Source organism: Mustela nivalis (genome assembly GCF_964662115.1).
Source record: "Mustela nivalis genome assembly, chromosome: 7".
Classification (NCBI taxonomy): domain Eukaryota; kingdom Metazoa; phylum Chordata; class Mammalia; order Carnivora; family Mustelidae; genus Mustela; species Mustela nivalis.
In genome coordinates this window covers 5,763,240-6,043,011 of record NC_139026.1, presented here as the reverse complement: position 1 = coordinate 6,043,011, position 279,772 = coordinate 5,763,240, and the positions used below count along the sequence as shown (strand labels likewise).

At 53.6% G+C, this 279,772-nt stretch overlaps 6 protein-coding genes and 5 long non-coding RNA genes across 24 annotated transcripts in view; 3 read left to right on the top strand and 8 right to left on the bottom strand.

Annotated features, from left to right (window-relative positions):
• Window positions 1-7,640: 7,640 nt before the first annotated feature.
• Window positions 7,641-12,834, bottom strand: LOC309869262. The gene is made up of 3 exons (XR_014314071.1): window positions 12,105-12,834; window positions 11,276-11,450; window positions 7,641-7,845 (listed from the first exon to the last, which is right to left on the bottom strand). It is a non-coding gene; the product is annotated as an uncharacterized lncRNA (long non-coding RNA).
• Window positions 12,835-18,684: 5,850 nt separating this feature from the next.
• On the bottom strand, window positions 18,685-22,968 carry LOC309869267. Its single transcript, XR_014314081.1, has 2 exons — window positions 22,585-22,968; window positions 18,685-22,364 (listed from the first exon to the last, which is right to left on the bottom strand). It is a non-coding gene; the product is annotated as an uncharacterized lncRNA (long non-coding RNA).
• A 364-nt stretch (window positions 22,969-23,332) lies between these two features.
• NFAM1 (NFAT activating protein with ITAM motif 1) lies at window positions 23,333-58,150 on the bottom strand. The gene is made up of 6 exons (XM_082740046.1): window positions 57,969-58,150; window positions 44,906-45,235; window positions 43,155-43,267; window positions 35,745-35,840; window positions 26,188-26,274; window positions 23,333-24,900 (listed from the first exon to the last, which is right to left on the bottom strand). Exons 1-6 carry the CDS (start codon window positions 58,066-58,068, stop codon window positions 24,841-24,843), a joined length of 786 nt encoding a protein of 261 aa, XP_082596172.1. The 5' UTR covers window positions 58,069-58,150; the 3' UTR covers window positions 23,333-24,840.
• Window positions 58,151-98,792: 40,642 nt separating this feature from the next.
• LOC309869260 lies at window positions 98,793-146,505 on the bottom strand. Of its 2 annotated transcripts, XR_014314069.1 has the most exons (9): window positions 145,996-146,505; window positions 144,746-145,774; window positions 121,101-121,548; window positions 117,419-117,575; window positions 115,814-115,867; window positions 101,755-102,055; window positions 100,707-100,834; window positions 99,956-100,225; window positions 98,793-99,740 (listed from the first exon to the last, which is right to left on the bottom strand). It is a non-coding gene; the product is annotated as an uncharacterized lncRNA (long non-coding RNA). The 2 variants fall into 2 exon arrangements; XR_014314070.1 differs by lacking the exons at window positions 115,814-115,867; window positions 117,419-117,575; window positions 144,746-145,774; window positions 145,996-146,505 and adding an exon at window positions 129,912-130,051.
• A 253-nt stretch (window positions 146,506-146,758) lies between these two features.
• SERHL2 (serine hydrolase like 2) lies at window positions 146,759-172,879 on the top strand. 6 transcript variants are annotated; one of them, XM_082740035.1, is made up of 12 exons: window positions 146,759-146,828; window positions 147,701-147,850; window positions 147,958-148,071; window positions 148,441-148,482; window positions 148,904-148,923; window positions 149,346-149,420; window positions 150,861-150,970; window positions 151,444-151,523; window positions 164,695-164,729; window positions 170,658-170,740; window positions 171,984-172,080; window positions 172,454-172,879. In XM_082740035.1, exons 1-12 carry the CDS (start codon window positions 146,816-146,818, stop codon window positions 172,571-172,573), a joined length of 939 nt encoding a protein of 312 aa, XP_082596161.1. In that variant the 5' UTR covers window positions 146,759-146,815; the 3' UTR covers window positions 172,574-172,879. The 6 variants fall into 6 exon arrangements, with proteins under 6 accessions (XP_082596161.1, XP_082596166.1, XP_082596163.1 ...); XM_082740040.1 differs by having other exon boundaries at window positions 146,763-146,828; window positions 147,929-148,071; XM_082740037.1 differs by having other exon boundaries at window positions 146,788-146,935.
• On the bottom strand, window positions 169,792-180,484 carry RRP7A (ribosomal RNA processing 7 homolog A). The gene is made up of 8 exons (XM_082740044.1): window positions 180,380-180,484; window positions 178,808-178,950; window positions 176,172-176,297; window positions 175,431-175,548; window positions 175,057-175,154; window positions 174,468-174,666; window positions 170,638-173,372; window positions 169,792-170,288 (listed from the first exon to the last, which is right to left on the bottom strand). Exons 1-7 carry the CDS (start codon window positions 180,450-180,452, stop codon window positions 173,287-173,289), a joined length of 843 nt encoding a protein of 280 aa, XP_082596170.1. The 5' UTR covers window positions 180,453-180,484; the 3' UTR covers window positions 169,792-170,288; window positions 170,638-173,286.
• A 5,559-nt stretch (window positions 180,485-186,043) lies between these two features.
• On the bottom strand, window positions 186,044-209,393 carry POLDIP3 (DNA polymerase delta interacting protein 3). 2 transcript variants are annotated; one of them, XM_082739902.1, is made up of 9 exons: window positions 209,223-209,393; window positions 199,211-199,601; window positions 198,457-198,543; window positions 197,068-197,163; window positions 194,462-194,641; window positions 193,879-193,956; window positions 191,622-191,751; window positions 189,526-189,592; window positions 186,044-188,326 (listed from the first exon to the last, which is right to left on the bottom strand). In XM_082739902.1, the coding sequence occupies exons 1-9, from the start codon at window positions 209,279-209,281 to the stop codon at window positions 188,149-188,151; spliced, it is 1,266 nt and encodes a 421-aa protein (XP_082596028.1). In that variant the 5' UTR covers window positions 209,282-209,393; the 3' UTR covers window positions 186,044-188,148. The 2 variants fall into 2 exon arrangements, with proteins under 2 accessions (XP_082596028.1, XP_082596029.1); XM_082739903.1 differs by lacking the exon at window positions 197,068-197,163 and having other exon boundaries at window positions 209,223-209,375.
• Window positions 209,394-209,668: 275 nt separating this feature from the next.
• Window positions 209,669-241,680, bottom strand: CYB5R3 (cytochrome b5 reductase 3). Of its 3 annotated transcripts, none has more exons than XR_014314043.1 (9): window positions 241,549-241,680; window positions 232,396-232,527; window positions 229,333-229,405; window positions 228,873-228,979; window positions 226,582-226,711; window positions 226,139-226,222; window positions 225,804-225,889; window positions 220,920-221,168; window positions 209,669-210,184 (listed from the first exon to the last, which is right to left on the bottom strand). XR_014314043.1 is itself a non-coding variant. In XM_082739908.1 (9 exons), the coding sequence occupies exons 1-9, from the start codon at window positions 241,567-241,569 to the stop codon at window positions 214,332-214,334; spliced, it is 906 nt and encodes a 301-aa protein (XP_082596034.1). In that variant the 5' UTR covers window positions 241,570-241,680; the 3' UTR covers window positions 213,306-214,331. The 3 variants fall into 3 exon arrangements, 2 of the variants coding, with proteins under 2 accessions (XP_082596034.1, XP_082596035.1); XM_082739908.1 differs by lacking the exon at window positions 209,669-210,184 and adding an exon at window positions 213,306-214,504 and having other exon boundaries at window positions 221,069-221,168; XM_082739909.1 differs by lacking the exons at window positions 209,669-210,184; window positions 241,549-241,680 and adding exons at window positions 213,306-214,504; window positions 239,128-239,252 and having other exon boundaries at window positions 221,069-221,168.
• LOC309869199 lies at window positions 210,171-222,975 on the top strand. Its single transcript, XR_014314048.1, has 3 exons — window positions 210,171-210,232; window positions 211,989-212,137; window positions 222,415-222,975. It is a non-coding gene; the product is annotated as an uncharacterized lncRNA (long non-coding RNA).
• Window positions 239,589-243,693, top strand: LOC309869200. Of its 2 annotated transcripts, none has more exons than XR_014314049.1 (2): window positions 239,589-240,069; window positions 242,949-243,693. It is a non-coding gene; the product is annotated as an uncharacterized lncRNA (long non-coding RNA). The 2 variants fall into 2 exon arrangements; XR_014314050.1 differs by lacking the exon at window positions 239,589-240,069 and adding an exon at window positions 241,706-242,638.
• A 31,440-nt stretch (window positions 243,694-275,133) lies between these two features.
• A4GALT (alpha 1,4-galactosyltransferase (P1PK blood group)) overlaps window positions 275,134-279,772 on the bottom strand; it is a 28,442-nt gene continuing 23,803 nt past the window's right edge. For all 4 annotated transcript variants that reach the window (XM_082739904.1, XM_082739907.1, XM_082739906.1 and 1 more), the window contains one exon: window positions 275,134-279,772. This exon is cut by the window's right edge and continues 2,803 nt beyond it. The gene's annotated coding sequence lies outside the window, so the exon portion shown is untranslated.

Sequence of the window (279,772 nt, the reverse complement as noted above, 5' to 3'; positions counted from 1 at the left end):
ATCCAGAGTGAACGGCTCTTCCCGGGGCTGAGCCGGGATCCCCGGAGCGCAGAAAGAACCGCCTCATCCCAGCCCACTGCCTGGTCTCCGGCCTCCTCCAGGGCTGGCCTCTCCAGCAAAGTGACCAGAACTCTCTGGAGCCAACCTTGACCCCCTGCTTGTACTTGCACACACACCCTCCCCCTCCTCCTCTTCTCTCTCTCTTTCTCTCTCTCTCTCTCCCACATCCAATCCATCAGCAAATCCTGTTACATTATTCTCAACAGCCTCCTATCTGGCTCCCGGCTCGCCCTTGCCCCTCCCCCAGCCTACTCCCAGCTCAGCAGCCGGAGGGATCCTTGTAAATGGTGAGTCTGGGAGGCCTCACCATCTGGCCCCCATTTCCTCCCTGGGGGCCTCGGCTACCGCCTCCTCCTCCCTCACTCCCCTCCAGCCACACCGGCTCCAGCCTTCTTGCGACTCCTGGACCTCACGGCCCGCTCCCTGCTGTGCACCTCTGCCCTGGCTGTTCCCTCTGCGTGGAAGTCCGTCCCTCCCAAGAGCCACGGACTCACCTCCTCACCTCCTTGCTGTCTTTGCTCAAATGTCACCTTCTCTCTCAGACCTTCCTTGGACACCTTATTCATAAATAAAAATAAAAATCTATCTTGTTTCCTTTTCCTGTTTTATTTTTCTTCTTAGCGTTTATCACTCTGGAGCAAAATATTTTTTTACGCCCTTAGTATGTTGCTAGTCTCTGTTCCTCCACTAGAATGTGATCTCCATGAGGGCAGGGGTCTTGTCCATTGCCACGTCCCCAGCCCTGAGCACAGGGGTCTGCAAGCCACAAGTGAGGAGCTCAATGAACATTTGCAGAATGAATGAATGAATCTAGGGGTTCAGGCTTGCTCTTACTGGGCTGGCTTGCCCCGGGCCCAACGCTCATGCAGGTCCTGAATGCCCCATCACTGCTTTTCCCCTTGGCCCTGGCTGATTTAGCCCACCAGGGGTTAAAGGATCCCGAAGTCCCTTGGGGCCACCACCCCCCCCCCGGGGTGGGGTGGGGGGAGTCTCCAAGCCCCATCAGACCCCAGGAGTGTCATTGGAGTGTCAAGCTCCAATGACAGCTTGGGGACTGCGGCCAACCGATAGATGAGCGGTGACAGTTTGACCTGCAGCGTTTCACAGGGACCTCACACGCGCTTGCGGTCATAGACCCTTGACTCTGGAGACTCGGGGAACTTGTTGCCTGTGGAGGGTGCGTGTATACGTGTGCACGTGTGTGTGCATTTGAGTGTGTGTGTCACGTGCACGTGTGCAAGTATTATAGGCCTCCGGGCTCATGAACAGGCAGATTGCCATGGGCCCCAAACCCATGTCCCCTCATCCCAGTGACTCCAAGAAGGTGGCCTAGAGATGAAGCAGGACACCCAGGGAGGGGAGAAGGTCTCTGGACGATTCAGCCAGGAGCATAACAGGACAGCATCCTAACCAACACACGGTACAGCGAAGTCAGCCAGACCCAGAGGCAGAACCCGATTCAGCTACCTGTCCCCGGTCCTCTAAGCCTCAACTCCATTGTCTGCAAAATGGGTCTAATAATTCCCGCATTGCAAGGTGGTCGAGATTGAACAAGTTAATGTAGGTATTCAAAACACGATAACTATTTAGGTTACTGGTAGTTTTATTAGAGTTCACACTGGAGAAGGAGAATAGGCTGCCCATTTGTTCCAGAAGCTTTCCCAGAGCCCCCTTTCTGGCCTTGCTGTGAACAGGGCAGGGACACAAGGCCTTGCCTTCAGGGAACCTGTAAATAATAATGATGCTCGCAAACCCATGGGTCCCAGCCGGCTGGCTTTAGGAGGCGGTGTGGTTTCCTGCTTTATGAACACAACCTCAATTAATCCCCTAGAGAACCCTGTGAGTTGGGAGCCGCTAGTGCCATCCTGCAGATGAGAAAACAGAGGTAAAGTACTTGGTCCGTGGTCACCGCAGAACAAGGGCAGCCCAGGATTTGGGTGGAGGGTCCTACCAGCACACTCAGGCAGGACAGAAAGCTGCACACACTCTGCTCTGGATCATTGCTCAAATCCAGAAAGCACCCGAGGCTGTTTCCTCCCTCCACTGGGAGGGAGGGTGCTGAACGGGATGGCTCAGGAAGAGACTGACCCATGAGCAGGGACCTAAGGGTACAAAGCCTGCGACAGGAGAAGGGGAAGCGGCCAGGCAGAGAGGGCAGCCCGAGCCAAAGACAGAGCGAGGGAAGAGCAGCCAACCCTCCCCGGCCAGATCCTGGCTCTGCCCTCCTAGCTGATGCAGCCCGCTCACACTCGCTTGCCTTTGTGTCTGAGGTCCCCGATGTGCATGCCCTCTCCCTCTGCTTCCTTCCCGGTCCAGCGGTGGCACGGCAGGATTTGAAAACAGACCTGTGCATTTCCTGCCGCCCTGCTCTGCCTCATAGAGGGAGAGACTTGAGCCCGAAGAGGCTCACGGAGGGTGGAGTCTGCCTGGAAGCGCGTGGTGAGCAGGGGGAACAGAATGTGCAAAGATATGAGGGCAGAGTCTGGGTTGTGCCTGCCTGCATTGCTCAGAGTCCCCCCATCACATCCCAGGGCTCTGAAGCCAGTGCTGCTTCCACTGTCCCACCTGAGGGGTGGTAGGGTATAGACAGGGCAGGGCATAAACCAGGTACACTTATACACTGGGATAGAATTCTGGCTCTTGTACCGCTCAGCCCAGTTTTTTCCTCTCCCTGAAATATGGCCTTCTGTCCTGTGACATGAGATTGTAGGCCCCACCTCAAGAATTACTTAAGCAGAGGTGAGGAAGGTCCCCAGCCCAGAGTAGGAGGTGCTCAACAAACAGCAGTTGCCTGGGGCATCATGACAGAGCCTCTGGGTGACAGTCCCCCAGCTCTCTGGCTCCTGGCATGGAGCCACTTCCGAGCCTGGAACCAGGAAGCCCTGGAAGGGAGGGAGGCTCAGAGTTGAGCCTGTGTGGGTCTGTAATTAGAGCAGTGAGGTTCTTACAGAGACAAAAAAAAAAGGTAAACCCGGCCCCTCCTGGAGGCTGGGAAGTCTGTGGTAGCAAGAGGTCCCCTCTGCCCTCAAGGTCATGTTTTCCAAGGTCATTGTGGGGACCCCATCCCCACAGACGGCCCAGCCCATCTGACAGATGAGATGGGAGACAGATACCTAGGACAGTTCAAGCCCTGCACGGACCCCTCGGCTCCCCAGACAGAGGCGCGGCTGGTGAAGTGGCCTTTTTCGCACTCTGACCTCAGAGCCTGGCCATCGTAGAAGTCTGGGGGTCCCAGGAGGAGACAGTGGCACTTACTGGGTACCTTCTGTGGGTGCTTTACGGTGTTCCCGGACTACTACTTCAGATACTTGGGTATTAATATTCCCATTGTACAGCTCAGGAAACTGAGGCTTGGAGAGGTAAACAAAAACTTGAACTGCTCAGTCCAAAAGCCCCTCTGACATTATTCTTCCCTCCCACTGAATGCAGAGGTTGTTGGAACTCCGGTGATGATGGGGACCTCACTTCTGCAAAGATCGATCTTGGGCATACCCAAAAGAACGTTCTTCTCAGTGTGGGCTGAAACGGGTGACCTGAAGCTCCCAACAGAGCCCCCGGTGATCTGCTGCCTGGGCAGCCTTGGGAAATTGAATATAGCAGGACACCCCCCGATTAAGCAGCAGGACTCCCTTGGACAGGCTCTTCTCTGAGCCTCACTTTCCCAAGCTGTACAATGGGGGTAACAACAGCCCCTGTGTGAGGGGTGGTTGTGAGGCTTCAGGGAGCCAACAGCCTGGGAATTTTCCAGGAGCGTCCAGAGTCTTCAGAGAAGCTCCAGCCAAGAAAAGAGGCTCAGGGGGCTTTCCAGAAGCCTGACTCACCTTCTCCAAAGGAGGGAGTGGCCTTGACAGAGCAACCTCATGGCTGTGGGGAAAGGGACGAAAATTTGAAGTCTGTTATGAATGGGGATTTCGCCGTACTATTCTGCCTTTATTTTTAAAAAGAGGTTTTTGTAATCCCAACTTTTTTTTTTTTTTTCAGGTTTTATTTATTTATCTGACACAGAGAGAGAGAGCCCAAGCAGGCGGAGTGGAAGGTGGAGGGGGAGGGAGAAGCAGGCTCCCAGCTGAGCAGCGAGCAGGACAGGGGCCAATCCCAGCACTCTGGGATCATCACCTGAGCTGAAGGCAGAGGCGCTTAACCGACGACGGAGCCCCCCAGGCGCCCCTTCCCCTCCTGCTCCCCACCCCCCGCTCCTTCTTCTTTAAAAGAAGCTCTACACCCAACGTGGGGCTTGAACTCACAGTCCCAAGATCAAGAGTTACGTGCTCTACTGACTGAATCAAGCAAGCGCCCCTCACCTGTACAGTTCTGGCTCTCCCAGACCTGGAGTGAGCTCACCTGTCCCACCCAAAGGATGCGGCTCAGTTTTGTTGAAGGACAGCAGAGCGTGGGTTCAAGGCCTTCGTCTGCCGTTCCCCAGCCGTTTGGTAATGTGCCAGCAGGTCACCTCTCTGCTCTGAGCCCTGGCTTCTCCAGCTCCAGGGAAAGGCCTGTCTCTCAGGGCTGCAGCACTCAGGAGAGTATGAGGTTAGAGGTCGCCAGACCCTTGAGTGCAGAAACGGGGGCACCTCAGGCCCCCACTGGGGACAGCCAGGCCACCCCCTCATTGTCTTCCCTGCCTCTCTGTTCGCTGAGGGAGGGACTGAAGAAATGCAGCCCAGAGGACGGCCCCATGACTTTGCACATTCTGTTTCTCCTGCCTACCATGCTCTTCCAGGCAGACCTCTCTCTACCCTGGGTCCCTCCAGGCTTAATTAAGTCTCTTCCTCTCTGTAAAGTAGGACAGTGCTGCAGGAAAGGCTGTGCTCAAGAGTCTACCGATGGGAAGCTGAGCCCAACGGAGGAGAAGCTCCGCATCCAGGATCACAGAGATGCAGAGGGACAGCGGGGATTCCAACGCAGCCTCCACAGCTCCTCCTAACACCTCTCCAGGCAGCACTTAAGACCTTCCCCAATCTGTCCCCTGCCGGCCAAGCTGTGCACATACATGCCGGGTACATTTCCCCCTGGGGAACCCCAACCTGGAAAACCTGCCCTTCTCTCCACCCACCAGGTTCCTGTTGACCTCGAAGGCCCCACTTACTCTCCTGTGCCCACCCAGGCCTGTCCTCAGCCCCAGGAGTGCACTTGCACTTGTCCGCCCAACCCCTCTTCCTCCAATTCCTCTTCCTCCTCTGGCCACCTCCTGAGCCACCACCTTCAGGAAACAACCTCTCTGAAACAAAGGAGAAAGTGATATAAACATCCAAGGAAAGCGCATACCTGGAGAGGGGACAGCAAGTGCAAAGGTCCTGTGGTAGGAATATACACGAGATGTTGGAAGAAATGCAAGGAGGTCAATGAGTGGTGTGAGGGTGATGGGAACTGAGAGGGATCAAGCAGCGGACAGACACAAGACTCTGCTTTGACTCTGACTGAGCCATTGCAGGGTTCTGGGCTGAGGAGTACAGAATTTGACCTAAGTTCTAACAGGATCACTCTGGCTGCTGCACCGAGAATGGAAGCCAGGGGCCCCAGGGAGAAGCAGGAGACCCACGAGGAGGCAGTTACACGCATACGGTGGCAGCGGACATGGTCAAATTGCTGATATATTTTGAAAGCAGAGCCAGGGATATTTGCTGATGGATTGAATAAGGGAGGATCCCGGGGAGAGAGAGAGGAGAGAAAGGGAGGGGAGGCATCAGGAGTGTTTGCAGGGCTGCGGGGCCTGAGCAAGTGCATGGAAAGTGGAGGTGCTCTTACCTGAGATGGGGAAGATGTGGTGGGGGGGTAGGTTTCTGGGGGTGACCTCTGAGGGAGAGGGCCCAGCGGCCGTCCACATGGGGATGTGGCAGAAGGCATCGGCGGCATGGGTCTGTAGTTCAGGAGAGAAGTCCAAGCTGGGTGTGAGTCCCCATCAACCGTATGAGTGCCCATCTTTTGCACATAGTAAGTCCTTAGTAAATGGCTGCTGACCTGGCCCACAGGGCCTTGTGGGGGACACAAAACTAGCCACAGCCCCACTCCTGGCCTCTAAGGGAGGTAGACAAGGGCCCTGGGGCCCAGCGCAGAGCCACACCCTGAGAGGGGCCAAAGATGACACGAAGGGAGGGTAATCTATGCAGGCCTCTTGGATGGGGCAGGGGAAGAGTCTTGGCAGGGACGGGGCAGCCACTGGAAGGCAGTGCTCCGGCTGCGGGGATGAGCTGGAATAGGTGGAGGAAGCCTCCACAGAGCCAGGGGAGCCGGAATGCGGAGGACAGGTGCAGGAGCCCACCCCCTGGCTCCAACCTGGGCTCCGTGACCTTGGGCAAAGATGCTTAATGTCTTTGTTTTTGCTTCTAAAATAGGAATCATGGACACAGGGGACCCATGGAAAGTTCTGTGCAGAGCAATGAAGAATGTTCCATTCGGCCCTTGGCTATCCTCCTCCCGGGCTCAGCTTGACACGTCCCCTTGCATCCCAGGCCCAACAGTCCTACCGGGCAACCTGCCTGCAGGGCTCAGGGGCCCATCTCATAAAAACAGCTAAGGCCTGGTGATCGCTCACTATGTCAGTCCTCACGATGGCCCCACATGTGGGGTTGGCCCTATTGCTATGACGCAGATAGTAGCTGGCAGAACCAGGATGTAAAAACTAGAATCTACACTGGCTTCGCTTGGCTCCAAGGCTGTCCCCGGAGCCCTACGAAGTGGTCGGGTACCTGGGGACTGTCCAGCCTTACGGATTCTCCCAGTATGCACGGTGGGACCCTTGTGCCAGGGGGTTGGGGGGGCTGGGCACTGACTACAAGATGACGTGACTTGCCCAGGGCCCCACAGCTTGTCCAAGTGGGAGTGGAGACTCCAATGCAGATCTGACAGACGCTAAATGCCGGTGCCAGAGGCGTGGTAGGCATAGCACCCCCAAACCTGAGCTTCCTGTAAACTGGGCCAGCATCGGGGGGAGCTTCCTCCGTCTGGAGCTATTACTGAGCTCTGAGGTCCTCTTTGGAGGGGCAGGGAAGACAGTGGGTTCCCCCACGCCCACACTGCCCCTTTACTGTCTGCTCCCCTCCTGACTTTGTCCTTTCAAATCGGTTTTTCATCCCCAAAACCGCCCTGTTCCCAGCTCCCTGTTCCTGGCTCTGCCCTGCCGAGAGGACACTGAAAAGCAGGCTTAACTGCATCGTCTTTACAGTTTCCCAGCCAGAAAAACCAGCAGAGGCAAATACAATGTTTGCAGACCAGGTCAGGTCCAAGGTCACTCTATAAAAATGGATTCCTGAAAAAACATAAACCAGCAATTTGCCCGGTGAATTTTATTGGCCTCAAACCCAAACAAAGCAAAACAAAACAAAACACACCCAAACAAACAAACAAACAAAAAAAAAAACTACCCCATTTGAATAACGAAGGGACAGAAACCATTCCCAGTTCCTCCTTTATGAGTGAATAAGGACACACAAAAACTCAACCAAAAGCAAACACATTGCATTAGGTCTGATTTATTAGACACTTTCAGTTCATAAAAACCAGCATTTCTATTAAAATAGGATGATATCCAAAAGGTCCGTTTGCTTAAAAAAAAAAAAAAAAAAGAAAGAAAAAAGACTGTATTTAATACAGGACAAGGCTTAGTTTTATTTTTTTGTTTTTTAAACAAAGCTCACATTCTCCTGACTTCACTCCGGTTACTACAGCCAGAGGGAAACTGATTTCAGAATCCATCTGATATGTCGGATTTCTTTGTGGCATCCACTCATCGCTCAGCAGCCAGCCATGATGTCATAAGCCCATCAGATTTCCGGTAGGGGGGAAACGCTGGGGAATTGGAAAGAATGGATGTTTCTTGCCGGTCAGGAAAGGGGGGCTGGGGGGGGGAAGGGGCTGGGTGTGTTAGGGAGGTGGGGGGCGGGAGGCAGGCTCAATGTTTGTGATACGTAATGTCAGGCAGAAATCTGAAAAATCCAGCCTCCCAGATGTTTTCTAAATATCCAGATGTCTGGCACCGAGCAGACCACGCTCCCCACTACCTCCCATCCCAAGAGGCGCCTAGCATTTCGGCTTTGACCTCGAGTCTATGGCGAGTGCACGCTGCCAGGAGCCGTGCATCCTCAAGGCTGCCCACCCTCGGGTTGGGAATTTTTTTCTAAATCTTTACACATGGGTGACAGGGGTAACTAGGTCCAGATTTTTAAAAGCTGTTGAAGCAGTGATTTGAAAAGTTCAGTCCCTGGAATTAGCTTCCACGGAATACGCTATAGAAGCCAGAAAGGAAGAAAGCAATCCTATAGCCAACACTCACACAGACATGCGTGACTCTTAAGCCACAGGACTTAAAAACCCCAAACAAAACCAACGAGTCTGAGAATGAGTCTGAGAATCGAGGACTCCAGACTGACACTGAGAAGCGATGAGCCCTCCCCCAGGAGCACGCTTCCCCCAAATCAGAAAAACACCAAACAGCTTTGTTCTTCCTGACAAAGCCCCTCGCTTCCAAGGAACAGACAGTGCCAACAAAAGCACAGGGTAGAACTAATTTACACTGAGGCTCGGGGCTTCAAGGAGTCATAAAGTACAGAAATGGCTTTGCCGGGGAAGCTGCCTCCCTTCAGCTAGCAGTGGGGACCCCCTGGCCTGGGGGAGTCCCACAGGCCACAGACGGAGTGGTGTTTGGGCTTCCAGGCACACACGCCCACTGAGACCACCACGGAGGCCTGTGACATCACGGCTAATTGCTCCTGAAAATGAGCCAAGAACTGCAGGCCCCTAGGGCCCAAACCCTGCGGCTCGGGCTTCGCAGGGAGCCAGGAGGAGAGGCAGCTGGGGAGGGGGGCCATCTCCAATTAGAACCCAGCGCTTGGATAATGCAAAAGAGGGTGGCCAAGGGGGAGGGTGTCTGGCAGAAGGGTGGAGGCGGTACACGGTGTGGTGGGGCTCAGGGATCGACTCGGGGGTGCGCTCTGTGGCCTCATCTCCTAGAACAACCCCTATGCTTTCGAGATGGGGAAATTGAGGGCCAGGAGTGGCTGAGTGGCCCGCCCAAGGTCACCAGGCTAATTAGCGGGACAGCCTGTACCGGGGAACAGAAAACACAGGCCTGGCATTGCACAGCCCTTCCCTGAATGTTATCTAATTTAATCCTCCCAACACCCTGTGAGGGAAGGATTATCATTAACCTCAGTTACCAGAGGAGCCAATGGAGGCGCAGAGAGGTTAAGTAATTTGCCCAAGGTCACACAGCTTGTCATTAGCAGAACTCGGCCTGAACCTCTGAGCTGTGCCAACTCCAAATCCAGGGCTCTTTCTGTTGGGGTGGGGGTTGGGGGGAGATGCTTCAGGTTTAACTGGGAGCAGTGAATCTGATTTAAATACATATTTAAGATGCTGGTGATCCCCACAGAACAGAAGGACGTAAATCATTGCAAATTAATTTTTTAAAGCAATTCCAGTCAGGAGGGCTGGCTGGCTGGCTGTGGGTGGGAAGGCCGCTTCTGTTTGGTCCCCACCAGAGCCTGAGTAAGGCTTGCAGACATTCTAGCAGAGCATGGAGGCAGCTCCCCGAGGTGGACGGACGGAATGGGAGGGGGGAGCTGAAAGCTTTGTTGGGCATCTGTGAGAGCGTAATCTGCCACCGGAAAAGTGCCAGGCCCACAGGTCTGACAGAGCCAGGGGAGGGAGAAATCACCAAGTGTGGAAACTATGGAAATGAAGGAGAGTTGGTCTTTCAAAGCCTGAGTCCTACTTTCCTGCCAGGAGTTTCAGGGAAGGGTGGGGAACCTCCATGTTCCTCACAGCTATCTGTGGCCCAGAGGCCTGACTCTGGGGCAGACAGGTGCCACAGACAGCCTGTCGGCTCCAGATTGGGGGAGAGGCAGGGGACGCCAGGCAGTTCCTATGGCCCTAGACCTTGGCCATCTGGGGACCCTGATGGCCACCACCTTCTCCAGAGAAGCATTTGAAAGAAATCAAGCCTCCCAGAGCTGGGACAGAGGTTGAACTGAGGACTAGGTTGGTCTGAGCTCAGAGAACAGGACAGGCACATGTCCTCTGGCCTCCCCCTCTGCAGTCCCTTCCCTTCCAGTGGAATAGCCCTGGAGCTTCAGCGGGCCATCTCTGCCAGGCCTCTTCCTGCTTGCTCACTTCCTCAGCAGGCCTGCTGCTTCTTTTACTTTGCTTCTGTCCATTGCAAATGGGGTGTGGAGCCCAGGACTCAGTCCAGGGAAGGAGAGAGAAGTTTCTGCCATCTGGATGCCCGACCTGGCTGAGCAGTTCACATTTTTCTGGGGGAAATTCTACCCATCCTTTATTCAATTTGTTTATTGTCTACCCAAAAGAAATTTGGGTCCTGCCTTCGTGACACTTACATTTGATGGGGGGAAACAAATATTAACCCAATAATGACATAAAAATATCCATGGGAGGAGTGATCCCCAGGCTATGACAGCCTGTCAACAGGGGAGGTGTCAGGTCAGTGAGGTCAAGGAAGGCTTCCTGGAGGAGGTGACTGGGGCCCAAAGGTTGAGGAGGCAGAATCCCTCACTGTCACCTCTCTGGAGCCTTTCTTCATGACCACCCAAGGTTGCCTCCCATTCCCTTGCCCCATTCCCTTCTAGACTATTATTCATCATCTGCGTCCCTGCCCTGGTCTGGAAGTCCCAGACTAGGTCGGCCTTGTTCACCACTGAGTCACCTGTGCCTGGGATTTTCGATGAGTACTTGTTGATAAAACAAAACAAAACAAAACACACACACACACACACACACACACACACACAAAACATGTGCAAAGGACCTGTGGTGCAGGAATCAGAGAGAAGGGGGGGTGCAGGAGTAAGAATGGGGGCAAAAGTCACAGGGAGTACTGGGAAATGGGACTGGGCCACCCCAAGAGCCACCCTGGTATCTCTTCCCTCTTCTGGGCTCCCTTCTGCCTTCCCCCTGTGGCAGAAACTGGGTTTTGGGGTCTTCCTTCCCCTACAGGAGACTGTCACACAGGTGCTCTGTCCCACTCCATCTGCCCCAGGCACAGCATCAGGAAGGCGGGGACTAGCATCACCTGCCCAATAGGCTTCCTCCCCACCCCTGCCTTCCGTCCTCCATTCACTCCCTCTCCAGTGCTCAAGGGCCCCCCAGATCCACGGAGAGGCAGCGGGAGGCCGAGCCAGCAGTCCCGATCCTCTCCCTACACCCCACCCCCAAGCCCCATCTGCACCCGCCTCCCCCGCTCCCCCCACGCCTTTCTCCTCACTGAGGCGAAGTGGAAGGAGAGAAGGAGCTGGGCTGCGGGCTCGGACCAGACCGGGTTTGAGGCCCCTCAGCGAGTGTCGTGTCGGTAAGCTGGCCTCTGCCCCTCAGATTCCTCCAGGTGAGCTGGAGAGACCCCCGGGCTCCAGCGGGCACAGCGCGGCGCTTCGGGAACCTGTCTGAAAGGCTCGAAGTCAATGTCCTCCGCTCTCCCGCCCGCGCTCAGTTCAGCGGCTCCCTCCGCCCGACCCCTCCCACCCCGCGGCGGCAGCTGGGCCGGGGCGCGGGGATCCCCCAGGCTCCGGCGGCGGGGAGCAGCGGACACTCTCCGGCCGCGCGCCCCGGGCCCCGCGCCGCTTCGCTCTGCGCTCAGCCCCCCGGCGCGCCCGCCCCGCGCGCTCCGGCAAACTTTCCGCGGCCGCCCCCCGCGCGCGTCTACACCGGCCCTCGGCTCTGCGGCGCTCCCCCGGCCCCTCCGGGGCGCTGCGGCGTGCCTCGGTCAGAGTCCGCGTCTCCACGGTCTCACTCCCGCGAGTTACGCTGACCGCCTGGACTACCTCGGGATTTCGGAGGCGCCTCCGCCGGACCGCCTGCGCGCGTCTACACCGCCACGGCAGCCCCCCGGGTCACTGAAGACTCCTCGGCTCAGGAGCCGCGTCCACGCTGCCTCCGACATGCCCCAGCTCCCGGACCGCGTCTACACTCTTAAGGCTCACGAGGCTCAGAGGGCGACCCAGGACGCAGACCCCGCGACAGCCGCTCAGTGAGCGGGGTGGTGCCGCGTTTTCCCCCGGTGCCCCCGCGCCCCGCGAAGCCGGCCGGGGGCTGCTTACCTTGCCCGCGCCCTCACGCTCCAGCCTCGGCGGTGCAGTCAGTCCCTTTCATACGTTTTGCAATATTGTCGACAGCGAAAGAAAATATTATAAATCCTCTCCCAGTCGCGTGGCTGCCCCCCAGTCTCCCCGCTTTCCTCTCTTTTCGGCCTTTGAGACAATACTCGGCCCCAGCGGCCGGCCGCTGGCCCGGGGGCTCCAGGCGGGCGCTCCTGGCCGGGGCGGGGCGGGGCCTGGGCAGACAGGGGGCGGGGAGGGGGCGGGGAAGGGGCGGGGAAGGGCGGGGCGCGCGGGCTCCAGCGGCCCTCCCGCGGGGAGCCGGGGCCCTGCTGCCAGCGCTCCTGTTCCTGCGCTGATTGGTCGGCCGGCCGGCGACGCTGAGGCCTGACTGGCTGAGATGAAGAAGGGGCTCAGGCAATGGGGTGGGGGTTGCGGGTTTCATTCTTTGCCTTTTCTTTCCTGCGGCCACCGCTGCTCTTTTGGGCCCTCCTGAGATCCGCAGCCTTTTCATCGCTGCTTCCGTGCACCCCATCGTAACACTTAACCACCCGAGTGTAACTGCATTTCTTTGCCTTTGGCGACCAAAGAGGTAGCACCTTGAGGTCGGGACCCTGGGTACGCGGTGCTCACCACTGTACCCCCAGGGCCTGGCATGCAGGATGTACTCACATTGCTTTTGTTGATTGAATTAATGGAAATTAATTAATGGTTTTTAGAGCTCTCTTTAAGGCTGGTAACATCCCTAGAGAATGGTATTATCATTCATTCTCCTTCAAGAATGGAGAGACAGACGTGCGGAGGAATGCTGTTGCGGGGAGTGATGGCTGAGCTGATACTGGGACACGCTTACACCACTGGACCGCAGATCTCTACACAGCGATGCGCTGTGGACCGTCAGGGCCTCAGTTTCACAATTGTCCAAAGATCAGATTGATTGGAGAAGGTGGTTTGGAAGTTGTTTCAGTGAATATGTTGTAGGCAGCCCTGTGCTTGTCGGTGTTAAATTCTGGGTTCCTCTCCTTTTCTGGCACCCCTCCCCCACAAATCACAGGGGATGTTAAAAGCGCTCTGGTCAAACCAGGCTACCTCACCCACCTCTGAGGGTTTGGGGACACGTGGGAGGATTTTTCTGGGGGAAGCCCAGGGAAACTGACTTGACCAGGCATGCTATTGCGGGGGGAGGGAATCCTTGGGAAACCCCACTGCATCCCAAACTGGTCCTTTTTATTTTATTTTTTTCTTTTTTAAAATAGTTTCCGTGCCCAGCGTGGAACCCAACTGTGGGGCTTGAAATCATGACCCTGAGATCAAGACCTGAACTGAGATCAAAAGTCAGGCATTTAACTGACTGAGTCACCCAGGTGTCCCCCCAGACTGGTCCTTCTGACTGAAGGGTGGACTCTGAGATGGGCTAGGGGAGAAGGTTTCCTCCCATAAAAGAGGGTATAGGAGCTGCTTCTGGAGTTGGATGAGAGCACTAATTGACCAGAAATATGGGCCCCAGAGTGGCTCAGTGGGCTAAGCCTCTGCCTTAGGCTCAGGTTATGATCCCAGGGTCCTGAGATGGAGTCAGGCTGTCTGCTCAGGAGGGAGCCAGCTTTCCCCACCCCCACCCCCACCCCCACCTGCCTCTCTGCCTACTTGTGATCTCTTTCTCTCTCCATCAAATAAATAAATAAAATCTTTAAAAAATAAAATAAAAAACAAATTTAAAAAAATTGACAAAGACACACTGCCTAAGATCCTTGGACGGCCAGATTCAGGCATGCAGAGGAGCGGGCTTCATGGCACAGGGAGTTCTCCCTGTGTGTCTCTGTTTTCACAGGATCCCTTGTAAGGACAACGGTCATTGCATTAGGGCCCACCCTAACACAGTATGGCATCATCTCAACTTCACTACATCTGCAAAGGTCCTATTTCCAAATCAGTTACATTCACAGGTTGGGATATCAACATCTCTTTTTGGAAGACACGATTCCACCTGCAACAAGGCTCAATGAAGAAAGAACATTCTGGTCGGAGGAGGACAGCAAGAGCAGGTGATCCTTCTAATGCCCACTGCTTTCTGGGGTCTTATCTTCGGCTCCTCTCAGTTCCTGTTACCTGGCAGCTGCTTGTTCTGAGCCAGGAGTGAGCTGATCCTCTGATAGGAGGCTTTCTCAAGCCTCTCTCTCCAGCAGATTCTGCCCAGCCTGCCTGTCCCTCCTTTTCCTGCCTGCATGGTCCCCACCCCCATCCACATCCCACATATGAGATGGACAAGGACAATAAAAGCTGTTTCACAAGCAGGTGGTGATTAATCGCCAAGTTAATTAAAGAGGCAGTAATTACAGTCAGATTTCAGAGGAAGGAGCCATGTCTTGGGCAGGGATGGGTGGTCAGCCTCGGTCTCCCCGAAGAGCGGGGGCTGGAAGACAGAAGGGATTTGAAAAGACAGGAAGGAAAGGCAAGTAACATTTTTAACAAGTGGGTACTTCAACCGTAGCTGTAATGTTTTATTTGACGAAGTTAGGTGGTGCGCTCAGACATTAAGCTCATCTCTGTACTTTCCCGTGTCTTTGAAATATTTCATTAACAATAACAACAACAAAAAAATGGCGGGGGTGGGGGTTAAGTTTGGGACTTATAAACGGCCTCAAATACCAGTGTGCCCCACTTTACACAACGGAGAGGGCCTTAACATTATGTGTAAATCGAACCCCTTTTGCCCACCCAGTACATTTTAACATCAGCAATGCTCAATCTTCATTTCTGATTGATTTTCCCTGGCAGAGGCGCAGAATTCTTTGCTTTAAGTGTCAGGCTTTCTCTGTCAAGTAGTTAATGACCTATAAAGCACTTAAAATGTACTGGAGGAAATGCTATTTGGAGGCACCCCGTGGTGTACCCTCTTCTATTGTCGGTAATCACCCCTCATTTATTTGCTCTTATTGGTTTAGAATTTCCTATCAGCCTTCCCTAAAGTGAAGCCCATCAGGAAAAGTCCAATTCCATATGGGTCCAGGTGGGTGCTGGGGTTAGTACCCTGAAGCACCAGCAGCAGAGGAGGGAAAGGGTCTTTCCTTAAGAGTCCTTGACCTTGGGTGCCCTGGTCACCTCTTGCCACACCTTCCCTGACTACCTCATTCCCCCTGCAGCTATGCCCACCACAGCTTCCCAGTTTCTGCTCATCATGTGTCTGCTATCGCAACCTGTCCCCTGAGTCCTGATCCATTCTCTTAATTGCCTTTAGGACACCTCCTCCTGGTTGTTGCCCAGATTTCTCCCTACATTGGTGCTCCACTCCTGCCATTTCTGGTCCTGTTTACTGAAATCAGCCTCTGTCCCCTGAATGAGGCATGGACACTTGAGGCCAGTAGATCACCAGGTTTTATTGTCCCCTCTCCTCCGAAGTGACTCTAGAGTCTTGTTCGCTGCCCCAGGCTATATCTCCTTGGCTTCAGTCCCAGTCCCAAAGTTTTCACAGGGGTCAGCAGCCTCCAAATGAAACAAACCAGCCTTCCCTGAGCCATTTACTTGAGTTGCCTCCTAAAGGACAGTGTAGGGGATTTTGCTCTCCTGCTCCCCAACTTCTGTGTGCTCTTCAGGCCTCAGTCTGGTACCCAAGGCCCTTCATGATCTAGGCCTGGTGGCATCTTCCCAGGCTCCCTCAGACACCTCACGTGTTCTGCCATCCCTCCTTTCATCTTCAGGCCTTACTTAGCTCATGATATTCTCAATCTGGAATGCCTTCATCTTTCAAGGTCCCCTATTCCAGGAAGCCTTCCTTGGTTAGCTCAGGCTTGGTTTACTCTCCTTGGGGCTCCCATAGCCCTTCCAACAATATATTTTCTTTGGGTTTCAGTGTATGCCTGCCTTTCAGGGTCTCACTGAGACTGAGGCTGTCACTTATTCAGGAGTACTTATCAAGGGCCACTCAGGGACCCTCATTCAGTGTCCACTGGGAGAGGAGTTGTTAGGAGCACCAGCTCTAGGACCAGCGAGGTCCAAAGTTCAAACCTGGCCTTGCCCCTTGCTAGCTGAGTGAACTTGGGCTTTCACTGTCCCTCTCTGAGCCTCAGTTTCTTCCTCTGCTATGCCCCAGAGCCGGTGCCTACTCTTGGACAACTAGAGGCTGACACCAGCCTGGCAATGTCAGTGCTGGGAGCAAGAGAAGAGGGCCAAGGTTGGGGCGAACGCAGAGCAGCAGCAGAATCTCCAGGGTCAGAGCTGTGAGAAGTGACCGCAGGGAGCACAGAGCAGGGAGGAGCCACCCACTAGGCCTGGGAGGCTGAACGAGGCCCTCCTAGAAGGGAAAGCATAGTAGACTTCTATAGCTGCTGTAACCAGGTACCACAAACTCAGTGGCTTAAAATAGTACACATTTGTTCTCTGACAGTTCTGGAAGCCAGAAATTCAAAATCAGTTTCACCAGGCTGAAACCAAGGCCTTGGCAGGGCCATGAAACTTCCAGATTTTGAGGATAATCTGCCTCATCCCCCATTCTAGCTCTAGAGCTGCATTCCTTGGCTCATGGCCCCTCCCTCCATCCTCCTCCAAAGTCGACAGTGTAGCAACTTTAAATCTCTCTACTTCCATCCTCCTATAGCGTTCTGCCTTCCGTCGATAATCCCTCTTATACGAACACTTGCGAATTGTAATAACCAGGATAATCTCATTTTAAAATCCTTAATCACACCTGCAGGGTCTTTGCCATATAAGGTGGCATTCGTGGGTTCCAGGAATTAGGATGTGGACATCTCAGGGAGGCCCACTATTCAGCCTATGGCAGAGGGCCACTGAGCAAAGAGGTTCAGATCACAGACTCTGAAGTCACCGCTGGGCCTAAATCTATCTCAGTCTTACCACTTGGCCACCCCCCCCCCCGCCCATGTGGACCTGAGCAAGAGGCTACATATCTCTGACACTCTGTTTTCTCATCTATAAAATGGGAACAATGCCTCGCTCCAGATAAGAATGTAGCAGGCATGTAATTACACAGTAGGCAGAGAGGACTCCCATGTGTCAGAATCTGGAAAGAGTCTTGTGTATGAGGGAGGGAGGAAGGGCAGGATATAGGGCGGGCAGCCTGGGGTGGAGAGCTGGAGGGTGGTGGACTTGCGTGCCTTCCCGGGGAAGTGTGTGTGTGTGCGTGCGTGTGTGTGCGCACACATGTGTGATGTGTGCTCGGTCCTCTGTCCTGCGGGTCATGAACAGGGGACACAGAAAGTGGTAACATAGGGCAGTGTCTGGCTTTGTTTTGTTTTATTAAGATTTGATTCACATATCATAAAATTCACCATTTTAAAGGGTACAATTCAGTGGCTTTTAGCATATTCACAAGGTTGTGGAACCATTACCATTATCCTATGCTAGAACATTTTCATCACCCCAGAAACAAACCCCATATCCATTAGCAGCCATTCCTCCTCCTCCAAGGCAAGGGCAGGGGTTTTTTGTTGTTGTTGGGTTTTGGTTTTTGGAGCATCTTAAAGCTCTCTGCGATCTCCCACTCCAGGCTTGAAGCAGGGGAGAAGACAGAGGTACCCTGTAGTGCTGAGCTGTGGGCTGGGAGCACCAGCCGTGGTACCAGTCCAGTCTGGGGTTGACTCTCCTCAGCCTCTCTGGGATTCCTTACTATATCCCGGGAGGCAGGGTAACCCACTGTACAAGGCTGAGGAGGCCCGAGGTGTGGGAGCTCAGGGCTCACTTTGTATCAACACAGACAGCATTTTTTTTTCTGGACCTAGTCACTCAGTTCCAGAGTCTCCCTCCCCACCAGGACTAAACTGGCCAGACTTTTCCTAATGGGTCAAGGGGCAGCTGTCCTGGCTTTACCCCCAATATACAGCACTTCAGGCTCCCTGCCCGCAGGAGGCAGTGGGCCATGAGGCCATTAGAGGCAGATGGGGCGCATTTGAGGCTGAGTTCAGAGAGATCAGAGGAGAGGACTTTTTATAAACCCTGAGTCTCCCCTACCCATCCAGACATTGTCTGGGCGGCTCTGACCTGGCCAAGGGGCTTCTTGGGGCTCCCACCCTGCTCCCCGCCGTGGGATCAGTGCTGCTGGCTGCTTGGAGGATCCCAGATCCCACATGGTCAGGGCTCGAAGCAGCTGAGGCGGGAGGAACGGCCATCTGGTGAGGCGAGGAACGGCGGTCAGAACATTGCTGAGCCGGCTAAAGCATCCCCTGGCAGTGACAAGGGGCTTCTGGGATCAATTAACAGAACCACCCGAACAGGGCTCTCGGCCTCTGAAGCAAGTTCCACAGGCACGTGTCATCGATCTGAGCCTCTGACAGCTTTGGGAGCAGGGAGGTGAAGCCCAGAGCCACTGCTCACTCCCGCTCTCGCTCACCTTTCTCTTCCTCATGTGCCTGGGCCTCCAACCACTCCGCACAGAGCCTGCCCCCTCCCGTCTGGAGGGCCGGTGCCAGCTTTCCAGACCCTGCACGTGCCTGGCCTCCCCTCTCCGGGACGGACGGAGCACCATGTCTGTTGCAGTTCTCACCGATGTGAAATGGATCACGTCCTAGAGATCACTTTCTGAAAACTGGAAAATAAAATCATTCTTCCTTTTTCAGCAAGAACGGGCACTAAGTTGCCAGCAAAGGTAAAAGTTCATTTATTCTTTAAACAATTCGCTCTTGAGCCCCTCCTATGAGATAAGGAGATACACAGGGCCTCTTCTCCGTGCTCCCCTGGAAGTTCAGAGCCTGCTGGGGGGGATGGGTGTGTTTGACCCGATTCAGGTCAGAGCAGTGAGAAATGCATGAACTGCTTGGTGGAAGTGGGACTTGAAGGAAGGCTTCATGGAGGAAGTGGCATTTGAGCAGGAATACCTCAGGCAAAGAATGGAGTGAAGGGCCTTGGGACAGAGAAAATGGGAGAACAATTCAGAGCTTGGCAGCAACGTGAACTGCAGCTGTGTCCGGGCCGGTGGGAGCGGGTCAGAAATGAGGCTGATGGACGACGTGAGGACAGAAGCATCCGTCTCTCTCTCTCTCTCTTTTTTTTTTTAAGATTTTATTTATTTATTTGACAGAGAAAGACACAGCGACAGAGGGAGCACAAACAGCGGGAGTGGGAGAGGGAGAAGCAGGCTTCCCTCGGAGCAGGGAGCCCAATGCGGGACTTGATCCCAGGACCCTGGGATCATGACCCGAGCTGACGGCAGATGCCTAACGACTGAGCCACCCGGGTGCCCCAGAAGCATCTGTCTCTTATCCCACTCTCTGCACAGGGCTGAAGAGTCAAGGCTCCAACCCGTGGACGGTGAAAGCCACTGTGTGGTTCCATATAGGGTGTGAGGTAGGGGTCCGGCTTCATCTTTTTGCATGAGAATGTCCGTATCTCCCAGCACTACCTGTTGAAAGCCTGTTTTTGCCCCTATTGCATTATCGTGGACCCTTTGTTGCAATGAATAAATGTAAGTTACTATAGGGTTTTGAGGAGGAGAAGCATGGTCAGATCTGTGCTTTTGAAAGATCAGTTTGGTGGGGCACCTGGGTCTGAAGCGTCTGCCTTCAGCTCAGGTCATGATCCCAGGATCCTGGGATCGAGCCCTGCATCGGGCTCCCTGCTTGGCAGGAAGCCTGCTTCTCCTCTCCCACTCCCCTTGCTTGTATTCACTCTCTCACTCTCTCTCTCTCTCTCTCTGTCAAATAAATAAATAAAATCTTTAAAAGGAAATAAAGAAAGAAAGATCAGTTTGGTGGCAGAGACTGGGAAGGGCCAGCAGGAGAGGGGGTTGAAGGGAGACAAGATGAGTGGGCTGGACCCAGGAAGGAGGGAGAACTGGGGAGAAACAGACCCCCTAATCCACCTGGGGCTCCTGTGAGGAGCCAGGTACAGGGCTGTGCCCTGAACCAAGGCCATGAGCTCAGCCAGCCTGGGGCCCCCCGGGGCCTGCCTGCAGCACTCACTGGGGGATCGGAATGGGGTGGGCGAAGGGGCACAGAGAAAAAGCCTGGTCTCCTCGGTCCCTCAAGGTCCACAAAGTGGTAAACTTAAACCCTCTCCAGATACAGCCATTGCAAGGAGATTTTCAGGTAACGAGAGGGTTGTAAATGCACACCACTGCCAATTACAGCAGCGTTATCCCGGATTAGAAAGCTTCCGAGAGGCGGCTCACACCTCCAGGCGCGTTGTGCCCAGAAATTTTCAGGGGAGTCTAGGGATCCAAATGTCTTGGCTGCCTGAAGCCAGGCCCCACAGTGCGTGCTGTCTGCTGGGCGGGCCCAGGTCCACCAGGCTCTACAGACCCACCTTCATTTCCTCAAGAAGATAGACCAACGGCGGGGAAGGAGGACCCCTGCCCCAACCCCCCAACAATCCTGGGCAATGTAATGCTGACAGTCTATCTCGGGCAGAAATTTGTCGCCTCAAGGACTTCCCTAGCCCTGGGGGCACTGAGTCCATCCAAAACACTTTATGCAATACCCACCCCCCCTCCTTCTGACCCATGGAGCCCGAAGACCACACACAGTGGGAGCCAACCCAGGGCTGCCCCTTCTGGGCTATAGGACCTTCAGCCTCTCTCTCTCATAGTTTCTGCTTTGGTAAGATGGGGAGACAAGGCCCCTGCCCCCCACTTCGCAGGGGGTCTTCAGGATTAAATGAGATAGTGCAGGTAGAAGCCTTAAAGAATGGAAACCCGTACAAACCTTCTGCATGCCTACTTGACAGCATCTGCTAAAAGAATAATGTCCACACCCTGCGCCCCCGCGAGGACTTTCTGTCATTTCCCACAGAGAAAGTTCTGCAGATTATGTCCAAGACTGTTCCCTGCAGCACCTTCTGTGAGGCTGGAAATTGTAAACAACTGAAAAGGCCATTTATAGGGCTCTGGGTAAATTAGGGTCCATGGGTACTGCGGAATCCTTTGCTGTAATTAAGGAGTCTGGCAGCTTCTGTGCGCTGTCACGGGCAGATCCCCACCACGTGGGGCTGTACGAACAAAGCCAGCACAGACACCACCTACGGAACAATCCCATTTAAGCTTTCAGAACTCCCTGCAATCACTGTATAGTTTATATGTTCATATTTATGCATATTTGTTTGTGGACACAATGAAAACAACCTGAAAAAAAAAAAACACACCCCAGTGACCCCGGGGTGGCCTCTGGAGGGGCCTGAGATGGAGGTGGCGACTGGCAGGAGAGGAAATTTGACCTCCTGGGGCACCTGGCGGCTCAGTGGGTCAAAGCCTCTGCCTTTGGCTCAGGTCGTGGTCTCAGGGTCCTGGGATCGAGCCCCGCATCAGGATCTCTGCCCTGTAGGGAGCCTGCTTCCTGCTCTCTCCACCTGTCTCTCTGCCTACTTGTGATCTCTGCTTGTCAAATAAATAAAATCTTAAAAAAGAAAGAAAGAAAGAAATTTGACCTCCTGCGTGATGCCCGTTATGTCTGTGGCACCCTCTTAGAAAAACACGCAAAATACCGAGTGCAGAGTAGGGACCAGACCTGTGCTCGGTCAAGGCTTGCAGGTGGTAAATTAGGACGGCAGGTCAAGGAAGGAGCCTGGTGAGGAAGGTGGTCCAGCGCCTCCTGCTGGTGCCCCCAACACGTGAAGTCTGAATCCGGGTGGGAGGAAGCGCCTCAGGTGGGTAAGTAATGTCCCCTGCCGTGGAGAGGGACAGAGAGACACTGCCTTGTCAGCCTAGCTGGGCTGGGGCCACAGCCCACCTCTCCCGGCTGAGCGGTCTGCCAAGAAAACTATTGAGCTACATAAAAATCCATCCTGGAAATCCCAAAGGCATCCTTAGAATGGAGTGCGCCTTTAAATTAGAATGTAAAAAAGAAGAGAAAAGAAAAGAAAAAGGCAGATTTGCCAGTAGCTTGATTTCAGGTTGGTGAGGGCGGGGGGCCGTGACCGTGGCTGTGCGGGGCCGAGGCCCCCGGGGCCCTGGTCCTGCACTCTGGGCTGTGAGGGGGGTACCCCAGCCCCGCCGAGGTTCTGTGTGGAAGTGCACGTGTTCCCATGGAAACTCTGCTCCACAGAATGCTCTGGAAATTGTTGCCGAGGAGGGGCCGCCGCTCCCACACCTATTTTGTGTTTCCTGGGCTTGGTTTTCAGGGATGATTTTCTCCAGCAAGCACTGAGCGGAGCGGGAGCAGGAGGGGGGCTGCTGGCTGAAGCCGGAGGGAAGGGGCCGTGTGGGCCACATCTGAGGGGCTGCCCCAGAGAGGCCCTCGGAGGTGCAGGGTGTCGGAAGCAGCTGACCGGTTCCAGGTGCCCGAGGCTCTGTGGACGGTGACCAAGGAGCGCAGGCGGGCCCTGCTGAGAGCCGGGAGGAAATCCCGGTCAGGGCCAGGCAGGCCAGGTCCAACTGCCCCTCCGAGGGGGTACCTTGGGGCAGGGTCGGGGTGGGAAGGAGCGGTGCCCAGGGCCTGGCCCTCCAGGACCGCAGGGGACTTCTACCGGCCTAGGCCTGGGACCCACCATTGGGGATGCTGCCATCTAGTCTTTGGGTCTAAGGCTCCCCTCACTCAGGCCTGACCTGTTCCTCTTCAGATCCTCCTCCCGTGGGGGCGACAGAGCCCGGGGCCCGTTGTTTAGCGAACCCCCTCCACACTGTTCTGCCATCGCCCGTCTTTCCTGGAGGAGAAGCCCGAGAGGAAAACGCACACCCGCTGAGCAGAGAGTTCGCCATCTGTCTTCCCTGAGCCGCTCTGAGAGGTCTTGATTGTCCCCTAAACCGGGGCTCAGGAGGGCGTGGCTGCTGCGAGGGAGAGCTGGGGTTCCAGAAAGCTCGGCAGCCCCCAGCCCCACAGGGCTCCCAAGTTCCGTCCTTCCCTCCTCACCCTGCTCAGAGTCCAGAGTCCACACAGGCGTGCCCTCAAGGAGCTCAGTTCGAAGCCCTCTCCTCCCTACTGTCCCCTGCTCCCCCTGGGGGAATCTGCCACCCCTGCCCCCACCCCTGCACCAGCAGCTCTCAGTCCTGGAGGTGAAGGGACAGGTGCTCCATTGTCCTTGCTCCACACTGGGAGTCCCGGGATATCTCTTACCCCACCCCTCCAGCTTGACCCTCCTCCCCCTCCTCCTCCCTGCCTTGCTGCCTGCCCCTTGGACACCTCAGCACCCTCCCCGTCTTGCCCCCGGGCCAGACTCAGCCACTATGCTGGCAGTGGCTGTGTGTGCAGAAGGGTGTCAGGTTGGTCCTGAAGGGGCTTAGCATTTAGTTCCCAGTGAGGTGGGAACTGGGGACGGTGGGAACTGCAGAGCACGAGGAGGGATGTGATCCCATGCAGATTTTTATTTATTTATTTTAAAGATTGATTGATTTGAGAGAGACAGAGCAAGTGCATGGGGGAGGGGCAGAGGGAGACGGAGAGAGAAACTTCAGCAGACTCCACAATGAGCAAGGAGCCCGACACGGGGCTCGATCCCAGGATCCTAAGATCAGGACCTGAGCTGAAACCAAGAGTCAGAGGCTTAACCTCTTAACCAACTGTGCCCCCCAGGCACCTGCATCCCATAGATGTTTTATCTGGATGCCCACAGTTGGGTGGCCCAGTATTGCTCGGGGGCCAGGGTCAGGGCCTGTGCTTCGGGCCCCTCATGGTCACTGTACATGCTTGTGGGCAAGGGCCCCTCAAGGACCTCTGGGGCAGCCTGGGGGTGGGAGGGAGGGTTTTACAAATGACAGAGTAGAAGGCAGTGGCAGGGGACAGGGGCAGGGGAGAGCAGGGGAGGGAAGGAGCCGAGCCCCGCAGCCTGGGGGACTCCCCACCCCTCAGCCCTGTCCACCTGTCGAACAGGTTCCAGCAGGGCTGCTGAGAGGGAGGAACGAGCCCTGGGGGCTACAGAAATGGCTCCATGCCCCAAGGGGCCCCCGTCTGGACAGGGCCTGAGCTCCAGCACCAGCAAGCAGCTGTCCACCTGCTGGAGGAGCCCCAGGCACCAAGCCCGGCAGCTAGACGGTGGGAGGAGGGCTCCTCAGAGGCCTGGGCCAGGGAGGAGGCAGACCAGAGAGGAGTGGGGTGGGACCTAGGTACGCCAGACAGGAACTCTGGGGAAGGAGGAGCAGGTGAGACCTGGACAGGGTGACCAAGCACGGAGTGCAGATGGCCAGGCTGATGGGAAACCACCTCAGGGTCCTTGGGGGAGGGATGGAGCGCTTCAGGCAGTTCAGCCCCTTTAGCCAGCATCTCCCCATCCCCTGTCCCAAGAATGTCAGATCTCCTTCCTCGCCCTCTGGCTCCAGGCCCCCAGCCGCATGACCTCCACTCAGCTGCCTCCCTGGCCTGTCCCCGAGCTCTGTCCCCGAGCCCAGCCCAGCCTCTGCGCAGCTCCCTTCTCGCCCACCCCCCCACGCCCCCACCCCAGCCCCCTGCCCCACCTTGCAAGGCTGCCTTGTGACTTCGACCCAGCTGGGCAGGGGGCATTTGTGTAATTGGTCCTTTAAGTGTCCCCACTGATGCTCGTGCTCACAGCAGGGACAAGGGTCCCTTGCCCATGGCTGGCCTTAGAGTCTGCGTGCGGGGCAGGCTGGCGGTGAGCAAGGGCTGGCAGACAGAGGGAAGAGCGGGGCGGGGGGGGGGCAAAGGCCAGATGTGAGATGCTCAGTGGGTATGGCTGGGGCACAGAATGGGGGGGTAGGGGGCAGACCCAGGCTTGAAGTGCCTCGAATGTGGGGGTGAGGTGATGGGGCACCCCTGGGGCCTTGCTCCTGGTATGGGGCCAATCCTGTGGAACGAGGGGCTGCATGGGGCCCCGGATTCAGGCCCAGACCAATGGGCCAGTGGTTCCCGTTCTAGAGGTTTTCATAGACCATGTTAAATTCACTGTCATCCGTAAATCCTTGCGGTTTCTCCTGGGAGAAGAAAGAAAGAAAAAAAAAAAGCAATAGGAAGAGAACAAATTTGCACTAATTCAGTTTTAGTCAGAAGTCAACAGATAGCTTCCTGCGTGGCTTTGACAGGAAGGGCTGTCCTTGTCCCTACGGCCACCCCGCCAACCTCCTCTCCCCCCATGCCACCCACACTTGCTCCCTGCTCTCCAGCCCTTCAGGCCTCTTCACAAGCTCTCCCCGTTATCTGGGGGGTTCCCCACCCCCAGTGCTCCCCCACTGCCTCCTACTCACATTGCAAGTTTGGCTCAGCATCCCTGAGTGCCCCCTCCCCCAGCCCCAGCTTCCCCGCAGCCCACCCCTCACAGGGGGCTGCCAACGTCTCTGTTTGTCAGGTCAACGCCTCTTTCTGCAGACCTGAGGCTCCCAAAGGACAGGGCCACATCCAACTGTCCCGGCCAGACCCTCAAGGCTCGGCACAGGGTGGACAGTGACTAGGATGGCCGAGACATCCTTGGGGGTCTCAGCCTGGGGAAGCCCTGCTTCCAGTCAGGGCCAAGTTCAGGGCTGAGTATAGAAAGGGCTTTGAGAAAAGGAGAGTCAACAAACAATGCCAGCCTGGGCCCCCTGAGCTGGGGGGAAGGCCAAGTACTGGCCCCCTCACTTCCTGACGCCTCTTCCAAGGTGTCCATGGTCCCGTGCACCACCCGTGGGCTCCTGTAGCGGCTTGCTAACCCTTGTACTTTAATGTGTCCAAAACTCTGGTGTAGATTATTTAACCCAGAATTCATTTAAATTCAGGGCAGCTGGTTTTGCAGGAAAATGTTACTCATCCACATTACAGATGAACAAACTGAGGTTTAAGAGGGAATCGTGATCAGGTGCTACGATGTGGCCCCCATCATGATGACTACAGAACCCTGACCAGGCCAGCCCAGGCCGGCACCAGCCCAGACCCTAGCTTCCCACTTTAGCCGGTGCCAGCCTGGGGACAGCTAGAAGCCTAGCAATACCCCCTGCCTGGTTGGCCAGTGTAGACACTGCTCACACTGCCCAAGGGCCTACCGGTCCCAGGATGACATTTAACCTTCCTGGCAGATCTTGGGGCCGAGGGCTGTGAGGCTGCTCGGGTTTAAGGAGGAGGGGCTCAGGCTCAGAGGGAGCCCTAGGAAGGGATGGAGCAGGGCTTCCAACCCTCCAGTCCCCCTAACCACCAGGCTGCCTGCCTAGGGGAGAGGGCTGGGCTTCAGCTGCAGGTGGCTCCCTCCTGTGGTCCGGTTTGCCTTACAGACCGGAAGGGGCCCGGCATACCTGCGAGAGGAGGCTCTGGGCGGGCGGCAGCCTGCGGGCCTCGTTCTGGAGGCAGGAGTAGACTTCAGTGTCTCTGCACTGCAGGGCCTGCAGGAGAGGGCGAGGGTCAGAGGAACGCGGACTGAAGGGCAGGGATGGTGGCCCAGCAGCCAGGCCTCCCTGTGGATGGTCCCTGCCTGCGGGAGCCCAGAGAACATTCCCAGGCCTCTGGGCCGGAGCCTGTGAGGGGCGGCCACCTGCCAGCCACACGCTGCACCTTTGCACCTGCTGTCCCCTCTCGCCGAGACTCCTCGCCCTGTCCCCGCCTACTCAAAGTGACCCTCTCTGGGCCCCCCGTCGCCTGCCTCATACCATCTTGAGGCTCTGTGAGGGTCTTGTGCTCAGCCCAGGTGGGCCATGCTTCTACTGGGGAGCTGAAGGAGGAGCCGAGGCCCACTCCCACAGTCCCTGCCTGTCCTTAGGCCCTCAGGAACGTGGCTGCCAGCAGTCGCAGCCATGACACCGTGGCTGTGGCTCCAATAGGCTGGCCCCCTGGGATCTGTCCTCACTCCGCCGGGGCCAAAGCTCCTTCCCCTGTGAGGGTCCCGGCCACCCCTCCTCCTCTCTAGGACTCCTTTGACACCCCACCTTGGCCTGTGTCCGTGGATGACTTAGGCACCCACTGGGGTCACATACCTCTCCCATCAGGCTGTACCTGGTTCACCTCTGGGTCACTGAATGCACAATTTGCTTGGCGCATGTGGACAACGGCCCCATGTGAGCTATGAGATCCTTGCCCATGCCTGTCTTGGGGCCACGCTCACTCTTGGCCCCCCTATGAGTAGCCGGATCAGAGGCCTCAGGATGGTAGAAAGAACCAGGCTTTGAAATCAGACAAGACTAAGTTCAGCTCTCAGCTCCGACACATTCTAGCCCAGGGCAGCCCTGAACCTCTCTCCGTCTCCCTATCTGCAAATGGGAATAATCATATTGATCTTGCAGGTTCAAAGCCTCATTAAATAAGGTATGGTACGTGAAGGACCCAGCACAGGGCTTCGTAAATAGTAGGCACTTAATAATTGCTGAATGATCATCAGTTAGTTGAATGATCATCAAGGAGGGGGGCCTGATGCCTCCCTCCCCTCTCTGCGGCCCCAGCTTGGACCCTCCTTCAGACTCCGTCGGGCACCTGGGTCCCAGGCGACAAGCAAATGCTGCTCCTTGGAGTTGTCAGAGCAGAGCCACCAGCAGCCTAAGCGAGAGGCAGGAACCTTCCCTTCCTTCCCGCGTGTATGTGTCACATGGATGCCGGCTGGTTGCCAAGGAGGTGGTTTCCCTGGCAACAGGCAAGCAGGGGTTGCCGAGGCAGGCTGGAGAGACAGGTGGTGCTCTGAGGCAAGGGGAGGGGGTGGGGAGGGGCGGAGGGAGGCGCGGAGAGGTAGCAGTGCGTGAAAACCCGCTGGGGAGACCCTCACTTCAAGGGCATCGCACACAGAGATGGTTCGGCAGCCCTGGGGATCAGTTGAAGGGGCCCTGAGTCGGAAAGAGGGTGGGTCTTGGGAGAGGGGCTTCTGCCCTCCCTCCAGGCAGGGAAGCGGGCAGGACTGCCCGAAGGAGAAGCCCCATCCTTGGTAGAAGGCCATGTCCAGGGCCTGCTCCGGCCTATGGGGTCTTGATGCCTGCCCAGAGTGCCAGCCGCGGCCAGCAAGCCTGGCACACAGACCAGGCATCTGTTACTTGGCAGCCCTGCGCCCCCACCCCTGCCCGCCTGGACCCGGAACTCCACTGAGCTGGCATCCCTCCTAGCTGGACGTGTCTGCTCATGTGTCTGGTCAGTGAAGGGAAGGGTCTCCTTGCTGACCCCTAGGTAGGGGAGCCATTCTGGGGCCCCACAGGTGGTTCCCTTCTGCCTGGTGTCTGGCTCGCACAGGCTGCCTGTCCCACGTTAGCCCAGAGAGGCTCCAAGCTGTCCCAGGTCACACAGCGTCTTGGAGGTGGGGCTGGGATTGGGACTCGGGCCTCCCGCCCCAGCTCTGCGTGCTCCCAGTGGGCCAAGCCGTGACTAGGGGCTCTCTGGGCCCCGGGGACCCCACGGGCCTCTGACCCACACTGGTGGTTGGCCAGGCTAAGGGCAGGAGCAGCTGTGGGGCCGAGAGCAGGGGGGCTGCAGGGGCTGCAGGCCAATTAGCAGCTGCGGAGTGAAGCCTTGGACAAGGCCGACCTACCGGGCTGTGACTGCATTCAGGGTGAGACCCACATCTCTGGGCTGTGACGTGTTGCTGCCTTGTCAACAGGACACCCTCTGAGGCCCTGTGCTGGACCCTCCTAGCCTTCCTTGGTGGTGATGGGAACTGCCTCCCTCAGGGTGCGCTTGCTGCCAGAGGACTGCCCGGGGCTCTGAGTGGGCTGTGGGGGGCTGTGTTGTACCAGGCTGGGCTGGGCTGGGCTAGTCTGTGCTGTGCTGTGCTGTGTTGTGCTGGGCTAGTCTGTGCTGTGCTGGGCTCTGCTGGGCTGGGGCTGGGCTGGGCTGGGCTGGGCTGTGTTGAACTAGGGCGATTTGCCTGGGACCCAGGCCCTCCAAGACTGTTGGCTCCTGCTGCTCCGTGGGCGATAGCGCTGACCCAAACGGTTGTCAGCCCTGGCAGACGTGTGAAGTCAGCGGCAAAGCCTCCCTCTAGCCCTGCTGAAGTCAAAGCCGAAGTCAGCTGCCGCGGGCCGCCACTCTGAGGGTTCTAGACCTTGGTGCCCCTGTGAGACCTGCCCCTGCCCGACCGAGGAAACACAAGAGCTGCACTCTCCTGGGCTCCTGCACAGAGACTTGTACAAGGCACTGCGGGGGCCGACGGGTGCGATCCGGGGGAGCTGTTCCTGCGGGGGCCGACGGGTGCGATCCGGGGGAGCTGTTCAGAAAGGAGCGGCCCTCGGGGCAGAAGAAGGGTAGTGTCCTGGCACGTCTTGAAGGGAGCGGCCTGGACTGGGGAGGGACTGGAGTCTGGGGAGGCCGGGCCAGGGTAGCCGTCCCTGCTCGGGCCAGGGCAGAAGGCTGGCAGCAGGGAGCTCCTGGAGGCTGCCCGGTGGGAAGAGACGGCATCGGTGTAGGGCAGCGGGGCCCGCCCGCGGCAGCGAGCAGGAACGGAGCAGCAGGACGGCCAAGGCTGGAGCAGAGCTGAGGGGAGGAGTCCAAGTGCCCCTGAGGGAGAGCGACACCACCAAGCTGATGTCCCACGTGTGTCCCGCGGTGCCTACTCTGCGCCCAGCACGGAGCTCCTGCGGAAACCCTGGCATCTGGAAGGGAGGAAGGGCCCTCCACTGCCGCCCATGGCCCCGAATGCTGAGCACCTACTCTGTGTGGGACAAACGCAATCACAGAAGTAAGAGGGGGACGTAAGGGCTGTGGAGGACAGGAGAAGGAAGACAGGGTGGTTCGGGTCCTGGAGGGGGTGGGAAGCTCGCCCTTTTATTTATTTATTTTTAAATTTTAAGATATTATTTATTTGTTAGAGAGAGAGAACACAAGCAGGCAGAGTGGCAGGCAGAGGCAGAGAGAGAAGCAGGCTCCCTGCTGGACAAGGAGCCCGATGTGGGGCTCGATCCCAGGACCCTGGGATCATGACCTGAGCTGAAGGCCGTGGCTTAACCTGCTGAGCCACCCAGGTGTCCCGAAGCTCGCCCTTTTGAAGGGGAGCTCAGGAAAGACCTCCCTGCGACGGCGCCGTCGGAGCAGAGCATCGAGGAGTGAGGGGCAGCCCCACCGACCGCTGTGGACAGGCTGGTCCCGAGCAAAGGGGGCGGCCGGCACCAAGGCCCCACAGTGAGGACATGCCTGGTGCTCCGGGAACAGTGAGGAAGCCAGGGTGACGGGCGCCAGCAGATAACAGGGGGAATGGAGGTGGGGTGAGGGTACCCTGGGGAGTTCTGTTGGGGCTCTGATGTGGACTCTGAGTGAGGTGGGGACCTTCAGAGGCCTGAGCTGTTGTGAGAATGCGCTTCCCAGAGCTCCAGTGGCAGGAACCAGGACGGACCAGAGGTCCCAGCTGCCGGGCTCTGGAACCCATCATCATGGGTGGCTGGAGGCCAGAAGCCCTGTGCACAGTGGGCATAGCAGCACGACCCCCTGCCCCAGGGAACAGAAGATGACTGCCGTGGGCACTCCCCGGCCTTGCTGAGCCTTTCCTACACAGTGTGGCCTCGGGGCCTCCCTGCGACCGTCCTGCCCACTTTCCTGGCTCAGGACCAGCTGTGTTTTGGTCCGACAGCTCACCCAGCCTTCCCCGTTTCCTCTCCTGAGTGGTTTCCCTTATTAGACCATGTCAGGCTCACCCTAGCTTGGTGGTTGCTTCTCGGAGGACCAGGACTCAGCAAGTGCTCTGAGCAGACTGAACATAGTCTTGTTCGAGCAAAAAGTCACTCTGGCTGCTGCCCAAAGGCAAGGGTAATAATAAGCCAGCGAAAGGGTGGCAGGGTGACGCAGTCAGTTAAGCATCTGACTCGGTTTCGGCTCAGGTCCGGATCGCAGGACTGTGAGATCAAGCCCCTCATCGGGCTCCATGTTCAGGACAGAGTCTGCTGAAGTTTCTCTCTCTCTCTGCCCCTCCCCACACTTGCTCTCTCGCTCTCTCTGTCTCTCAACTAAGTAAATAAATCTTAAAAAAAAAAATAGGCCAGGGGTGCCTGGGTGGCTCAGTGGGTTAAAGCCTCTGCCTTTGGCTCAGGTCATGATCCCGGGGTCCTGGGATTGAGCCCCACATGGGACTCTCTACTCAGCGGGGAGCCTGCTTCCTTCTCTTTCTCTGCCTGCCTCTCTGCCTACTTGTGATCTCTGTCTGTCAAATAAATAAGTAAAATCTTACCAAAAAAAAAAAAATAGGCCAGGGGTGCCTGGGTAGCTCAGTCAATTAAGCGACCGCTTTCAGCTCAGGTCATGATCTTAGAGTCCTGGGATCGAGCCCCATGTTAGACCATGTCAGGCTCACCCTAGCTTGGTGGCTGCTTCTCGGAGGACCAGGACTCAGCAAGTGCTTAGGGAGCAAGTGAGCAGGGAGCCTGCTCAGTGGGGAGTCTGCTTCTCCCTCTGCCCCTGCTCATGCTCTTTCTGTCTCTCAAATAAATAAATAAAATCTTAAAAAAAAAAAAAAAAAAAAAGGCCAGTTGATCAGAAATAAATTGCAGGACTCCAGACAAGAAACGGCTGGGGTGGCTCCCACCAGCGTTAGCGCTGGAAGGGTGGGGAGGGGTGGGAAGAGGTATGTTTGGAAAAAAAAAAAGATGTGCCGGCAGATAGGTGTGAGTAGTGATAGAGGGAAGGAAAGGACCACTTCAGACGCTCAGCCTGAGCAACTAGAAGGATGGAGCAGTCAGTCCCTTGCAATGGGGACTATGAGTAGAGGCCCCTCGGTGGGTAAAGAATTGGAGGCAGGTCTGAGAGTGAAGCCAGTGGCTCGAATGGAATGACTCGGGTGTTCAGAGGACGTATCTGGCTAGAAACACAAATGTGTCAAATAGGTGTCAAAATATTGACGGTCTCAAACCTTGAGGTTGAATGAGATCCCCAGGGAAGGGACGGAGGTCAAAGAGGAAGGGTCCCAGGACTGGACTCCAGTGTTTAGAAGTCAGAGTTCCACTGGTTCCTAGAACCAGTTGAAGGAAGCTAAGAAGGCTTGGTGGTGAATCGGGCGCAGGGGCATCAGGAGGGTGTGGAATGTTCCAGAAACAAGTAAAGAAAGTGCATCAAGGAGGAAAGAGAGGTTGATAGTGTCAGATGCTGCTGATCCATCAAAGACGATGAGGGCCAGGAAATGACCATTGGATTTAACAATGTGGAGGTCGAAGGTCACCTTGAGAGAGCAGATTTTGATGAATATGTGGACAGAAAGCCCAACTGAATGGGTCATAAAGGAGAGAGAAAAGCTGAAGACAGCGAGTTATCACATTTCTCTTATGAGTCGTGGAGAAAAGTCAGGGTCACTGGAGAGAGATGTGGGCTCGAGAAATACAGGATGGAAGAAATTGTAGCATGTTTGCAAGTTTGAATGCAATATTCTGTTGTTAAGCCCTACTTTACAGATTATGGAGCCAAGACTCAGAAAATTTAAGTAACAGAATCTGTGAGCAACAGAACGAGGCTTTGAATCCCAGTCTGTTTGACCCACTACAAATCCATGCTCCTTAATAGATAACGTTTAAAAAACAAATTAGAATGACACAACTTTTTTTCACGTCACAGTATGTCATGAGCATTTTCCCATACAAATAAAAAGTAAAATCTGACACAACTAAAAGGAAAAATAAACAAATCTGTAATCATATGGACAGACTTAACTCAATTCTCTTAATACCTGATAGACCAAAAAAAAATCAGTAAGGGAATGAAATATTTTAAACAACATGATCAACAAACTTGACCTAATTGACTGCCACCTGGTAGCTCAGTCAGTTAAGTATCTGCCTTTGGCTCAGGTCGTGATCTCAGCATCCTGGGTCCTGGGGTCGAGGCACGGATCAGGCTCCCTGCTCAGTGGAGTCTGCTTCCCCCTCTTCCTCTGCCCTCTTCCCTCTGCTCATGCTCTCTCCTTCTCTCTCTCAAATCAATATATAAAATCTTAAAAAAAAAAAACAAAAAAACAAAACCTTGACCTAACTGATATACATAGAACATTTAGTCAACCATGCCCAGTGCAAGCTTTTTGCAAGTGTGCACGAAATACACACTGAGCCACAAAGCAAGTTTCAAGACTTCAAAGGGTTAAAATCATACTGAATATATTTTCTGATCACAGTGGAATTAGCAAGAAATAAAAAGCAGAACAATGACTAAAAAGTAATTAAACATTTGAAAATGAAGCAAAACACTTTTAAACAACCCACGGGGCAAGGAGGAACTCTCAACAGAAAATTTAAACTGAAAGTTGGTGAAAAGAGGATGTATCAGAACTTGTGGGATGCAGCTAAAGCTGTAGTTAAAGGGCAGTTCATAGCCTTTGATGCACAGATTCAAAAAGAAGAAAGATAGAAAAATCAATGATCCAAGGACCCATCCAAAGAAAGTAGAGGTAGAAGGTACAAAAGCCCTTTTCTGGAGGCTAGGAACAAGACAAGGATGCTGTCACCCATTCATCGTCAGACTGGAGGTCTGAGGCAGTGAGAGAAAGGAAGAGAAAAATAAAAGCATGGATTGGAAAAGAAGAAATGAGACTTCCCTTATTCATGGATGACATGAATAGACTGGGTTCATAGAAAATCCAAAGGGATTTACAGAGACCTATTAGGATTAATGAATGAATTCAACAAGGTCACTCCATATAAAGTCAATATTAAAAAACCAGTCATATGCCTACATACCAGCAATAGACAACCAGAAAATAAACTGGAACTGAGGATGACGTTCCAAGCAGGAGTGAGTCTCTTCCATTAAAATATGCTCTTGTAGGGGCGCCTGGGTGGCTCAGTCGTTAGGCATCTGCCTTTGGCTCGGGTCATGATCCCAGCGTCCTGGGATTGAGCCCCTACATCAGGCTCCCTGCTCAGTGGGAAGCTTGCTTCTCCTTCTCTACTCCCCCAGCCCGTGTTCCCTCTCTCACTAGCTCTCTCTGTCAAATAAAATCTTTAAAAAAATATATGCTCTTGTAGGGGCACCTGGGTGGCTCAGTGGGTTAAGCCTCTGCCTTCAGCTCAGGTCATGCTCTCAAGGTCCTGGGATTGAGCCCTGCTCAGCATAGATCGGGCTCTCTGCTCAGCAGGGAGCCTGCTTCCTCCTCCCCCTCTGCCTGCCTCTCAGCCTACTTGTGATCTCTCTCTCTCTCCATCAAATAAATAAATAAAATCTTTTTTAAAAAGTGCTCTTGTAGAAGGGTAGTTATTCATGTAGAAAGATGCTCATGAGATATTGTAACATGAACAAAAATAGCTATACTACTCCAAAAAGAAAAAAAAAAGTGCGTGTGAGTGTGTGTATGGGTCTTTTTGTGCATATTTATAGAAAAAAGACTGGAAGATATAGAAGTCAATGTTACTAGTATTTATCCTGGAAGAAGATAGGCTTAGGATGATGGTTATTTTCTTTATATATATGCGTATGTATATGTATATATATAATATGTGATATAGATAGATCAATCTATCTATATACCTATAGATCTACAGATATATCTGTCTATATCACATATTATATATATGTGTGTGTATATATATATATATAGAGAGAGAGAGATCTCACGTGTGTGCCCATGTGTGTTTGTGGAGAGAGAGAGAGAGAAATGTTTTTATTCAACAGCTGATACCAGAAGTCCTCACAAGAAAAATACCATGAGTTGCTGGGAGAGAAGAGGGAATGTGGAGAAGTCTGAGGCCACGTGGGAAGCAGTGGCTGGTGGAAATTCCCAGGGGCGGAGGGGAAGGCTGTCTGAGGGCTGGCCGCGTTATATTCTGTTTGGAGTTGTTGGTGTTGTAGCGACAGTCCCTTTGCCTCCTCCCCATCAGTCCCCACCCTCAGTAAACACCCCTACCCTGCATGCCCGGTGTGTGGACTCAAGTTTCATGTATGTCCGGGTGGAGGGGACAGGAACCGTGATAGCACAGACAGGCAGAACCCTCACATCCTCCCCCCTGGGGAACCCGCACATCCCCAGCAAGACTTGGCACCTGCCAGGGGAGGAGCCCAGTTCCTAACCTGTTGATTCTAGATCTCACGGAGTTAAGACCCCAGCTGACACGGGGTGGCATTCATTCTTCACCTTCTCTACAGTGAGCGCATGCTCCTTGCAGAACTAAAATAGAACTGGGAAAGAATGTTTGTCCCCCTTGCAGCTGCTGGGCCGAGAGGGCGAGTCCCGGGGGGCGGGCTCACACCCAGCGCACTGGGCTGAGCCTCCCCCAGGTAAACACCGAGACAGGTGCAGCGACAGGAAATGCTCATGACCTGGCATCCTGGCCCGTGTCTCTGCTTGAGTTTAAGGATAGAAAACAAGGGAGGCCTGGGTGGCTCAGTTGGTTAAGCAGCTGCCTTCGGCTCAGGTCATGATCCCAGCGTCCTGGAATCGAGTCCCGCATCGGGATCCTTGCTCGGCAGGGAGCCTGCTTCTCCCTCTGCCTCTGCCTGCCATTCTGTCTGCCTGTGCTCGCTCGCTCTCTCTGACCAAAAAAAAAAAAAAAAAAAAGATAGAAAACAAGGTCTGCGTGTGGGGGGAGGGAAGTGTGAAGAATTGAGAAGCATCAAGTGTGTTAGGGCTCATGATGGTGCCTGACCTTTTCCTCTTTCTGTGATGTTTTGTTGTTGCTGTGATGTTGCTTGTGTAATCCAAACAGGAAGGGGCTGGTGAGCAGCTCAACATCATTAGGTCGGATGGAGAAACTTCCCTCATCCCCCGCCGCCCCCTGTTCCAGAAGTGGAGGGGCGAGCCAGGGAAGGGGGCCCGGGGGCACCTGCGTGCCTGCGGGGGGCCAGGGGCCACACACGTGTTCATCTTCATAGAAATTCCGCCAGGCGGGAATGCTGGTCCCCAGTTTACAGACAAGAAACCGGAGGCTCGGAGTTTTACGCGGCTGGGACCTGACCCAGCAGGGAGCCCAGCCCTGAGACTCACCGTGTAGACGGACTCGTCCAGAGGCTGCTGCTGGCCGCGGGCGCCCGGGGCCGAGCCCTTCTGGGCGGGCTTCTTCCGAGGAGTCAGCCTCCGTTTCTGTGAGGACAGGAGTCCGGGCGGTCAGAGCCGGGGATGGGCGGCTCCCACCCCACAGACGCCCCAGGGCAGAGAATGGCCGGTTGCCAGGGGGCCACTCAGCACTGCCTCCCCACCCTCCCCAATGATGGGCGGCAAATGCCTCTGGGACCCATGACATGCCACTCCTCTGTCTGCACAGACCGGACGTGGGATTGCCCGTGCTGGGTCACAGTCACGGTGACACGGGGCCAGGGTGACAGGGTCCCCGGCAGCAGAGCTGACCATTAAGGGTGGTCCTGAGAGAGTGCCAGCCAGACCGGATGTCCGGTCCCCCGCTGCCCCTTCCCCTTTCTGGGCCTCACTTTCTTCAGCCAGAACCTTCCTTCGTGAGGTTGTCGCAAGGATTCAGGGGGGATGAGGGGTAAGTGCTTGGCACTCAGGTGGCATGAGGTGGCCCTTGCCCGACCGACACACGCTTGTCAGCCGCCTCTGGCTAGCCGGGTGCTGTGAAGAGGTGGACACCGGCCCTGCGTTCCTGGGACTGAGGACCTAGTGGGGAGATGGATGAGGAACCCCGTTTGACTAAAGTGTGGTCCGTGTGCTGACCGAGAGGACACAGCCCATGGCACACACTGCGGAACAAATGCCTCACCTGGCAGAAAGAGGTGTTTGTTTATTTATTTGAGAGAGAGAGAGAGAGAGAGAGAGAGAGCAGGAGCTTGAGGGGGCAGAGGGAGAGGGAGGAACAGACTCCCAGCCGAGCAGGGAGCCTGACGCAGGACTCGATCCCAGGACCCCGGGATCATGACCTGAGCCAAAGGCAGTTGCTTAACTGACTGAGCCACCCAGGCGCCCCAGAAAGGGGTGTTTAAAACTTAAAGGCTGAGGGCGCGTGGGTGGCTCAGTGGGTTGAACCTCTGCCTTCGGCTCAGATCATGATCTCAGGGTCTTGGGATCAAGCTCTGCATCGGGCTCTGCTCAGCAGGGAGCCTGCTTCCTCCTCTCTGCCTGCCTCTCTGCCTACTTGTGATCACTCTCTCTGTCAAATAAATAAATAAAATCTTAAAAAAAAACCAAAAAACTTAAAGACTGGGGTGCCTGGGTGGCTCAGTGGGTTAAAGCCTCTGCCTTCGGCTTGGGTCGTGATCTTGGGGTCCTGGGATGGAGCCCCACATCAGGCTCTCTGCTCAGCAGGGAGCCTGCTTCCTTCCCTCTCTCTCTCTCTGCCTGCCTCTCTGCCTATGTGTGATCTCTGTCTGTCAAATAAATAAATAAAATCTTAAAAAAAAAAACAAACCAACAACAACTTAAAGGCTGAGAAACTCCTTGGGCAAGAGAGGGAGGGTAGGAAGAGGAAAAAGTGTGTGCCAAGACCTAAGGGAATGGGGGAACCTAAAGAGGGTCAGCTAGGAGGAGACCTAAACATTGACCTAAAGAGGACCAACGAGGGGAGGCAGGGGGACCTCCCCGGACAGGGGGGCCCAGCTGACAGCGTGGATAGCAGAAAGCATCCGAGCTTCACGCAGGAGAGGCCAGGAGGGGCAAGTGTCAGGAAGCTCACGCTGGCCGCGGAGGCAGGGGTGCTGGGCCCGTGGGGGGGGGGCACCGGGCTCAGGGAGACAGGCAGCTCCTTCCGAGGCAGAGGGAGGCCACCCAGACATCCCCCTCCTCGCAGGCACCGCTCTGCCAACCACAGAGCCATGACAGCCTCATGGCGGGGCCGGGGCTAATTAAAACTCCTGGCCGCCTGCCCGTCCCCTGCCTGTGCATGCAGGATTCGCTCCCCCGAGCTACTTTACCGTCAGGCAGAAGCCAGAACCACCCCGGTCACAGCCTGATCGGGGCCCAGGAGAGGGGGCCTCTCCGGATACCAGCCAGGGCTCTCTCCGAACCCTCTCATGCGCTTCTCCACAAACCTGCAAGGCAAGTCTTCACACCATCTCTGGTCCACACTTGAGGACGAGAAGGCTCAGAGAGGGCAGGAGACTTGCCTGAGGCCACAGAGCCCGTTAGATAGGTATTGGCCTCCACGTGGCACTTTACTGTGTACAAAAAAACCCACGAGACACGTCCTTAGTCTCATTTAATTCTCTTCATAGCCTGAGGAAGTAGAGTTTACAGAGGGGTAAACTGAGGCCTGGCCAGCTAGTCGGATGGCTGCCTTTGGGTGGAACCCAGCTGTCTTCTTCCAAATCGAGTGTCCCTCCCCTGCACCACCTGCTTCTGGAGGCGTCTGTCACAGTCAGAGGCTGTGGCTCACCTCAAGATGGCTGGGGGGCTGGTGCTTCTCCCCCGCACTGAGCCTGGTGGCCCAGACACTGTCAAGGCTGGCGGGTGTGAGCTCATGGGCGGGGGCTCTTCTGGACCCCGTGGGGAGCAAGACCCAGGCCCAGCCTCGTGGGGCTCCTACCGACACTGGTGGGGCTGCCGGGGAGGTAAGTGTCACTCTGGGGCTGAGGGAAGGAGCCCCACGACTGCCACAGGTCTGGGGCAGTCTTCTGAGCGCTTGCCCTATTTCCCGAAAACAGAAGAGTCTGAGAAAGTATCGCAGGATACAGGCCATGGGGACAAGGCACCAGATCATATGGGGGCAGCAATGTCACACGTCAGGGACATCCTCAAGGATGGACCATCACATAGAAAGCCACCGATGGGAGTAAAAGGTGACAGCAGCCGTGCCGGGAGGCTGGCGAGGAGGGCACTGCCACAGAGGGCGCGATCCACCGTGTCCTCCCTCGGAGGACAGGGAAGCCATCAGATTTAGCAAGACCTGCATTTGGCTGCGAGCTGGGAGGGGCGGCAAGAGGAGGAGGCAGATCTCCAGGGGTGGTGCAGGGGCAGGGAGAGGAGGCCCGGGCTGTGGCCCACAGGGGGTGACCCTCTCAAAAAATCAGATGGGTGTGTCTTGTTGCAGGAGCAAGATGCTCGGCCCCTTGGAGCCACCCCTGCCCTCCCCAGGTGCCTTGTTCCCTGCCACTCACATTTGCCTTTCCAACTGTGATCTGCAAATGAACAAACCAATCCATGTGGCCACCAGCAGCTTCGGAAACCTGTAGAGCCTCAGTTTCCCCCTCTGTACAATGGGAGTCCACCTCACAGCCTGGCCAGCTGCCACTCATCTTCCAAGTCTCGGCGCTCTCTTAACTAAGCCATCCCTCCCACGAGCACTTGGTGTGTGTCAGGCTACCCAGCCCCCAACAAGGGAGGAGACTAAGTCCCTGTCCTCTGGGGCTTACGTTATGGTGGAGGAAACAGTGACAAAGACATACGCACAGGTATGGAGAGCAGAGCTGGAGGGGACGTGAGGGGGACAGGGAGACCTCTATTCAGGTAAGGAGTGAGGGAAGCCCTGGGCTGGGGGGCTGAGGCAGGCGAGAGGGGGCCACGGGGCCGGATCCTAGACAGACTGTGGGCAGGGCTTGCTGCAGTGGAAGAGGGAGGAGCCACACCCAGCTCGGAGGCTCCCGGCCTGAGCATCCAGGGGCACGGCGCCATCTGCCTAGGAGGGCAGGCTTGGGAGCTACAGAGGGGTGTCAGGACCTGTGGGTGCGGATGCCCACGGGGTTCCCACCGTGGACGGGCTCTGGGGCTCAGCGAGGGGCCCGGGCAGCATCCGTGTAGACAGAGCGGGGAGTGCTCCGAGGAAGGGTCCAGAGACTTGCCATGTGTAGAGGTCGCAGAGACGAGGGAGATCCGCACAGGGCTGCCCTGGGGGTCCAGGAAGCGAGGGAAGAAGTACGCAGTGGAGGAGGGTGCCCTTAGCGGATGAGGGCAGATAGGCCATCCAAGTCAGAGGCTGCCTGCCCTGGGAAGCCAGCCTGGACCCATCCCCAGGCTGGGGACGGGGAGCCCTCTGGTTGCTCTCAAGGCAGGAATCACCTGCCTTTTCTGGGCCAGAAGCTCGGGCTTCGATGGATTTATCTGCAGCCGCCTGGGCTCCTAGGGTCCTCTGTGCCTCCCCCACTGCCTGGCCTTCTCCTCTTGGCCTCCATGGCCGACTGCCTGGCCTGGCCACTGGCTGGGGTCCCCCGCCTCCCCGTCCCCCACCCCATGCTCTGTTCTTTCACTCAGTTCAAACCACACTTGCCTGTGAGGGGCAGGGCTATGGGCGCTGGCCACGCTGGAACAGACCCCGCACCCCAAATTTGGATCCAGTTCCAGGGAGCTCTGGGGACATCTCTGGCCTCTGGCCTTCTAATTTCTCTCTCCTTCAAGGCCAGGCTCCTGCACCCACCCTTCCTCCCCCGTGTGCAGGGAGGGAGGCCAGGAAGCTCTACACACCGCCCTCCCACTGTGGGTCAGGCGCCCCGGCTGGTGTCTCTAAAATGCTCGCTCCCACCCTTCCCAGGTGAGGCGGGATCCATCCTCATCCCTGTTCCTGGAGGAGGACAGCCAGGCTCGGAGAGGGCTGTAGCTTGGCGAGAGGGCAGGGGCTGCCTCTGTCTTGCTTTCCACTGTGTCTGGCACTTAGCCTGGTGCCTGGCACGTTCTAGATACTCGGGAGCTATTCCTGGAAGGAGAGAGAGGCTAGGAGTGCTTGAAGCCGCGCAGGACGGGGAGGGGCTGGGCTCCGAAGTGGGGCCGGGCTGAGTCTTACCCCCAACTCCCCTCCTCCCGGACTTTACTGACCACCTGCTCTGCTCCGGGTGCCTCCCTGACCTGGCAGGACCCCGAGCTCCACACATGACAAGCCAGTTTTTGCAGAGCAGCGGCTGCAGTGGAAGCTCAGGGTCAAGGTCTCGCCCTGACTCGGTTCTGCCCCTCACCTGCTGGGCTTCCTGCCTGCAGAAGGCACCCTTGCAGTCTCTCATACAAGCTGGCGTGGGGGTCCACAGCCCGAGTGGGGGTCCTTCATCGCCCCTGCCCGACACACAGCCTCTGTGTCCACACCCACGTCCCACTAGGCGCTCAGCTGATGTTTGCTGAGTGACAAGTCCAGAGCCGTCCTACCTGCCACCATCATGGGAAGAGCAGCGGGGGTTGGGGGAAGGAATATACTGGGGTTAAAAGCCGAGCTGGGCGCACAGTAGGGGCTCAGCACATGTTAGTTGAAGGAGGGAAAGAGCCCAGGGGCGGGGGGGCCTCTCTCCTAAATGCAGGATTCATGGAGGCCCAGGGAAGAATTTCCCATTGTTTTCCGTCTTCCCTGCTCAGTTGTCCCTGCGGCCAGGCCAGAGGCAGGGGGCCAAGGGCCCACGGAGGGGTCCTCGCCTTCCCGGGGACCTCATAGCAGAGCCTGCTCCTGGGTGGAACGGAGTGGACTCCTTCTGTGGCTTGTTGGCCGGATGAGCCCGATTAGGACCTGGTCACGCCAGGGTCATGCCCCACACCCGCGGATCACAGGACAGCAGAGGAACTAGAACGGTGGCTGACGCTGTCACCAGGCTGCGGCTCCCAGATGGCGGGAAAGGCAGCCTCCAGAGTTTTAGGGCCGGCCCAATGGGCATGTTCATCTTCTTTTATCACCCTGGAGCCTTTTCTGGAGAGTGACCATGTCTCCAGCCCGAGGCAAAGTGGGACACTGGGGCCGGGGTCTGAGCCTCCAACCTGCCTCGCTCGCCACTTCCCCAGAAGCCACCCTCGTCCCACCTCGGCCGCCCCTGCCCGGACTGCTGCAGTAGCTCCTCACCGAGTCTCCCTTCCCCCGCTTCTCACAGCTGCCGGAGGGTCCATCGGGGTCAGTCTGATCCTGCCCCACATCTCCCGACGCCCTGTGGGGCCGCCCAGTTCACTTAGAGTAAACCCAGTCAATGTGCCTCGCCTGACCTGCAGGGCCTCCATCCACACACACACACACACACACACACACACACACCGCCCCTGAACTCAGGCGGCGGGGCCCACCCGGGGCCTCCCTGCAACTCCTGCCTCAGAGCACTCACCCCTGAGGTTCCCCTGTTGCACACACTCTTCCTGACGTCTGCCTGCCCCTCTTCCTTCCGGGTGCGGTGTGCGGAGGCCCTTCCAGCTTCTTACTGAAAACCACAATCTCCCTCCTTCCCACACTCATCACGGTCTCGCCCAACACTCATCGCATCCGTTAGGCTATTTATTTCTCTGTTTGTTTAGGGTCTGCCTCCCCTCAGCTGGAATGCAGATCTGAAGCAGGCAGGGATTTCTTGGGGACCGTTTTAGTCATTGCTATGGCCCTGCGGCCTCCACGGGGCCTGGAGTCGAGTACGTCCTCATGTGGGTTGAATGAGCAAATGCATGAAATCCTGTCTCAGGGGGCCCTTCCCTGGGTGTGGATGGGGACGGGCAGGTGCAGGGGCTGAGCCTCTCTTGACCCGAGGAACCCTCTTCCCACACTCAGGGCCTTCGCTGATGGAGCTGCTCCCCAGACTTGCCCCCAAAGGCAAGCAAGGAGTCGGGGAGCTCCTGGTCTGGAGAGGGCAGAGCACAGGCCCGAGCTGTTCTGATGGAGGCCTTCAAGGAGCCAGGACAGAGGGTCCAAATTGCAGGCTGGGGCCCTGACCATCATCTTTGCCCCCCCTCGCCCCGCCCTGAGCCGGGCAGAACCTGGCACCCACTGGGAAGGCATTCTACCGCCCAAGAAACATCGACTGAGCACGCGAGGGCCTGCACAGAGCCACGCAGACAAGCTCACTGCGGACTCCATCCTCAGGGTACTTACGGAATCAGCCCCCCAGGACTGGGTGACAAGAAGAGTGATAAGAGCCCACGGGGGAGACGACCCTCCCTGCGTTGGTGCCACCACAGCCCGAACAGGAGTCAGCCGGGCACAGACCTGGACCAAACACCCCATCCACCTGCCACTCCAGCCCCTGCCCCTGCCACAGGCTTGCCGGGAGACCTCGGGCGAGCCACCACCTCTCTGGGCCTCGCTTTCCAGAGTTGTAAAATGGGAAGAAACGTCCCTCACAGAGCGACGGTGGGACGCCGAGGGGAGGGCAGGGGTGCCCGGTAGACGGCAGCTGTGAGGAAGCGCTTCCTCCTCCCTTCTGGGGTGCTGGGCATCCGGAAAAACCAGGACAGTGTGGCTCAAAAGAGCCAGAAGTGGGGCCTGAGCCTTGCACCGAAACACCGGGGACGACCTGTGACCTAGAAAAGGCGGGTGGACCCTGGTTTTGTGCGAGACCCAAGGGGACCTGGCGTTGGCAAGAGGGTACCCCGGGCCCAGCTGTGGAGGTGAGCGAGGAGGGGTCCGTGTGCAGGGAGACCACGAGGAAGGCTATGGCCGCAGCCCTCCCCAGGGCCCCGGGGCGCCGTGCGGGGCGGGTGGGCGGGCAGCCCCTCCGCTCCTCGGGAAGCTCCCGGAGCCACAGCGAAGGGCCCGGACAGGCAGTGCTGCCGTGTGTGCGGATCCCCTACCTTCTTCCAGAGCAGCAGGGCTGTGACCAAGACGCTCAGTGCAGTCAGGAGGCCCGTGAAGCCGGAGAGCAGGAGCAGCTGGGAGTCCTGCGCGGGGGCTCGGTACCCTGTGTCTGGGAGGAGGGCAGGGAAGCAGAGGGTTAGTCCCCTGAGAAAGGCAGGGATGCACCCCACCCCGCCAACCCCCAGGCCCCCCACTCCTCTGTTCTCCTTTACCCAGCACGCCACTGTCAGCACTCCCCCACCGCGAGCCCCCCAGACCCCACGAGGCCAGCAAGGTGCTCCTTCCCACGCTGGCTTTGGTCACACCCCTTTCTAGGTTGGCAGCCTTGATTCTTGTCAAGCCATCTTTTGCTTCTTGAGTCACCTGCCTTGGGGTGAGTTGGCTCCCCCGAGAGCTGCCTGTGGGACCCTGGGCGAGTCACGCCATCTCTCGGGGCCTTCTATGCTCCGCATGAGGAACAGCGGACATGGGGACAGGTGTGATGGGGCGGTGGGGGGGTGGCCTGGGCCTAGCAGGGGACTGGCCTTCACAGGGGCAGGTGCAGGGCCCCGCCTGGCCCCTTCCCTTGGGCCATCCCTCCTTTTATGCCTCCCTCGCTCCCTGCACCTGCCGGCAGAAAGGGCCGGTGCCAACCATGCGCCAGGTGCGCCCGTGTCTGTTATTAATCAAACATTTCCTAGTAGCAGACACCAGCCCTCGCACACAGGATCCTGTTCATCCCCATAAAAGCCCTCGACGGGCAGGGTGTTGCCACAAAGCCCGGGCCCAGAGCCACAGCCCGGCCAGCTCCCCGAACCCCCACTGCTCCTGGTGGGAAGCACGGACGCAGGTCAGAGCCTCATGGCTTTGCCGATGATAACTTTTCAGTCATCACTCCTTCAGGGATGTGATGAAACTAGGAACCTTTCCCAGAAATACCTACATGAGCCAAGTGCTGCCATAGACACACACATTCATGAGCCCAATGGTGTACTCAGCCCCTGACACTCCCCCCTCACACACACACACACACACACACACACGCACACACACACACACACACGGTGCCGCAGCGATGCTGAGACCAGTGCGCCAGGGACTTCTCTGGGGCACCTGCCAGAGGCGGCCGGAGGCACAGCCATGACCCAGGCTTCCATCCTTCCCAAATCAAGGTAGATGTTGGCACACCTGCGTGGTCAGGGGCTCCCTGAGGACACGGTTGCCTTTTACCCAAGCTGATCAATGAGACAGATATTCCCCTTGATCAATGAGACAGCTTTATTTATTTATTTGTTGGTTTATTTCTTGTTGATTTTTTTTTTGTAGCGATCTCCATGTTTCTTTCTCTTTTTTAAATTTTTTTTCAGTGTTCCAGAATTCATTGTGCACCACACCCAGTGCCCCATGCAATACGTGCCCTCCTGAATACCCACCACCAGGCTCACCCCAGCCCCCACACCCCCAAAACCCTCAGTTTGTTTCTTCATCTCCCAATGTCTTCCGTGTAAGATTTTATTTATTTATTTGACAGAGAGAGACACAGCGAGAGAAGGAACACAAGCAGAAGGAGTGACAGGGAGAGGGAGAAGCAGGTTTCTGGCTGAGCAGGGAGCCTGATGCAGGGCTCGATCCCAGGACCCTGGGATCATGACCTGAGCAGAAGGCAGGTGCTTAAAGACGGAGCCTCCCAGGCGCCCTGTTGCCTGCTTTAGATCCTGTGGCCCCAGACTTGCTGTGTGAACCCTCTGGACCCTGCAGGAAGCCTCACCTCTGACCAGGATGAAGACGCCTTCGCTGATCATTTTCAAGTCCTGCCAGTCCACGGAGCAGTAGTAGGTACCAGTGGCCGACGCGCTGGGCAGCATGGGGGTGACCCGGCATTGCAGGGTGTGCGTCTGGTTCTCTTTGGCCAGGTCGGGTGAGCATTTCATCTGCTCCTTGGGGCTCTCCCGTTTCTGGAGGTCCACGTGAAAGTACCAGGTTGTGAAGTCCCTGAATTTGGGGCTGTCCGGGTACGTGATTCTGCAGTCGAAGGAAATGGCCTTGTTGGCCAGAGAGACCAAAATGGGGGCACCAATTTGGGTCACAGACTGCCCTCCTGCAGGGGAAGAGAAAGGAAAGAGTGGGAGCTTACCCTCCGGGTCGCTTCAGTCCTTTCTACCTCCTCGCGAGGACCTCGGCTCACGCTCACACTCACAGCACCGTTCACGCAGGCGCTGTGTGCGGGCGTTGTGCCAAGTGCCTCACACATAGAGCTCTCCGTCTCCCGACACACCCAAGGCGAAGTGTGTAAGAGCTCCACTTCACAGAGAGGAAGAGTCCGAGGGTCAGGCAGGTCAAGCTGCTAGCTTTCACTCTCTCAGCAGGGATGGCGTGGAGCTACAACCCTGCCCAAGGCGGGCAGACTCCACACCCCATAGCCCTAACCGCTTTCCTGATCAAAGGCCAAGAAGCCACATTGGATAAAAGCACCAGCCTGAGAAGACCCAGAGCTGCTGGAGAATGAGAAGTAAAGAGGAGGGAGACAGGAGACAAGACAAAGAAATGCTCCCTGGCAGGAAGAAGGAGCTTCCCGGCAGTGGCCCCCCCGGAGGGTTCAGGGTTCAGGGTTCTCCCCAGCCCGTAGGGGGAGCCAAGCCAGCCATCAAGAGAGAAGAGCCTTGCCCTGAATCAGAGCTCGGAGAAACATTTGTCAAGTTTCTATGGACGGTAACAAAAAATGCCCCAAGAGCAGCTTTCCAGCAGCACAGAGGGAGCCGTTCGGGCCACAACCAGGATGTCTGATGACCGTTACAAAGGCAGGTGTCTATGCGGGCCTCCTTCCTGGACACCTGGACACCCCTCCTCATCACAGGCTCCTAGGAAAACACTGGCACCTGCCGGGCTGGGCCTCCCACCCTCCCGCAGGCTCCGGGCCCGAGCAGCACAGGTCCCCTCACACCCCCAGATGTCAGCACACGAGCCCCCACAGCTTCAGCACGCCTCGTCCCCTAGCCCCTTCCTTCTCCAGCAGCCGAACGGACAGTTCTAAACGGAGGTCGGCAGGAAGCAGCCAAGAACACGCCGGCCGGGTTGTTGGTCGGGAGAAGATCGCACATTGGAGTGACTCAGAGGAACCGGCCAGGTGTATTTTGTTGGGAGAGGGCAAGGCATGGGCCCCCAGGGGACCGGGGTGTGGGGCTGGCATGAGGCCAGACTGGACTGGTCTCTGGGCTCTTCCACTGAGCCCCGCGCTGGGTCCCCAGGGGAGGTGAGGCCAGGGCCTCTGGACGACTTGGGGACAGGACAGAGGGGGTCCTCTCAACCAGCCAGTCCCTCGGAGCTCCCACTGCGTGCTTCTTTTGTGCTTCGTGCTGAGTCACAGAAGAGTTCGCCCCTCCACCAAAGAGCGAAAGGCAGTTCCAGTCCCAGGGACCGGGCTGGATGTCCAGGGGACTAGGGGGACCGGCTTCGCTGTCCTGCAGGACTATGACGGTGTTCGCACCTGGAGAAGCCCCTGGGCTGGGACCCAGGGTTCTCCTCCACTGAGCGGGGCGGGAAAGATTTCACGGGTCCTTGGTGTCACTGGGCACGCCAGTGGGGTGGCCGTTGTGGTTTAATGACACCGCTCTGTGCTGTCGTAAGAAAGAGGAGCTCTGATTCAGGCCCGAAGTTCCCCTGACACATGGCAGCCAGGGCAGAGGCGCGGCGGGCGGAGGAAGGGGTCATGGCATCATCCCAGGTAAGGACAAGCAGCCAGAGGGTTGAGACAGACCTGGTTTGCCCTGCCCATCAAGGCCATGCTGCACACAGGCTGTGGCCATGCTCCTCACCCCCCCCAAAGGGCCACTTCCCATGCTGCAGCTACCCCTGCACGCCCTTCCGGCTAGGACTCCTACCCAGACCTCCAGACTCAGCTCAGGACCCGCTCTGACTTCTAGCTGCATTCTCCCGTTTGGCTCTGCAGGCGGCCAGTCCTCCCTGCTAGGGGTTGGGAGGTGGGAACCTGGCCAAAACCACCAGGAAAGTGGCCACACCAGGGCTGGTACGGAGGGCTCGCCCCTCCCCCCACTTCAGATACCTGCTTCTCACCGCAGACCCAGAGGGGCTCTGGTGGGACCCTCGCAAACCTTGCAGGTTGCCCCCCGAGTGCACAGGGCTGGCGCAGTGGCTGGTGTCCATCTTGCACCTGGTGGCGGCTGTATGATTTGTCCCTTGTTCAGGTCAAGGGCGCCTGTGCCCTGTGGAACAAGGTTGGCCGGAGCAGAGTGAGCTGGTCTCAGAGTGGGCTGGTCTGGGGATCTTCTTAGATTCTGCCCATGGGCCGCGCGAAGAGGGGCACAGGGTTCAGAGCAGAGGACTGGGGAGGAGGGGTGGGTGGCCACTCGGGTTCCTGGGACTGAGGCGGGGCGGGGGGGCGGGGCGCCAGGGGAGGCCGGCTGGCACACCCCAGTGACCCACGAGCGTGTCCGAGGGGGTCCACCGCACCCACCCCGAGGGGGTCTAGGGGGAGAGGGGGAGGCCAGGCTGCGTGTCCCCAGTGACAAAAAAGAGGCAAGGAAGTGAGCAGAGCCCCGAGTCCTCGCTGAGTCCAGAAAAGCGAACGCCAGACTGGCCCTTCTGCCTAGAAAGTACCAGGCCCACAGGGCAGGGCACACGCGGCCTGGAGTGGCCTCCACAGGACAGCCTGTCTACTGCCTCAGGCCTTGGGCCTGGGCCGGACATGGGGGACGGGGGAATGGGGGACTCCCTGGGGTACAGACCCAAGCCTGGGGCGCCAGAGAACCCTCCCCCCAGCAGCGGCCTCCTCCGGCTCTCCCCACTTACTCCTTATCTGTTACCCTTGTTGGGAAAGATTTTGTCTACTGCCCACTTTTTGAATCTGTGGCCACTTGCACTGCGGTCTTGAGAGCGGTAGGGAGGGGCCCCTGTCCTACCCTGACCCAGGCACCCCATGCCGAGTCCCTGGGGGGAGGGATTCACAATCAAAGAACTTGGCTGGGTGTAGAAAGGATGCCCCCCCATCTGCCCACCCCACCCCCTATACAGGACACCCCGCACGCAGTCCTGCTCTGGAATCTGGACTCCCCGCCCAGCACCCCACCCCGCACCCCTACCCCAGGCAGAGAGCTGCCTGGAGCTGCTCCCCAGAGAACCACACACCATCTTGCCGACTGACCCTGCTGCGGTGCCCCCCACCCCGGAGGAGACCCAGGAAGGAGTCTGAAATCAATTTACATGGTGAGGACAAGCAATTTTTAAAAATAGAACCTTGCAGCATTTTGTGCGTAACGACGACGCTTTTTGTGAACTTTTGGTTTCAGTTACAGTCGCACAAGTGGGTTCAGACAGGGTCGTGCTCTAACACGCATCCCTTTGCTTTGGGTCACCTTTAAAAAAAAAATTGCACGTTCTTGGGTTGGAGGATCCAGTCCACGATTCCGGGACCCACGCAGCCCAGCGGAGTGGTCCTCTGTTCACACCCCCGCGGACGCCAGGCCTGCTGGGCCGTTCCCCTTGCTCAGAATGCTGTCCTGTTCCCTTCCTCTCCCAGAATTGGGGGTCACCCTCTCGGTCTGCGGGACTCCCTCTGCCCCACAGAGACACTCGCGTGGTGTCGCTGTGAAGCTGTGTGATGACAACGCGTTACTGTTACTGCGGGGCGGGGGCCAGGGGACACACTCCCCTTTTGCAGAGGACAAACCCGAAGCTCTGAGAGAGGAAGAGGTTTGCCGAGAAGCACAGCTAGTCAGGGGCGGGCATGGGATTGTAAGCGGGGTCTCTTTGGGTCCTTAACTCCAAACTCTTCATCACTGCCCTATGCCACAATTTTAAAATCTGGGAGCAAGACAAAGAAAACATCTCTCAAATGAAAGGATTGCACCCCTTTATTTTTTTTTAAGATTTCATTTATTTATGAGACCGAGAGAGACAGAGAGCACAAGCAGGGGAGCCACAGGGAGAGGGAGAGGGAGAAGCAGGCAAGGGGCTGAGCAGAGAGCCCGATGCGGGGCTGGATCCCAGGATCCTGGGATCATGACCTGAGCTGAAGGCAGACGCTTAACCACGGAGCCCCCCAGGTACCCCGAGCTGCACCCCTTTAAAGGGAGCTACAAATTCAGAGGCCATTTTTCTAGATTTGGGTCATCTAATAGACATGTCGTCTGGCAGGATACGAGGACAAATCTCCTCACCAGAACAGACCCTGCCGCTTTATAGGGACAGCTACTGTTATCCAGCTCAAGATCTGCAGCTCCCAGAGCAGAAGCATGTGGTCCCACAAACCGTGTACAGACGGTCCCGTGTCAGCACCAACCGAGTGCCCAAAGGGCCAGCCAGCGCCCCTCCTTCACTGCAGCGATGACACGCCCCCAACCCTGGCATCGGGCACTCCCTGCCCGCTCTCCCCAGCTGCCCCGCCCCCTCGCAGCCCCACTGGCCCCCCTGGCCCAGGCCTTGCCCCAGCTGTCCACTCTGCCTGGAACTCGATCCCTTCCGTGGCCCCCAGCCTCGGCAGCCAAGGGGGTGAGGATCCAGACGTGCTGATCAAAGGTATCCATCCCCACTTCGGTCGATTTTAAAGGAAAGTACTTTGATTCTCCAGCTACAGAAGAAAGCAGTTCCCACGGTCTTTATTTTAGGCATGGAGTTTCACCCTCTAATTTAATTCTGGCGTCTCTCAGAGCCATGCCATTTTTTTTTTTTTTTTTTTTTATTCCTTTAAGGCCCATGTGAAGGGCTGCTGGGAAGCCACAGACATGGGGCTGCTGGCTTTATCACAGGGCTCCAGCCATTTGCCTGAGCACGAATCCCAGGACACCACCGAAAAACGGGGGAGTCCTTCAGGACCTGCGCATCAAACAACGGCGTGTGGCCAAGTGGCTGATTAGGGAGAGGCGTGTAGCAGGCCTTGGAAGGCAACCTTTGAACAGAGAGTGTGTACTCTGAAGCTTTTAGCGCTGGTGCCCTCGGAACACTGCCATCAGACCGGCTGTCACATCTTTCAACACCTCTGAATTACAGAGATACAGACGGATGTGGCTGGCCTCGGGGGCCATTTCCACCACCCTGCCTGCGTTCTGTTCTAAAGCCTCCAGACTCTAGACCCTGGGAGCACCGTGACCACGCGGGGACACAAACCGAGTGCAGAAGGTCGACTGTCTGGTCCCAGAAACGCAGAGGCTTTGTGGGTATTCACAAGCATTTGTATAACAATCACCTCTCCTTCAGGTTGAAAAAGGCAAGTTTCTCCAACTTTGAGGGTGCCGCCTAGGACAGCTGGGGACTCAGTTTCTCCCTGCATACCGTCCTCTGCCCTCAAAGAAGGACGTCAGGTTGGGGTGGAGATGGAGATAGGACCAAAGAGGGAGAATGGGGGTTCCGGTTCTTGTCCCTGGATGGGTGTAGGACAACATGGAGTGAGGGGGGAGACCCCACCAGGGCACCCCCCCTTGCAGGGGGCACCCTCCCGAAGTCCTGCCAGGGCGGGCTGGGCCCCGCCACTGGGCAGAGCTCGCTGATGAAGCCGGAACGTGGGAAGATAAAGGGAAGTCCCAGAGCCTGCCGAAACCCAGAGCAGGGGACCCAGCCCTGCGGGGAGGAGTGGAGAAATCCAGGAGGGGCAACTCTGGGACTGGGTCTTTGTTTTTTTTAATTATAATTTTTCAGCCCCTCCCCCCCCCTTACAAAAAGGAAACGTGAGTGAGTGCCGTAGGAGTTCTAAACACCACAGCGAAGGATCAAGAATGTTGAACTTGCCCACAGTTCTGCCACCCTGACATCACGGCTGTGGACATCCAATCCCGTTGCCAGGCTGGGCTTTGAAGGAAGAGTGGGAGGCAGCCAGGTGGGGGAGGGGAGCAGAGATGGGGGCGGGTGACGTACAAAAAGCTCTTGGATGAAGCTTCTAGAAGTCATCATTGGTAGCTGCGGGACTCAAAAGGAGCTGTGGAGGCATAAGGGTTGGGGGGGGGCGGCTCAGGGAGGTGAGAGGGAGGCGGTGCAGGGCAAGGGTTGTCCTGGAAACCCAGGGGGAGCTTCTGAGGGCTTCTAGATCTGGGATGGACAGGATCACATTCTGTGCTAGAAAGACCAAGAGAGGGGCATCTGGGTGGCTCAGCTGGTTAAGGGTCCAACTCTTGATTTCGGCTCAGGTCATGATCTCAGGGCTCTGAGATTAAGCTCGGTGTCGGGCTCCTTGCCGGGCATGGAGCCTGCTTAAGATTCTCTCCCTCTCCCTCTGCCCCTCCCTGATCTAAAAAAAGAAGGAAAGAAAGATAACAAGAGAAACACTACAGAGTTCCCATCTTCTCCAGCTGCCGAAAACCCTCACATTAGTGATTCATTCTGACGGCTTGGGACCCCTCCCCTTCCAGGCTCCTTCTAAAATATAAATGCTTCTGGCTGTCAACACGCAAACTCCTTCCTATAGACGCCTTCGCCAGATCACTTTTATCCTGACTTCTCTTAAATCTCTATCTCCCCAAAGATCCGGTGCCCTCCGGGCGCGAAATCACTCACCATCCTCCAAGCTGCGCAGCCTCTCCTTCCCCAGCCTCTGCCCTGCCAGCCCTGTCCCTGCCTCCTGTCAGCCTCTTCCCCTCCCATGGCAAGCGGAGGTCAGCCAAGGTCTTAGAGCCAAGGCTGTGGCTCCCACTGCTTCTGGCCTTGATCCTCACTTGCAAATGTCTTCCTCTCTGACCTTTCCTCCTCCCCAGAGAGCTCCCCAGCCAGCACCCTCTCTCCTGGCCCTTTCTCTGGCTTTTCGCACAGAGCCCACCTCTGAAGGTTGGGGACCACCTGTTCCCTGGTGCTGTTGGGACCCCCGGCTGCCCAGGGGAGCTCTGTCGTGTCCTTCATGCCTCTGAGTTCCTGAGCAGAACCACAGGGGAACACCTTGGTGGGGCAGGGCTGGCCATTGGGTTTGTGGGGGGGCAGGGGAGAGTGGACCAGAGTGGGCACCACAGAGAAGGTCGCCAAGTTTGACCTTGAGCAACAGGTTGGAGTCACCAGGTGGGCAAGTGCAAGGACCCCTTCCAGGAAAAGGGGGCATCGGGAGCAAAGGCTTCAGGGCAGGCCGTCATCCAGCAGGGCTGGAAAGTGGGTTTGGGGGGCAGGAGCCGAGAGCCACGGGTAGCTCAGGGCCAAGGGGTGGGAGAGGGTCTTGTCTAAACCCACTGTGGTGAGGGGCCAGCTGGTGGCCCTGGGGGTCTGCGGCTGTGCTCCACGGACCCTTGAGGGATCGGTCTTGTATATAAAGGTTGTCTGGTCCCGAAAAGGGGAGTTAGTGGTTCAAAGGGGATGTACCCAGAGGGCACCGGGTGGCTCAGGTGGGTCAGCATCCGACTCTTGATTTTGGCTCAGGTCATGATCTCAGGGTGGTGACAGTGAGCCCCCAGGTCAGGGGTCTGCTTGAGATTCTCTCTCCCTCTCTCTCTCTGCCTCTTCCCCTGCTGGAGGGTGCGCTCGCTCGCGCTCTCTCTCTCTCTCTCTCAGACCTTTCCTCCTCCCAGAGAGCTCCCCAGCCAGAAATGGCCTTCAGAAATACGGCCACAGAGCCTGCGCTGCCGGGAGGGCCTCTGCTGACTGAGAAGCCGGCTTGCCTTGCCTGGGGTTGTGCCCGCGCGGCCCCCCTCCCCCAGCCCACCGCGGGTGAGCACGGATCTGGCTTCTGACATCACCTTCTTCCCCCACAGTCCATGCAGTCCTGGCGGGGGCGGGGGGCGCGGGGGGAGCGGAAACAACCCGGCTTCACCACACCTTCCCTTACAGGCAGCCCAACCCCATGGTTGAGGCCCTCCCGGAGGGGTCCCACGGGCCAGGTCCCAGGGCCACCGGTGGTCCTGGATGTGCCTTCTTGTTCCCGTTGGCAAGGGGCCTGCATCAGAGGGCGCCCAGGACCCCAACAGGGAAGTGGGGGCGGAGTGCTGGGGTGACCCGGCCGCGTCTCCCGAAGCTCCCAGGCCGGCCACACTGTCCTCTCCAGGGGACCAGGAGCTCCTCCCGCCAACTTCACACCCAATCCCTCCCCCTCTCCAGCCTCAGGTTCCCCCCTTCCCTTCCTCGGTTTCCAGACCCCACTCCAGTGCCCTAGGCCAGTCCCCGGACCACGGCCCCTAGATCCACAACAAAGGTCCGCTCTCCTATGTCAGGGCCCATGGGGACGCGGCATTCCCGTATCCATACGCTCGTCCCCAAGACACGAGGGTCTCGCTGCTCTGCCTGTGCCGAGAAGATCCGAAGGCCGGGCCCCCGCCCTGCCAGGCGGACCCACCTCGCAGGCCTGGACCCGCGTGCCTCTCCCTGCGGCGGCGCATCTCCACCCGGCCCTCTTGGAACTCCTCCTGGGCTGAGGAGCTCAATCCTGGCCGCGGTCTTTGGAGTCTGCCGGGCATCCTTTGGGTGCCAGGCTCTGTGCTAAGGTGTCGAGGATTTGAACCAAGAAAGTGCACGCGTTTCCCGCCCCCCGAAGCTCACAGTCCCCCTAAGGGAGGCAGACAGCTGAGGAAGAAGCAGCCTCCACGGAAACCTGCGCTCCCAGAGGCCCGGAACACACGTGGGCCTGGAGGCCGCACCGGAGTGCTCACGGCCACAGACAGCAAGGCCTGAAACGTCCATCATAGAGAAAGAAATTGCAATATATTCCTTCAGTGGGACACTCGGCAGCGGGACTTGACCAACATGCTCTGTGAAGGGCCGGAGGGTGAATATTTTCCGCTTTGGGGGCCATGGGGTCTCTGTCCCAATGCTCAACTCTGCCGATGGAGGGTGACAGCCTCCTAGATCGCCCACAAATGAATGAGCGTGGCTGTGTTCCAATAAAACTTTATCTGTGGGCGCTGAAATGTGAATCTTGTATCATTGTCACGTGCCGTGAAATATCCTTCTCTTGATTTTCTTCCAACCATTAAAAACATGGGAGAAAAGCCACTCCTACCTCGTAGGCCTTACCGAAAGGCAGCGGGGCTGGACTGAGCCTTCCCCCCACTCCGCCACCCCTGCCCTGGGGCCGCTGTTTACGACCCCTGCTCTTTAGCAATGAAAACGCACAGACTGTAGCCACACCGGCAACTGGACAGATCTTGCAAAACACAACGGAGTGAAAGAAGCAGGTCGTGAGAGAATACACAGCCTCACTGTGATTATACAAAGTTCAAGGACAGGGAACATGAATCCGCATCATTCAGGGACACACACTGAGCATTAAAACTATAAAGAGATGCCGGGAAGCAATTGCCCCCAGAGTCAGGACGGGCGAGAGGGGTGTCTAGGTGGTGGCCGGGGAGGACCAGGGACTGCAGAAGCTGGCCCCACGGGACTTTGTTTTATGATGTTTATTGTGCTGCTCTGCACAGGTATTAGAGCTCACAACTTAAAAAGAGAAAGCAATGATAATAGGGCCAACTAGAAGAGCATCTGAACCCCGACCTGAGAGGCGTTTACAGTCTACCTGGAACACAGCCCAGTGGGATTCCTATCCCACTGCTCCACCGAGAGACCCCCCTCTCCAGTCAGACTGAACCTCTCCCCCTCCCCGCCCCCTGGCTCTGCCTTCTGGCCATCCAGTCTTTATTCCCGCTGTGCGTGCCACCCACGCACCTGCTCGGCCTCCTCCCCCTCTCCGCTCCCTTGCCCCCGCCAACACTCCCCCTGCCCCACCTCCAGCGGCGAGGTGCTTCTCTCCGCCTGCCTCCGGAGCTCTGTATTGGGATTAGACAAAGATGAAAAGCAGAGGCCAATCCCGACAGAGGCTCCGAGCTGCGGGAAAGAAGGCGGGAGGCTCCCGAACATCTTTTGGACAACAAAGGAGCGGTGACACCTGAGTCCAGAGCAAGGGGGGAGGGGAGAAACCTGCATTGGCAACTCTCTCCTTGGGTCATGTTCTGTCATGTTCTCTGGGCAAGCCTCAGTGTTTCCATCGGGCTGAGAGTAGGGATGGTTCACCTCTAGTCGCCCCCCAACCAGCCAGTGCCCAGAACAGGTCCTCCTCATGGGCACTGGAGAAATAAATACAGCCCAGAGTTCTGAAAAGGGCGAGAAGAGTGAGGGGACTGACATTTGTTGGGAGCACAGAGGCTCAGAAAGGTTAAGTAACTGCTCCAAGGTCATGCAGCAGTCAGTGGAAGAAGGTAGGACTTGAACCTGGGCTCTGCCTGGCCCCAGAGCCCTTGCAGGTGACTGAAGGCGCTGGAAGTGGGGAGCCGACGTGCAGCTGCTCCCAGGACAGCTGAATCTCAGGTTTGCATTACTCAGCCCTGGGGGAGAGCAGCTGCCCATGAGCCCACAAGTGGCTGCCAGACCCTTCGAGAAAAGTAGAATTTGCAGAGAGCTCAAAAGACTGGAGGAGGGGGGCGTCTGGGTGGCTCAGTGGGTTAAGCCGCTGCCTTCAGCTCAGGTCATGATCTCAGGGTCCTGGGATCGAGTCCCGCATCGGGCTCTCTGCTCAGCGGGGGGCCTGCTTCCTCCTCTCTCTCTCTGCCTGCCTCTCTGCCTACTTGTGATCTCTCTCTGTCAAATAAACAAATAAATAAATAAATAAAATCTTAAAAAAAAAAAAAAAAAAGACTGGAGGAGGGTAGGACTCGGGCTCAAGTCCCAGCTCAGGGCAGGAGGAGAAGGGCTGGGAGCAAGGGAGGTCCTGAGACACTAACGCATAATGAGCCAGAGGCCACCGGCAAGGTCAGAGAGAGCCCAAGGAGCCCGTGGGCTCGCTAAGATACCCAACTGGCCAACTGACTCTTGGATTTCCATTGGTTCTGTTAGACCGACAGGTGGCTGACATTCTCTGAGCCCCAATCACTCCGTCTCCGGGCCCAACGCCAGGCAGGAACTGCTATTGTGCCCATTTATCAGATGAGACAATTGTGGCACAGAGACATTAGGAACCTGCCCAGGGACTTGGGGTGAATCACAGAGCTCAGATGGAAAGTCAGCCTGAACGCCCTGGTGTATGTCCTCAATCCTGCACCACCCCGTGGCTCAGCGATGGGGCCTGCTGTCCCTAGGCTTAGGGGACAGTTGGAGTGAGCCAGGCACCCGCAGGGCGGGACAATGAGTGACGTTGCTGTCTGCTGCTCTGAGACGTTCTAGGGGACCACAAGGCTTTGTCACCTCTTGTGAAAGAGCAGAGTTTCTCTTTTGTACAAACTTTGCTGCAATCCCGAGGAAAAAAAAAATCTGCCGTGTGTTTACAGTTCAGACGGTTACAAAAGTGCTTCTCACCGCGGCATCCCGCAAAGTGTCACCCACTGTTACCCAGGTGTGCTGGGTCCCTTCTGGGGAGGAGGCCCGCACAAGGAGAAATGATGGGAATTCGAGGGAAATTCAGTTAGACATGACCGAGTTGACGCATTGCCACCAACAAGCTGCATTTCCTTGGGGCCATCTCTGAACCGGCCGCCTGGAGGGGGTGGGGAGAGGGTGCAGGAGGGACACTGCAAGGTGTGCGAGGAGAAAGGACATGACGTCACAAGGGGCCCAGCCCAGGAAGCCCGCTGTAGGTACCCAGTCAGCTCTTGCCTCCTGGGGGCAGGACGGTGACATTTTTCTATGAGGAATGTCCTTTCAGAGAGAGCTGAGAGGTGGGGGCCTGGGTGGCTCAGTGGGTTAAGCGTCTGCCTTCTACTCATGTCATGGTCTCTGGGTCCTGGGATCGAGTCCCGCCTCTGCCTCCCTGCTGGGGGGGAGCCTGCTTCGCCCTCTGCCCCTCCCCCACTCATGCATGCACTTGCTGTCTCTCTCTCTCAAAAATAAATAAAATCTTATAAGAAAAAAGAAAGACTGAGAGGAAACCCAAGGGTCCTAGCTTAGGGATCCGGCTGACTTGGGTCTAAACCTGATCTCCACTCACCCTCTAGGTCTTGGGCAAGCTTCCTGGCCTCCCTGGGGCTCCGTTTCCCTGTCCTTAAGCGGTGCTGGCCGTGACGGTACCCCAGGGGTGGCCGGAGGGGGGGGCCGAACTGGGAAAGTAAAGCCCAGAGCAAGTGCTCAAAGAGGCTAATTCACGAGAGTAAGAAGAGCTGTTGTTGTTTACGGCATCAATGAAAGGCAGCGCATGAAGCAGAAGTTGGAGGCAGCCCCCGGAAGCCTCAGGAAAGTCTGGGTGAATGCAGGAAACCAAGCACCCAGGCTGCACAGGGGGTGGGGGGACCCTGGGAATCCGAGAGTTTGCCAGGGCAGCCCTGGGAGAGACTGAGCCGGAGGGACCCCCGCGTGGGCAGCCCCGGAGAGACAGTCCTCGTCTGGGTAAAGGTGCTCCAAGGCCACGCACCCCCGGGCCTGGCTTGGATCCAGGCCGCCCTGTTTCTGAGGGGACCTGGGACCAGGAAAGGGGGCACGGCGTTGGCCCCGGGAATGGCATCAGCTCCTGTTGTGAAAGAACACGAGGCGGCCCCTGGTTGTAGGTCAGGAAGTGGGGCGTGCTCCCCTTTCTGGAGAGAGGGACCATTTGGCGTCCCCGGGCACAGCGTCCCTGGTCTCCCGGGATAACACAGGGAGCGAGGCCGAGGCTGGGGGAGAGCTGTCCCTCCCCACCAACCCCACACCTGCGCTGACACCTTGGCCGCAGCAACGCCCACCCACCCTGTCTGAGGGCCAGGGGTCAGGCTGGGGGAGGAAGGCTGCTAACTCGCCGGGGCTGCCCGCACCCCTTTACAAGCCACCTTGGTGAGGCATTAGCGAACCATCTCCCGGATCCCCGAAGGCATTCCCTGTGAAGTCTGCAACTGTTCAAACGTTCAAACGCAACCAGCAAATCTCCGGAGACAGGTCCCCAGGAATGAGCCGCACGGGCAGATGAAAGCGGCTGTGATGTGCCGGCCAGAGGGCTCGTGGGAAGGAGGCAGGCAGCGTACCTGTGAGCTGCAGGGTCCAGGGAAACAGGAGCAAGGCCAGGAGCCAGGGGCCCGAGAGCAGGTCCGGCGGGGCCCGCCGCCACGGAGGCCGGCGCTCCATCGGGGCCTCCTGCTCCGTCTTCCTCTTTCGTCTCAAGTTCACTGGAGGGGATGGCCGGCCGGCCCCACAGTTCCCCTTTGAGTCCCCATAAAGCTCCTCCCTAGCCAAGCTTCTGCTTCCTCGGGGCCTCACTGGGTTGGGTCCCCTTCATAACCTGGACTTTCGGAGCAGGGAGTGGGCACGGCTCGGGGGCGAGGAATCTGGTGCGCGCGCCCCTCTGCCTCGGGGAGCTGCTCCCTTCCTCGGTCCCCTTCGAGCTGGTGGCCCATCCGCAGACACCTGGCGACAGAGGGGACGCAGGACTGCCACAAGGAACTCTGGGGCTTGGTTTAGCTGCTCACAGCTGAAACTTTTAAAACTGTGTTCACAGATTTCCTGCCAGAAATTGTCCAGGGGCCTGTGGATTCGTGTGCTCATCCCAGTGCAGGGTTTCGGGGGGGGGGCGGTGGGAGTTGGGGTATCGGCTGGGGGCGTGATGGAGAAGGGGCAGGCAGCTAGGGTGAGGGCAGGAGCCCATGTTCGAAGCCCTGACTGGTGCCAGGAAATCAGCTGACGGTCATCAGCGCAGCGGGGGCCACCACTGACCCAGCGCAGAGGCCCAGGGGTGGCCTCCTCTCTGACTCCCCTGCAATGTCCTTCCCCCCCAAGCTTCCCTCTGCCTGAGCGCACCCCTCCCCCACCAGCAGGCACCTTAATTATTGGCCTCCTGACGCCCTCCTTCCCCAGCAGCCTCCAGTTTTGCCCTTGGCCTTGTGGAGCCCAGCCCTGGGCCTGAGCCGGGCGGAGGTAGGGGGTAGATGTTTGCCCGCAGGCTCTGGGAGGCAGAAGGCAGGGGTCTGGGGCTGGAGGGGAGGACCCAGCGCGAGGCAGAGGAGGCTAGGAGAAATGCCGTCGAGCTTCTGCACACATGAGCGCTTCTCCTTTCCCCATGAGCGCCCGTTAACCCTCAAGACAAATGTGATTCTTCCAATTTTACAGAAGAGAAAGAGCAGAGCACCTCGCTGGAGATCGGGGCAGTTCCGTGGGGCCAGAATTCAACACCCAGCTGTGCGAAGCCTGCCCCAAGCAATCCGCAGCGGCAGGGCCCAGCTTTGGTTCTCCCTCCAAAAGCTTTGCACACGCAGCATGAAAGCCAGAGATGTTTCCCCGACCCCAGCAGCCCTAGGAGGGTGGCAAGGAGGAGGAGGGCTGCCCACCAGGTGAGGAGGACCCATGGGCGCCAGCCCAGTCCCGCTGGCTGGGGGGCCGCGGGGACCCCGGCGCTACTGACTGCTGATCCGTCAGTGATACACGATCTCATATGTCACACTGAGACACAGATAATCTGCTTCACGCTGTTTCCGACCTCCGGGGGGAGCAGGTTGTCTAAGCACCTCGATGCCATGGTGATAGACGTCACGTTAATGTCTCTGTGTGCGGAGGGAGCGTTCTGAAGGGATCGGTTTGTGCCTCTAGGAGTCTCTGTGGCTTGGCACTGAGGCTGAGCACCAAGACTCCTCAGAACTCGGACACGGGCTCTGCCCCCGCTCCTGGCCGGGCATATGCCACTTTTCCCCCTCCACAGGCAAAGCCCTCAGCCCCCAAAGAGGGCAGCCCATGATATGCTCCCCAGGGCAGCCCAGATCTGCACCCCAGGGCAGCCCAGATCTGCACCCCAGGGCAGCCCATGATCTGCACCCCAGGGCAGCCCATGATCTGCACCCCAGGGCAGCCCATGATCTGCACCCCAGGGCAGCCCACGGTCTGCACCCCAGGGCAGCCCAGATCTGCACCCCAGGGCAGCCCATGATCTGCACCCCAGGGCAGCCCACGGTCTGCACCCCAGGGCAGCCCAGATCTGCACCCCAGGGCAGCCCAGATCTGCACCCCAGGGCAGCCCATGATCTGCACCCCAGGGCAGCCCAGATCTGCACCCCAGGGCAGCCCAGATCTGCACCCCAGGGCAGCCCACGGTCTGCACTCTGGAGCCCTGGATGCCGTGCAGCTTCAGGGGCTGGGTCTGGCGTATGATCTCTGGCCCGTCTGGGGCCACCTCTGTCCCCTTTGCCTCTGACACCCCTGGGACTCGGCCCAATGCAGGCACCTCGTATGTACTCAGTAAATATCGGTGTATGAATGGCCGGCTGGCTGGATGAGCAGAAGGCAGGGTCAAGTGCCTTCCTCCCAGGCTTGCTGTAAAGGTGGTGCCTACTGAGGAGCCTGGCACAGGGCAGGATCCCAACCGGCTGCCGTGGGATGACTGTCCCCAGCGAAAGGCAGGGGTGCGCCTTGGGCAGGGAGCCGGGGGTCGGGGGGTGCCGGGCTGGCCTGTCAAGGCCTTCAAGAGCCAGGTGATGGAAATGAAACCACAGCACATCGAGAAACCTCATTTTCATGAACGCTTTCCACCTGTTCTCCCCGCCGTGGTCCCTGAGCAGAGAAACCACTGGACTTGGATGTGATGACTTTTCCTCCCCTGCGCTCCTGGTGGGGCTTTCGGGTAAGCAGGGACGGGAGGGGCAGAGGACGTGGGTTCTGGGGGCACCCCCAGCAGGTAGCCGCGGGCCAGGTCTCCCCAGCTGAGTTTGCGGGTAAAGACCCTACGGGACGGCACACTTCAGTGCTCCTGCTTGTGCAGGCATCGGTCTGAGCGTCCACCCATGGTCCCCTCGCATTTGGCTGAGCGCCTCCCGCCGTGGGCACTGGCCACAGCGGGAGGATGCAGAAGTGAGAGACCCAAGCTTCGAGGGCCCCACACGTGGGTGAGGAGCAACCATCCCAGCGCAACGAGGCAGTAACATAGTTCCGAGCAGTTACTAAACGCCAAGACACTCTGAATCTACAAATCAGCTTAATCCTCACTGCAATCCCATAGGTAGGTACAAAACCAATTCCATTTTACAGATGAGGACAGCGAGGCACAGGGAGGTTAAAATAAGATTTGACTTGCATGGGACACCTGAGTGGTGTAGTTGGTTAAGCTTCTGACTCTTGGTTTCAGCTCAGGTCATGATCTCAGGGTCGTGAGATCAAGCCCCGTCTCAGGCTCCGTGCTGGGCGCCGAGCCTGCTTAAGACCCTCTCGCTCTCCCTCTGTCCTCCCATGTATGCTCTCTCTCTCTTTCAAATAAATAAGCCTTTTTTAAAAAAAAATTGCCTATAGTCACAAAGCTAAGAAGTGTGTCTAGAGGAAGTATCTGAGGATGACCCCAGGCTCTGGGGTCCCATCCACTCTTCCAGCCTGCCTAAATAGCAGCAGTGTGGACAGAGTCAAGAGTGGAGCACAGAGGGGCGCCTGGGTGGTTCAGTGGGTTAAAGCCTCTGCCTTCGGCTCGGGTCATGATCCCAGGGTCCTAGGATTGAGCCCCGAATCAGGCTGTCTGCTCAGCAGGGGGTAAGCAGGGAACCTGCTTCCCCCCCTCTCTCTGCCTGCCTCTGCCTACTTGTGATCTATCTGTCAAATAAATAAATAAAATCTTTAAAAAAAAAAATGAGCGGAGCACAGGAAGAAGGCATTTACTCAGGGTGAAGGGAGGACGGAGGGCCAAGGAGGGCTTCATGGAGGAGGGGGCAACCCTGAAGGAGGAGGAAACGAGAGAGCGCAGACCTCTCCGGCAGTCCAGAGGTGCCTTACCCACACGAAGACTACAGCTTTCCAAAGTGGACCCAGATGACTGGTCTCTGTTCTCAGTTTAGTTCCTATGCGCACTTATTAAGTGCCTCCTGTGTACTGGGCAATGGAAGCACAGAACATAAATCGGGTTGCTCCCCATCTAGAGAAGAAAACAGAAACCCCAGATGGGCTTCTGACTTCCCTGAGTGAGCAAAGGTGAGCAAGCAGGCGACCATGAGGCCCCTGGCCTGGCGGCTTTGGTTCCCATGCTCGGGAGCTGCGTGTCTTCCCTGTGTTCCCCTTCCCAGATGCAGGACGTCATTTCCTTTCTGCCCACAGACTCCAGAACCAGGGGAACCCCACTAGTTGGAGGCCCCCCCCGCAAAACAACCCTCTGCTCTGGCCTGGTGTTCAAGATGGAGAGCGTTGGCTCCATCGAGCCCCTACCTCCCCGCGCTGGAGAGGGCTGCTGGGGAGGGCAGCCTCCCTTCTCTCCTAGCACAACCCATGGGAGCAGGGAGCCTACGCGGGGTGGGTGGGGGTGGGATGGGGGGACCTGACCACTAAGTCAGGGGCACAACCCAGCCCGAGAACCAGCTAGCACTCCGTTGAAGGGGACCCTTCTGATCGCGAGCTGGGCCGGCGCACAGTAGACCGGGCTCCTTTCTCCGGGAAAATGAGCTCGCTGTCCGTGGAGGTGAGCAAATCCACCTGGAGGCCCTTCTCCCTGCAGGCTGCCCACGTCCAGACTGCCGTCCCTGTTCAAGCCAGTATTTTTGCCTGTTTTGTTTGTATTTGTTTCGTGCCAGACATGGTTCTAAAGGCTTTTCATGTATTGACTACTTCAGGCCTCACGGAAACCTCATGTAGATACTATTATTAGTGCCCCTATTTTACAGATGAAGAAACTGAAGATCAGAGAGTGCAAGCCACTTGCCCAAGGCCACACAGCAAGTAGGCAGAGGCTCAAGGACGTGAGCTCCCGTGACTGTGCTTTTAATCATTATGTTCTCTTGCAAAATTCACTTGCTTCTCCCGGCAGGGCTGGTATTATAACCCTCATCGTCCAGAATTCGTGAAAGAGGAAAAATCGGGCAAATGACCTGCTCAGGGTCACAGAGGGGATGAGGGGCGTACCTGGGGGCAGAGACCAGCATTTTCCTGATGGACACATGCCCAGAATGAGACAAGACTCTCCCGGCTAGTTCTGTTGCGGGAAGGCAGCAAGGACGCAGTGCTTCCTCCTCAACCCCTGCCACACGGAAAGTAACCCTTAAGATCTGGGAGAAGATAAAAAACAAACAAACAAACAAACAAAGATGGCATCATTTTTCAGTATTTCTCCATGTTTGCTGTGTGCCGAAGCCCTGTTAGGCTCAGCATGCTGGTACAACCGTGTCCCTGGCAGAGATAAGCACTGAGCAGGTGGCTCGGGGGAGGGCCTCCCTGGAGGTCCTCAGGTGGACCGAAGGCCTTGGTCTTGAACTAATGGTACCACCCCGGTCCCCACTGGCCCCACGGGACAGCCCCGTGTTGTCCTGTGCTAATGGCGCCACCTGGTGGCAAACAGGGGAAGGCTCACCCGAAGTGCCTCTCCCTGTCACTTCTTTTCCCTCTGCCAGAAGCTGCCACCCAGCAAGCTCGGTGGGGGGCTCGAGAAGCAGCTTGATGGAGTGGCCGGAGCAGGGCGGGGGAAGGGGGGTTTTCGGGGCAAGCGGGGCCGGGGGCTGGGTGCAGGGAGCCTGTGGGAACGGAGTGCTGGGCACGCTGGCTCTCTCTGCAATGCCCTTCCCAGGGACCGGAGCGTCCTTTAGAGCTTGCCCCCCTGGGTTCTAACAAGCTGCTTTGCTGGAAACACTTTATGAAATCTGCTTGGGGGAAGCCATCGGAGCCAGTCATTGGCCACCAAGCAAACCAGTTCCACGGTTTTGCGGTGACAACTGGAGACTTTCTGAGCAGGGCTCCCACAGTGAGTTCAGCCAATTAAGGAAACAATTAGCCTCCCCTGAGGCTAATTCATGCATTGTCACCCCACACAGTTCTGTGGTTTTATGAGCCAGAGGGCCTCGGTGTCCTGTGGGCAGAGGGCTGTGTGTGGCCGCTGGTAATTATGCGGATTTCTGGCCCCACCCCAGAGATCTAGCTCTGAGAGCCCAGGGCATCTGAATTTTAACATCCCGTAGTTCTCACACTGGAGAAACTGCCCGAAGCACTTTCAAGTCACATTCCCAAGGCGCTGTGGGCAGGGCGGTGGCCGCCTTCCAGGAGGCCTGCTTGGAAGGGGCCCGGAGGAGCCCTTCAAAGAGATTTGATCCTCCCTCCTTCCCGCTGCCCCTTCCCCCTCCCTTGGAAGGCCAGCAGGTGTCCAGGGAATAGAGAGCAAGCGCCTCACCGTGCCCCGCCCCCCTTACCTTCTAAGCCAATAGGGACCGTTTCCTCCGCCACCATGGATTTGATGAAAAGTGGTTGGGAGTGACAGGAGGGAAAGAGTTTGCAAAGAATAAGATGTGAGTTGAAACTAGCTGTTCTGGGGCACCTGGATGGCTCAGTGGGTTAAAGCCTCTGCCTTCAGCTCGGGTCATGATCCCAGGGTCCTGGGATCAAGCCCCGCAAGGGAGCCTGCTTCCTCCTCTCTCTCTCTCTCTCTGCCTGCCTCTCTGCCTACTTGTGATCTCTGTTCAATAAATAAATAAAATCTTTAAAAAAAAAAAAAGAAAAGAAAATAGCTGTTCTGCCTTCAACTCTTATTGAGCCTCTTTCTCGTGCTGGTCTCTGTGTGGGGCTTGGGGGATGGGCAGAGAGCAACATGGGTCCAGCGTGGGGTGCGGACGCGCAGGGTGTGTGGTTAGCCATGAGGACATCTGTGGAGGGTGACAGGTCTGGGAGGGGCAGTGGGAGACACTTGGGAAGGGTGGGGAGTGGGAACAGGAGGAGGGACAGGAGAGGCGGTCCCCAGTGGACTTTTGTCTAGGAGCTGACCCCTGTTAAGGCTTCAGAGTTGGGGACAGGGGGCTGGCAGGGGCAGGGGAATCTCCGGGAATTCCCCCATCAGCTTGGCTTGATTCCTCAGGAGAGCTTCTCTCCTGCTCTCCCTCTCCCCTCTGCCCAGAAAGTTCTTTTTCTCCCACTTCCCTTCGGTGTACAAAGCTAGGCCTTTTTTTTTCCTAAATACCCCATGCCTGGGGAGACCTGGGTCACAGGCAGAAGGCCCTGGTTCCAGAGACAGCAAAGAACCCAGGCCAGCCCCTCTAATTCTTAAGAGGAGTCTAGAAGTACCTCCAAAGACCCACCAGAAACGTTGAATCCCTCTATCATTCATTCAACAAACCTCTTGGGGGCGCTGCCCTGCATCTAGGGCGGAGCCTGACTCCCACACACCTGAGTCACAAACCTGTGGGAACCCAGTGTGAGGAGGACACAAGCCCAGACCAGGCTGAGCCTGCCACGGACGCCAAGGCCAGGGCATTCACAAAGGCTCAGTGAGAAGCTTCTAGGAGTAGGAGAGAATGACCCAGCCAGAGGGACTGGGGCGCTAGGTCCCAAGCAGCAGGGGTGCGAGGGGGACCGGGTGAGCAGGACCTGGAAGGCCTCCCTCCTCCCCACCCTTTCCTGAAACTACCTTTGCTGTCCGGTGACAACGGGCAGATAAATAAGACCATTTATTTTTCTGTTAAAAAATTACTGGTAGTACCACCAGTATCGATTTCTACTGTTTTCATTTCGCGTGTACAGATTTTCAGCCACGACTGAGTTGAGCCGCTTTCCGGCTCTGGTTCACAGAAGCCCTGGCATCATTTATGATAGGGTTTCTGAGTGGAAAGATTCTTCTCTGGAACACGGCTCGTTCAGAAGTGGAGACCCTCCCTGCAGTCACTGGGGTGAAAATCCCATTTTACAAAACGCCCAGCAGCCCCCAAGAGATGCGGCCTGTCTTTCTAGGACCAGAAGTCTCCAGAGGACGCGTGGATCGACAGTAACCACAGGCTGTTCTAGGTCCAGATAGAAGGAGGAAGAGAAAGCAGCAGCCTTGGGCTTGCGTCCCGTGACATTGGAGCCTCCCCACCGCGCCCCCCGCCCCCGAAAGTCCCCTACCCCCACCCAGGGCCAAAGGAAAGTATTTTCAGGCTTTTTGCCTGAAAGTCTTCCTCAGGCAGCAGCCCTGCCCAGGGGAGACCTCTCCGTGCCAGCACCTTCCAGAGACGCCCAGGGAACGGGGGATGGGGGTGTCCCCGAGCCCCCAGGGGAAGGGGCTGTGCTCCTTGCTCCATGCTGCTGACCAAAGGGGAGCCAGGGGGACCTTTGTCCCCTGGACCCCCATCAGGGTCCCCTCACTCCTCACCCACAGATTCCTGTGACACCATGACCCACGGGGCATCCAGCCAGCAGCAGCCGGGCCTGGCCAGTGTCTGGAGGCAAGTGGGAGGGTAAGGGGGTGGAGGGGGAAGGGAGGTGGGGTGGGGGTGCATCCCCAGGAGGAACTGGGAAGTCATCTTTGCCAGATGCCGGCCTTGCTCGCAGCCACCCCGCCGGGTCAGCTCTGTTGTAGCTCCCTCTTATGGATGAGGAAACTGAGGCCCAGAGACAGGAGGTCACTTTTCGAAGACCACACAGCCCGTGAGGGCAGAGCTGGGGTCTGGCTCCAGTTTGCCAGCTGGGGCTGCCTTGGGACAACCTTCGTGGGTGTCCTCACTCCCTGGGTGGATTGTGAGCTCCCTGGGGCCTCCCCTGAGCCCCCCACCTGGCCCTCCTGCGGCAGCCCTCCCCGGCCAGGCCACGGCACTGGTACCTCCCAAGTGCGAGAATGAGAAATCAAGAAGGGTCCCCTGGGAGGTCCTTTCTCTAGCGCAGAGGTGAAACGGGCCCCACAGGGACTTCTAATCACGTTCTTAATCAATAAATAACTTTGGCCATGACTTGTGGAAAGTGCACGTCAGAGTCTGGGAGCAGAATCTGGGCCTGCGTAGGCAAGAACTCACTGACCTGTGGGAATCTGGAGTAACAGGAGAACCGGGGCTCCCTGGGGAGCTGGTCCCTCAGTCCCATTCACGCCTGCTCGAGGGTTGCCGGGGTCCGAGCTCAGTGCTGAGAACACAGGAAAACTCAGATCCCCACTCCCCCAGCCACCAACACCAGCCTCAGGGACACAGTGCGGAAGCTGAGGGCGGGGAGGGCGCTAACCAACAGTCTGGGCGGCTGGGGCAGACCAGGGGACAAGTGGGAAGGGCAGGGTCAGGAGGCCTCGTCTGTTTGGGGAACACGGTGGAGGGAACTTGGGGACAGTAGTGGACAGGCTCAGTGGGCCTCCTGGCGTCCTGGCCTGGGGCTCCTGCCACCTGCCCCCCCCTCCCTGGGCCCTCTCTTGGCCCTCCCCCACCGCTCCTTTCTGCTCCTGTCCCCCGTGCCTGGCTGGCCGAGCAGCCCCTCCCGAGATGAACAGTCTCCCCCTGGGGTTTTTCCCACAGGCCCTTCTCCCTTCCGTTGCCACAGCTGAGGACAGGGGTGTGTGGTCCCCCGCCTCCCCTTCTGCAGGCCAAGACATCCCTAGTCCTGTTGACTCCCCTGAGCCGGCTTCCAGACCCTTCCCCACAGAAATCTTCTCCAGCCTGCAGGGCCCTTGTACCCAGGTGGGGTCTGGCCAAGGCAGCAGTCAGGGGGACCCTGTCCCTCCCTCATTCTTGAGAAGCCTCCTCAAGGCGCCTAGCTCCTTTCCTCAGGCTGCTGGCTGGCCACCTGCTGCACGCCCTCTGAGTTCTAGGATGCCTTTCCTGCCCCAGGAATATGGGAACCCCCAGATGTGGGTCCTCTTTCCTGGTAACCCACAGTGGTGCTAACAGCGACTTCCCCCACAGCAAGGTCCTGCCTTTCTGGAAGAGGCCCATGAAGACAGCCTGGCTGGGGAGAGACTTCTTTGGATGATGGTCCTCCCCTCCCTCCTCCCCGTCTCTTAGCCCAATACCTTGCCTCCACGGCTGAGATTGTCCACGGTGATTTTGATTCAGAGAAAGGCTTTCTCAGGGGCAGCTTGGTGGCTCAGTGAGTTAAGTGTCTGCCTTCGGCTCAGGTCAGGATCTCATGGGTCCTGGGATGGAGCCCTGGGCACTCCGCACTATAGGGCGCCTGCTCAGGGAGAGTCTCCTTCTCCCTCTCCCTCTGCCCCTCCCCCTCCTGCTCATTTTCTCCCTCTCTCTCTCTCTCTCTCAAATAAATACATAAAATCTTAAAAAACAAAACAAAACAAAAAATGTTTCTCAGACTCTGGGAAGCTCAGTTTATAGGCAAGGACGACACCCCCACAGTCTTTGTGGACCAGCAGGGAAACATCTGGGGAAGGGGACCAAGAGCTGGCCTCCGCCACGGATTCAGGAGGACAACGGGCACTTTTCACACATGACCTCATGGCCATGAGGGGCATGACTCACTGTTGGGCAGGGTAGGGAGGGAACTCAAGCCGAGAAAAACAAGTCAGCCAGAGTCAGGGAGGAAGTGGCAGGACCAAGCCCCCTTCAAACCACCTGTTTTGAGCAGAGAAAGTTGGGGTCTGGGGCTGATGCAGCTTCGAGGGGTTCTTATTGCAACAACAGAAGATTCATAACTACAAAGCCCACATCAGGTGTAACTGAATATTAATGTCGTCCTCTAATGAGGACAGAACTCACAGGTTACAAATTCTAGAAGAGGGACCGACACCATCAACAATCCAGCCACTCGGGAAAACGGGGTCTTTGGTATTACCCCTCTCACGGCCTCTGTAATATGTTCCCTGTGATGTTGCTCCCTCTGATCCCTCTTTGTCGGACCAGGATTCTGCCAGGCCCCCCTTCTGGAGAGAGAACACAAACTTTGGCCGAGTTTCCTTCGTACGTGAGCAGGAAAAATTCAGGGTACGTCCAGTTTTCTCCTGCAGGGACTGACCTCAAAGGCTCCTGGGATGGATAGCACGGGGCGCCCAGCCCTCTTTGCAGGCGCCTAGAATGACTTTGCATAGTCTTTGTTCCAGGGCCCGATTTCTGGTCAAATAAGCAGGAAATGTAAATCTACTGGGCTCACAGGATTCCCTCTTCTTTATTCATTGGCGCTAATATTCCTGGAAGTCCTCTGCACCCTCCGCGGCCCAGTAACCGAACCCTGGAGGCAAGTGAACCACGCAAAATGGCCCACCAGCCGGAGCCAAACGCATTCCCCCATCACCCCGGCCCCCAAACCCCGCGGCCTCCCACAGCACCCACCTGGATGGGAGGCGGGAAGGGAGGGAGTCAGGTGGAAAGAGGCGTCACCGAGGTTTAAATGGCTCAGCATGTGGGCACCTGTGGGGCTTCGTCCTTAAGCTCAGCTCATGATCCCGGGGTCCTGGGATGGAGCCCCACATTGGGCTCCCTGCTCAGCGGGGAGTCTGCTTCTCCCTCTGCCTCTGTACCCGCCCCTCATTCATGCTCTCTCTTGAATAAATAAATAGAATAAATAAATAAGTCTTCAAAAAAAAGAAAAAGCCCAGCATTTGCAAACTTTACTGAAAGGTCCCACCACGTGAACAATTACCTATTGCAAGTCAGTGACAAAAAAAGAAAAGAAAAGAAAAAGGATTTGTTTTTAACCAAATGGCACTGACTAAGCGGGAACATCCGGCAGGCGGAGCCAAGCCACACCCTGGCTGCTCCAGAGAGAAGTGTCCCGAAGAAGAGGCCGCAGCCAAACCCTGGCTCGCCTTTGCTCTCCCTCCCAAGACCCAACCTGCCAACAAGCCCACGCCGGCACGTGGGGTGGCCTCTGCCTTATGGGAGCCGGAGCTTGGACGTGCAGGCAGGGGATCTGGGTTCAAGGCCCAGGCCTGTCATTTCCTGCCTGAGGGGTCTTGGGCAAGTCACCAGGGCCCTCTGAGCTCCTCCTTCCTCCTAACCAGGCACTCCCGAGAGCAGAGCATGTGGCACCGCTGGGCCAGGCGGAAGAGAAGAGGAAGGGCCAAAGGGGCAGCAAAGTAGGCCTGTGGGCTGTACGAGAGCATGGGTGTGTAGGGGGCTATCCTCCCCGCCACCAGAGGCTCCTGCATGGGGAATACTGCGCCGCAGGGCTCCGCTGGGTGCAAGCCTGGGGGGTGGGGGGGTTGGGCTCAGCTACCTCCCCAGGTGTGGAGAAGGGATGGTATTTCTGAATCAGGATTCTGAGCCAAATTCCAAGCTGGACTACGGTTTACCAGCAAGCCGGGCCCAGACACCCCCATCGCCCTGGCCTGAGCCTGCCTTTGCCTGCGCTTCGTGCTCTGCCCAGCCGGCCTACGCCATGCTAGCTGCCAGGCTCCGAGAAGACACAGAGAGCCCCCGTTTCATTCTCCCCTTCAGGCTTGACAGATGAAGGGAGACTCCTCCTCCCGCTGAGGAGAACTCCAGCCCACACTTTGCCTCCAACTCAATCACGGAGGACTCGGCCCTTCATCCTGGCATCAAAGTCTGTTTGATCAGCTTTTCATCCATTTTCCGAAAATGGAGGATTTAGGGATGCTCTGAATCTTGCAGGACTAGAAGTGCGGCAGCCTGATAATAGACTGGGGTATTGGGTACCCCCAACCTGCCATGGGGGAACACCCTGCTCTGTACCAGCCCTTCCCCACCTACTCCACCCCCCAGGCTCCCCACCCCCCTGCCAGAGCCTTTGGGAGGGAGCCCGAGCCTGGAAAAGCAGGGGACCTGTCCTTACTGGGCGGAGATCTAGTGCCCCCTGGAGGTCAGTGAGGTCGGGGTAGGAGTGGGGGGTTGGGTGACCCAGGATAAAGCCTTCTCTCCCTGTCCTGACATCCTGGATGCAGAGCAGCCCTCCTCAGCCCTCCTGACAGTAAAGGGGAGAGTGCAGGTTAAGGGCTCTGCATCCTGCATCTTTAATAATAAGAAGTTTTCTCCTTTGCTGACAAATCTCGGTTTTACTGAGCATTTTTTCAACCATTTTCTCTCTTGCTTTCCGGAGCAAGAATCGGGTTGGGCAGCATTTCCCTCTGTTCTCAGAGAAGAGAGCGGGGATCTGAGAAACTGCCAAGTTCACGAGTCACGGTTGAGGAGGGCCACGGGTCCGTTGGTCTGGTCGAGGGATGGGAAGACCAGGGGTACCTGGGGGGCGTGCTGGCCTCAGGGCCAGAGAACCAGGGGTCCTGGAAGGCAGGGCTGTGGGTGGCAGGGCCCTGGACCAGGGCTCAGGGTGAGGGAGGAGGCCCAGCAGAGCAGGGAGGGCCCAGCATGGGTTGCTACAAGGCAGAATGACATCAGAGCTGGGAAAGTGCAATACATGAAGGCCTATAGAGGAAAGCGGATCACCCCCACGCTCCCACCCCCAGTCCCTCTCCCCAAAAGTGTCTACAGTCTCCAGCTCACCTGCCGTGGGTCTCCTGACTCTGCGCACGTACAAGGCCGCAGCTGGCGATCTGGGCCTGTTTGTTTCTACTGCGAGAGGGTGGTCCTTCTCTCTTTACTGGAATGCCTCTTGCTTGGGGCTGCGCCTGGCAGGTCCCGAACTCAGATGGGGACGGCCAGGTAAGGATCTGCTCCACCCGGCAGTGGAGAAGGACAGGAGGGGGCAGAGGGTTAGGAGCTGAGGGTGGGGGCCCGGCCTCCCTGCCAAGTGACCTTGGGAGGACAGGAGTCCGCACCATAACATCGAGGCTGTTCCTGGGGGTGTGGGAGGATGCCGGGCAGGCAAACACTGGCAGAACCCCCCACTCATAAAAGGCTGTTTGGTCAAGCACATTTCTAGTCCAGAATGCCTCCCCCGACGCCGCCCCTCGTTTCTCTGGGTCCGTTTGCTTTAAGCTGGGGAGATTGCTGGGAGGAGGGGAAGCAATGGGGTTCTTGAAGAAGGTGCATTTGTGATTCTCTGCTGCTGAGTGACACCTCTAGCGCGCCTCCCCAAGCCCCTGAGAGGGACCTAGGGCATGAAGGGTTGCAGACCCCCCCACTGAGCACCAAGGCTCAGCCTGGCCTCCGCCCTCACTAAGAAAGTCTCACTGAATGGAGGAGCTAAGCTCAGTTGTGTTTTCCAGAAGACATGCTCAAGTGCTAAGCCCTGCTCCTGTGAACGTGACCTTATTTGGAAAAAGGGTCTTGGCAGATGAATCTTGAGGTGAAGTCCTCTTGGGTTTAGTGTGGGCCCTGAAGCCAACAGCTGCTGTCCTTCTAAGAGCAGAGGGACAGATGAGATCCGGCGCGTTCAGTGAGGGGATGCACACAATGGGATATTACTCAGCCATCAAAAAAATGTAATCTTGCCATTTGCAACGACGTGGGTGGAAGTAGAGGGCATCACGCTGAGTGAAATAAGTCAATCGGAGAAAGAGAATTATCACATGATCTCACTGATACATGGAATTTAAGAAACAAAACAGAGGATCCTAGGGGAAGAGAGGAAAAAATAAAGCAAGATGAAACCAGAGAGGGAGACAAACCATAAAGGATTCTTCATCGTAGGAAACAAACTGAGGGTTACTGGAGGGGAGGGGGTGGGGGAGGGGGTACCTGGGGACGGGCATGGAGGCGGCACAGGACACAATGAGCGCCGGGTGTTAGAGAAGACCGGTGACCCACATGCCCGTGCCTCTGAAAGCAATCATACATTATATGTTAATTGAATTTAAATTAAAAAAATATATAGGGGCGCCTGGGTGGCTCAGTGGATTAAAGCCTCTGCCTTTGGCTCAGGTCATGATCCCAGGGTCCCGGGATCGAGCCCCGCATCGGGCTCTCTGCTCAGCGGGGGAGCCTGCTTCCTCCTCTCTCTCTCTGCCTGCCTCTCTGCCTACTTGTGATCTCTGTTTGCCAAATAAATAAATAAAATCTTAAAATATATATATATATATATATAAAGGAAGAGAGGGACACAGAGAGGCAGGAAAGAGGGCACCGTGAAGATGTGGCAGAGGCTGGGGAGGCAGCCTCAGCAAAGGAGCACCTGCGGGCAAGGAAGGACTCTTGCCCAGAACCTTCAGGGGGATGGTGACCCTGCCGACACCTTGAGCCTAGACTCCTGGCCCCCAGAACTGTAAGGGAAAAGGTTGGCTGCTTGCAATCATCCAGTGTGGGGAGCTTTGTCATGGTGGCCTTGGGAAACTAACTGGCTGAATCAAGAAACCAGGCAAGTTGGGCGCCTGGGCGGCTCTGTCGGTTAAGCGTCTGCCTCGGGCTCAGATCATGATCCCAGGGCCCTGGGATCGAGCCCCGAGTCGGGCTCCCTGCTTCTCCTTCTCCTCCCTGCTTGTGCTCCCTCTGGCTATCTGTGTCACTATCTGTCTCTTTCTCTCAGATAAATAAATAAAATCTTAAAAAAAAAAAAAAGGGGGAAGAAACCAGAGAAGCACCAACAGAAGAAACAGTGACTCTCCCAGAGAGGAGGCCATAGGCAATTTTAACTATTTCCGAGGCCACAACAGGAGCAACTCTTTTACAAGCAATGGGTTGTTGGAGGGAAATAAGTAACTTTTTATTTAAAGCCCACATGAGGGGCGCCTGGGTGGCTCAGTGGGTTAAGCCTCTGCCTTCAGCTCAGGTCATGGTCTCAGGGTCCTGGGATGGAGCCCCGCCTCGGGCTCTCTGCTCTGTGAAGAGCCTGCTTCCCGCCCCCTCTCTCTCTCTGCCTGCCTCTCTGCCTACCTCTCTGCCTACTTGTGATCTCTGTCAAATAAATAAATAAAATCTTTTTAAAAAATTTGTTAAATTCCCAGGCAGTAAAACGCACTCTCTTCTTCAGTGTCGTTCTCGGGGTTTTGACATAAACGCAACCACCGACCAGCGTCCATATAAAGAACACTCCAGCGCACCCCCTTCCCGCCAGATTCCCTTCTCTGTCCCTTTGCGGTCAGTTCCTCCCCCGGCCCCTGGCCGCCACGGATCTGTTCTCCTTCTGCATTTTTCCAGAGTGTCAGAGAAGTGGAATCACATGGCACGTGGCCTTTCGAGTCTGGATGCTTCTGAGGTTCCACCAACGCTGTTGCATGCATTCCTTCTTATTCTAGATGATTCTGTCACATCGCCGAGGTGACTGTGCGGCCCGCCACGGTTGGCTGGTCCCTCCGCCCAGCGAAGGATGGGGCCTGTCCTCGGATTGCGGCGATGAGGAACAAAGCTGCTATATACATCCGTGTCTGGGTTTCTGCGCGAACAGACGTTTTCATTTCTCCCGTGTGAACACCTGGGGCCCAGTCAGGTGGTGACTGTCACCACCAGTCAGGCTATGCATGACCTCCACGTCAGCCTCGCCTAAGGGTGTGGCTGGGGAGAACACGGCCTCGTCGGCTCCGGGTCCCTGCCAGCGGTGCTGGGACGACAAAGGTCAATCCCTGAGGAGCGGACGAACGTTCGCGGTCACTTCAGCCTCCTGCCATGCGGGCCTTTTCCCTTCAAATGTCAAATCATTGTTTTGGTTTCATTTCCTTTTATTTCCACGGACGTGAAGAAGTGCCTGAGAACAGTGAAAGGACCAGGAGTGGCTCCAAACAGCCCAGGAAAGTGTTCATAGTCCCCTAAGCAAGACGGCCCAATCTCGAGGAATTGGTAAATCAACCTTAAAAGCCAAAAAAAGCCAACAGTCTTTTTTAAAAAAAAAATACTCCGATTTTTTTCTTTATCACAAAACATTATATATATTTCCAACTTGCCCTGAATGTGACAGCAGGGAGGCTGTCTAACGGCGACAAGGCTGTGCCCCCCATCAGAGGACAGCTGGCTGCAGGTCTGTCTTAAGACTGTCTTAGGACTGGGCTGGGCCCACCCTGCTCGGGGCTCTAGGACCAGGACCCTCGGTCGGCAGGACTCGTTCCAGAACTGCAGCTGGGAAGCCACAGCTGTCTATGCCATTGCCCTGAGCCCCGAGCCCCGATTCTGCCCAAACACAACCTGGCCTGGCTCAAGGCGGGGGCGCCTGGCCTCCCTGACTTGTGGGTCTCCCTCGACCTCTTGTTAGAAGAGTCATGGGAGCTGCATTCATCAGGGTGCCCCAGAGAAACAGAACAGATAGGGTGTGTGTGCGTGTGTGTGTGTGTGCGTGTGTGTGTGTACGGAGATGTATTACAAACACTGTCCCACAAGACTGCGGAGGCTGAGAAGTCCTAAGACAGACCCGCAGCCAGTAAGCCGGGGGCCCAGAAGAGCCGACGGTGTACGTGCCAGCCTGAATCTTAGTCCGAAGGCGGGAGAAAACCAATGTCCCAACTTGAAGACAGCCAGAGAGAGCACAACCCCTCTCCTCCCCCCCTCGCCTTTTTGTTCTGTTCAGGCCTTCCATAGATTGGAGGAGGCCCACCCACGTCAAGGACAGCCATCTGCTTGCCTCAGGTCTCCCGATTCCCAGGGGAGTCTCTCCGAGAAACACCCCCCAGGCACACCCAGAACCACGTTTGACCAAATATCTGAGCCCCCCGCCCCCACCCCATGGCTCAGTCAAGTCACATGTGAAATGGACGATCACAGAGACCGGGGGCCCCCTCCCTGCCCAGGCTCATCGATGGCCCCCCCCCTCCGGCCCCGCAGCATGTAACCGGGGGCTGCTTCCTCAGGCCTGGCTGCCGGCACGGGGCCCGGGTCTGGCCGGGAGACAGCAGGCCGAGGTGGGGACAAGGGAGGCGGTCAGCCAGTGACTGGTGCCGCTTGGCAGAAACTCTGTAGCCAGCGCAGGCCACTCGGGGATACACACCAGCTTCGCCGGGTTAGTCATCAGGGTTCCCCAGAGACTTTCTCGGGAACCCCTGCCTCCTCCTAGTCTTGGTGCGCCCGGGCCTGGGAATGGAATCTGCGCCTTCTTTCTCCGTGATGCCGCTTCTGGACTATTCTCCACAGGAAGCAGACCTCTGGACCTCCTGTTGTCAGATCTTCCTCCCTGCCACCTCTCCGTGCCTCGGTCGCCCACAGACCTCCAGGCCACCCGCTCTCCAACCCTGAAGATCCTGGTGCTGGGCCTCCTGACCCTTTGCACCTGCTCACTTCCTGGGGTTCCAGCCCCCACACAGGCTGCCCCCTCATCCCTCACCTCCTCTCCTCCAGCGGCTCCTCCTCACAGCTCAACAGCTGGTTCCTGAGGGCACACACTGGGCCGGGCGAGCGCGCCCAGATCCTTCGGACCCCCAATTTCCAGCCCTTTCAGTCCCCCACCTCCTACCATCCATTTCTTGCTTCTAGATTCCTGCGCCCCAACTGTCCTTGGCCATCTCAGCGCCCGCGAACCATGGTCCTCTGGCGCTCTTCCGCGATCCTCGCTCCCAGACTCCTTTCCCGCCCTCATCCCACCGCCCCTGGGTGGCACGGGGACCCCTCGCCTCTGCTCAGACCCTGCCCCGGGACCCCTTGCCTCTGCTCAGACCCTGCCCCCTGCCCTGCACTCCTGAAAGTGGCTGGGGACACGCACGTTCCCGCCGACCAGTCTCATTCACAGTCAAAGGTGCTCTGCTGGATGGGGCCCCGGGCCTCCTTCCTGTAACCCACGGCCACCCGACCCAGTCCCTGCCCTGCTCCCCAGGGGGACTCCCACCCGCCCAGGCTGCTTCCCTCTCACTGAAGGACTGGGGACCTGCCAACCAAGACCTCCCTCAGGCTCTCCTGGCTACGCTCTTCTGATTGTTCGGGTGAGCCCTGGGCCCATCTCTCACACCCACAGTCGCCTCTACCTGCGAAATGTCACCAGGATAGAGGCCCCTCTGGCCCCTGCCTCCCGCCTCCTGTGAGGCTCCCAGTCGCTGCCTCTGTGTCCTTCCCCAGCCTGGGCTCAACCCAGTAGCCAGAGAGATGGAGTTAAACACAAAAGTCAGATGGGATCACACCACATCCGCAAACACCTGCGGCAGCTTCTCATCACTTCTCTCTCTTTCTTTCTCTCTCTCTCTCTCTCTGGGTCGAAGCTCCCTGGGGCTTAGCCAATGCCCAGCCGATGCCTGGACCAGGTTACCTTCTGCCCAGTCTCCGCCCCTTCTCTCTTGATCTCACCCACCTGCCAGCCTCCTTCCGGGCTGACCAGCCACCTGCTCCCACTGGAGCCTTGCTGAGCCCCTGCCTGGAGCCCTGCCCCACCCTCACACCCAGGACTGTCCCTCCTGTCCCTGTTTGCCCCGCTTGTATAAAATGTTACTCTCCTAGCCAGGCCTTTCCGGGCCACCCTCCCTGCCCTGGGTTCCACGCGGCGCTTAGTGCCCTTTTTTTTTTTTTTTTTTAAAGATATCATTTATTTCTATCTCAAGTAGGTGGAGAGGCAGGCAGAGAGAGAGAGAGAGAAAGGAGGAAGCAGGCTCTCCATTGAGCAGAGAGCCCGATGCGGGGCTCGATCCCAGGACCCTAAGATCATGACCTGAGCTGAAGGCAGAGGTTTAACCCACTGAGCCATCCAGGTCCCAGTGCCCTGTCTTTTGTTAAATCTTTCTTTACTTGGTTTTGCGCCCACCTCTCCGTAGGGTATTGGAAGCTCCGTGGGGGCCGGCAGTTCTGTTATTTGCTGCTGACACCCCTCCCCAAGCCCCGATCCTCCTCTCCCCCACCACACTTCCCCCACCACACTTCCCCCACCACCCCCATCTACAGCAGTGATGCTAGTTCATGCTAGGAACTCAGTAAGACTCTGCAGTCCTTCCGTGTCTGCCCCCACCTGGCACCCCTACTTGGGTCCAGATCCGAGCCCTTCTTGCTGACCCCAGCCCGATGCTTCAGCAGCCCCCACCCCTGCACCATTTCCCCCTCACTACCCACTCCTTCCCAGCAATGTGCCAACATGTAAACACACTGTCATTTCTCCCTTACAAAACCATCACAAAACCCACAAAAGCCTCTCTTGGCCCAGCAGCATCACTTTCCAAGAAGCGTGCAGGTCCTCTGATCTAGAAGATTCCTTCAAAGAATGTCTGCATTGCCTGTGTCCCTCCCCCTCCTCCCACTCCCTCCAGATCTCTCTCGGATTATCGAGGTCCAATGATCTTGGGGCTGTAATCCCAGGCCACACCCCCTTGGCTCTGGGATCCGCTCCCGCCTGGTTTCCCCTGGCAAGTCCAAGGCTGTCTTCAAACCTCCTCCCTGCTCACGCTCACCGGCGTGATGTCACTGGAGGGCTTGGACTCTCAGCTTCAGCCCTCTGGCCAACCCCTTAACCCTGACTCCAGACTCCAATGCCCAGCATCCTCCTCAAAGCCTCCACTTAGGGTCCAGTGGGCTCCTCTGATCTTCCACGGCCAAGCCCATTGTCAAGCCCCTCCCCCACCAACCTGCTCCTCCCCACCATCACCCCTCCCCAGCAAAGGACGAGGTCTTCCTCTCCTCCCCCCCCCCCCCCCGCCCTAAACTCTGGGGCCTCGCCTCACACTTTCCTCCACACCTTCCAGCCACACCACCGTCCTCACTGGGTTGGAACGCACCAGACATCGCCTTGCACTGGCTGTTCCCCATTTCTGGAATGTTCTCCCCACGACCCCCACCTATCTCTGCACGGTTTGTTCCTACCCCCTCCTGGATATATTTCCTCCTTGGCAGGCTGTCACTCTCTCTCACACTATACATGTGATTGTCTGATCGGTTGAGTGAGGGACCGTCTGTCTCCCCCACCCAACTAGAAAGTGCCAGAATGCCATCTCCTTTGTTCACTAGCAGAGCAGTATCTAGTACATGGCAAGTTCTCACAGAGATGTCCTGGATGAGAAAAAATGACTACGATTGTACTTGAGGATTTAATGTAAATGATTAAAAAGTTTAAACGCCAGGCGTCTCTGCAGGGCATGTGGAAAGAACAGAGTTTTGTCTTTTCAGATTAACTCGGACATTCGTGTTCTCCAGAAAACACCATCCAGCTGCAACTCTCCACAGCCTTGCTGGGGATGGTGGGAACTGAGGGTTCCGATGGAAATCTAGAACCGAGCAAAAAGCACAGAAAAATCAAGACTTGCGTGGGAGCTCCGCTGAGTCAGATACTTTGAGATACGTGATCTGGGTTGAAATTCCAAGATGCTTTTATTCCAGTGGCCGGTTCACACCGTAGAACCCGTGCGGGGACCACCTGCCCGATCCTTGCAGACACGGCCCCTGGAGCCAGGCTGCCTTTCAGACCCAGCCCCGCCCCCTCCTGGCTCTGGGATGCTGCATGGATTGCCTACAATGTCCCTGCCTCATTTTTCTCATCTATAAAGTGGGGACGGTAATCCATCCTTCACAAGGCTGTTGTGAGAGTTAAACGGATAAAGCCTGGGGCAGGCTAAGAGGCAGCTTCTAAAAGGCACTCGATTCCTCCCCACCCCCGTTTCCCCCATGCACAGCCGCGTGTAACCCCTTCCCTCCTGTAGAGTTGGACTTAACTGCCTACTGCCGCCCAACAGCAGAACTGATGTGCTGTGGCAGCTGAGATCAGGCTCTAAATGACAGTGACTGGCGGACCCTCCCTCCTTCTCCCCTCCCCTCCCTTGCCCTCCTGCGCTCACTTGCTCTTTGATTCTGTATCATGAACTGATTCTATATCATGATTCTATATCATGAGCTGCTCTATGGGGAGGCCCACACAGCAAGAAACTGAGGACAGCCACAAGCCACCCATCTGCCAGGAAATCCCGCCAACAACCCCATGAGTGAGCTCGGCCACCTGTCCTTCCCCGGCCAAGCCTGGAGATGACCACAGCCTTGGCGACACTTTGATGGCAACCTCATGGGACACTCGGGAGTCAGAAGACCCAACTAAACTGTGCCCAGACTACTGACCTGCAGAAACTACGAGATAAAATGTCTGTTGCTTTAAGCTAAGATCTTTGTTTTTTTTGTTACACAGCAAGAGCTAACTCATACAGCCTAGAAAACGCTCAGCATGGGACACCAGCCTGGCTCAGTCGCAAGAACGTGTGACTTTTGATTTTGGGGTTGGGAGTTTGAGCCCCATGTTGGGTGTAGAGGTTACATTAAAAAAAAAAAAATCTTGGGGGGGCGCCTGGGTGGCTCAGTGGGTTAGAGCCTCTGCTTTTGGCTCGGGTCATGATCCCAGGGTCCTGGGATCGAGCCCCGCATCGGGCTCCCTGCTCCACAGAGGAGCCTGCTTTCCTTCCTCTCTCTCTGCCTGCCTCTCTGCCTACTTGTGATCTTTGTCTGTCAAATAAATTAAAAAAAAAAAAAAATCTTGGGGAGCCTGGCCTGGTCAGTCAGTTAAGCATCTGACTCTTGATCTTAGTTCAGGTCTTGATCTCAGGGTTGTGAGTTCAAGCCCCATGTTGGGCTCCACACTGAGCGTGGAGCCTACTTAAAAAAATACATAAATAAAAAGTAAAATCTTTTTAAAAAATAAAATGCCTAGTACAATGACTGGTTCAGGGCATACATTCAATAAATGACTTGTAATGACCATGCTGTGTGTTCAAGGGGAATTCAAAATACATAGAATATAAACCTAGTCATCAGGTCATTGATATGGCCTTCGAACAAGGAACCCATGTCCTTTGCCACTTTTTAAAGCCATCAAATGGGGCACCTGGGTGTCTCAGTTGTTAAGCATCTGCTTTGGTTCAGGTCATGATCCCAGGATCCTAGGATCAAGCCCCAGCTTGGGCTCCTTGCTCTACAGGAAGCTTGCTTCTCCCACTCCTACTCCCCTTGCTTGTTTTCCCTCTTTCACTGTGTCTCTCTCTGTCAAATAATAAATAAAATCTTAAGAAAAAAAATTCTTTTTAGATCCATCGAACAGGTGCTCTGAATCCAGAGGAGAAAAATGTATATTGTATCCTACTTTTTAAGAAGGAGAAGTGGCCCAAGCATATAAAAGTATTTGTTTATATTAAACAAAGAAAGGAAAACCTAAAAGCCAATATCAGACAGATGGGTTGAGAGGAAACAGTGTAGAGAGAACATGGGTAGAGCTAGACTTCTCCAAAGACACTGTTTTGTACTTTTGACTCTGGAACCATGGAAATGCTTTATTCGATTATAAACCTAATTAAACTGAAATGGAAATAATCCCCTAAAAAATAGAAGCAAATGAAACAAATAGATGTAACTGTATGTAAAGTTGGTGGGTCACCCACCCAGAGGAACTATTTCAAGACTAAGTAATTTTACCATGGGGTGCCTGGGTGGCTCAGTGGGTTAAAGCCTCTGCCTTCAGCTCAGGTCATGATCTCAGGGTCCTGGGATCGAGCCCCACATTGGACTCTCTGCTCTGCAGGGAGCCTGCTTCCTCCTCTCTCTCTCTCTCTCTGCCTGTCTCTCTACCTACTTGTGGTGTCTCTCTGTCAAATAAATAAATAATATCTTAACAACAAAAAAAAGTTATTTAGTAAAAAAAAAAAGAGTAAGTAATTTTATCATACATTCCAGAATGAGATACCCTAAATCCCTAAATATTTTTTTTTTAAAGGAGCAAATAAATGGGGGGTGCCTGGTTGGCTGTTGGAAGAGTGTGAGACTCTTGATCTCAGATTGTGAGTTCAAGCCACAATGGGTATAGAGACTACTAAAACTAAATAAATAAACTTAAAAATAAATTAAATAAAGAAAAATTTAAAATAAAAGGATCAGGGCCACATGGGTGCCTCAGTCGGTTAAACATCTGCCTTTGGCTTAGGTCATGATCCCAAGTCTCACATCAGGCTCCTCGCTCAGCAGGGAGCCTGCTTCTCCCTCTGCCTGCTGCCCCCCATGCTTGTGCTCTCTCTCTCTTTCTCTCTCTCTGACAAATAAATAAATAAAATCAAAAAATTAAATAAATAGGGGCACCTGGGCAGCTCAGGTCGTGATCTCAGGGTCCCGGGATGGAGCACCATGTCGGGCTCCCTGCTCAGCAGAGAGCCGCTTCCCCTACTCCCTCTCTGCCTACTTGTTATCCCCGTCTGTCAAATAAATAAAATCTTTAAAAAAAAATTAAATAGGGGCGCCTGCATGGCTCAGTGGGTTAAGCCTCTGCCTTCCATCCAGGTCACGATCTCAGGGTCCTGGGATCGAGCCCCACGTCGGGCTCTCTGCTCAGCAGGGAGCTTGCTCCCCACCCCCCGGCCTGCTGCTCTACCTACTTGTGATCTCTGCCTGTCAAATAAATAAATAAAAATCTTTAAAAATATATATATATATACAAATAAATAAAAAGAGGAAATAAATCTTTTAGTAGTTATATTGTTAGCAACACTATTGGTATTTTTCCAAAATACATAATATAATTTAATATACACTATATGATGTTTATAACAATATAATTATGCATAGGGATAAAACAAATAAGTCATATGTTAATGTTCTTAGGAACCAAGATTTTCAGCAGAAGAGAAAAAAGAAAAGAAAAAAAGAATCAAATCAAAGAAGATAAGTAAAAACCCTATAATCCTAAATTTAAGCTGGCAATATGAATGTAAACACATGGTGCATCTCTTATTTATTTACTTAATTTAAAAATATTTTATTTCTTTTTAAAAATTAAATTTAATTAATTAACATATAGTATATTATTAGTTTCAGAGGTAGAATTTTGTAACTCATCAGTTGCATATAATACCCAGAGCTCACTACAAGTACCCACCTTAATGCCCATCACCCAACTACCCCATCCCTCCACTTACCTCCCAAATATATATATATATATATTTTTTTTTTTTTTTTATTTATTTGACAGAGAGAAATCACAAGTAGATGGAGAGGCAGGCAGAGAGAGAGAGAAGGAAGCAGGCTCCCTGCCGAGCAGAGAGCCCGATGCGGGACTCGATCCCAGGACTCTGAGACCATGACCTGAGCCGAAGGCAGCGGCCTAACCCACTGAGCCACCCAGGCGCCCCAAATATATTTTATTTTTAACTAATGTCTACACCCAACGTGGGGCTCAAACTCACAACCCTGAGATCAGGAATTCCACACTCTACTGACTGAGCCAGCCAGGCACTCCACATTTTCTCTTTAAAATGAAAGGTATTTCCCAGCTCTAGCCACTAAAGGCACTTGAAAACTAATAATCAAGCAGTGACAAAACACTTGACTCCAAGATTGTGGTCTTTAAACACCATTTTCCACTAAAAGGAGCTAGGGCTTCTTGGTTGATTCCAAGTCCAGGCAAAAAGGACAGGATGAGGCAGGAAAATCTGGTCAAGCAAGCAAGAGAGGTCTGATAGACTACTGTAGCTCTTCCTCTTTTCTTTTCTTCTCTGCTTTAGAAAATACTCCCTGGTTTTTCCCCTTTTTTGTAGGCTGTTAGGACCTGGTAGACCCCTAATGAGTTTGTGGGGTCACACACTCAGGTGAATGGCAGCCCACAAGGTCTGGAGGGAAATGTCAAACAGAGGAAATAAGGAAGCCAATTTCTGTCCATCAGAGAAGGGACATACAAATATGGGAAGGGGGAAGTCTAGAACAGCGTTAGCACTCCTGGAATTGTCAGTAATGCTGAGACTCAAGGTGTTTTTAATAGATAGGAGGGGAGAAATGTAGGAACTATTGTAAGGTTTTTATAGTTTCCACCAAGCAGTATATTATCACTTAAAGGTAGATTGTGATTTCCTTCTTGTTTATTTATATTTTTTAGTAACCTTTACACCAATCATGGGGCTCAAACTCATGACCCCAAGACCAAATGTCACACACTCCTCTGACTAATCATCCCAGGTGCCCCAAGATAGACTGATTAATTTAAGTTGTACTATAAACCCTACAGCAACCATTACAATAATAAAAGTTATAATAAGCTAACAAATGAGATACAATAGAAATTTCAAAATATTCAATTAGGCCAAAAGGAAGAAAACAATAAGACAAATAGAAAATTAATAGCAAAATGTTAGATTTAAACCTTTATAACAATGGCCATATTAAATATAAGTGGCTTAAATATTCAAATTTAAAGGCAGTGAGTGTCAGACTGAATAAAAAAGCAAGACTCAGCTGCATGCTGTCTATAAGAAACACACTTCAGGGGCACCTTGATGGTTCAGATGGTTAAGTGTCTGCCTTTGGCTCAGGTCATGATCCCCAGTTCCTGAGACTGAGTCCCACATTGGGCTCCCAGCTCAGCGAGGAGTCTGCTTCTCCCTCTGCCTCTCCCTCTGCTCCTGCTCTTTCTCTCTCTCAAATAAATAAATAAACAAATTTAAAAGAAAGAAAGAAAGAGCTCTTAAAAAAAAAAAAAGCATCTGACTCTTGATTTTGACTTAGGTCATGATCTCAGGGTTGTGAAACTGAGCCCCAAGTTGGGTTCCATGCTGGGTGTGGAGCCTACTTAAGATTCTCTCTCTCTCACTCTAAATCTCACAAAACAAACTGAGGGTTGCTGGGGGGAGGTGGGGAGGGATAGGGTGGTTGGTTTATGGACATTGGGAAGGGTATGGGATATGGTGAGTGCTGTGAAATGTGTAAGCCTGATGATTCACAGACCTGTACCCCTGGGGCAAATAATACATTATATGTTAATAAAAATAATTTTTTAAAAAGGATTCTTTCTCTTCCTCTCCCCCCCCCACTCTGCTTGCACATGCATGCACACCCTGTAACACACACTTCAAAATAAAGACACAAATAGATTACAAGGAGAAGAATAGAAAAAGATGGTGCTATCATTAATCAAAACAAAAAGCTGGAGAGACTATATTAATATCAGACCTAGTAAATTTTACAATAAAATATATTATAATGATAAAAAGGGTATATAATAATGACAAAGGGGCCAATTCATCAAGAGGACATAACAGGGGGCACCTGGGTATCTCAGTTTAAGCACCTGCCTTCAGCTCAGGTCCTGATCTTGGGATCTTGGGATCAAGCCCTACATCAGGCTCCCTGCTCAGCAGGAAGTCTGCTTCTGCTTCTTCCTCTTCCTCTGCCCCTACTCCCCACTCATGCACTCCCACTCTCTTTCTCAAATAATAAGTAAAATATTTTTAAAAGAGAGGACATAACAATTCTAAATGGTTAAGCACGTAATAACAGCTTCAAAATGCTTAAAGCAAAACCTGATCTGCAAAAAGAAATACACGAATTGACAATTATAGTGGAAGATTTCAATATCTTTCCTTCAATAATTGATAAAACAAGTGGACAGAAAACCAGTAAGTTGGGGGCACCTGAGTGGCTCAGTGGGTTAAAGCCTCTGCCTTCAGCTCAGGTCATGATCCCAGGATCCTGGGATCGAGCCCCGAATCACACTCTCTGCTCTGCAGGGAGCCTGCTTCCTCCTCTTCCTCTGCCTGCGTCTGCCTACTGGTGATCTCTGTCAAATAAATAAATTAATAAATATTTAAAAAAGAAAGAAAACCAGTAAGTTGGGGCACCTGGGTGGCTCAGGGGGTTGAGCTTCTGCCTTCCACTCAGGTCATGGTCTCAGATTCCTGGGATCGAGCCCCACATCAGGCTCCCAGGTCGGCAGGAAGCCTGTTTCTCCTTCTCCCATACCCCTTGCTTGTGTTCCCCTCCTCTCTCTCTCTGTGTCTGCCAAATAAATAAATAAAATCTTAAAAATAAAAGTCTGAAAATTAAATAACACACTTCTAGATAACCCAAGGATCAAAAAGAAAGTCAAAGGGAAATTAAAAAGTATTGTGAATTGACTGAAAAGGAAAATGTGACATATCAAAACTTGTGGGAGTATTAGCTATCGATTTTTTAAAATTTTATTGATTTATTTGACAGACAGAGATCACAAGTAGACAGAGGGGTAGGTGGCAGGGTGGGGAAGCAGGCTCCCCACTGAGTGGAGAGCCCAATGTGAGGCTGGATTCCAGGACCCTGGGATCATGACCTGAGCTGAAGGCAGAGGCTTTAACCCACTGAGCCACCCAGGCGCCCCTAGCTATTGATTTTTTGTAGATGCTCTTTATCAAATTATTCCTCCTATTCTCAGGTTGTTGAAAGTTTGGGGGTTATTTTAAACCATGAATGGGTGTTAGATTTTGTAAAAAATTCTTTTTCTGTATTAAGTGATAGGATCATATCCTTTTTCTTCTTTAGCCTGTTGATCTGGTTGAGTTACATTAATCGATTTTTGAATATTGACGCAGCTTCACACACATAGATTGTGACCCACCTGGTTATGTACGGTATGTAATTCTTTTTTATGTACTGCTGAATTTGATTTGTCAGAATTTCACTGAGGATCTTTCCAAGTTCATGAGAACTATCAGTCTACGGTTTTCTTCACGCTGTCTTTTCTGATTTTGATATCAGGGTAATACTGGCTTCATAAAATAAGTTGAGAAGTATCCTTCCCTCTCATTTTTGGGAACAGATTGTGTAATATAGGCGCCAATTTTTCCCTAAATGTTTGGTATAATTCTCTTTGAACCCACCCTGGACATAGACTTTTTTAAAAAAAGATTTTATTTATTTGTTTGACAGAGATCACAAGTAGGCAGAGAGGCAGGCAGAGAGAGAGAGAGGAGGAAGCAGGCTCCCTGCTGAGCAGAGATCCCAATGTGGGGCTCAATCCCAGGACCCTGGGATCAATGACCTGAGCTGAAGGCAGAGGCTTTAACCCATTGAGCCACCTAGGTGCCCCTAGACATAGACTTTTTTTAAAAAAATATTTTATTTAGATATTTGAGAGAGAAAGAAAGAGAACACAAACACGGGGAGGGGCAGAGGGAGAAGCAGACTCCCCACTGAGCAGGCAGTGCGGCTCACCCCAAGGTCCTGGGACCATGACCTGAGCCAAAGGCAGACGCTTAATCGACTGAGCCACCCAGGTGCCCCTAAAGAGATCTTTTTTTTTTTTAAAGATTTTATTTATTTATTTGACAGAGAGAGATCACAAGTAGACGGAGAGGCAGGCAGAGAGAGAGAGAGAGGGAAGCAGGCTCCCTGCCGAGCAGAGAGCCCAATACGGGACTCGATCCCAGGACCCTGAGATCATGACCTGAGCCGAAGGCAGCGGCTTAACCCACTGAGCCACCCAGGCGCCCCTAAAGAGATCTTTTAAAGTTTATTATTTTTTTAGTTATCTCTATAACCTACATGGTGCTCCAACTCCTGACCTCAGATCAAGAATCATATGTTCTTCCAACTGAGCCAGCCAGGTGACTCTGTAGACATTTTTTATGGGAGATCTGAAATTATGAATTCAATTTCCATAGTAGTTATAGGACTTTTCAGATTATGTATCTCATCATGATTGAGTTTTGGTGGTCTGTGACTTTAAGGACTTGGTTCATTCCATTTAAATGATCAAGTCAAGTTTTTCATAGCGTTCTTTTATTATCTTTTTAATGGCTGTAGGATCTGTAGTGATACTCTTTCTTTCTTTCTTTCTTTCTTTCTTTCTTTCTTTCTTTCTTTCTTTTTTTCCTTTTTGAGAGAGCGAGAAGGTGAGTGAGAGGGCACGAGCAGGGCTGGGGCAGAGACTTTTGATCCCAGGGCTCTAGGATCATGACCTGAGCCAAAGGCAGACACTTGACTAACTGAGCCACCCAGGCGCCCCGATACTCCTTATTTCATTCCTGATATTGGTGATTTATGTTTTCTCTCTTTTCACATTGTGGTCATTTTGGAGGTTTATCACATTTTATTTTTTTTCCCAAAGAACCAGTTTTTGTTTCATTGATTTTGTCTGTTTTCCTGTTTTCAATTTCATTGATTTCTCCTCTTTATCTTTCCATCCTACTGCTTGCCTTGGATTTATTTTATTCTTTTTTTTTTTTAATCTGGTTTCTTGCAGTGGGAATTTAGGTTATTGATTTGAGACCTTCTTCTTTTCAGACGTAAACTCTTGGTTCTCTGTATTTCCCTTTCAGCTCTACTTTACCTGCATCCCACAAATGGCTCTATATTTTCATTTTCAGTACTGCGTAGCAGGTGATTTTGGGAGGTGGTACCGAGAGATGTCTCGAGAAGACAAAGACAGGATCTACCAAAAGTCACACTCCAGCCCTCAACAGCACAGAGGTGCTGCCAGGAAGTGGCTGTCCAGCCATGTTTCCACGTTGTCCTTGCCCTTGGCAAGATGAGCAGTTCTTGCCAATGGAGTGTGAGACGCACTGTGTATTTCTTCCAAGCTAATGCAGTTAAGAAATAAATATTCTTGGGGTGCCTGGGTGGCTCAGTGGGTTAAGCCTCTACCTTTGGCTCAGGTCATGATCTCATGGTCCTGGGATTGAGCCCCGCATTGGGCTCTCTGCTCGGTGGGGAGCCTGCCTCCCCGTCTCTCTCCGCCTGCCTCTCTGCCCACTTGTGATCGATCTCTCTTTCCCTCTGTCAAATAAATAAATAAAATCTAAAAAAAAAAAGAAGAAGAAGAAAGAAATATTCTTTGTCCATACTCTCCCTTTCCACTGACAGAGGCAAGCAATGATGAGAAATCCTACAGGGGTAGAGCCAAAAGATGGGTTAAATGGGCAAGACACATGCCTTTTGAATTAAGCCATTAATAGTTTGGAATGCACGTGGTAACAGCAGCTAGTATGTCTTTGCCATTAACCCCCAAATCAGCCAGTGCATCTTCAGAGATCATACGTATCAATGAACATACTTGAACTTGTTAATTTTATCCAGAAGCCATTCTTGGGTATTAAAGGCTCTAAGTTTATTGCCTTGTTATACCTACTACACTGAGAACACTTTAAAAGAGAAGGAGGAGAAGAACATTCTGGACACGAGGGCTGATCAGAACTCCCAGTTCAAAAGCCCTGGGGAGTGACGCGGACAAGCACACTTCAGAGCTCCCGTTTCTGAAGGTTCCTGCCCGGACCTTGGCTCTCTCCCCACTGACGTCTGCTGAAGGCAAACATCTAGAGGACGGAGAATCCCTGAACGGTCTCCCCAGACTGTTTCTGCTTCCTACCTTCCTGCCATGGGCACGTGAATGCCCTGGGAAGAAGCTCATGCTCCATGGCCCGGAGTCTCATTCTCTGGTCTTTGTGCTTCATTTTTGTATATCAGGGAGGACCGGATCCAGAGCCATACACAAAACACAACCCCAAACGTCTGCTCTGTCCAGCTCGCAATTAAAACGACCTGCTCTCGTCTTAGATCTCCTCTGTGTCGCTGTATCTGTATCTGTTCCACTGACCTCCTCTTTTCTAGCCCAGTGCATTACATTCAAAATAGGAAGTTGAAATGGTGGTACCTTTCAATGAGAAACATCTTCCCTCCCAGGCCAAAGGAGGGTGCTTTTCCCCATCTTTGCTCTCTGCACTTCCTCTCCCATGAAAGCTACTGAACTTGAGTCCTATTAACTCCTCTCTGGTTTATAAGCTCTGATTTATAGGACAAATTACCAATGTAGCGCTCGGGAAGGAACTTTTCTGTCGGCTACCACCGGGGCTGGAGCCCACCGCCCTGCCCCCACGCCCGTTTATTCATTCCTGGCATGGAGAGATCGAGAGGGCTGGAGCAATTTCATCAGCCCTTGGAGTTCACGGACTGCCAGCCTCCTCTCCCCGGACCACACCGCTACCATAAATAGACATCACGTGGCTTCCTTTTATGATAAGGTCAGAAGAAACGAGTGCACAGGGAGAAGGTGCTAGGAGAGCCAGAGCTCGGAGTTTCCCTATAAAACCCGAACACTGCTCGTCTTCTGCCTGGGGGCTGGATCAGAGTGGGGAGGCGAGGAGCCAGCACACGGTGCACCTCCCAAGGCAGCTCCCCTGGACGCCCAAACCCTTCCCTGACCCCCTGCAGTGGTCTCTGCCCTCAGCCATCCTTACCAGGAGGTCTAGGCCCACCGCCGCCTCCCCTCCCCACCTGCCTCGCCGGGCTCTGCGGCTCCCCTGGCTCATTTTCTGATAGAGCTGTCAGTTTTTATTGCTGATAGGAGAAATCATTTCCTCTCTTAGCTGAATGTTAATTGGCCTTTCCCCTCTCTCATTCAGTTACTCCACACCATCCCCTAGTCCCTACCTCAAGCAGAGGAGCCTCCCAGAAAGACGAGGAAGGTGGTTCTTTTCAAACTGCTAAAGCAGAGGTTTAGGGGAAGCTAAACAGGAAGGTGCAGAGGGAGTTTTACCCCCGTCCTCAGTAGCTGCCCGTGAGCTCAGCCCATCACCTGCTGCGCAGAGGACTCAGATTTCATGAGCAGACCCATGAGGCCTGTTGCATCTAGCTGAAGCCTCCATGGAGCACGTTTGAGAGGCCAGGCTCCAAGGCGGGACTCTGAGAGGCAGACTCATAGACTGGAGGCATTGGTTCGATGTGACCAGAGCCGTGGCAGAGGTGAGCTGGGGTACCAGAGACTCAGAGGGTCAGAGAGCTGCTCTGGAGAAGGCGAAGCCACAGCCCCACTGCACAGATTAACTAGGGTGGGAGGGGTGGCCCCCATGGAAGGGACAGTCTGTGCAAAATCATGGGCGCATGGAACAGCAGAGTGCACGAGAGGAATGGTGCGAGCTTGATTGGGCTGAAGGTTAAGGTCATGTGGAGGACCCGCCACAGCAGGGCTTGGGTGCAGGGCTTCCCCTCTCATATAATTTCAGGCACTTAAAAAATAAATAGCCTTGGGGAGCCTCGGTGGCTCAGTGGGTTGAGCCTCTGCCTTCTGCTCAGGTCATGATCTCAGCATCCTGGGATTGAGCCCTGCGTTGAGCCCAGAACAGGGCTCCCTACTCAGCAGGGAGTCTGCTTCTCCCTCTCCGTGCTCATGCTCTCTCAAATAAATAAATAAAATCTTCCCAGGGTCCTGGGATCAAGCCCTGCATCGGGCTCTCTGCTCGGCGGGGAGCCTGTTTCCCCCCTCCTCTCTCTCTACTTGCCTCTCTGCCTACTTGTGATCTCTATCTGTCAAATAAATAAATAAAATCCTTAAAAAAAAAAGAAACAAACAAAAAAAAGGAAATGAAACTAGTTTTCACAATAAAGGGAACTCAGTTCTGAGAAAATCTTGCCTAGGATCATGTAAAAAAAAAAAACAAAAAACCTCTCCCTACCGAAACAGAAATGTGTGATAAGGTATAACCACACACACAGATTGTAAGTGTGTGGGGTGTGATTTGACCCACAGCTGAATCCAGGAGGGAGGCCAGAGAGGGGCGGGAGGATGTCAGAGCTGATAACCCAGGGCCCTCGGCTTTGGCCACGTCGAGATGAACGTAGAGATTGAAAGTAAGATCGCCAGCTGACAGCACATAGAGACTTGAAACTGTGACTCTTTGGGAAGCCAGGCTCCTTAGAGACCCTCCAAGGGCTGATCACCCAGGGAAAGACCAGGCTAGGAAAACCCCATCACCGACACAAGGAAGCTTGTCTGCCACAGCACGGGCAAGAGTAGTGGGGGTCTTCAAAAAGCATCCTCTGGAAACTGAAAACTGCCTGTCTGAGCTCTGAGTGGGTTGGAAGTCTAAATTTATATTGCATGCATGGTCTGGGATTCATACATCAAGAGAAAAAAATTGATCCCGAGCTGGTGATAATCCCAGACCACCTGGTAAAGCAGATGCAAAATGGCTGTAGAGAGACACTCTTTCAACTCAGGTGGCAGTCTCCAAATCCCCCAGAAGAAACACGCTCCTCCAAAGATGAGCTCACAATGTCGAATCCCAGGATGTGTGAAGAAAGAGGTCATCTTGGACATGGCGGCAGGTGCCGCAAACATGAGGATGGCGTGCTCAGACCGAGAGGACAGAAGAGCCTGCACAGGAGAGCGTACATGCAGAATGTTTCTCGTGATAGAAGGCCGAGATGAAAGAGTCAGACGCTTACGGAGACAACAACACATCACGGAGGCGAGAACGAACAGATCTGGACAACATTTACGTTGGGAATGACGTGGTGTCTGAGAGTTGGGGAGCAGTATGTGTGCAATAGGAATGGCCGTGGGTGGATATTTGGTGAGGGTGAAGAAGAAGAAGTGTCTTGGGGCCTTTTGTCCTATTGTCTCTAATTTCATATACATTTGAACATGTCCATATGGAAGATCAAAAAACAAACAGGTCTCCAGACAGAACTTCTAGAAAGGCACCATAGACATAATGAGATGTAAACGTCAGGACAGACAGGTCTGATGGCAGGGTACACGGATGAAGAGAGAAATGATGAACTAGAAGGTGTAAAAACATATCCAGAACGCAAAGTAGAGGGATAAATAGATGAGAACCTTCCAGAGAGATTAAAAGACACAGAGGAGAGACCAGCCAGTTAGAGAGCAGTTTGACATCATGTAGTGACACGCTAGGACCCTCCTGTTTTACTTCTAGGCAAGCATCCTAAGGAAACGTACACAGGAGCACTATGCCACGTGTGAGAATGTTCACAGCAGCACTATGTGTAATCGAGAAAAGATGGGGATGAGCTAAATGCCCTTCAGTGGCAGAGAAGATCCACTGATTGCATTTTATTCATATAACCCACGACTATAGAGCAGTAAAAATAACCTGCAGCTAAATGACATATCAGATAAAGGGCTGGTATCCAAAATCTATAAAGAAGTTATCAAACTCAACACCCAAAGAACAAATAATCCAAACAAGAAATGGGCAGAAGACATGAGCAGACAATTCTGCAAAGAAGACATTCAGATGGCCAAAAGACCCATGGGCATCAGGGAAATACAAATCAGAACCACAGTGAGATACCACCTCACACCAGTCAGAATGGCTAAAATTAACAAGTCAGGAAACGACAGATGTTTCTGTTGATGCGGAGAAAGGGGAGCCCTCCTACACTGTTGGTGGGAACGCAAGCTGGTACAGCCATCTGGAAAACAGTATGGAGGTTTCTCAAAAAGTTGAAAATAGAGCTACCCTATGACCCAGTAATCACACTACTGGGTATTTATCCTAAAGATACAAATGTAGTGATCCGAAGGGGCACATGCACCCCAATGTTTATAGTAGCAATGTCCACAATAGCCAAACTATGGAAAGAACCTAGATGTCCATCAACAGGTAAATGGATAAAGAGGAGGTGGTATATATACACAGTGGAATACTATGCAGCCATCAAAAGAAACAAAATCTTGCCATTTGCAATGACGTGGATAGAACTGGGGGGTATTATGCTGAGCAAAATAAGTCAATCAGAGAAAGACAATTATCATATGATCTCTCTGATATGCGGAATTTGAGAGGCAGGGTGGGGTGGGGGTTGTAGAGGGTAGGGAAGGAAAAAATGAAACAAGATGGGATCAGGAGGGAGACAAACCATAAGAGACTCTTAATCTCATAAAATAAACTGAGGGTTGCTGGGGGGCATGGGGGTAGGGAGAGGGTGGTTGGGTTATGGACATTGGGGAGGGTATGTGCTATGGTGAGTGCTGTGAAGTGTGTAAGCCTAACAATTCACAGACCTGTACCCCTGGGGCAAATAATACATTATATCTTAATAAAAAATAAAAATAAGAACCTTCAGCTAATGTATCTCCTTGGATATTTCTTAAAACCATAACTTGCAGAAGCATACTTCAGAATTATAACTTTTAGGTAAAGCTTAAAAATATAAAACAATACTACATATTGTTTAGGGCTACAGACCCTCTTAATAAAATGATAAAATGTACTGTTAGGAATAAACAGGATTGTTACCTATGGTAATAAGGAACATGAAGAAGACATAAGAGGTCTGAACTCTTAGGGACCCAACAACGTGTCAAGGGTGGTCCGAATTACACGCAGAAGTTGACAAACCCATTGTGCTGGTTTGGATCGTCCAAGAAACATGCCCGGATGGAGTGAGATACACAAGAGATTTATTGGGGGAAGCGTCCATGAGGGACCACGGGGAAAAGGTACGGGAGCAGGTCGGAGAGCCTCAGCCCACTCGGGCAGGTGTGACACCTGAGAGAGAAGGAGGAAGCCTCACACTGCAGTATGTCTGAGAGGAAGCTCTGGCCAGCCAGGTGGGCTGTCCCCAAGCAAAGACTGAGGCAGAAATGGTCCTGCTTGGCTCTGTGGAGATTAGCAACCCCTCTCCCCCGGAGCAGCTCAGGGAGGCAGGAGGTGGGAAGGTGGTTTGGGTGTGAGTGTCACAACAGGTCTGAAGGTGTCCCGGTTGGAAGCTCGAGGGGACTATATACTCCCCACAGCCGGTTCCTCCAATGGGGACTCTGAGTTGCACCCGTCCACAGCTGCCACAGGTGCCATCACAGTAGAGTATCGTAATATACACCAGACACAGCCCTCAGTGACTGATAGATCAGGCAAGCAACATTCAAGATCTCCTCCTGAAGAGTAACAGACAATAATCCACACCTCTACCCAGAAATTAGAGAACAGACCTTGCAAAGCACACATGGGACTTTTATAAAAATCACACGTGTCGTAGGTCACAAAGCCACTTTCAACCCATACAAAGAACTGAGAGTTGGTCATATAAAATAAAATTAGAATTAAATCGTAAAGCTTTGGAGGGTGTTTGAATGGCTCAGTCGGCTAAGCATCTGCCTTTGGCTCGGGTCATGATCCCAGAGTCCTAGGATCCTGGGATGGAGCCCTGCATCGGGCTCCCTGCTGAGCGGGAAGCCTGCTTCTGCCTCTCCCACTTCCCCTGCTTGTGCTCCCTCTCTCGCTGTGTCTCTTTGTCAAATAAATAAATGAAATCTTAAAAAGAAAGAAAGAAAAGTAGAAGGGAGGAAACACAGCTGGATCTTGGAGAAGACAGGCCGACCAGGCAGATCTCGGGCAAGACGGACGGAAAGGAGAACCCACGAGGCATGTCCAGAAGGAGCAAAAAGAACGCAACACAGCTAGAGCCGAGGTTCAAAAATAAGGGGAGAGCTCACACGTACAGTTAGTCTTTCACACCTCATTCTATAGGACAGTATTTATTTAGTTTAGGCTAAAACACAAATCCCTTGCCCGTAGTAGCAGCGATGGACTAACACTTACAGAGGACTTACTGCGAGCCATTCCCTGCACCTGCCCTGTTCTCTCTGGCCTCCCTACCTTTGGCCAGGCTGTTTCCTCCGCTTAAAACACCCTCTTCCGGGAGCCTGGGTGGCTCAGTGGGTTAGGCCGCTGCCTTCGGCTCAGGTCATGATCTCAGGGTCCTGGGATCGAGTCCCGCATCGGGCTCTCTGCTCAGCGGGGAGCCTGCTTCCTCCTCTCTCTCTCTGCCCGCCTCTCTGCCTACTTGTGATCTCTGTCTGTCAAATAAATAAATAAAATCTTAAAAAAAAAAAAAAGATTAAAAAAAAAAAAAACACCCTTTTCCTCTTACGTCTCCTTCAAGGTTTGGCTGAAATGCAAATCCTCTAACTGTTCCTGCCAGTAGCATGCCCCTTAGTCACTGTACCCCTCTTCCTTACCAAGAGAACCGTAATTTTGTTCAGGAGATGATAATATGCTCCACTGAAAATGACCACATCTACAATACTATATTCCTAGGCTCCCCTGCATCTCTTGGTGGCGCACGACATGATGTTGGCCAATGAGATATAAGTAGATATTTGCTAGGCATATGTTTTGAAGTTTTTTAATCTATCTACCCACCCATCTCTCCAGCCAGCCAGCCACCCAACCAACCATCCGTCCATCCGTCCATCCATTTATCCGTCCATCTATCCATTTCTACGAGCCTATAAAGTGCCAGGTACAATATTTAGACACTTCATACAGAAAATGAGTGATATTTGTCCCCTGCCTTATGTAACTACACTCTATTGTACAGACAGATAAGAAAACAATATTCATTCATGGTAAATGCTGTGCTAGAGGTAAAAGGGGAATATATTTTTTAATATATTGATACTTTTTCCTTCTCTTATTCAGCCAGAGGGAGCTGTTTGCCTCAGGAGGATGTGATTTCCATAAGAATGTTGTAACAAGTGAAAAAAAAATGACCTTTTTTGCCTTTTGAGTATTAAGACCAACTCTGAGTCCATGAGACAACAGCCTCGAAACTGAGCTTGTTTCAGAGAAGAAAGGGACTTTCTAAATTCTAAAGGCATCGATTTAAGAAGTGATAATTGAGTCTAGTGGACGTGGACATAAGCAGGGTGCAGGACCAGAGGATGTATATGATTTGGGGAAGTTCCCAGGAGGTAGGAAGAGACAGAAGATCTGAGAGGAGGCCCTGGCTCCTTCGTCCCAGTCAGAACACTGGTAGGAAGGCCCAGCATGTACGTGGGACCAGAACCGAGAAATGCCCAAGCTATGGTTTCAAAGCACACGGGTGGGAACCTGAGACCCAGGCCGGACAGCCTGCTCAGTGAGTCCCAGGACAGGCCACCAGGAACTACCTCAGCCCCATGCCTCAGAGGCAGGAGCCAGGAGCCTGGACCAATTCTGGGGAAGAAGCAGGAGAAGCTGCCCTGACAGGGAACCTGAACCTTGAATGTACTTGAACTACTATCTTGATGCATTTGCATTAAAGTGCGAGTTTTTGAAGCCTGAAAAGACAGTTAGCTTTTATTAGCAAGTTCACGGTGTTTTAATTTTTTTTTTTTCTTTTTCCTCATGAGAGTGGGGACTTGGGAGTAAGACGGAATCAGTAGGCCATGTTCATTCCACTTCTGTGCAGCTCTGCTCACAGCATAAAGACTTGTAGCCCATGACGGAGGGGTGCACAGAGGGCGAAGGAGCCCGAGGGGCTGGGTGTCAGGGTCAGCTTCATGGGCACATACCCAGGGCAGCCAGGTCAACTCAGAAGGGCCTATATCTAGTTTCATGCTCCAAGGTCACTATCTTGAAATTCTTAATAATTTCACCTATGAGTCTGTGTTTTATAAGTGAAGTCTGACGGGACAATGGAAGTATGGGCCGTAGGCAGTCCCCGCCTCTGGACTAGAAGGTTCTCAGCTACCTGCCACCTGACCTCCCCCTCCCCACCCCAGCCTGCTCTGCCCTCAGCCCAGGCTGGTGACTCAGTCATGCTGATGGCAGGGGGATGTAGGGGAGGCTAGTATGTTGCTATAACCCTCTGTTCCCAGCAGAGGTCTAAGGGGGGACACAGTGGCAACTGTCTTTGCCCTGGGCTGCCTAAGCCATGGTGTGCTTGACTCGGTGGGGGCGTCCCTTTGCCTACCCCCCTATCCAGGCACCAAGTTGCATTCCCTTGGGGTTCCCCATCCACTGTGGGCTGGGGCGGCAGGCCCACGGGAAGGAGAGATTGACTTCCGGCCCCCAGCCAGGGCACCGTGGTCCCCACTATGGCAAGAGGAGGATCTGACAGTCCACACTTGTCCTCTGAGTATCCTCAGGCCCAAGGGGACACAGCATTAAGTAACAAACCAAAAGCGTCCAGTCAGCCTCTAGAAGGTAGAGAAAAGCTTTGTGAGTGTCTGTAATGGCACTTTTTCCTCCTTTCTGAACAAGAGGCCCGTTTTTCCATTGTACACGGGGGCCCCCCAAACCGCGCAGCCAGCGCTGGCATCAGGGAGGCTCTGCCAGGAAGGAGGGCAGCTGGGCCTTCCGCGGGGCTGGCGCATCCCTCGAAGGCCTCCTTGATGGCTGGAACCCAAAAGGCATTGCCCTGCTCTCTAGTGCGGCCACCATCAAAGTGGGGCCATGGTTTCAGAAAACCCAAGGCCGGCGGTTGCCTGGGTGGCTCAGTGGGTTAAGCCTCTGCCTTTGGCTCAGGTCACAGTCTCAGGGTCCTGGGATCGAGCCCCGCAGGTGGGCTCTCTGCTCAGCGGGGTGCCTGCTTCCCCCCCCCTCTCTCTGCCTGCCTCTCTGCCTACTTGTGATCTCTCTTTCTATCAAATAAATAAATAAAATCGTAAAAAAAAAAAAAAAAAGAAAACCCAAGGCCGGACTCTGCCACCGCTCGAGACATCTCCAAGTTCCACCAAGGCTGTCGAGGGGCATCTCACTGATTCTAAGGCACAGTTTTCTCAGCTACTGCATAATTGTTGCCATCTTGCTTCTCTTTGACCTGGGAGGGCCATGTTAGGCTCTGTCTGCAGCCCTCAGCTCGAGACATCTCCAAGTTCCACCAAGGCTGTCGAGGGGCATCTCACTGATTCTAAGGCACAGTTTTCTCAGCTACTGCATAATTGTTGCCATCTTGCTTCTCTTTGACCTGGGAGGGCCATGTTAGGCTCTGTCTGCAGCCCTCAAAGTCCAAGAGAACTTTCCACCACTGCGCGCCTCTGTCCTCCCCAGCACGAACAGACTGGTGTACTCACAGCAAAGATGCCTGCGGGCCTGCTCGGTGCTGGGCGCCCCACTGTACACGGACTCATTTAAATCTCTCATCACCCCAAAGAAGTACGAGCTTAGCCCTGCCCCTCTGCACGTGGAGGGCGTGCGTGAGTAAGCGGGGGGTGGGGAGTTAGGACTTGAACCCCAGCCGGGAAAATGGCCGTTTTAATGATAAAACACAGGAGTTGACAGACGCCTGAAGCGGCACCCGTGCTGGAAACCTGAGCGCAGGGGCTGAACTTGGAGCTTCACCTGCCTGAAAAAATTTGCCCAGCCGAAGGGAAACGCGGAGTCACTAATGTGACAATGACAGAGCCTTCAGCTCGGAGAGCTTTGGTGAGGTTGGGCAGCCTCCCTGGGATGGAGAGGAGCAGGGAGGGCGTCTGGGACCCAGGAACACAGGGTGGGACCACAGTGGGGTGGGGACAGCGTCCGATGGCTGGGGGCGCGGACCCCCCCCCCGGAAAGCCGGGATCGGATCACTCACCGGGGTCCCAGGCCCTCAGGATTCCCAGGCCAGGGAGCGGCCGGGTCTCCAATGCCTACATAGCCGGACCCCCAACTCTAGGTTAACAAGGCCTCGCGCAGGAAGTCATAACTCTAAATCTGGTTGGCTTAAAGGCCACGGTGAGATTTTAAATTTTTAATAAAAATCTTACGTACTTGGCCACAGCTGATTTATTGGAAGGCTGTCTTTATTTCTTCCGGTCACGGGTGCCCAGATTCCATTTTGGAGGTTGACTACCGGCCCCCTCCCTCCCAGCAACTACCACGTCTCAATGACTTCGCCTTCCCCATCGGACCCCAGACCCCTCTCTGCCTTTCTCCCGTGTGGCACCAGGAGCCTCTGGGGTTTCGTCAGGAGCCTTGCACGGTTTGTCACTGTCACAGAGCTTTCTAGGAACAGATAAAGACCTGTGGCCTCCCCAGCTTGAAGCCTGCAGTGGGGGGCCGCGGTCAGCCCTCGGTTCACCCCTGGAAGCAGGCGCCGCCCCTCCTTCCAGGCCACATGTGTGCGAACAAAAGCAGAGGCCACGCTTTGAAGATCACGCTGCAAAGTTTCAACCGTGACCTTTGGGAGTATAGCTCTTTCTGGGAAAGTGCCTGCCTTTGCTCAGACACAACTTTTCCTGAGATCTTTGCCAAAGAATCCGGGATTTAAAATTCGGTCAGCTGCAAAATGAAAGTGGTATGTATGTTTGTATGTATTTAAGATTTGTTTATTTATTTAACAGAAAGAGATACAGCGAGAGAGGGAACATAAGCAGGGGGAGTGGGAGAGGGAGAAGCAGGCTCCCCACTGAGCTAGGATGCGGGACTTGATCCCAGGACCCTGGGATCACCCCTTGAGCTGAAGGCAGACACTCAACCGACTGAGCCACCCAAGCGCCCTGATTTTTAAAATAACATCGAATTCAGTGCCTCCCATGCACATGGGCACACGTACTTAAACCTCACCAGTCTTCTAGGTTCGATGTGGAAATAAAGACCCACCGACAGAGAAAAGCAAAGGTCGTTCCTTGCGAATATGCTAGAGCCAAGGAGAGGGGCCAGGGTCACTTGCATTTGGGCCAAGATTCAAGGCAGTCAGGGTGGGGAAGGCTTGCACTGGAAGAAGGGAAGGCTTCGGGGGGTGCCCTGATTGGAAGCTGTTGGCCCCGGGAAGCTGTAGGGGGCTGACTGCAAGGGGTTGTCCTATGTGATTGTTCAGGGGGACCTACTTGGTTTTCTCTGGCTAGTCCTAAATTGGAAGAGGGGACAGAAATTAGGGAAGCTGTCAGTTCTTAATCACTGTCAGTTCTTAATCACGAGCTGGTCATTCTGGGTCCATTGTCACGGAAGCCGTTTAGCTTCGTAGATCCTCACGGGAGCAAGGAACCCCACTGAGGCTTCCTGCAAGTCTGATTTGCAGCAGCCTGGCCTCCCAGGTTGTTTACTGTTTACTGTGGGGGGGGGGCGGGGGCGGTGCTGATGTCCTAGGCAGGCAGCGGCAGCCTGTGGGTCAAAGTTCTATCTTTACATTTGCTTTGGCGTTGGTCATTTTTATATTCAGACTCTCAGGCTGATTATGTAAGAACTGGTCAGCTAAGTCCATCCCTTCTCTCTAAAGTGTAAATCCGTCCACTCAGCAGGTTGAAAAGGTGACCTTTCGGGGCGCCTGGGTGGCTCAGTGGGTTAAGCCTCTGCCCTCAGCTCAGGTCATGATCCCAGGGTCCTGGGATCGAGCCCCGCATCGGGCTTTCTGCTCTGCAGGGAGCCTGCTTTCTCCTCTCTCTGCCTGCCTCTCTGCCTACTTGTGATCTCTGCCTGTCAAATAAATAAATAAAATCTTTAAAAAAAAAAAGAAAAAGAAAAGGTGACCTTTCGAAGAGAAGCAGGTATCTGCTTGATTCCATCAGACCTCGAACAACGTCTTGGAGGAAATTCCCTGGAAATACGCATCACTAAAGGGTAGCCGCCTCCCACACAGAGCCAAGCTTGTATTTGGCGACAGCCTGGAGATCATACTGGACCTGGGGCTGGCAGCAAAAGGATGGCGTCTCTTCCCGACCCTGCGGGCAGCTCCCGACTTCCCGCCCTCCCTGCCTGGGCTCCTCGCAGGGTCTCAGCAGGCAGGCGCCTGAAGGAGTCCTGGTGGAAGGACAGAGAATTAAGGAGGGAGGAAAAGAAGCTTGTTGATACAGTTCAAAAAACCTCATGCTTTCTTTCCTCCTAAGTGACTGGGACAAATAACCCAGCCAGACCGCCCTCGGGGGGGCGGGGATGAAGGAGGTAACCTCGGAAGATCGGTCCTCGGTCTCCTGCCCATCCGGACGGAGGCAGCCGAGGCGATGCTCCTGAGGCTGGTGCCCTTTCTCCCGCCAGGGGCTCTTAGAACTCTTCTCTGGGAGCAACTCTCCATCCTTCGTGCCTCTGCCTCTGAACCTGGGTGCTCCCAAGGCCATTACTTCACTGAGGCACCAAACAAAGGCAAGGGAACGGGTCCAGGAGGTGGAGCAAAGAGGCCCCGGGCAGGGGTCACAGAGAGAGCATCAGGGGACCGCTGGGCCCCGAGTCAATAATGACTTTGGGCAAACCCGTTGTTCAATGCATTTCGTTTCAGATTTCTTACCGGCACGTTGACAGTGAAGAGACCAGTTGGTTTCCACACGTTCTTTCACTCAGATGCCGGCTCCGGGCCGGGCATCACGGGCTGGGGCCGTGAAGACACACAGGGTCCCCACCCTGAGGACCTTCCAGCTACAGAGAGGCAGATGACAAAGCACATAAGCAAATCAGCAAATTGCAGTCTGGAAGCAAGGAGCCTGACGCGGGGCTCGATCTCAGGACCCTGAGATCATGACCTGAGCTGAAGGCAGATGCTTAACCCACTGAGCCACCCAGGCACCCCGAGGACAATCCTTTGACAGCATAAGCCCCATCACATGATTCTGCTCAAAATCTTTGCACAGTCTCCCAGCTCCCCCAGAATGACCGCCAACATTCTCAAGGTGACCCGCAAGGTCCTCCCAGACACGCCCCCAGCCTCTCAGACCTCATTCTACTCCCTCCGCCCTTCCTTGTGGTCCAGCCTGCCCATGCCTCCCAGCCCAGGGACCCTGCTGTTGCGAGGTGACCTGTGTCCAGGAATGTGGCCACTGGGCTGGCACGATTATTGATGGCGCCACTTCCCCTCTCGGGGGCCCTGGCTGGGATGAGGAATTAGATGGCCGTGCTGGCCTCTGCAGATGCTGTTTTCTCTCCTCTGCCTGGCCTGCTCTCTCCTCAGATAGCCGCTGCCTTCCCTCCCCTGCCTGGGGTCTCTGCCCACACGTCACCTTCAGGGACACATCTGTGACCGTGCCGTTCCTGCGGCACAGCTCCCCCCTCACTTCTCTCCCATGTTGACTATGGGCCCCCCACTTCCCAGCACGCAAGCTCTGTGAGGGCGGACGTCCTCCAGGTCTGATGCTGGATCCCCGGTACTAAAACAGCGCTTAGCCTGCAGCGGGGGGCCCGAGAGAGGAACCGGCTGAGTGTGGGGTGCTGCTTTAGGTAAGACGGTCAGGGACGGTTTCTCTGAGGGGTTGGCAGAGAAATTACAATCTGTATTACTTTCCCTGGGCTGGTGTAACGAAGTACTACAAGCACAATGGCTTAGAACAATATGAATTTATTACCTGAGAGTTCTGTGGGTCAGAAGTCCAAACTGGGCCTCACTGAGCTAAAACGAAGGTGTTGGCAGAAATGCATTCCTTTCTGGAGGCTCTGGAGGAGGGAAACAGGTATCCCCGCCTTCTCGAGCTTGGAGAGGCCGTCCCCATGCCTTGGCTCATGGCCCCTGCCTCCCTGGTCAAAGTCTGCAAATCTCCCACAGGACACCGTCTCTCTAGTTCTGAATCTTCAGCTCTTCTCATCCCCACGTGAGGACCCTTGTGATGATGCCGGGCCCATCGAGAAAACCCAGGGTCATCTCATTATCTGAAAGTCCATCAATTAACAAACTTTATTCCATCGCAAACTTAATTCCCCCTTGTATGGAACATAAAGTAGTCCCAGGTTCCAAGGATTAGGATCTGGACATCTTTGGAAAGGGGCATTACTCTGCCAACCGCAGTGGGAAGCTACTTTGGTTTTTGGGTTTTGTTGTCGTTTTTTTTTAAGATTTTATTTATCTGTTTGACAGAGAGAGATCACAAGTAGGCAGAGAGGCAGGCAGAGAGGGGAGGAAGCAGGCTCCCTGCGGAGCAGAGAGCCCTATGCGGGGCTCGATCCCAGGACCCTGGGATCATGACCCGAGCAGAAGGCAGAGGCTTTAACCCACTGAGCCACCCAGGCGCCCCAGTAAGCTACTTTGGATACAATGGTCAGGGAGGGCTTCTCTGAGGAGTTGACCTCGAAGGCAAGGTATGAAGGACAAGAAGGAGCCACCCATGTGAAAAGCCAGAAGAGCTTTTCAGACAGAGGGAGTAGCATGTGCAAAGACCCAGGGGCAGGGAGAACTTGGCGTATCAAGAGGCAGAAGGTCTCCCAGGGTGGTTACAGTATTTTTGACTAAAGAGGACAACAGTCCCGGCTGAGGCTGGGGAGAAAGGCAGGAACTGGATGGTGCAGACACTTGGCTCTCTCTCCCCATCTAGGTCACGTACGATTCCCGGACTGGGGTCTTGGGACTCCAGCAGCTGCATTTCAGAATGTGGGATTCTTGTGGGTTTGTACGCAGCTGTTTGTGATCTGACTGCGTAAAGCAGATAACTGCTATTCGTTGAGGAGGCCACCTTTTACACTGGCTAAATGGACAGATGTGCCCTTCCAAGAGAAGGGGTCGGTTTATTTTCAGACTACTGGGATGCAGGGAAGCCAACAGATCAGGGTTGATGTTGGGGACTTTTATTGGATCACACCGAAGCACAGGGCAGCAGGAGGCTCTTGAGAAAATGGCCATAGCCCCGTTCCCATGGCCTGTAATGCCACTCACTCGGCATGAGGAGGTTTCTATCATGCATTGACCTTATTTATTTATTTTAAAGATTTATTTATTGGAGAGAACGAGCGAGTAGGGGGAGAGAGAGATTCTCAAGCAGGCTTCCTACCGAGAGCACGGAGCCAACGCAGGGATGGGGCCCACCCCATGGGGATCATGACCTGAGCCGAAAGCAAGAGTCCAACACTTAACCGACTGAGCCCCCCGGGCGCCCCCATCGGGCGTCGACTTTAAAGATTTTTTTATTGAGAGGCAGGCAGAGAGAGAGAGGAGGAAGCAGGCTCCCCGCCAAGCAGAGAGCCCAACGCGGGGCTCGATCCCAGGACCCCGGGATCATGACCCAAGCTGAAGGCAGTGGCCCAACCCACCGAGCCACCCAGGCGCCCCCGGGCGTCGACTTTAAAACACTCCCCATCTCCTAGCTGCTGCCGCCTTTCCCTGTGAGTAACCGGAGTTTGGGAACTTGTGTCCAGAAAGCAGGTGAGGTCCTGGGAAGGGGTCCCCTTCCATGTGGGGAGGCTGCCCTTGGGTGGTGCCCCAGAGTCTGTGGAAGAGGAAAGAGGACGGGGCTCCCTGCAGTGCCCAGCAGTGGGCATCAGTGAGACACAGACGTGGGCTCCCCCAGCTTGCTCTGAAGATTCCTCTCACCGTGTCCGCTTCCTCCAGCAGCCGCTGGGCCGATGGCCACGAACTGGGGGGCCAAAAACAAGAGACGCTCCTTCTCTCACAGTTTTGGCCACGCTCCCTCTGACGTTTCTGGGGGAGGATCCTTCCTTGCTTCTTCTAGCTTCTGGTGGTTCCTGGCTGTTATGGACCCAATGTCCCCCCCACCCCAGTCCATGTGGTTGACAGACTAACCCCCAATGTGATGGTCTTAGGAGGTGGGGCCTCTGGGAAGAGTCTAGGTTTAGATGAAGACAGGAAAGGGGCTGGAAGCCCATGAGGAGATTTGTGCCCTTATGAGAAAAGATGTGAGGTCTGTTGAGAAGGCAGCAAGAACACAGCCGTCTGAAAACCAGGGAAAGAGCCCTTCCCCCATGCCAAATCTGCCAGCGCCTTGATCTTGAACTTCCCAGCCTCTAGAACGGAAATGGGCTCCTGACCTGCCTTGGGTGCTGTGTGCACTCCCACCCCAAGATTCCAGGTCCGAGGTCCGAGGTCCCCAGCACCCGAGGTCGCAGAGGCCAGCGGAACGCAGGCTCCCAGTGGTTGCGTGGTTGGGCGCCCACAAAACCCACTTGTCCTCTGCAGTGGCTCCTGTCCCTTTCTGCTTCGAAGGCACCTCTGCTTATGCCCACTGAACCTGCGCTCCACAGAAGACGGACACAATTACAGAATCCCTAGAACACTGTATTTCACTCCCTTTCTTCCCCACTGGACAGGTCCCGAAGGCTCTTTGTCCCTTTGGCGCACAGCAGAGGACCTGATGCAGCAGGGACCCCCCGACTCATGCTTGACGGAGGGGTCCCTAGGCTGTCTCCAGCGTGCAGTTCCCAAGGGAACGTCCCTTTCTCATGCTTTATAAATTCCTCTTGGTGGGGAGGGGGAAAGTCAGCAAAGATTCCGCCAGCAGGAACTTTAGAAACGGAAAGCTTCAAATAATTTGCTTTAAATGTACTGCTAAACCAGCAAGGCCATTCTGATCACTGATCTGCGAACCAGCTGGGTCAGGAATTAACACTGGTACGAAACGCTGATGACAGCGGTGTCCGATGATGTGGCAATTTGGCGCACTTGGGGAAAGGGCAGGGCTGAATGGGTGAAAAGTCTGAATCAAACAAAGTGTGTATAAAAATGTAACCATTTTTTCCCTAAAGATTTACCTATTTATTGGAGAGAGAGCGTGCACGCGTGTGCACGCGCGCCACGCATGTGCAAGCTGGAAGGGGGTGGGGAGAGAATCCCAAGCAGACTCGCCTTGAGCAGGGAGGAGGGAGGGGGGCGGGTGCTGGGCTCCAACTCACCATCTGGGATCATGACCAAAGGAGAGTCTGATGCTTAACACACTGCACCAGCCAGGGGCCCCAGACCGTAACCACTGTAAGCGATGCCTTTCCAACCTTATTTTAGACTATTGGTGCATACCATAAAGAAAGGGTCTGTGAAGGCAAATTGATAAGGCCGGTACCTAACTCTCAGAAGTGAAAGAAATGATGTTTTGACGCATGCTATAAATACAGTCGAGGACCGAAGTAAGTCATTTCAACTTCATACGGTTTCTATCGCCCTGGAGGAATGAAAGTGCAGTATCTGTCACCAAATAAGACACTCAAGTAAGAAAGCTTTTATTTCATTAACTTATAAAACAGTATAACAAAAGATCTGGGAGAATGTGACCAAATGATCAGTATTTTTTTTTTCCAATTAGTATTTGGCTATTTAGGAACCAAAGTATCCTTTGATCCCCAGAATATAAGGTTCCTAACACCAGAGAAATCATTTTAACCGTGATCTTTGACCATCTTAATGTTCTTTGCAGGTAGGACTTTCTGAGAATGCTTTACTCTGCACTTAACTTGTGCCATTCGGAAGTTTGCAGAAAAGCTCGCTAAGGCAAAAATCAATCCTGAATTATCACCAAGACTCTTACCAAGACTGAGCTCCCCCTATGAGTTGCTAAGTATTTATCAAACACCTTTAAGGGCGGGGCACCTGGGTGGCTCTGTCCATTGAGCATCTGCCTTCGGCTCAAGTCATGATCTCAGGGTCCTGGGATCGAGCCCCGTGTTGGGCTCCTTGCTCAGTGGGGAGTCCGCTTCTCCGTCTCCCTCTGCCTCTTCCCGCTTGTGCTCTCTCTCTCTCTCTCTCTCAAATGAGTAAATAAAAATTTTTTAAAAAAGGATAAAAGAAAAAACAAACAGCCTTAAGGGAAAATCATTAAGTCCACGAATATGCATTTCAAAGAACCAAATGAACATGTTTGTGGTTTTTAAAATTTATTTATTCTGGGGCGCTGGGGCAGTGCCGTCAGTTAAGTGTTGGAGACTTGGTTTCAATTCAGGTCGTGGTTTTAGGGTAGTGAGGTAGAGTCCCATGTCGGGCTCTAGGCTCAGCAGGGAGCTTGCTAGAGATTCTCCCTCCCTCTCCCCCTGACCTTACCCCTCTCCAAAATAAATGAAGAAATCTTAAAAATTTTAAAATAAAGTTTGGGGCACCTGGGTGGCTCAGTGGGTTAAAGCCTCTGCCTTTGGCTCAGGTCATGATCCCAGGGTCCTGGGATCGAGTCCCACAATGGGGTCCTGGGATGGAGCCCTGCATCGGGCTCCCTGCTCTGTGAGCCTGCTTCTCCCTTTCCCCTCTGCCTGCTGCTCCCCCTGCTATGCTCGTGCTCTCTCTCTCTCTCTGTCAAATAAATAAATAAAACCTTTAAAAAAAAAAAAAAGAGAGGGAGAGTATGAAAAATTTTCCCTCTTCTCCAAATTAAAAAAAAAAAAAATCAAGAATAGAGTGGGCGGGGCGCCTGGGGGGCTCAGTAGATGAGGCGTCGGACTCTGGATTTCGGCTCAGGTCATGATCTCAGGGTCATGGGATCCAGCCCTGCATGGGGCTCCACACTCTGCCCAGAGTCTGTCTGTCCCTCTCCCTCTTCTCCTCCCCCTGCTCACGTTCTCTCTCTCAAATCAATGAATAAAATCTTTAAACAACGGAAAAACAAAAACAGCCCGAGGCAGCAAATACTCAACTTTTGTATCAACATGGACGGGACGGGAGGAGATGATGCTGAGTGAAATGAGTCAAGCAGAGAGAGTCCGTTATCATACGGTTTCACTTACTCATGGAGCAAAAGGAATAACACGGAGGACATGGGGAGATGGAGAAGAAAAGGGAGTTGGGAAAATCGGAGGAGAGACAAACCATGAGAGACTGTGGACTCTGAGAAACAAGCTGAGGGGCTTGGATGGGAGGGAGGTGGGGGGATGGGGGAGCCTGGTGGTGAGCATTCAGGAGGGCACAGAGTGCATGGAGCCCTGGGTGTGGTGCATAAACAGTGAATGCTGGAACACTGAAAAGAAATGAAATGAAATGGAAAAAAAAAAAATACAGTGGGTATAATCTAAGAGAAAAGCCTTCAGGCGGAAGTCAGGAGACCCTGGGTAGATCATTTCACTTCTCCAGGCCTTAACTTCCTGCTCCCCGGGGTCCCGGGTTCAGCTTACACCCGGATCTAGGACCTTACCTTTCGCTGAGCCTTTCTGTCCAAACCCCAAGCCTTCCTTGAGAAAGCTCGTTCACAATCACTTTCCCTCTTTTGTTTAGGGTCAGTCTCATGCTATGGGGCTCCTCCACCGGACCCAGGCTCCTCCACGTGGGGCTCAAGGCACGTTTGCTAAATGAATCAATAACCCGAGAAAACACACACACATTACTATGATGAGGCCATGTGGTCTCGTGAGGACGGAGGGACTGGCATCTGCTTTCTGCACTGCCATTAAAGAGAACGCTTGCCAGACTTGTAAAACATTTCCCCTTTCCGATCGCTCATCCACCTGTTAAGATATCTTGCAATATCCTACTTGGGGCTGACTTGCCAAGTTTGCTAAAAGCAAAGGAGAGAGGGAGGGTAGGAGGTGAGACCCCCGTAGAGCCGTGCGCGTGTTTCTACTGACACCAAAGGTTTACTCAGAGACGGACTCGCAGCCCGCTCGCAGCTTGCCGCAAGGATTAGGAAGTGTACACCTGCTTGGTTGGTCTGAGAAACGCACATGGGGAGCTGTCTTTAATAGGAAAATGGGGTGTACCAACCACTGACCAAGTCTTACATGAAAGTTCCTTCCCCGCTGTTCCTGGTCTGTGTCTAATTCTGCGGGTAGGTATTAGAAAACTATACCAGCACTCACAAAATCCCCCTCTCAGCCTGTCGAAAGCTATAAAGGAGAAAAGGAATTAATTACGCTGAAAGTGGAGTCATAAACCCTCAATGGGGATGGCAGGAAGGGCCCAGGATGGTCTATTAGGATCAAACAGACGGCTTCAGCCTCCTTCTAGAATCATCTATGCACCGCCACCATTTAGAAATATAGTAATAGTCAAAAACAAGGGGCACTAAGCCACCGAGCGGTTGATGGTTAAGACAAAGAAGCTTGTCTCAGGTGCCCTCTCTGCATGGGAGCCTGGTCTTAGGTCAGTGGGTCCCTGCCCCCACACAGATGGAAGGAGGCAGCTTGGTTTAGCGTCTGGTCCTCCCCCTGTGGCCCAGGCTCTGCCCCCGCCTTCACCATCCCCCCACCCCTGCACGCATGGTGCCCATCTATGCCCCCAGCTCTGTCAAGACAGCTGTTTTGAGTGGCCTCCATAACCCTTTCCAGAAGTCTCCCCAGGCAGGTGGTCAGACAACAGTAAGCCCCTTCGGAAGGAAGCAGAGGATGGGAACATGCGAAAGTCATCGTGACCTAGCCGGATGGAGAAGCGTACTGACCAAAACAACTCGCATCATTTAAGATCAAAAACAAAAAGTGCATATATGGCCACAAGCAAAGTAATTTGTTGTGTAGTCTGGACTCCTTCTGAGGTTTCTTTTTAAGAGAAGTTCCAAAAGTATTTTCTCATCAGTGATATGACCAGTGTAAGTATTTCCAAATCAGCTGGAAAAGGCTTATCAAGGTTTATATTTTACACATTCTTCTATCTAATTTTTAACAGACTTCCAGGAACCAAGCCTTCCAAATCAGCTACTTAAAGAAGTGTAAATTCCTGGAGTTAGACACTTGGCACAGTCCCATTCTCTGGGACAGAGAAGATTAGGTGTAAAGTTTCCAGAACTGAGGCCCATGTGTTCCGAGCTAACCTTCACACTCAGGGCTATCATGAAATAGCCAATCACCTTTCCAGTTGAAACACAAAAAATTTTTTTTAATATTTTATTTATTTATTTGAGACAGGCAGAGAGAGATCACAAGTAGCAGGGAGGCAGGCAGGGAGAGAGGGGGAAGCAGGCTCCCTGTTGAACAGAGAGCCCGATGTGGGGCTCGATCCCAGGACCCTGAGACCATGACCTGAGCCGAAGGCAGAGGCTTAACCCACTGAGCCACCCAGCACCCCGAAACACAAAAACTTTTATAGGAGTTTTTGCCCAGGATCCCACTGTCAGTAACGAAAGCCCGGATGTGTATATTCACACTGGCCACGTGCTACGGGACAGCCTAAATCTCGACGTGGATTCACTTGCTCCGCATGACTCATCCCCAGTCTTCAATGAAGAAAGTGAGGTTTCCAGAGGGGAGATGATTCATTCAGGGCCCCACCGCCCCGCTGGGCTAGGATCCCAACCCAGGCAGTCCAGCTTCAGATCCTGGGTGTGCACCCTTGCTGCATGAGCATGAAACAGCTTTCAATAAAGTTACTAAACTCTCTCAAAGTGGGGACCCAGGGGCAGAAAGAGCCACAGCAATGACATTCCCCAATGTCACGGTGGCCGGGGGGTCTGAGGCCCTCAGTAGACACATCTGGGTCTGTCCTGACTTGGGGCTCCTAATGCTCTGTGGGTGACAGGTCCTCTGAGACTCTAGGGAGGGCTCTGGAACATTCTCCACAAACATGCGCATGGGTACACCCACGTACACACATGAAACTTCACACAGTCCACAAGATCATTCCCATTAGGGGTACGTCCTGCTCCCCTCTTCCCTTCTCCTCATCCAAGGCTTTTTCTTTTTTATTATTTAAATTTATTTTTTTTAAATTAAAAAAATATATATTTTATTTTTTTTAATTAAAAACATTTTTTTTATTTATTTGAAAGACAGAGAGAGATCATGGGGGGAGGAGCAGAGGGAGAGGGACAAGCAGACTCCATGCTGAGCCCAGAGACAGAGACTGGCTTCAATCCATGCCCTTGAGATCACGACGGGAGCCGAAAGCAAGGGTCAGACCCTTAAGCGGCTGAACCACCCAGGCACCCCAAAGTTTTAGAATTTTTGATTCACTCATTCCCATACCTGAAATGGATTTGGAATAATAAAGTCCCTGTTTTCCTCAAGATCAAATGTCCTGGACACCCTTGCCTCCTCCTATTCCCCACCCCCACCCCAATACAAAACCACGCTGAAATTCCAGAATAAATCTGCCTGAAACCCCAAGTTCGATCCCAGTCGGGAGCTAGTGCTGCAAGCAGGTAGGCAGAGCCCGCGTGCCTGGCCCTGAGCCGCACTCATTTGTTCACTCAGCTGAGTAAGGGCTCCTGGGTGCCGGGTGCTTGGGATGCCCTGGAAGGGAAACAAGCCGTGCCTTCCCCTTGCAGAGCCCCGGTTCCGGCAGAGGGAGACAAACAATACTAGACGTGAAAAGCAATTCCACTCGCTGTCTGGTAGATGACCAAGTGGTACCGGGAAGAAAAAGGAGAAGTTCGACAGGGATGCGGGGGACCCAGATGTCGGAGCAATTCTGAGTCAGGTGGTCCGAGCGGACCTGGCCCAGGAGGTGACCTTCAGGTAAAGCCTTGAACGAGATGGCAGAGCCGGTCCCGTGGATAACTTGCAAGGACACCCTCCTGCTCACGGGGTCGACCCGGGTAAGGAGGGCACATGCCGCGCGCGCGTTCCCCGAGGCCCGAGGGGCTGGAGAACAACAAACAAGATCAAGGGCAGCGGATGAGCTCCGATGGGGCCTGGGGCCTGGGGCCCCTCCAGCGGGACTCGAGAGGTCGCCGGAAGAGCGTGGGCTTCCTGGAGGGACGAGGGAGGAGCAGGCTGACCTCTAGGGGGGCTACAGCACCGGTGCAGAGGGGAGCCGGAGGGTGGCTCCACAGGTCCGGCCGCACCCACACGCCCACGGACAGATGGACGGACAGACGGACTCTGCATCTATTTTGACGCAGAGCCCATGGCAGCTCGTGGCAGCTCCGCTCGGCGGTGAAGGAGAAGGAGGAATGGACGGCTGTAGGGCTCTGGCGCGGGGAGAGCTGCGGCCAGCTGCGCGGGGTCGGCCAGTCTGAGAGGTGAGCCTCCCGCGCGTGAGAGGAGGCAAGGGGAGTGGGGCCGCTGGAGATGCGCATGCGCAACAAGCAGGGCGGCTGGGAAGGTGCCGGAGCGCAGAAGCGCAGGATCCGCCCGGGGAGAGGTTCCTGCAGAGACAGAAAAGGGTGCGGGGGGGGGGGGGGGGCATAGGGCATGGGTGGCAAAGCCCTGAGAAAGTGCGGGAGAGAAAAAAGTAAAAGAAAAAATTCGTTTCTGGCTCAAGCAGAAATGTTAATTTCACCCAAAGAAAGAGAAGGCCCCAAACACGTTCATCAGGACTTTGGGGGAAATCCAGCGATCACGCACAGATTTGGTTCAAGCTGTCATGGAGTGGATGATTCTTCCAGCACTTTCTTGGGCCTCTTAGATCCTTATTTATTTATTTTTAAGATTTTATTTATTTATTTGACAGAGATCACAAGTAGGCAGAGAAGCAGGCAGAGAAAGAGGAGGAAGCAGGCTCCCTGCCAAGCAGAGAGCCCGATGCGGGACTCGATCCCAGGACCCTGAGATCATGACCTGAGCCGAAGGCAGCGGCTTAACCCACTAAGCCACCCAGGCGCCCCCCCCCTTTTTTTTAGATTAAAAAATCTTTTTATTCAAGACAGCGGGAGAACAAAGGGCGGGGGGGAGGAGCGGGGGGGGGGAGGAGCAGAGGGAGAGGGACAAGCAGTCGCCATGCTGACCGTGGACCCTGCGACGGGGTTGGATCCCACCACCCTGACGTCATGACCTGAGCGGAAACCAGGATTCGGGAGCTCAAGGGACTGAGCCACCCAGGCACCTCTCCCCTTGATCCTATTCTTATCAGTGTTTAAAAAGTGTAAAACCTGGGGCGCCTGGGTGGCTCAGTGGGTTAAAACCTCTGGCTTCCGCTGGGGTCATGATCCCAGGATCCTGGGATGGAGCCGCACATCAGGCTTTCTGCTCAGTGGGGAGCTTGATTCCCCCTCTCTGCCTACCTCTCTGCCTACTTGTGATCTCTCAAATAAATAAAATAAACAAAAGCTTAAAAAAAAAAAAAAAGTAAAACCTGGGGATGCCTGGGTGGCTCAGCTAAGCGTCTGCTTTCCACTCCCGTCTTGATTCCAGGGTCCTGGAACTGAGTCCCACATGGGGCTCATCGGGGAGTCTGCTCTCTCTGCCTGTTTCCCCCCTGCTTCTGCTCCCTCTCTCTGACAAATAAATAAAATAAAACCTTTAGGAAAAAAAGCATAAAACCTTATGCATCACTTAGATTGTCCTGTACTGGGATTATCTGTCCACCCATTTAGGATGATGCCGGCCTCTCCAAGGGACCAAAAAGACTGTACATTTCTGACATCGAATCAGGGAGGAAGAATATCATCTATTTTAAGATAAAAATTGGGGGTGTCCATTTGTTCGCGCTGCTGCTGTCTTTTCTCTCGTTCTGCTCTGCCATGCCCTGCTCTGAAGCAACACCCGCCATCTCCCCCTGCAAGACTCGTGGGCCCGCGGAGGACAGCACGGGGTTTCGCTTTGTCCGGCTCTCAGAGCATGCCACCACCCTGACCACGGGGTCCACAACTTGTACCTTGCCTATGATTAAACACTACCCCCTGTGGAAGAGGCCCTTGTAAAAATGGACATTCATGGGACGCCTGGGTGGCTCAGTTGGTTAAGCGGCTGCCCTCGGCTCAGGTCATGATCCCAGGGTCCTGGGATTGAGTCCCACATCGGGCTCCTTGCTCCACAGGGAGCCTGGTTCTCTTTCTGCCTCTGCCTGCCTCTCTGCCTGCCTGTGCTCACTCTCTCTCTCTGACAAATAAATAAATAAAATCTTAAAAAAAAAATGGACATTCAGGTAACTTCTCCTTCTGCGTACTATGGAAGAGTAGCTCCCCATTCTGGTTTGGTTGCAAAATACTTCACTGATGCAGGAGCTGGCATCCTAGATGCAGATTATAGAGGAAATGTGGGTATCATACTACTTAATTTTGGCAAAGGAAGTTTGAAGTCAAAAAGGGCGATCGGGGGGGGGGGGGTGCGCCTGGGTGGCTCAGTGGGTTAAGCCGCTGCCTTCAGCTCAGGTCATGATCTCGGAGTCCTGGGATTGAGTCCCGCATCGGGCTCTCTGCTCAGCAGGGAGCCTGCTTCCTCCTCTCTCTCTCTCTCTGCCTGCCTCTCTGCCTACTTGTGATCTGTCTGTCAAATAAATAAATAAAATCTTTAAAAAAAAAAAAAAGGCTATCGGATTGCACAACTCATTTGTGAATGCATTTTTTTATCCAGTAATAGAGGAAGTTCCTGTTTTAGATGACACTGAAAGGGGTTCAGGAGGTTTGGGTTTTACTGGGAAGAATTAAATTATGCCAAGAATAGAAAATGAGAAAACACACTTTTTCTTAAAAATAGTTTTTGCCTTAGGGCACCTGGGTGGCTCAGTGGGTTAAAGCCTCTGCCTTCTGCTCAGGTCATGATCTTAGGGTCCTGGGATCAAGCTCCGCATGGGGCTCTCTGCTCAGCGGGGAGCCTGCTTCCTCCTCTCTCTTTGCCTGCCTCTCTGCCTACTTGTGATCTCTGTCTGTCAAATAAATAAATAAAACCTAAAAAAAATAGTTTTTGTCTTAACAACAACAAAAAAAAAAGATAAAAATTGGGTTCTGAAGGTCACTAGACATCTTATTTCAGAACTTGCATTCTTGTAGCATTTCATAGCTTATACCCAGGATCCGATGTGAGGATGAAAACCTCCGTGAGGCAAATAAGGAAGCATTATTTGCTGAATGCCTGACCCACTTTCCTGGGCACGGTATGTGAACCCGGAGGATTCAGGGACCTGCCCCAGTAGCCTCGAAAGGCTCCAGCCAGGCTCCCTGACTCTGGGCCCAGTTCTCTATTTCTTATGGTTCTTTTTGACTATGTTGCTATCTAGCTGAACTCAGCTACCTGAGGGCAGAGTGTGTCCTCTGTGTCTGGTGTACCTACACGAGGCCTCACATGGAAGGTGTTCAAAATGCTTGCCGTTGGGGAGGCCAACGGTAGGTACTCGGATATACTAGGGGGAAGAGAACACTATTCCAAAAAGTGGACAGCCATCCCTATTATTTGGCCAAAACTACAAACAAAGGAGGGGCAGGAAAATGGGGAGCTGGTGTGTAGTTGGGGCCAGAAATTCAGTTTGGAAGGATGAATGTCCTGGAGAGGGACGGAGGTGGCAGTCACACAGCGGTGGGAATGCACCTGGTGCCACTTAAGTGTATGCTTGAAAATGGTTAACATGGTACATTTTATGTTATGGATATTATTAAAAAAGAAAAACTATTAAAAAAAAAAAAACACCATGAGCAAAGGCACTGAGGGGTAAGTAATATGTCTTAACAACCTTGTGTTTCCAGAGCCAACCAGGGATTTTACAAAATGTAAAATTCCACTCTACGTGTTTTTTGTTTGGGGAAAAATAGTTGTTCTTCATAAAAATATGCCGTTTATGTTCCTCTTTAATGGGCTTATTGTAATTTTCAAATGCACTAATGCCTATCTTTAACATTTTGCAGCTTTAATATCAACAGATGTAATCTACCTAAAGGGTCTTTGATATTTACAAGCGCATAAGGGTCCTGATACCCACATGCCTGGGACACTGGCTCAGTGGGAGAGACAGACAGGCAAATGGGTGACCAAGAAATCAGGAAGTGCCCAGTGCCACCGGCATGAATGTGGACAGAAAGGGGGTCTCTCCAAGAAGCAGAGCCCTGAGGGTAGCAAGGAGCCTGGGCTGCAAAGCCCAGAGGTCAAGCACAGTTGCAGGAGAGAGGCTGGCATTTCCTTAGGCCGGATTAACAAAAAAACAGAACACCCAAAAATGCCAGTCCTGTGAAACCGCGTGGTGGTAAGCCAGAGAGGAACAGCACACAGCACGGATCATGCAGACCGGGGTCTGGAACGGACAGACAACGTCACGGCTGCTGAGTGGAGAATATTCTAGAAGGCGCCATGTAGCCAGGACACTGAGCGGGAAGCGCAGATTGTAGATGGGGCCTGAGTTGGGATGGGAGGGGAGGGGCACAGGGGCCAGCCGCCACCCCCTTGGATCTTTCCTTACGGGGAGCTCCGCCCTCCAGGGAGAGCTGCGGCCCAGGATTCCCTGAGTGCACCATGGGGCAGAGGATTATCCCAGAGCTGTATCTGCTACCCGACTCCCCTACTGGGGCAGGCAGTGGGGGGGGGGGGCAGTGAGACCTACACTGTCACCCCTGTCCCTGCACTACCCGGGAAAGTCACATGCAGCAGACAGTCACGCTGGTGAATTCTGCGCTGGGCACGGTTCCCGGCGCTCCACATACATGAACTTACTCAGTCCTTACAACAAAATGGGATGTAAATGAGATTCTTGGGGCCACTTTCCTGATGAGGAAACTGAGGGACAGAGTGGTGAAGCATCTGTCTGAGGTAGCAGCGGTTGCAGGATACAGCCTAGAATTTCTGGCTAAAATCAGCCTCCCCCCCCCCCCCCCCCGCCCCACCGCGATACCCAGTAGCTGTTCGCTATGGGAATGAATGTGTTAATAAACACAATAGTGAGGGGGAGGGGGGGTGATTGATTTTTCAACTAGTGGCTACACTCACGGAGGGCTTTGAACTCACAGCCTCGAGATATCAAGATCAAGAGATCCGGAGCTCTGCACTCCTCCAAATGAGCCGCCAGGCACCGCCCCCAACCCACCTTTTGTTAAGTTTATTTAAACTGCGCCATTTTTAAGTAAGCCCATGGAATCAGCAAAATGCAACACACACACCGGCGGCATTCCTGACTGTCGCGGGGGCAGTGAGACACCCTACCTGCTGGATGTCTTCACCCAGCTCCGTCTCATCAGCTCAGCCCACTGGGAATAACTGCAGAAAACAAGTATTTACTGAGCTCCTGGCAGTGCCAGGCGTGGTCGTAGGTGCAGAGGCTGTAGTAGTGAAGGGGACCAAGTACTCAGGCTCAGGAAGCTTCCCCGCAAGCCAGCAGGGAGACCGACTGTAAATCCAGGAAGCAGGAAGAAGGGCCCTCGCATGGGGCAAGTGCTGGGAAGGGAGATGCGGAGGCAGGGGGACCTCTGGAGATGGACCGGTCCAGGATCAAAACGGCAAGCTCCCACAGAGCCCCGGAGGCCTGGACTCAATTCTGAGTAGCTGGGGAGCCAGGGAGGGATCCTGAGGTGAAGTGGAGCCTTGTCTTACCTTTTATGTATTTAATTTTTAAAGATTTTATTTATTTATTGGAGAGAGAGTCCGAGCACGGCTAGGGGCAGGGCCAGACGGAGAAGCAGACTCCCGCTGAGCAGGCAGCCTGACCCAGGGGCCCCGGGGAGGGGGGCTCGATCCCAGGACCCTGAGATCATGCTGAGCTGAAGGCAGAGGCTTAACCCACTGAGCCACCCAGCGTCCCTGGTCTTACCTTTTATAAGGATCATTCCATCTGCTCTGGGGAGAATAGGCTAGAAGTACAGAGACCAGTGAGAAGCCACTTCCCTGGCCCAGGGGCCAGGCTGGGGTAGTGGTTGGGGGGATCAGAATGGACTCACTCTGGGATCCACTTAGACGATCAGGCCAGTGGGATCTGCTGATGGGACTAGAACCCGCTTATGCCGTGTTTGAGTCCTGCCCCTGCCTTATCTGCCCTACCAGGTTCTGCAGATTCTTCTTCAGGACTCAAGTCAAATCCCATTGTTGTGCCCCTCCTGTGAGTGGTCAGGGCGCCCCACCCCCCACTGGCTCCCCTCTCAGGCAGCACTCCTGTGAGCCAAGTTCTGAGCCTGCCAGCCTGCCAGGGGCCGCTGTGTGCCCACTGTGTGTTTACTGAAGCATTGTTTAAAAGATGAATTGAGGGCGCCTGGGTGGCTCAGTGGGTTAAAGCCTCTGCTTTCGGCTCAGGTCATGATCTCAGGGTCCTGGGATCGAGCCCCACATCGGGCTCTCTGCTCAGCAGGGAGCCTGCTTCCTCCTCTCTCTCTGCCTGCCTCTCTGCCTACTTGTGATCTCTGTCAAATAAATAAATAAAATCTTTAAAAATAATAATAATAAAATTAAAAAAAAAAAAAAAGATGAATTGAGGGGCGCCTGCGTGGCTCAGTCGGTTAAACGTCTGCCTTTGGCTCAGGTCATGATCCAGAGATCCTCAGATCAAGTCCCACATAGGGCTCCCTGCTCAGCGGGGAGCTTGCTTCTCCCTCTGCCTGCCGCTCCCCCTGCTTGGGCTCTCTGTCAAATAAATAAAAAATAAAATCTTAAAAAAAAATAAATAAAAGACGTATCGATGTTGACAACTCAAATTCTCAGCAGTAGGGGAAGGAGTCCATAAATCATGGTACACCTATGCTCCAAGGAACTACAGAACTGTTTGTTACAAAGGTTGAAGTAGATCTTTGCGTACTGATAGGAAAGAGGTCTGCAACTTACATATTTTCAGTAGGAGTAAATTGCAGGGGCCTCTGGGTGGCTCAGTCGGACACATGTCTGCCTTCAGCTCAGGTTGTGATCTTGGGGTCCTGGGATTGAGCCCCAGTCGGGCTCCCTGCTCAGCGGGGAGTCTGCTTGTCCCCCCAACTCGTACTCTCTGTCAAATAAATAAAAATAATAATAAAAATCTTTAAAAGGGAGGGGTGCCTGGTTGGCTCAGTCAGTAGGTTAAGCCGCTGCCTTCGGCTCAGGTCCTGGTCTCGGAGTCCCCGGATTGAGCCCCACATTGGGCTCTCTGCTCAGCAGGGAGCCTGCTTCCTCCTCTCTCTGCCTGCCTCTCTGCCTACTTGTGGTCTCTGTCTGTCAAATAAATAAATACAATCTTTAAAAGGGGGCGCCTGGGTGGCTCAGTTGGTTAAGCATCTGCCTTCACTTCAGGTCACTGGCCCAGAGGCCTGGGATCCAGTCCCGCATAAGCTCCGTGCTCAGTGGGGAGCCTGCTTCTCCCTCTGCCCTTCCCAGGACTCAAGCTAGCTCTCTCTCTGAAAAAATAAATAAATACTTTAAAAAAAATCTTTAGAAGAGTACATTGCATGAAAATATGTATGCTTTCCATTTTTTATTTGAAAACACTTGATATGCATATTTGCACGGGCAGAGAAGAGTCAGGACACACACCAAATCCTGCATGGTAAGTCCCCCCAGGCATGGGGCCCCATCTCTATCTCTGTCTTAGGTTTTTACAATGATTCAGTGTCATTTTTATAATAAAAAATGCCATCTTTTCCCAAGATCCCACCTGGCCCTCACAGGTGCTGGGGAAGCAGCCATCCCCTCCCCCGGCACCCCCCATCTCCCCTCCACATGCAAACCCCGCCCCCCAGCCCCATCTCCTGCTCTCAGTCCTCAGAGTGCTGTGCCAGGTCCTGCCACTCTGTGCCCTGCAGACTATCGCTGGCTCCAAGCTTTTGGTTTCCCTCCCTGGACTGCACCTGAAGAAGCCTCTCTTCTGGTTGCTGGCAGAGCCCACAACCCCCTGTGGGGACAAACCCTCAGGCCAGTTCCTACCCTGCCGGGCCAGCCTCCCGCTAAGTATTCCCACGCCCCTTCTCAAACCTGGCCTCCATTATCTGCAGCTTTGAATCACTTCCCTACTGAGAAACTTCTAAGGCTTCCAATGCCTGGAAATAAAATCCACTCTGGCACCGCAATAAAGGGCTTTTGCAAAACTTGGCTCAAGTTTCCTGCCCACTTCCAACCATTCCATGGCTCCCCTGCTTCCGTGCTGGAGCCAGGCCAAACCGTCCCAGTTCCAAACACACCACACCCTCCATCCAGGTCGGCTTGCCTTTGTGCCTTTGCTCAAGCAGCCTGGAATGCAGCAGCTCTACTTCCCATCCCCTTCAACAGACCCCCTGGCAAACAAGTACTTAACCTTCAAAACCCGTGTGCAATTCCCCTCGTCCAGGAAGCATCCCCTGAACCTGGCTGGGTCCTGCAGGAGTGGCTGACCTCTGCCCGCCCTGTTTCCCTGGATTCTGGGCCTCCATCTGGAACAGTCCTTTTAGGACTCCACACATCCACTACAGCCCATGGCGCCCCCGTCTGCTCTGCCACTGGTTTCCACCGGACCTGGGAGCTAAGCATGGTTTATACATGGCTAAATGGTTGAACAAAAATCAAAAGGAGGGTGTTTCATGACACTTGACCGTTGTATGAAATGTGTACCAAGGGGCGCCTGGGTGGCTCAGTCCTTTGATCGTCTGCCTTTCGCTCAGGTCATGATCCCAGAGTCCTGGGATCCTGCCCCGCGTTGGGCTCCCTGCTCAGCGGGGCGTCTGCTTCTCCCTCTCCCTCTGCACCTCCCCTCGCTTATGCTCACTCTCAAATAAATAAATAAATAAGATCTTAAAAAGAAACGTATACTGAATTATGTGAAAATGATACTGGTAAGGAAGGCCACACTTAAGGTATATAAAAAAAATATATGGCTGCTTTTCACCCTCCGATGACAGAGATAAATGACCCCAGAGCCTAAAGTATTTACTGTCTGGTCTTTTACAGAGTTTGCCGACTCCTGGCCCGCTCTCCTTATGTATTTACACGTCGATGTTCAGATCCACAAGATCAGATTACACTTCCCCGTTGATCTGTTGCGGCTTATTACTGTAGCCCGCGTGACGGGGGATCTCAGCACGTATGGAACAGATGCCTAGCTGCTCAGTCATGGCGATGTGATGGGGTTTTTTAAAAGATTTTATTTATTTATTTGACGCAGAGAGAGAGAGATCACAAGTAGGCAGAGAGGCAGGCAGAGAGAGAGGGGAAGCAGGCTCCCTGCCAAGCAGAGAGCCCGATGTGGGGCTCGATCCCCCCAGGACCCTGAGATCATGACCCGAGCTGAAGGCAGAGGCTTAACCCACTGAACCACCCAGGTGCCCCAGCAATGTGTTCTTGAAAGGGAAAATGCAGCGGCTTCCTGATTTGTGGAGGAAACACGGCCATAAAAGAAAGGTCAATGTCAGACATCCCCGGGGTCGGGGGTCAGCATTTTTTTCTCCCCAGGAAAAGAGTAAAACATGTTACAGCCTCAGTTCCACTCACAATTCCTCTGGACTGAGGACAAAAACGGAGACCTAAGTCAACACTTAAAAGATAGATTGCTTCTCGCGAGAAACCCCCAGACCCCCCAGTTCTGTGGATCTTATTAACCTCACACAGGTGCTTGCCGAAGGGGGCTATCATTAGGCTAGACGGGGCTTAGGAGACACAGATGCTCTTTCCTCTCTTTGCCATATCTAAAGAGGTGGTTTTTAAAAAAGATTTTATTTATTTATTTGACAGAGATCCCAAGATCTCTGGCAGAGTGAGAGGAGGAAGCAGGCTCCCTGCTGAGCAGAGAGCCCGATGCGGGGCTCAATCCCTGGACCCTGAGACCATGACCTGAGCCAAAGGCAGAGGCTCTAACCCACGGAGCCACCCAGGCGCCCCTAAAGAAGTGTTCAGTTGCCAAAGTCCCCCATAACTTGCTTCCACCTTACCCCTCCGACCCCAAACAGGAATTCTGCCCCACAGGCAAGCACGGCCTCTCACTCTCTCAGGGAGCCTGTCTCCTGCCAAGGTCGACTATGCACGCAGTTTTGGAAAGTTGGTGCAGTCCGGAGCGGACAGCCGAGAAAGAATTCTCGAGACATCTTTGATGCAAAATGGTGGGGACAGGGCGTAGGGACAGGGCATGGGGACAGGGCAGGGGGGGCAGAAGGAGCTGCTGTGGCTGTGGGATCCCTGTGGCCCTGGGATTGTGAAGAACAAGTGATTATACACCTTGGGGCTAGGAAAAGTGAAGATGAGGGGAAGTTCCAAGAGGACTTTCCTGCGTTAAAGCCTCAGGATCCGGAGGAACGTTTTCATGAGCCTATCTCCAGCACTTATCAATGGGCTGCAGGTTATAAGGACATTAAAATTTATCTATATTTCCTTCTGCCTTGGTCCCCCACGTCACTATCCAGCTCCAGGTGTCCTTGAAGACCTACCTCCAAACCCGGCTTCCTCAGACCCCCACCCACCTGGGTGGCTCAGCAGGGAGTCTGCTTGAGTGTCTCTCCCTCAACAGCCCCCCACTCCCATGAGCACGTGCACATGCCCCTCTCTCCAAAATAAATAGATAAATCGTAAAACCAACCAACAAACACTCCTCCTTCCTTGAAGATTCGGACTCTTCTAGATCTGCAGGCCATGTATTAGAACCAAAGCCATTGCCTGTGCTCTACGTTTTGGCACCGGACAGAGTTCTGCAATCTAGTAGCCACAACGCAAGTGTGTACTTTGCAGAAAAACTCCGTCGCACCCCGTCGGTGTGTCCCACACAGGCCTAGACCCTCGGCGAATGCTGAACGGTTTCCTGAAAAGAGGAGGAGCTGAGAGCAGACAAGAACACCAGATCCGCAGTAGGTGGAGAACTAAACTTGGCAATGTAGTTGCACCTGCCTGCTAACGACAAGTCCGTGGGATTCTCAAGCCGTTTCAGGAACAGGTGCACTCGAAATAACCACCAGGGAATGCTGGGGAGGCCTTCGAGATGCAGGAACACGAGGAACGGGAAAGTAATCCAGACCCTCTTCCAGGCCGGGCTGTGGGAGATGAGAAAAAAATCAGATTGAGCTGGTTAACAATTATTAAGGGTTGGACATCGATGACTAACTTAAGTTTCCCAGCAACCCTATGATATCATTCCCCCTTTTACCGTCGGGGACACGGAGGCACGGAGAGGGTGTAGGCAGAAAGAGCAAGGGATCCCCAGAAAAAGAAAGCCAAACCATACCTTTTTGAACATAAGAAAAGTCACGGTAGGTCCCTGGCCATCTTGGGAAAGAATGTGAGATCTCCATGGGGCGTTTGCGTCTCCCTCTGCCCCTCCGGAGGGCAGACACACACACCCCCAACGATTCTCCCTCAAATAAGTAAAATCCTTAAAATTTTTTTTTAGAAAGTGAAGACTGATGTGCCACTCAAGCAATCTCTGAGCAGTCTTCACAGGATCTAAACCCTCTGAGCGCCCAGATACCAGGCTGACCAAAGCCAGAGAATTAATGATGCCAACTCTTGCCTGCCCTCTGCACTCTGATCTGTTCTCCGTCACCTTAGATGACTTTTGCTGCAATTCGAAGCTGTCTTCCCCACCGCAAGAGACCCTTCGTGATTCGTGTGCCCTTAGCTTCAAACATCCCCAGTTTTGTTGTTCGGGGAGACACTGCTTTGGGAACTATCCCCAGAGTTCTCCTTCCTTGTTTGTTTGTTTGTTTTTAAGATTTTATTTATTTATTTATTTATTAAAGATTTTATTTAGTTATTTGACAGAGAGAGATCACAAGCAGGCAGAGAGGCAGGCAGAGAGAGAGGAGAGATCAGGCTCCCTGCCGAGCAGAGAGCCCGATGTGGGGCTCAATCCCAGGACTCCGAGACCACGACCTGAGCCGAAGGCAGCGGCTTAACCCACTGAGCCACCCAGGCGCCCCAAGATTTTATTTATTTATTTGACAGACAGAGATCACAAGTAAGCAGAGAGGCAGGGGGCGGTGGGGGAGGGTGGGGTAGCAGGCTCCCTGCAGAGCGGGGCTCAATCCCAGGACCCTGAAACCATGACCTGAGCCGAAGGCAGAGGCTTTAACCCACTGAGCCACCTAGGTGCCCCTAAGATCATTTATTTTAAAGATGTTATTTATTTCTTTGAGAGAGCAGGCACACCTTCGTGCTAGTGGGGGAGAGGGGCAGAGCCGGGCGCCAGACCGGGGCTTGATCTCACAACCCATGAGCAATCCTGACCTGAGCTGAAACCAAGAGACGGACACTTCACCAGCTCAGGCACCCAGGTGCTCTCCAGGAGTATGTCGTTTTTGGCTAATAGCCAGAAAAGGAGAACCCAGGCTCAGGTAACAAGGAAGGGTAAGAGTAACATGTCACCACGTCACAGGTTGTCAGTGTCAGAACCTGGATTTAAGCCCAGAACAGCGGAGTGCAGAGGCTGCTGTAAAAACTGACCCACCACACATACGAGGTTAGTCGTGGGGCAGGGAGCACGGGTCAGGAGCCTTCGACAGAACTCAACCTCAAATTGATTATCATACTATTTTTTTTCCCTTAAAGATCTTATTTATATATTTGACAGAGAGACACGGCGAGAGGGAACACAAGCAGGGGGAGCAGGAGAGGGAGAAGCAGGCTCTCCACTGAGCAGGGAGCCTGATGTGGGACTCGATCCCAAGACCCTGGGATCATGACCTGAGCTGAAGGCAGAGGCTTCACGACTAAGCCACCCAGGGGCCCCCATACTATGTCTTGACATGCTGCATTCATCATTTTTTGAAAAATCAATTTCCATTTAAGTATCTGTTTTCTTGAAAATAGCTTGGGTTTATAAAAGTTTCAACACACCATCCTAAAATGTCCGTCAACGGGGGCCCACCAGCCATGAGAAGGACCAAGGTGTCGCTGCTGGTTGCCGCAGCATGTGAGGAAGACTCTGCCCTTGGCCAAACCGTGGTCCTCCACCGCAGCCTACAAATCCTGCACTTTGCAGGGCTGTCCCTTTCACCCACCCCACAAGAGACTTGAACAAACCCAGGCGTGGTTTCCAGCTGCCCACAGCTGTCCCTAGGAACGTGGACTCAGCCCTCTTCAAATGCCTAACTGACCAAGCTCAGGCTGCCCATTCCAGGCAATCCCTGAAGCGAGGCCTCCCCCCCCAGAGCAGTTACTTGAGAAAGTTTAGGATTTAAGTCCCTCCTCTGTCTCTCTCAGACAGACATGTATCCCCCACCCCCACCCCAGAGTGTCATTCTCAAAGGCCCACATGCTCCAAGGCCATTCCCTTTGAGAGGATTACCATCAGAGGGACAGGCCCCCTGTCTCCTGGTCTCTGTGGGAGGGCAAGAGCCCCACTTGGACAGTCACTGGTCATCGGGCCTGCTGGCCTTGACACTGACCGACGCTCGTACTCACTGTGTAATTTTCCATGTGTCTGACTCTCCCCCTCGCTCTACTCCCTCATTCTCAATTTTTTAAAAAGATTTTATTTATTTTGAGAGAGTGAGAGACAGCATGAGCAGAGGGGAGGGGCAGAGGCCGAGTGAGAAGCAGACTCCCCACTGAGCAGGGAGCCCAAAGCAGGGCTTGATCCCAGGACTCTGGGATCATGACCCAAGCCAAAGGCAGACCCTTAACTGACTGAGCCACCCAGGCGCCCCGCCCCCTTATTCTCCCTTTGAAACACCCCACCAGCCTTGCACAGGTTGGAATGCAGCTTGGCTCTTCCCTCCCTGGCAGTCTGGCTTTATAAGGGATCACCAAGATACGCTGTTGACTGGAAAGCGCAAGGTGTGGGATGGTGACCCGGGACAGCGTGGGCGAGGCCCCACCTCCCCAAGCGCCCCCTCTTCCTTGTCAATTTTAAAGCATCATGCTTAGTCATGGTTTTCAAAGTCAAGGCACAAACCCTACAATAATTTTAGGTAATATTGGGCACCTGGGTGGCTCAGTGGGTTAAGCCTCTGCCTTCAGCTCAGGTTATGATCTCAAGGTCCTGGGATGGAGCCCCACATCGGGCTCTTCACTCCACGGGGAGCCTGCGTCTCCCTCTCCCCCTTCCCCAGCTTGTGTTCCCTCTCTCGCTGTGTCCCTTTCTGTCAAATAAATAAAAATAAAATCTTAAAAAAATTTTTTTTTAAATTTAGGTAATATTTATTGAATGTTAGATTCAACCAGTTTAATTCATCCCATTTTCATGGCTCCCATAAAGTGCTACTTTATCAAACCCATTTTACAGATAAGACTCAAAGCCACGGAGGGGTGCCTGGGTGGCAAAGTAAGTTGAGCCTCCAACTCTTGGTTTCAGCTCACGTCATGATCTCAGGGTCCTGGGATTAAGCCCCAGGGTCAGAATCTAGCTCCTACTCTGTCCCTCTCCCAGATTCTGTGGGGGCGGGCACTCTCTATCCCTCAAATAAATAAATAAAATCTTTTTTTAAAAAATCACAAAACTAGTGAGTGGCTGAGCCACACCCCACGTTGTCTCTAGCAGAGCAAGTCTGTTCTAAGGACATGGATAAGCATCTACATCTACTTGGTAACAAATTTGTTATGTTTGAAAAAATAAAGTAAGGAGCGCATAGTAATTTTATTGTATTTTTTTTTTTAAGTTTTTTTTTTTTTTTTTTGGACACACAGAGAGAGATGCAAAGGCAGACACTGAACAACGGAGCCATCCAGGTGCACAAGTGCATAGTAATTTTAAACCAAATGTAAAAACATCCATTGCTTAAGCTTCTCTAGAAACATTTCAAACAAAGAGAAGGAAACAAAAAGATACGGAAGTGGGAGGAGGCAGACAGCCAAACCACACAAAGGTTTCTCCTTCACCCGCTTCCTGCTGGAAGATTTCAATTTCTTGTTCTACCAAAAGAAAGTGAAACAAAAACCCAAATTCATGGAAACTGGATGCACTTGGTATTTAAGGAACCATGTTTCCTTTTTTCCGAAGTGGGTTTCTCTTGGTGGATGAAACGTATTTATTAACGGAAGTAAAGCAGCCATAAACCCAAGTCACTCCAGCCTCCAAAACAAACTTTATTTCATAGAACCTGGACCAAGATGAAACACGCAAACCCTTCCCAAGGGGCATCGGAGTTACAGAGGGTCTCTGCCCACATGCACAGGTGGACCCTATCGCCTTTATAAAGTTAGACGCACCTCTCTCTGAATACTCTTTTTTTTTTTTTTAAGATTTTACTTATTTATTTGACAGATCACAAGTAGGCAGAGAGGCAGGCAGAGAGAGAGGAGGAAGCAGGCTCCCTGCTGAGCAGAAAGCCCCAGATTCGAGATGCCATGTGGGGCTCCATCCCAGGACCCTGAGATTATGACCTGAGGCGAAAGCAGAGACTTTAACCCACTGAACAACCCAGAAGCCCCTCCCTCAGAACAGTCTTAGCCTGAATGCCCAGCAAGCCAGTGACTCCTAGTTCATGTTTCACCACTTACTTACTGGCCTTGCGTAACTCAAGACTATTTCTGAGAAAGCGGTCTCTCTCATGGGTATTTTTATTTCGACTGTTTAGTTCAGAAGTCAAACTAATAATTGATCACTAATAACAGCTGCCACATAGTGAGCACCTAGGACAGCAAAACTGCTAAATATTGTGTATGTAAATATATACATATATATGAAAATTACTGCATATTAAAATAAATCAATACAAATTAAGTAAGTACTTTATTTAATCCCACAACAGGTTTTAAGTAGGTAGCATATTATTATCTTTTTAGAGTTGACTCCACACCCAACATGGGGCTTAAAAGCCCAACCTTGAGATCAAGAGTCCCATGCTGGGGTGCCTGGGTGGCTCAGTCCTTAGGCTCAAGTCATGATGATCCTGGGGTCCTGGGATCAAGCCCCACATCAGGCTCTCTGCTCAGCGGGAAGCCTGCTTCTCCAGCTCCCCCTGCTTGCGTTCCCTCTCTCTCTCTCTCTCTCTGTTAAATAAATAAATCTTAAAAAATAAAAATTTAAAAAATCACATGCTCTACTGACCGAGTCAACAAGCCCTGGTATTTAGCTTTATTTAGAAAATACCTATGGGGGCGCCTGGGTGGCTCAGTGGGTTAAGCCGCTGCCTTCGGCTCAGGTCATGATCTCGGGGTCCTGGGATCGAGTCCCGCATCGGGCTCTCTGCTCGTCAGGGAGCCTGCTTCCCTCTCCCTCTCTCTCTGCCTGCCTCTCCATCTACTTGTGATTTCTCTCTGTCAAATAAATAAATAAAATCTTAAAAAAAAAAAAAAGAAAATACCTATGTATTGTAGGAGCGCCTGGGTGGCTCAGTGGGTTAAGCCTCTGCCTTTGGCTCAGGTCATGATCTGGGGGGGTCCTGGGATCGAGCCCCCCATAAGGCTCTCTGCTCAGCAGGGAGCCTGCTTCCCCCTCCCCCCTGCTTGCCTCTGTCTACTTGTGATCTCTCTCTCTCTGTCAAATAAATAAATAAAATCTTTTTAAAAACAAATAAATAAAACCTTTAAAAAAAAGGAAAATACCTATGCATTTAAATCAATTACACCAAAATATAAATATTTAAATGAAAGGTATACAGCTTAAAAACTTGACATTCTTAAAATACATCACACCAAGACACTCAAAAAGCAGTTAAAAATGCATTTGGAACACTTATGCCAGTTTTCATCTACATAGTAGAACAGAAGTGTTTTGACCCTGCATAGATGTAGTGCTGCCGATGGGCTTAAGTGCAATAAAGAAGTTTTCTATCTGAAATCTTTCTCATTGAACAACTTTTTAAAAAGATTTTTCAGGGATGCCTGGGTGGCTCAGTCGGTTGAGAGGCTGCCTTCCTTCAGCTCAGGTCATGATCCCAGCGTCCTGGGATCGAGTCCTACATTGGGCTCCTTACTCTGCGGGGAGCCTGCTTCCCCCCACCCCTCTCTCTGCCTGCTTCTCTGCCTGCCTGTACTCTATCTCTCTGACAAATAAATAAATAAATAAAATCTTTAAAATATTTAAAAAAAAAAAGATTTTTCATTTATGGGGCACCTGGGTAGTTCAGTTGTTAGTGTCTGCCTTGGGCTCCTGGGTTTTATCAAGCACCTGTTGTGCTCCTTGCTCAGCGGGGTGCCTGCTTCCTCTCTTCCCCTCTGCCCCCTGCCTCCCCTCTTCCCCTCCCCCCGTTTGCAGTCTCTCCTTAGCTGTCTGTCAAATACATAAACAAAATCTTAAAAAAATAAGATTTTTCATTTATCTGACAGAGAGAAAGCACAAGCAGGGGGAGCAGCAGAGGGAAAGGGAGAAACAGGTTCCCACTGAATCCGGAGCCAGATGTGGGGCTCGATCCCAGGACCCTGAGATCATGATTTGAGCCAAAGTCAGACGTTTAACTGACTAAGCCACCCAGGCGCCCCTCATTGAGTAATTTTTTAGAAAACCTATTTGTATCTATCATTTATTCTATGTTGGACACCGAGCCAGGCACCCTACTGACCTTATTACATTGATTTAACAATTCAGTACATAAAAAGTTCTAAGAACCGTGCTGGACCTAGCGCGAGCTCGGTACCTGTTGGCTGCTGTGATCTCAGTCTTCCCATGCCTACTAATTCCTAATGAGGGAAGGATTATTATGCCCCACCACAAAGGAGGGCCTGGTGCTGTGTCCAGACTGACCCAGCTGGTCAATGGCAGAGCCCAGCAGAAGTCAGGTTTGTCTGTTCTTACACTTGCTGGTGCATCAAGAAATGTATGCATTAAATATAAGTCCAGCCAGGACACCTGGCTGGCTCAGTTGGTTAAGCGTCAGCCTTCGGCTCAGGTCATGATCCCAGGGTCCTGGGACCAAGTCCTACATCAGGCTCCTTGCTCAGTGGGGAGCCTACTTCTCTGTCTGCCTGCCGCTCGCCCTGCTTGTGCATCTTCCTTTTCTCTCTGACAATAAAATATCCTTAAAATACATACATTTAAGTCTCGTTCAGACACATGACACAATGTAGATCCCATGAGGTCTGAAGAACTCATTCCCTCTGGGAATTGGGAAGTGATAGGGGACGGGGGACACGGGGTGCAGAGACTGCCAGAAAACCAATGAACACCGACCCTACCTTGCACACAGCCTCCAGGAGGGCTTGCGCCTCCCTATTTGCTCAGAGCCTGCAGCAGGCACAGGACCGTGGCTGGAGATCTGAGGGGTTGGGGACTGCCCTGAAGAGCTAACATAACAGACACCTGACAGTACAAAGTAACGCAAACTGGGGTAAGTGAAGAAAACTGACAAGGTGCTGACCCAGGGACTAGAGTTACAACTTCAGATGTGCGGAAAGCAGTTTCTTAGAGTTTTCCTATTAAATGTCATATAATCAAGTCCTACGGGCAAGAGAAGCTATATACTCTCCTTTTCTATCTGGCACTTTGCATAACAACAGACTGGATGCGTGAGGCCAAGGAAATAGGAATCTATTTCTATCCAGCCCTTTATGGATCAACCAGCAACTGTGTTCTCACATAGGTAAGGTGGGGTTTACCGCTAAAAGGGTCCCATTCTGTCTTCCATTATCCTGATGAAGTTTCATCTAGCAACTATTTATCCCACTTGGTCATAGTTCTAGAATGACCCGATCTCAAGACCCGCAGGGGCTGCAGTAAGGTGGGAGGCCCGGCGGAGGTGTTGGTCTGCCTGGGGCGGGGGTCAAACCCAGCGCCCTGGGTCCCCGCCGCCCGAGCTCCGCGCGGTGCCCCCAAGCCGGTACGGACCATCCAGCGGCCCCTTGCACCTGCGTCCTTCCCCCTTTGGCTCCCGGTCACCCTCAACTCCGCAGCGCCCGCTTCCGTCCTTGCCCTCCTGAACCGCCTGCCCTGCCCGAGCCGCTTAATAGGACCCAATCGGGGTCTTCAGGAGCGGGTCTCCCTCTACCTACCACCCACCCGCCAAGGGCAACTTTCAGAAGTTCTCCTTCGCCAACAAGAAAGACACACACACGCCCCCGCACACACACACACCCCGGGGGCGGCGCAGTGAGGGCGCCAACACACGCGCGCGCGCGCGCACCACGGACCCCGCACCCCCAGCTCTCGCACCCCCAGTCTGCCCGCGCGCTCTCGCCGCTCGCCTCTTCCAACGACCCCCCACCCCGCCCGCCCGCGCGCTCTCCTCCCCCGTCGCCGCCCCCATCGACCCCCGGGGCGCGTGCCCGCCCGCGCGCTCTCGCCACGCTTCCCCGCGCGCGCATCCGCGGTAACCTCGCCCCGCCCCCCACCCCATGCCTTCCCGGATCCCTTGAAAGCAAATCAGCGCCACAAAACCAACCAAAGGGCGGGAGGCGGGTGGTGGCAGGTGGCGGGGAAAATCAAATCGAACTGAACCGCCTTGAATCGGACCTCTGCCAGGGGAAAGCCTTTCCCCCACCAGCCCGCCCCGGGGCTGCGGGATGAGGTTAAAATACTCACCCCTGCTTCCTCCGCTGCAACCTGAGGGCCTTGGGGGCGGTTTTTTCCTGGGGCCCAGCTGAGGGCTTCTAAGTGTCCAGACCGCCTTGAGCCTGGGGCTTTGGCCGACTGCGTGGCGATGGAGCCGCAGTCTCCGCAGGGGAGGTAATGGTCAGAGGAGGAGCAGGAGGGAGAGAAGTGGAAGGGCCGTGGCGAACGTGCAGCCGGTGGTAGTTAATGCACGTATGTGGCGCGGCCGGGTTGGACCCAGTTCAGAGCCGTGTGGCCGAGACCCACGAGGAAACCAAGCCTGCACCTGGTGGGCTGGCAGGGGTCCCTCCCGTCTCCGCTGCGGGACAGTGGGGGCAGGCCGGACCTCTGCGTTTGGGAGAGTCCAAGAAAGGACCGCGTGCTAGGGCCGAAGAACTACCTCCTTCTCCAGGTTCCTGCCCCCTCACCGGCTTTGGGAGGCGGAGGTGGTCACCACCCTGACCTCAGCCCAACTGTTCACTCAGTAAATGTCAGTTTAGCGAGGCCCATGGCAAGGACCGTCCAGGAAGCTGAGATGTGCGCCCTGGTAGTTCCTGCTGCGGCCTCACAGTGACGTGGGAAACAGAGGCCGAAGAAGAATTAAATTTCTTTACTCCCTACAGCCCATTGACAAATCCTTGGAACAGGCAGAGTGACATTCCTCTAGGAACTCAGCGGCCTGGATGTTAATATTTAGCTAACAAGGGACGCCTGGGGCGGTCAGTTGCTTAAGCAACTGCCTTCAGCTCAGGTCCTGATCCCAGGGCTCTGCTCTGCTCAGTGGAGAGCCTGCTTCCTTCCTTCCCTCTGCTGCTCCCCCTGCTTGTGTGCTCTCTCTGTGTCAAATAAATTTTTTAAGTCTTAAAAAAAAACAAACAAACTTGGGGATGCCTGGGTGGCTCAGTGGGTTGGCCCTCTGCCTTCAACCTAGAAATTCCTTCTAAGAAGTTCCAGCAAAGCAGATTCTAAAAGATCTGTACGATCACACTCACTGTTCTTGCTGAGCTTATGTAAATAATAGGCAAAGTTTGTTAAAACTGGACTTATTTCTCAAGTGAATTAGTCCTGACTTGGTTATCTCTGGAAATGAGGGTTATTTTAGAGAGAAAAATTGGTTTCAGTAACACACCTTTATGGATGTTAAATTCTAGATTTGATGGTCTTTAAAGGTTTGTTTACCTAAGCTAAACAATTTGAGGTAAACTTCAGAGAAGTTGCACAATAGCCTCTTTAGTCGATCTTATTATTTTGTGGGGATATTAGAACCCCATGGCACATGATTAAACAACTGGAAAAATGGGATTGTTTCCCCAACAATTGTATAACTTAACTAACACCCTGTGTGTGGCTGGGATAATGAAATTGCCTAACAGCCAGCATACCGCACTCTATAGGATTAACTATGGACTTGTGGAGATAATGGATGACCCCACTCTCTTCATGATTGGATCGGATGATGCATGGGGGACTCCCCATGCCTCTTGACACGTTTCTCCCACTTGCCAGTAATCAGGGTATTGTTAAGGCTGTACCACTCAAAGGGCTACTTAATGGTTTCATCCCTTAGTCAAATTTATGCTAGAAGCCACTTCTGTTGAAGTACAATTGCAAATAGATGCTTTAGCTAAGCATAGAACAGCCCTCCTCATAAAAAGAGCCTTTAAAAAAAAAAAAAAAAGAACCTTAAATCTCACTATGGGACAGTCCCTGATGTAATCACTTCACATCAGGTCCAGATTGGTCTTAGAAGCCAAAGGCCATTAATGGATGATGGAGGCCGACTAATTAAATATTGGGCCATACTTACAGATATGCCAGAAATAATACTTAAAACTTGGCAAACTTTAAACCTAGTTACCTGTATGCCTGAACCTGACCACTGTGCTTCTTTCTCTATAGAGCAAAAACTGTTCAGAGGTTATTGATCTTGCTTACTTGATATGGCCAGATTTAAGATGCCCCTGTTAAAAATACAAATGACAGTTGGTTTACTGATGACAGTAGTTTTCATAAAAAGAATAAGAAAAGCTAGGTATGCCATAGTGCTCACTAGCACTTTGCAATTGCCAAAGCCCCAAAATAAACATTAACACTGACTCCAAATATGCCTTCCTGGTACTACATGCCCATGGAGCTATTTGGAAGGAAAGGGGATTGCTGTCAAGCCATAACTCCCCAATCAAATATTGGCCTAAGTTACAAAACCCTCTTTATCGCTATACTAAGGATGATATATATCAAATCTGGGATACATATTTGTGGCTCACACCCACTATTGGACAGCTCAGTCAAAAGGCAGTTTTTGCTGGGAACAAAGAAATCAAATGTATGATACTTGGGCAAATAACACATGACATCTAGGATGGCCTTAGATGTCCTGACAGCAGCACAGGTTGGCACATGCGCAATTAACAAAACAGAATGTTGCGTGTACATCCCAGACTCTCACAAAAATGTCACAGGACTAACAAAAGATACGAATACCCAGATTAAGGCTCGACAAGATCCTTCTCTCTCTCAGTGATTGGTTAGCCTCCTGGTTTGGAGGACGACTATGGCCAACGATGAAAAATCTCCTTTTCAGGATTCTCATTCTTATCGCCTTATTAATCTTAATATGTTGCTTTGTTCAATGTTTCTCTACTTGGTGCTAAGACTCCATTGTGGCAATGACTTTCACCATGACAGATGATCCTGATCACGCAGAGACACTTCTTCACTGTCAAGCGCTGGATTCAGCTGCCTCCACCTTTTGTAACTCCCCTATATGTTCCTCCACTGATCAATGGTGACCCCAGTAGGTAGGGACAGCTCTACGCCCCTATTTAGCAGGAAGAAGTTACAGAAGATGAGACCTTCCACCTTCAACCACCTTAAAGATTTAAGGGTCAAAATTGTTCAGGGGGAAATGATGAGGGAGCAGGAGGCTGACTGAGGACAAAGCAAAAGCTGGTACCTTGCACCTCCTCTCCATCCGCTCCCCCTCAGTAATATGTGTAGCATTCCTCAGGCACCCCTGACCTTATCAATAGCACAAATTTCTAGAGGCAAATAAACTCAGTTCCTCAGCCCTAAATAAAGTTAAATCTCTTCTAAACCTAAATCTCACTAATAAAGATGATTGATAACAAGATTGTGACATCCCACCAAAAACCTCCCAACTACCTTGATGTTAATGGCTGGTCTAAAGACAATATTGATCAAGCCACACCGGGAAGGCCTTCGGGATCTTGGCACCTTGTAGGCCCTCCTTAACATATGAAAACTCCGTTGAAACCGCCCTTCCTCTCACCTTCCCTAACCGCAAGGTACATAACCTGCCATCCCTCACAACCCGGGGCAGCAGCTCTTCTGCCCATGGGTCCTGTCCCCGTGCTTTAATAAACCACCATTTTGCACCAAAGATGTCTCAAGAATTCTTTCTTGGTCATCGGTTCTGGACCTCAGCCCACCGAACCTCACCTAGGTTCTAGAACTTCATCAATATATACAATGATATATGACTCAGCCACAGAAAGGATGAATGCCCGCCCATTTGCATCGGCATGAACAGAGCTAGAGGTGATTATGCTAAATGAAGTAAGTTAAGCAGAGAAAGACAGTTCTCATATGGTTTCACTCATGTGTGGAGCATAAGGAATAGCGTGGAAGACCCCAGGGCAAGGGAGGGAAAAGTGAATGGGAAGAAATCAGGGAGGGAAACGAACTGAGAGCTACAGAAGGGAGGTGGGTGGGTTGCTGGGGTAACTGGCTGAGGGGTATTAAGGAGGTCATATGTTGGAATGAGCACTGGGTCTCATACGCAACTAATGAATCAGTGGACGTTACAACAATGACCTATGATGTACTATACTTTGGCTAACTGACCGTAATAATAAAGTTTAAGGGCAAAAGGCAACCTTAGCCCAGCCCCCAGGATCCTGTGAGTCCACTTCAACATATAAAAACTCCTTTGGAGGGCATCTAGGTGGCTCAGTGAGTTAAAGCCTCTGCCTTTGGCTCAGGTCGTGATCCCGGGGTCCTGGGATCAAGTCCCATGTGGGGCTCTCTGCTCGGCAGGGAGCCTGTTTCCCCCTCTCTCTCTGCCTCTCTGCCTACTTGTGATTTGTCTCTCTGTCAAATAAATAAATCTTAAAAAAAAAAAAAAAACCTCCTTTGGAGGGCAGCTGGGTGGCTCAGTCGGCTAAGTGTCTGCCTTAGCTCAGGTCATGATCTCGGCATCCTGGGATAGACCCCACATCAGGTTCCCTGCTTAGCGGGGAGCCTACTTCTCCCTCTCCCTCTGCAGCTCCCCCTGCTTGTGCTCTCTTGCTCTCTGTCAAATAAGCAAAACCTTTTTTAAAAAATGAAAATATAAAAATTCCTTTAAAAAATTTATCTCTAAACCTCCCAAGATATATGTTGGAAATCATATATCCCACCAATATACATCTGAAGGGTGTCCTAAGGTTTTTTAAGACAATAATGAATGACCTTTTCCTAACAATAGCTAGGTCCCTCAAAGTCCTAGAAACCTTGCTTCCAAAGTTCCTTAGAGACTTACGCTCTCCCTAACCCCCTGCCAACTTGGAAGTATATAATGGGCCACTACTGATGACCCCAGTGCCACTTTTCCTGCCCATGGGTCCTGTCCCAGTACTTTAATAAAACCACTTTTTGCACCACAGACGTCTTGACCATTTGTTGCGAACCCCACCCCTTCAAACCACATCCACAATGACCATGGCTGTTACACCACCAGCACCTTTCTGCTGTGCGCCTCTTGTCTTGGGCTATAGGCTCCCTGGGAAACGGAATCTGCATGTCTGAGATGTGCATCCAGCAAGCCCTGTGGGGCAGTGCTCCCAGGAGGCAGGGCAGGGCCTGGGCCTGGGCCTAGGCCTAGGCCGAAGGGGAGCTGTTCAGCAGTGGGAGGGGGGCAGGGCTTACCCAATTCTGTAGGGAACTCAGGAGCCAAGATAGTCCTTTAGAGCTGGTCCTGAATAAGGTAAGGGTGGGGGGTGCCCTTTGTAACCCTGTGTGGACCAGTCACTGGCCCTGAACTGCCCTGGGGAGGGCAAGTCTGAGAGAAGAACTCAGCTAGCTGAGCCATCACAGCCAACACGGGACTGGAGCAGGTGGAGGGTGGTGCCTCTGCGCCCGTGGGATTGTGGGTGGCACACCATAACACCCGCTACCCTCCCTGAGAGCAGCCTGATGGACTCCCCCTGCTCTCTGTACCTCTTCTCTTTCTCCCGCCACCTAGGCTGCAGGGGTGGGTGATGGTCATACCACAGCGCCTAATTTAAAACGACAACAACAAGAGTAATAAGAACGTTGCATTCTAAAGACGAGCCCAGAGTAAGGCTAAAATGTCAAATGTAATTCCAAATTTCTGGAGTAGAGACCGTGGCCCCCCTTGGGTCAGACTGCCCAGACCAGTTATTGATTCTGGCCTGGGAACAGAGTCCAAAATACAAATATAGCTGCCGACAGCCTACCCTGTGACTGCATGGTGGGGAGAGGGACGGATTCCCCCCAAGGAGAATGACTATGTCAGGCCTAAAATTAGGAGCTCCTACAATGAGTAAGAGCCTTTGCACCGATGTCATAACAGAGGTTTGGGCTTGGGAGGGCGAAAGTGTGACATTCGTGGAAATTCGCACACTTGTTTATTCAATAAATATTGACTAAGCACCTGCTAGTTACAACTGTGAGGAAAACAGCTCCCGCCATGATGGGGCTGACATTCTGAGGGAAGAGGACAGGCCCTGAACAAACATGCAGGTGCCTGAGGTGGTCAGAGGTCCCACAGAGGGGTGCCTGGGTGGCTCAGTGGGTTAAGCCTCTGCCTTCGGCTCAGGTCGAGCCCCGCCTTGGGCTCTCTGCTCAGCAGGGAGCCTGCTTCCCTCTCTCTGCCTGCCTCTCTGCCTACTTACGATCTCTCTGTCAAATATATAAATAAAATCTTTAAAAAAAAAAAATAAAGAAGTCCCACAGAGATACGCAAAGCCAGAAAGAGATCACTGGCCAGGGCAGGTGAGCATGGGGGCTGCTCTTTCTACAGGTGTCACCTTCACTCACTTTTTAACAAACACTGGAGGGGGGGGGAGTGGCCCTGGTGTGCCTGAGGTGGGGCAGAAGCGCCACCACACTGGGAGTGGGGCTGGAGGGGAGGAATGGGGTCACCACGGGGCGGGGCCAGATCCCACGTGACCTTGAGCGCTGTGGGCAGCCCTTGGGCTTTCTGTGGGATAGGAGGGTGGGCTGGGAAGTGGGAAATAAAAGCAAAAGAAAAAAATTTAAGTTTCCTTATTGCCTACAGCCCACTGACACGTCCTTGAAACCAGCAGAGTGACCTTCCTCTGGGAGTTCAGCTACCTCGATGTTAACACTTTGCTAAGGGCCAAGGGCAACTTGACCTTGACTCAACCTCCCAACCTCCGGGATCCTAGGAGTCTACTTTAACAGGCAGAATTCCCTTTGGAAACTTCCTTTATCTCTAGCTCCCCTCACGCAAGATATCTGTTGGCCATCATCCCCCAAGCATATGACCCACTGATATATTTCGGAAGGGTCTCATGGACTGGGGTTTTACAGCAGTAAATGATCTTTTCCTAACAACAGCTCACCCCTCAAGGTCCAGGAAACCTTGCTTCCAAATTCCTTAGAGACTTAGGCTATCGCTAACCCCCTCCCAACCTGGAAGCGGATCATCAGCCCCTCCTCACAACCCCCCGTGCCGCTCTTTCTGCCCACCAGTCCTGTCCGCAGCCTTTAAGAAAACCGTGTCTTTGCATCCAAGACATCTCAGGAATCCTTTCTCGGCCGTCGGCACCAAACTCCAATGTCTTTCCTACGTCAGGCCGGGAGTTGTTGCAGAAGAGACTAAAGAAATATGGTGGATGGACCCTGAGCAGAAGGCAAGTGGAGGACAGAGCAGAAGCTGACACGCAGCAGTCCCCCCGCCCGTAATCCCAGGTGGGATCTGTGTGACATTCCTCAGGCACCCCTGGTTGCCTTAAAACTAAGGCAAGGGAGTATAGATTCTGTGTCTCTTTGGTTAGGTTTATCCCTAGGTATCTTATGGTTTTGGATGCAATTGTAAATGGGATTGACTCCTTAATATCTCTTTCTTCTGTCTTGCTGTTGGTGTAGAGAAATGCAACTGATTTCTGTGCATTGATTTTATATCCTGACACTTTACTGAATTCCTGTATAAGTTCTAGCAGTTTTGGAGTGGAGTCTTTTGGGTTTTCCACATATAGTATCATATCATCTGTGAAGAGTGATAATTTGACTTCTTCTTTGCCGATTTGGATGCCTTTAATTTCCTTTTGTTGTCTGATTGCTGAGGCTAGGACCTCTAGTACTATGTTGAATAGCAGTGGTGATAATGGACATCCCTGCCGTGTTCCTGACCTTAGCGGAAAAGCTTTCAGTTTTTCTCCATTGAGAATGATATTTGCGATGGGTTTTTCATAGATGGCTTTGATGATATTGAGGTATGTGCCCTCTATCCCTACACTTTGAAGAGTTTTGATCAGGAAGGGATGCTGTACTTTGTCAAATGCTTTTTCAGCATCTATGGAGAGTATCATATGGTTCTTGTTCTTTCTTTTATTGATGTGTTGTATCACATTGACTGATTTGCGGATGTTGAACCAACCTTGCAGCCCTGGAATAAATCCCACTTGGTCGTGGTGAATAATCTTTTTAATGTACTGTTGAATCCTATTGGCTAGTATTTTGTTGAGTATTTTCGCATCTGTGCCCAGAAATAGACCCTCAAATCTATGGTCAACTAATCTTCGACAAAGCAGGAAAGAATGTCCAATGGAAAAAAGACAGCCTCTTCAATAAATGGTGCTGGGAAAATTGGACAGCCACATGCAGAAAAATGAAATTGGACCATTTCCTTACACCACACACAAAAATAGACTCAAAATGGATGAAGGACCTCAATGTGCGAAAGGAATCCATCAAAATCCTTGAGGAGAACACGGGCAGCAACCTCTTCGACCTCTGCCGCAGCAACATCTTCCTAGGAACAACGCAAAAGGCAAAGGAAGCAAGGGAAAAAATGAACTATTGGGATTTCATCAAGATCAAAAGCTTTTGCACAGCAAAGGAAACAGTTAACAAAATCAAAAGACAACTGACAGAATGGGAGAAGATATTTGCAAACGACATATCAGATAAAGGACTAGTGTCCAGAATCTATAAAGAACTTAGCAAACTCCACACCCAAAGAACAAATAATCCAATCAAGAAATGGGCAGAGGACATGAACAGACATTTCTGCAAAGAAGACATCCAGATGGCCAACAGACACATGAAAAAGTGCTCCATATCACTCGGCATCAGGGAAATACAAATCAAAACCACAATGAGATATCACCTCACACCGGTCAGAATGGCTAAAATCAACAAGTCAGGAAATGACAGATGCTGGCGAGGATGCGGAGAAAGGGGAACCCTCCTACACTGTTGGTGGGAATGCAAGCTGGTGCAGCCACTCTGGAAAACAGCATGGAGGTTCCTCAAAATGTTGAAAATAGAACTGCCCTATGACCCAGCAATTGCACTATTGGGTATTTACCCTAAAGATACAAATGTAGTGATCCAAAGGGGCACATGCACCCGAATGTTTATAGCAGCAATGTCCACAATAGCCAAACTATGGAAAGAACCTAGATGTCCATCAACAGATGAATGGATCAAGAAGATGTGGTATATATACACAATGGAATACTATGCAGCCATCAAAAGAAATGAAATCTTGCCATTTGCAACAACATGGATGGAACTAGAGCGTATCATGCTTAGCGAAATAAGCAGAGAAAGACAACTATCATATGATCTCCCTGATATGAGGAAGTGGTGATGCAACATGGAGGCTTAAGTGGGTAGGAGAAGAATCAATGAAACAAGATGGGATTGGGAGGGAGACAAACCATAAGTGACTCTTAATCTCACAAAACAAACTGAGGGTTGCTGGGGGGAGGGGGGTGAGATTATGGACATTGGGGAGGGTATGTGCTTTGGTGAGTGCTGTGAAGTGTGTAAACCTGGTGATTCACAGACCTGTACCCCTGGGGATAAAAATATATGTTTATAAAAAATAAAAAATTTAAATTAAAAAAAAAAAGAAGTAGTAATAATAATAAAAAAAAAAAAAAAAAAAAAAACTAAGGCAAGGGAAAAAACCAAAAACACCAAATGGTTCACTGATAGAGATCACGTCCAGTAAGACTTGAGTCTCCCTAGTCTACAAATTGTCTTAGCAATTGACATGAAAAAAAAAAAAAATTCTTTTCAATAGCCTAACTTCCAGAAGGAAACTCCCAACTATCTTAATGTCCCTTTTCCCAAACCTCCCCCAACGCCCAAGCATTTAATCAGCCACTCCTCACGTCCCCAGGGCAACAACAGCTCTTCCCACCCTGGGTCCCATCTCTGAGCTTTAATAAAATCACCTTTTTGCACTGGAGATGTCTCAAGAATTCCTTCCTGACCTTCCACTCCGGACTCACCCACACTGTCAGGTCCCGCCTGTGAAGTTTCCTCCATGCCCACGGGGGGCGGCCAAGACTTTCTCTGGGCCAGGGAATGATGTCGCAAGATTATTGTTTTACAGAAACTCCTCTGTAATCGTCCCCAGATTTAGGACTGCAGAGACCAATAAAATAGCAACAACGAGAACACCAAAAATTCTTTAAAAGCCAAACACACGTACATCCGATAGCTTATCCGTTCCATCCCTTGGTATCTACCCTCCGGAAATCCATATATATAGTCACCATACGACATGACAAGAGGAGTGCCTGGGTGGCTCAGCGGGTTAAGCCTCTGCCTTTGGTTCAGGTCATGGTCTCAGGGTCCTGGGATCGAGCCCCACATCAGGCTCTCTGCTCAGCGGGGAGCCTACTCCCCCCCCTCCCCGCCTGCCTCTCTGCCTACTTGTGATCTCGCTCTGTGTCAAAAAAAAAAAAAAAAAAAAGACACGGCAAGAATGTTCTTAGCAATAGACTACGATAGCTCCAAACGGGAAACCAGTTATGTTCGTCTGAGGTAGAGTGATAAGGAGGTCATACAACATTCGTACTGTGATATCTCAGATCACAGAAACTCACCAAACATAATGAAGAACAAAAGAAGCCAGACACTACAGAGTCCTTGCTGTATGACTCCATCTGTATGAGGTAGAGACGGAGGTCAACCCTGACAGAGGTCAACTGCTGTTAGAGTCGGGTTAGCAGTAACTCGGGAGGGGAGCCTGGAGGCTGGAACCAGAGGCTTCATGGGGTGCTGGGACTTTTCCAGTTCGTGAGCCAAGTATCGTGCAAGGGTGCGTTGAGTTTGTGAACATTTCATCGAGCTGTACATTGAGGAGTACGTGGACTTTTCTGTATCATGTTCTACTTCCAAAAAATTAACTTAAAAATACTTTGCGGGGACACCTGGCTAGCACGGTCGGTTGAGAAACCAACTCTTAATTTTAGCTCAGGTCATGATCTCAGGGTCATGAGATCGAAGTCCTACATCGACTCCACGTTCAGCACAGAGTCGACTTGGGACTCTCTCTCCCTCTTCCTTTACCCCGCCCCCTAAAATAAATATAAATATTTATTTATTTTTTATTTTTTTTTTATTTTTTTTTTTTAAATATTTTATTTATTTATTTGACAGGCAGAGATCACAAGCAGGCAGAGAGGCAGACAGAGAGAGGGGAGGAAGCAGGCTCCCCGCCGAGCAGAGAGCCCGATGTGGGGCTCGATCCCAGAACCCTGAGATCATGACCCGAGCCGAAGGCAGAGGATTTAACCACTGAGCCACCCAGGCGCCCCTAAATATAAATATTTAAAAAAGAAAGAAAGGAAGAAAGCATCTGACTCTTGATCTCAGTTCAAGTCTTGATCTTGGGGTCATGAGTTCAAGTCTCACGTTGGGCTCCACAAGGGCATGGAGGCTACTGAAAACAAAACAAAACAAACGTTTGCACCTAGACCTAGAATTGCCAGATTTTTTTTTTTAAGATTTTATTTATTTATTTGACAGAGAGAGAGAGCACAAGCAGACAGAGAAGCAGAGGGAGAGGGAAAAGCAGGCTCCCCACTGAGCAGGAACACTGATATGGGACTCAATCCCAGGACCCAGGATCATGACTTGAGCTAAAGGCAGACACTTAACCGACTGAGCCACCCACATGCCCCTGCCAACTTGTTATTTTGCAAGTGAGGCTATTATGCCAGAAAGGAAAAGTAGTCATGGTTACAGGATGCATGACCTTTCTGGAAACACAATTGACTTGCCTTTTGAAATCTTTCTGCATCATCTTTATGTGAACTGATGTTGGAGCTTACTGGTCTATGTACGAAGTAGGTTGGCCGGGGAAGAAGTAAGTCCATACAAGGACAATGGCAGTCTTCATGATGTGGTGGTGACCCTGGGAGGGCGAGGCAGGGCTGGGGAGATGTCTCAACTTAGAATCAATGGGACTTGTTGGCAATTTGGGTTTGAGGGTGATTGAATTTCTCTTTGCTTGGGAACCTGGAAGATGGTGATGCTGTTCCTTGAGACAGAAAATAAAGGAGAAACCCATTGAGGGAGGTATTAAATTTCATCATGGGCATGTCACACTTTAAGTACCTGCTAAATCATACAAGAGTATTTGTCCAGGAGGCAGTTGGTAAAGTGGGTTGGGAGAGGTCAAAGACAAAAACTTCAGGACTAAAACTTTAAAAGTCTCAGAAGAAAACACTGGGGAAAAAAGTCTTCATGACATTGCATTTGATGACTGCATGGACATGAGGCCCCATGCAGAGGCAACAAGAGAAAAAATAAAATCGAACTTCCTTACAACTAAGAACTTTTAGGCATCAAAGGATAGGTATCAAGAACAAGAAAAGACTGCGTATTTATGGGGTTAGTGTCCAGAATATATAAAGAACGCCTAAAAGTTAACAATAAAACACCAAACAACCCGATTCAAATATGGACAAAGGACTTGGACATTTCTCCAAAGAATATATACAAATGGCCAATAAGCCCATGAAAAGGTCCTCAACAACATTAGTCTTTAGAGATATACAAACCATGGGGCGCCTGGGTGGCTCAGTGGGTTGAAGCCTCTGCCTTCAGCTCAGGTTATGATCCCAGGATCCTGGGATCGAGCCCCACATCCGGCTCTCTGCTCAGCAGGGAGCCTGCTTCCCTTCCTCTCTCTCTGCCTGCCTCTCTGCCTACTTGTGATCTCTGTCTGTTAAATAAATAAATTAAAAAAAAAAAAGAAATACAAACCAAAACCACAATGAGATTCCATTTCCCATGTCCTAGGATGGCTATAACCGAAAATACAGAAAAGATGGTCAAGTATGTAGAGAAATTGGAGCCCTTGTGCCTTGCTGGTGAACTGTAAAATGGTGGTAGTCACCATGGAAAACAGTTTGGCCCTTTCTCAGAAGGTTAAACACATAGCTACCATGTGACACAGCAATTCCACTCCTCGGTGTATATCCAAAAGGAGAACTTAAACAGATGGACTTGTACACCCATGTCCACAGAAGCATTATTCACAACAATCACACGGTGAAAAGAACCCGTGTCCATCAACAAATGAACACATAAACAAAATGCATATGTGTATGTGTGTGTGTCATTCAGCATAAAAAGGAATGACTTCATATATGCTACAGTGTGAAGGGACCTTGAAAACATGCTTAGTGAAATAAGTCAGCCACAGGAGGTCAACCATTATATGATTCCACTTAGAGGAGGTCCCTAGACTCGGCAAATTCATAGAGACAGAAAGTAGATTTGAGGTTCTGAGGGTCTGAGGGGGAAAAGGATTAGGGAGTTATTAATTAACGGATAGAGCTTTTGTTGGGGATGATGAAAACTTTTGTATGTCGATAGTGATGATGGTCGTACAGCATTCTAAATGTGCTTAATACCTCTCAGTTGTACATTTACAAATGGTTAGAGTGATAAATGTGCTATATTTCATTTTTTTAAAGATTTTTTAAAAATTTATTTGATAGACAGAAGGAGATCACAAGTAGGCAGGGAGGCAGCAGAGAGAGAGGAAGAAGCAGGCTCCCAGGGGCGTCTGGGTGGCTCAGTGGGTTAAGCTGCTGCCTTCAGCTCAGGTCATGATCTCAGGGTCCTGGGATCGAGTCCCACAGCGGGCTCTCTGCTCGGCAGGGAGCCCAATGCGGGACCCAATCCCAGGACCCCGGGATCCCGAGCTGAGCTGAAGGCAGATGATGAACTGACTGCGCCGCCCAGGCGTTCCCAGCGCGAGTCATTTTAGTGGTCGAGGTGGAAGCAGCTCAGTGGCCTGAGCAATGAATGGACGGTGAAGAAGCGGAAAAATCAATCACGTTTGCATAACTGTAAAAAATAATGGGGATCAAAGAGACGGGGAAAGAGCATGTAACGGCTTGAGAGGAAAGTGGGCCCAAGGAGTTGGGTTTGTTTGCTGAAGATCTAGGTGCTCCGAAGATCTAGGTGCTCTGAAGATCAAGGTGCTCCGAAGATCTAGGTGCTCCGAAGATCTAGGTGCTCCGAAGATGGAAAGAAGGGGGGAAAGATGGCCCAGAGTCTCAGAAGAGGCAGGAGATCAAGGCGTGTCAAGAACTGAAAGAATGCGTCTACACTGGTGAGATCAAAGAACGCCCCTTCCTGTAAGGGTGGACAAGGATGCCATCACAGGAGAGGGGTCTCGCTTTCAGAGCCAGAAACGAAGACGTGTCAGTCTAAAAAATGCAAGTGTACTTCCAGGAAAAAAGCCCACAACAGCCCCCAGTGCTTCTCAAACTTCAACACGCACTCGAATCACTTCAACATCTTGTTAAAAGACAGATTCTGATCGAGTGGGTTTGAAAATCGGCATCGCAAGCAAGCTTCCCGGGGAGACAGATACTGTGATCTGTGGACCACAGACTGGTGTCCAGGGTGGCTCTCAAGCTTTCAAATGTGACATGTCTGAATTAAGATGTCTTTTTTTTTTTTTTTAAGATTTTTTATTTATTTGTCAGAGAGAGAGAGAGAGAGCGAGCACAGGCAGACAGAATGGCAGGCAGAGGCAGAGGGAGAAGCAGGCTCCCTGCCGAGCAAGGAGCCCGATGTGGGACTCGATCCCAGGATGCTGGGATCATGACCCGAGCCGAAGGCAGCTGCCCAACCAACTGAGCCACCCAGGCGTCCTATTTTGTGACTTTTAAGCTCTAAGTGAAATCAGAGGACATCCCATTGTCTCTGGACAAACGAGTGAAAGGGAGGCGCTGTGGGTATTCTCAGGAAGGGCTTCCTGTCTCTGTGTTGTTGCGGCTGGTTTGGCTTTTGTTTAAAAGAAACAAGAGAGTCATCTCCCTCCACTGTTATCAGTCCCCTTCAGGCTCTCAGGGGACACATCAGGCCGTACTTGGGGCACAAAGGAGCAGGGAAACACGCCGGCCTGGCGAAGAGTACTTACGCCACTGTGCCGCAGGGCAGTGGGACAGGACAGGGTGTCCCGGCTGGCAGTCAGCTCAGCATGAGAGCTCTTGTGACTGTGGTCAACTGCCCAAGGCCGGGTCACCAGCCCCAGGGATCACGTGGTAGCAGAGAATTTTTAATAGCTCCAGAGTTAGCCAAGACGCCCTGGAGTATGTGGCTCGCTCCAAAATCACCAGCGCCAGGACTCCGCTCCTCATCATGACCCAGCATTTCTGTGCATCCCAGGCTGCCCGCGTTCACGTTCCCTCTGGAACCTCGGGCTGCTGAGGTGCCCAGCTCACCAGCCCCTCCGTCATGCAGGCTGGGCCATCACTGGTCACTGTGCACCCTGTCCCCCAAGTCACCTACAGCATTCTCGAATCTGTGCCCAAACAAAAGACAGTTTGCGCCGTCCGGAGGCCTCTGGAGGGCACGCCCGCTCGCTCACTCACGCCCGCCGTGCAGGACATTGCTCCGAGCCCAGTCTGGTCTGGGGATGCGAGGGCGACTGCCCTGAGGTGGGGCCAGTGCAGGTCACACTTTGTCAGGGCCCCTGAGACCAGGTGTGCTGTTTGTGTAGAGTAGCGACCTCTCCGATCCCTGCAGGGAAGTAAGATCAGAGCTGCCAGCGGGCTGTAGGGGGAGTGGGTGGTGGTTGGAGGGGTTGTGGGGCAGGACAAGCGATTTCTCTTGTCTTCCGGGGCTGATGAACGTCCAGCCCGAGGGTCACCGGAACAGAAGGTCGCTGGAACAGCAGGGCACGCCTCAGAGGAATGAGAAAGGGGGTGCGGGTGACTGAGGTGAGCCTGAGGACAGGGACGAGGGAGGAGATGCGGGACGATTGGGCCGAGGGAAACTGAGGTCTGATGTGCTAGAGGCCCGCACCTAGAGGTCAGACTGGAGCCAGGTGCCAGGTATAAATGCGGCATCACCCATGAAGAGGTGGCAGTGGGTCCCCAAGGCAGAGGAGGAAAGAGCCCCTTCGAAGGGGTCATGTCCCATTGTGTCTGTCACCCCACGGTCCGTCCCCCCCTGCCTAACTTGTCAAGGAAGCCAAAGCATTTCTGGAACTAAAGGACACCACTGTGCATGTGCGATCACAGAAATGGTCTGATCACTTCTAGCTCCAAGCCCCCGAAGACCCCTACCTGAGGTCCAGATTCCTTATCCCCACACTCAGTCCCCATGCTCCCCTCCCCCACATTTTCCAACACCACCAACTTGCCCTCTTTGCGGCACATCTCGGCCTGCCCCCCCTTCGGGGCCTGGGTCTCCTGTCACCCGCCAGGGAGAATTCACCGCGCAGCTCTCTCTCCAGTCCCGGACCTGCTGGATTCCGCTTCACCATTTAGGGGCTCTGTTGGACTGGGACCTCTGAGGGGTCACTCCCAGGCCTTCTTTTTTTTTTTTTTTTTTTTTTTTTTAAAGATTTTATTTATTTGACAGAGAGAGAGATCACAAGTTGACAGAGAGGCAGGCAGAGAGAGTGGGGAAGCAGGCTCCCCACTGAGCAGAGAGCCCGATGCGGGGCTCGATCCCAGGACCCTGGGACCATGACCTGAGCCGAAGGCAGCGGCTTAACCCACTGAGCCACCCAGGCGCCCCACTCCCAGGCCTTCTAATTAGCAAATGGTGGTGAATGAACGAGAAGCCCTTTGCCTTATTGGTCCTAGACTTGCCACTGGCTCGAGGATGCGCTGTAGTGCCTTTGTTATAAGATTTAGTACCCCAAACATTTCCTTTCCAGGCTCAATGTTGTTGTCCATAATCCTTCCTCACCTGGGGGCGGGGGATGGGGGTTCCTCCATGTCCCCAATTTACACATTCATTCACTCGTGCAACAAATATTAAGGCCGGTTCGTGGCAGGCACTACTGATGGCCCAGGACACAACCAGAACAAGGCGGACACAGCCCGGCCTTCCAGGCGAACATTTAACCATTACGGAGTCATCCCTACTTTATTCCAATGGTGCCAGCCACTGAGGACCCAGGTGGTGGCCCGCTGGCTGTGGCTGCTCCCTGCGCCTTCACTGGCTCCTGGTCCAGCGCGGGAACGAGACCAGCCGTGGAGACTGCCCAGGGCCTGGGTCCCGTCACCCACGTGTCAAGCGAGGACTTCACTCGCCCAAAATTTTGGAGATGGTTTGGCCACCGCCCAGGGCTCTGTAGCCGCCAGGTGGGCGTCTCTGGGCGCTCAGGGACTTCAGGGACGGAGTTGAGAGCCAAGTCAAGGACCCTTGTCAGCGGGAAGTCTCGCGCCGACTGCCGGGGCGGGCGGACGGGAGGGACTGGAGGGCTCGGGTCTGGGCGGAGGGGCGGGGCCGGGCCGGAGGGGTGGGGCGGGCCGGCCGGCGGGGGCGGGGCCTGAAGCTGTGACATTTATTCCACCGGCCGCGACCTCACGTCGGCGTCAGGACCGCTGCGCGAAGGCGGAATGGCTGCAAAGGGTGAAGACGCTGCGCCGCGGGACGCTTAGAACGGAGTGGGGCGGGGGACGCCACCCTCTTCCCGCCGCCCCCACCTCCTTGCCGCCCCCCACATCCCCGGAACGGAAGTGGGAGCGGGTTGATTGGACCCCCGGGAGGGTGGGGACCCCGGGAGAGGGCTGCACGTGGCTTCTAAGGGTTCCGGGAGCTCCAAGTTAGAGGAGCAAGCCGGGGGGCTCTGGGGCGGCAAGGTTTCCAGCCGGCCCGGGTGGGCCAGCAGAACAGGTCAGTGCCGGACCCCGGAGAAGGCAGCCCTGATCCGATTAGGCCGGAGACAGCGTGGTGCTGGGTGGTCCGGTCGGGGGTCCGGCACCAAATCCTCGCTCCTCTTCATTCTCCCTGGGGATCTCTGGGCTCAGACTGCACCTCCCCATGCCTCGGGGTGCTGGTCTGCGAAGGGAGAGTGATAATGATCTGACTTGCTGTGAGGAAGTGAGAGGGACCACCCCATCTGCCCTCCGAAAGTTTAGACTGTGTTGGTTATTGCCAGGACTGTTTAATCCCCGTTTTATAGAAAAGGAAACTGGAGCTCAGGAGGTTTTACCAAGCCGCCCAAGGTTGCACACCCAGCAAGTGTCCGAGCCCAGGTCTAGCCAATTCCACAAAGTTCTGCCATGAAACCCTCCCCTGCTTTTCCTGGTTTTCCTCACTCTGCGGACCCAGTTGAAATTTCCTTCCTCTGGGTATCCCCAAACCCACGTCAGGCTCTCCCTGTAATCCCTGGGGGTGATGTGGGAACCTGGGCCCCCTGGGCTTTTGCCCTGAACACACTGGGGTAACGGATGAGGGGCTCAAAAAGTAGCTTCTTGAGTGAGTGTGTGGCTGTGTTCCAGGTTTGCTCTCAGAGCTGAAGCTGGCTGTGCCCTGGGGCCACATCGCTGCCAAAGTCTGGGGCTCCCAGCAGGCCCCCCCAGTTCTTTGCCTGCACGGCTGGCTGGACAATGCCAGCTCTTTTGACAGACTCATCCCTCTTCTTCCAAAAGGTGGGACTGAAGGGAAGCCAAGGGGCAAGGCGACACAGACTGCCGGGGAATGAGGGGTGGGAGACGCCGCTGACCTAGATGCCTTCTCCCTTTCCATCTCGTCTCAGACTTTTGTTACGTTGCCATGGATTTCGGGGGACACGGCCTCTCGTCCCATTACAGCCCTGGTCTCCCGTATTACCAGGAAAACTTTGTGAGTGAGATCCGGAGAGTTGTAGCAGGTAAGAGGCAGAACGAGAGAGAGAGAGAGAGAGAGTGTGTGTGTGTGTATGTGTGTGTGTGTGTAAGGGTGCATTGGGACATCGCTTCTGTTCGTTGAGTGGGGTGTGGTAGCCAGGAAACAATGTTGGACTGGGAGTGATCTGGGGTCACCCAGAAATTCATGGGTGACTTTGGGAAAGTTGGAGAGGGCTGCCAAAAAGAGCTCTTCCTTCGGGGGTTCCACCCCTGTAAAGAAGCTGCAATCCCTCGAAGCTCCTTTCCTGAATGGCAACCCCAGATGCGGAGGAAAGATGTCCTGAGCACAAGGACTGCAGGACAGAGGGTTGGGGGAGGCTGGGCCCACTAAAGCCTTGCCCTCTGTGTTTCAGCCTTGAAGTGGAAGCATTTCTCCATCGTGGGCCATAGTTTTGGTGAGTACAGTTTACACCTGGGTGAGCAGGCGGCTGACTGGGCTGAGGGGCTGCGAGGGAGGGGGAGGAAGTGATACACAGGGACCCTGCACTTCTGGGCACTGCAGAGAGACGTAAGAGAGATGAGGGAGTCCGTGGGCACTGGGTACCTTTGGCCTGAGGCAGCTCCCCAAGGGACATAGGGCCCCAGAGGCGGCTGTCTTCCCATGTGACAAAGGAAATGTGACTTTTCGAGTGGCTAGGTCTGATGAAGGGGTCATGTGGCCCCCCGGGGAGGGAACCCCAAGTTTGATAGGGAATAAAGAGCCCTGGTCCCTGGTGGGAGAGGGCGAGGCCCCTTAGCCTGGGGTGGGGCAGCCCCTGGGAGGAAGTTTTAGTAGGATTGGTGGAATACCAGCCCAGGACTCTTTATTCCCCCCAGGTGGCGCGGTGGGCGCAATGGTGAGTAGGTGGCTTTGCAGTGACTACCTCTGGCCACGTCGGGCATTCCTGCAGATGGGGCAGGAGGTGGGGGGAGGGCGGTGGGAGAAGTTTCTGGGAAAGGAAGTCCCTCCTCATTTCACGAATTTGAACCCAGTATTTGATGGCCTAGTGCCAGTCTGCTTTACAGATGGCAGTAATAATCCTTACTACAGGGAGGTTGGTGAAACTGGAGATTCCTGGCAGAGTTCAGAGTTTCCAACCCTGGAATCCAGCCATCCACCAGGGTGTGAACTTTGGCCTGGGTGTGGATCTCCAGGTCGGGGAGAGGGGAGGCTGCCCTGAAGGGAATACGGACTCTTGTCCCAGCCCCTTGGAAAAGTTGGAGTCCTTTTGCCTTCTTCCTCTCGTACTCATTCTTCCCTTTTTGGATCCCATGGTAGTTTTCCAGTATCTTCCCCGAGATGGTGAATAAACTTATCTTGCTGGACACATGGCCATTTCCCCTGGACCCTAAAGTAAGAATGGGGCCTTTCATGCATGCTATCACGGGGGGAGACCCGGGCCCTGGGTGGTGTCCTCAGCCCTGCCCTTTTTGGCAGGGAGGTGGGAGGAGGTGGCAGAAGGTAGACAAAGGGGGATCGAGGGGCCCCCGGAGAGGACAGGGTATGCAGCCTGTACCCCTAGGAGTGAGCAGAGAAAAGGGGTGCAGAAGCCTTTGTCATCCTTGGAAACGCTGTATGCGGCCTGGGATCTACAGAATGCCAAGTGTATCACGAAGGGGCAGGGGTGGGAGAGGGTCAGGACAGGGGATTGAGGAAGCTCTGGGAGCACACTGCATGAGGAGCCCCACCCCCCACGTTCAGTTGTGTGCCTTTGTGCTGTGTGCACATCGCACAACAGCACACAGCAGCCCTGAGGGTGAACAGATGGGAACGTGTGGATCTTTCCTGCCGCCGCCACCACTACCAGTAACAACAGACAGTGCTGTCCCTGCAGGAGTCCTGGCTTCTGCCACTGATCTGCTGGGTGACCCTGGGCCAGTCACTTGGCCTACCTGGGCCTCAGTTTCCTCACCTGTAAAACCAGGAGGTTGGACTAGGTGACCTTGGAGTTGCCTGCCCGCTGCCACATTCTGTCACTTGGTTCCCAGGAGCTCAGCCTCTCAATTATGACACCGCTTCATCACCAGTTTGGGTTTCTTCTCTGTAAAATGGCCACGAATGCCAAAAGGGCGCAAAGCAGGCTGTCTTTTTCCCACCACCTGTCCAATCCCCAGCACACAGTAAGCGCCCAGTAAGTGCTGGTCTCATGAATGGAGAGCTCTGTGGGTGACTGTGAGGCTCCGGTGAGACTCTGGGCTACTCTCCCTGGATTTGTCTCAGGCACTGAGTTACCCAGCGCGGTGCCCCAGCCTCTCCCCACAGATAATCTCGGTGTTTGGTCATCCCTGTCGCCTACTCTCGGGGCGGGTGGGGGGGCCTGCATGGTCGTGTCCCTTCCAGCTGCTGCCGGCCAGGGCTGGGCTGTGGGAGGGAGCCAGGCGTGGAAACAGGCATACAACGGGGGGGCCGGGAGCGCCTGGGCTGTATGCCTTCTGCCGTCTCCTCTCTACCAGCCGGAGTCCCGCATGCGCTAAGCCAGCTGAAACTCCAAGCCTGGGTGGCCCGGGTTTTAAGGACAGAATACTGAACCCTTGCAAAGCGCTGGCCGTTGGCAGAGATTTCCTTTCCCCTCCATCACCCATCCTGACCCCTCCAGCCGTCCGGACCCCAGGCGGGGCTGACTGGGCTGACAGATCACGGGGCTAACCTTCAGGGGCTGATCTGGTGCTGCCCTTCGCTGGGTCAGAAGGGGTCCAGGCTGAGGGGCTGGGGAGGCCCGAGGGTGGGGGCGGGGGCCGAGCCCTTCTGTCTGCAGCCAGACTCCCGCCACCCAGCAGAGCCCTCCTGTCCCAGGGAATAGAGTGCGTGCCGACCTACCGGCGGGGAGCCATCGAGTACGTGCTGCAGGTGGAGGCCTCCCAGAAGCCTCGGCAGGTGGCCAGCCCAGAGGAGATGCTGCAGAGGTGAGTGCTGGGGAGGGTGGTGGGAGGGGCCGGCGGGTGCAAGACCTGGGCAAGCAGTGGGATACCAAGAGAGGACGTCTCTGGGGCACCGAGGAAGCCTCAGGCTCCTACACACAGATCACACAGATCACACAGATCACACGGAGCCTGTTTCTCTCTGCGCTCACCGCAGGTGTCAGGCTTCCTGGCTCTCTCCAGACACCGCAGCTGGGGCAGCCGGGACTCCCCTGCCTCGGGTCCTCCCGGCTCTGTAGCCACGCGCTTCGTCTCCCAAGACGCCTTTCCACCTACTCTCTACCCCTCTTCCTCTCCCTGTAAGTGGGCACACGTGCACACACACACACACACACACACACACGCTGCCGATGTGAATGTCCCCACTGCCACATGCCTGTGTCCCTTGTGGGGCCTCCTCTTCTTTCCCTCGGGCCTCCCCTGCCCCCAGTCATCCAGCGTCCCTCTCTCCTCCCCAGGTTCATGAAGAACAACAGTCACGTGAGTGAGGAGAGCGCGCGACTCCTCCTGCAGAGAGGAACCACCAAGGTGGCCACAGGTAGGGACCCGCCGGCTCTGGCCGTGGCTGACCGGCCCTGCTCTTACTGAGGAGCGATACCCGCGAAGTCTCGTGGCTCATTGCTCTCCGGACCAGCATAGCACCGAGTGCTCAGCAAACAGTGTCTCGTGTCATCCTCCTCCCGCTGCCCTATTCTCACTCCGTGCACGGCAGGGGAAACTGAGGCTCTGCTAGACCAAGGGACGCATACCAGGTCAGACAGCTGCTGCGCCTCCCAGAAAGGCCTGTGGAGAGCCCCGTCAGGTGTGTCGGGGGTGAATGTTGGGGAGCGTCCCAGCCGTGATCTGCTGACCCTGTGCGGTGGGTGCCGGTGTCCCAGGCTAGGGTTTGAGGCCGTCCGATGGGGCAGGGTGACTTGAAGGGGGTGTTTTGAAATGGGAGACATAGCACAGGAGGCACCTTGGTTTCAGGGCAGCCTCGGGCCCATGTTTTCTGCACTTTGTTTTCTGCTATGTCCATTCGGGAAAACTTTACCAAGGTCCCGATCAGTGCCAGCCCCACGTGTGGCCACGGAGCCGCGGTGAGTAGCAGCAGACACTGCCCCTTTCCGGGCGGGCCGGTCCCGCCAGCTGGCACGACCCGACGGTGCCCTTCCCAAGGGCCCTGCCTGGAACTGACTCTGCCAGGGGTTGAGCCGAGATGAGGCCAGGTCAGGGGAGTCCATTCTAGGAGGAGAACAGACAAGCAAGAGACATTTTCTTATAAGTGTAGTAAAAGAAACAGAGGGTGTTCTGGAAGAAACCCTACAGAGGGGGTCCTGGAGGCGGCTCCCAGAGGTGAAGCCCAGGGGAGACAGTGTGGTAAAATGGACCAGGCATTAAATTTGGTCCAAAGCCTTGGGCTGATTCCTGGCTCTGCTAGCTCAGAGATCTTGGGCAAGTTCCCTTTCCCCATTTATTCCCCCCCCCCCTTTTTCTTGGGTGATAGATAATGTCTTAGGATCTTCGTGCTAATGTTCTGAGAGGATCATGCAGGGAGGTGAATGTGGCTTCAGCTCATAAAGTAGCAAAGGTGGCAGGGGTCAAAACCCCAAGGGCTTGCCAGATTTGACCAAGTTGTGGCATTAACTGGGCCACTGGGAGTCAGCAGAGAGTGGCGGGGACTGTGGTCCTGGCCAGTGGTTATCACTGGGAACTCTGGGCCTTGTGTGGCTGGAATTTCTAGTTGCTCCCAAGAAGCCAGAGATCTACTGTGTGGCCAGAAGTTGCAGAAGTTGCCAGAAGTTGCCAACACACCATGAGGTCAGGTAGAATATGCTTAAGGGATGTTGTGGCCTTGGGTTTCCGGTCTGTGACTTGTTGTGAAGGAATGTCTGTTATCATCTCTGAACCTTGGCAAATCTGCCATGGAGAGGGGAGGTCAAGGCAGAGGCCCATGGGCCCGGGCTTCCCAGCGGGCCCCCACCGATGGCCCAGCACAGAAGTGGGCTAATCTGGAATAAGACATGTTCCCAGCCAGGCAGGGGAAGCTGATTAGGCCAAGCCCGGGTCCCATGAAGGGGTGAGCATGGACACTGACGCAGTCGTCAGGGAGGGTGAGGAGAGAAGGGAGGGGGCTGGGTAAGGCAGCCGGGTCGCTTTGTCAGGCCCAGCCCCTGTGCAGCAGCCATGGCCCTTTGGGGCCAGAGCTTAACCCAAAACAAGACCGAGCAGGCTCTGAGCCCCCACCGGGAGAGCCGGTGTTCCAGGCTGTTCGGGAGTCCTTGTCCTCAGGTCCCAGAGCCTCTGACGGTCCCCAGTCTACTCTGGGGCAGCAGAGAGCAGGGACTGCTCCACGAGCCCAGCCCGATCCTATACCTGAACCCAAGTTCATCTGCCCGATGCACAGCAGAGCCAGACACTCAGGAGGCGAGGAGAACGGGGAAGACCTCCCTGTGGGGGAACGCAAGGGGTTTTGTTTTTTGGTGTTTGGTTTTTTTTTTTTTTTTTTAAGGCAAACGGGAAGGGGTCTGGTAAAGGGGAGAAGAGCTCTGAGACTTAAAACCAGATAAAGGAGGTTAGTAAAGTAGGGGAGGGTCTACGGGGAGGTCAGTGGTCTGAGCAGTTCTGGCTGACTCCTTGCGTCTCTGCAAAACGAATTAACACTTGGTTATCCTGGCATTGGGCTTGAGTATTGTCTCGCAGAAACAGGGCAGCAGGCGGTGTTCCCAGACCAAGCAGGTTTGGGTAAGGACCCTACAGCAGCCTCAGTGGCCCTGTTACTTGCTGGTTACTAGCTTTGGTCCCCTGGGCCTTTGATCATCCCTCATTCTTGAGTGCAAGGGGCTGATGATTGCTCTGGCTACTTCCTGGCTGCAGTGGGGCAGAGATGGGGGGAGGGGGGAGAGGAAGGGATCCTTTTTGTGCTTAATCATAGACAGTCCTCAGTTCCGGCTTAAAACCCTACACTCTGCATGACTAGAATTTTTGTGCTTCGGTTAATAGTTTCTGTACAATGTTTTATACCACGTGTTGTGATTAAGGAGCACAGAAGAATTAGGAATACAGAAAATGCCACATTTGAGGAAATGTTCTGAGTCAAATGGACCTAAATCCTTGGGAAATCCAAGAAAATCATCTGGGAAAACCGTCCAAATCGGAGTCTGGGACTTTAGAGATTTGTTGCAACCAAGTAGCTTATTGTCTTTATTTTGTCAAGGGGAACATCCGTTTCAGAGGGAGCGTTAATGTGTGTGCAGCAAGGAAGGTCCACTTCTGAGGAAGTATGAATATGTATGCAGCCTCATGAATGTACTGTACAGACGCATCCCTGTTCCACTGAGGTCTAACCCAGAGCAGTGCTTAGTTTAGCTTTAGTGCTTTTTCCTCTCCCACTCCCCCTGCTTGCATTCCCTCTCTTGCTGTCTCTCTCTCTGTGTCAAATAAATAAAATGTTTTTAAAAAATAAAGATTTTATTTATTTATTTGACAGACAGAGACCACAAGCAGGCAGAGAGGCAGGCAGAGAGAGAGGGGGAAGCAGGCTCCCCGCTGAGCAGAGAGCCCAATGCGGGGCTCGATCCCAGGACCCTGAGATCATGACCTGAGCCGAAGGCAGAGGCTTAACCCACTGAGCCACCCAAGTGTCCCTCCACTGAAATTCATATTACGTGCCTAGAAAGGGGAAGAGATTTTCTTAAGGTACGCACTATTTTGTGACCTCTGATTTGTACGTAGCAGGAGGTAGTGTAACCTGAAGACTGATTAATCCAGCTTTGCTGAACTAAAACGAGGAGATGGTGGCCCAGAACATGGGTTACGTGAAACAAGTAGTCACAGTCTTTCTGTTAGCGAGTATTTGGTTTTTATGACCTTATGTTCTCGCATCCTTCCATGAGCTTCCAGAGGTCATTACAGGGGACACTGTTGAGGGTGTTAAAAAGAAGCAGGGTACATAGAGTCCTCCAGTGAGAAATACTCTCTGATAAGTAATTTTCATCTGGTATGTTGCAACTATAGTTGCTTTTCCATAAGTTACCATGAAGTTGGGCTCATTAGAGAAAGGTGGTGGGCATAGCTGTGGGGTCGGCGTGGTCATGTATGGGGAAGGGCTTCAGGTACCATATTCAGCAGTCAGACATGTCACCTGAAGACGCTGAAGTTTATGAAATTCTGACCATGGGATTATCTTTCCAAGAAAAAGAGGTGGGGATATGGAGCGAAACCAACAACCCCAAGGAGTCCTACTCCTCTGCTAGTGTGTCTGTCTCCTGAGTAATACCTTGAGGTCCGTCACGGGCTCACAAGAACAGTTAGCAGATTCCTTCTCCAAAAGCAGTGGGGTGAAGTCTGTGCTCTGGGGGTGTGCCATCTTCCAAGCTTTGGGGGATCCTGACTCTTGTGTGTTTTTTGTGTTATTTTTGTTGGTGGTGGTGGTGATGGTATTTTTGTTTTGTTTTGTTTTGTTTACTTTGGTTTTGGTCTTCTTTCTCCAAGGTCAGAGCCTCCTTTCCTTCCAAGCAGCCTCATGAGCAAGTACTAGGAAAAGTACTTTTCCATAGGGAAAGTCCCGAGGTGTGGTGATGAATTAATATTTTCCGCCTTTGTGTTTGTCTTTTTTTTTTTTTTTTCCTTAGAAAAACATCACAGATCAACATTGTTTCCTTTGGCTGAAGTCTAACTACTCTGTTGTTTTGTTGTAACAAGTTTGCTCCAGGTTCGGTGAACCAGTCTTAGTCTTGAAAATAGGTTACTTTGGTTAATCAGTCCTCTCATTTCAGGAGGCACTGCAGGCGGGCTCTCAAAGTTAGATCTGTATTGTGCAAAGCCATCAAGTAATCAACGAGAGGGATTTTGTGGAAACAAAAACAGGTTAATGGTTAGCTCAAGTTGTAAACCCAGTGTCTTGAGTCCTGAGTGTCCTTGGCGAGATTTCTAGCTGTTGGGCTTGAGGCATGTTCAGATGGAGTGAGGGCTGACACCTCACCCTGGCCTACAGTTTGCATGTCTCTGTTATCTTCCTGAGCAGGCCCCCCAGCAACAGACGTGAAGATTGTTTAAACATGAGCTGTTGAGGGGCACCTGGGTGGCTCAGTGGGTTAAAGCCTCTGCCTTCAGCTTGGGTCATGATCCCAGGGTTCTGGGATCAAGGGATCAAGCCCCACATTGGGCTCTCTGCTCAGTGCGAAGCCTGTCTCCTCCGCTCTCTTTCTTTCTGCCTACCTGTGATCTCTGTCAAATAAATAAATAAAATCTTAAAAAAAAAAATGAGCTGTTAGGGCAATTTCTTGGAAGTTTACTTCTCTCAAGCCATCTAGCTTCGGTCTTCAAGGCTTCGTGAAAAAAATTAAATTTAAATTAAATTTAAAAAATTAAAAAGATGGTTTTAACTCTCAGTGGTTTCACGTTGACGTATGGGAGGAAATGGGAAACTTTAGCTCTGAAGAGTCAGAACCAGGTATTTGAAGAAACCAGAAAATTTCAGGATTGAGCCCAGTTTTTTAGGCAAACAACGGATACTCAGAGATAATTCATAAGAACTAGAATCTAACATCCACAAAGGTGTGTTATTGAAACATAATCTTTCTCACAAAAATCACCCTTATTTGCCTCAAAGATAGCCAAGTTGAGATTAACTCATTTGTAAAATGAGTCCAGTTTTAACTAGCTTGGCCTGATTGTATACTCAAGTGCAGAGAAAAGAGTGATGTCCATATAGGTTTCTTAAAAAATGTGCTTTGCTGGAACTTTTCATATAATTTCAGATTGAGGGGCGCCTGGGTGGCTCAGTGGGTTGAACCTCTCTGCCTTTGGCTCGGGTCGTGATCTTGGCGTCCTAGGATTGAGCCCCGCATCGGGCTCTCTGCTCGGCAGGGAGCCTGCTTCCCCTTCTCTCTCTGTCTACTTGTTATCTCTGTCTGACAAATAAATAAAATCTTTAAGAATAATAATAATAATTTAGATTGAACTTTTAGAAGCCTCTTGAGGCTAAGAAGCCAGGCCAAATCAGATTCACGTCCATACCAATAGATTTGGGTGAATTCCTCTCTTCTGGAGGTCCTCAAAAATACCCTCCAAGGGGCGCCTGGGTGGCTCAGTGGGTTAAAGCCTCTGCCTTAGGCTCGGGTCATGATCCCAGGATCCTTGGATCGAGTCCCACATCGGGCTCTCGGCTCGGCAGGGAGCCTGCTTCCTCCTCTCTCTCTCTGCCTGACTCTGCCTACTTGTGATCTCTGTCAAATAAATAAATAAAATCTTTAAAAAAAAAAAATACCCTCCAAAATCTGTATTCGTTTCCTGGAGTTGCCATTACAAAGTTTCCCCAGACTGGATGGCTGGATAAATATTTATTTACTGTCTCACAGTTTGGAGCTAGAGTCAGAGTATCGGCAGCCTCTGTATATGTCTCTCCTAGGTCTGGTAGCCTCAGGCATCCCTTGGTTTGCACGTGGCATTCTCCCTGCCCTTCCCGGTGTGTGTTGGGGAGAGTGTGCGGGGAGAGGCAGAGGAGTGTGATGGGATCAGGACGTGCAGCAGAACTTGCAGTTTGCTCTTCTAAATAGAATAGTCTGGGGCGCCTGGGTGGCTCAGTGGGTTAAGCGCTGCCTTCGGCTCAGGTCATGATCTCAGGGTCCTGGGATCGACTCCCGTATCGGGCTCTCTACTCTGCAGGGAACCTGCTTCCTCCTCTCTCTCTCTGCCTGCCTCTCTGCCTACTTGTGATCTCTCTCTCTGTCAAATAAATAAATAAAATAAAATAAAAAAATAGAATAGTCTGGGTTGGCCTCATGGAGAAGTGACTTTTGAGCAAAAGCGACACAGGTGAGGGAGCTCGTCACACAGATAATCCCGGAAGAAGATGATCCGGGCAGGGGAGCTGCCAGGAAAGGCTTTGAGGTGTTGGGGAGAAAAAATTTTACCCCATCCTTCAAGTTTCTTCCAGCTGGTCTAAGAATTAAATTGGTAAGTTAACAGGAGAAAATAACATGATGAGCAAATGTGGTACATGTGCTCGGCTTAGATTGTCTGGTTTTCCATCTGACGCCACATTTATCCTAAAGACACAAGGGCAGCTAGAGAATTCTAGGAAGTACAGTTCCGAGGAACCAATTGATAAAAGGGTCTTGATAAAAGGGTAGGGAAATTGATGATTTACCAGGAAAGAAGGAACCTGTACATTGAGCAAACATATATACAACGTGTGTCCCGTGGGGGTGTGGGGCGGAGACGTCACCTGGGAAGGAGGCGAAATTCAGTCCGTGACACCAGGAGGTTATGGGAGGGGCTGTGGGCGTGCTCCAACATGGGGTCTTAGGCTCCTGGTCTCCAGTAAGGAAGGCTTGAACCCTATCAGCGGATCTGGAGTCCAGGCTTCTGCAGAGACTCCTAGTGCGTTTGTTAATGGGGTCAGAAAAGACGCAATCGCTGATTGGGGGTAACCATTGCCTGAAAAACACATTTTAAGCTTTTTGCTAGTTTTAGGGCCCGGTTTCAGGCCCCCACCCCCCACCCCACCCCTGGAGTCACAGTCATTCTTCCATCTCGAAGAATTGAAATGGTGACCCCTCTGGCTACTTCTTCATCTCCTTGGGCGAGGTAGGTTTTGGGTAAAGAGCAGTTTTTGCAAATCTCAGCCCCTGTGTCTAGGGGCGAGACTAAGCAGAAGGTTTCACTTTACAGGTCACTGCAGCAAGGGAGGTAGAAGTAACGTGGAGTCAGACGTGCTGAGATTTTTCCTGCCTTAATTTCCCGTTGTCTTGACATTCCATTTCTATGGAACATGGCGGGAGGTGCCTCTTCTGTAACTGCTTCAGGCTGAATCCAGGGGAGGGGCAGTAGGGGAGCTTTGGAATGGAAGGATTTGACTCGGTCCAAGACACAACTTTTGGTCCCTTGTGCTGATGGAGGGGAACCGTCACGTGGTTCCTTCTCTGAGAACTTGGATATTTTCCGACATATGTTGGGACCACATGCTATCATGAATCTTCACCCCAAGTATACTCTATGGAAAAGTAACAGTATCTAGTCAAACCCGTCATTCCCTCTAAAGCTGATCTGACATCGATGGGTTTCCAAGAGAATAGGTCAGTCAGTCAGTCCCAGCCACCTTGGAAAGGGGGATGTGGAGGTCACGGGCTTCTTGGAGCCCAGTGGCTTTCTGCCTGATTTTATCAACACGGGGTCATATTTCCGAGGAGGAGTTAATACAGGTGTCGTAAGTGATGTCGGCCATCATAGACTCTGCCTTAGTTAGCAAGCTGTCAGGGAATCAGTAAGAGACATTTCTACAGAAATGAAAGAAAACACAGGTCAATGGTCAAGAGCAAATTTTGAGTCCCTGGTGCTGCCAGTGAGAGGATTTTTTTAAAAGATTTTATATATGTATTTATTCGACAGAGAGAGAGTGTCCAAGCAGGAGGAGCAGCAAGCAGAGGGAGAGGGAGAAGCAGGCTCCCCGCTGAGCAGGGAGCCCAATGCGGGGCTCAATCCCAGGACCCTGGAATCATGACCTGAGCCAAAGGCAGAGGCTTTAACCCACTGAGCCGCCCAGGCGCGCCTTAACCAGCTTGTTCTGAATAATTACCCACGAGGGAGCACCTGGATGGTTCAGTCCGTTGAGCTTCCAGCTCTTGAGTTTGGCTCAGGTCATGATCTCAGGGTCATGAGACTGAGCCAAGCCTTGGGTCATCCGGCCGGGGCTTGGCAGAGAGTCTGCTTCTCTCCCACTCCCTCTGCCCCTCCTCCGTTCCCTCTGGGAGGTGCTCGCGCTCTCTCTCTGTCTCTAAAATCAATCAATCAAACAATCAATCCCTGGTGCACTGTCAAGGTCTCTAAAATCAATCAACCAATCAGTCTTTGAAAAAAGAATAATTACCCATGAATACGTCCTGAGGCGGACAGAAGCACCCATCAAGTCCTCTTTGCCGAGATATTGCAGCAGAGATAACAGCTCCTTTGACCCCTGGTACATGTTGGTAGAGTAAAAGATTTCTGTTTAATATGGATATCTCCAAAGAAGTGCTTATTTGAATTAAACCAACAACTTTGAATTAGCTTCACTGTATGTTGCACCTGTGTCCACTGAAAGCTAATCTGTTTGTCCCCCACTGTCAGCTGTATGTGGGGCTCCCGGGGGGACATCTGAAGCGGGCGGTTTGAGTCCAGGGAGCCCGTGGGCCCCTGCACACTGATGTGAGACGTGCTTCCACGTGACCCTCATAAGCAGTTTGCCCCACAGCCTGGGGCGCTTCTGGGCCCCTTGATAGTGAGGGTGGGAGGAGCAGGCGCCGGCGGCTCAGGCCGCAGAGGTACGGCGGGCAAGGCCAAAGGCAGATTGGAAGTTGTGGGCTTTTTTTTCTGTCTCCTGGCTTTTCCTCTTGCAAATCAGGCATTTTCTCTGGGTGCTTTCCAGCCTTCTGGAGGATGCGGAGAAGTGGGGAGTAGGCTGGGCACCGGGGCTGGGCTTGGAGACCTGCGGGAACTGCAGGATGGCTGCTGTCTGCCTGTCTTCCTCCCCCTTTGTCTCATTATTCTGTTAGGGAGGGGGGTCAGGTGTCTTAAATTTGTGTTCATCTTCATCTCTTTGGACCATCCACTGCGTCCCTTCCTGTGAGGCGTCTTCGTTAGGGAGTAACACGGAAGTCGGAAGGTAGGGCCGGTCACCGCCCATCAAATGAACTTGAAACAATAGTTGAGTTTGTTTTTCACTTTTTGAGCTTTAGAATGCCCCATTTCCTTTTTTTTTTTTTTAAAGATTTTATTTATTTGACAGAGAGAGAGATAGATCACAGGTAGGCAGAGAGAGAGGGGGAAGCAGGCTCCCTGCTGAGCAGAGAGACCGACGTGGGGCTCTATCCCCAGGACCCTGGGATCATGACCTGAGCTGAAGGCAGAGGGTTTAACCCACTGAGCCACCCAGGCGCCTCCAGTCTCCCTTTTTATTTTTTTATTTTATTTATTTTTTTTTTTTAAAGATTTTTTATTTATTTATTTGACAGAGAGAGATGACAAGCAGGCAGAGAGGCAGGCAGAGAGAGAGGAGGAAGCAGGCTCCCTGCTGAGCAGAGAGACTGACGTGGGGCTCGATCCCCAGGACCCTGGGATCATGACCTGAGCCGAAGGCAGCGGCTCAACCCACTGAGCCACCCAGGCGCCCCCAGTCCCCCTTTTTAAAAAAGATTTTATTTATTTATTTGATGGAGAGAGAGAATCACAAGGAGGCAGGGCAGCAGGCAGAGAGAGAGGAGGAAGCAGGCTTCCTGCTGAGCAGAGAGCCGGATGAGGGACTTGATCCCAGGACCCTGAAACCATGACCTGAGCCGAAGGCAGAGGCATGAGCCTCTGTCGGCATTAACCGACTGAGCCACCCTGGCGCCCCTAGAATGCCCAGTTTCTATAAGCGCTTGCCTCTAAACCAGTTAAACAGAGCTCCCCTACAAATTAGTTTTAGCAGTACCACCCGGCGGGGGAGAGAAGCTCTCACCTGTATGTCACAGGTGGATGCGTGTACAGGAACAGGGTGCCGACGGGATTTAGTCTTTGTTTCACCAATATTTATGCAGAAGACATTAAAGACCCAACTTCCAGATACCCCCTTTTATTGAAACGAATCTAATTGTAACACAGCCTCGTAATTTATTATGATTCCTTGAGTGAGTGAGTTCCGGTTAGGGCAGGGCCAGTTTTGTGCAGATACCAAACGCTACAACGAAGAAACCGGGAGAGGCCCAGAGTACCTCTAGGTGGCGCTGGTTCCTCCCAGAGGCGGGGCAGGGGTGGGAGTGCTCCCTGGTTTCTGGTTGCTTGGTCTCCTAGCCCACTTCCCCTAACTGTGCGCAGGAGAAACTAATTCAGACCTGTTAGGGCCCCCATTCGGTCACCTGAGACTCTGGTTATCCTTAGGTTTCCCCCGTTAGGTAAGGCCTCGCACGTGTCCCTTACACATGATCTCCCAGAGCTTTCTCTCGGTGCTTCCTGGTTTTGGGGGACCGTGCCCTCCTTTGAAGCCCGGGTCCCCAGTCCTTTTAGTTTCAGCTTCGGTTTTAGACTAAGGCTTAGATAAGATCTAAGGACAGTAAGTGTGGCGGACCAGGAGGATGCTACTTACAAAGGATCCCTTCCAGAAACAGCCATGGGACACCCTCTTATGCATCTCAGTTTCTCCCAGCGAGGTCTGAGACCACCGAGGGAGCTCGGAGCACCAGCGGTTGGTCCTTCCGTGTGCCTTCCCGGTGTGCAGCCCCAGACAAGCCGATCACTCATGACCTTAGGACATGGCAATGCCAACGGGACCACTACAGGTCTTGAGAAAGAGCCTCAGCCGCTTCCACTGGCCTTTCGGTCACCTGAAAGTGATGTTTGGCCAGAAGGAGCCAGTGTCCCTTCTCTTCGGAGCCGAGCAATTCAGTCCCGTATTTCTAGCCAGAAAACTGACTCAAGCCTTATATCAATAACATGGGTTAGCATAATGCCAAATTAAGACCACCAGCCCGTCCGTCCCCTCCTCTAAGTGATTCTGAAATGCCCAAATTCCGAGACCCCCCAAAGACAACCACCGGAGTCCGGAGTCAAAGCCATACAGCAAGGGTTGTTTATTACGAGTTCAAACCCGGACCTCCGCGCACTCGTTACTGGTGACACTAAGAGGTCCTGTGCTCAGGACCACAACATCTTTTATACACTATTTTTGGGGAGGCAGGGACTTAGCATAGTATCTTGTAACAAAGCGCCACATAGCACGGGAAAATAAAAAAGCAACTCTATAATATGACTGGCGCGCTATAGAGCGGGAAAAGGCTGGGAACAGATTATTGGTTAGGTCAAAGGGCTGTCATTCTTCAAACTGCTTATTTGGCGCCGCTAGGGTGTGTGTCACCTCTGGATTGGCCGGGGTCTCCCTGTCAAGCCGCGGGGCGCCAGATGGCTATTATCTCTTGCACCCAGAGCTGGGTGTGGGGTCCGGGAGCGGCCATTCTGTCAGGTTCAATTCTGGGCGGGGGATGTAGTCTGCTGGTATTTTTCCATCTCCTCATGGGTTAGCAAGCGAAGGTACAGAAGCAGAAATAGCAGTTAGGTGTATAAGGGTCATAATTTTATTCCCTAAGCTTCTCAATTCCCACCTTGAGAACATAACCAGTAACTTTTAACAGCTCGTAAATAAAAGGGCGGCCAACCCAAATCGAGGAGGTCTGGACATCATCAGGAGAACTCACCAGACAGACGGTGGGGCTTGGAGGACCCGAGCTGGTACCGACCACAGAGGTGACCCCCAGCTGTTCTCCACTAGTGGGTCTGAGATCCCGCCTACACTGCCAAGAACTGTTGACACAAAATGAACAAACATAGACTTTTCTTTGAGGTCATTTGCTAAGAAAGCAGGTGTACAGTGCATGCTCAGGGTGGAAAGAGAGCCCATGCTTTGAAGTCATTTTGACCTTGGTGGTAGTCATTTTGACCTTGGTGGAAGGAAGTAGAGCTTCCCTGGGAACCCAGGGTGGGGGTGGGGGATGTGGATGAACATTAAAAGTTGAAAAGTTCCTTCATCATTGTTTTCTTTTCAACCAAAGGGAAGCTCTTGGAGGGTTTACCTGGAGAGGAAGGAGGGGGTTCTGAACTTCTGGAATCTGCATTTCTAAGGTGGCACTGGCTGCAGTGTGGGTCCCGGGTCCAGGCCAGGGTCAGGGGGCCAAGGGCACGTGCTGTTTGGCTTTTTGCTCTCTTGCTGCTATTGGCCGAAGGTTTTGAAGGGGCCACCAGGACTTGGTAGGACAGGACTGCAGCGGGGGAGGCCCGAACAGTACGTGTTCCTTTGGGAAAATGCCAACAGTGTTTGGCATTTGGTTTTTCCCCCACTGGGAGCAGAGAGGGGACTGTCTGGCAGCTCCTTAAGTCCAAGAGGCATCCTCATCTTCTTCCTGAGGGTTCGTAGCCTGAGGGGCAAATATCCCCATTGTAAAAAGAGGGAGGGCTAATTTCTAGAAAGCCCATAATTGTCTCCTGTGTGATCATTCTGCAGCATCGGCATCGCAAGCACACCGGTTGGTGAGCGCCCAGCCTGGGGCAGTGCGGGAAGGTGGAGGCTGGGGTGGGGCGGTTACAGGGTGGAGAAGGTCATTCTGGACCCAACATGGCTCCGAGGCCTGAGACAGGAGGGTGACAGGGTGGTGGCAGCCCGAGTGGGAGCTGTGAGGGGGCCTGGGGGGAATGACCCCATGGGCACGCTGAGCAGCAGGTGGTGAAGGCGAAGGTTGCAAAGGTTCTGGAAGGGGGACAGGAGGCCAGGTGGGGCTGGAGTCAGGAGTTGGAAACAAAAGCAGGGGCTCTGGGCACAGAAAACGCCTTGGTGCCCATAGGGGGGAAGGTGCTTCTCTGCTCTCCTGCAGAGCAGGTGTTTCCCACGGTTTAGCCATGGGATGCTTCCTGGGGCCTGAAGAGTACGTGTATGTGACCACATTAAGGTTCTCAGACACGACAGCTGCTCTGCCAGACAGGGAAACCGCCGACCTCCTGCACTGTTCTCTCGGGTGGCGGGAGGCACCTGTGTGGGCCACACCAGTCCGTGGCCAGGCGCCAGTGGCCGAGCTCTGCTGCTCCAGCTCGGCCCCAAGAAGAGGTCATTCCAGGCTGAAGAAGGGAACTCTGGCCAGAAGGGCCCCGGGTCCTCAGGGAAGCCCTGCGGGGTCCCTTGTCCTGACAGGCAGCTCTGAGGCCCCATCTTTGTGCTTCCGTTCCAGGCCTAACGCTGAACAGAGACCGGAGGATAGCTTTGGTGAGTGCTGCTGCTGCTTTTGTTGTTGTGGGACCTTATACATAGCATAATAGTTACCATTTTAAAATCATTTGTTAAGTGTCCACTTCAGTGACTCAGTCCATTCGCAGTGTTGTGCAACCGTCGCTGCCCCCACGTGTCCTCTTCCATAAAAACCGCGTACCCACTGAACACCAGGTCCCCATCCTCCCGCAGCCCCTGGTGGCCACTGTTCTGTCTTCTGTGAGCTTGGCTGCTCCAGGGACTTCATATCACTTAGAGAAGGTTTTCAAGGCTCATCCAAGTCTCAGCGGGGTGCCCGAACTTCCCTCCTTTTACGACTGAATAATATTCCATTTGCGCGGATCTGTCCATCCGTCCATAGAAAGACCCTTGGGTTGTTTCCGCCTTTTGGTTATTGTGAATCCTGCTGTGAACATGAGTGATGAATATCAGTTCGAGTCCTGGCTTTCAGTGTTTCTGGACACACACCTAGGAGCGGAATTGCTGGATCGCGTGAGGATCCTACGCTGAACCTCTTGAGAAACGGCCAGACTGTTTCCGCACGGCCGCAGCATTGCTGTCACTCCCGGCAATGCACAGGGTTCCAGTTTCTGCATCTCCTCACCAACACTTGTGTTTTCTAGTTTTTGAAATTTTAGCCACCCTCGTGGGTGTGAGGTGGTGTGCAGCTGCTTTCCAGTCATGGGTCTCTGCAGGGCAAGGGCTGAGGGCAAGGGAGAGGGTCCCCCGCCCTGCGGAGTCCTGAGGGGAAGATGTCTCCCCTGCAGGGCTGGCAGGCCTGAGGGGTTTGCTTGGGTCTGCCCTGCACCTGGTTGGGGGAGGTTATTGCCAGCAGGGGGCGCTCATTCTGCTTCTCATTCTTCCCCGTGCCTCACCTGTGGGTGTGGGAGTCATTGTCACTGCAGGCCTGGAGGAGGGAACTGCTGCCACCCACACTTCCCAGGCTGGGAAAGCAAGTCAGCCCAGCGGCCCACAGTCAAGCAGCACCGTCGGTGCGGGCTTCCCACCCACAAACAACCGAGCACACAAACCATTACCGACACACAGCTGCCCACTGAGCCCATGGTGAGCGCCCAGGCCCACTGCCAAGGACAGACTTGCAGGCCCATCTGTGTGTTTGCACAACGGGGTAGGAAGACACCAGCGTATTTTAGGGCTCTTGGGTTTTGGTGTTTGTTTAGGTTCTCAAGGAAAGGACTGCACTTGTTTCTCTTACCTGGGTTACCTGCAGGGGAGCGCTGGGAAGGCCGGCCAGCGGCAGGCGGGCGAGAGGGATGGGTGTGGCCAGCGGACTTGCCTGGAGGAGGTGGGAGGAGCCCGGTGCTGGGGTCAATGTGGGTGGAGAAGAGAAAGACTTTCTGGGTCCGTGCGGCTGCACAGAGGCTTGGCCGGCTCAGTGCAGGTGCTGAGTTGGGGTTCCTGATGGAGGGTCTGAAGACCAGAAGGGGAGAGAGGGACCAGTGTGGAGCTGTGTGAGCTCTTGCAGAAACTCAGCCCCAGAGGCTGTGTGACCTCTGGCTAGCCGCTTACCCTCTCTGTGCCTCAGATTGTCGTATGTGCAGAAAGGAAGGAAGTACATCCCTGCAGTTGGCTAATGAGCAGCCAGGAGGTACCAGCCCCCATGCCCATCTTGTGGGGTTGCTGCGAAGACTAGCGAAGGTCCATGGGTCGAGTGCTGTAGCGAGCTGCTCTCAGGTTAGGGGCTCTCAGGGGGTGCTCTTAATGAGCTGGTTCAAGAGGGTAAGATGCTTCGCACATGTGAGATGCTGTAGTTAGAGGTGGGAAGCTCTGGCCTCAGGGACGCCACCGAGAGCTGTTGCCCAGGCCCAGTTGTGGACATGAGGCCTGGACTGGGGCATCGGCCAAGGGGATGGGAATGTTTGAGTTTTGATTTTGATCCAGCTGGGATCTGTTCTCAAGGATGGTGTGAGGTAGGGATCCATTTTCACTTTTTCCCCAGATGAACAGCCAGTTTGGTCCATTGCCAGTTATTGGAGGGGGGGCTCCTAGCCACCAAGGCTCACTCACCGTGGTCTGTCTTCTGTGTGCTGGTCCTCAGGCTGGGAGCTTATTGCCAGATCTCTCTCACTCTCTCAAATAAATAAACCTTTTTTAAAAAATTACATTGGGTTGGGGAGCCTGACTGGCTTCCTTGGTAGAGTATGCAACTTTTGACCTTGGGGTTGTTGAGTTCAAACCCCACATGGGGCAGAGCTTATTTTAAAAATATATATATATATTGAGAGGACATTGAATTTGCAGAATACTTTGGGAATTTAGTAACTGTTAACATTATGAACGGGTACCACCTGCTTTACAATAAAGTCGAGCCAGGTAATGGGTTTAGGGAAAAGTATGATCCTAGAACCTTGCCTCACCCAATACACAAAAATTAATTCAAGATGGATCATAGATCAAAATATGAAAGGTAAAACAGGAAAGTTTCTAATGAAAACAGGGAATAGCCTTATGACCTTGAAGTAGACAATATGTATATTTTTTAAGATTTTATTTATTTGACAGAGAGAGATCACAAGTAGGCAGAGAGGCAGGCAGAGAGAGAGAGAGAGAGGAGGAAGCAGGCTCACTGCCGAGCAGAGAGCCAGATGCGGGATTCGATTCCAAGACCCTGAGATCATGACCTGAGCCGAAGGCAGAGGCTTAACCCACCGAGCCACCCAGGTGCCTGACAATATATTTTAAAATAGAACACACACATGAATCAGTGAAAATATTGATAAATAGAGCTTAATTAAAATTTAGAATTTCTGTTCATCAAAAGACAAATTAAGAGAGAGAAGAGTCCAGCCACAGACTAAAAGAAGATACTTAAAGGCATAGGCCTGCTAAAGGAGTCCTATCCAGCATATGTAAAGAGCTCCTACAAATCAATAAGATAAAATATAACACTCTCATTTCTAAAAACAGGCAAAAGATTTTAACAGGCACTTCATGAAAGAGGCAATCCAAGTGCCCAGTCAGCCCATGAAAGGTGATCATTATCATCAGAAATTAGGGCAGTCAATGAAATACACCTCCCACCTCCACCAGACAGGTAGAAATTGGTGTCAGAATTGAAAGACCTGACAACACCAAGTCTTATGGGGACATAGACCAGAACTCTGATGTCCTGCAGGAGGAAGCATAATTGACACAAACACTTTGGAAAATGGTTTGGCAGAAACTGCTTAAGCAAAACACAGTCAGATCCTGTGAGCCAGTCCTTCCACTCCTAGTTGTGTACCTAGCAAATATGTGTGCCGTGTGCACAGAAGACGTGTACGAGGACATTTGTAGCAGCTTCGTTCATAATAGTCCCAAGCCGGAAAGTCCCCCACATGTGCTCCAACGACAGAATGCGCACATCGTTATGTATTCATACACTGGAGCCCCGCACAGGGGAAAAAAACAAACATACTTACAGACCAAAAGAAACCAGAAACAGAGAGCACTCTGCATGATTCCACTTAACCCGAAGTTCAAAAAGAGGCAAATTGATCTATGGGGCTAGCGGTCTGAATAGTGGTGTCCTCGGAGATTACCCTGGGAGGGAGCCTGCGGCGGCTGGTGGTCAAGGCTTCGAGCTGGGTGGCACGGAGCATGTATTGGTGAAAGGCCATCACGAGCTGCCACGCAGATCCAGGGACTTTACTGTAAGTTACACTGGACGTGCAGAAGAAGAACATAGACCAGGGACTGAAAGTGGGCTAGGGAAAGCAGGTTGGGGGCGGGCGGGGGGTAGAAGCAGAGACAAAAGAGGCAGCGCATCCCCAGCAGCCTTTGTTCTTAACGGCTTTCTTGGAGAGATGTCCTCAAACTGTGTGGCCTGAGAGGAAAGTGCTGCAAAACCCGACTTACATTTTCATATCTGGAGACCAGAGTAGGGGTCACATCCCTCAGTCTCTGCCTTGGGCCCCTGATGGGGCCCCCAAGCCTGAAACAACCCCCCCCACCCCCACCCTGGCCAGAGGAGCACAGGCTGGGGGAGGGGGCAGACTCGTGAGCCCAGTCCTGGCGCCATCTCCTGTTCACCCTTGTGCGACTTGCGCCCTTGTGATCCTCCGTAGAGGCCTGTTTCAGTGTGCGTGTTGACACCGGTCAGGGGAGCCCCTGTGCAGGCACGAACCAGCTCCCCGCTCTTCCTTAAGCTGGGCACCCTGCCAGCAGGAGCTAACGTGAAAGTGCGTCTGGGTTCTCGGTAGATCTTCGTTCATTGGGCCTTGTGGGTGATCTGGAAAGGTCTATTTCTGGAAAAGCACCCCCGATCATTTTCGCCCAAGGAGCAGGAAATGGCCGGGAGGAGGTCAGGGCAGATCAAGGGCAGTGTGCTCTGGAGGCTGTGACCAGGTGTGTGTGTATACACGTGTGTTTCATAAGAATTTTAGATTTATCACAATGGTGGAGGAGTGTTGAGCACAAGTCAGTCCTCATGGGAGCTTCCCTGAATTAATCCACTCCACACACATTTATCAAGCTTCTCCCAACCCACCTGGAGTTCTGGGGCTCCAGCCCCGTCTGGTAGAACGTGAGTCACGTGCAGATCTACATCTTGTAGCAGCCATGTTTTTTTTTTTTTTTTTTAAAGATTTTATTTATTTATTTGACAGAGATCACAAGTAGGCAGAGAAGCAGGCCAGAGAGAGAGAGATTGGAGGAAGCAGTTTCCCCAAAGAGCAGAGCGCCGGATGTGGGGCTCCATCCCAGACCCTGGGATCATGACCTGAGCTGAAGGCAGAGGCTTTAACCCACTGAGCCACCCAGGCGCCCCTGTAGTAGCCATGTTACGAGAGTAAAAAGAAATAGAGGAAATCAAACTTAGTATTTTTTTTTTTAAAGATGAGAGTATTTTTTTTTTTAAGATTTTATTTGACTAGAGATCACAAGTAGGCAGAGAGGCAGGCAGAGAGGAGGAAGCAGGCCCCCTGCTGAGCAGAGAGCCCGATGCCAATGCCAACGCCAGGGCTCCATCCCAGGACCCTGAGATCATGACCTGAGCTGAAGGCAGAGACTTAACCCATTGAGCCACCCAGATGCCCCCAAACTTAATACTTAAAAAAAATTTTTTTTTTTAAAGATTTCATTTATTTGACAGAGAGCGAGCAAGAGAGGGAACACAAGCAGGGGCAGCGTTGGGAGAAGCAGGCTCCCCACTGAGTAGGGACCCCCCCCAAGCCAAAGGCAGATGTTTAATGATTGAGCCACCCAAGCACCCCAAATTTAGTATTTTTAACTCCATATATTCAAGATGTAACCAGTATAAAAATGTGAGGCATCTGGCATTCTTTCTGTTAAGTCTTCGACATCCACTGTGCAATTTCCCCCACAGCACCACTTGGACTAGCCCCATATCAAGCACTTGGTAGCCACGTGTGGTGGCTACATGGTCCTAAAACAGGGTGGCCCTGGCCCTGATGGAGGCCAGCGGGGCTGTGGGAGTGTCAAGGCATCCTCACTCTGCACAGTGGCTTAAGCAGACGAGGACGGTCGGTGCAGGTCGGAAGGCTGCTCGTGGTGGAGTCCGGAGCCTGAGCCGCCTGGGCCGCGCTGCAGGGCGGCCTGCAGGTGGGGGAAGGAAGTTCAGGACTAGGGGTCATGTCTCGTCCTTAATCTAGACCCAGAAGCCACCCAGGTCACTTCCTAGCATTTAGCTATACAACCACACCAGGATGTAAAGGGACCTGCACAGTGTCTGGAGGGCCAGCCATGAGCCCAGGAAGAGGGAGAACGGATTAAGGGAGGAATCAAGCCTCTGGCCTGCAGGTTAGAGGCCTTTGGGGGTGATGTGGTTGGAAGCTGGACCTGGTCCCGGGGTCAATGGCCACAGTGGCCCCACAAGCCCCCCTCCACCCCAGGACAGAGGCCTCACACCGGCAGCAACACCTACTGCCTTTTATAGCAAACTCACCGTGGTCTGTCCCCTCGCAGCCGGTGCATTGCATGGATTTCGTCAGCAGGGAGCAGTTTGTGAACTTCACCAAGCAGCTGCAGGCCCGCGTCCTGCTCATCAAGTAAGCGCGAGCCTCATGCCTCCAAAGACCCTCGGCTGCCAGGAACCCCCAGGTCTCCCTCGTGTGAGGTTCTGGGTTCTTCTGCTTGAGGCCGGGCTGCCCCTGGCACCAGGGCATGGAGGGCACAGGCAGCAGGGCCGGGAGGTGAGCCAGCTGCCCCTCTTGCAAGGCCGGGCAGACACCGGCCGACTGTCCCCTGCCAGGTCCCCTGGCCCTTTGCTGCTCCCCGGCCTTCCAACTGCCCCCACCTGCCAGCTGCAGTCCCCAAGCCACTGCCTGTGGCCACAGCTGTGACTTCTAGGGACATGTGTGTCTCTGGTGCTGAGCACAGGGGTCTAGGAAGCACGGACTGGAGTTGCAGATCCAAACCCCAGTGAGATACGCTGCAACCCCCCACACCTGGGGACGGCAGGACCCTACATGGCAGGGGACAGGCACTAGTAAGGATGTGGAGAAACCAGAGTTTCCCACTGTTGGGCTGTAAAGCGGCACAGTCACTTGGAACAGTCTGGCAGTTTCTGGAGCCACTGAGTTACCGCAGGGCCCCACAGCCACCCTCCCAGGGATCTACAGGCCCGACCTAGGTCCACATGGCAGCTCGTGCGGGACCGTCCAGAGCGGTGCTCATCACAACAGCCCAGAAGCGGAGGCCACCCAGGTGACCACCAGCAGACAGGCCGAATGCGGCATGTCCACGCGGGGGGCTACATTTCAGCCAGAAGGGAACAAACTGGTGTAGGCTACACAGATGACTCAGGAGAACAGGACAGAAAGTGAAAGAAGCCAGTCCCGAGACCTTGCGTTCTGTGGTTCGACCCACACACCAGTGCGGAGCGCAGAGTCTCTGCGGTCAGTGTTGGTGTAAACCCAGGAGCTGGGTGAGAACCAGAGGCTCCGGTTTGGGGTTTTTTGAGACGATGACCGTGTCCTCGGATCGACTGTAGTCACAGGCACAGAACTCTTAAGTATACAGGTGAAATGCGCAAAATCTCGGGAAGACGTGGAGAGCGAGCAGGGACTCGGCCCGTCCCCTCCCGGCTGCGCCACGCAGAGGCCCTGGCCGCGGGCGGGTCCCATGACCCTGCCGAGGTGAACCCCGCAGCACCTTGGCCACAGTGAGCCCTGAACTGCAGGAAAATCAGAGGCAAGCCTAGGCTGGTCTCTGCTCAGCCTGGAAGCGGGCTGGGGGGAGGCACCACAAGGTGTCCCCAGGGTGAATCTTGATTTTCCTCTCACTTTCCAGAGCAATGCAAGGATATTTTAACGTGAGAAGGGAGGATGACACCAACAAGAGCATCATAACTTTTGTGACAGACACGCTGAAATCGATCCTAAAGGAGGTGGGGGCATGAGCTCAGCTCGGGTGACCTCAGCACCACCACCGCAGGCGAGCCTGTGTGGCCCGCCCGCAGTGCCCTCCCGTCTCCCAGGGAGGGTCACCCTTGACTCCTGGGTCCTCCCTAGCCTAGCTCTACAACCTCACAGGCCAGAATGACCCAGAAATCCGGACATCCCCCCCATTTCCAAATCAGGCCTTTCTGACTCTGAGTCAGGCTCTGACTTAACCAGCATGTGACTGGAGAGCTGTGGGTCAGTCCCTGCCCCGTGGTTCACCATGGGGGACCCTTTGGAGCCCCTGGGAGGTAGCAGACCCTGGGAAGGCCCCAGCACAGCAGAGGGGCCGCACTCACCGACCATTCCCGCCCCAACCAGCGGTACCAGTACATCGAAGTCCCGGGCTCCCACTACGTCCACTTGAACCAACCCGAGACCGTGGCTGGTATCATCAGTGCCTTTCTGCAGAGCAAGGAGACGATACCACACCGTATGTAGCCCGGGCCCAGGCCTTTGGAGACCCGATGCCCACCACTCACCACCCGGATTCCTAGTTCCAGGCCCTCCAGCCAGGGCGGTGTGGTGGGGACTGGCCTCACTGGTTTTGAACGAGGTGGAGAATCCTGGGGAGTTTGGGGGGACACGGGGCAAGATTCTTTCAACCTCTGTGACTTCAAGGAGGAGACCCTGTTTGGATCTGGGGGCACTGTTCTGTGGCTGGCGGTCTGCGGGGAGCGGGGGAGGGGAAGGAACAGCCAGGTAGCCGCCCAGCCAGACGAAAAATAAAACGTTCTTGTGTGCTTCTGAGGCTGTCCTGTCTGCGTGGGGGCTCTTCCACGGAGGGGAAGGGAGAATACAGTGGACACTCGGAGACCAAAGGCCCGGGGCAGACTGGGAACAGACAAACCAGGAGAAGGAAGCAGCCATGGCCTGGGCTGGTGGCTCCCTGCGGCCTGTGGGCCCCCCTCCGCCAGGCAGGCCTCACCAGCACTGCCCACCCCCCCCCAACCCCCGCTGCGGCCTCAGAACCAGGGGGAGGGTCCTGTCCCTGTGCGCTCAGATCTGGCGGGGGCGGGGAGGGGGGTGGTTTGATGTGGCAGCCCCTGGGCCTGCGCCGGCTGGGACGAGTGTTCCAGGCCTTCACGTCCTCCCTGGCCATACACCGCCACCGCTCACTGCCCCTCTCCGTGGGGCCCCGGGACCAGCTCAGCTCAGTAGGGTCGGAACTTGCGCTGTGCCCGCATCAGCTCGATCCTCTGCTTGTCCTCCTCGAACTTCTTCCGCAACTGGGCTAGATCTGGGGAAGGGAATGGGAAAAGGGTCAGTGTACCCTGTGGGCACTGCCCCCCTCCGCCCTCCTCTCTGATACTGTCCAGACGCAGGCCCCGAGGGCAGGGTGCGGGAGCCAGGGTGGCCACACGCCTGAGCTTTCCGGGAGGACTCAGCAGAAGAGCGAGCGCAGCAAAAGCAAGATGCCCGCTCCCTTACCACACCCCCCCACACATCCGGGGTGAAGGCAGGCGGGTATGGGGAGCCCCCCCAGGGGCACCTGTCCTCCCCTTCCCCACTGCAGCAGCCAGACTGGGGAGAACGTCAGGGAGTAAAGGGACTTGGGCCTCGGAATGCTGCAAAATTCGGATGGCGGCTCTGGTCACCAGGTGACCAAGTCAGGAATACAGAGGGGTAGGCCCAGAGGGAGAGCCGATGTAGACGTGCTGTCGGCGGTTCTACAGAGACGAGCAGGAGCTACGGTGTCCAAAGAGAGACGCCAGAGTGGGAAGCAGCAGCAAGACAGGCAAGAGGGTGACGGGCCTGGGTGGCAGGTCACCATCCACTGCTGAGCCTGTCCCCCTGCCAAGGCCAGGGCCAGCACCCTCTGCCCACGGGGAAGCCACCCCGCAAACAAGGAATGGCCGCGGCACACGCTCCGCGCCATCAGGAGCAGGAGTGAGCCAGGGGCGAGTGGGCGCTCGTGTCGACACGCTCTGTGCGAGGGCGCCCGCCCTGTAGTCACTCACACACTGTCACACACACCGTCACACGCACACACACTCACACAGCAGCGGCGGCTCCCTGAGATCCGCCCTCTGTGACCCGGCCGCCCCTGCTGCAGTCGGACAGGTTCCAGCGCCAACTGCTCGGGGTGGTCTGACGTCCCAGGTGTGTCCCGAGCGTCTCAACAACCCAGGGCCCCCACAGCTGTCGCAGGGAGCAACAGGGGCACCGCCGCAGGGGATGCTGCAGGTTGGGACCCTGATTCCAGAGCCTGTTGGGACGTCTGTGTCCAGGAACCCCCCCCGGCCGCCACTCCACACCCACGTCCCAGTGCCGCCCGTGGGAGCCCTGCGCTCCGGACGGGGCTGAAGCATGACACTCTGGGCCCCTCCCTTACGCTCCATCTTGGTCTCTCGGTGCTGCCAGGCGTAAAAGTTGAGCAGCTCCTTGCGGGCGCGCTTCCGCCTCTCCCTGTCCAGCACCCGCAGGCTGGCTGCCTCCGTCCGCGGCAGCACGGGCCGCCGGCCCCGACGGGTCACCTTCACCCAGCCCTCCTCGTCCGGAACCCCTTCCTCCTCCTTGGCCTTGGCCTCCTCCTGCAAGGAGAGGACGCTGTGCCCGGCGGACCCCGGGACCCGCCCTGCAGCCTGGGGTGCCCCCCCCCACCTTCGAAGCTCTCTCTCTGGCGCCCAGAACCTTCTTGCCACCTCCCCGCACCCACCGCCACCTGCTGCGCCCTCTCCCTCCCAGGAGCTAAGTATTGGGGGAGCAGGGGACACAGAGGTACTGACACTGCCTCCTCGTCCCTCAGACTGTTTCCCACAGGCCACTTAGAGACCAGACCAGGAGTCACCCAGGTAGGGGACACAGGACTCACAGGGAAAAAGGGAGCCCGAACTCTACACAGTGACCAGGACAGGGAGCCAACCCTCACCCCCCTCCAGAGTGACCCAACACCTGTGATCCCGTCCGCACGGAGGCCCCACCTCAGCTATCCTCTTGTCATACGCCTCCATGAACGTGTCCACTTCGGCCCTCAAGGCCTCAGGGTCTGGCACCGAGTCTGCGTAGCCGCTGATCCACTCTGAGGAGAAAGGGGGCAGGGAAACGGGACCTCCTCAGGCCTAATCCTCAGGGCCCTGAGTGCCCAGCCGGGCAGGATCTTCTCACGCAGGCCACCAGGATGGAGACTTGCGGCCCAAGGAAGGTTCTAGGGGCAGCAAGCTGGGCCCTCCCCTCCGCCCGCCCTGACTGCCGCTCTGGGGGTGCGTGGACACAGCAGGCACTGCCCACAGTGCTCCCCCCGCCAACCCAGGGCCCAGGAAGGGGGGTGGGGGCGCGACGCTGCCGAGGTACGGACTGTGGATGCCGCTCTTCACAGGGTGACTCTCTGTCGAGGCCAGTAAAGGGCCCTTGAGGACTAAGGCAGCAGACACCCCGCCTGCCTTCTGGAACACCACGTAGGCCACCTGGAAGCCCTGGGGGAAGGAGAGGTGTCAGAAGGCCAGCACCCGTCCCAGCAACTGGCTCCCAGACTCCTCGCTGGGCTAGGGGACACATGCTCGTATGTTCCTGAACCAGGAAGATAACCAGAAAGTTCTCTGTTATCCTGGGGAGGGACAGCCACGCTCCTGGTTTTCCAACTCCTGCTAGAAGCGACCCAGGTGAGGTGAGACACTCGGGACTTCCCTTCCGGTCATGGGAGGGACGCAGTGACACAAACCAGCTCGCCGCGTCCTGGGAGCGGACAGAGCACGCACTAGGTCAGACCGCGCCACGCCAGGGGGAGGTGTGGGCTCAGGACGGGGAGAGGAGGCCAGGCCGGGGGGCCTCAGGAAGAAGGGACTTCGGCTGGGGAGCAGGAGGAGAGCTCCGGGAGGCCCTTCGGGGCAGCGAGCAAGATGGTCTCTGAGTTCCCACCCAGGACAATGGAGAGAGCCGGACAAGAAGCTAAAGGACGTGGCAGATCCAGGGAAAGGAGCAGAGGCGCTGCTTACTGGCCGGCGTCCTCGGCCACATGTGGCAGGGACTGGCCTACCAGTGCCACCCTGGCCGCCCCCTGCGCCCCCAGGTGAGCAGATGGCAGCACTTGGACGCTTACCGGAACGGGCGTGGGGTGAAAAAACTTGGACTTTGGCTCCTCTGCGCTGTCAGCGAGGTCTGGCTTCTCCTGTAACTGCACGGACTGGACGGGGCCGCAGGGGGAGAAGAGGCGGGACAGGCACTCCTGCCGCAGGAAGCACAGCGTGAGGGGCTGCGGGGCCTCGGGGAGCCTCCCTCCGCCCAGGGTGGCACCGCCAGGGGACCAGGGCCCCCAAAGGTCTCGGAGCCCGTGTCTGCCCACCCACAGGGCACACACACGAGCCGAGAGCCAGCCACATCCTCCTCTGTACCGTCACCGTCCTGCCCTCCCACAGCCCGAGCCCGCGAGCCTGTGAATTTCCAAGTTCAAAACTGTTGAGTAGAAAAACCCACACCTCCACTGGCCATGGGACATGGGAGGGACCAGACACGGCGTGAGACAGAATTCAGGTATAAACTTTTTGACTTTATGACAGGAAACTGCTTGAAACATGTGCCCAGGTTATTTGCTTGGTCCCTGGAAAGGGATTTCTCGCTTTGAAAGGACAGTCGTCCGTCGCTGCCCCTTTCTCTGGGTGAACGATCCCCGGAGGAGGATTAGGTTCTAACAGGAGACCAGGCGTGGATGTTTCCGGGGTTATGCAGAGGATTCTGGATTTCAGGAGCCAAACAACTAAGTTTTCCTCCCTGCAGCAGCCATTTAAACCTGGAGTCAACTCTGTGTTTTTGGGACTTAGGCTGGCGGTGATCCTTGGGAGGGGAGGGCCGTGGAAGGATTTCTTGGGCTCGGGTCACGTTCTGGTTCTGGGGGCTGAGTATGCAGGCCTGTTCAGTCTGTGAAACGCAGCGAGCTATACCCTGTGGCCAGGCCTTTCTCTGCACACACACCACGCTTCAGGAAACGTAAAACATGAAACATGACAGCCTCTCTTCTGCTTTTCTCTGACTGCAGGATTCTCTCCCTCTGCCTCTGTCCTGCCCCCACTCACTCTCCCTAAAATAAACATACCTTTAGAAATTAATACTCCTTTTTTGAAAAACAACTCATCTAAAACCCAGCAACACCCTTAGTTTCTGTTCTGTGACTTTATGTAATGCAAAACAACCATTTAAAAAAAAATTTTTTTTTTAAGATTTTATTTATTTATTTGACAGAGATCACAAGTAGGCAGAGAGGCAGGCTGAAAGACAGAGAGGAAGAAGCAGGCTCCCTGCCGAGCAGAGAGCCCGATGTGGGACTTGATCCCAGGACCCTGGGGATCATGACCTGAGCCGAAGGCAGCGGCTTAACCCACTGAGCACCCAGGCGCCCCAGCAAAACAACCATTTTTGTGAAAATACATTAATGCCTGGACAGATTTAGAGGATAAGCTTATCTTCTATTTAAAAAAAAAAATAATAATAATAATAATACTTATTTATTCGACAGCGAGAGAGGAAACAAAGCAGGGGGAGAGGGAGAGGGAGAAATAGGCTTCCGGCCAAGCAGGGAGCTTGATGTGGGGCTCGATCCCAAAACCCTGGGATCATGACCTGAGCTGAAGGCAGACGCTTAACGACTGAGCCACCCAGGCACCCTGTATCTTCTATTTTTACCTATGGAGATGTATCACTTTTATAATCAGAGAAAACATGTAATTCAAAGAATTCTGGGAAATAATAAAAAGCTTTGAGCTTCTTAGAACTGCACTTTATATTTTTTTATTTTTTAAAGATTTTATTTGAGAGAGAGAGAGAGCACAAAGAGGGGGAGTGGCAGGCAGAGGGAGAGGGAAGGGAGAAGAGGGCCCCCTACTGAGCAGGGAGCCTGATGTGGGAACCAGTCCCAGAGGCAGATCTTAACCGACTGAGCCACCCAGGGGCCCCAGAACTTTACTTTTCAAAGCACAGCTTTAAAAAAACATTTCCAAAAAAATAATATTAAATTAAAATTTAAAATAAGTAAATAAATAAGTAATCATTTCCAAGGTGCCTGGGTGGCTTAATCGGTTAAGTGTCTGATGCTTGCTTTCGGCTCAGGTCGTGATCTCAGGGTCTGGGATCAAACCCTGTGTCTGGCTCTGTGCTGGGTGTGGAGGCTGCTTGAGATTCTCCCTCTCAGCCTCTGCCCCCCACCTTGTGCGTGCTCATGCTATTTCTCTCTCTCTCTCTCAAATAAAAAAATAAATCTATCTTTAAAAAGACATTTCCGGGACACCTGGGTGGCTCACTGTGTTAAAGCCTCTGCCTTTGGTTCAGGTCATGATCTCAGGGTCCTGGGATCAAGCCAGGCATCAGGCTCTCTGCTCAGCAGGGAGCCTGCTTCCCTTCTGTCTCTCTCTGCCTGCCTCTCTGCCTACTTGTGATCTCTTGTCTGTCAAATCAATAAATAAAATCTTAAAAAAAAAAAAAAAAAAAAAGAAGACATTTCCAGGAGCCCTAGCTGGTTCAGTTGATAAAGGATGTAGAGATTACTTAAAAAAAAAATAAATAAATAATAAGCTATTTCCTCTCACAAGAGACAGACACAGCAGCCTTCTAGATGCCCTCCCTTGGGGCTTCAGTTGGATGCTTCCACCTAACCAGCAAGGACCAGCGGAAGGAGGCCAGCGGAAACCCAACCCTACCCGTAGCTCCTGGCCCGCCCTAGAGGTTCCCTCCCCTACACCCGCTCACCTCTGTGCAGTATGGGGGCACATTGAGAACAAAAAGGGTCCGCTTCTGAGGCCAGGAAGACTTGGTGCCTTCTCGAACTCTGTGCTCTCTCACATAGAGGTAGTGAGAAGCCTGCTGCTTTTCCGAGAACTTGATCGGGATGGCTGGACAGGAAATGGGGGCAGGGAGGGACAGCATGAACATCAAGCTCAGGCTGTCCCTTTCTGGCCATCTGTCTGTCCGTTCCATCACTGAGCCCTTCCCCTAGGCAAGGCCTGTGCGGAGTACTGTGCAGGCTGCGAGACTGAAGGAACAGAGAACCTGCCTAGGAGGGACGCCCAAGCAGGTCGGGGAGAGAATGTAAACGGGCAATTACGACAGGTGGGAGCACAGTGAGACGGCAGCCCAAACCCCACTGCTCTTGGGGTCAACACCAAAATCCTGACATCGGCTGGAGGCCTTGCCAGACCCTGCCCACCTTTCACATCCTTTTGCAGAGTATGCCCTCCACCACTGTGCGGGCCTGCCACTCTGCCTTCTCTCTATCCCTCCAGTAAGTCCAGGCCTCACTCAAGCTCACATGTTTCCTTTACCTGAAACACCAACCTTCTTCCTTCCACCCACTCTTCAGGTTTAACTCTACTTCCTCTGAGAGCCTTACATGCCAAGTCAGAGCCACCTGCTCTGTGCCTTGACAATGTCTCTCCATGTCTCTAAGTCTCTATCTGCGTAATCATTTGGGGATAATGTCTGACATTCCCGTAATGCTAGGGGCTCTTTTCTGTTTCTCCCGGCCTCCTTCAGAGCACCGTGGGGATACTGCTGCAGCACCTGTGCTCAGGAAGTTCCCACAAGCGAAGCACAAGACAATGAACAAGGCAGCACATAACAAGTTCCTATCAAATATGAAAGAAAGGGGGAAACTGGGGGTGGTTGCATGGCGGGGGTCTTTAGATCGGTATCTGAACGGCCTCTTTGAGGAAGCAGTATTAAAGTCATAAGGCACAGCTGTGTGAAAAGGGCACCTCAAGCGCAAAAACCCTGAGGGTGTAAAGAGCTTGTTGCTCCAGAGGAACAGAGAGCGCTCCAGGGCCGCTGAGGCAGAACATGTGGGGCCACACAAGTCAGTAAGTTTGGCTTTCGTTTTAGGTGCTAACTTGTCAAGCCTCGGGAGGGAATTCAGTGGGTACGGGGCTATACAGGCAGGCTGTGAGGCAAAATCTGATTTAAATCTGACTTTGGAAAGCACATTCCGGCACCCGGGCGAACAGAAAGCAGGGGCAGGAGAGCCAGTTGGGAAGGCACAGCCGGGTTAGGGGCGATACGGGCCAGACTAGGGGTGCCAGAGGTGATAAGAAGCGGGTGGGCTCCCTCGTCCGGGGTTAGAGTGTGGACAGAGACGGGTTTCCCCAAGGGAAGCGGTGGCCAAAATGGGCTCGTCCCGGAAAAGTGCCGCCAGACGCGAGCAGGGCGTCTTGGGGGCTTCCGGGCCACCAGGCCTCATACCCAATCGCGCGGGGGTCCCCGAGCCAGCGCCGCCGCCCGTGCCGCCTCCCGGGGAAGCCTGACCGCCCCGACCCCGCGGCCCCTCACCTGAGTAACCCGGCGGGCTCGGAATCCCCTGCTCCGGGTCCCGCGACCCACGTTTCCTCCTGCGCGCCACCATCTTGCCAGCCGGAAGCCGCGGGGGCCGCTGGGAGTTGCAGTCGGCGCTGGGAGCGGGCGCGTTTCCATGACGACGGCGGGGCGGCGTGGGGCCCGCCTTCTCGGTTCCAGCCCCGCCCCCGCGCCCGGGTACCTTCACCGCACAGGCTTCGTTTGCTCTGAGTCGTCAGCCAGCGGATGTGTGGGTACCTGTCGGCGTGGAGGGAACTCAGCCTTCCAGTCTTCCAGTGCGCAAATAGCAGCGAAGACCTCACTGAAGCTGACCATTCCAGCCATTTCTAAATGCACAATTCAGTGGCATTAAGTGTTTTCTCAGTATTCTGCGACCAACCTCCTTGCCCATCTCCAGAATGTTTCATCCTCCCGAGCTGAAACTCTGTACTTGTTTCCCCTTCCCCCAAACCCTGGTAACCACCATTTTACTTCGTTCCTGTGAATCTGACTCCTCTAGATACCGCATACAATGCAATCATACAATATGTGTCCTGTGTCTGGCTTATTCCACTTTGCGTGTGTTCGTGTTAATCCACGTAGCAGCAGGTCTCAGAATTTCCTTCCTTTTTAGAGCTGAGTAATATTTCACTTAGGTACAGATCACATTTTGCTTATCCATATGTCTGTGGACATTTAGGTTGTTTCCACTTTTGGCTATTGTGAATAACGTTGCTATAAATATTCTCTACAACTTTTGGGCAGACATGTTTTGATCTCTCGGATACATATCTAGGAGGATTTTTTTTTTTAAAGATTTTATGTATTTATTTGACAGACAGAAATGACAAGTAGGCAGAGAGGCAGGCAGAGAGAGAGGAGGAAGCAGGCTCACTGCTGAGCAGAGAGCCCAGGTGGGACTCGATCCCAGGACCCTGAGATCATAACCTGAGCCAAAGGCAGAGGCTTTAACCCACTGAGCCACCCAGGTGCCCCTCTAGGAGAATTTCTTGATCATTATAGTAACTGTGTTTCACTTTTTGAGAACTGCCTGTTTTCCAAAGTGGCTGCATCATTTTAATGTCTCACCAGCAAAGTTTGAGGGTCTAAAATTGTCCACATCCTCACCATTATTTATATCTAATATTTTGGCTATAGCCATCCTAATGATCATATAGTGATAGCTCCTTGCTTGGGTTTTGATTTGCATTTCCCTGATCATGAGTGATGGTGAGCATCTTTTCATGTGCTCATTGGCCATTCGTGTGGGCTTTTGTTTTTTGAGAAATGTTGACTCAGAGTCTGCTCATGTTCTGTTGGGTTATTTTTACTTTTATTGTTGTGCTGTAAGAGTTCTTCATCTTTCCTGGGTGCCATCCCCTCATCAAATACGTGATTTGCAAATACTCTCTCCTAATCTGTGGGTTGTCCTTTCACTTTCTTAAAGGTACAAAAGTTTTTAAATTTTTGAAGTTAAATTTACTTTTTGAGGGTATCTAGTTGTCTGCACCATTTGTTAGACGATTCTTTCCCCCACTGAATTAATTTTCTTGGTACCTTTGCTGAAAATTAATGGACCAGATACACGAGGCTTTAGTTTTGGACTCTCCCTTCTATTCCACTGGTCTGTATGTCTGTCCTTATGCCAGTATCACACTGTCTTGATTACTGTAGCGTTTTACTTAAGTTTTGAAATCTGGAAGTGTGAGTTCTTCAACTCTCTTCTTTTTCAAGATGGTTTTGGCTACGCAGGACCCCTTTAAATTCTTTCAACAATGTTTTGTAGTTTTCAGGATATAAGTTTTACGCTTATTTTAAGTACACTTAAGTATTAATTTTACCCTATTTTATTGTTTGACTCTATGCTGAGTTTCAGAATTGTTTTCTAATATGACTTTTAGATTACTCATTGTATCGATTGACCTTGCATTCTGCAATTGTGCTGTGTACGTTAGTTCTGGTAGTCTTTCAGTGGATTCCTTAGCATTTTCTGTATAAAGACCATGTCATCTACAAATAGAAATAATTTTACTTTTTTCTTTCCAATCTGCATGCTTTTCTCTGCAACTCCCCGACTCCTTCCCAAACCGAAACCCCTTGGCTAGAGCCTCCAATTCACTGTTGAACACAAGTGGTAAAAGCATGTCCCATGGTATTTGAAAAGAATGTGTCTTCTGTTGTTGGGTGGAATTTTTTGTTGATTGCATCCTGTTGGTTGGTGGTGGTAAGTTCTACATCCTTGATGTTCTGTCTAGTTCTACCTATTGTTGCAAGGGATGTTGAAGTCTTCGAGCGTTAAGTGTGGATTTGCTATTCCAATTCTATCAGGTTTTGCATCACATGATTTGTAGCTCTGTTACTTGGCAATATATATTTAGGATTCTATCTTCTTGGTGGATCAACCTTTTTTTTTTTTTTTTTTCCATTATACAATGTTCCTCTATCTCTGGTAACTTTCTTTGCTCTGAAGTCTAATATATCCGATACTAACATAGCTACTTTGGGGGGATTGTTGGCATGATATATATTTTTTTCAATCATTTTGCTTTCAGCCTTATATTGTCATATTTGATGTGTCTCTTGCAGAGAGCATGTAAGGGCATGTTTTTTCACTCACTTTGCCAATCTTTCAGTGGATATATATATAGACCATTTATATTTGATACAGTGATCTTAGTGATATAGTTTAATCTCACATTTTATTAATTTTGTTTTTTTCCGGAGTGCCTGGGTGGCTCAGTGGGTTAAGCCTCTGCCTTTGGCTCAGGTCATGGTCCTGGGGTCCTGGGATCCAGCCCCGCATTGGGCTCTCTGCTCAACGGGGAGCCTGCTTTCCTCTCTCTGCCTACTTGTGATCTCTGTCAAATAAATGAATCTTTTAAAAAAAATTTTTTTTTTCTGCCATCCTGTGAGTTACCTGAACATTTTTTTTTTCAGATTCATTTTTATTTTTCTGTAGTGTTCCGGGTTATCTTTTTTAGTGATTGCTCTAAGAGTCTCGTCATATATACTTGTTACTACTGTACAGCCCTGCTGACATCTACCAGTTTGGGTGAAATGTAGAAAACTTCCCTCTATTTCCCTTTGTCCTCTCCTATTTATAAAGTAATTGTTTTAAATATTTCTTCTATGTACATTGAGAACCACATCAGTGTTATAATTTTGGTTTCAACCATTAACAATTTAGAAAATTCAAGAGAAGTATTTTACCTATAGTTTTACTTTTTTTTAAAAAAAATTATTTATTTATTTGACAGAGATCACAAGTAGGCAGAGAGGCAGGCAGAGAGGGGACAGCAGGTCCCCCACCGAGCAGAGAGCCAGACATGGGGCCCAATCTTAGGACCTCAGGATCATGACCTGAGCCAAAGGCAGAGGCTTTAACTCACTGAGCCACCCAGGCACCCCTATTTCTACTGTCTTACCTTCCTTTCTGATACACAGTTTCCTTCTTTTATTTTTTCCTTCAGGGTTAGGGAGCTTTTTTAGCCTTTATTTCAGACAACGCATTTCTAATTTTCTTTTATCTGAGAATGTCTGAAATAATCCTTTTTAAAAATCTTTTATTTAAGGGGCGCCTGGGTGGCTCAGTGGGTTAAGCCGCTGCCTTCGGCTCAGGTCATGATCTCAGGGTCCTGGGATCGAGTCCCGCATCGGGCTCTCTGCTCTGCGGGGAGCCTGCTTCCTCCTATCTGTCTGCCTCTCTGCCTACTTGTGATCTCTGTCTGTCAAATAAATAAATAAAATCTTTAAAAAAATCTTTTATTTAAGATTTTATTTATTTGACAGACAGAGATCACAAGTAGGCAGAGTGACAGGCAGAGAGAGAGAGAAGAGGAAGCAGGCTCCCTGCTAAGCAGAGAGCCCGATGTGGGGCTTGATCCCAGGACCCTGGGATCATGACCAGAGCCGAAGGCAGAGGCCTTAACCCACTGACCCACCAGGCGCCCTTGTCTGAAATAATCTTGATCCCTGAAAGATATTTTTTGCTGGATATAGAATTCTCACCCAACCTTATGTTAAAAGTGTGCCACTTCCTTTTGGCCTCTTGGTTTCTGATGAGGGACCTGTCATATCGCTTTTCCCTTAAAAGATGTCACTTTTTCTTTTTCTTTTATTATTTTTTTAACTATTTTATTTTATTTTATTTGACAGACAGCGATCACAAGTAGGCAGAGGCAGGCTCCCTGCTGAGCAGAGAGCCCCATGTGGGGCTCTATCCCATGACCCTGGGATCATGACCTGAGCCGAAGGCAGAGGCTTTAACCCACTGAGCCACCCAGGCGCCCCTGAAAGCAGGATCTTAGAAAGAGATCTGTACAGCCGTGTTCACATCAGCATTATTCACAACAGCTAAAAACATGGAAACGATCCAACTGCCACAGATAAATAAGCAAAATGTGGTATACAGACACATACAGCATAGTTTTCAACTTTAAAAATTCTCATGGGATGGGCACCTGGGTGGCTCAGTGGGTTAAGCCGCTGCCTTCGGCTCAGGTCATGATCTCAGGGTCCTGGGATCGAGTCCCGCATCTGGCTCTCTGCTCAGCAGGGAGCCTGCTTCCTCCTCTCTCTCTCTCTCTGCCTGCCTCTCTGCCTGCTTGTGATCTCTGTCAAATAAATAAATAAAATCTTAAAAAAAAAAAAATTCTCATGGGATGCCTGGGTGGCTTAGTCATGAAGCCTTTGGCTCAGGTCATGATCCCAGGGTGCCAGAATCAAGTCCCGCATCGGGCTCCTTGCTCTTCAGGCAGCCTGCTTCTCCCTCGCCCTCTGCCTGCCACTCTGCCTGCTTGTGCTCTCCCTGTCAAATAAATAAATAAAATCTTAAAAAAATAAATAAAAATTCTCATATATGCTACATGGAAAAGGACATGTTGCTGAATGAAGCAAGCCAAAGAAACACAAATGCTGTATAAATCTTGAAGGAGTCATCAAAATCTTAGAACATAGAATGCTGGTTGCCAAGGTCTGGAGGAGGGTAAAATGGCAGTTACTGTTGAGCGGAAATAGTGTTTCAGTTCTACAAGTTGAAGGGTTCTAGGGATGGCTGGTGGTGGGCTGCACACCAGGACTGTATGTAATGCCACCGGAATGTACAAAGATGGCAAATTTCATGTGTGTTTTACCACACACACAAAACCAATCAACAAATTTTTTTCTAGGGGTGCCCGGGTGGCTCAGCGGGTTAAAGCCTCTGCCTTTGGCTCAAGTCATGATCTCAGGGTCCTGGGATCAAGCCCCACATCAGACTCTCTGCTCTGCGGGGATCCTGCTTCCTCCTCTCTCTCTACCTGCCTCTCTGTCTTCTTGTGATCTCTGTCAAATGAATAAATGAACTCTTTAAAAAAATTTATTTTTTTCTAATGCTTATTTGAGCTAAGAGAAATTTCACCCACGCATCTGAGGTCTTCAAACCAAGGCAAAAGGCAGGCTCTCCTGTTCCCTATGAACAGACCTAATTGTGTGTCGGAGCTGACCATGCTTCACGGTTGCTAATACTCACACCCTCCATGATGGAGACGGGTTTAGCAAGTCCTGGGAGGAACTGCCCCAGGATCGTAGCTGGTGAGTAGGAAAGCAGAGGCAAACTCCTGTTTTCTAGTGCCAAGTCCCCCAAGGCCACTTAGAATCCTTAAAGAAAGAGCAGCTCAAAGGTAGGAATAACAAATATTTATTCAGAAATGGGTAAGTAACATAGAGTCTCCTCCAACCCTTAATGTCTCTTCCTCTCCTTTTGAACAAGAGATATACACAAGGAATGTGGAGGGGCGGCAGGTGGAGAGGGACACAAGGACTGGCCCACCACCGTCTCTTCCATTTCCCATGACGACACCCGTAGAGCAGGGGAGGCAAGCGAGCTCCACCCGGCCGTGAACCACACAGCTACCCAGGACAGGGTCCAGAGGGCCAGGACGCTGCAGCTGGATGCCATCAACTCTGTGACAGCCAGGGCAGCCTGGCACGGGACTGGGGGGTGGGAGAGAAGGGGAGGGGGGTAATGCCATGCAGGCAGGATATTTACCATCCCTACTTGAAGCCGAGTCCAAGCAGTGATCCAACTGTCCCCAGGACCTGAGAAACCTGGTCCCACGGCCTTGTAGGCGCTCTCAAGGATCAGGAAGGGGAAAGTGGAGGAGGAATGTCTTCCAGCTGCTGAGAACGAAGTTTGCACCCGCTCAAAAGGGGAAAAGGGAACATGGGGACAAAAGTAGCATTCTCTCTGGACCAGAGGGTGAAGCACCATCAGGTACTTTCCATGGACTCCCAAGGCCTGAGCAGCCTTAGAGCGGGAGGACCGAGTGCTGTTCAGAGCCTAGGTCCTCCTTCCCGCTTACAGACAGAACTCTGGAAACAGGAGTTTCCAGATTTTTCTTCACTGGGCTGTTCCCAAGCAGGCCACGGAGAGCTTTTAGTGTCTCAGGTCCCCTCTGCTTCCTAGGCGCGTGCCTTTCGCAGCGCTTGCTTGCTACGGATTCTGCAGCTGCTGCCCAACTCGCTCCGGCTCTGCCGCCCCATTCCCTCTGTGGTCCCCACAAAGCAGCAGGAGATGGAGGAGGCCCGTGGAGCCCCGCTGTCCAGGTGCACACACCTGGAAGGGCTGCTCTGGTCTCCCTACACCCTCCCGACCACCCAGCATTCCCCCTGCCCTTCACTGGAACGCAGGGAAAAATCCCTCTGGTCATGGAAGGCTGGCCCGGTCACAACACTGGGAGCGGTGCCCCTACGTGGCAGCTGGATGTGTGCCTCTCTCAGCATCCCTACCGTCCTGTGGGAATCTGAGGCCAGAAGCGAGGCCAGGAGCAAGCCAATATCTCCCATTCAAACAATCCCTCAGACCCTCAGTGTCAAAGAACAAGAGGTGGAACTTTAAAAAAAAAAAAAAAAAAAAAAAGAGAGAGAGAGAGAGAGAAACCAACTAGCAGAGAGCTGACATCTGCATCCAAACCAGGTGCGACAAGCACCATGTCAGGTGAGAACTGGGAGGGCCGACGATGCCCTCTCCTCCTGGCCATGAGACCCCAGGAGAGTGGGGATGAGGCACAAGGCAGGAGGCAGGGAGAGGGGCCCCTGAGCCACTGGAGGCACCGGAGACAGCACAGCAAGGGCCGGGGATGCTCTTCCCGGCAGAGCAGCAGGCTCACCCGCCCCCACACAAGGCCCTCTCCAGGCCAATCGTGGAGAGAGAACCAGAGGGCTACGGCCTGATCCCCGCCCAGGCCACACACAATGACCAGGCAGGCGAGTGGCACAGCTCACAGCTCTCAAGCGGACCTGGCTGCCCTGCGGGGGGCAGGGGCTCCCACTCTCCACTTTGAAAGCTTAAAAAAGAGAAAGGGGAGGCAACTCGTCGCCTCCTGGAGAAAAATGTGTCCTTCAGAGAGGCCCCAGCCCTGCCCTCCACAGGGCCACCAGAAAGCCTTCCAGACAGCTCACGGTACCATTTTCAGATCCATCAGTGTGGGGCAGAGACGAGGGACAGGGATGCCGGGCAACACGGGCCCACCTCAGTGAGGAGGTGGAGGGAGAAGAAACCGACTACGGCAAACGTTAACGTACAGAAGGGCGCGGGGGAGAACACAACACAGAAAAGTGGGTCCCGTCCGGTGAGGAAGCGCTCTACCCCGGCGACCCGTCCCACGCTCAGGGGCCTCCAGTCCGACGGCCCATTGGTCACAGGCTTTGCTTTAGGAAACAGCCACTCTCCTCTGCCCCTGCTTCTGGCTGCCCGCCCCCACCCCCCTACCCCCCCACGCCCTCGCTCAAAGTTTGATTTTGAATTCTGTGGGCTGTGTAGTCACAGAGGCCCCCGAAGACTTGAAGAGCGCTTTCAGGATGGTGTCCGGGTCCACTTCGGCTGGAGGGTTAGAGGAGGCGGCAGAATTCACCCTGCGAGGCAGCTCGCTCTCCTTCTTCGCCGAGGGGCTATCGCTCAGCCGTCTGCAGAGAGCAGAGTCAAAACCCTTGTCAGTTTTCCCTCAGATGGGGAGGGAACCCGCCATTTACTAAGTCTGGTAGGAAAGCTAGGTGCTGAACACACTGCTTTCTGTACCCCCTGATCTCACGACATTTTATAGCAAATCTATCATTTTTAAATTTACAGATGACAAAACTGAACTGCAGCCCCTGGAGATCTGAGGCTTTAACTTCAGGACATGCTATATGCCCTCCAGAGACGGACACCCACACCAGCTTAGTACATATTTGGAGAAGTCTGGAAGTCAAGAAATCGGCTTCACTCTTGTTTATTAGCCTAATGGCTCCCAAACTTATTAGGTCATAAAATCCACATTTTCCAGAATACAACTTATTCCTGGAGTGCAGCTTAAAACACTTGTCCAAGTCACACAAGTCATTATCTGAAGTTCAAATTCTGGTCTTTCTAAATTTCTAAGTCTGTCTGCACCACCGACCTTGGCAAATCCGCTATCTTCCTGAGGTTTTGTCCTCTCATCTATAAAAGATGTCCTGCCAATCTACATTTCATGCGTGTCAGGCTCCAAAAAAGGCACAAAACAAGGGCCACCAGTGGGTTCTGGGCCATCAGAGTCTGGGGCGAGGCGGCGGCATTTTCCAGTCACTTGGATGGAACTCACAGTGGGACAAAGACGCCACTGGCCTGCTCTCCCCTCTCTTCTCAGGCCTTTCTAAATTCTAAAGCTGAGAACACCAGCCCCCGAGGGGCAGGCCCGTGCAGCAGCCCTGCGGTACGGTCACTCTTCCACCGTCCCGCACCCCGATGGCCCAGCTGCCGTCGGCGCAGAGCACGCGGAGGAGAGACAAAGCGCGGACGCGGGCAGGTTCACTCCGCAGCAGGAGACGCGCACAGAGTAAACCGACGCGGGCAGGTTCACTCCGCAGCAGGAGGAGACGCGCACAGAGTAAACCGACGCGGGCAGGTTCACTCCGCAGCAGCAGGAGACGCGCACAGAGTAAACCGACGCGGGCAGGTTCACTCCGCAGCAGCAGGAGACGCGCGCAGAGTAAACCGACGCGGGCAGGTTCACTCCGCAGCAGGAGGAGACGCGCACAGAGTAAACCCACGCGGGCAGGTTCACTCCGCAGCAGCAGGAGACGCGCACAGAGTAAACCAGGAGGAAAGCTCCACCCGCCCCAGCCCCGCTGCCCGTGGGACTTACAGCAGGATGGGCTGGTCTGAGGTGATGACGTTCCCATTCATGTGAAGGTTGCACTTCATGGGTTGCCCTGAAAAACCAGAAAGGAAGAGGCTCTGTGATGAGACTTCGACTCCGGACAAAAGGACAAGGGTCCCCCTCCCTCACCGGGGCCCCCGCTGCTGGCAGCTCTGGCTCCACGATGAGCGACGGGGAACCGCAGGTGTGAGGTCCACGAAACCTCAGCAAGGACGGCACCGAACAGCAAAGTGGAAACAGACGTCCCTTCCCCCCTCGAGCAGCAGAGCAGAGCTGCGGGACGGGAGAGCCCGAACGCAGGTGACTCTGTCGAAGCTTGTTCGTGAGGTAGTGGAGGAAAAGGTTTATGCAATGAAACTGAGTGGAAAAAGAACTGCAAAGTGAACATGCAGGCTTCTCCTTGGTCCATGAAGGACTGACGGCTCCAGGCTCTGCCGGTGCGGCTCCTCTACACACTATGAGAGACGTGTGGCCAGCCCAGCGCCACAAATTGGGGAGAGGGAACAGAGCCATATAGGGTAACATTTCCGACATCTCACTGGAATTAATATTTATCTGAAATAGATTCTGGTAAGCTACAACATATACTGTGAATTCTTGAGCAACTGTTTAAAGTGGCAACTAAAAAATCTAGTGAAAAACGGGGGGTGTGGGTGGCTCAATCAGTTAAGCGTGTGCTTCTGGCTCAGGTTATGATGCCAGAGTCCTGGGACTGAGCCCCTCATCGGGCTCCCTGCTCAGTGGGGGGCCTGCGGCTCCTTCTGACCCTCCCCCACCTCGTGCTCTGTCTCTCATACTCTCTCCCTCTTTCAAGTACATAAAATCTTTAAATGATCAAAGGGTCAAGGCACCAGGCAAGAAAGCGCTGACAAACTTATCTACAACTAACATACACAAACATGTATATGGCTAACATCAGACCCTCAAGTACACAAAGCAAAACACAACTGGAAGAAGCAGACGATCATAGCTGGTAACCCTTCACTTTCAGGAACGGCCAGAACCAGGCAGAAGACCAAGAAGAAGAGAGAAGATTCCAGTAACATTACAAACTGACTAGACCTACCAGACATCTACCAGCAGCAAAATACATGCAGATTCTCCTTCAACACTCATGGGACAGAAGGAAATCCGGCAAAGTCACAAATACATGGAAATTAAAACAATTCTAAGTAACGAGTGGGTCAAAGAAGAATCACAAGGGAATTCAGACAATACTTTGAGATGAATGAAATAAAGACCCAGTACACCAAAATTTATGGGACACAGCTAAGGCACTGCTTAGACAACAGTACCCAGCTGTAAATGCACAGAGCAAGAAGAGGGGGAGACAACCTACAGGATGGGAGAAAATACTGGCAAATCAGTTATCTGGTAGGAGAAGAAGTCATATATAAAGAATCCTTTTTTTTTTTTTAAAGAATTCATTTAAACTCCACTAAAGAGTCCGAAAAGACACTTCTCCAAGAGATAAAATGGCGACTCCGCACAAGCAGAGACACCCAACATCATTCACCAACAGGGAAATACAACCGCCGTGGCCCACCAGCGTGTGCCTCTTGAGCACATGTCCCTGGTCCACAAGGGTACTTGGTAAACACAGAAAGAAGTAGTCAGCGGACAACAGGGCCATGGCAGGCAGTTTCGCTCCACAGGCCGTCCTGAGATAAACAACGGGACTGTGGGCTCAGGAAAACCAGGAGCCTGCCCCTAGGAGCAGTGCCCACCCAGGAGTTAACCGCTGACACAAGGCTGCCGGCGTCTGAGGAAGCTGTGTCCTAGCAGTCATCAGACCAACATCTGGAAGAGGACGCTCGGACTTCTGGCTTCCCCAGCAAGACCTCGTAAGAGAAGCATCCACGGAGAAATGGCGTTCCTATGCTCACTGGACCGAAGTCCTAGGGTTGCGGACAAACCCAGGGCCCTGTGTGTTCTTGGTGCCCAGGAAACCTTCTGTCCAGAGGGCTGAGCGCGCCGGAGTCCTCCCAGCCATCCCAGAGGAAGGCTCGCTCTGAAGGCTGCTGCCCGAGAGGGAGCAGTGAGCGGCAGGAAGGTGAGGTGGCTGCCCCCCCCCGACTTACCGTCCAAACACCTGTTGTTGTACTTCTTGTACGCGGTGATGGCGTCGTCCTTCTTCACAAAGACCACCTCTGCTACCCCAGGATGGACCAGGCGAGCCCTTTTGAGGGCTCCACATACACAGAAAAGCTCCTGCAAACAACAGGAGGGTCAGGGTTGCAGAGAATCCGGGGCCGTCCTGCCTGTCAGTCACCTGCTCCAGAGCTCTGGGGGAGACGGCGGCCAGCCGCGCTCCAGCCGAATCCGCCCAGCGCCCAGGACGTCGGGAGGCACCTTTCAGGTGGTGTCCCTGAGACATCAGCAGGCCTCCCGACACGGGACCAGATGAGAGGATGAGCCGAGCGGGCAGCCACAAACAGGTCTGGGCTTATAAGCCCTAGAATCCCTGCGTCCTTTAGGGAGGCACCCCAATTTCTTCCTGCTGCAGCACCTACATTCTCAACAGAGACAGGAGTTACAGAATTTCTCTGAGGGCCCCGTCCTGAAAAGGAACGTGCAGGCTCATCAGAAGCCGTGGTAAACAGGTCACCACGGAACCTGCAAGTTATCTAACTTCACTGACATCTTCTCTTCGGAAAAAAAAGAAAAGGAATGGGCTCGCCCTCTCGCCAGGGCTGCTGAAAGCTCAAATGCAGGAACGTTTAGGGGAGTGCTCTGTAAGCAGGTGTCACTACCGCCATCATGTCCCCTGACGCCTCCGCCTCCTCTTACAGGGGGCGTGGGGGGTGCAGAGAAGGAAGACAACGTGGAGACAGACCGCACCCAGCCGGCACCCAGGCCACGGCTTCGCCTGCGACGCCCTTCTCAATGCTGTCATGAGGGCAGAAAAGCTTTCTGAAGTACGTAGCTGAAATGATCTGTTTTTTCACGATAAAGTGGAAAATGTCAAATACCAAAACTAAGAGAAGAAAACCGAATACAAGTGCGATCCCAATTCCACTACTGTTGTTCTCCAAACATCACCCGTGTGGGCAAAGAAGGGAGGGCGGCTGTTGCTGCCATTCACGCGGGGCGGTGACCCCCACACGCCGGCAGGTCCCACTACTCCGTATTTTCAAAGATCCTGCCCACAAAGTACCTGCCACATAACATATGCTCAATAAACAGCAGCTATCACTACTTTTAAAACCAGGAAGAAGATCTATTTCAACTCTCTGTTAACTTGTCATTTGCTGGTGAGCCTGCTCACTTCTCAAAGCTATCACACGGCACTTGTGTTTCACACTCAAAACCCCTGTCAAACGTGGTGGCCATTACGGGCTGTTACAGAACTTGAAACTCCGCTGCAGAGAGCCCGGAGTCCGCGTGCTTCCTCCTAGGACCTGACAATTCAGAGTTCAAAGGGCAACTGGACTTTCGAATTAATAGTGGGGTTTTTTTTTGGTGCCTAAAAGAAAAGAAGCGGGAAGAGAAGTCCTGGCTGCATCAGGCCCTCTCCTTGCCAGGTTTAGGCTCTGCCCATGACTAAGGGCGGGACAGGACAGGACAGATCAGGGCAATCCAGGGGGGCCAACCACTACATAACCCCAATCTACCTCATCCCTTTTACTCTGGAATCATCATGTAAACCCCTAAGGAGGCACGAGTTCCAAAGACTCACAGAAAAATACCCAGAAGGCTGTGAACTAGAGGATTAGAGGATCCCATTCAGGCCCCACCCAGCACCCGGCCCCGGCCCTGGTGCCGACGCTGTGAAGCGCAGAGTTCCCAAGGGCAGCCCAGCTGCTCGCTTTTGAAAGCCCTGCTTCCAAGGCCGAATCTTGGTTGGTGTCGGGCAGCTTGGAATTGCGGAGGGTTCCCACCACCCTAACTGATAAGAGTGACTCACTGAGCTTAATCTATGCAAACAATATGGTTTACGCTGAACACCTGCTTTCGCCCTGGGAGTCTGGAATGCTGGTGCGCAGGGGCAGAGCGAGCCTACACGACTAGCTGCGGGTAAAGACCCTGGGCGCTGAGTCTGTACTGAGTTCCCTGGTTTCACGCATCACAGTTCGTTGCTGGGGAAATAAAGTGCATTCTGTTTGACTCCACTCGGGGAGGAATCCAGAAACTTGCACCTGGATTCCCCCGGCCTCCGCACCGTGAACCTTCCCCTTTGCTGAATTTGCTCTGTATCCTGGAATAAACCTTAGCCCTGAAAGCACTCTCTGAGAAGTCCTGTGAGTCTCGGGGCATTAGTGAACTGGCGGTGGTCTTGGGGGCCCTGGACACAGACGTGGTTTGAGAGCTAGAGCCTCGGCGGGACGCAGTACTCACCACAATGTCTTCCTCAGTGACTCGAGGGTGCAGATTGTTGACGGTCATCTTGGTGCCTTCCAAGGGGCTGAGGACAGGCTGCCAGACAAGACAGTGACCAGAATCAGACAACGGCTGTGTGCTCAGCAGCGGCACATCCGCCCGGCAAGTGACCAGGAAGGCCCAGAGGAAAGACCCCCAGAGAGCCTGTCACAGTCACGTCCCCACCACGACACTCAGGACGCGCTAGTCATGTGTCACGACCCACCCAGCTCAGGTGACCCTTCCTCCTCAGAGCCTTTCTGACCAGCCCTGCATAGTCAGATGCTCTCTCCCCAGTGCTCCCAGCAGCTCTCCTCCCGGCAGGCCTCTGTTCTAACACAAAGGCTGCTCCGTGTGCAGCTCCGTTTCCCCCAGCTGCCCGCAAGCACGCCGAGGGGAGGGCTCACTGAGGCTTGCTTTGCTCTTTTGTAAAATGGAGGTGGCAATGCCCACCTCACGGAGGTGCTGTGCGGGCTCGACAGGTACGCATGCCACGCAGCGCCCCCAGCACAGGCTGCCTCCCAACGGGTGCACTCGCTCCCTCTCCTTGCCTTTCCCTCACCTCGGTGGGCGGCAGCTCCTTCGGGGGCTCCTCCTTGTTCACGAGTGTCCGGGACATGCTGGTCAAGGCTTTTGTTCGAACAGAGGAGGGGAGGGCCGGAGCTGTGTACGCGTCATTCTGGACCACTTTGGTGAGAGGGAGGGCCTTGGACACGGAGAACTTGGAACTGCTCAGTCCGGCCTAGACAAACGGGCAGACAGGAATCTGAGAAGCTAGAGAAGGAGACAAGAGAGAAGCACTACGGAGCTGACAACCCTCACCCCCAAGGGGCTCCCAGCTCCCCAACCCCATCAGAGATCTGGAGCCAAGAAAGGCTGCCAGTGACTTCCCCCAGGGAAGGGGCGGGAGGGGAGAAACGCAGTCCGCCCACGTGCTTACACAAGCCTCCCTCCAGTGCAGGAAGCCCCTGGTGAGACCCTTCCATGCAGCCACAGGCCTACCCAGACCATGGAAATTTTATGAAATTCTGCAATTTGGAGCGAATGACAAGGCCAAAAGCTTAGAGTCAAGTTTGCTCCCAGATACGCTCCTATCAAAACTGGCCGACCATCAGCTCTGAGCTGGCCTGGCAGAGGAACCCACTCTTCAGAAGGTCCAGACTCCCAACTTCTCAGTCCCTGTTTCTATACGCAGAGGCACCATGGGCAGCCCCGGCCCGATCGGCTTCCAGACCGTGAGGGACACGCTGGCAGTCAGTCGTGCAGACCAGCAGATACTGTTCCCTCCCTCCCCTGCTCCCCCTAACCAGGGATGTGGTCCCTTGAAAACATAAACTAGGAAACTCCTTGCTAGGAATGAGTCTAAGGAAAAAGATATATGAGGCAGAAGCGGCAGGTGGCCCTGCTGCTTTAAGCCCGCGCCGCCAACTACAGGCTCAGGAAGAAGGGCTGGACGCAGCCGCCAGAGGCAGAGCCTGGGGCCGGGGTGATTCACTGGCTTCTCCGAATCAAACAAAATGTCCTCCTGTGCTGGACCCCACACTTCTCAAGCTGCTTTCTTTTTTTTTTTAAGATTTTATTTATTAATTTGACAGAGAGAGAGAGATCACAAGTAGGCAGTAGGCAGAGAGGCAGGCAGAGAGAGGAGGAAGCAGGCTTCCCGCTGAGCGGAGAGCCTGACGAGGGGCTCGATCCCAGGACCCTGGGATCATGACCTGAGCCGAAGGCAGAGGCTTAACCCACTGAGCCACCCAGGTGCCCCCTCAAGCTGCTTTCTGATTACCGACGGCCAATACAGTACGACACACCCGACCTGCGAGGCCAACTGCAGAAGCCTGACTCCTAGATCCACTATTTATACGCTGGATGATACTGAACATATTTTCATCTCTCTGGCCCCTGATCTGGGCCTGTAAAATGGAACTAATAACAGCACCCACCTTACTGGGCAGGAGGGAAGGGGAATCCTAGTTAACATAGACACTGCATTCTTCCAAGCAGGGTGAGCCAGGACCTAAGCCTGCTGACCACTCCCTGGGCAGCGGACCTTAGCAGTTCAACCAGTGCAAAGGCCCAGCCCCTAGTAACAAGTCAGCACGGTTCAGCTTCGCACAGCACTCTAAGAACTTCAGCGGCAACCACGAAATTGGTCCACACTCTCAATGCAGCAGCAAAAATGGAGTCTCCGGATCTCTGAAGGCCAAAGGCCAAGCTGGGCTTGGGTGCCCCCAGGCTTCCGTCCCTGACATGGGCTATACCCACTGCTGCTGGCCACCCTAATGGTCCCAGATGCTGCTCTCATTCCTTCTCTACGTGGGATCCGCCTAGCAGCCTAGTCTAGCAAGCTCGCCCGCGTGCAGGCTGCACCCGGTGGAGTGCACAGGCCAAGTACAGCTTATTCCTGCTAACAACACCAACTGAGGGAACCTGGTGTCAAGAATGCGGCTGAACAGGCACTTGGTTGCTTGTGGGTTAAGCCTCTGCCTTCAGCTCGGGTCATGATCCCAGGGTCCTGGGATCAAGTCCCACATCGGACTCTCTGCTCATCAGGGAGCCTGCTTCCCCCACCCCTCTGCCTGCCTCTCTGCCTACTTGTGATCTCTCTCTGTCAAATAAATAAATAAAATCTTAAAAAAAAAAAAAAAAAAAAAGAATTCGGCTAAAGGGGCGCCTGGGGGGCCCAGATGGTTAAGCCTCTGCCTTCAGCTCAGGTCATGATCCCAGGGTCCTGAGATCAAGCCCCCGTTGGCTCCCTGCTCAGTGCAGAGCCTGCTTCTCCCTCTGCCACTCCCTCCACTTATGCTCTGTGGCTCTGTCAAACAAACAAAATTGTAGAACAAACAAAAAAAAACATGGCCAGAGGCGCTGACCACAGAGGGAACGTCTGCCACACAGGAAAACACGACGCCATCCTCAGGGATCTCCCATTTCCCCTGCAGGGAAACAGCAAGCGGATGCCGCAGCTCTGCACCCCACCGGCCGTGGGGCCGCCAGCACAGCACTGGACACCCTGCTCTCTGCATCTGTAAACCAGGGACTGTATCAGCTCTGAAAACCTCAAGACCCGCAGGGAGCAACATTTCTGAACTGAAAGGCCACATCCTCCACGGCCACTCCTATCCACTGATCAAACACGCGGAGAGCGCGAGAAAAACGGATATGCCTTACCACGTGGTGGAGAAAGCTGCCGGAGGCTGCAAATTTCATCTGTTTACTAGGAATGGGAGCTACAGAGTCATCATCTTCTTCCAAATCATATAAATTCTGAGAAGAAAGAAAGAAAAGCTAATGGGGCCTGCAGGTCTTGAAATGACATCTGGAGCAAGAACAGGAAGAGATGTGGAGCCGGTTGGAGGGAGCAGCAGGCGCAGGGGGGCCCGGGGGAGACTGGCCTGGGCGTCCAATCCTCACACCAATCCTCACGGTGGCTCTCCACCCACCGGGGCCCAGCAAAAGTGCTGCGACCTCCAGGTACGTGAGAATTACCTTTCCACAACAGGCAACACCTAGAACCACCTAGAACATGTGTTTATTATCTAGAAATAGATATTATTACCAAGATAATAGATAATAGATAATATTACCTAGAAAGTCCATCCTTGGCAGTCTGGCCTACAGATAGAAATCCAAACCCCAGAAAGAACTTTAGCCACAAAGATGCTCACAGAAGGATTTCTAACCGTGAGAATTAGAGAAAGACGGCTTAAGTAAACCGGAAGACCAACTCAATGGATTATGCAATTATTAAAAATGTTTCGAGTGCTGTGAATCACAGACATACTTGTGTTGTAAAGTGAAAACAGGAGGACACAAAGCTGGGTAATAATGTAACAGCAAACACACAACCACAGCAAGGCAGTAACTAGAGAGCAATGACACCTAAAAATAAAAAACCTAAGAAACAGGAAGGAGCCAGGGCAGAATTTCAACAGCTGTTGGCTCTGGAGAGCAGGAGCACCAGAACTCTTACTTCCTGTGTAATCTTTCTCTATTTTGCAAATGTTCTATATTAAGTATGTATTAAGTACATACTAATTTTTTTGCACATGCTACTTTAATAATAAAAAATAGAAGACTTTCAATTTGCCTCTCTGTCCATTATATATCCACCTGCCTCACCACTGTAAGAAGTTTAAAAACAACTACAACGACTCATGAACTGCAGGGACTCCGGGGGGTGCGGTCAGCTGAGCGTCCGACTCATGGTTTCGGCTCAGGTTGTGATCTCAGGGTCATGGGCTCCGTGCCTGGCAGGGCCTCTGCTTGGGTTCTCTCCCTCCCTCTCCTTCTGCCCCTCCCTGTCCCTTGCACACATTCTCTGTAATAAATAAATCTTGGAAAAAATAAAAATAAGAGTAAGTAAAACTCAAACTGTCAAAAGCCAAACGCAATCCCTCCAATTCTTCCCACTGGGAGCCTCGGGCCAGGCCGCAGCGAATCCACCCAGCGGAGCTCCTCAAAGCACACCCACGCATGCACGCAGCACACGCACGCTCACACCCACGCACGCACACGGCGCACGCTCACGGCCACGCACACACGCTCTCGCTCTCCCACCTGTTTGGCCGGGTGGTTATTGACAACGTTGATCCTCATTCCAGCAGGATGGGCGTGGAGGGGTGCCATGGCCTTCTGCTGGGGAACCTAGAAACACAGAGAGACCGTGATTCATCCCCGGGGGGCCACACAAGTTCTCCATGAGAAAGGAATCACTGCACTTGAAATACGGTGCCACTCAGCTGTGGCCCGCAGTAACCTCTAGCAAGCCTCGTGGCCAAAGCAGGACACCGCGCCGTCTTGCTCCATGAGCCTGGCTCAGTGAATGTTCGTAGCTGCTGCTGTTCCTGTTCCCAAAGTCACTGTGAACGTTAAATACTGTTTCCATTCCGTCTGCAGCTGTGCAAGCGGCCGGTGCGCCGGACCAGGGGCTGGGTCTGCCTAGGCTCCTCCCTTGGGCCCCCACGGACAGCTGTGTTAACTCTGGGCACAAAGACCCACATCCTGAGAAGGAGAGCCGTTTATAAAACTGCGGGAATGGTCCCAGAGTCATGGTGAGAGAGAAATTCGGTCCTCTGTGTGAGGAGGCACGCGCCCCACGAGCGTCTGTCCTTTCGCCCCCTTCCCTGCATCACTAGCTCACTGCAGAAAGTCAGTGACTGCAGAACGAGATTAAATCCTTGCCTCCCTCATACAGTTACTGTACAAACACTGGGAGAACTGTCATTCGGCCCCAATACTCGGCCCCCACCCCCTGCCTGAACCCACAGTTGTTCCCGGCTCCCCAGGAATGTCTGGCAAGAGCCGCACCCACCTGGATGGTTTTGGTGAGCTTCAGGGCGGGGGTCACCGTCCCGATGGGTGGGCTCAGGAAGGTGGCTGGGGAGCTGCGCTTCAAGCTGATCTTCTCCCGAGCATCGGCCACCTGGCGGGGCTTCGGGGGCGCCGTGCTCTGCTGCTTGCGCGAGTTCAGCATTTCTCTGGCATCCTGTACTTTCCCTTTGATCCGGAACCGAGCGTCTTTCTGTAAAAGCTTTTCCCGGGCATCCTTGACTCCCAGCTTGAGCCTGGCGTCTGAGAGGCCAATCTTCTGCCGGGCGTCAAACCTCTGCTGGAAGGTGGCGGAGCGGGCGGGCGGGCTGAGGAGGCTCTGCTGGACCCCCACACGCGATCGGACACCTCCGACTCCTGGCCTGGCATGCAGACTGCAAGCAACAGAGGGGGTATGAAGCGGATCTGGGTCCTCACCAGCAGCCCCTGGAAGCAGGGCTGTCGTCATCCTGGGAGCAGGGGGCAGTTCCTGGAGAACCCAGACATCTGCTCGCTGTCTCAGGAAACAATTAAACCTATGCTGAAACTTCTTTCCTGGTTTATTGCCTTTGACTTTGCCTTGCAAAGAAAACTAGGAAGAAGGGCCTGGTGGTTTCTATCACTTAGATAAGACGGTTCTGGGCCTCCTGGGTGGCTTAGTGGGTTAAAGCCTATGCCTTCGGCTCAGGTCATGATCCCAGCATCCTGGGATTGAGCCTGCATCGGGCTCTCTGCTCAGCGGGGAGCCTGCTTCCTCCTCTCTCTCTGCCTGCTTCTCTGCCTACTTGTGATCTCTGTCTGTCAAATAAATTACAAAAAACAAACAAACAAACAAACAAACAAACAAAAACTGGTTTTGGGCACCGAGGTGGCTCAGTGAGTTAAAGCCTCTGCCTTCGGCTCAGGTCATGGTCCCAGGGTCCTGGGATCGAGGCCGGCACTGGGCTCTCTGCTCATCAGGGAGCCCACTTCCTCCTCTCTCTCAGACTGCTTCTCTGCCTACTTGTGATCTCTCTGTCAAATAAATAAATAAAATCTTAAAAAAAAAAAAAAAAAGACGGTTTTGCTCCCCAGACCAAGTATTCTGAGACACCATTAGGGACAATAACCTACAAATCATGCTAGTAAAAAAAAAAAAAAAAAAAAAAAAAAAGCACACCCCCCAAATATCCTAACCCCATGCCCCTGAAGAGCAATGTCTGTTTCCAAAGCTCTTCCCCAGCCGTGCTCTCATCAGTGCCCTGTGAGGTGGGATGAACTGATTAATGACAGATTCCCCAGCCTCCCCCGGCAGCCCAGGCCTCCAGTGCCAGCCCCCTGCCCAGGGGCTGGGAGCAGGAGCAAGCCCACGGGCAGACTGAAGACACAAGGACTTGGTAGCAAAGAAAACCAGTCACTGTCTCAATTGTTCCCAAACACCAAACATGTAGGTATTTCCCCCACATCAACTGTTCTCGAACTCTCTGGACACCAACCGGGTGTCCTACCATTCAGTTCTGACACTACCCACCCAGAGTCCGAACACACCCCACAGGCTACAGGCTACCTCGCGGGAGTCCCCGCACTTCAGGTGCCAGTTCCAAGTCCTGGGCTTCCCATACTTTTGACAGACTAGCTAAAATCGAGGGGACACACACCCCCTCCTCAAGTTCAAGAATTTGCTAGAATGGCTAACAGAATACAGCTGAAACAGGATACTTACTATTATCAGTTTATTATAAAGGCTACAATTCAGAGTCAAACGGGAGAGAGGCATAAGGCACAGGGAGAGCGGGGGGCGGGGTGAGTTTCCGCACCCTCTCTGGCTGCACCACCCTCCAGCACACAGCTGTACTCACCAACCCAGAAGCTCCCCACAATTCCATGCGGGGGGGGGGGGGTTTATGTAGGCAAGGTTGACTGAATCACTAGCCAATGATGACTGACTCCATTTCCAGCCCCTCTCCCCTCCCCGGTGGTTGGGGGCTGGGGAGTGGGGTAGGGCTCCAAGTTCCAGCTAATGATGCCAAGGTCTTTCTGGCAACCAAGCCCCCATCCGAGGCTATCCCCGGGGGCCCATCAGGCGTCACCTCATTAGAACATAAGATGCTCCTACTACATGTGCCCTCGCTCGGGAAACTCCCACGAGTTTTAGGAACAGTGTGCCAGAAATCAGGGATAAAACCACCTTTGTATTTAGCACACTACCAACAAGAAAATGTCAAATTCAGAAACTGTTAAGATTGGAAATGAACTAAACTCCATTAAACAGAAGTGCCTGGGTGGCTCAGTGGGTTAAAACCTCTGCCTTCAACTCTGGTCAGGACTCTCAGGATCTGAGTCCTCTGTTCTCTGCTCAGCAGGGAGCCTGCCGGCTTTCTCCTCTCTCTCTCTGCCGGTCTCTCTGCCTACTTGCGATATCTGTCAAATAAATAAATAAAACCTTAATAGAAAAAAAAACCCACTCCATTAAATAGGCCCCATCCGCTTGTGGGGCTCCTCTGCTGGTCCTTTAGTAGCTTGCGAGGAAAGCAAAGACCATTCCAGGTAAATCCTGAGAGCCCCTCCTGGGGTCCGCAGGCTGCTCCCTCACCCCACCTGGCCACTGCACCACCCCAGCGCCACCCCAGCCTTGCCACTGCTCACAGCGGGGGCCCTGCCTGGGGGACTCCTGCTCCCAAGGCAACACCTCCTCTTAGGGAAACCCTCCCTCCCTGATTCCTCTAAGACAAGCCTCCTTTGTGCCTATCACTACATCTGCTTGTTTGCTCCTCCACTGGACTTGGAGAACGGGCACAGTGCTTTGTAAGTGGTGCTGAACGCTGGCTGGGCATTGGAAACTCCCGTGGAACTGCTTAAAAACACGGCTGTCCGCACCCCACCTGCAGCTGAATCTCAAGTCTGGGCTGAGGCGTGGGCATCGGCATTTTGACTCCACAGGTGATCATGGATGACAGAAGCGTTCAGAATCTCTGACCTGGTGTCAGAAGGCAAAGCTCGACTGAACAAACAAGTTCCTATACGGTTTCCCACATCTGTGTCCGGGGGCCCCCCAGAGGGCGCTCCAAGTACCTCACCGCCCCCCCTCCCCCACCGGAGGGAGCCTGTCCTCCAGCTCCGGGGCCAACCGCAGGAGCACACCCACGGTACCAGGGAAGGCAATCCTGCCCTTCACCTTGTTATCCTCTGACCAGCGGAAACACCTGCTGCCTCCAGTATGCCAGATCACCTAAGGCAGTGATGCACATTCCATTTCTCTTTCAGAAATGGAACATTAGTTGAGGATTTAAATACTTCCCAGGGCGTCTACACGAGAACCAGATGGAAGAGGGAGGGAAGGGTCATCCACCGAATTGGTCAGATTAGGTTTAAGGTGGGGCTGGGGCCGCCCTACTTGCTGGTCCCTGTCCTGCTTTCTCCCGAAAAGGAGTGGGTTAAAAAAAAAAAAAAAAGGCCATGGGGGCGCCTGGGTGGCTCAGTGGGTTAAGCCGCTGCCTTCGGCTCAGGTCATGATCTCAGGGTCCTGGGATCGAGCCCTGCATCGGGCTCTCTGCTCAGTGGGGGAGCCTGCTTCCTCCTCTCTCTCTGCCTGCCTCTCTGCCTACTTGTGATCTCTGTCAAATAAATAAATAAAATCTTAAAAAAAAAAAAAAAAAGGCCAAAAGGAATGGGGTGTTTAGGGAGTTCACTAAGCACAAATAGGGAGAAAGAAATCGGCGCTTGTGCAGACAGCACCCATCCGCCCCTGGAGTGGCCCAGCCTCGGTTTCATGGTCTGCAAGGCCTTGACAATAGTGGGGCTACGCTTCTCAGCATCGCTGAAACCTACAGCTATTGAGGGGCCGCTGGAATTTGCGGAGGGCACGCGAACTTACTAATAAAATAAAAAAAATAAATTAAACCCACAGGTTTTTGTTTTTTTTTTAAATGCTTTCAACTCCCTACAACCGTTGATGATGCCCATCAAAGAAATGCAACAGGCTCTCAGTTCACACCAGGAGCTACTACTGAAAATGGGGAAAAGGATTTTAATCAACATTTACTATCCAGATCCCGACGAAATCAGGGTTAGCGTAAAGTACTCCGGATAAAACTGTTTCACTTCCCACCCTGAAGCCAGAGGCCTTGGGCTGGGAAATCAAGTCACCAAAAAGAGCGAGGCAGGAAGACACCTACTCCAAGAGAGGAAGGAACGAAGTCTCCAGGGACACCACACAACCAGGCACCAGGCGGCTGTGAGAGGGCGGGGGAAGAGCCAAGCATGATGCCACAGACCGCAGGCCACGGCGTGCAGTCTCCTGGCTCTCGAGCCCTGGTGGGCGCCCCCGCCCTGGGCCCCTGCCCTCAAGAGTGTTCCCCACCTTCTCCCTTGGCACTTCCACAGTCCAGGGCGCCTTCCCTCGGCAGATGAACCCAAGACACAACTGCTGCGGAGACTCTTACTGTGCGGAATTAAAGGATGTGTGTCCAAGGCCACATCTCCTGCAGGATGAGGGGCCTCTTGGGGGTGGCGGCACCCTGCATCTCCTTGCCTGGGGCAACCCTGCGCCAGGCAGATGAAAAAAAGCTCAAAGAGCTTTCGGGTCCTGAGCGCCCGCTAAGTCTAGGGATCCTACAGCGCCTGCCCAGCCCCGCCCACCTCCTTTCATCCCCAGCCGTGAGAATGAGGCTGATGCACACATTCGACAGACGAGAGGTCCAACCAGGCTTGCCCGCACCCAGTCAGAGCACCAATAAATGCAGTATGGGGCAAAAGTGACGACCAGAACTTAAAGGGTTAAAGAGGGGGTCAGCTGTCCCAGGCTAAGAACAGCTTAGGACTCCTGGGCCACCGCACAGCTCTAGGGACCAGAGGGGGAGCGCGCACACACCCAGGATGGCCCAGCATGCCCATTCAGGTCCCAGAACATGGCCCAGATGCCTTGTGCTGGTCTGTTTTCTCTCTGTGAGAGGCACAAGAGGGCCATCTGGGGCAGGGAGGGGACGTGGCTGGGGACGCAGGAGCGCGAGGAAGCTACTTCCCGGCAATGTGAGCCATTCAGTTCGCTGGCTCCGCCAACCCTTTCAGCTCCTTTCATGACCAGCTTCAGGGGCTTCAGTGCTCAGGCTTCTAATCATCACTGCTCCTCCTCCTGCATGAAAAGACGCCTATTCATCCCAGCGGGCAGCAGCGCTGGGTACAAGGCAGGCATTAGTCATCAGGAATGTTTCAAATAAACACTCCTGCTAGGAGTGGGTCTCCAAAACACAGAGTTCGTGGTGTTCCCCTCCTGCTCCAAGAACTGCTGAGGCTCCCTAACAAAGCCCAGCCCCTCAGCGGAGCCTCTGGTCTGGCCCCAGCCTCTGCCTGCAGCTTCACCTCCCACTGCACACGCTATCTGATGTTCCCGAACACATTCTGCACTTGGGGACTCAGTCAATGTCGGGGAGAGGAGTGGGGGAGATTTGGAGTGAGGTTCTGCACTGCCCCACACGGACACGATGCACCTCCGCCCCACTTCCAGGGCCCCACTAGGGGTTCCTGGGGTGCTGGGAAGAGCGCTGTGGGTGAGAGGGCCAGGGCCCCCACCAGAACCTGCCCTCTCCTCCAGACTCCACCCAGAGCTAGCCCTGGACAGCTGTGTACTCTGAAGGAGTCAGGGCCTTGGGGGGGGGGGGGGACCCCGGATTATTATTATAAAGTGGATTTTAATCCATGGGGTCTCTGAGTTAGTTATGTGTGCTGAGGTCACCTTTACAATGAGAAAACGGTTTAATTCGATTATGGAGAGTTGATCCTAGATTAGGTGCTTCACAGACACAGAGAAACAAGACACCATCCCCTAACCCTCCAAGAGAGTCTTGTGCAGGTATTTTGTTTTAAATCCTATTTCTATTTCTTCCCCCTCCAAGTTACATAACAACTAATCTTCCTTCTTTTTAGTTTGGGTCTACATTTCCTTTATTTTATTTCAACAAGGAAACAAGCAATGAGTACCAGGACCAGAGCTCTGGCCTGAACTGAAAAGCTGACCAACCCCCTTCCGCACGGCTCCAAGGACTCCCCAGACAGGGCGGTGGGGCCGGAGGTGCTCAACCCCATCACAGTCAAAGTCCGACCTTCCCATCAAGGCTGCCTGCCACCTCAGATGAGCCTTCTCTAACTAGGAGGCAGCAGTGGACGGACAGACAGCAATCTTCTAAGAGCTCAACAAATCAAACCAGACTGGGCGACTCTGCAAACCTGACCAGCAGTACACTTGCAGCTTTAGGGAAAAAAAAACCGACAAGAGCAGGCCCACAGGGCTCCTGGGTGGCTCAGTTGGTTTAGCAACTGCCTTCCGCTCAGGTCATGATCCTGGAGTCCCAGGATCGAGTCCCACATGGGGCTCCCAGCTCCATGTGGAGTCTGCTTCTCCCTCTGACCTTCTCCCCTCTCATGCTCTCTCTCAAATAAATGAATAAATAAAAATCTTAAAACAAAACAAAAAACAGGCCCTCACCGCAGATGGTACCCCGTGCTGTCCTGGGGAGACTCATCCATGGGTCTTGGGCACCAACAGAGTCACCAGAGCCACGCTAGGCCCCCGGAAGGACAGCGTCTCACCTGCTGAGTGATGCATCACTCAAAACTCTCCGCTTCTCCGTCTTCACATTAATCACAGAAATCTTCTGACGATTAACTGGGGCCCCAGGTAATCATAATGACAACGACCCCTTTCTTGACTTACAAGGTGCGATGAACACAGAACGGCTGCCTAGAGAACAAGCAATTCCGAGACCGGCGGGGAAACGCGCTACTCACACTGCCACAGGTTCTTCTGCTATTTTCCCGAACAGGAAGAGTTTTTGGAGATCATCGCTGGTTCTACTTAAATGACCAAGCACAACGTTCTTCATGGGCTCTCTACACCATGCCATTCCACAGCTCCCAGGAAGGGGCAAGTTCTTCCAGGAAGCATGTAAGAGGAAACAGGCTTATTGTAGGAAAGGAAAGCTGTTCACTGAAATCAGCTTAGACCTTTCAGTTGTTTGTTCTGTTTTGTTTTTTAAGATTATTTACTTATGGGGGGCTGGGTGGCTCAGGGGGTTAAAGCTTCTGCCTTCTGGGTCATGATCCCAGAGTCCTCTGCTCAGTGGGGAGCCTGTTTCCTCCTTTCTCTCTCTGCCTACTTGAGATCTCTGTCAAATAAATAAAATCTTTAAAAAAAAAAAAAAGAATATTTATTCATTTGACAGAAAGAGATGGAGACAGCAAGAGAAGGAACACAAGCAGGGGGAAGTGGGGGGAGGGAGAAGCAGGCTTCCTGCTGAGCAGGGAGCCCAATGCAGATCTTGATCCCAGGACTCTGGATCATGACCTGAGCCAGAGGCAGACGCTTCACAACAGAGCCACCCAGGCATCCCAACCTTTCAGCTCTTGACTTGGATGTAGTTTTCACTGGCTGTGCAAGTAAAATAAAAATGAAGTTTCCACCAGGTTTAATCCAAACACAGCGCACAGGCCAAACTAGCACGCAGAGTCTCCGCACATTCCTCCAATCTGGTCTCCAGGTAACAGCAAGGCAGTATTCTCACATACTCTCACAGAAAATTCAAATGTCACTTATTTACAATCCTTCAATAATGATGATGAGAGCTAACAACTATTGGACACTTAGAACCATCAGATACTTCTGAAATTCTTTAGATATATTAACTCACTTAGTCCTAACAATCAGCTAACAAAATAAACACTGTCTACATTTTATAAATGAGAATGGTGGGGAATAAATAATTTGCATAAGATCATGTGGAGGAGCGCCTGGGTGGCTCAGTGGGTTAAGCGTTTGCCTTTTGCTCAGGTCATGATCTCAGGGTCCTGGGATCGAGCTGGGCACACTGGGCTCCCAGTTTAGCAGAATGTCTGCCTGTCGCCCTCCGACCCTCCCCGCTCTTGTGTGTCTCTCAAACAAATTTCATGGTCAAATAAATCTTAAAAAAAAAACAAAAAAAAACCAAAAACGTGGAAAGCGAGAGAAGGAAATCAAAACTTCATAGTTTCACTCTCTAGGGCTAGGTACCTACTGGCCCCCATCAGGGGAGGGGCTTAGGCTTCTACCCCTTAAAGGAAAGATCCACGATAACTGCCATCATTCCCTTAACACTTCCTACCTGGTACAAACTTTAAAATATGTATTTTTGGGGCACCTGGGTGGCTCAGTCAGTTAAGCAGCTGCCTTTGGCTCAGGTCATGACCCCAGGGTCCTGGGATGGAGGCCCTCATTGAGAGGTGGGGGAGGGGAGGTCCCTGCTCCTCGGGGAGCCTGCTTCTCCCTCCCTCGGCCTACCTGTGCTCTGTCAAATAAGTAAAATCTTAAAAAAAGATTAAAAATAATAAATAAAACACACATTTTTATATTCTCATACTTCATCTCCTCAACTACCTGCCAGGAACCACTACTGCAAATGAGGAAATGGCCCGGCTCAGAAGGCATATCGCCAGGGAGGCACAGAACCCACCAGGCCCACCAGGGCACCACGTCTGCCTGGCTGCAGAGTCCCCATTCATCCCACAGATCCCCACCCAACGCCCAACACCAGACTCTGGACACACAGACCCAACAGACAGTACAGCCAGCCTGCAGCTGCGAACCCAGGGGAGTGACAGCAGAAAGAGCACGTCCTGGGAAGCTGGTTCATTCAGCCCCCGTGCAGCAAACCTATGAAACCCAGACACACTCAGAAGTGGCCAGAAGACGCAGCACCAACCGCACACCAGTTACTAGAGGGAAAACCTAGGAAAGAACCACTCACGGAGAATGGCTAAGCAAATTAATGCTTCCCGTGTGCCTGTTATGAACCAGAAACCAGGTGAAGCGGGGGCTGGTGAAGTATGCGCCAGCGGTCAAGTGCAGTGGATATGTGGGGTTGGGGGCTGGGGGGGGGGATACATTTCAGTTAGCAACAGATACTATCTATTTTCTAGCCCCCCCCGCACTGGGGATGTATTAGTCAACATCTGCTAAGTGAATGAGGTCTGAGAAAACACTGTCTAACATCTCTACAGCCTGCTTACAGAGACACCTGAACTAGTGCAACGTGCGCTGGAGAACTACTGGCCGCCTTCCCACCTCTGCATACACGTGAACCAGAGCTCATAAAGGCTGCAAATGACAAATAATATTTAAAGGTCCAGAGGAAATCTGGGGCACATCACCGCAAATCATCTCCTCACTCAGATCCAGAAGAGTCTTCTCCGACCACGGGGAGCTACAACCATCAATGACCTTTAACCTCCACCCCCCGCCCGTTTTGTTTTGTTTTGTTCTGCCCCAGCCTGAGGCCAACTCAGCCAGCTCCAAATCGGCACTCAGCCCCCACGCTCAGCACTTGGTGGCCTCGGGCAAGTCACTCACTCTACTTTTCCTAGCCTCAATCTCTCCGTCTGCAAAATGGGGACGATACCAGTATCTGGCCGGTAGGGTTAGGAAAAGAGCAGCTGGAACAGGAGCTATGTGAAAGCGCCTGGAGAACTTGAAACGCCGCGCAAAGGAGGCGAGTGTTGAGAGGCGGCGGCGGGGCGGGGAAGCGCACGCAGGGTCTGAAGTTAAGGTCTGGGTCTCAGCTTCGGCGGTAACAGAGTCTGAGCAAGTCACTTCCCCGCTAAACTTCACTCGTCCTAACTCGAAGTCCGGCGGAGATCGGGGAGCAGCGGGACCCGAGCGCCTCAGCCTTCGCAGGGGAGAGGGCGGCGCTGGGGAGACCTTCTGGAGCCCTCCGCCCGGGGGCCAGCCCCTCCCCCCGCCCGGGCCGCTCCCACGAACGCGGAGCCCCGGCCTTGCCGCCGCCGCCGCCAGCGTCCTCGCTGTTCTCCCCCGAGCGACGGCGCTTCCAACCAGTGTGGACCGCCGAGCGGCCGGGCCCGCGGCGGCGGCCAGGCAGGGCCAATGAGGAGCGCGGCTGCGGCAGGGGGCGGGCGCAGACGGCGCTCCGCGTCGCTCCCGGGCCGCTCCCTCCCCGCCCCGAGCCCCGCTAGGCTACTGGCCCTGAGCACCGGAGGGAGAAAAGGCCACTCACCGCCCCTTCGTCGCAGCCCCGCGCTTCCGGATGAGCTCGTCCAGGGAGATGTCCGCCATCTTGCACCGCCGAGCGACCCGCGAGCTGCTTAGACTCCCTCGGCCCTCGAGCCCGCCCCTTCGGCTGCTACGGAGCAAAGAGCTGCTTCCGGCGTACGGCGGATGAACTCTCGCGACAGCTCACACCGGGCCAAAACCGGAAAAGGCGGAGAACTTCCGTGAGCCTTTGCGACGCCAGCTGCTTATCTGCATACCGTAGTCGGAGACCCTACCGCTGGTGGTTCTCCCCGGCGAACAAATAAAATTGAAAGGGACAGAAACAATGAACTAAATGAATAAGATAAACTGGAAAGGAGCTGGGTTCAACGGGCCACTCTGAGGCTCACCGTAAGGCTAATGAGAATGGAATTCGTTACCCAGCGAGGAACACGTGTGTACCTTTATGCCTTAAACTTATGAGTAAGGAAAATAACGATTCGGGGTGACGCCCGAATCCTCACTGCTAATGTGAGACGAATTTTTGAGCGGGTAAAGGTTGCCCCTAAGGTGACCCGCCTACTTTGCGGGATGCCTGGGTGTCGCGATCTGCCCGTCCCCTTTTTGATATGGAAAAAGCAGAGAGTTCGGGTAGAAGAACTTGTGGTTTTATGGAGGTTTTAGCGGCGCAGGATGGTGTACAGTGCCGTCTTGCTCCTACACCCAGCACCTTTGATCTTTTCAACTTATTTTTTTTTTTATTTTTATGTATTTTAAAGGTTTTATATGACAGAGAGAGATCACAAATAGGCAGAAAGAGAGGAAGGGAAGCAGGCTCCCTGCATTTTATTTTTGATCAGACAAAATCCGTTTTCGCGCCCGGCTCATGAACCTTAGATTGGCCATTTCCCGCAGTTCTCTGAAACTTCTGCCTGGTGTCTGGCCAGCTGCTTATTTGCGGGGGCCCGCGGCACCAGACGCAGAAGCCTTTTCCACGATGCAGCGCCAGGACCCCAGCGCCAAACAGGGCACGAGGTAGGTGTTCCATACATGTTTGCTGCATCAATCGGTTAAAAAAAAAAAAACACGCAACGTCTTTAGAACAACAAAGAGCATACACTGTCCTCTGTCGAGTTGTTATTATTAATTTCTAAGTGCACCGATGCCAGGGGCGTTCCTGTGCTGTTGTCAGAACACACATAAAACTCGCATCGGGGGGCGTCTGGGTGGCTCAGTGGGTTGAGGCCTCTGCTTTCGGCTCAGGTCATGATCCCAGGGTTCTGGGATCAAGCCCCGCATTGGGCTCTCTGCTCAGCGGGGAGCCTGCTTCCCTCTCTCTCTGCCTGCCTCTCTGCCTACTTGTGATCTCTCTCTGTCAAATAAATAAATAAAATCTTAAAAAAAAAAAAAAAAACTCGCATCGGGGTTGGGCACCAGACGGAGGAAGGGAAGCCAGGTCCCACCTGCGCAGGGATCGGGTGCTGGCTGGCCCTCCTCTTCCCAGCTCTACGAGGGGACCGCTAATCCCTCCCTCCGCCCTCACTTTCTCCCTGGAAGTGAATGGGAGGGACGCGGGGACGAGGCCCGAGGAAGGGAGGCCGCGGCTCGGCCTCCGCAACCCTCCCCAACCCTCCCGGTGCAGGACCGAGGAGCGCAGGTGCAGAGGAACAAGGGAGGGGGCGGAGGACCGCGGGATTTACGTTCCTGTCGCGCCTTAAGTGAACTGTAATTAAGGGACTGAAAGGTTATTTTTAAAGCCAGTTCACTAAGGTCGTTAACAGACATCAGCGGCCAGCCGAGTGGCCCTCCCCTGGACGCATGTCGGAGGGTGTAAAGTTTTGCAGGGCGGTGTCTGGTTATCCCAAGGACAGGGATCCGGAATCTGGTCAGGTGGAGGTTGGGGGACTGGGGGCAGGGGCCCTCCCAATGCCTGCGCCTGGGACATTCCAGGCCTGGGACGATCCAGGAGGAAAGAGACCCGTTACAGTTCTCCCAGGCGGGGCTTCGTTTCTCGGATGGACACGTGGGCCGTTTTGCCGGGCGTGAACATACATGGAATGGCCAGGAGCACGGCTGCGCCCTAGCTGAAGGGTCTGGGCCTGCTTTCTTTGGAAATAGACCAAGAATCATGCCCCACTTGGGAAAACCACCTGCCTTTCACCAGAGACTGGGCGTCTGACTGCATTTGGGGCTGAGGTTTCCAGGGACTAGGCATCTGGGCAAATCTGTAGCCACCCGCCCCCCTTCTGGGGGATTTGGGGCAGTATTTACATCCTGCAATGGGCATCATTTTATAAATTCCTTTCCTTTCCTGCTCTTTTATAATATAGTTGGAGTTTTGTGTTGACTTTTTGTTTAAAAATTTATTTATTTGAGAGAGAGAGAGAGAGAGAGAGCAGGGGGCGGGGCCGAGGGAGAGGAACCCAAGCAGACTGCCCTGAGCATGAAGCCAGACTCGGGGCTCGATCTCACAACCCTGAGATCAGACCTGAACCAAAACCAAGAATCAGGGGCTTAACCAACTGTGCCACTCAGGCGCCCTGATTTTTAAAAATTCTCTGTGTAGGCTGGCGATGTTACCTGTGAATCCACTTCAGGATACTAAAGAGGCGGTTATAAATATTATTTTAAAAGGATGTCAGGTCTGAAAGGGTGGAAGGTCATGAGACTAGGAGAGAGGGTAGGGACCAGGTCCAATCCCTGCCCTTCTAAGCTCAGGGACAGCTCCTTGTGCGCTTGGACAGGTGTGCATTCAAAGCCAGACACGCAAGCCTGTTTTGTCATCCTCTAGGAGGGGACCCAGATGAGGAAGACCTAATGTGAGCCCAGTATTCTGCAGTCCCCAGCACACAGTAGGTGTGAAGGGATTCCCATGCCAAGCCCTTTCCTGCCCAGTGAGGAGTTCCAGCCCTGCTCCGGGGGCCCAGGCCAGAATGGAAGGTAAGAGGAGAGGAGAAAGGGACTCCCTGGTCTGAGGCTCAGCTTCTTGCACACTTCCCCTTCCTCTTCTCTTCCCCAGTCCAGCCACGCTGGCCCTCACGATGTTCCTGGAGATGCCTAGCAGGTCTCTGCCACAGGGCCTTTGCACTTGCTGGTCCCTCCCTCTAGAGCACATCTAGTGTGCTTCAGTTCCAGCCTCATTTCCACTGTCCCCTCAGTGACCTGCTTTCTGGGGAGTGAGCAGCAAGCCCTGGGGAAGGTAATGCCACAAGCTTGTTCCAAACACAAGGCGTCTGCACTTGCTGTTCCCCCCACTTTGAACACCTACCTCCGCAGGGCCAGCTTCCTTGTCTCTTTAAAAAGAGAGCAGTCCTCACTCCCACGCTGCCCTGTGGCCTGATTTCTGTCTTGGCATTTACCATCTCACAACACCGTCCAGCATCTGTCTTAAACCTTTCTCACGGGCACCCCAGGAGTAGGAGAGGGCGTGCGGGGGCAGCTGCAGCCGAGTCTCTGGCCTTTGGAACAGTGCATGAAGGAACAAGGAAGCTAGCGACCCCCTTGCAGCCTCCCACAGAGAGACCGATACCTGCCTTACCTGGGGACCCACCTCCAACCTGAAGGCCGTTCTCTCCAGCAGAAACGGAGGCCAGTGATTTCTCCCTGCTTTTCAGGGCTGGCCAGAGGGGAAAGCAATGGAGGCCATATAGAGTTGTACCACCCAGGGCTGGAGGGAGCTTTTCACACTGCTGAGATGATGCGCATGAGGCTGGGCCTGAGGGCGCTGGGCACAAAGGGAGGGTCTCAAGCTTGGACTCCCAGGGTCCGCACGCTGGAAACAGCCTAATGTCCAAGGGTAGGGGATTTGCTAAAAATAAATCATGATCCACCTGGGCTTATGGAGAATGCATGAACCCAGGGAAAAGCCCATCTGATGAGAGGGGAAGCAGCAGGCCGCAATGGGCCATGTGATTTCATCAGAGCAACGGGTGTCGGCCTCTGGATGTCCAGTATTTTCTTCCTGCGCATAGTTTTCTGTACAGTCCAAACCATAGAGGACAAACACCAACACACATTAGAAATAAGCGCCGGGCCCCTCCCTGTCTCCTCTCCCGCTGCCCCCCCAACAATGACACAAATCACAGAGCCTCAGGGAACTGCAGAAGGGTTAGTAGTAGCAAAGTTTTATTTTAACGTTTTTTTCTGCTCATAAATGATTCTGAAAAAGCCCATATGCAAGAGGCAAACCCACCCTTGTCTAAAGGCAACATCGAGGTCACTGAGAATGCTGCTCAGACGAGACCTCCCCTCTGCCAGGGTGCAGGCAGCAGGAGGCGTGGCTCTGGGACAGAGGAATAAATACACTTGTCTTAGCTCCAACCTTAAGCACTGGCGGCCCAGAGCCCGAGGCGGGCCACCAGACTGACAGCTGGGAACGCCCAGAGCTGCCTGAACGCTAGCTCCGGTGCTTTGGGGAAGATGTGGAGGCTTCCAGAGGGCCTGCGTGCCCACCAGAGGAGCCCTCGGCCAGGCCCCGCCTCCTACTCCATCCTGCGGGGAGGGTAGGGGGACCAGCTCCCTGCTGGCTGGGGCCTGCCTGGGTCCTGGGGTAGAGGTGCAGACTCCCAACCCCACGCACGGCCCCTGCCCAGAGGGCTTTTGGGTGTTACCTGTCATGTAGCGTCAGGTGCTGAGGCCTGGCCACGGTCCTGAGCAGGCAGTGAGGGGTGGCTGGTGAGGGTCCCGAGTAAGTGGCTGGGGCATCCCTGGCACCTGCGGCTCTGGGCTGCCTGTAGGTTTGGGTTTATTTGCAGACTGTGGTCTGCCCTGGGAGGGGTGGGCGGAGCATGGCGCTGGCAACTGGGCCTAGTAGTGTGTGGGTGGGTGAGGTGGAGGGAGGGGAGGGCCGGGCCCCGCCCAGCATCCCTGGTGAGAACCGAGGAGGGCCAGACCGGAGCCTGCCCCAGAAGGTGGCCAGGGCGGCGCACGTGTAGGAGAACCCTGCTCCCAAACGGGTCCCTGGGGGAGCTCAGCGGGATACCCAGCCCAGCACAGGCAGGCCAGGCCGAGCCCGGGGCCACAGCACGAGATGTGGAGAAGGAAGTGATGTTACAGAACAGTGGCAGGAGGAGTGAGTGTGGACAGGGCACAGTGAGTACGCGGGGCGGGCGTGCAAGCAGCCAGGGCCCGGCCCTCAGAAGGCGAAGCAGCGCTCCTTGGGGTGGCCCACGCGGTCCAGGTTGGGCAGGCAGGCATACTGGATCATGGGCGGGGGGCCGCACATCAGTATCAGCGGCTCCTCCTCCGGGGGAGGAAGGTGGTCCCGGATCATCTCTTCATTTACGAAGCCCTGGCTGTAGTCCCAGGCTGCGGGCAGAAGACCAGGTGAGTCCCAGTGTGGCCGTGTGACTGACCCATGACTGCCCACCTGCCCCAAGTCCCCTCCCCGTGACCATCAGTCTCGTGTGCTGTGAATTTCTCCCTTCTTTCAACAAACACTGAAGAATGAAGAGGCTGATCCAGAGCGAATGCTCGTGCTGGGCCCCCCGCCCCAGCCTGGTCCCCCAGAACAAAACAGCCAGTGCACAATGAACAAAGTGGCAACAAGTGCATGTGTGTCACTATCTACTTTAACTGTAAATGGGCTAAATTCTCCAATCAAAAGTGGCTGAGTGCAGAAGAAACAAGACCTGTCTATACAGACACAAAGACAGACACATAAATCAATGGAACACAACAGAAAGCCCAGAAATAGACACAAGGTTATATGGTCAATGAACCTTCACCAAAGGTGGCAAGAATATCCAATGGGGAAAAGGACAGTGTCTTCCACCAATGGTGTTGGGAAAACCAGACAGCTACATGCAAAAGGATGAAGCCAGACCATTTCTGTTCAACACACACACACACACACACACACACACACCCTTAAAATGGGTTAAGGATCTAAATGTAAGACCTGAAACCATAAAAACCCTAAAAAGAGAACATAGGCAGTAATTTCTCTGACATCAGCCACAGTAACACTTTTCTAGATAGGGGACCTGAGGCACGGGAAATTAAAGCAAAAATAAACTATTGGGACTACATCAAAATGGAAGTCTCCTGTGCAGCAAAGGAAACAGCCAACAAAACGAAAAGACAGCCTACAGAATGGGAGCAGATACTTGCAAATGACCTATCCGATAGAGGGTTAGTATCCAAAATATATAAAGAACTGATACAACTCAACATCCAAAACCAAACAATCCAATTAAAAATTAGGCAGGAGACATGAACAGACCTATCTCCAGAGACATCCAGACGGCCAACAGACACGTGAAAAGATGCCCCACATCACTCCTCATCGGGGACATGCAAATCAAAACTGCAATGAGATGCGACCTCACACCTGTCACAAACGCTAAAATCAAAAAGGAGGAAACGAGGCATCGGGAGGACGCGGAGAAAAAGGGACCCTCGCCGCTGCGCCTGGGAACGCACACGGGGCGGCCACTGTGGAAAACAGTATGGAGGTGCCTCAAAAAATTTAAAAAATGAGCCAAGAATCACGCAACTGGTTATTTACCCAGAGAATACGAAAACCCTCATTCAAAGGGAGACACGCAGCCTGGTGTTTATAGCCACATTATTTACAAAGCCAAATTCTGGAAGCAGCCCAGGTGTCCATCAAGACGACCTGGTACGTACATACAATGGAATGTGGGTCGTAAGACGAATGAGATCTTGCGACGAGGAAGGATCTAGAGAATTTGCTAAGTGAAGTCAGTGAGAGAAAGACCAATGGCGGATGATGTGGCTCACATGGAACTCCAGAAACAAAACAAACAGGAAAACAAAACAAAACAAAACAAACAACAACAACAACAACAACAACAACAAAAAACAAAACCAGCAACAGACAAACCAGAAAACGGACTGAGGAGAAGGAAGAGGCGTTTATCAGAGGGAGTGGGTGGGGGATGGGCCAGCAGCAGGTGCGGGGAGCAGAGGACGATCCGATGAGCAGAAGTTCCCTCCGGAACTGCGGAGTCGCTTCCCCGCGCACCTGCAACGCGACCCGGGGAGAGCGCGGCACTGGGATGCGAGGAAAACCAGACCCATCGCACACGGCCTCCCAGACCGCGCTTTAGGTGTTGTAAGGCCACACACAGATGGACAGTGAAGGGCCGGGAAAAGGCGAAGAATGCTGGAGGAAGAGACCGAGGCGGCGCGCCGACAAGGACAGGCCACCGGTCAGCGCCGGTGCACACGCGGAAGGACGCGATTACGTGAGGCGAACGCTAATAGGTCTAAAGGGAGAAACAGCAACACAGTAATGGTAAGGGATTTTTTTCTTTTTTAGATTTTTATTTATTTATTTGACAGACAGAGATCGCAAGTAGGCAGAGAGAGAGGTGAAGCAGGCTCCCCGCTGAGCAGAGAGTCCAATGCAGGGCTTGATCCCAGGACCCTGGGATCATGAGCTGAGCAGAAGGCAGAGGCTTAACCCACTGAGCCACCCAGGCGCCCAGTAAGGGATATTTTAAAAAAAGATTTTATTTATTTATTTGACAGAGATCACAAGTAGGCAGAGAGGCAGGCAGAGAGAGAGAGAGGAGGAAGCAGGCTCCCCACGGAGCAGAGAGCCCGATGCAGGGCTCCATCCCAGGACCCTGAGATCATGACCTGAGCTGAAGGCAAAGGCTTAACCCACTGAGCACCCAGGTGCCCCAATAATAAGGGATTTTTTAAAAATATTATTTACTTATATATCTGAGAGAGAGAGTGAGTGAGCAGGAGGGAGAGGGAGAGAGAATCTGAAGCAGACTCTGCCCTGAGCACAGAGCCTGATGTGGGGCTCGATCCCACAACTGCAAGAGACCACAAGATCATGACCTGAGCCGAAATCTAGAGTTGGATGCTTAACTGACTGAGCCACCCAGGCACCCCAATAGCAAGGGATTTTAATACCCCGCTTTTATCAATGGATAGATCACCCAGACAGAAAATCAATAAGGAAACACTGGCCTTAAAGAACATGTCAGACCAGATGGACCTAAGACACTTCTAGGACATTCCATCCAAAAGCACACATATATCCTGCCTGTGTGTGCACCTCCCAGCAGTCAGAAGCCGTCAGCAAGGAGACAGGAAACAAGTGTCGACAAGGATGTGGAGGACAAGGAACCCTCGCGCACTGTGGGTTTGGGAAGACAAACCCGTGCAGCTGCTGCAGAAAGCACTACAGAGGGTCCCTCAAAAAATTAAAACTAAAGGGGTGCCTGGGTGGCTCAGTGGGTTGGGCCACTGCCTTCAGCTAGGGTCATGATCTCAGGGTCCTGGGATCGAGTCCCGCATCGGGCTCTCTGCTCGGCAGGGAGCCTGCTTCCTCCTCTCTCTCCGCCTGCCTCTGTCTACTTGTGATCTCTGTCTGTGAAATAAATAAATAAAATCTTTAAAAAAAAAATTAAAATTAAAATCACCCATAGGATCCAGCAGTTCCACTTCTGGATATTTATCTGAAGAAAATGAAAACTAACTCAGCTTCCCTGCAGCACTCTTTACGGCACCCAAGATACGGAGGCAGCCGAAATGTCCATCAATGGATACAGGGGTAAAGAAAGTGTGTTATAAATACTGTGAGCGGGGTGCCTGGGTGGCTCAGTGGGTTAAAGCCTCTACCTTCGGCTCAGGTCATGATCCCAGGGTCCCGGGATCGAGCCCCACGTCGCGCTCTCTGCTCAGCGGGGAGCCTGCTTCCTCCTCTCTCTGCCTGCTGCTCTGCCTACAGAGCAGAGATCTCTGTCTGTCAAATGAATAAATAAAATCTATAAATAACTAAATAAATACATACTGTCAGGGGCAGGAAATCCTGTCCCTGCAAAGGGCCTTTGAGCTGGGCTAAGAACCAAGTGGACAGGAGAGAGATTAATAGGAGAAAATCGAATTTAACAGCATATACACAGGGAATCCACAGACACGGACAGTCCAAAGGCAGGTACAATGAGGTACACATGTCATCGTGAGCGAAGGAGATGGGGTAAGGGTCTGGGATTTCGGAGGGAAGGAGTGCATTTCACAGGGTGAGAAGAGCAGATGTCCAGTGATCCCATGTCTGTGGTACCAGGCGGGTCACTCAGATAAAATCTACCTCCATTAACAGCCCTTATTCTGGGAAGGACCCCCAGTTTAGATTCTTCTGTACAGTTACGGAAAGGATAAAAGTTTCTCTCGAGACCAGCAGGGTCTCAAGTGCCTTCGGCTCAAAATAATCCACATGCCTAAGTGACACATTTGGGGGGGAGGCTGTGCTGAAGCCCTTCCATATGATGGAATATTACTCAGCCATAGAAAAGAATAACGACTTGCTGTTTGTGGTGACACTGATGATTTCGGGGGCATTATGCTGAGAGAAATGAGTCCGACAGAAAGACAAAATACTGTATGATTTCACTTATATGAGGACTCTTTTAAAAACAAAAATAAAATAAAAATAATTAATAAAAACAAAAATTAAAGGGGAGCCTAGGTAACTCAGTCTTTAATCATCTGCCGTCAGCTCAGGTCATGATCCCAGGGTCCTGGGATCGAGCTCTCTGCTCAGAAGGAAGCCTGTTTCCCCCTCTCCCACTCCCCCTGCTTGTGTTCCCTCTCTTGGTGTGTCTCCCTTTGTCAAAAACAAAAATCTAAAAAAATAAAAACAAAGACAAAGAAAAAAAAAACACCAAAAGCAAGAAACCCCAAGCTCACAGATACAGAGAACAGATTTTGCTGGCTGCCAGAGGCAGGGGTAGGGGAAGAAAGAATCAGGTGGAGGAGGTTTAAGTCTGTTTTTACGAACTTGCATGGGATGAAGTTCTACTTGCTAAGTGTATAAAATGTGCAGGTATAGAAGCTAGCTCAATTTTACCACGATTTTTTTAATAGTATATTTTTCTTTATATGCATGCTGAAGGTGGCTTCGTGGGGAAACACAAAACACAGGTCAGCTGTATTTGCCACGTGAGCTCGCCCCACTCCCTGTTCCTTCACGTCCACGCCAGCCCAGCCCGCCAGCCACTGTGCCCTCTCTCAGCACCCAGAACTGTGATACCTAACGCGGTAGCCATACCTCAGCTCCTCTTGAGCGGTGGGTCACGGTAGTAATAAACGTTAACTCGACTGCCCACCTACTAACGGGTTACTGTTCCAATGGTCCCCAGCAGGGGGCACTCAAGGGGGGGCACTGCCATGCGTCACCACCAGGGGTCAGCACTGGCCCCCTCCTCCGTGACCAGGAGTGCTAAGCCTAGCCTACCCCAGGAGGAGCAGGGAGGAAACATCCCACCCTTGATAGGAGAGAAACACGTTCCTTTTTTAGGAAAAGAAGCAACTCCAAGACCAGGTGCCCCGGCCAGACGTCCCTGCCTGACCCTACAGCTGACCCTACAGGTGAACAGCAGGGGCGGGAAACAGACACACACACACACACACACACTCCCCGGCACGGGTCCACACACATGTGCACTTTTGGCCATTAGTGCGGTACCATCGATAGATTTTCCTTATGATTTTCTTGTTAACATTTGCTTCTCTCTATGCCAGCGTACCGTAAGAACACGCGTACCTAACAAGATCGGCGTTAACCGGCGATTTGTAAGGCTGCTATGGGTGGTTACATTTTTGCAGAGTCAAAGTTCCATGTGGAATTTCGACGGCACATGGGGGTCAGTGCCCTGAATTCTGGTGTTGCCCAAGGGCAACAGTACTTTGTCAGTCTCACTAACCAGCTGCTACTTGGCTCTGTAACTTTGCTAATAAATCTGTTTCCTGGCTGCCTAGCCCTCCCCTGCTAGAACATCAGCTCACAGGCCAAGCCCGCTTCAGGAACAGAGCGGACAAGGAGCCTGGTTCCGATGGGCGGGTCCAGGCTGGCCGGCCAGCAACCGATCTGGGGGCACTGCTGCCAGGTCCTCAATCCATCCACGCCTCCGCCTAGCTCTTGGCCAGGAGGCCCGGGACCCGGCTTGATTACCCCAGGAGGGCTCCTCTCTCCAAGATGGACCCAGATGACCCAGCTCAAGAGATGGGCACCTGCCCCTAGAGCCCACCTGCTTGGTTCTGGGTGAAGCGGAGGTGGGACAGTCCCCACACCACGGTTGAGCCCGGCGAACCGTGGGCCCCAGGGGAAGGGGGAGGCAAAGCAAGGGCAGGGTGGCCGATCCCACACTGGGGCACCATGAGGAGGCTACAAAAATGTCCAGTTTCCAACATCTAGAAGTTTCCAGTGCAGATGCAGGTCCTTGCTTCTCTTGAAAAGTAGAAGGACCTGACCTACAGGGCTGCAGTCACAGTACTCCCTACAGTGTCCCAACCCTGGAGCCAAATACCACCAGCGTCACAGACCAAGAAGCCTGAGATACTACTCTTCTCCCAGCAACGAAATTGAGGTATTTCCTGTACCCACATCTCTACCCACAGCCAGAGAATGAAGCAGAACTTAACTTCCAGGGGCAGCCTTGTTTTGGGTTTTGTAGGCAGCTACGTGACTTTGGCATACCGGAGGGGCAGAAGGAGGGTCACTGTATAGCAGCCCAGCCCAGACGACCCCCCGCCCCAGGGCCTGGGGAGAAAATGGTGACATGCCTTACAGGGTACAAACGTCACAGCAGGAGCAGTTGCCCCTACCCACTGCAGTAACCCTGCTGACCTGCCCCAGAGTAAGCCCCCCACCAAGGGCAGAGGCCTCAGGCTCTGGAGGAGGATGTGAGCTCAAGCCCCACTGCCGGTGATTTCTAGCTGGGTGCCGTGGGACACTTACTTGCCCTCTCTGATCCGTCCCTCATCTGTGAGATGCGGTCACACCACCTCCCTCTCACCAAGCCACCCTGAGCACCACCGGAGACCAGGTGAATCAAAGGCCCAGCACCCCCCACCCAGCCCAGCCCACCCAGGGCTTCCGTCGCTCACCTTCAGGGGCTTTGTCCACAGTGTACCAGAGCTTGAAGCGAGCAGAATGTTCGTTCCTCAGTTCCTCTAGCTCCGGCCGCAGCAGGATGTCCTTCTCAGTCTGGGGGTGGGGGGAACGGGGCCCGGAGGTTAGGGAGGACTGCCTCTGAGACACTTGTCACCCGGATGGCTCACCATCCCGCCCATCGTGGGCCACATGCTTGGGAAAGCTCGCAGGACGGCAGGCTGGCGGAGCCGACCCAGACTCCCCGAAACACGCGCCCCGTTCTCCCCATCTCGCCCGACCACCTCGACGCTGCAGACAATGTTCATTCCAGATGTTTCCTACCGCTGTGGGGACATGTGCCCTGATATAACAGGGAGTGGAGGAAGCAAGCAGCTGAACACAGGTGCGGTCAAATACAGAACAGGGAAGGACCAGGAGGAAACAAGCCAAAACCTGCACCACGACTGTCCCACTTACAGTAGCGGTGACGGGTCCCTCATCCTTCGGATAAGCCTCCTTATGTTCTGGTGTCTCAGGCTGCACAGCCTTAAATCGGGAAATGCAGACAACTATTCCCCAAATCACACCTGCTCCTTCCACAGCCTCGCCCACACTATGGCCTACAGCACCCCACTCTCTGCTCCCACTGGCTTCGTCCAGTTGGCGCCACGTGGCCCTGTCCTTCAGCCTGGTGTCACCTCCTCCAGGAAGCCTTCCTGGACTCCCCAGGGGCATCAGCAACCTACTCCTCACACAGCCCCTCTGACCACAGGCCTCTCTGCCTCGTGCATCTCAAGGTCACTCCCAGACAGACGGGGCTCCTCAGGGCCGGGGGGTGGCCTGACTGAGCTCAAGGCACTGTTATACACTGGGCGCCAAAGGGCTCTGTCCACTCACAAACCACTCCTGAGGCCCTGGGCTGGAGCAGAAGGGCCCTCCCCAGGGAGGCAGACCACAGGCGATCCGGGGAAGCATCTTCTCCACCCCACATGACCAACAGCACCATGAAGTTCTCAGAAAAAGGGACTACTGGGGGCGCCAATCACAGCAGGGACCGGGCAGGAAAGGACAGATAATTTGAAGCCACAGCAATTAGTACTGCCTGAGCCTGAGCCTGCATGGAGGGGGTCTTGCTGACAGGTGGGACCAACCCAGCTTAAGGTACACCTGTACCTTGAGTACTGTGGTCCTCAGTGTTCCCCTCCAGGAAATGGGCTGTAGGCAGAAGGCATGAGCCTCTGTGGGTCCCAGGGAGGAGGATATTGACTGTTTTTTCCATTTCTTTTCTCTTCTTATTTTTTTCCTTTTTATTTATTTATTTATATTTCATTTAATTTAATTTAAATTTTTCTACGGCCAGTGTGAAGCCCAATGCCGGGCTTGAACTCACAACCCCAAGATCAAGACCTGAGCTGAAATCGAGTCAGACTCTTCATCGACTGAACCACCCAGGTGCCCCTCATTTCTCCCATTTCTCTGGGGCACAGTGGGGCCCTCCTGCCCTGATCGAGTGAGGACAGGGCCAGGGCTCAGGCTGGACAAGCTCTGCATAAAGAATGCCAATATATGGAGGTAAAGAAAAATCCTGGGACGGCCTTCGGAGATAACGAGTGCTGGGATCTTCTGTGTATCTTTTAGACTTCGCTTTCTAATAAGCACCTATACTTTCTTTTTAACAAAAATGGGATCAGAGCATGCATGCCGCCTTGCCGCCTGCTCTTCTAAGGTCAGAACACTCTGCAGACCCACCACGTGGCATCAGCCTCTGAGCGCCCGCGCCTCCTTTCCCGGCGGGCCAGCCCCCACTGGACAAAGGGACTGCCGGTTCCCCACCGAAGGGCATTTAATCATCTGGAACACCCTCCTTCATAAACAACGTCTCTCTGCCCTACCCATTCCTTAGATACATCTTGGAAAGTGGAGTTTGTGTAAGGCACTGGAACACGCAGGCTTCAGCAACGCACACAGCAGCAGCGCGCCCAGGCCTGACCGTCCGCCCACGCCTTCGCCGGCTCCGGGTAATAACCATTTAATATTGGCCAGCCGGATGGATGGGAAGTAGCCCTCACGTTTTATTTATCTACACATTTATTTTATTTATTTATTTTCAAAAAGATTTTTTTTTTAAGATTTTATTTATTTATTTGACAGAGAGAGATCACAAGTAGGTAGAGAGGCAGGCAGAGAGATAGGAAGGGAAGCAGGCTCCCCGCTGAGCAGAGAGCCCCATGTGGGGCCCGATCCCACGACCCCAGGATCACGACCAGAGCCGAAGAAAGAGGCTTTAACCCACTGAGCCACCCAGGCGCCCCACTACACATTTATTTTAAAGTTTACTCATTCATTCATTTTTTTAAGTAATCTGCACGCCCAATGTGGAACTCGAACCCATGTCCCCAACATCAAGAGTCCCGTGCTCTCCAAAGGAGCCAGCCAGGCACCTGTATTTTCTATTATTTAAAAAAAAGATAAGGGGTGCCTGGGTGCCTCAGTGGTTACGACTCTGCCTTCGGCTCAGGTCATGATCCCAGGGTCCTGGGATCCAGTCCCGCATTGGGCTCCCTGCTCAGCGGTTAGCCTGCCTCTCCCTCTCTCACTCCTCCTGCTTGTGTTCCCTCTGTCACTGTGTCTCTCCTTGTCAAATGAATAAGTAAAATCTTTAAAATAAATAAATAATTAAATTTAAAAAAAATTAAAAGATACGATTGTCACTGGCTCTAGTTGTATCTTATTAGTCTGAAAAGACTCCGTACGGTGATGCAGTGTGGACTTTCCCCAGCGGTTCACCGATCTTACTCATAATGGGCTTTTCTCACTTGTAAGCAGCTGGGCTCTCCCTTCACATCTCTCTTAGACGGCCTGTCCCCATTCATTCCCTCAATACCCGTAAAAATGCTCACCCAGCACCCCTGAAGCTTCACTTTTCTACATGTACATTCCTTAACCTAAACCTTAAAGCAGGGATCTATTCCGCATTTCCCAAATTCATAGCAACTAACCCCAAATTCCTTTCATCTCTCCCCTCAGGTCTGAAATGCCATTCGTGCCACCTGTGAAGTCTTGTATGTACCGAGGCCTGTTTCTAGGCCAGTGCTGTTCAGTGGAACTTCCTGCAGTGACGGGGATGGGAATGTTCTAGATCTGTTATCCCACACAGTAACCACAAGCCACAGAACCCATGAAATGTGGCTATGAAGATCAGGAAAGCGAGTTGTAAATTTTAGTTAATCCTCATTAACTTAAATGTAAATACCTACATGTTCTAGCATGTTCCAGCATGGTCCAGACTCTCCATATGTTACCAGAAATGCTTTAGGTCCAGTAAGCCTGGCTGTCACGTGGGGGTCAGGAACCACGGTTCCCGGTATTGATGCTTTACTAAGCCCCATCCAGTGAGCTGGATTCTTCTTTCTTTTCAAAACTTTCTCTGCTGTGCACAGACACTTTGTCCTCACATAATACTAACAACTTCTTTGCTTTTTGGTACTCTCCTGCCATCACGGACACACACTGCAACTTCCAAAGGCTATGTGACTTCCCACATCACCCCAACCCAGTGCAAACACAGGTATGGAATCTAGCAGCTTCTAGTACGCCAAACATTATACATTAGAAAGGTTTGCAAACATGTAAAATGGGACAGAATTTTCTAAAATACAGTGATTTTTCATAAAATGTGCTCTGGCTCAAGTCCTGGTCCTACTACCTCCTGGGAGACGGGTCAGTCAAGTCCCTCTCTGGGTATCTGAGCTAGAAAGTGAGCAATTTCAAGACCCTGGCTAGTGGGCCAGTGGGCCCCAGGATGCCCTGTATGGGCAACGCAGGGCTGACGGCCCCGGAGACTAGTCCAGCAGCACTAAGTGGAACTACGGTCCTCCCACACCCACCAGTTTGGAATTAATGGCCCTTCCCATGCACCACCCGCCTCGATCAAAGCCACCTTGGTTGGCCTCAGGGCGGTTTACTGAGGCTGTGGGAGTCCAAGGACCTTACAGATGGACAGGACAGAGCCTGGGCCTGAGGTGCCCTAGGATAAGCTGACGTGAACCATATCTGAGAGGCACCGTGGGCCTGGGTGTGGCCCCCACACTGTTGGGGGACATGTGTCTCACCTTGGCATTCCTCCAACAGGGACCACTTTGCAAAACCCACATATTCAGTCATAAAACACTGAATCTACGAAGACTCCCGGGGTGACCCTGCTTCATCAGCTAATTCTACAGTGAGGGAGCGGAGCTCAGAAATGGCAAGTGGTCCATCCAAGGCCACACAAGAGGCCAGGGCAGAGAGCCGGCAGGCGTGGGGAGGACATGCGCTCGGGAGTCAGACAGACCAGGTCCAAACCCAGCCCCAAACCCCCAGCCCAGGGCCTTGCCTGTGGCTGTGCTCTCGGACCCTTGGGCTCCAGGCCAACCCCCATCCCGGCCGGCGTTCTTCCACTCTATTGCCGGCCCCTAACTCTGCCTGTGGAGCGAGTGCTGAGGTTCAGAGGAAGCAGCCAGGGAGCTAATCCCAGGTTGGGAAGGGCTCTGGGTGCTTCGCGCCTTTGGCCCCTGAAGCAGCCCCACTGAGGTCAAACACTGGGCCCCAGACTGAAAACTCCGGGCCCCCACCGGCCGCGGGAAGGCTGCCCATGCACCGGGTGCTCAGAGCACCCTCACAGTCCAGCCCCGGAGCCGCCCAGACACCCTGAGCAGCACCCCCTCCCCACGGGAGCCTGGCTTGCACGTCTCGGGCTCACCCACTGACCTGGTTGGCAAACAGGAGGTGGCACACGGTGGGGTCATGTGGGTCTTTCATGATGGCGCGGATCACCTGCAGCATCGGGGTGATGCCTACAAAACAGCAGCACCCCCCACGCACTGAGTGAGCACCTGCTGTATATGTACCCCCAGGCCCAGTGCCAATGCCAGACAGGCAGGGGGCGGCATGGAGGGGAAGTGCCAGGACAACTGGGCCTGGGGGCCTGCCCTCGGGGAGCTCACAACTGCTTATAATCCGTGCCTCATCCCATGGTCTGACCCTGACCCCCACCCATGACATCGCCTGCCAGGGGCTCAGCAAGGGGCTCTGGGACCACAGACCCGTCCCGCCAGCGATCATGCCGACCGACTTCACTGTCTTGATGACGGGGCTGGACTTCTTGTCTGGACGGATGGCAAACTTCCCTGCAGAGAGAAGGGAGAAGGGGAGACCCCAGCTCTCAAACATGCCACGCCTGGGGCCGGGATGGGGGCAAAGCCAGCCGAGAGAAGCAGGAGGATGAGCCTTTCGCTCCCACCGCAGACAGTGGAGGGGTAGGAGGTGGGCCTGGGGACCCAGAAGTGCTCTGGCTGGATGCTTCCACTTACTGGGTTTCAGGCAAACAAAGCCGATCTGTGGGCTGCCAGTCTGCAATCCCGGGGTGACCAATTCCCCTCCGAGGTGGCCGAGGAAACCGGTCCCCCAACAGGGGTCCCCCACCCAGACAGCAGCAGACCCGGCATTCAGCAAGCCCACCGGGGCTGGGCACTCCAACCCAAATCACCTTTGCCCTGGTAGACCAGCAGCCCGTTCGGGCCCCGGAACTCAATGGTGTCGCCAATCTTCATGTTTTCCAGGTACTGGGACATCTTCCCTCCAGCAGGGAACTTGGGATGGGTGTCTTTGAAGTAAACCTACAAGACACACCCACAGTCCTCGGGCCCTGTTCTCAGGGTCACCGGGCTGGGCTCTGGGCTGCAGGGGGAAGGAGGCTTCTAGGGATCTCTGTGGCCCGCGTGTGGCTCTCTCAGGTGAGAGCCATCCACCAATCTCAACTCACCCATCTGCAGGCCCCCCCGGAGTCTGCCTTTCCCTAACACCTGCCCTGAACACCAAGCGTCCGCCTGGGGAACAAGGCCCCCAACCCGAGGGCTCGATGTATTAACGTCCTGCCAAGAACAGTCTCCGTGCCCCCTCCCGATGGGAGATTCCCACGCTGGGAGTTTAGCACAGACAAGGCTCCGGGAAGCGGGCTTAGCCCCACCCCTCCCTGGCATGTTCTGTTCGTTCCATTCTGTGCTGTCATAAAAGCAGTGTTTCTGGAACAACTTCCCTCCCTGTGCCCTGTGGGACTTCCCCTTTGAAAGAAAGGAAGTTCTACAAGAAAGAGATGGGGAGACGGTGCACAGCTCGCCCCGCCCAGGGCTGGGGTGCCGGGCCTCCAGGGGACGACTGGGGAGGAACCGGCAGCCCAAAAGGCCTGGGCCCCCAGGGCACAGGGGGTGTCAGCATGGGGAAGCGCAGGGACAGGGAGGGAGAGGCAGAGCCACGTGCGGGCCAGCCCTCTGGCTTTTGTCCAGGGCCAGTGGGGAGCAGGGAGCAAGGTCTCTGAGCCAGAGGGGCCCGGTCTTCCTGAGCTTCCCGTCCTCTCCCTGGATGCCACCCCCCAACTCCCGAATACCTTCTCCACATCCGGCTAGAATGATTCCAACAAGAACAGATGCTTGAACCCTCAACAGCTTCCCTTCCTTCTGGACAAACCCCCAAACCCTACTGCCCTCCCCCCACCGCCCTGCCATCCCTCCTCTTGTCCTATGAAGCATCTTCATCTCCTTCCGACCTCAGGGCCTTGGCACCGGGAAGGTCCTCCTCCCTCCTCTCTGGCCTTGGCCTCCACGTCTCAGCCCAGGGGAGCAGCTCCCATCACCCCACCTGACCCACTCTGCCGTGCCCGGTGCCCGGTCTCCTGTGTGAGAGGAGCAAGGGTGTCCTCTCTCCAGGCAAAGACAGGCTCCCGAGCCTGGGCCTGGGCCTCCAGTCATCTAAATGACACCGAGCTACGGAGGGCCCAGGCGCAGCTGTCCTCCGGCCTTCACAGACCCAGGGCCTCAGCTGTGGCCCAGCGGGAGGAGCCTCGGCTCTGTCCGTCCACCCCTGATGGGCCCAGTGAGGGGCCTGCACAGTGCAGTTAGGAGTAAGCCCGGCCCCCGGGACTGTGGGGTCAGGGTGGGCCATGGGGGTTTGGGCCTCTCCTGGCAGGTCTCCAACTCCACACCCCCACTGGCCTGGGCTGGTCGCATGTGTCAGACGGGCCGGGCCGTCTGGGAACACGGATCGTTCCGCAGAGCTTCTGCTTCCAATTTCACAGAAGTATACTGCGCTATGATTGTCATTTTTCTTTCCACTCAAATGTGATTTTTTTTTTTTTAAGAGAGCACGTGAGAGACAGAGCACATACATGCAAGTGTGGGTAAGGGGCAGTGGGAGAGAAAATCCCAAGCACACCCCATGTTCTGCGTGGAGCCCGACTCAGGGCTCGATCGAGCCCCCCAGATGCCCCTCAGTGTGGTGATTCTTCAGATCCTCGCTGGCTGTGTCTCTGGTCTCAGGGCTGCCTCTCCCCTACAGTGTGCACCCACCCCTGCCCGTGAGGGAGCCAAGCTCCCCAGACAACGACCGAGCTCCTCACACCACTCCCGAGGGGGCTTTGGGATGTCTCTTAGGAAAACGTGCTTGGGAAGGGACCGGCTGGTCACCGACACCATGTGACTGAGCGCATCGGAGCGGGCCCCCTGCGGCCACAACCGGACACCCGGTGCAGGCCTCGGCGGTCTAAGGGCAGGCAAGTGAGCTCTGCACAAGCTGGTCAACCTTCCCGGTTTCTCTTCTGCAGATGACCCTCCCTGAAGCTGCTCCTCCTGGACTCCAGGCCCTGCCCGCTGCCCCTGCCTGTGCCGGGAAACTCCAGTTCACTTTCATTTAGAACCCGGCACGAGGGAGCACCGGGCCCTCAGAGACCGGGTTATAGGGGATGCGGTCCCCCCGGCCCCCACAAGGCCCCGGCCCCGACCTCACCTTGATGACCAGGTCCACAAAGCCCTTGTCGTCATCGCTGGAGACCGGCGTGTAGGGCCGAATGACCAGGTTGCCATCGATCCGAGCTGAGAGGTAGATGTGCTGGCCTGCAGGACGAGATGGGGGGGTTCTGGTCCCGGAGGGTCCGCGCACTACCTCTGCAGGGTGTGCTGGGTCTAGTCGGTCATCGCCTGCGCCCTGCCCTGTCCTCAAGAGGCCAGCCTGGCCTCAGCTCCAGGCCCCCTTCCCGCCCCCACAGGGCTTCCCATGTCCCAGCTTCCTGCTGTCACAGCTCTGCTCCCGCCAGAGACGCTGTCAGGGACACCGTGGATGTCCCCTCTCATTCGCACACTCATTGAAGGGCCCGTGTGGCTGTCCTTGGTCCTTGAAGACTTCCCCACTCTCCCTAGTTCAAGGGCAAAGCTCCCAGTTCTCTGACCTAGGCCCCAGCTCCACTCACCGACGGGGAGGCCCAAGATGTGCTGGGGCGACGGCAGGGCGAAGCGGAACCGCCGGGTGTCGTGGCTGATCACCTGTGAAGAGGCCTGAGCTGTCAGCACCTGGGGCAGAGCGGCCCCCAGCCCTCATTCTGGACGCGTCCCGCGTCATCCAGAAGGGATGCTGATGTCACATGTGGACGTACAACGTGTGCACACACGTGTGCACAGGCAAGGAGTCAAACACGCACCACGTGTGCCTCTGCTCTCACTGGCCCAGAGTAGGGCAGGGACCCACCCAGGACCCCCCAGCATGGGGATTAGGGTATGGAATGAACTCAGGATCCCAACGGGAGGCTGCCAGATGGCCCAGAAAATTCTGAGGGCAAGAGGGAGGATCCAACCCTGCCATCAGCTTGGGGAGGGTCCTGGGGAAGCAGAAAGACCTCGGGCCCTGGGCTGGCAAACTAAGGGCAGGGCTGAGACAAGGCCCGTGTGCTGAGGGCCGGGGACACAAGAGAGGGCTCCAGATGATGCTAAAAGTCCCCTGAGAAGTGGGACGGCCATGACGGCAGCGGGCTGCACAGGGCAGAAGCGCACCAGCCCCACTGCCCACAAGGTCACGGCCACAGCTAAGCCAGGCCTCCACCCTGCGCAGGGTGGGCAGGCGATGGCCATTTCTCCCCAGAGTGGGGCAGAGGCTGGTTAAGAGCCAGGCTCGGCCAAGGAAGGAGCCAGAACCAAAGCCCCCCATTCCCCATTAAGCAGACTTAAACCAAGGCCGGGGAGGCAAGTCTCCCACAGTAAGCTGTGGTAAGAGCTGGGAATAAGCCCAGAGCCCCAGCCCCCTGAGGCCGCTGCGGGGTCTCTCCTGCACCCGGCCACTATCCAGCATGGGTCTGCGCCCACACGAGGCTAGGCGACGTGGCAAGGTCCACTGATGGGCAGCGTCATCACTTGGAAGGAGGACAGCAGACTCTCCAAAGGAGCAGAGCACCATTCTGAGCGGCCCTGAAGCCGACAAGCAGAGGCAGGAGGCCCGGATCGCAGAAAGCCAGAGCCCGGCCACCCCCTAGGACAGCCCCAGCGGTCTCTGCACCCCCAGCCCCAGCCCGAGGCGGCCTCCCCCGTGAACCTTGCGCTCCATGCAAACTGAGTCCCCAGGCCTCCTGGGAACAGAGTCCAGGATTATCAACTGGTCCTGGGCTCAAGGTCAGAAGCCCACACGCCAGGCAACTTTGGGAAGAAGAGGAACAGGGAAAAACACTGATAATTCCTGGGCTGGATGACAGAGGCGGGGCCCAGCAAAGTCATGAGGCTAACGTCTGTGCAAGGCTCAGCATGGGGCTGCTGGCCAGGGTGAGCCGACCGGTCCACCCCCCAGAGCTCCAGGGAGACCTTGAAGGTCAGCAGGTTCAGGAAGGGCAAGCAGTGGGGGAGGGGGCCTCCCTGCACCACTGGGGGAGCTTAGCGAACATATCAAAAAGCGGACCCGGGGGCACCTGGGTGGCTCAGTGGGTTAAGCCGCTGCCTTCGGCTCAGGTCATGATCTCAGGGTCCTGGGATCGAGTCCCGCATTGGGCTCTCTGCTCAGCAGGGAGCCTGCTTCCCTTCCTTTCTCTTTCTGCCTGACTCTCCGTCTACTTGTGATTTCTCTCTGTCAAATAAATAAATAAAATCTTTAAAAAAAAAAAAAAAAGCGGACCCGGCCGCTGACCCCCAAAAGCCACCACTAGGCTCTAGTGGGGGAAGGAGCAGATTTAACTGCTTCGGACAATCAAAAGGGACTGGCGGGTCGACTGTGTGACTGCGCTATGGGGAAATGCTAGACAGTGGTCAAAAATAATTTGGATGAGACGTGGTAAGGTGTCCGTGTTGTATGGCTGGGTGAAAAAAATTAGATTCTTAAAAAAGTGACAGTAAGTATACACACGCCTAAAACTGCACACATCACACGTGTATGAACGGGATGCCCAGGAAAAGGCTCGCACGGCCCGCGAAGGGGACCCTCCGTATGGAGGCGGCATGGAGGGGTGTTAATACTCAACAAAGAATGTTTATAGTGGGCACATATAAGCCACACGTTCTTTCTGGAATTAAAATGGTTAAAATATATATAAAACATATTGAAAAGATAAAGCCTCATACAAGTTTCTGGGGAGTGGTGATTTTTTTTTTTCTTTTTCCTCTCTTTGGCTTTTGACTTGTCTGTGACCTCCTGGTTCTGAGCCTCAAGGGGCCTCAGACTGGTGTGGAGCTCAGGGTGGAGACGGGGCAGGGCCCAGGGCCTGGCAGGTGACTTTCTCCACTCCATGACTCAGTTCTCCCTGTCACACCCTTTGGAGGCAGCTGCGGTGGCCAGAAATAGCACCAGGGAGGGGCTCTGGTGAGGGAGAGGAGAGAGAAAAGCAGCTGCTGTAGGGAGGCGGGGCAAAGGCAGGAGAGGATGGTTTTAAATCATGATCAGATCTTTGAAAAGGGAAAGGGTCAAACAGGAGGGCAAGAGTGAGCCTTCCAGAGGGGGCAGATGACCACAAGATCACGAATCTGCACAGAGGCAGAAAGTACCAGGGTCCCACAAGCAGGGCTCAGAGAAGGCGACCTGGAGGCAGGGGGGAGTCGTTTGCTTTAAGGAAAGGGGCACTGGGATGAGAAGCACCTGGGACCAAGGCAGGGGCAGGCCTGAGTCCTCATTCTACCCCTAACTCACAGTGTGACCTCCAATGCCCCCCACTCCTCTCTTGCCCTCTGTTTTCCCACCTGTTAAATGGGCGCTTAGATCCCAAAGTCCTGAGGGGTCCGCTTGCTCTGGACTTCTGTGGGAAAGAGTGTGGTTTGCAGAGCAGGCTCTGTGGTCAGAGACCTGAGTTCGAGCCCCTCTGCCTGCTTACTGGTAGTAGCCCTAGAAGGGGACATCACTTCAATTTCCCCATTTGAAAGATGGGCAGACAACAGGATCTATTTCGGGGGGAGAGGAACTTGTTCCCTGAGCACAGGGCAGGCGCCAAGAGGCTCTGCGGGGCCAGAGGGAGGGCAAGGAGCCTCCGTGGCCCGGATGCTGCAAGCCCGGGGTGTCAGGCCCTCACCTCCTTGTCGATGAGCCGCAGCGGGTACTTGATGTCCGGGCTCTCAAGGGTGATGGCCGGGGCTGAGCGCTGGAACAGCTTCATGAGCAGGTTGTAGAGGAACCAGACTGGGGACAGGACCACGTGGCCCAACTGAAATGACAGGGAGAGAGCCACGAGGTCAGCTGGCCTGCCACCTGCCCTTCCCGCAAACACAACAGTTGGTTCACACCTCCAGGCCTCTGCTCATGCTGTTGCTTCTGCCAGGAGCACCCTCTCCCCACCACCCTCATCCAGGGAACCCTGGCATCCACTTTGGTGCCGGCTGGGAGAAGTTACAAAACCCAGGCATATGAAACCTATCGCTATATTTCTAAGTCACTGGCAAAGCTCCATTTCCCAGAGGAACCAGGACAAAGAAAGCTACATAACAGAGCAGGTGTCCCTTTTCACTTTGGCTGCCAGGAAGCTCAGAGTAAAGTTCTCAAGTAATTGTGCTTAATCTTGGGCACTGAGTATCTGTGCTCCCTCCCTCTTTCCCTTCCTTTAGTCAACTTCTCTGCTCCCTCGTCCTGAGCCCGGAAGTTCTGAGGGACAGCTGAGGCACTGAACTGGGCATGGAGAGCTCTGCTCCTTGTTGGCTGTGTGATCCTGGCTAATTCCCTTGCCCTCTCTGAAATGAATTGGACCAGATGATTTGCAAGGACCCCTGAAACTCAGAGAGTCTACTGCCCAGAACCGTGATGAGCCCTACATGGTCGTTCAGCACCACTTTACAGATGAGCAAGCAGCTCAGAGAGGTGAACCAACTTGCCCAGAGTCCCACAGCAGGCGGGTGGGGAGCTACAATGTGAACCTGAGTCCACTGGCTTCCACAGTCACACTCTTAAACATCTGGCCCATGCTCCCTCTCCTACGTGACCTTGAGAGGCTCCCCCTTGCCAGCCCCCTACCCCCCACAACTCAACCTCACAAACACCCTAAAAGATGGCTTAGATTTTTATCTATCTTTTAAGTAGACTTACTTTTAAGATTTATTTATTTATGATGGGGAGAGACTTGAGCACACGGTGGAGCAGCAGAGGGAGAGGGAGAGTAAGGTCCAAGCAGACTCTATGCTGAGCACAGAGCCCGACACGGGGCTCGATCCCACAACCCAAGACAAAACCAAGAGTCGGACACTCAACTGACTGTGCCACCTAGCACCGGTTAAAAAACACAAAACCCAAATTCCCTGGCCAGATAGCTCACTGCACTTCGGTTTACTTGGGGAGAAGAGCCTTACAGAAGCTAACAACTGGTCACCCATCCTCTCTAGCTGGTTTTGTCCCAGGGCAAATCACTCGGCCTCTCAGAGCTGTTTCTCCAACTGTGAAATAGGATCATTTCATCTGCCTCTAACCACGAGGGAAACAGTAAGGGCCATTCCCCAGGATAACTCAAAAATGGCACAAAAAAAACACAAAGGAAGGTCAGAGAACTGGTCCTCATTAAAGGAAGCTCTTGTGGGTTAAACAGAGGCCCCCAAAGACATACCCACCCGGATCCTGGGAACGCGACCTGACCAATAATGGACCTTTGTTGATGCAACCCAGCTAAGGATGTGGGGCTAAGTATCTAGGATTATCCCGGTGGGTCCCCAACCCCATGACAAGTGTCCATATAAGAGAAAGAAGACTCAGAGTGAACTTGAAGACAGAGACAAAGACTGGAGGGAGGTGGCCAACAGCCAAGGAAGCTAAACGTTGTTGACAACCACGGGAAGTAGGGAGACAAGAAGGACCCTCCCCTAGACTTCCAGAGAGGGGCCCTGCCAGCACACTGATTTCAGACTTCTGGCCTCCGGAAGTGTGAGAGAATCATGTCTGCTGTCTTATGCCAGTTTTCGGTGACTCTTACAGTTCTAGGAAGCCGAGAGAGAGGCCAAAGAGACAGAGCACTGGAACGTGATGCGTGTCTTTGGATTATAATCTTGGGCCAGAAATAAAACAACTATAAAGGGCAATATTTTTTTTAAGATTTATTTATTATCTGAAGCAAAGAGAGACAGAGAGAGCGCGCGCGCGCAAGCAGGGGAGAGGCGGAGAGGGAGGGAGAGAATCTCAAGCAGGCTCCCCGCAGAGCACAGAGCCCGCCATGACCCATTCCGTGACCATGACCTGAGCTGAAATCAAGAATCGGGATGCTCGACCACGGAACCACCCAGGCGCCCCTACAAAGGGCAATATTGAGACAACTGGTGAAATCTGAATTAAGGCCCATGGATTAGATAAGGGCATTGCAGGGGCGCCAAGTGGTTCAGTCGGTTAAGCATCTGCCTTCAGCTCACGTCATGATCCCAGAGTCCTGGGATCCAGTCCTACGATGGGGTCTAGGTGGGGAGCCTGCTTCTCCCCTTCCCTCTGCCTGCCACTCCCCCTGCTTGTGCTCGTGTTCTCTCTCTCTTCTGTCAAATAAATAAATAAAATCTTAAATCTTAAAAAAAAAAAAAAAAGGTGGAAGAGCACTGCATCAATGTCACTTTCCTGAATCGATCACTGTCCTGTAATAAGGCAACAGAATGCCTTTGTCCTTAGGAGATACACACTCAAATATTTAGGGGCAAAGGGGCTTTGTACCTATACCTTACTCTTAAATAGTTAAATAATAATGAAATATACACACACCCACAATAACGCAAATAACGCAAATACAGTAATCGTTAACTACATTAGGGACAAGGTCCGTCTGAGCAAAAAGTATACAGGAATTCACACATTATTGCAACTTTACTGTAAGTTTGAAATTATTTCAAAATAAAAAGTGGGTGTGGGGTGGGGAGGAGCCCACACTGGTGGTTCAAACAGTGAGGCTGAGATCCAAAAGTCCACACTGCTTCTCCAGAAAGCTGGCTCACATTTTTGTTCTCTAGCCATCATGGACACACCTCCCTAACTTTGGTTCTCTCAGCAAATGATCATGTGTTCTCCTTATCATTACCATACAAGTTCCCCTTTTTGCCTTGACTGCCAGGAAGCTCAGAGCCAAGTCTTTCAATTACACAGCTTCTTGAGGTAGCATATTCTGCAGAGCGTAGACCTGGAAGTGGCTGGTGAGAGAGGACCTCGCCCCCCAAGGCCCACCCCGCTGCTCCCTGGCTTCCTAGACGCCTTGCCAGGATTCTCCACTTTCTATCGACCCAGGGAGGGTGCTCTGGCTGAGTACCTGAGGCCTCTCGGAGACTCAGTGTTCTCATCTGTAGAAGAAAGACTGACTGACTGCTCTGTTCGCCTTCTGGGGGAGCCGGGATATGAGCTGAGATGGGGGTGTCCAGGTTACAGAGGAATGTGGGTGCACACACAGGAACTTTGTCCTGCCGCCCTCAGTGGGCCTCTGCCAGCGGGGAGATGGAATACCCGGGTGAAGGAAGGGCAGAAGCACCATGGCCCCTGTTCCCTGAACCGGCCCAGCAGCTTCAAGTTACCTTGTGGCTGCTACGGTTTCAGGCCCTTTGTTTGGGCTTAGAACAATGGGCCTCTCTCCCAGGCAGGGCCTCCAGGCTGGGTACAGCCTAGGCCCCACCCCACAGAGGCCCTGGTCTGTGACTAATGGGTCTGAAGGAAAGGCTCCCTAGAGCCAGCCAGGGCTCCCTTCTCCAACCCCGCCCATCACAGCAGGGGCTGGGGCCACCCGGCGGGGGTCTCTGGCCACTGCCCATTTACCCAGCCCCCACCATATCCCAGACAGCACAGTGTTTCACCCATCCTGGGACTCATTAAGGGGCCTGGCGGGCAGCCCTGGACTCGGGGGTCAGGAGGCCCAGGTGTGAAACCCCAGCTCAGGACCTCAGGGGGAGAACCTCAGCCTTTCTAGGCCCTGCCCTCCTCAAGTACAAGAGGACGTCCTATCTGGGGGCAGGGGGGGCTGGAGGGTGGGAGGTAGGGGGGACTGGGCGGGGGGGGGGGGGGGATGACGGAAAAGGCCTCACGCAGGGTTGGTGGGGCAACCGATCCCAAGCTGGGACTGCCCAGTGAGCGACACAGGAGCAATCTGCAGTACTACTCCTCCTTTCGGCCTCAGGCCGCAGGCACCATGTTCATCACCAGGTCACAGATAAGGAAACAGACCCAGAGAAGGGCCGTATCTCGCCCCAACTGCACCAAAGCCAATTCTCAGAACCACACTCACAAGGGATATAACTGTCCCTATTCCTCAAGTGACTTCCCTGTGGTCGGTCCTACAGCAAGTCAGGGGAGAAGCCAGGACTCAGCACCAGGCCCGTCTAGCTCTTCCCAGGCCAGGACAGGTGCCCTCTCGGTGCCCTGGCCACAGAGCCCGAGGCTCGAATCCCACCCACCACTGTCCCATATCCTGCCTCCCACAATGAGGCCCCAACTGCCAAGCCAACGATGGGGCCCCCAGTCCCTCCTCAAACACCCGCGATGGCTCCCCCGCCTACATTCCTACTGTATGGCTACAGCTCTGGCCAAAAGCCCTTCTTGCCTCGGGCCTTTGCACAGTCTTCCTTCTGCCCCAATCACCCTTCTTCTTCCCTCATCCAGACAGAAAACTCCTACTGATCCTTCCGAGCCCAGGTCAAAGATCAAATCTTCCTTGACTGGCCCTACCTAGCTAATCTGGCCCTCAGTGGACTTCCACAGCCCCTGCTCCCCTCTGCAAACTCGGTGGGGGTGGGGAGAATCCGCAAGCCCCTCCCAGTCAATCAGAGAAGCCCTATGTTTTGGGAGCACTGTTTAGGGAGAGAGTGGAGTGAACTTACATTAGCAGGAAATCACCATTGGAAGGAGCCCTGCAGATGGACTGAAATGACCGTAAGGGACAGCTGGAGTTGGGTCTGGGGCTCCCTGGAGGTTTATTCTCCCCAGACCTTGGCCAAGTTTGATAACACAAGACCCCCTGGGCCTGCAGCTCGCTCTGCAATTGGCAAAAGGCCTTCCCTTGCATTTCCTCACTGACCCACAGCAGTCCGTGAGAGTCGGGCCCACCGCATTCATGTGACAAATGAGGAAACGGAGGCGTCGAGGCCCGGGTAGAGTCTGGGCTTGGGTCCCCAATTCTCTGTCACTTATCGCTCACCTGCCCCAAGCCCACAAACACTGGCTGTGACAAAGATCCCAGGTCAACAGCTCCGAAGGCAAGTCCTGAACACAGGCTGCAGCCCCTGCAGAGCCCTTCCAGAGGCCAGGTACCAGCCTCGGGGACCGCGGATGCCAGCCTGCGCTCAAAAGGCCCGTGTGTGGTCACAGCTGACATGCCACAGCAGACCCCAGAGCAGGAACCCCAGGAGGTAGACATCTGGGTGTCTCCTCACCACGGCACACCCCCCCCCCCCAGAGACACTTGGTAAATATTTGTGGAAAAAAATCCAGGGCCCACCCCCACCCCAGGCCGTTCTCTGACTCCCTTTATTTTGTCTGGAAGTTTCAGGAACCAGGGCAAGAGGCCAGGTCCCTCCCGGGCAAGCTCAGGGCACCCGCTTACCCTGTCCTTTTGAAAAACCCACAGCCCTTCACAGAGCACAGGCCAAGGTGGCTAGGACCCTTGCTCCCACCCTGCTGGGCACAGCCGCCTTCCAGAGGTCCGGAAGGATCAGTGCCCTGGGCCCGGAAGGAGCTACTTCCATGGGCAGTAGACAAATGTCAACCGCCTTCCTTCTAGTCCCCACTCCCCGTGACGGGGCTACATAGAGCACCTAATTATCTCTCATAACCCTGTAAGCCCAGAGACCGGAGCTATTACCACTCCCAACCAGGCAAGGAAGCAGAGGCCCGGACGACAGACCTGGCCCAAGGGCCAGCATTTGAACCCAGGCATCTGACTCAAGTCCACGCCCTGAGTCACTGTACAACAGTCTCTGTGCCCGCGGGCCCTGTGTGGCCCCGAGAGAGCAGAGGTGGGTTTGCAAGCCTACACCTTCCTATCCGGGGGGCAGCTGTGGGCTGTCAGTCCTTCAGGCCATAAACCCCAGGAAGCACACCTCACACCAGAATTGTGCCGGATTCGGGGGACACAAGCCACGGGACCCTGCCCCTGAGGAACTCAAGCCAGTGGGAAGACAGACACAGCCAGGGGAAAGGGTACAGTGGAAAGGTAAAGACTTCAGCTCCCAAAAATGGAAGGCTCTGCCAGATTCACAAGGGGTAGGGATGCTCTGTTCCCGCAACTTGGGAGTAGAATGTGCTCTGCCCGGCACCCCCACACGCAGCGCAGGCCACTGCTCCCACCCCTGCCCACCCCTGCCCACCCCTGCCCACCCCTGCCCGCAGAAGGCAGAAGGCTGAGCCCAAGGCCCCGCCCCGGCTCGCGCTCGGCCCAGCTGCTCATACACAGACACACACATGTACCCACACGTACAACCAGGTCACCGCAGCCACTGGGGGGCGGGGGGGGGGTCTGGGAGACAGGTGCCTGCCTCCCAGACCTTGACCTGATGCCCCTCCAGGCCATGCTCTGCCCCTCAGGGAATCCTCCACCTGCCTCTCCTCACCTCTGCTGACACAGGAGGGGGAGAGGGGAAGGAGCAGCCAAAGTCCCGGGATGTCTCCAGGGAGCGCCCAGCACACCCACCACTGCTGAGGGGCTGGGTAGCCCCCCACTCCGCCACCCTCCCCAGGGCAGCCCACCCTGCTGCTCAGCCCCTGGAATTCCCTACTGGGACCAGACGTGCCATCCACTCTACCCGGGCTAGGTCTGAGGGAGCAGGGTGAGCCCTCCCCAGGCGCCAGCTCCCTGTGCCAAGGCTTAGAGGCTTACCTGCCTTGTCGCCCACCAGCTGTCCTGCAGGGATCTGGGTGTCCACCTCCCTCCTGGCCCCCTTCTCAGGAAGTGGAAGGAAGTGGGAGGGAGTGGAGGAAGTTCTGCAGGGGGGGATCCTGGCTCGCAACTGTGGGGGAAGGGAACGCGGGAGGAGGGGCAGGGGGACAGCAATGGGGCTCTCAGCAGAGAAGACACAGCCCTGCTCTCCTGGGGCCAGGGATGAAGGCCACAGACTAGGCAGAGAGCTGGGGGTGGGGGGCAGTGGAAAGCCTGGGACTCTACCTGTGATGGCAGCCTGTCAGCCTGTCAGGGCCCCCTGAGCACTCAATGGCTGAGCTGGGGACAGGGGAGCCACAGTCCTAGATGGCTGGCCAGTCCCCCAGTGTTCCCCCCAGGTGGCTGACTAGACTCCGGAGCCAACCCCTGAACCGGGGGGGGGGGGGGGGGGGGGGGGGGGGGGGCGGGCTGGAGCATGGGAGGAGGCTTCCTGCGGAGCCTGCATGTCCCAGATAAGGCGCCCCAGAGCAGTCTGCTGGGCAGAGCTGGAGCCAGCCCCCTGCAGACCCTGTAGAGCCTGAGCCCAGGAGGCCTGGCTAGGGTCTGCTGTGGGTATTTCGGGCTAAGCGGGAATCCGAGCAGGGCAAACAAGGAAGGGGCCATTCCTGCCCAGCCACGGGGGAGAGGGGGCATGTAGGGGGACCGGCCTGCCATCCGGGATGGTGGCTCCCTGTCCCCAGCACAGCTGAGTGCTCAGAGGGCTCCTTGGGCAGAGGAGGCCGAGGAGTTACTGAGTCTCCTGATCCCCAGACTGGGCTCTGCCCCCACAAGGCGGTTGCCAGGGAGCCTTGGCTCTTCAGCAAAAATGGATGGAGCAGCCACACGCTGGGGACGCAGTGACAAATCCTACCACCAGCAGCCAGAAGGTGAGAAGCACAGCAGGTAAACAGCCAGGGTGGGGGTCAGGGGTCGAGGAGCACGTTCCTCTGCAGCTGAGTAATGCCCATGGGTTCGCCCTGGGCAAGGCTGCTGCACGGCCTGAATGTCCCCCAGAGTCCTGGGCTGGGCCACAACTTCAGGCCAAGAGGCCTTTTGGCCTCATGAGGAGGAGCCCTCACAGAGGGAGGAGGCAGGCACCCTCCAAACCCTGGGCGCCTGGGGTGGGGACGGCGGTCGAGGCAAGCGGTCCTGGGCCTCGTCCTTAGTGCCAGCCCTGTGGCCTGCTCCCCGTGTCCAGCCAGCACCGGGGACCACAGTGTGTGCAGGGATCTGGGCAGCTGCCCTCTGGCTACAGCCTTCTCAAGGAGCACACGGCCCCAGCCCCACCGTGGGGGCTTTTGAGAAATCCAAGGGCAGAGGCGTGGGGGGCTGGGGAGGCCCTGCGCCAGTCCAAAAGGGACAGCAGGATGGTGGACTTTGGAGCCCACAAATCCAGGCCCTGCCAGGCATCGGCAGGTGACCAAGTGTGAGCTGCATTTCTTCATCTGTGAAATGCCGCTCACAAGTCAGTCAGTTTCTAGCCTTCCCCGGAGAGCCGGAGGCGAGCCCAGCCGGGCAGCCCCGCAGGGCCCCTTCCAGCCAGACTAGGGTGCCGCGGAGTCAATGAGGCCCCAAGAAGCCACAGACCCTGCCACCAGGAGAGAGTGCACACCAACGGCACTCCCACGCCCACGTGCTCTCAGACGCTCTCACACACATTCACTCCCGCCTGCTCACTCAGCCACACAGGCTGCTCGGCCGCACACCTCCACACGCACACTGGCCACCACGCCCGGCCCATGGATTCACGCTCAGCCACACATCTGCACCCTCGAACATGCATGCCCATTCACGCTCACTCTCGTGCACACTCACACTTCACATCCAGTCACTTCATATATTCAACCAGCCGCCTATTTGCACGCACAAACGCGTGTGCGTTCACACTGCCACGCACTCTCGTGCACACCCACACGTCACCCCGTCGTGTCATTTATTCACACTCAGCCACACACGTGCGCTCTCAAACTCATTCCCATTCACACTCACACTCGCTCACCGGCACACTCGGTCACACTCCAACTTTCCCTGCCACACCCTCTCCCACCCGCACTCGCAGGGCTCAGGCGCAGCCCGCTCCTCCCTGCACAGGGCGGGACCGGGCGGGACCAGGAGGGATGGAGGGGGGGTGGGATGCGGGCGAGCGGGCGGGGCGCCCAGTGTCCGTCAGCCGGGTGCCCGCCCCCGGAGCCCGCCGCCCGCACGCCCCCCACCCCGGTCAGGAGAGCTGGGTCCCGGGGACGGAGGAGGGCCGGGGCGTGAGTCGCGGCTCCCGCGGGACACGCGCGGGGCGGGGTGGGCCGGGTGGGGTCCCCGTGCCCCCCGTCCCCGCGGCCCCCCGCGCCCCCGTCCCCGCGGGCCCCCGCGCCCCTCCCCGCCTACCGTGCTCAGCTGGGCCCCCATCGTGGCGCCGCACGGTGCTCCTCCGCCGCTGCCGAGACAGTCGGGCCGCCGCGCCCAGGCCCCGCCCCCCGGTCGCGTCACCTCGGCGGAGGGCGGGGCCGCGCGGACCCAGGCGGCCCCGCCCCGCACGCCGCCGCAGGGAAGGGGCGACCTGGGAGTTGCCCGCGCGCTGCAGGGGGCCGGCGGCCGGCGGCGGCGTTGGGGTCTCCGTGCGAGCGCGCAGCCGGGCTCCGGCCCGCGGGGCGGCCTGGAGTCGCACGTCGGCCTTCTCTGGGTCCCTTTTGTCACCAGAAAGAGGGAAGGTGGCGCCCCTCCTCGTCGGGATCCGGAACAGAAAATCCGGAAGCGGCCAGGCCACGCCTGGCCTAAAGTCGGACGGGGGCGCCTAGCGCGGCGCTGGGCCTCACGGGCCTTCCCGGTCCTGACACTGCTTCGCTGCGTCCCCCTCCCGGCCTTTGAACCCGCTGTTCCCTCTCAACGGGACACTGTCCCCCGCTGCCTCAGGGCCGCCCCGCTCACTGTTTGGCCGCAGGCCAAATAGCTCTTCCTGCCGCTGAAGTCTTCCCACTGTGTTCCCTCCTGGGGTGGCCTGTCCCCAGGCCCACTGCATCCCAGGGGACTGTGGGCTCCCTGAGGGCAAGACTTATTATTATTTTTTTTTTTTTAAGATTTATTTATTAGAAAGGGAGAGGGAGAGAATTCTCAAGCGGGATCCTCTGGCCTGCCCCGCCCCACGCTGAGCGCACAGCCTGATGGGGCTCAATCCCAGAAACCTGCCATCACGACCTGAGCCAAAATCAGGAGTCCCCAGGGGTATAGTGGTTGCTCAGTAAATACTTGTTGGAAGAGTGAGCTGAACAGCCCATGCTGGCTCCAGGGAGGCTCTCTGGCCTTGGCCTCCTGGAACAGCCTTGGACTCAGAAGTGAGCTTCTGTGGGATGTGAGCTTCTGTTAGTCTGACTGCTCAGGCTGCCGGCCCCATGTCCCTGCAATGTGATGCTGTCCAGGCAGAGAAGAACTCGGCCTTCCAGGCAGAAGGAGATGGACAGAACCTGGAGGTAGAAGCAAGGTGGACAGACACCGGGTTGCAAACACCAGAGGCTCACTGTGCCCGGAGCTGGACCAGGGGGCACAATGAGATTATGTAAAGCCAGGATGAGGCAGTCTGGGGACCTGGGTGGAGGGCACAGCGATGGGGGTAAATGTGGGGGATTTAGGCATGTGGGGGAGAGAAGGGCTGGTTTTGAAAGGCAACGGGACAGCATGGAGGGAGGGACAGAGAAACAGATCTAAGGGTGAATGTCACAGCAGATCAGTCAGGTATAATTTGTCTTATTGATCTCAATTTTCTTCTTCTTCTTTTTTTTTTTTTTTTTTAGTAATCTATGCCCAGCATGGGGCTCAAACTCAGGACCCTGAGATCAAAAGTTGCATACTCCCCTGACTGAGCCAGGCCGGTGCCCCCTTACTGAACACAATTTTAATATTATGAAGGAAGTAATCAAATCAGAAAGCTTGTCTTCAGAGTGTGCAGCCAGTAACTTCCCACGGGTAGGTCCTTCTTAGGATAAGCGCCCTTGTCCACAGACGCCTTCCACTGAGGCCCGGGAGCAGATGACCCCTGACCTCCTTGTTTTCTCCAGTCACTTCTGGTTTTCTTCGTATCCCTTAATGACGATGATTATCACAAATGTGGACATGTGATGTTGGAGGTCGCTCTCCTTGTGAAATCTGGAGGTGACTGACTTGGCTTTCTCCTTTCGGTCAGCCATCCTCACAAGCTAGGAAGAATTCCCACACAGGGATTTTCCTCGAAAGATCCATCCCTTAACTGGCATTCAATACACAAACAAAACTTAAGTACCATTTAGACTAAGGCTATAAATGCTAGTCCAGCAAACAGTCCCACAAAATCAGAATTAAGACAATCTATTTTTCTGTCTTGTAGTATTATTTAAATTATTAGATGTCTTTGTAGACTCAAGAAGGAAATAGCCTTCCTCCTGAAGTCGTCATGTTATTACCGCCTTTCGTAGGATTTTATTAACTCTCCACTTCTCTTTATTTATCTCTCGGAACCTCTTCATTTTTTCTGTATATAAAATTAACAGTGTTCATAATCAACACAAATCGTTGAAGCGTTTTGCTTTCACTGTAATAAATCCTGTCTGTGTTTACACCTCAACTCAGTAACACACGTCAGTATGTAAAGCACAAAAAGAGATTCCAGTCCTAGTTACATCTGTAAGTGTCTCTGGAAAGCGACTCACCTGCCAGGCCCGGCCTCACATGGGTGTTGGCTCCGGCTTGCCAGTGAGACCACAGTCCGTGACTACACATGAGTTTGGGGAGGCCAGACCTGGTACATGAGTGGACAAAAGTTGAAGCTGAAGCCAAAACTAGGGGCAGATTTTGTCTGCCTGGGACACCCATATGATCTGGACACTTGTTTGAGCCCTAGGTAGTGCCAACGCCAATATCCCCAGAGACCCCTTGCAGCCACACCATCCAGCTGGCTTGGGCCCCAGGCCTAGCAATCCTGTCCTCCGGCTGCCCCAGCCCAGAAAAGGGACTGGGTGCGCCTGTCCGGGTGCACCTGTCTTGCCCAGTTATTAATCTGGGCCTCGGCTCCCAAGAGTTCCTTCCTTTAGATCCGCTTACAATGGCTGAGTGCCTGTTGCTTTCCAGGGGACCACCATTATGACTCTTGTCCCCTTTTCTCTGGGCTCCCCTCGTCTCCCTCCTGTCTGATCCTGCGTGCATCTTGGGAGATGGGATGTCCGTTCAGGGGTGGTAGACAATGCGGTTTGAGGGAGCTGTGGCTCTGTTCCTTTGGAGAGAGAGGGATAGACTCTGTGGGAGCTGCTCACCGCTGCAGGTCTAAAGAGGGACCAGAGTGTTGGGGAGAATGTGGGGCACACAGAAAAGAGCAGGTTGACATTGACTAGGTGGCCCCCTCCTGCCCTTGAGACTCAAACCGAGATGGTAGGTTTAACTGCCATTCACGGTGTGACAGGCTCAGGCCTCCCCCTTTCAGGGTCCTCCTCTGAGAAACCTTGGGCGGCGGGTGTCGGGGAGGGCACAGTGCCTTCAAAACCACTTCTACTTCTGATTTTTTTTTCGGGGGCCCTCAGACTTGGAAAAATACCCAGTGTTCAGAGAAATTGCAAGAATAGTACCACGAGGGAACGCCTGGGTGGCTTACTCTTGATTTCGGCTCAGGTTCTGATGTGGGGGTCATGAGATCGAGCCCTGCGTCAGGCTCTCTGCTCTTCAGGAAGTCTGCCTGAGGTTTTCTCTCTCTCCTCCCTCTGCCCCAGCCCCTGCTCATGCTCTCTAAATAAACACACACACACACACACACACACACACACAAATAAATAAATAAATAAAATCTTTACCAAAAAAAGAACAGTGGGATGAACTAGCAGCGTCACCAACGGTCATCATTTGACCTCTCTGTCCCTCTCTTTCTCCCTCCTTCCTGCCCAGCTGTTTTTTTTTTTTTTTTTAAAGATTTTATTTATTTATTTGACACAGAGATCACAAGTAGGCAGAGAGAGAGGAGGAAGCAAGGTCCCTGATGAGCAGAGCGCCTGATACAGGACTCGATTCCAGGACCCTGAGATCATGACCTGAGCCGAAGGCAGCGGCTTAACCCACTGAGCCACCCAGGCGCCCCTCCCAGCTGTTTTCTTTTGCCGCACCTTGGAGAGTTATAGTCACCGATCGGTGACCTTCCACCTCTGAACACTTGACCGCATTTCTCCTGAGAACAACGCCATTCTTTTACAGACCACGGTGACATGATCCAATTCAGGAAACTGAACACGGACCCGACACTGTGACCTCGTCGTCCCCAGTCCCCAGTTCAACTGCCCCAGCTGCCCCTATAATGTCCTTTCCAGCTATTATTTTTTCTGGCTCAGGCTCTAATCCCAGGTTCAGGGTGGCGTTTACTCGGCAGATCTCTTAGTCTCCTTTGGGTCAGAGGGCAGGGGACAGACGGTTCGCTTGGTGTGCGCTGCAGGGTCCGCCAACAATCCTGTAACTTCCGTGCGATCTCAAGGTCCTCATTCTCCACCTTGGTTTTCTCATCTGCCGAAGCTCCTTGCCTGAATCAAGGATCATCATGGTGGTTTAACTGGTTTCCTAGTTGCCTTGGAAAGAAAGGAAAAAAAAAAAAAAAAAGACCTTTGTCCTAATCATTCTTTAAGATCCAAGGAGCAGAAGAACAGAAACTCCTCACAGCCCGGTTTGCCTTCTGGGCACACGCTGTCCGCTGTCCCTGAGGATTCCCTACCCCACTCAGGTGTTTGATCCTGGGGAGGGGCTGAGAGACAGGGTGGAGAAAACTTTAGTTTCATTTTATAGAAGAGGAAACTGAGGCCCACAATGAGGAGAGAAGTGGGCAGCAGTTTTCAGCGCCTTCCACAGACCAGGGTAGGAGTTTGGAAATGAAGCTTTCAGGTTGACTGCGGGGCAGAATTTCAGGGTCCAGGTTGGGGCTCTCTGACCCCTGACAGTACCCTGGTCCCTGTGACCTGTGCAGGACCTAGGTTGCCAGATTTAGCAAATAAAAATACAGGATGCCTGATTAAATGTGAATTTCAGCTAAACCATGAATAATGATTTGAGTATAAAAATGTCCCAAATAAAGCACTTAAAACACATACTAAAAATAATACTAAACCCTCATGATGTCTGGGATGTTTGAACTGACTCAAAGTCTGCCAATTAAGATACATGACACCTGGGGCACCTGGGTGGCTCAGTGGGTTGTCTCTGCCTTCGGCTCAGGTCATGATCCTGGGGTCCTGGGATTGAGCCCCGAATCAGGCTCTCTGCTCAGCGGGGAGCCTGCTTCCCTTCCTCTCTCTCTGCCTGCCTCTCCGCCTGTCAAATAAATAAATCAATCAATCGTAAAAAAAAAAAAGGCATGACACCCAGTTCAATTTTCATTTTAATTGTTTTCAGGGAAACAATAATTTTCAAACTCAGAGGTAGGGAATTAAAACACGTGCGGCAGATGTTATCCAATGCAAGAAGTGAGGCCAGTGAAGTTGGGGCCTGCAGGCCCGGGAGGCGTTGTCCTTCTGAAAGTATTTGACAGCCCTGGGGGAGGAGCTTAAGTTTGGAGAGTCAAGGCCAAACAGTTCTAGAAATCTCCCTCTGGGGGCGCCTGGCTGGCTCAGTTGGTAGAGCATGCAATTCTTGACCTCATGGTCGTGAGTTCAAGCCCTATGTTGGGCGTAGAGCTTACTTAAAGATTAAAAAAAAAGAAAGAAAGAAAAAGCTCCCTCTGGCTATGGGGCAGCAGGAGCTTGGGCAGAGGTGAGCAAGGCTAAAGGTCAAGGACCCATCTGGGGACAGTTGCAGTGGCCAGTGACATGTCGGGAGGTTCGGGCCAATGGTCAGGGGATAAAAAGAACATTCAGGAGGCAGGACCTATGGGGCCTGAGGCCCAGCAGCTCAGGAAGGTGGCGGGAGGCTTCTGGACTGGCATGGGGGAGGGTAAGTTTGGGGCACTGTGGGAGGGGGCAGGGAAGGCCTGAGAGACAATGGGGTTGGGCACCTGTAGTTCAGCAGGGGCCAGGCCCAAGGAGGAGAGTGTGGCCCTGGGACAAGGAAGGAGGGACACAGGGCTAGGGCGCGCTGGGGGGCTGCACAGCAGTGCCTGGGAGGCATCACCGGCCACATTAGGTCCCCCAGTTCATTCCTGCCTTGGAGGGGCTAGCTGGACTGCAGGGCCCTGGAAAGGGTCTGGGGGAGTCCAAAGCCGCCAGATCACCTGCCTCCCCCCACCCCTAGCTGAGTGTCTGGAGAGGTCCTGAAATGATCTGTTGGGAGCTCATGTATTCCTCTCCTGGGACATCTGCAATGTGGAGACAGAGAGAGCTTATGGGGTTCTGGAGCAGTGGGAGTAGCAGCAGGGACTGGGGCGACTTCCCGGCCAGAAGCGTTACTGGTGGAATCTAGGCACCTGCTCCAGTGCTTCGATGGCAGGGTGGGGGGAGGGGCGGAGTAGAGGGGGTTGCGGCAACAGGAGGTCAGCTCCAGGGTCACCAGGCCTGTTCTAGAAGCCAAGCCGCCAGTTTTGGCACAATCTTCATGTAGGGAACGGGAAGGATGATGACACAGGAGCTGGTGTGGTCGGTCCTCTGTGTGGTAAGCCCGTGAGGAGTATTCAAGGACAGTCCTGGCCTGGGGAGCCCCAAACCCACGCAGCCAGTGGAGTGGGTGGACCACGGGGCCACCCAAGCGTGAGAGCAAGTCATCCCTTACCCGGGCATACCCCATCTTAAATGGGGGGGGGCGGTGTGGCTCAGAGAGGGAAGAACTTTGTCAGAGATCACCTGCCACACAGCTGATGGGGGTTTGGGTTGGAGTTTGAACCTGGGGCTATTTGCTTCTGAAACTCAGCTCTCCCCATGACCGCCTGGGCCAGGAATCAGGCATCTGTTTTTTCCTCTTCCTTGTTGGCCCAGGTTGCCTTGCAGTGAAGGGCAGGGAGTGAATCCGGGGTGGGGAGAACTGTGGGTCGATCCCCCTAGAATACTGCTTCCTTTAGACCAGAGATTTTCAAAATCTGGCTCTTGCCATGTGACCCCGGGCAAATCACTCCCTTCTCTGGGCCTGTTTCCTCACCTATAAAATACAGGATCCTCTAGAATCTAGACAGAATCTTGATGAAACAAAGGTTGCAAACTGCTGGCCAAGGATGGCATCCAGCCCATGGAAGAATCTGTTCTGGGTTTTGGCATCATTTGAATTAATTGCCAACAGAAGATCTCTGGCTTCTTGCAACAAATCCACGGCTCTCATCGGATCAGCTTCCGGGCTGGGGGCCCTTCAGTTACTGGATTTGCAGCCTCTGGGGAAGCTGATTCAAAGATCCTCCCCAAGTGCGCCAACATGCCAGCCATGTGAGCCCACCATCTTGGAAGCAGATCCTCTCGCCCCCTGTTGAGCAGAGCTGAGACGCCGCCTGCAAGCTGTGTTCTAATTGCACACATGTGAGCCAGTGACAAATCTTGTTGTTTTATACCGCGACGTTTTGGAGGGGCTGGTTCCACACGAAGAGTTCCCTGGAACGAACCTCATGAAGACAGTCTCCTCATTCTGCACACGAGAAACTCGGGCAAGGAAGGCAGAACCAGTTCGCCCAAGGTCTCCCAGCCGTCCGTGGGACACCCGGCCTTGGAAATAAGCCTCTTAATGTTGTATTTTGATGACCAGCACTTCTTAATTTTAACGAAGTCCAATATAGCAATCTTTTCCTACATTGAATCTGTTTTGTGCAGATAGACTGTTTCGAAACATTTCCCCCCATCTATGACTACATGAGCTCTTTGGATGTTGAACATGAGACCACGTGTAGCTGCCTGGGAGCTAGGGAGGACGGTCATTTATTTGACCGGGCTCCGTTCACGGCTATCTAGCTCTTTCCTAATTTTTCTCCACTTTGGACAAAACTGTGCGGGGACACCCTCGCATATATATCCTTGTGTTGTCCCAGTTATTTCCTAAAAGAGATGTGCTTAGACACGCAATAGCCCGGGCAAAGACAGAGCAAAGTTCAAAGCTTCCTAGGAACGCAGCCAAATGGCTGGTGGGCACGCTGTGGGAGCCGGTCGGCCTTTTCTAGGGCGGTTGTCACACAGGACGGCAGGATGGCTGCCTTCCCTAAACAGAAGGACATTCTCTTCAGAGTTCAGGGGGCCAGGAGTTGGAAATCAGGTGTGGCTCTCTCTGGAGGCCCTGAGAAAGAAAGTTCCCTCCCCCTCTCTCCGGGCCTGCAATCCTTGGTGTTTCTTGGCTTGTGGTAACATCACTCTGGTCCCTGCCTCCACCTTCCACGGCCTTTCTCTGCGTCTACATCCTCTCCAGTCATTCAATTTAGGGCCCCCCCGAAATCCGGGGTGATTGTACCTTGAAATCTTTCAACAATTACATTTGCAAAGACCCATTTCCAAATAAGGTCATTTCCAGGTTGAGGGGCAAACCTATCTTTTTAGAGGACATGGTTCAACCAACCCACCATACAGCTGTTCCTTACTGTCTCCTTGGCACAGCCCAGTTGTTGAGAATAAACAGGATATTCCCAGCTCCAGTCCAAGCTGTGGGCACCCGGGGTGCGGGGGAGGTCAGGCTAATCTGGGCAGATCTGTCTGACCCCAGTGACACAGGTCTGGCTGACAGCTGTTTGCGTGAGAGGTGGAGCCCCTGGGAGGGAAGCTACCCTTGGGAAGAGGAGCTGGGCCGCTGCGCACAACCCCCGTCCTTCCTGAGCACTTTCCAGCATGGTTCAGGCACGGCTCGGGGTGCAAGTGGGGTGAGCTGCACCCGGAAACAAAGCTAGCCACTAAGAGAAGAGACAATTCTGAGTCTATCTGAGCCACCCCTGGGTCCTGGACTGCCTGCTAGGGAAGGCCAGCTTTAGGCACTGGGCCATCTTGCTGTAACATGTGTGTGAAAACACCGAGCCCCCGCGGGGGGGGGGGGGGGCGCTGACTATGACAGCCCTGGTCACTAAGGAGAGTCAGTGTCCGGCCTTCCCCCAAGGAGGAGGTCAACCATACTGCGGCTGCCCTAAAGGACATGCCAGACAGGCACCCCCGGGAGAGGCTCCGAGGGTCTCGGTGGGTAGAGCCCAGAGCCTTCCTGATGGAAAAGCTGGAGTTTCTGAGCTCCTCCTGGGTGCCGGCTGCTATTACAACTCAGCCCGCACGGTAAGCCAGTGTGGGCTCAGATGGGGAAACTGAGGTCCTGCGCTATTCATCGACGCACCAAAGGTGACAGAGCCAGCGGGTGGGGCCTGGCTTCGGACTCCCGGTTCTAGCGCCTGTGATGGGCCGCGGGGCGGGATCGGGATTCAAACCCGCTGGACAGAAGGGATTCACTAAAGGAGCAGGTCACCAGAGCATAGGAGGGACAGCCTGGGGAAAGGCTGGGGAGGACCAAGGCCAGAGCTTCTCTCCTGCACATCTTTGTCTCTCCCTTCCAGGGAGCCTCATCTCTCCTGTACGGCGGGGCACCTTCCCACATGGATGCACCCACACCCGGCTGGTTTGAGGAAAGAAATCCCAGGGAAGGACCCTGATTGGTCCGTTTTGTCGAATGTCCATCTTTGGGAGATGGCACTCTCTGATTGGCTCAATTTGCGTCAGGCGCCTCTGCTTAGCCAATCATTCTAGGGAGGGAAGTGGAGTCAAGCGGGAGGTAGAGTCAAGAGGGGGTGGAGTCAAGCGGGGGTGGAGTCAAGCGGGAGGTAGAGTCAAGAGGGGGTGGAGTCAAGCGGGAGGTGGAGTCAGTGGGGGTGGAGTCAAGCGGGAGGTGGAGTCAAGCGGGGGTGGAGTCAAGCGGGGAGGGGTGGGTTTGGTAACTCCCCCTGGAATCACAGGACAGGAGAGAGTGCCCACAGGAGGGTCCCCAGGAGAGGGGTCAGTCCAAGTGCCTCTGACCACTGGGCTGTTGAACTAAGCTGCCTGCCACCCCGTTGTGGGGGGGGGGCGGGGCACCCCTGGGTCCTAGAGCTGGAAAAGTCTCCATTCCTGACTTGTGTGTGACTTGGGCGAGGAGAAGATGGGAAAGTGCTCTGAAAACCTGCAAGAGTGTGTGCTTGGATGCAGACCGAGGAGGAAGGGAGCCCCCGGGTGCCAGGCGCTTTGCCTTGGTGGAGAGATAGGATCAGAGATCTTGATCTGGGCTCTGTTCTCTCTCGGTTTTCCCTTGTATTTTCCTCCTCTCTTTTCCCTGTTCTCGCTGCCCCTGTGGAAAGGCTAGGCAGGGCTTCTGCTTCCAGCAACCTGTCTGGAGCAGAGCGAGGACTCCCAGCACAGACAGAGCTCCTTGAGAACCCGCAGAGGGATAAAGGTGTCCAGCCCTGATCAAAGAGGTGGACTCAGGGCTGGACAAGTGGCCGGATGCTAAGGGAGGTGTGGAGATCCTGGAGCCAAGAGGCCTATCCGCCCCCAACCCTCCTCACTCCTGCGAGGCCCATAGGGATGCCGTGTGTGAGTTAGAGACAGGAGCTTCCTCTGGGAGATGGCCCTGCTCTGTCCCACACTGGGATCCAGGGCTTAGTGGGTGCTCACACCGTGTCAAGCTGGGTTTGCACTGCCCCGTCTGCTTAGTTCTTGCACGACAGGCCAAGACAATTCTAACTGCATCTGCTTCCTGAGTGGGCCACACTGCCAGAGCCAGACCCAGGCAGTCTCTCTAGAAAAGTCCCCGGGCCCCAAAGGCTGGAGGAGGCTCTGGGAGCTGCCCAATTTCAGCCAGTCGGTGCTGATTTGTGAAGACGGGTGTCCCGGCAAAAACCTGTGGACCAGCCCTTCCCAGTCCCCCCTGCCCGAAACTCCTGAGACTTAGGGCCAAGCTTGTGTTTTCTGCCAGCTTTGTGTTAGACGCTGGCACTGCCTTTTAGAAAACAGAAATCAATGTTTCTTGTACCCCCACGTGTGTGGCGCGAGGTTCATATCCACTGCACACCAGGGACCTCACCTTATCCTCACATCAACCGATGAAGCAGGAAAGCCTATCTTTGTCTCACAGCTGGGGACCCTGGAAACAGACTCAGAGAGGTCCCGGGGCTGCCCAGAATCACACAGCCCCATGGCGGTGGCTAATGCCGCCCAGTCACTAATGTGATCGGTCAGCCTCTACTTTCGTCCTCTCCCGCTTTCCCCCTTTTGACAATTTTACTGAGTCCTGTTATGCCCCTCATTCCCTGTGAGGTCCAAGGCCCCACAGTAGGGAATAGGCCAGACGGGGAACGGGCCAAGACTCCCCCGGGGAGTTGCAGCTTCCCCTTGACTAGCCATGTCATCAGAACTTGGCCTCTCTGAGGCTCAGTTTCCTCAGCTGTAAAATGGAGACAATATGGGGTGCACCTAAGGGAGTTCTTGGGAGATTCAATTAGATCAGCTAAACCGTGGGAGGAGGCTTCTGGGCACCGCCTAGCTTGAGCGGGAGTTCCGCTCACTTCCCTGAATGTGGGGCATCTACATAACGTATTTGAAATTAACCATGCCTAGGGCGCCTGGGTGGCTCAGTGGGTTAAGCTGCTGCCTTCGGCTCAAGTCACGGTCTCAGGGTTCTGGGATCAAGTCCCGCATCGGGCTCTCTGTTCAGCGGGGAGCCTTCTTCCCTCTCTCTCTCTGCCTGCCTCTCTGCCTACTTGTGATCTCTGTCAAATAAATAAATAAAATCTTAAAAGAAAGAAAGAAAGAAGTTATCCTGCCTGGGAGATTTGTCCCCTCTCCCCGTTCATTTATGTAGTCAGTCGTTTATTTGTATCAGTATGGACTCATGGCTATTTTTAAAATTTATTTAATTGACAAAGAGAGAGAGATCACAAGTAGGCAGAGAGGCAGGCAGAGAGAGAGGAGGAAGCAGGATCCCTGCTGAGCAGAGAGCCCGATGTGGGGCTCGATCCCAGGACCCCGAGACCATGACCTGAGCTGAAGGCAGACGCTTTAACCCACTGAGCCACCTAGGCGCTCCTCATGGCTATATTTTTAAGGGGATTTTCCTACTTGAGGTTATCATCCTCTCCCTCTTTCTTTCTTTCACTCGGATTGTTTCGTCTTTGGCCACCAGTAACTTTTCGTTGGCCCGTGCGCCGTTAGCACACAGCATGTGTATGTTTATGCACATCCCTGGTTCATGGACAAGGTGCTCCGGGCTCACCTGGTAGAGATCCCATTCTAGTCCTAGAATCAGCCGTTTCTCCGAGGAGCCACCGCTGTTTTGACTGGAGCGTGGCATTAGAAACCAAGGTCTGGCTGAGCGACATTCCAGTGCATGGATATACACTTTGTTTATCCATTCTTCTGTTTATGGACACTTAGGTTGTTTGCCCTTTGGGGCTATTATGAATAATGCTGTGGGGCATCTGGGTGGCTTGGTCAGTTGGGCATCTGTCTTCAGTTCAGGTCATGCTCTCGAGGTCCTGGGATCAAGTCCCACATCAGGCTCCCTGCTCAGCAGGGAGTCTGCTTGTCCCTCTCCCTCTGCCCCTCCATCTCACTCATGTTCCCTCTCACTCTCTCTCAAATAAATAAATAAAATGCTTTTTTTTTTTTCTTAAAATGCTGCTATGCACAACTGTGTGCAGATTTTTGTATGTATATGTTTTCATTTCTCTTGGGGATAGACCTAGAGGCGGAATTGCTGGGCCGTGGTGTAGTTCTATGTTTACCTTACTGAGGAACTACCAAACTGTTTTTCATGGTGGCCACCCCTTCTCCCACTCTGACCAGCAAGGTTGGGGGGCTCCAATCTCCCTACGTGCTTGCCAGCACTTGTCACTGCTTGTCTGTGGGCAGCCAGCCAGTAGCTGGGAGGTGGTATCTTGGTGTGGTTTTGATTTACATTTGCCTCCTGATTTTTTATTTTTTACAAGATTTTATTTATTTATTTGACAGAGAGAGAGAGACAGCAAGAGGGGGAACATAAACAGGGGGAGTGGGACAGGAAGAAGCAGGCTTCCTGCAGAGCAGGGACCCCCAAAACAGGGCTTGATCCCAGGACCCTGGGATCATGACCTGAGCCAAAGGCAGATGCTTCATGACTGAGCCACCCAGGCGCCCCTGCCCAATGGTTAACGGTGTTGAGCATCTTTTCTTGTGCTTGTTGGCCATTTGTGTCTCTTCTTCAAAGAAATGTCCATTCAGACCCTATGCCCACTCTTAATGGGGTGGTTTGCCTGATTCCTGCTTTTGGGCACCCCTCTCAATGAAGGGGCTGGAGGAGTGTGCCTCTCTCATGTCACCCAAAGCCCAGCCTTGACTGAAAGAAAAGAATGGGGGTCCATGAAGTTTCGTAATGGGGCATCTCGTGCACCCCAGAGGTGTTTGGTGACCGGGTGCAGGAGGAAAATGGGGCTGACTCTGCCTTCGGCTCAGGTCATGATCTCAGGGTCCTGGGATCGAGCCCCGCATGGGGCTTTCTGCTCAGCGGGGAGCCTGCTTCCCCTGCCCCCGCCTGCCTCTCTGCCTACTTGTGATGTCTCTCTCTCTCTCTCTCTCTCTGTGTCAAATAAATAAATAAAATATAAAAAAAAAATAAGAAAATGGGGCTGAAGGCTAAGGGGCCCTAAGTCTGAGTGGGTGGGTGTCCTGTGTATGAAGGGGAGGGGGCCAGCACTGGACACCAGCAGAGGGGACTGCCAGGAGTACCTGTTTGTGTACAGACCCTGGGGGAAGCAGGGAAGGTTCCGTCCCACTCCAGCTATGAAGATGCTCCCAGAGTCCCCACAGCTGACACAGAACAGAGCCAGAACCTGCTCCCAGCCGTGGCACCCCATCTGTCCCTGCTCGCAGGGCGGCTGGAGTGGCCCCACTTGGCCTCTCTCAAGGCCACCCGACCCGAGCGAGAGCCAGGGTGTTCGTCCCCAGACCGGGTTGTGGCTGTTTATCCTTGAGATTGTTAAGTCCTGATGGAATTAAGTGTTATGTAAGCTGTTGAAACTGGAGGGCGAAGCAGAACAAGGGCTGTGGTTTCCGTGACATAAACTTGAACCCCACAGGAGAGTGTGACATAAGCCAGGGGCTTAAAAAAAGGAGGTGAAGGAGCGGGCTGCTGCATTCAGGAAGGAAGTCTGTGTGCACGTGGCTCGTGGGGTCCCTGGTGGGTCACATTCTGCTTTGGGGGGGGCCACGCCTGGAAGTTGCAGGTGCTGCCTGGTGGGCGTGGGTCAGCAGGAAGCACGGTCCCATCTCCAGCAGCCGCCCCGGGTTCCAGAAGGGTCCAGGTCCTCGGGAGGGGATGTCCACTGGCTTGCACTTGCTCAAGCGAATCGTTGAAGGCGCGTTTGCCTCTTGTTACTCGCGGCTCTCTAATTCAAAGAACTTCCTCAATAACTGACCGTCCACGGTCCTACTTGTGGAGGTCACGAGAACTCGGCTATGTGACGGCGTCCCGGGCTCCAGGTACGGTGCAGGGAGACGGAGCCCCTGCGTGGAGAGGAGGAAGGCTCTTCTTGGGAGGTTCCCAAGAAGTTGGCCTCTAGGATTCAGGAGGATTCGGATTCTTTTTTTTTTTTTTTTTTAAGATTTAATTTATTTACTTGACAGAGAGAGGTCACAAGTAGGCAGAGAGGCAGGCAGAGAGAGAGAGGAGGAAGCAGGCTCCCCAGCGAGCAGAGAGCCCGATGCAGGGCTTGATCCCAGGACCCTGGGATCATGACCTGAGCTATGAAGGCAGAGGCTTTAACCCACAGAGCCACCCAGGTGCCCCAGGAGGATTCAGATTCTTGACACAGTTGGAAGCAGGCAAAGGAAAGGGCACAGGTTCCAGGCTCGGATGGAGTTGGGTTCAAGGCCCAGACCACCTACCCACCAGCTGGCTCTACAACCTCAGGCGCGTTCCTTGGCTGGAATCTGTTTCCCCACCTGCAGTGTAGACATGATGATGCACCCTGCAGCCTGTCTGTCGGGCCGCACTCCCTCCTCCGTGAGGGAGCACCTCGCAGGGTTAAGGAGCACATGGACCAGTGGTGAGGGCTTGGGAGAGAGAGCTGCGGCCAGACCCCTGACACTCAAGGACTTTGCCACCCTGGCTGGCTCTCAAGGACCACACTGTCAGCCGAGGCATGAGTTCCTGGCCCCAGCGAAGGAGCCCAGGCTCCAGGAAGCAAGGCGTGGGCATGGGGCCTGGGGACGGCGGGGGGTGGCAGAGTCCCCATCCAGTCAAGGGCCTTTCTCTGTCGTGATCACTTCCCCTCTCAGGACCTGTGTCTCCTCAGGCGGGCAAAGGGGACGATACCCCCGGCTAAGGGCAGCGACTGGGTGGTTGGGAGAGCCAGAGGAGTGCCTTCTCCATTCCCTGAACTCGATGCTTTCCAGAGCATTCCGAGAGGTCTGTTTGATCTGAGCCCCATCTTCTGTCATACCCTTGAATTGATTCACTGTTTTCCTTTTAAAAAGACTCTGTCATCCCAAGCAGACAATAAGTATCATTTATCAGAAATAGTCAGTAACCATGAAGATAAGCACAATGGAAATAATGTGATTAAGTTCTAGCTGGATAGTGTTGCCCCGAGGCCTGTGGTGGGACCGGGGTTCCTGGTCTTCCCTGGAAAGGGTGCTCCCCCAGGAAAGGCCATCCTCCTAATCAGAAGGCTGGGAAGAGACTTGAAAAGGCAGGAACTTCCTCTCCGTGGGAGTCCTGTTTGGTTCATTGCCATGTTCACATAGCACTAAACGGCCCCAGGCCCCCCCAACCCCAGTGGGATGTGTGTGCACTTAGGGGAGTGGCAAAGGACCTCCTTGGTGAACCCACAACTGCCTTGCACACAGTAGTGTCAGGCTTGTGGCCGAAGGCCCCCCACACCCCACAGCGGCTCCCCTGGGCTGGCCAGACCACACGGGTAGCCCTCTGTGTGAATTAGGACCTGGCTTCTCTGGGTTCTTGGTCAGCTTTTTTGGACTCTGGTTAGCAGAAAGCCAAATCCCACAGTCCACTTCCAGCCCCCCGGGAATGGCAGGGGCAGAGGACCCAACCACAGGTCCTCTGGGGTCCCATCCCCCAGAGGCCCTGTCCTGTCTGGACCACACCACGACCCACAAGGAGACCTTGCACCATTCGTACACTCAGCACACTGTACGGGGGCCTCCATGGGCTGCGCTCAAGGAGCTGAAGGTCTGGGGGTCTTGGGTCCAGAAACAGGGGGTTACAGAGTCAGAGATGGGGGGAGCACCAGGGAGGAGGGAAGGCCAAGCATCTCTCGTGATCCCCTGAGTGAGGGTGAGCCCCCAGCCCCCTCGCCCTGTCTGGGCCCTAGTTTTAGAGCAAAGAAGGAAAAGGAGGAATTCTGGAAATGGAAGAGGTGCAGGAACACGGCCAAGGGCCCAGCTGGCCAGGTAGGAGGCCCGCGAGGTGGGAGAGCCATAATGCCCAGGTCCAGAAATGCCACCTTGATTAGCACAGGTGTGGCCTCGCACACTCGGGACGGGGGAGGGTGAGCCAAAGATGACACCTGGAGGTCTGTCCAGGCTTGTGGGTGGGTGGGGAGGAGCTGCAGGCGGGCAGGCAGCAGGAGGGAATCCTGGGGCCCCCGCGGAGACGTCCTGGGCAGCTGGGGAAGGGATCTGGGCGAAGCTCAGGTCCCAGCTTTGTTGTCCAGCGCCCCCTGGTGGACAATCTGAGAGTGGCCGGCAACACTGGAGAAAGAGAGAGAAAACCGGTGTTGCCCTTCCTTCCCAGATGGGCACAAGTCGCCACAAGAAGCAGCGTCCTCGAGCAGACCCATCTGAATCTAGCCCCCACCGCTCCCTTGCTCTGGGACCTCAGGCCAGGCCTGAATTCTCAGTTTTATCGTATGTAAAATGGAGTTCGGTCCCAGGAGACCCAGGCTACTTGGAGGTTCCTCCCCACCCCCAAACCACTTGTATGCTCTGGTGAGGTCAGCTGGTAGCAGGGGCACTCAGATGTTTCAGAAAATCTGCAGGACGCTGAAATATGGATGCTGCGGTTGGCTTGACCTGTCACCCCTCCCCCACCCCCCCCACCCCTGCCCCAGCAACCCTGGGTAAGCTGCTTTCCCTCCCTCAGCCTCAATTTCCTCATCTGTAAAATGGGATGAATGGTCTGTAAAGCACTCAGCACTGAGAAGACTGTCTTCTTCCAGCTAAGATGACTCTGAGGATTTAATTACAGTAAGCTACTGTTTTTAAAAAGATTTTTAAAAAAATTTATTTGAGAGAGAGAGCAACGCTAGTGAGAGAGAACATGCATGGGTTGGGGGAGAGGGAGAAGCAGGCTCCTGGCTGAGCAAGGAGCCCAATGTGGCATTCGATCCCAGGGTCCTGGGATCATGACCCGAGCCACCCAGGCGTCCCAGTGTGCCTGCTTTAAACCCACCTCGGCCAAGCCGTGCCTCCGCCAGGAGGCAGCCACATTCTCTTTCCTCTTCTATCAGGACTGGTGGAAAACCTTTTTTCTTCTACCTTCTGTGACCCTGCTCCATACCTCTGCTCAGCCTAGGCCTGTCTCCCATGGGTTGAACCTGGGTTCACGGGTGAGACGTGGGCGGCTGCTGAGCCAGGCCTGCAGCTCCTGCAGGAGATCGGGGATGTGGAGACCACAGAGGCTACACAAACCAGGGAACCAGGGTGCAGACCAGGTGCAGGGTGGTGTCCCAGGAGCTACAAGGTCACAAGGATTCAGAACAGGCAGCAGTGAGGGACAGGGATAAAGGGCACGGGCTCCAAGAGGAGACACCAGCTCTGCCACTTGCCCACTCTGTGACCCTGGGCAAGCGACTTGCCCTCTCTGAGCCTTGTTTGCTGAATTGTAGAGAATCCTGTCTTTCACCAAATGAACTGACTGTAGGAGAAACCCCAAACGAGCATCTCCATAGATGCCGAGGAGGTCCGACATCATAAAATCCAATATTCATTCCGAAATTTAGAGAAATACTTTATTAAAATAGGAATGGGTTTTATGCTTCAACATGATAAAATATGTATAAATACATGACACCAAAAGCCAGCATTCTATTCTCTAGTGAAACACGAGATGCGTTCCCATTAACTTCTGGAACAAGGCAAGGACTTCCTGTCACTGCACTTTACCGCTGCTCTGGGAGGGGGCGGGTAAGCCATGCAATTAGACAGGACACATAAATAAGAGGGATAGCTGTTAGAAATGCAGAGGCCAATTTCCACTATTTTTAGATTATTACTTGGAAAAGCTAAGAGAGTCCATTGAAAAAATTACTCTTTAAAAACCAAGAGCAACGGGTCTGTGTGATACCATAATGGTGGATATACATGATTATGCATTTTGTCCAAACCCATAGAATGTTCGACACCCAGAGGGAACCCTGATGGACTCTGGGTGACAATGACATGTCAATGTAGGCTTATCAATTGTAAAGAATGTCCCACTCTGGTGGGGAAAGTTGATGATGGGGAGTCTGTGTATGTTGGGGGGGTGGCAATGTATGGGAAATCTCTGTATCTCCTTTTCAATTTTTCTTTGAACCTAAAAGTACTCCAAAAAATACAGGCTATTAAAAAAATCAATGGCCTATATATAGCCTATATATAGTAATTGGTGAAGATATGTATCTGTAGAAAAGACCTGATTCACAATAGGATTTACAAAAAAAAAAAAAAAAAACCAAAAAACAAAAAACAGTAAAATACAAGAAAATAAAGGTAGCAAGGATTGTGTTAATTTCTATGTGAAGAAAAGGGGCGTAAAGGGAAGATCTGAATCAAAAGACAAGCTTTATTCTTGGAGAAGCCCAACATCTTTTTTTTTTTTTTTTTTAAGATTCATCCATTTACTGGATGTAAAGATACATCCATTTACAGGAGGAACACAGGAATAGGGAGAGAATCTCAAGCAGACTCCATGCTGAGCACGAGCCCGATGTGAGGCTTGATCCCATGACCCTGAGATCATGCCCTGAGCCGGTCTCGAGTGAGGCTTAACTGACTGTGCCACCCAGGCACGCCGAGAAACCCAGCATCATTAAAACGTCTTTTTTTCCCCCTAAATTACTTATGCATCTAATGAAATCCAAACAGGATATTTTAAAAATTAATTAAATGATTCCTCTAGAAGAGTAAATGTGTGAAAATAGCTAGGAAAAATTCTGTAAAGGAGGCGTAATGAGGAAGGACTGACTCCATTAGCTATTAAAAGATGGAATACTTGTTATTATAATTATCTAAGTTAATTGAGCACTTAATATGCTTCTGGCTCTGTTCCAAGGGCTTTGTAAAGACCAAACCATTTGATCTTCATTCCAACACTTGAGGTCATAGGTATGAGGGCTTTAGGAGCTCAATACATGTACCCTTTTCCCCGTGCCCAAGTTCAAGCCCACTGAGAGAAAGACAGGGAAGTCAGGACAAATCCTTCTTACTTATAGAAGCTGGATCAGGGGGTGAGGCAGAGGCGGTGGCAACAATGAGCTTGTTTGTATTTTTATTTTATTTTATTTTTTTAAGTAAGTTCTATCCCAGTGTGGGACTTGAACTCACAGTCCCCAGACGGAGGGTCACATGCTCCACCAAGAGCCAGCCAGGTGCCCCAACAATGAGCTTCTTAAAGCAGAATGCCATCAAGAGATTGAAAAGATAAGTCAGAGACTGGGAAAACCTATTTGTAAAATGCATATCTGATAAAGAACATGTATCCAAAATAGGCCAAGAACCTTATCACTCAACAGTGAGAAAGCAAATGAACAACCCCATTTAAAAATGGGCAAAAGATCAAAACAGACACTTCCCAGAAGAAGATAAACAGACTGGCAAAAAAAGCATCAGAAAAGATGGCCAAGATCATACGTATTAGTCAACTGCAAATTAAAACAACAATGAGATACCACACACAACTATTAAAATCAAAATGGCCGAGATCCAACAAGCTCAAATAAATGAGCTCAGATGCTGGTGAACAAGTCCGTACAGCAAGAGAAACTCGCTCAGGGCTGGTGGAAATGCACGATGGCACAACCCACTTTGGGAGACATGTGGATAGTTTCTTACAAAGCAAAACACAGCCTCATCATTTGATCCGGCACCCACGGGCCTTGGCATTCACCCGACTGACTCGAAAACTTAGCGTCCACACAAAAACCTGCACATCAATGTTTGTAGCAGATTTATTCCTAATTGCCCCAAACTGAAAGCAACTGAGACGTCCTTCAGGAGCTAAAGAGGCATTGCAATGCATCGCCATACAGTGGAATAGTATTCTGTGCTAAAGAAATTTTTTTGCTATTAAGCCATGGGAAAGCATGGACTAACTTTAAATGCATATTGCTTAGTCAGAGGCCAGTCTGAGAAGGCTACACAGCTATGATGCCAACTACAGGGCATTCTGGCAAAGGCAAAACTGTAGAGACACCACAGAGCACGGTGGTTGCCCGGGGTCTGGGGGAGTGGGAAGGAGGATGAACAGGTGGAGTGCGGGGGGTCTTTAGGGCGGTGAGACTGGTATCCCCAGTGTCATACCAGACAGAACGTCTCCACACCGTAATTGTGGACACACCACATCATGCATTTTTCCAAACCCACAAAACTGTGCACCACAAACAGCAGACCCTAACGTGAACCACGAACTTTAAGTTCATAGCGGTGTACTGGTATCGGTTCTACTAATAGTCACTAAAAGTTCTAATAGGGGAACCGTGGGTAAGAAAGGTGGGTACTTTGTACGGTCTACTCAATTTTCTGTAAATCTAAGGCTGCTCCAAAAAATAAAGCTTATTAATTAAAAAAGAAAGAGAAGGGGCGCCTGGGTGACTCAGTGGGTTAAGCCTCTGTCTTCGGCTCAGGTCATGAGCTCAGGGTCCTGGGACAGAGTCCTCCATCAGGCTCTTTGCTCTGTGGTGAACCTGCTTCTCCCTCTCCCTCTGCCCCCTTCCCCTCCTTGTGCTCTCTCTTTGTCAAATAAATAAAGAAAATCTTTAAAAAAAAAAAAAAAAAGAAAGAAAGGAAAGGAAAGGAACCAGCCCAGAGAGGGACAGACTTTCCCCAAGCAGCACAAGCCGCTGGGAATGCTGTCAGCACCAACCCTCCCCCCAACAGAGGAGTGGGAGGAGCCTCTCTGGGGACCCGGGGGCGGGGGCGAGGAGGGCGGGGATGGGTGCTGGCCGAGTATCTAGGTCCTGGCCCCAACTCACCGATCCCGTGGGCCTCGCTCCTTCTCCCGAGCCAGCGATCTAAGTGTTGGGGGAAATCCCTTCCGGACGAGGAAGCTCAGGACGTGCTACCCCCGACTCTGCGGCTTGGGCGCATTGGTTATTTTGAATTGAAGGCACTTGAGAAGCTGCGGTGGCATCCAGGGTTCTCCACCCTCCCCGTTTCTACCTAAAAGCTGGTCATCACGTTTCCCAAGAGGAAGGTGCTCTCCCTGCGCCAAGGGGGGGGGGGTGTCGGGGGTCGGGATCGGGGGAAGGGGGCCAATGCCAAATCCGAGGTGTAGGAGCAAACCTGCTGAAACAAGCCATCTCTTCCAGAGTTTCCCTGTAAACTCCCCAGTCCCTGTCCCACGACTTCCTGCCCCAGCCCAAACCCTTCCTTTGGTCATGTCCCTACCAGGTAACTCATTCTTAGATTTTTTTTTTAAATGTATTTATTTGAGAGAGAGACAGCCTCACATGGGGTTCTCTGCTCAGAATCCCTGCTGAGCAGGGACCCCCCCCCCCAAGGTGGGGCTGGATCCCAGGACTCTGCGACCATGACCTGAGCCTAAGGCAGATGCTTCAGGACTGAGCCACCCAGGTACCTGGTACCTCATTCTTTATGCAAAAAGATATATAAGCTTCTGGACCCAGTGGCTTCTCTGGGTCATTTTTCTCCTGAAGATTCCTATGTACACATAGAAACAGGCCACAAATCAGTATGCTTCTCTCCTGTTAACCTGTCTCGTGTCAGCTAATTCTCAGGCCAGCCGCAGAACCAGGAGAGTACTCAAGGTAGGGAGCAAGTTTCCCCTACGCAGCGAAACAGAAAGAGAGCTGGGGAGGGGCTCCCAACCCCACAGAAAATCCCATTATTGTTCCCATATGGGGAAAACTGGGTCTGTCCAATGTAGAACAGACATCAATGGAACATTTGAGAGTCGGGTACAAAGGTTGCATTCAAATTAGGAAGGGAGAGATGAATTCCTCAGTAAGTGGAGTGGGGAGAGTCTGCGGAGACCTCCCCCTCCCCGCAGCCTGTCACTGGACCTAAAATTCCAGCATCACAGTCACTCACGCTGGGTTCCCTTGTGGCCACACCAGACTTCAACAACCTCACTCTTCCCGCAGTGCGTGCTTATCCCATCTGGGCTACCCTAGGGCTTGTCGCGCCAGGGGGCTATGTGTGAGTTGGCAGTTGAGGGGCCTGACCCAGAAGGTGCCCCTTCTTGGATGATGGGGGTGGGCACCAGCAAGCCTGGTGATGAACCGGGTGGAGTGAGCAAAGGGTGCAGCACATGGCAAGGGCAGTGTGTCTGCGCGTGCGCGCGTGCGCGTGTGCGCGTGCAGGTGTGTGAGTGCACGACTGTCGTGCGCACAGATGAGTGCGTGCTTGCCGGCGTGCGATGGGCCGAGTATGCGCCCGGCACGTGCGTGCGTGCCCACGGTGTGCGCGTGCCATCCGGTGTGGGCGCGGGGGGATCCGGGACGGAAAGATCGCCTTGGTGGTGGATTCAGTACCTGCCGAATGTAGGCTCCCCCCCCACCTCTCCCTCCTTTGCCCCGGGTGTTCCTGGAGGAGGTGCGCACTCTTCACAGACTCCCCACCGATCCTCCCAGCCCGCGAGGAATCTGGGGAGAGGTGGGGGGAGGGCAGAGCAGGGGACACCCCCGCTAGCGGTTTGGGGAGGCCGCCCCGCCGGAGGTCGGCTGTAGGGTGGGGGGCGCAGAGCCGTGGTGCGCACCTGCTGGCAGACCCCGGCCACCAGGGGGCGCCCCGGGCCAGGAAAAGGCTGGGGACGCCGTTTTGCCCGCCTGCGGTCTCTTCCACCCCGAAGAGCCACTCGGCGGGGGTGGGCGTGCGTGTCTGCGGGTCCGTGCGCGCATCTCCACTGCATGTCCGAATCTCCGCTGTGTGCGTGTGCGCGTGTCCACCGCGCCAGGAGATGTTCCTGGTCATTCGACGTCTGTCCCCCCCTACAGACTCCTCGACGGACAGGAGAGGCTGCCGCCCCGCGAGGGCGGTGCACGACCCTCGCGCTGTGGGGCGCGGGGGAAGCCGGAGGACGAAGCAGAAACTCTGCGCAGGGGAGGGGTGGACGGCCCGGAGAGGCTGCTCGAGACAGCGGGGAGGACGAGCAGGGGCTCAGAGGGTGGACAAGGCGCGGCTCCAACAAAGGCTGCGAGGTGGAGAGCTGGCGGGGCTGGGGAGACCGGCCAGGGCCCCATTGAGGGGCTGGGGTCGCCCTGCGGAGAGCTGCGCCCCCAGCCCCGCGCTCCGGACCAGGGCGCCCTCAGACCCCCGGGGAGGCCGCGCAGCCTGGAGGCGGCAGCCGCCGGTCTCCATCCTCCCCACAAATTCCTTTCGCTCCTGCCCCAGCCCCTCCCCAGGCCATCTCCGCCCGCGGCTTACTCCCGCCGCACTCAGCACCTAGTTCGCCCGCGCCCCAGGGCTTCCGGCCTGGGTGGGACGAAGCGCTAGAACAAAGGCCAACAGGCATCTGCGTGGCCGCGGGCGCAGGGCCCATCCCTTAGACTTCCCCACAGGACGGGTTCAAGGAGGTCCTGCGCTCAGTGCTGAGGACAGAGCTTGGCACAAAGAAGGTGCTTAATAAATGCTCGTCCTTTGTAATAGCTGTCTCCCCGCAGACCTCCCATAGGTGCCAGTTAACTTCTCCAATTTCACATTCTGGAAAGTTCTGTCCCTTTCCTCCTATCTCCTTCCAAAACAGACTCTGCTTCTTCCCGGGCACACCCATCTCCTTCCATCTGATAGGGCACTGGTGCTGAGCCCCGCTGGAGAGCGGGGAGGGGTGTTCCTGCGCCAGCATTTCCCAGGGGACTTGCTGCACAGCCTGCGCTGGGCGGATTCAGCCGGACACTGAGGCGACTGCAGGCCCAACTGGGCAGTGGTGAGGCAGGCCGGGGCCCTCTGTGAAATCCTGCAGAATTCCAAAGACGCGGGAAGGGGGGGGGGTGTTGGGTGTTACTGAACGCAGAGGCGGGCCCCTGACCTGACTTTGACACCGACTTTGACCTTGAGCCCATTACTTAACTCCCTGAGCCTCAGTTTCTTAGTCTATAAAGTGAGAATAATTATACCCATTTGGTCTCTGGCAAACTTTTTAGTGCCCCCGAGCTTCAATTTTCTCATCTGTAAAATGGAACTAATTATAGCCTTTCCTGTCTGCCTTACAGTTTTGCAATTAAATCCATCCACCCATTCATCAAACAGTAAGGGAAGGAGGCTGCTTGTTAGATGCTCTCTGTGGCACTGTGTGCACACCTCCCATTCCTCCCAACCAGTCCGGAGGTAGACAGGTTGTATTACCACCATTCTACAGATGAGAAAACAGGCCACTGGCTCCCTCCCCGGCATCAGCCCACTGAGTGTGATCCGAACAGGGCATTCCCACCTGGCAGGCCCCTCTCTGGAGCAGCAGAGGCTGCTGTATGGTAGCCCGCGATAAACAGTGGTTGAGTGGACACTGCAGAAGTCCCCTTCGGACAGAGGGTCTGGCACGCCTAAGTCATCCTGGGGCCCGGGGTCCACACTGCAGCCTGTTCACTGACAAGGATGAGCACTGCAGGTTTCTGCACTGTAAGAAGCAAAGGATGGGCTTTGCCACGTAGTTTCATCCCCGACTGAGATCTGGGATTGTATGGGTCCCGTGGGTAGTACGGGGCAGGGTCTTTGGGAGAAAGCTCAGGACCCCCTGATGTGGTTGAAGGAGCATGAGTTCTATCCTCAGAGAGATAGTTCACATCTTCTCTGTGTGACCACCTATCTGAGGCCTCAGTAGTCTCATCTCTAAAATGGGAATCTCGGGGTGCCTGGGTGGCTCAGTTGGTTTAGAGTCTGCCTTCAGCTCAGGTATGATCTCAGAGTCCTGGGATTGAGCCGGGCCTGGGACTCCCTGCTTGGCAGCGAACCTGCTTCTCCCCCTTCTGTTCCCCATGCTTGTGCTCTCTTGCTCTCTCTCTGTGGCAACTAACTAAATAAATAAATAAAAATGAGAATCTTTGTTACAACGTAATAAGTGGGTTCTGTGAATTAAACAAGAAAACTGGGCAAGGAATCCTACAAAGTGAGCAGGAACCATGGTGCAGTCCAGTTTCTCGGGGGAACCATGCTGTGGCTGTTGAGGTAGGACCAGGAAAAAATTAACTTGCCTGGAAAATACCTTCTTAGTAGCTTTCCTTCTTCGCAGCTTCCCGGGGAACCCACCCTGCTTGGGGCGGGGGTCACTTGATTTGCTTAATGAAGCTTTTGGTGGAGACAGATTGTTTGTAGGTAAAGAACTTGTCAAATCTGGCGCAGGACGGTGGCAGGACAGAGGCCCTGAACTGCATTTGTTCAAAGATTAATTCAGATAAGCACTGTTCCAAGGTTTGTCCTGGGCACAAAGAGAGCCAAGGTTTTGTTCTGTCTTGTTTCTTTAACTTTCATTCTGAGATTAATTTTATAACAAAAGAAGTCAACCCTGTGGCTAAAAAAAAAAAAGAAGAAAAGAAAATGAAATTACATAATAGCTTAAATGTTTGAAACTAACAAGCCCTGCCTCTGGTGAATTTCCTCTTCATTCTGCTCAAAACCCAAACAGTTGCTTTTTTAGGTCCTAGGTCCTCTCCTATTTCATGACAGGCAGCTAAAAGAAGACAGCTGGCATTTTCAACATTCTGCCTGGACAGCCTTCAACTGGATCTACACCTTCCTTACACACCTTTTCTAGGTTCTCCATCACCCCATGCAACAACTGGTCTAAGTGTTGCGGCATAAAAACTAAAATTAAAGCCAATATCGGGTACTGAGTTAACCTCCGGTGAAAGCAGAAGACCCTCAAATAGCCTAATGGCAAGTTCCCCTACCCCCAACTCTGCTCCCGTGGATGCATAAGGCCCCAGCTAGGGGCACCTGGTTGCTCAGTCAGTTAAGCGTCTGCCTTTGGCTCAAGCTGTGATCCCAGGGTTCTGGGATTGAACCCCGTATGGGGCTCCCTACTCATCGGGGAGACTGCTTCTCCCTCTGTACCTCCCCCCAGCCCTGCTCATACTTGTGCTTGCTCTCTCTCTCTCTCTCTGAAATAAATTATTAAAAAAAAAAAGAAAAAAGAAGAAAAGGAAATCACAGCATTTCTTGAGCTTTTCCTATGTGCCTAGTACTGTGGCGGGTACCCCCCGTGTGCAATGCCACAACAATCTTATGAGGCAGGAACAATTATAATCCCATTTTACAGACAGGAAATTGAATTGCAAGAAGGTAAGTAATTTGCCTAAAGCAAATTAAGTGTGGCGTAAGGAAGAGGGTCCAGAGTCACACCTGAGCAATCAAACCAGAGTCAAACTCCAGAGCTCAGCCTTAGAACCAGCAGCAAAGTCCAAAAACCATTATATTTTTATCCCGGGACATGGATTTGGCATTAACAATAAAGTGGAACTGTGCCCAAGATGTTAGCAAGTTCCAAATAAAACAAACTTCGACATTCTTCGTGCTTTAGCATGGCGCATTCTGGAAAACTGTGCCATAGAATGGTTTGTATTTTCCCACAGGAACCCTCTGTGGCAGAAATGGCCAGTTTCTCCTAAATAACTATTCTTCTGTCTTAAATAGCAATAGACTTTTTAGTTGGGCACCTGGCACCCCACCTAACGACTGTTTTCTCCAGATCCCCTTGCAACTACGGGCAGTGAGGTCTAGCCAGTGGGATAAGAGCAGAAGGGATGGCCACCATCCCTGGGTTGAGTCTGCTGGTGGAGTGTGGGTACAATGGCAGGAGCTGGAGCAGTTGCTTTGGACCATGAGATGAAAGCTGAGTGTGGAGGGACAGGGACAGAGCAGGTAGCAGGAGCCTGGGGGTTTGGATGACTTTGAGGGACAGCTAAATCCTCGAGCACTGACTGTCCACCTTTGGCTTCTTGCCTGAGAGAGAAATAAAATTCTACCTTCTTTAAGCCATTGTTAATTTCAGTGTTCGTTTCTGCATTTGGAATTGTATCGTAACTCGCCGGCTGTCTTCAGATGGAAAGGTGAGTTATTTGTGTGGGTTTGAAGCAGCTGGCCTGTGATCTGTGGTCCCTCAGTGTCCTGAAATTCTGTGACTTTCTGACGGGAGAGTGTTGGTTGCATTGAGGACTTCCAGTAGTTTCTAGGCTCTGGACTGGATGATGATCTTTCCTTTTTTTCATCATGTGAACGATTTTCCCTCAATCTTACTTTGGCCTTCTGCAATTTGAATGTGGGGTTGGACTACATTGAAAGCCCAGTGGAAAGTAAGAAGCTGTTTGAGATGAATTTTCCTTTTGGTCTCTTTGGGAAGCTGGGACAGTTTATGATCATTTTCCAATAGCCAGAAATCATTTTGTGAAGTGCCGTGTGTGTGTGTGTGTGTGCTCTTTGCTCTACGAAACATCATGGAGTCATTTGGGGTTTTGTGTGTGTGCGTGTGTGTGTGTGTGTGTTTCCTTTTACTTTGATTAAAAACAAGAACAAAAACAAAAGCTTTGTTTCCCCATCAGGGCTAGGATGTGGAGTTTCCTGGTGAAAAGATATTCAGTTGATTGAGCCTCTTGGGGCATGTGGGGACTTCCCTGGGACAGGGATCAGGATGGGGAGACTCAGGAGTTGGGGGGAGACAAAAACAGAACTGAGAGGAAGGAAGCATTGCCAGGCAGGAGGGTCTGGAGCCCCATCTGTGGCAAGGCTCAGGGAGAACCCAGAAGGAGGAGAGGGTGACAGGGCAGCTTTGGCAAGGACACAGGTCTCAGAGCAGGGAGCCCCGTAGCTGGTTCCAGGGGGACAGCCCCCATGCCCGGGGCCTCTCTCAGATGGGGTATCCCTATCCAAGGGGCTATGCCTGACATGTCTTGCCAGAAGAGCCAGGAGTCAGACTGGCCAAACATGGAAACAGAAAACTGATTAAAGGCCAACAACCAAATGACATTGGCCCACATGGCATATCTTGAGTTGGACAATGCTTGGAGATCTTGCAAAGTGGAGTCAATATCACTTCTTCTTTAGGAGCCCCTGGGAGGCTCAGTCGGTTGAGTATCTGACTCTTGATCTCAGCTTTGGTCTCAGTTTTGGTGTTATGAGTTCAGGCCCTGTGCCAGGGGCCTGAAAAGTAAAGCCCCTTCTGCCAAGGGTGAGTGTGAGGATAACGAAGTTGAGAACAAGTGCTCGGAAAGTGTGAGTGGCCACTGCCGTCATCGTCATCTATTTTCTGTTTCCATGGGTTTGCCTATCCTGGACATTTCCTATCAATGGAATCAGGTGGTATGTGGTCTGGCTTCTTAAGTAGTTACTGGCTGGAGCCTGCAGTGGTCTTTTGTGACTAAGAAAGTCGTCGTTAAAAAAGTTTCGTGCTGCTATTAAAACAGTGGGTGGCGAAGTAAGAAAGGCACTGCAGTTTCGCTGTGATTTGAAGAATTTTAGGTTGGGGGTTTCTGTCTCTTAAGCACAGTCAGCATTGACACAGGTCTGTTGGATGGGGTTCAAGTTCAAGGCTTTGCCATAGGGCTTCCTGATCTCATTGCGCACTTCCCATCTCCTGTGGGTTATCGCTGCAAAAAATTAACTGATAAAACATGCGCAAGGCTTCTCCTCTCACACTCTGGGTAAGTGTCACATTCAGTTGTGCCAGGCATACTCACACAGTTTCGGCTCATTATCATTTAAATTTCATTTTGAATTCCATCTTGCCCCATCTTGGGGCTGTGAGTCCAGCCCTGTTGTTTCCCCAGGCTCTGAGGTTCCAGGAAGATTCCCTCTTCCCCAGTCTCTTAGCTCAGAAGGGATCCCACCTGAGTCTTCTGGCTTGGAGGGGGAATCCCACCTCGGTGGGGCCTTTAGATCAAGCTGGGGTCAAAACTGCCTCTGCCTGCCTCAGCCCTGCTCTGCTATCCTGGAGAGCAAGGCTGCGTGGACTCCATCCACAACCGGGATGGGGGCAGGGAGCGGGGGTGGGGGACGCTCCAAGGGCGGGGTAGGTCTTCATGAAGCCATTGCCTCTGAGATGCCCTGCCACCCAGAAACAGCTGGTCCAGCAGAATGGGGCAGGGCCCGCTGAAGAGCCAAGTTCTGTCTGCCTGTGGGAGGCAACGCTTAGAAGTTAGGGACCTGTCTCGGTGGATACAGCGTATGCGCTGACCCCCAGGCCGACATGTGCCATAATCATGACCAGACATCACGACCACACCCAATCATCGCTCATGGAATTTTTGATTCCCATCCCCGAACCCTGGAACGGGGAATTTTTTCCACGGTGGTGGGGGTGGGGCAGAACAGTGTTTCCACTGACTTTGGAAGGGCAGACTGCCAAGTCAGGCCGGGCTCCTACCCTCTGAACCCTCCCCAAAAAGCATGTATTACCTATTTAAAACAACAACAACATTGAGATACTGTAACATTTGCCCCGTGGCTTTGTTTTAGCATACGCACAGAGCTGGCTGGGCGTCCCTCACCCATTTTCCAACATTTTTGTCATTCCAGAAAGAAACCGTACCCTATGAGCAGTCCTTTCCCCTCGTCCCGCTTCTCCCCCGCCCCCCAGTCCCTGGCAGCCACTCATCTATTTTCTGTTTCCATGGGTTTGCCTATCCTGGACATTTCCTATCAATGGAATCAGGTGGTATGTGTCTGGCTTCTTTTAGGGAGCCTGTTCGCCAGGCTCATGGGCACTACAGGATGTGCCTGGTTCCTGAGAAAGAAGCCGTAGTATGGATAAAAGCAGCCATGAGGGGGCGCCTGGGTGGCTCAGTGGGTTAGGCCTCTGCCTTTGGCTCTGGTCATGATCTCAGGGTCCTGGGATAGAGTCCCACATCGGGCTCTCTGCTTGGCAGGGAGCCTGCTTCCCCCTCTCTGCCTGCCTCTCTGCCTACTTGTGATCTCTCTGTCTGTCAAATAAATAAATAAACTTAGAAAAAAAAAAGCAATCATGAGTTAATGGACATTTGGGTCGTCCCCCCTTTCGGCTGTGATGAACAGACACGCTCTGGTTGTTCACTGTCACGGTTCCGTGTGGCTGCATGCTTCCAGTTCTCTCGGGTATACACGGCCGAAGGCAACTTCTGGGTCACATGATAACTCCGTGTTTAACTTTTGGAGGAATTTCTAGCTGTTTTCTGAAGCGGCTGCACCATCTTAGATGCCCCCAGTGATGTCCAATTTCTGACTCCTTTGCGGACACTTGTCTTTTTGACGATGGCCATCCTAGTGCGTGTCTTGCTATGGCTTTCACCTTTCCTTCCTGATTAATGGTGTTGAGCATCTTTTCATGTGCTTAGTGGGCCGTTTGTATATGTTCTTTGGAGAAGTGACTTTCGTGCTTTCTGCTTCCTCCTCCCTCTCTGGCCAAGGGAGACTCAGAGGCTCTGCACCCCTGGGAGCTGCTGGAGGAGTAGGGACAGACGGCAGGTGCAGCAGCCCAGCTGCGGTGCCCTGAGGGCTGTCGAGGCATTCTGCTCAAGCCAAACGGGGGTGGGGGTGGGGTGCTGGCAATGTTTGCCAACAGGGGAGGGAGCTTCAAGTTCCGCCTACATTCCCCCTTAGAGGGTCAATCTCTTGGCTCTGAAAGCCCTGTGGTTTACCTGATGGGATTGACCTGATAGTGGACTGTAGCTGCAGGTCCTGTAACCCTTTCTGCATTCCCCCTATTATTGAGTTGGAACTTCTTGGGTTTCCTTGGAGGACGTCAGAGCCGCATGATTCCCGGGCTCGGGATTGGACAGACCCAGACTGGGTCCTGGCTTTGCCTCCTACTAGCTGTGGACTCTGGGTGAGGCCTTCTCAGGGCATGGGTGTCTCCTCGGTAAGAGTGGGGACAATCCTTGCCTAACAGGAGGAGTGGACACTTTGTGAAACGTAAGATCCTGCACCCATGAAAAGGAGAAGATTTTGTCCTTGATGCTCCGGTAGCCTGGAGGGAAGATGAAAGTGCTCTGTGCATGAAGGGCTGGGGTGCACAGGGGGACAGAGAGGGGGCATAGGGCCAGGCTGGAGGCTGTACTCAAGATTGAGCTGTTCCAGGGGTGCCTGGGTGACTCAGTTGGTTAAGCATCTGCCTTTGACTCAGGTCATGATCCCAGGCCCTGGGATCGAACCCCGCATCTGGCTCCTCGCTCTGCAGGGAATCTGCTTCTCCCTTGGTCCCTCTGCCCTGCTCATGCTCTCTCTCTTGCAAAGAAAAATAAATAAAATCTTTTTAAAAAGATTGAGCTGTTCTGGGGTGGGCAGGAGCCAGCTGTGTGACTGGGAATACACCAACCCTCTTGGGCACCTGTCTGCTCTTTGGCAAGATCACAGTCACAATCCTATCCCCGAGAGCTGGGTGGGGCAGCGTTCAGTACACTCCCTTGCACTCTGCCTGCCATCTGGGGACAGTCCTCGGGACTTCACTGCCTCTAGGCTTTGAGGCATGTGGTCTCCTGGCATTGAAGCTCTATAACGATTCTGTAGGCTGGATCCAGAAACTTCCTCCCAGGCACTGATACAGGCAATCGCACCCCCGCATCTAGGCAGCTGGGTCAGAGGCCCCTGTCCCATCGAGGTCTCACCAGGGGCCTGTAGCCACATCCCAGCTCTAGCCCCTGAGAACCCTTGAAGTTTCTCATCGGTTTGGGGATTTTGTTTTATTTATTTATTTATTTATTTATTTTTAAAGATTTTATTTATTTGTTTGACAGAGAGAGATCACAAGTAGACAAAGAGGCAGACAGAGAGAGGAGGAAGCAGGCTCCCCGCTGAGCAAAGAGCCTGACGCGGGACTCGATTCCAGGACCCTGAGATCACGACCTGAGCCGAAGGCAGAGGCTTAACCCACTGAGCCACCCAGGCGCCCAGTTTGGGGATTTTAGAGCCAGAAGCTGCTTAAAGGCTCCTCGGTTTCTGGCCCCCACTTTGCAGATGAAGAAACTGAGGCTCATAGAGGATGTGATTTTCTCAAGTCTCATAGGAGGTTTGCAGCCCAGGAACATAATTGTTTCCACTGCCCTGCAAAGCAGCCTTCCAAGGGGTCTCTATGCACTATGATTTGCACACCCCCGACGGACTCTTTCAACTTCTTAAGGTACTATTTGGGGTGAATATCCCCCAGGTCCCAAATCCCAGGGGCCAGCCTAGTCCTTCTGCTCCTGGCTGATCTGGGTGCCTAGCCCACCGCTGCCCCTCGGCCCAGCTCCGTCCTCCATACCACGCAGCCTGGCCTGGGCTGCATCTGGCCGGGCCCGCCTTGGCTCCCTGCCCGTCCTCTGCTCTTAGAGCATGGGCTGGGCAGGCAGGGACCCGGCCAAGTCTCCCGCATGTCCGCCAGCACCTCCTCTGCCTGGGATTCCTGTGAGGCCTCCCTCACTGCTGCCAACCCTCTTCATAAATGGGCAGGTGCAGCCAGCTCCCTGCCTGTGCCCAAAGGGAGAGTGCGGGGCATGCTGGTGGGGGGGAGTGGGAGAGCCCCAGCTATTAGCTCTGGGGGGGCCTCGGTGAGCTCCAGAGTGACTCCCCCTTCCCCACCCCAAGCTCAATTCTTGGACTCTGCTGGCTTCCGGTCCTATCTCCACCTCCTCCAGCTGCTTCTCCAGGACCTACTCTATGGGGGTAGGCATCCCCCTAAAACCGGTCTTTGGCCCCCCAGGCTCCTTATTTGGCACCCTCGCCTGGGGCCAGCTTATCCTTTTTAAGGCATCACTGGCCCTAGCCTTGCATTGACTCAGTCTGGGCCGTCGTGGAGCCGGAGCCACATCTCCAGGGGCCCCTCATGTTCAAGTCTCATCTGAGCTTCTTGTCAGCTCATCTTCCCATTTCCGGAGCCTGTAGCCAGGCGGTACCCCAGCCCCTCACGCTGTCCGGTGTACTGTGTGGCGCAACAGCCTCTGCAACCCTCTCCCCTCCCTGCCAGCCTGTCTTGCTATTTCACGAAAGCACACAAATCGTAAGTGTACGATCCCTGGAGGGTCACAGAGTGACACCCCCATGCAGCCAGCACCCGATGAAGAAACAGTAACCAGAGCCCAAAACCCCCTCCAAGCGCCGCCACAATCCTGACTTCTAACACCATGGATTATTCCGCCTGTCTCTGAGCATCCCATAGTGGAATCTTATAGGACTGGGATGGATGTTGTGAGGAGATGCCCTGGTTCCCCTCCTGGAGTGAAGAATTCATTCTGCAGCTGCTAGTAGAGCAGCTGAAACTTGGTCCTCAGTTCTTGGCCTTTTTGGGCTAAAAAAAAAAAAAAAAAAAAGTAGCCTTGTCCAAGGTCGTGTCTTCTGCAGCCAACCTGCCTCCAATGACTAATCAGCATGGGCTGTGAAGACCCGGCCCCTCGCCCCAACTCAGGACAACCCTGCAGGGCCATCCCAGCCCCGTGGGTGCCAAGGCTGGAAAGGAATGGCATCGTAGGACAACTCGTCCTTTGCAGCTAAGTTGTCCTAGGACTAAGTTCTTGAAAATACTATGGGGTATAAATGTCACCTGCCATTCTGGGGGACTCCCTCTAATGGGCAGAGTGTGTCCCGTTTCCATCTTCCTTATTCCTTCCAGCTGGAATACATATGTGATGTTGGTGCTTGAGCAGCCATCTTGGGCTGTAAGGCAGAACCCATGTGCTGTAGGTAGTGGAACCTCAAGCTGATGGGAACCTGCCTGGCTCATGGACTCTGCGGCGTGGCCACACCAGCCCTGCACTGCCCACCTTGGGTTTCTTTGCAAGCGAGAAAGTAACCTCTTACCCATTTAAGCCACATTGACTTTGTTGTCACTGTTTACTGTGGAAATGGACCCCAACAGATTAATTTCTTTTATGATTAATGAATCTTCCAATGGTCTCAACCAGCCATGGAATGAGTGAGACACCAAAAGAGTAAAACTGTGCATGGCACCTAATAAAACAGATACAAAAAAACGATTTTGCAAAGAGTCTTAGGATACTGTGAAGTGTGCATTCAGTTACAATGTAGAATTAAACCCGGAGTCTCCCCCCGGTTTACATCACCACAAAATATTTCGGGAGATCTAATTTTGCTGGTCTTGGAACTAAGAAGGCCCTGTCACCGGACTTCTGCGGGGCTATCGGGCATTGGGAGGGGCCTGGATCTAGAGTTCCACAAGTTCAAGTCTTCTCTGAGCTTCTCTGGTTGGCTCATCCTCCCACGGGGGCTGGAACTGCAGCTCAGCCTGGCTGTGTGCCCTGAGGCAGGTCCTGTAACCTCTCTGAGTCTCCATCCCTCATACATAAATTGCAGCTGGTGTCCTCCTCCCAGGGGTGAGGTGAATGAAATTGGGTGCAGGAAGGTGTCTACCATGAGGCTTGGCGCAGAGTGGGTGGGCAGGAAGTACCAGTTCCCGCAGAGACTCTTTCCCGACAGCCATACCTCTCCCTCTTCTTTTGCAAAGGGAACGCTGATTTTGTTTGGCCCTCAGGTGGCCTTGTGTCAGAAGGGATGTAGGGCACCCTTCCCAGGCCTTGGGGGTAAATGTCAGTGGGTCTAAGCCAGTCCTCGGTCCCATCCATTTCTGCAAAAAAGGTGACAAGGCGCAGCCCCGGCCAGGGCACAGGGGCCAGGAGGCAGGGAAGAGGGATCTTTATGCTCCCCTGCTCTGTCCTGAGCCTTTGGACTCCGTTTGCTAGTATCTGGGGTAGGAATGGGCATACACTGCTTATGTGGCCAATGAGAATTAGGGGAAATCAGCTGGAGGAGAGGGGTTCTGAGAAAGTTTTCACAGACACAAGAGCGCCTAAGGGTGTGAGGCTTGGAGCAGTGGCAACAATCTTGAAGCCATGAGGGGACAAGCTCGAGACCAAAAATCAACTCACGAGATCCTCAAAGATACTAAGCTATTGATGGGCTGACTTGGCTAGCCCTCGAAGCCCTGTGCCACCAGCCTGCTGTTTGTGTGTGACAGGCACTGCAGACAGTTTCTCTTTGTCCCTCCCCCTCTCAATCTGTTTAGGAGTAGGACGAGCTGAGTTTTAGCTGGGTGTGTGCTCCCGGGCTTCAGACTAGCCTTGGCAGCTGGGTGTGGCCAAGTGATTAAGTCCTGGCCAATGGGATGCGAGCAGGAGTGATGTATGCAAATTTTGGGATTAGAGCCGTTGGCCTTGGGCATTGTCTTCCCTCCTTCCAGCTGGCGGGAAAATGGCAGCAGCTGCACCCTTTTATGCCCCAGATTGGGGCGGTGGGTTGGGGTGGAGTGGGGTGAAGCTGGGTGGCCCCAGGGCCTCGGAGTACTCACCTGAGGACTGTGACCTGAGGCAGGAACCATCTTCTGCCTTCTGCAGGCAACTGTCTTTTGGAATCTTTTCATTGTAACAGCTTCCTAGGTTTCTTAACCAATGCATCACATGGGGCGATAAATGCCTTGTGGTTTCAATCACCCTGAGTTGTTTCTAGCAGCCGGTGGCCCCCTTTCTGGTCTTGTTTCTCTCCTCGGAACTTGGTAGGGCGGTGGGGGGGGGGGGCTGGGTTCTGATCTGTGTTGGTGGTGGCACAAGGCTATGACCCCCCCCCCCCCCACCAATACAAGTGATGACTTCGGTTTCTTCCTACTATGGCCCCTGGCCCAGGAAAGTGTGTGCTCCCTCCACCACAGGCTGGATCACCCTTGAGTCCACGGCAGGTTGTCAGTTCCCGAAACCTGTGTCTAGTCTCAAGCCCGCACCATACAGCAGAATTTCCAGCATGCCTTGCACTGGGCTGGCCCCTGTTGGGACTGTAAGGGCCTATTTAGCCAGAGGGATTCCATCTTGGGTTCAACAGTGATTTTGTTGTTTATGCAGTAAAACTTAAACTGACTGTGCCCCCCCCCCCCCTCAGGGACTTACTTAAAAGCAAGCTCAGGAAACCAGTTCCAGGTAACAAAGCCCAAATACAAGGGTGGGTCAGGCCAGGTGGAGGTATCCAATCAGTGGGGGCACATACTGTCTCCCTAGCTACCAAGGAGTGTGGGTCCCGCCTTTTGGATGCCAATTCTGACCAAGGTGATAGGCTTGTTCAAGTATCTACTAGGGTAAATTGTAATTCAATTGGCCACCTGTGTATGACCTAGCATGACTGTGCAGCTTTCTCTGTTACAATTTCATTGGCTACCTATGCATGGCCAGGCCCAACCACAGGGCCTTTGCCCTTTAAAGCTAGTCTGTAAGGCAGGGAGGGGTCACGCTCTCTGTAAGAGGCACGAACGGTCGGTTTGATTCTTGGTGCTTGGCGTAAAATAAAGCTTTGCTTGACCTTCGCTTTGTATCAGTCTTGCTCCTTTAATCACGGACCCATTACTGGGGAACCTTTCAGGACTCGAAGAGATCTCGGAGTAGGTGAACCATGAAGCCAGACTTTCAGGAACACTTTTTACTCACTCATCCTCCGTCTCTGTTAGGCTCTCAGATGGAGGGCATTCCAATTTAGTATTTAAACAAGAAGCTGAATATTGCTACAGAGGCAAGGGAGACATTCCCTCACCCCAGCGCGGCTGGGCAGGCTACCGGCCTCCTTGCCTGTGCTTGGTCAGCTGGGAAGATTCATTCAATTACTGACAACACATCTGCCTCAGGCCCTGGGGGACCCCTTGCTGATCCCCCATGAAGGAATGGGTCCTCATCTTCTTCCCCAACTCCCAGGCAAGAGCATCTGCAAACGCACCCACCACCGGCCAGAAACAAACCGCAGGGTTCCTAGGATCTGATTACTGTCCCTAGGGCAGGCTTCCATGGGAGCCGGCCCCTCCTTTCTCTTTTCCGAGAACTGGTGAACTCAGTTGCCCAGCAAATGTTCCTGTTCCTACCACGAAGGGGGACAGCCCGAGGCTGCCAGAGAGCATCTAACAAAGCAAGCTTGGGATGGGGCAGCACCAAGTCCAGGGTCTCCAGGGAATTGGGGAGAGGCAGAGGAGCCAGGAAGGGGTGTGTGCGTGGGTCTGTGTGGGGGAGGGGTACCTGGTCTGTGGATATTGCACAGGGCGTACAGGAAAAGCCCTATTTAAAAAAAAAAAAAAAAAAGCAGCCTCTCTAGCTCCCGAAGCCTGCCTCCTTCCTGCCTGTAGCCTGGGGCTCAGGACAGCTCAGGGGCTGGCCCATGCAATCGCCACAATCTATTTCTGCAGAAGAGGGAACAAGGCACACAGCCCTGGCCAGGGCCCAGGGGCCAGGAGGCAGGAAAGGGGATCCTCACGCTCCCTGCTCTGCCCCGTGCATTAAGACGATTCCTCTCAGCCCCAAACCCTCCACCAGGATGGACATAGGCTGGGGTCCGCAGGGCTGGGTGGTGAGGGTGGCACCTTGTGGCCTCACAGCAGGGTGATGAACCAGCCTTTCCCCCTTCCCTCTGCCTGCCCACGCCCATCCCCTCGGTCTCTTCTCTCCGGGACGGGGCTGTTATTTCTGGCCAGCGAGATCCTCACTGGTTTCTGTCTGCGGCAGTAAGGGCTGGGGGTGGGGCAGGCTCAGCGAGGTCCGGTCCCCCCACCCAGCCGTCAGGCTGATGGAAGGACGGTCCTTCGTGGAACGTGGGGGAGGCAAAGATCACGTCTGGGCCCTCGGCCTTCCCCCGCCTGCCCGCTTCCTTGGAGAAAGGATGCCAGGAACATCTGAGAGTTCTCCCACTCTGGGCCCTGCCTGGCATGACGGGAGGCGAGTCTGGGGCCAAGGCTCCCTCCTGGGCCCCATTTCCAGAACGAGGTCCTCCTCTAGGTCTGTAAACATTTGGCCAAGCTGTGTTCCTTCAGAACTGGCTTCAGCTCCTGCCGACTGGCCCAGGGCCCCTGGGTTAGGAGATGTCAGGGACGGCCAAGGGCCCAGCGATCTTACTGATGCTCCGGGAGAAAGGGGATCTGGAGCTGGTCCCTCAGCTCTGCATGGACCGCTCCGAACTCCTTGAGCACCCCCGCCGGGAGCCGCAGACCAAACCCAGGAACAGCCCTGAGAGGGCTCTGGCATGGCTCTGGCCTTCAAGATCTTTGCGGGGGAACAGGCCAGAACCCCACAGTCAAGGAGGTGCTTGGGGGCTGTGGGGCTGGAGCGAGGGCAGTCCGAGAGGGCTCCCTGGAGGAGACATCAGCCGTATGGGAAGGAACAAGAGGAGTTTGTTGGTGAAGATGGTTGGGAAGGGCATTGCAGGCAGCCGCATAGGCACAGAGGATCAACATGGCCACTGGGGGACAGAGAAGAGTCAAGAATGTGCAGTTTAGGGCACCCGGGTGGCTCAGTCCATCGAGCGTCTGTCTGCCTTCCTCTCGGACCATGATCTTGGGGTCCTGGGATCAAGTCTTGTTTTGGGCTGTCTGCTCTGTGCAAGTCTGCTTCTACTCTGCCCCTACCCCAACTGTTTGTCTCAAATAAATAAAAATATTAAAAAAAAAAACAACAACTATGCAGTTCAGCGTGCATGGAGGACAGTAGATAAGGCTGGAGAGGGAGGCAGGACCCGAGCGGGCCTGTAACGTGGCCCGAGCTAGGCTCTGTTCTGTGGGCAACAGACACCCGCAGAGGCACCGAGGGTGAGCAGGTGACGCTGTTGGCCTCATCTCTGTGTGCTGGCGCCCAGTAGGCACTCACGTGCCATGCCGAGTGACT

Bases quoted from the DNA above. Each gene is read 5' to 3' on its own strand.
- CYB5R3 (XM_082739908.1), bottom strand. From the start codon at position 241,569: ATGGGGGCCCAGCTGAGCACG. The intron at 229,406-232,395 runs GTGAGGGCCTGA...GCCTCTTCACAG, and splicing joins TGCGGCTCATCGACAAGGAG to GTGATCAGCCACGACACCCG. The intron at 214,505-221,068 runs GTGAGCGACGGA...TTCTGCCCGCAG, and splicing joins TGTGGACAAAGCCCCTGAAG to CCTGGGACTACAGCCAGGGC.
- NFAM1 (XM_082740046.1), bottom strand. From the start codon at position 58,068: ATGGAGCGCCGGCCTCCGTGGCGGCGGGCCCCGCCGGACCTGCTCTCG. The intron at 43,268-44,905 runs GTGAGGCTTCCT...CCCTCCTCCCAG, and splicing joins CGTCTTCATCCTGGTCAGAG to ACACAGGGTACCGAGCCCCC. The intron at 26,275-35,744 runs GTGAGTCTCAGG...CCTCTCCTGCAG, and splicing joins TGGACGAGTCCGTCTACACG to GCCCTGCAGTGCAGAGACAC.
- RRP7A (XM_082740044.1), bottom strand. From the start codon at position 180,452: ATGGTGGCGCGCAGGAGGAAACGTGGGTCGCGGGACCCGGAGCAGGGG. The intron at 175,155-175,430 runs GTCCGTACCTCG...CTTTCTCCTCAG, and splicing joins TGTGAAGAGCGGCATCCACA to AGTGGATCAGCGGCTACGCA. The intron at 173,373-174,467 runs GTAAGGGAGGGG...TCCCTTCCCCAG, and splicing joins CCGAGAGACCAAGATGGAGC to ATCTAGCCCAGTTGCGGAAG.
- POLDIP3 (XM_082739902.1), bottom strand. From the start codon at position 209,281: ATGGCGGACATCTCCCTGGACGAGCTCATCCGGAAGCGCGGGGCTGCG. The intron at 199,602-209,222 runs GTGAGTGGCCTT...TGTTGCTTGCAG, and splicing joins GGGGCTGCGACGAAGGGGCG to TCTGCATGCCAGGCCAGGAG. The intron at 189,593-191,621 runs GTAAGTCGGGGG...CTGGTTTTTCAG, and splicing joins CAACAACAGGTGTTTGGACG to GGCAACCCATGAAGTGCAAC.
- SERHL2 (XM_082740035.1), top strand. The intron at 148,924-149,345 runs GTGAGTAGGTGG...ATCCCATGGTAG, and splicing joins GTGGCGCGGTGGGCGCAATG to TTTTCCAGTATCTTCCCCGA. The intron at 170,741-171,983 runs GTAAGCGCGAGC...CTCACTTTCCAG, and splicing joins GCCCGCGTCCTGCTCATCAA to AGCAATGCAAGGATATTTTA.